Below are 288358 nucleotides of genomic sequence, written 5' to 3'. Positions count from 1 at the left end.
TTGACTCTTAATAGTCACATATATACGATCGGTATCATACATCAAACAAACAAATGAAGTTTGATCAAATTCAGGAAATGTATGTGGATGTTATTAGACATTTCCTGTTTCTCATTTCTCGCCATAATTTCCACACCTCGCCACGGGCAAACCGTTCGAGATATCAAAAATCCCCTCGCAATTTTTCATACCCAATGTCTTGAGATCATGTTCACTGAGTTTCTTGGCGAATGGGATGAAAACCTCAGAGGAGTATTTCAAATTCCAGAGCATGCTTTTTTTAAACAGCCCTGAATAGCTGACTTCCTGTTGGGCGGAGCCTATGACATAAAGTGTGAAAGTTGTTCGGCTCAATGAGATCTATAAGTGTACCGAGTTTCATATAAATACATGCAAGTGTGTGTGAGCTATGGTTCAAGATTTCTGACTGTGTTCCAGGGGGCGCTGTAGAGCCCCTGTGCCACGCCCGGGTCCCAGCCTCTGCAACGTCCTGACGGCCGCAGATTCCAATGTGTGTGCCAATTTTCAAGAGTTTTTGAGCATGTTAAGGTCCCCAAAAATGCCCGGAAGGTTTAAAAAAAAATAAAAATAAAAATAATAATAATAAATATAGCTGCAAGCAGCGATGTCGGGCTCAAGCCATCAGTGCAACGCCACCCCGGTGGCATCGGGAAAACTGTGCCCAGCGGGCATAAGCATTTACAGTAACCCTCTGACAATCAAGTTTTAAGGGATGCGGCAGTTAAAGGGTTAATCCGACCAATCTAGACTTTGAAATCACATACACAGAACAATATATATATATAACTTTAGTAACACTTTATTTTTATATTTATAAAAAAATGTATAAGGTGTGCATTGTAGCTGACACCTATATGAACACATTACAATTGTTTTGTGACTGCAAGTCTTTCTTCTCAAATGCTATTGAGCTTCAAATTTGCATTTGATCCCATGTGAAAAAGTAGCATAATTTACATATGACTTACAGTTTGTTGTAATAAATATCAAACATTCAAATTAATAGCTAATGAGTGCAGTTATTATAAAGTGTTACCAATGCATTTACTAATGTTAACAAATTAGACATTATTTTACAGTGTTACCAAATCCTTAAATAATTTATTAGTGTTTTGTAATGATTTTAATGACCTATAAGCATTTGTGAAATAGTTTTGCTTGCATTGCAGCTTTATCTGTCAGTTGAAGAGTTTTACTGTTACATCCATGAGATTAATAAATGTCATGTCACGTCACAGGTTGTCATAGGTCAGTATCAAATGAGTTTGAAATTATTATTTGCAGCACAAATAAGGATTCTTAGGATGTTTTTAAATCCCTAAAACTGTCAGAAAAGGATAAGGCCTAAGAGATTTCTTAACCTGTAATGAAAGGAAAAAAACACCACCATTAGCAACAACAAAAACAATAACAATTTAAAATACAGATTTTTTTTCCTGATTATTAAAGGGATGATTAGGTCTCTCTCTCTCTCTCTCTCTCTCTCTCTCTGCCAGACAGCCTATCCCTACAATCCACACACACTGTCAGTCACCAAACATTCACAGTCACCAACCCCCTCACACTCCCCCTCCCTCTCCCCCTCCCTTTCCTCACACAGACAGAGTGGCCAGAGTGAGATCATGTCAGTTGAGAAGTCTGACAGTTTTTTAATTTTCTGTTATCCATACAGTGTTGTAAAGTCGTGAAACTATGCATATTTCCTCATAATGATTTGATCTTTGTATGAAAAAATGCTTTGAAGTGTTTGGAAGCTGCAATTTAAACATACAAGACAATTAATGTTTCCCTTTTTACTGTCATTTCAAAAAATCACCACGACAAAACCGTTCAAGCTAACCAAAATCTGTTCGCAATTTAAGTTCCTCAATGTTTTTTCTTCATGTAGACAAAGTTTGGTGTGTATAGTGTACTTCCCCTGTGAGGAGTATGCATTAATTCACAACTGTAAAATCTCAAAAATACACATTCAAATCAAAATAGCCGACTTCCTGTTGATCGTAGCTTATGACTGTGAATTAGAAAGTTGTCCGACTTGATTAGAACAATTTATGTACCAAGTTTGGTGTCTGTAGCTAAAACTAACCCCCCCACTTTTGACAAAAGGTGGCGCTATAGAGTGCCTCCTTCACGCCCTTTTAAAAGCTTTTGCCATTGTCTAGCTATCAATAATACCGATATGTGTTTTGACTTTCATGTAAATCTGAGCTTGTTATCTACCTCAAACTCACCATAACAGAATATTCAAGTTTGACACGTTGCCATGGCAACACTATATTAGATATCAATATCCCCACAACAGATTTTCATCGGCCGTGTTTTGTCATTATTCTGATGAAGTTTGCAGCAAATCGAGTAAAAATAAGATGCTGAATTCAAAGCATTTTGAAAATGACACACTTCCTGCTGCCAGTTGGTGGCGCTATAACGTTGACTCTTAATACTCACATATATACGATCGGTATCATACAGCGAACAAACCGATGAAGTTTGATCAAACTCAGGCAATGTATGTGGATGTTATTAGGCATTTCCTGTTCCTCATTTATTGCTCCAATTTCAACGCCTCGCCACGAGCAAATCGTTCGAGATATCAAAAATCCCCTCGCAATTTTTCATCCCCAATGTCTTGAGATCATGTTGACCGAGTTTCGTGGCAATCAAGTAAAAAACCTAGGACAAGTATATTAAATTCCAGAGCATGCTTTTTTTAAACAGCCCTGAATAGCTGACTTCCTGTTGGGCGGAGCCTATGACATAGAGCGCGAAAGTTGTTCAGCTCAATGAGATCTATAAGTGTACTGAGTTTCATATAAATACATGCAAGTGTGTGTGAGCTATGGTTCAAGATTTCTGACGGTGTTCCAGGGGGCGCTGTAGAGCCCCTGTGCCACGCCCGGGTCCCAGTCTCTGTGCCGTCCTGATGGCCGCAGATTCCAATGTGTGTGCCAATTTTCAAGAGTTTTTGAGCATGTTAAGGCCCCCAAAAATGCCCGGAAGGTTTAAAAAAAAATAAATAAAATAATAATAATAATAATAAGAATAATCCTTAGGGGAACAATAGGGCTCTTCGCCCCTTCGGGCTTGAGCCCTAATAAGAAATATAGCTGCAAGCAGCGATGTCGGGCTCAAGCCGTCAGTGCAACGCCACCCCGGTGGCATCGGGAAAACTGTGCCCACCGGGCATAAGCATTTACAGTAACCCTCTGACAATCAAGTTTAAAGGGATGCGGCAGTTAAAGGGTTAATCCGACCAATCTAGACTTTGAAATCACATACACAGAACAATATATATAACTTTAGTAACACTTTATTTTTATATTTATTTATAGATGTATTACTGCTTAATAATGACTATTATTAAGGGAAAAGGCTTTGTAATCATGAACTATTTACTAATGCTTAGCTAATGAGTGCAGTTATTATAAAGTGTTACCAATGCATTTACACAAATGCTATTGAGCTTCAAATTTGCATTTGAGCCCATGTGAAAAAGTAGCATAATTTACATATGACTTACAGTTTGTTGTAATAAATATCAAACATTCAAATTAATTGTGCATTATAGCTGTCACCTAGATGAACAATTACAGTTGTTTTTATGACTGTAAGTCATTCTCTTCAAATGCTACTGACGTTAGAAAAGTGTATAACAATATCACATGTAACTTTAGAGACCGGCCCTAAATTTGAGACTCTCGAATGTCCAATGTCAAGACAACTTTATGCCTGTTTTTTTTTTCTTTAGTTTTCTTTTCTCTGTGCCTGATTGCTGATGTCCTATACCCAGGCATAGATGTCCATCCATCAATTACGAACATTCAGCCGCAAACATGAGGTGTGAGCGGTCGCGAGCACAGATGGGAGAATGGCGCATGTTTTTTTTTATTTTTTTTTTGAGCAACTGGGATGGTGCCCCCTCTGGGAGTTGGTGCCCTACGAAAACTGCATACTATGCATATAGGGAGCGGCGGTACTATCTGGAAGATATATTCCTCAAACCATCGTACAAGAGGAGGTGATGCTAATCCTTCAATAATCGCTCAAAAGCTATTCAAGTGTACAGTTTCCTTTTATTGCATCTCGAAATAAATATTTCTGAATTCTGAATCAAACTGGGTTGTGTTTATTCATTTATTTTATAAGACAACCGAGACTTTAATCTATTTTGTAATATATGTGCTTTTAAACCAAGAACAATTTATTTATAGATATATTACTGCTTAATAATGACTATTATTAAGGGAAAAGGCTTTATAATCATTAACTATTTACTAATGCTTAGCTAATGAGTGCAGTTATTATAAAGTGTTACCAATGCATTTACTAATGTTAACAAATTAGACATTATTTTACAGTGTTACCAAATCCTTAAATAATTTATTAGTGTTTTGTAATGATTTTAATGACCTATAAGCATTTGTGAAATAGTTTTGCTTGCATTGCAGCTTTATCTGTCAGTTGAATAGTTTTACTGTTACATCCATGATATTAATAAATGTCATGTCACGTCACAGGTTGTCATAGGTCAGTATCAAATGAGTTTGAAATTATTATTTGCAACACAAATAAGGATTCTTAGGATGTTTTTAAATCCCTAAAACTGTCAGAAAAGGATAAGGCCTAAGAGATTTCTTAACCTGTAATGAAAGGAAAAAACACCACCATTAGCAACAACAAAAACAATAAACATTGAAAATACTGATTTTTTTTCCCCCTGATGATTAAAGAGATGATTAGGTCTCTCTCTCTCTCCCTGTCTCTCTCTCTGCCAGATAGCACCTCCCCTTCCTACAATCCACACACACTGTCAGTCACCAAAAATGCAGTCAGTCACCAACCCCCTCACACTCCCCCTCCCTCTCCCCCTCCCTTCCCTCACACAGACAGAGTGGCCAGAGTGAGATCATGTCAGTTAAGAAGTCTGACAGTTTTTAAATCTTCTGTTGTCCATACAGTGTTGTAAAGTCGTGAAACTATGCATATTTCCTCAGAATGATTTGATATCTGTATGAAAAAATGCTTTGAAATGTTTGGAAGCTGCAATTTAAAAATACAAGCCAATTAATGATTCCCTTTTTAGTTCTGTGTTTGTTTATTTTTATTTTTTTATTTATTTTTTATTTTGGAAGATAACAGCCTTTAATCTCCTCAAAATAAATGTGCATATAAACTATGAACAATTTAATTATAGCTGTATTTATAAAATGCTTACTAAAATATTAATTTTGGGAGAAGGATATATAAAGCATGAACTGGCTATTTACTAATGCTTAGCTAGGAGTGCAACTATTATGAAGTGTTACCAATGCATTTACTAATGTTAACAATTGAGACATTATTTTAAAGTGTTACCAAATCCTTAAATAATTTAAAAGTGTTTTGTTATGATTTCATTAACCTTTAAGCATTTGTGAAATAGTTCTGCTTGCATCACAGCTTCGTCTTCATCTGTGAGCTGAACAGTTTTACTGTTACATCGTTGAGATTATGTAAATTCAAATAAATGTCATGTCACAGGGTGTCAGAGGTCAGTATCAAATGAGTTTGAAATTATTATTTGCAGCTAAAATAAGTATTTTTAGATTTTTTTTAATCCCTGAAACTGTCAGAAAAGGATAAGGCCTAAGATATTTCTTAAGCTGTAATGAAAACAGCACAATTAGCAACAACAACAAAAAAAATTACAATTTAAAATAATATTTTTTTCTTGTGATTAAAGAGATGTTTAAGTCCCTCTCTCTCTCCCTGTCTTGTCTGCCACTCACCTTACACCTCACACCTCTCCCCCACTCACACACACACACACACACACACACACAGTCAGCACACACACATTCATCACACAGAGTGACAGAGTGAGATCAGATGTCTGACAGTTTTTTAATTTTCTTTTAATCATACAGTGCTGTAAAGTCATGAAACTATGCATATTTCCTCAGAATCACTGGTTTTCTAAATGAAAAATGTTTTTTAAAGGTTTGGAAACTGCAATTTAAAAATACAAGACGATTAATGTTTCACTTTTTACTGTTATTTCAAAAAATCACCACGACAAAACCGTTCAAGCTATCCAAAATTCATTCGCAATTTAAGTTCCTCAATGTTTTTTCTTAATGTAGACAAAGTTTGGTGTGTATAGTGTACTTCCCCTGGGAGGAGTATGCATTAATTCACAAAAGAAAATTCCCCAAAATCCATATTCAAGTCAAAATAGCCAACTTCCTGTTGGTCGTAGCTTATGACTGCGAATTAGAAAGTTGTCCGTCTTGATAAGAACAATTTATGTACCAAGTTTGGTGTCTGTAGCTAAAACTAACCCCCCCACTTTTGACAAAAGGTGGCGCTATAGAGTGCCTCTTCCACGCCCTTTTAAAAGCTTTTGCCATGGTCTAGCTATCTTTAATACTGATATCTGTTTCGAGTTTCATGTAAATCTGAGCTAGTTATCTGCCTAAAAATCACCAGAACAGAACATTCAAGTTTGACACGTTGCCATGGCAACACTATATTAGATATAAATATCCCCACGACAGATTTTCTTCGGCTGTGTTTTGTCATTATTCTGATGAAGTTTGAAGCAAATCAAGTAAAAATAAGATGCTGAATTCAAAGCGTTCTGAAAATGATTCACTTCCTGCTGCCAGTTGGTGGCGCTATAACTTTGACTCCTAATAGTCACATATATACGATCGGTATCATACAACGAACAAACCAATTAAGTTTGATCAAAATCAGGAAATGTATGTGGATGTTATTATACATTTCCTGTTTCTCATTTCTCGCCATAATTTCAACGCCTCGCCACGGGCAAACCATTCGAGATATCAAAAATCTCTTCGCAATTTAGCATCCCCAATGTCTTGAGATCGTGTTCACCGAGTTTTGTGGTGAACGGGTGGAGTTCCTCAGAGGAGTATATCAAATTCCAGAGCATGTGTTTTTCATAAAACCCTAAATAGCCAACTTCCTGTTGGGCGGAGCTTATGACATGCAGTGTGAAAGTTGTTTGGTTTGATGAGTTATATATATGTACCAAGTTTCATATCTATGCGTGCAAGTATGCATGATATATGGCCCTCGGTACTACAGGGGGCGCTGTAGAGCCCCTGTGCCACGCCCGTGTATCAGACTCTGCCCGGCCCTAAAGGCCGCAGGTTCCAAGGTGTGTGCCAATTTTCAAGAGTTTTTGAGCATGTTAAGGACCCCAAAAGCCCCCGAAACCTTAGAAAAAAATTAGAAGAATAAAGAAAAAAAAAAATAATAATAATCCTAAGGAAAACAATAGGGCTCTCGCCCTCCAGGCTTGAGCCCTAATAATCCTTAGGGGAACAATAGGACTCTTCGCCCCTTCGGGCTTGAGCCCTAAATATAGCTGCAAGCAGCGATGGCGGGCTCAAGCCACCAATGCCATTGCCACCCCGGTGGCATCAGGTAAACTGTGCCCAGTGGGCACATGCATTCACAATATCCCTCTGGCAGTGAGGTTTTAAAGGATATGGCAGTTAAAGGGTTAATCCGAATCATCTAGACTTTAAAATCACATTCACAGAACAATATATATATATATATATATATATATATATATATATATATATATATATATATATATATATATATATATATATATATATATATATATATATTTAGTAACACTTTACAATAAGATTTCATTTATAAACATTATGTTAACATGAACAATATTTATATAGCATTCATTCATGTCAGTTAATATTCCAAACTTAAAAATTAAAACATTGTTTTATTGTGATTTTTTTCCAAGCACATTTTACCAATTCCAAACCATATCAATCTTAATAACTACCATTATTTTTTATTTAATCATTTATGAGTGCTATACAATAGTCCAGGAAAGCTGGAAGAGAAAAACTCCTTATATTCATGTGCAGAATTATTAGGCATGTTTTCTTTTACAGATGAAATGCGCTAAAAAAGAGTTTTAACTCAAACTGTTTTAACTCAAAGTCGAAAATTATGAAATACCCATGAGAAATATCAAACACAAATGCAATACAGAAATGGATAAGTTAAGAATTGACCATTGTACAAAAATGCTGACTGGGTCATGAGGTCAGAAAAGAAGAAGAAAAAAAAAACAGGTCAAGAAGAACTGAAAAATAATTGCAAAATAATTAGGAATTAATGTAAAGATTAATTTTTAGTCAATTCTGCAAGACAGACTTTCAGGAAAGGAGGTGGAATAAAAATGAGCTCCTTAAATCTTAATCCCAGATTCAGGAAAATTTATTCCTCAAACCATCGGACAAGAGGAGGTGGTGCTGGTCCTTCGCAAGTCACTCTAATCTGTTCATAAAGCCTATATATAAAGTCTTAATATATAGTATTTCACAATACTTCATGGTATTCTAATTAAATCATTTTTTGGAATCTTTGATTTCTCAGAACCTGACACATTGTAATTCTGAGACTCCAGGAAAGTGGCAGTTCTGTAAAATGTTGGCGCTGGAGTCTAAATGCTCCCTGATAGTTTCACACCTAATTCATTTAACACACACACACACACACACACACACACACAGACACATTACCCACAGTGACAGAGGGACAGAGTGACATCAGATGTATGATAGTTTTTTAATTTTCTATCATCCATATAGTGTTGTATAGTCATGAAACAATGCATATTTCCTCAGAATGACTTGTCTTCTATGTGTACATTTTTTTGAAGTGTTTAGAAGCTGCACTTAAAAAAATAAAAGACATTTACCGGTTACTTTTTTATTGTTATTTCAAAAAATCACCACGACAAAACCATTCAAGCTATCCAAAATTCATCCGCACCTGTACTGTTAGATACATTCTTTTAACAGTGGTAAAAGAGGATGTGGTGCTGATCCTTCAAGAGTCTCTGAAAACGTATCTGTCCATAAAGCCTATAAAGAATTATTCTTAATATACAGTTCACAATACTTCAGCATGTTGTTCTAATTAAGTGAGGGTCATTTTATCAGTAAAATACATAAAATTCATGTTATTTTTCTTTGAAAGATTTCTATAAATGATTTAAATCATACTTGTTTCTACAATAATTATTTAAAAGTAATCCTATAGCTCCATCGGGTGGCCATTATTGGTACTAAGAATTGCAAGCTTGATTTATATGTTATGATAGTTTTAATTTTATGCTGGCTCTTGAAAATGATAAAGCTATGAAACTTACTGTGCTTCCTTCAAATGATGACTTCTACGTATATAAAAAAATATGAAGAGTTGGAATTAAAAATTTTAAAGATATAGTAAAATAACTATTGTATTTTTTTTTATGTTACTTTAATAAATCGCTATGGCCACACCATTTAAGGTATCCTAAACCCATTCGAAATTTAACATCTTCAGTATATGGCTTCATGTTAAAACAGTTTGGTGTGAACTACTTGTGTCTTCTTGGAGGAGTATGAATTCATTTACAGGCTGAGTTTATCATAAATCCACAATAACATTTCTGAGTTCTGTATCAATCTGTGTTGTTTGTTTATTTTTATTTTTTTTATTTTTCATAGGAAGATAACTGACCCTTTATTCTCCTTTTTAATAAATGTGCTTATAAACCAAGAACAAGCTATTTATAGCAGTATTTATAAACTGCTTACTACTGACTATTAATATCGGGACAAGGCTTTATGAAGCATGAACTGACTATTTACTAATGAGTGCAGTTATTATAAAGTGTTGTCAATGCATTTGCTAATGTTAACAAATTAGACATTATTTTACAGTGTTATCAAATCCCTTAAATGATTTGTAAGTGTTTTGTAATGATTTTATTGACCTACAAGCATTTGTGAAAGTTCTGCTTGCATTACAGCTTAGTCTTGATCTGTGAGCTGAACAGATTTACTGTTACATCCATGAGATTATGTAAATTCAAATAAATATCATGTCACAGGATGTCAGAGGTCAGTATCAAATTAGTTTGAAATTATTATTTGCAGCACAAATAAGGTTTTTTAGGATTTTTAAAAATCCCTAAAACTGTCAGAAAAGGATAAGGCCTAAGATTTCTATGTGAGTGGCTAAATTTGTTTGTTTTTATAACTATAATGCATAAACTATGAAACTATACAAAATGTATAAAAAAGTACAAGTTATTCTTTTCCAATGTTTTTTATTTATTTAATTTTTTTATTTTTATTTTTTTTGGATTTACATTTTTAAAAATTTGCCTACGGCAATCATTCTAAACAGCTTGAATAAAACCTGTCAATATTTATTATAGACCACTATAACTTTGTATAATCTAACAAACGAGTTTATTATGAAAATAAAAGCGTGTACACCAGATAAATTGGACGATAAAGAAATTGCTAACAATAGTATAATAGAGCATATTTTAAGTTTTTAGGCGTTTAGATGCAGAAATGGACAAATCAAATGTAAAATAAAATGTAATTGATTTAATTAAATATAGATTAAGTCTTGTTAGAGCAAAATAATAAATAAATACGTACACACATTAAAAAAGCAGCCAAGATGAATGAGTTTAATTTTTTATATAGATTCAAATTGAAGACAGAAGCAGCTGGTATATGCGGTCACTTAATATTAAAATCCAGTAGATCCACTTCAGATTTAATACTCAACAGTTTATGTTCACGTGGCTGTTTTCGTTTATATTAGCCAAGCTATTATGTATTTTGAAATAATCTTGTCCGTGATGTGTTCGTTCTTACGACGAAAGGCAGAATCCTGCAGCTCGAGAGATACATGTTATTCTGCCAGTCGCGCTTTCAAATAGTCTTGCACACTTAAACGGGTCACAAACACCTGCATTTAGCTCGTGTTGTGTTATAATGGATGTATTGTGTGCATTTATGGCAATAATTTATTTTAAAAAGCTCTTAAACAAGAATAAATTCGTTAGTTTTGAACTTGTGACACTGTGCGCGCTGATCGGAGGCAGTGATTTCAGATAGGCAAAATATTTCATTTTCACACAAACAGTTCAAAAACATCTTAATTTAGCTCTTGGTGTGCTCTAATTGGTGAATTGTGTGATATCGCTGCAATACTTTATTTTTAATAGCTATAAAACAAGAATAAACTCGTTTTTTTCTGAGCTCGTCATTCCACACGCTCCTGCTCAGAGCAGTGATTCATCTCTCGTCCCAGCCGGCACATGACCGACCTTCAATGTTGAAATATGGTTGAAATAAGGTCAGTTGTGGTTTCAACGTTGAAACAACGTTGATTCAACGTTTAAAGCTGAATGGTTGAAAAACATCCAGCACATGACCAACTTTCAATGTTGAAATATGGTTGAAATAAGGTCAGTTGTGGTTTCAACGTTGAAACAACGTTGATTCAACGTTTAAAGCTGAATGGTTGAAAAACATCCAGCACATGACCAACTTTCAATGTTGAAATATGGTTGAAATAAGGTCAGTTGTGGTTTCAACGTTGAAACAACGTTGATTCAACGTTTAAAGCTGAATGGTTGAAAAACATCCAGCACATGACCAACTTTCAATGTTGAAATATGGTTGAAATAAGGTCAGTTGTTTTAATGAAACAACGTTAAAAATGTTTAATGCTAAATGGTAGAAAAAGGTTAATAATTTATTTATATTAAATTATTTAAATAAATTAATTATTTTAATAGCATTTTAAAATATTTTAGTCATGATACCTATTCTAAAATCTAAAGGTATATGTTAAATATTATCATCATTAACAACAATAAAACTATATACATTTCGCTGCTTTATCACACTGAAACAACTCCCATTGGTAGTTTTATTTTATTACTTCTATCATGATTGGTTAATCTGGCTGTCATTCAGGAAACTGGACAATGAATCAGTTCGCGCCTTTCTACATTTAAAAATATGACCGTTATTGTCGTCTTTCTGTGAGTGAGGCGGCTAACTGTGAGCTGCTGCTCGTTATAACTGACTGCTCTATCGGTCCCGAATTATTTCATATTTGCCTGTACATTTTTTTATTTATTTTGAGCGAATTTGAGTCGTGACATGTCAATGGAGAACAAAAACTGTGAACACAAGAAGGGTCAGGTGTTCTGCGAGGTCCTGAAAACATCCTGGCAAAATGAGGTAAGAAAATCGCTAACGTTATCTTTATTATCTTTTGAAAATAGTAAAGTATTACCAGAGTTTACAAATGGGTAGTTTAAAGGACATGTAACCTGCAGATAAATAAATACCCGTGTGTCTATTTTTGCATTGCTTTATCACAGCTGATCAAGTTAGGTGCTCACCTAATGTGTTGCTGGTAAGAGAGATTTAGAGATGGTTTAGAGATTTTCCCATATTTTCCTGATATGTATCCCATGCATTAGGTGTGTTATATATGTTTGTATTCTTATAATAGTTTCAAAGTGTTTTCTGAAACATAAAAGTGCAAATGTCGGTATTTAAATAATATAATTTTAATGAATTAATGAAAATGAATAAATAAATAAAATGATTGTTTAAAGCCATGGTTCTCAAAGTGTCAGGCCCCCTCTAGTTGTTATGCAGGTGAATCACTAAATTAAACTAATTAATGTTAATACATTTTAACTTAATCTTTGAGTAAGTTTTTTTTTTTTTGCACATTTAAGTATGTTACAGTTAAAGTACAGTACAGTTTTGTAACTTTTGTTACATAATTACATTTAAAATTACATTTTAATTTAAACTTTTTTTTTTATTTACCTGTGTATGTAAGCACAGTTGTAGTGTTAATGTTCAAACATGGTAAAGTGTCTGACAACAATAAATATTCTTATTAGAATAAAACTGCCTCATTTTTTAACTGTAGACCTGTAGCTGAATAGTTTGGTCTACTACGCTGCTGAAATGTAATGTTGGTCATTATGGTGCAACTTAATATTTAATAACAAATATTTTCTGAAGTGGTACTTGGTATAAAAAGTTTGAGAACCAGTGGTTTAAAGAAATGGTATAATATGAAATCCTGCTTTTTAAGAACTTTTCAGTAAACCATTTCTTCTTTCCCCTTGTAGAGTCATCGAGGATCCAGCTTGTTCTTGAAACATTGGTAAGAAATTGTTCATCTGCTACATTGCACTGTCACTTCTGCTAGAGATGCTTTGACCTTTTGTGATAGGTTTTGATTGTACTTAGTTTATTAAAAATTTACTGAATTAGATTTTATTTGTTTTACTACACTGTATTACTAGTGTTTTGATTAAAACAGTGTAACTGGGGGCTCTGAAAACACTGCTTGTGAATAATTTGTTAATATTGTAAATTTTCATCTGAATACATTAAATAAGTGTTTAATGAATAGTGTTGTCCACTTTGTTTCCAACCTCACTGTTACTGAACTGTAAAGTGAAAATATTGTGTGATTTATTTTGCATTCAGTTTTCAGTTAAATATATTTCACAATATCAAAGTTATTGTGAAACATTGTGGACATACCTAAACAAACTGGTTAAATCTTATGTTCCCTCCAGAAGTTTGCCCTCTGCAAGTGAACGACGCCTTGTGGTGCCATCCCAAAGAGGTTCAAAATCACTCTCACGGACCTTTTTCCTGGACTGTGTCCAGCTGGTGGAATCACCTCCCAATCTCAATCCGAACTGCTGAGTCTTTACTCATTTTCAAGAAACATTTTAAGACTCATCTTTTTCACCGGAACTTAACCAACTAATGCTAGCACTTTTCCTTCTTTTCTTGTCTTTCATATTAAAAAAAAAAAAAAAAAAAAAAAAAAAAAACCTGGCTATGCGTTCTGTAGGCCTACTAGACTAACTGAGACTTGTCATGGCACTTGTATACTGTTGTTGTTCGCTTGTACACCTGACTGCTTCTGTTCTTCTCATTTGTAAGTCGCTTTGGATAAAAGCGTCTGTTAAATGATTAAATGTAAATGTTTATACTGGACGGTACAGAAAGTGCACAAGTGGGAGAGAGTGGAGGGGACGGCGTCAGAAAGGACCTAGCGCTGGGACACTTTCAAGGATCACCCGAAGCACAACCACACTGTATGCACGAGGCTGCTGGTTCTAACATTTTAGAGTGCCCTGCGGTAGAAATCTCATTCTGCATTCCCCACGGTACAGAAGACACAGTCCGGGGGGGTTCCCATTAGAAATCAACTGGTTGAACGTTCCCTGCGCTTGAAATGAGACACATTACTAAAACATGTTTTTGACAGAAACTGTAGTTTTCCACCAAAATAAAAGATCCACTGGTTTCAGTCATAAAGGTACAAGGGTTTGTCTTGTAAGTGCTGAAAAAAATTTGCATTTTTTGTGCCGAATTATTTTACAAAAACCTTTAAATATTATTGTATTTGGATTGTTCTACTACATGTTTTTAGCATTACCTCCATGCATACTCTGCATAATAAAGTGTGGGATTATTTTCATCTGTTTTATACAGTATGTTTCCAAAATTTAACTGCTGTTTGACAATTTTGAGCATGTGGTAGTTTATTGAAGTTGTTTGTAAAGCCATTGCTGCCAGTCATTAGATTTTTAGCCTTGCATGTTGATCTAAATGCCAACTAGGATCTAGGTGTATTTATATACGAGGTACGACGGGGAAACAACGTCGTGTTATCAACGCTGATTAACTTTCCAAATTCAACACCTCATTCAGCTTTCATCCCAGGGCTGCAGCACGACCCTAATTCACCCATAATGCAGGTAAGACGGTGACACAGCGTCGCGATTTCAACGGTGAATCCACGTCGTGATTTCAACGTTGATCCAATTTGCAAAATCGAAAGGTTATTCAACGTTGATTCAACGTCGGGATTTCAACAGTGAATCAGCGTTGTGATTTCAACCGTACATCAACGTCACGATTTCAACGGTGAATCAACGTCGTGATTTCAACGTTGATCCAATTTGCAAAATCGAAAGGTTATTCAACGTTGATTCAACGTCGGGATTTCAACAGTGAATCAGCGTTGTGATTTCAACCGTACATCAACGTCACGATTTCAACGGTGAATCAACGTCGTGATTTCAACGTTGATCCAATTTGCAAAATCGAAAGGTTTTTCAACGTTGATTCAACCATGGTACCTGACGTTGTTTCAACGTTGAATCAACGTTGAAATGCCGGCTGGGGTGTTTCTCACGTATCACTGACCACACATCAATTATTAATGAGCCCTGACCTGATAATAATCATATATGTTGGTTTAGCTTGTCAATTAAATCCAAGTATTTATTTGTATTTTAACCGATTTAAAAGTGAAACCAAAAGACAGTCTCCTCCCTCTTTTAGTCCGGTAACTGCACCTGTAGGGGCGCTATTTCTCTCAGACAATGGAAGTCTAAGCACACACACTCAAACAGAGGGACAGAGTGATATGAGATGTCTGACAGTTTTTTTAATTTTCTGTTATCCATACAGTGTTGTAAAGTCATGAAACTATGCATATTTACTCAGAATAACTTTTTTTCTGTATGAAAAAAGGTTTTGAAGTGTTTGGAATTTAAAAATGCAGGAAAATTAATAATTCCATCTTTATTGTCATTTAAAAAAATCACCACGACAAAACCATCCAAGCTATGCAAAACCCATTCACAATTTAAGTTCCTCAATGTTTTTTCAACATGTACACCAAGTTTGGTGTGTATAGTGTTACTCTCCTCTGAGCAGTATGCATTAATTCACAGTTAAATGTAAAAAACAATCCACATTCAAATCAAAATAGCCGACTTCCTGTTGGTCGTAGCTGATGACTGTGAATTAGAAAGTTGTCCGTCTTGATAAGAACAATTTTTGTACTGAGTTTGGTGTCTGTAGCTAAAACTAACCCCCTCACTTTTGACAAAAGGTGGCGCTATAGAGTGCCTCTTCCACGCCCTCTTATGAACTTTTGCCAGTGTCTAGCTGTCACTAATACTGATATGTGTTCTGAGTTTGATGAAATTCTAAGCATGTTATATGCCTCAAAATCACCTGAGAAGTATTCCAGTTTGACATGTTGCCACGGCAACAATATTTTTAGATATCAATATCCCCCCAGCAGATTTATATCGGCTGTGTTTTAACATTATTCTGATGAAGTTTGAAGCAAATCGAGTAAAAATAAGATGCTGAATTCAAAGCATTTTGAAAATGACACACTTCCTGCTGCCAGTTGGTGGCGCTATAACTTTGACTCCTAATAGTCACATATATGCGATCGACATCATACAATGAAGAATCTGATGAAGTTTGATTAAAATTAGGAAATGTATGTGGATGGTATTAGACACTTCCTGTTTCTCAATTCTCGCCATAAATTCAACGCCTCGCTACGAGCAAACCGTTCGAGATATCAAAAATCCCCTGGCAATTTTTCATCCCCAATGTCTTGAGATCATGTTGACCGAGTTTGGTGGCAATCGAGTAAAAAACCTATGACAAGTATATCAAATTCCAGAGCATGCGCTTTTTACATAACTCTAAATAGCTGACTTCCTGTTGGGCGGAGCCTATGACATGCAATACGCAAGTTGTTCGGCACAATGAGATCTATATGTGTACTGAGTTTCATATTAATACGTGCAAGTATGTGTGAGCTATACATCAATATTTCTGACTGTGTTCCAGGGGGCGCCGTAGAGCCCCTGTGCCATGCCCGGGTCCCAACCTCTGCAGGCTCCTAAAGGCCACAGATCCAAAGGTGTGTGCAAATTTTCAAGAGTTTTTGAGTATGTTAAGGACTCCAAAAGCCCCCACAACTTTGACGACAAATATGAATAATAAATCCTAAATAGCCAACTTCCTGTTGGGCGGAGCCTATGATATGAAATACGAAAGTTGTTTGTATTGATGAGTTCTATATGTGTACTGAGTTTCATATGTCTACGTACAAGTATGTATGATATATGGCCCTCCATATTCCAGGGGGCGCTGTAGAGCCCCTGTGCCACGCCCGTGTATCAGTCTCTGCCCGGCCCTAATGGCCGCAGGTTCCAATGTGTGTGCCAATTTTCAAGACTTTTTAAGCATGTTAAGGGCCCCAAAAGCCCCCGTAACGTTAGAAAAAAAAAATAATAATAAATATAGCTGCAAGCAGCGATGGCGGGCTCAAGCCACCAATGCCATCGCCACCCCGGTGGCATCAGGTAAACTGTGCCCAGCGGGCACATGCATTCACAATATCCCTCTGGCAGTGAAGTTTTAAGGGATATGGCAGTTAAAGGGTTAATCCGAATCATCTAGACTTTAAAATCACATTCACATAACTATATATATATATATATATAAATATAAAAATAACTTTAGTAACACTTTACAATAAGATTTCATTTATAAACATTATGTTAACATGAATAATATTTATATAGCATTCATTCATGTCAGTTAATATTCCAAACTTAAACATTAAAACATTGTTTTATTGTGATTTTTTTCCAAGCACATTTTACCAATTCCAAACCATATCAATCTTAATAACTACCATTATTTTTTATTTAATCATTTATGAGTGCTATACAATAGTCCAGGAAAGCTGGAAGAGAAAAACTCCTTATATTCATGTGTGCAGAATTATTAGGCATGTTTTCTTTTACAGATGAAATGCGCTAAAAAAGAGTTTTAACTAAAACTGTTTTAACTCAAAGTCGAAAATTATGAAATACCCATGAGAAATATCAAACACAAATGCAATACAGAAATGGATAAATTAAGACTTGACCATTGTACAAAAATGCTGACAGGGTCATGAGGTCAGAAAAGAAGAAGAAAAAAAACAGGTTAAGAAGAACTGACAAAAAGAATTGCAAAATAATTAGGAATTAATATGAAGATTAATTTTTTGTCAATTTTGCAAGACAGACTTTCAGGAAAGGAGGTGGAATAAAAATGAGCTCCTAAATCTTAATTCCGGATTCAGGAAAATATATTCCTCAAACCATTGGACAAGAGGAGGTGGTGCTGGTCCTTCACGAGTCACTCTAATCTGTTCATAAAGCCTATATATAAAGTCTTAATATATAGTATTTCACAATACTTCATGGTATTCTAATTAAATCATTTTTTGGAATCTTAGATCTCTCAGAACCTGACACATTGTAATTCTGAGACTCCAGGAAAGTGGCAGTTCTGTAAAATGTTGGCACTGGAGACTAAATGCTCCCTGATAGTTTCACACCTAATTCACTTAACACCCACACACATACACACACACACACACACACACACACACATTACCCACAGTGACAGAGGGACAGAGTGACATCAGATGTATGATAGTTTTTTAATTTTCTATCATCCATATAGTGTTGTATAGTCATGAAACTATGCATATTTCCTCAGAATGACTTGTCTTCTATGTGTACATTTTTCTGAAGTGTTTAGAAGCTGCACTTTAAAAAAATAAAAGACATTTACTGGTTACTTTTTTACTGTTATTTCAATAAATCACCACGACAAAACCATTCAAGCTATCCAAAATTCATCCGCACCTGTTCTGTAAGATACATTCTTTAAACAGTGGTAAAAGAGGATGTGGGGCTGAACCTTCAAGAGTCACTCAAAACGTATCTGTCCATAAAGCCTATAAAGAATTATTTCTTAATATACAGTTCACAATACTTCAGCTTGTTATTCTAATTAAGTGAGGGTCATTTTATCAGTAAATACATAAAATTCATATCATTTTTCTTTGAAAGATTTCTGTAAATGATTTAAATCATACTCGATTCTACAATAATTATTTAAAAGTAATCCTATAGCTCCATCTGGTGGCCATTATTGGTACTAAGAATTGCAAGCTTGATTTATATGTTATGATAGTTTTAATTTTGTGCTGGCTCTTGAAAATGATAAAGCTATGAAACTTACTGTGCTTCCTTCAAATGATGACTTCTACATATATAAAAAATTATGAAGAGTTGAAATGAAAAATTTTAAAGATATCGTAAAATAACTATTGTATTTTTTTATGTTACTTTAATAAATCGCTATGGCCACACCATTTAAGGTATCCTAAACCCATTCGCAATTTAACATCTTCAGTATATTAGCATCATGTTGAAAAAGTTTGGTGTGAACTACTTATGTCTTCTCGGAGGAGTATGAATTCATTTTTACATGCTGATTTTATCATAAATCCACAATAAAATTTCTGAGTTCTGTATCAATCTGTGTTGTTGTTTGTTTATTTTTATTTTTTTTATTTTTCATAGGAAGATAACTGAAAAGATTACTCTCCTTTTTAATAAATGTGCTTATAAACCAAGAACAAGCTATTTATAGCTGTATTTATAAACTGCTTACTACTGACTATTAATATTGGGACAAGGCTTTATAAAGCATAAACTGACTATTTACTAATGAGTGCAGTTATTATAAAGTGTTACCAATGCATTTACTAATGTTAACAAATTAGACATTATTTTACAGTGTTATTAAATCCTTTAATGACTTATAAGCATTTGTGAAAGAAGCTTAGTCTTGATCTGTGAACTGAACAGTTTTACTGTTACATCCATGAGATTTTAAAAATGTAGATACATGTCATGTCACAGGATGGAATAGGTCAGTATCAAATGAGTTGAAATTATTATTTGCAGCACAAATAAGTATTTTTAGAATTTTGTTTTTTATTCCTGAAACTGTCAGAAAAGGATAAGGCCTAAGAGATTTCTTAAGCTGTAATGAAAACAGCAATGTTAGCAACAGCAACAAAAAATAACAATTTAAAATACATTTTTTTTCTGGTGATTAAAGAGATGATTAAGTCTCTCTCTCTCTCTCTCTCATTGTGTCTGCCACTCAGCTCATGCCCATCCCCCACTCACACACACACACTCACACACACACATGCACTCAGTCAGCACACATACATTGCTCAAACAGAGGGACAGAGTGAGTTGAGATGTCTGACAGTTTTTTTTTTTTATTTTCTTTTAATCATACAGTGTTGTAAGGTCATGAAACTATGCATATGTCCTCAGAATGATTTGATCTCTGTATGAATTTTTTTTTTAAGTGTTTGGAAGCTGCAATTTAAAAATACAAGACAATTAATGATTCCCTTTTTACTGTCATTTCAAAAAATCACCACGACAAAACGGTTCAAGCTAACCAAAATCCGTTCGCAATTTAAGTTCCTCAATGTTTTTTCAACATGTAGACAAAGTTTGGTGAGTATAGTGAACATTTCCTCTGAGGAGAATGCATTAAATCAGAGCTCAATTTAAATACTCAAATCAAAATAGCCGACTTCCTGTTGGTCGTAGCTGATGACTGTGAATTAGAAAGTTGTCCGTCTTGATAAGAACAATTTATGTACCAAGTTTGGTGTCTGTAGCTAAAACTAAACCCCCCACTTTTGACAAAAGGTGGCGCTATAGCATGCCTCCTTCACGCCCTTTTAAAAGCTTTTCCCATTGTCTAGCTATCACTAATACTGATATGTGTTTTTAGTTTCATGTAAATCTGAGGTTGGTGTCTGCCTCAAACTCATCATAACAGAACATTCAAGTTTGACACGTTGCCATGGCAACGCCATATCAGATATCAATATCCCCACAACAGATTTACATCGGCCGTGTTTTGTCATTATTCTGATGAAGTTTTAAGTAAATCGAGTAAAAATAAGATGCTGAATTCAAAACATTTTGAAAATGACTCACTTCTTGCTGCCAGTTGGTGGCACTATAACGTTGACTCTTAATAGTCACGTATATACGATCGGTATCATACAACGAACAAACCAATGAAGTTTGATCAAATTCAGGAAATGTATGTGGATGTTATTAGACATTTCCTGTTTCTCATTTCTCGCCATAATTTCCACGCCTCGCTACGGGCAAACCGTTCAAGATATCAAAAATCCCCTCGCAATTTTTCGTCCCCAATGTCTTGAGATCATGTTCACCGAGTTTCGTGGCGAACGGGTTGAAAACCTCAGAGGAGTATTTCAAATTCCAGAGCATGCTTTTTTTAAACAGCCCTGAATAGCTGACTTCCTGTTGGGCGGAGCCTATGACATAAAGTGTGAAAGTTGTTCGGCTCAATGAGATCTATAAGTGTACCGAGTTTCATATAAATACATGCAAGTCTGTGTGAGCTATGGTTCAAGATTTCTGAAGGTGTTCCAGGGGGCGCTGTAGAGTCCCTGTGACACGCCCGGGTCCCAGTCTCTGCGACGTCCTGATGGCCGCAGATTCCAATGTGTGTGCCAATTTTCAAGAGTTTTTGAGCATGTTAAGGCCCCTAAAAACCCCCGGAAGTTTAAATAAAAAAAAAAAAAAATAATAAGAAATATAGCTGCAAGCAGCGATGGCGGGCTCAAGCCATCAGTGCAACGCCACCCCGGTGGCATCGGGAAAACTGTGCCCAGCGGGCATAAGCATTTACAGTAACCCTCTGGCAATCAAATTTTAAGGGATATGGCAGTTAAAGGGTTAATCCGACCCATCTAGACTTTGAAATCACATACACAGAACAATATATATAACTTTAGTAACACTTTATTTTAATATATATAAAAAATGTATAAGGTGTGCATCGTAGCTGACACCTAAATGAACACATTACAATTGTTTTATGACTGCAAGTCTTTTTCCTCAAATGCTATTGAGCTTCAAATTTGCGTTTGAGCCCATGTGAAAAAGTAGCATAATTTACATATGACTTACAGTTTGTTTTAATAAATATCAAACATTCAATTTAATTATGCATTAAAGCTGTCACCTAGATGGACAATTACAGTTGTTTTATGACTGTAAGTCATTCTCTTCAAATGCTACTGACGTTAGAAAAGTGTATAACAATATCACATGTAACTTTAGAGACGGTCCCTAAATTTGAGACTCTCGAATGTCCAATGTCAAGCCAACTTTAAGCCTGTTTTTTTTTTTTTTTTTTACTTTATTTTTCTTTTCTCTGTGCCGGATTGCTGATGTCTTTTACCCGGGCATAGATGTCCATCCATCAATTACGAACATTCATCCGCAAATGTCCGAGCGGTCGCGAGCGCGGATGGGAGAATGGCGCATGTTTTATTTTTTTTTGAGCTACTGGGATGGTGCCACCTCTGGGAGTTGGTGCCCTACGAAGACTGCGTATTCTGCATATAGGGAGCGGCGGTACTATCTGGAAGATATATTCCTCAAGCCGTCGTACAAGAGGAGGTGATGCTAGTACTTCATCTGTTCATAAAGCCTATATATAAAGTCTTAATATAGTATTCCACAATATGTTGTGCTATTCTAATATTATTGCGTTTTTTTATTGACATTGTTATTTGCTGTTATTTTTGACTTGATAAAAAAAAATTAAATATAAACTTATGCAATTGTGTATATATATATATATATATATATATATATATATATATATATATATATATATATATATATATATATATATATATATATATATATATATATATATATATATATATATAATGTACAGTTTTCTTTTATAGCATCTAGAAATAAGTGTTTCTGAGTTCTGTGTTTGTTTATTTAATTTTATTTTTTTAGGAAGATTACAGCATTTAATCTCCTCAAAATAAATGTGCATATAAACCATGAACAATTTAATTATAGCTGTATTTATAAAATGCTTACTAATGACTATTAATTTTGGGAGAAGGCTATATGATGCAGCAACAGTTGATGTTGAGGCCTAAGATATTTCTTAAGCTGTAATGATGAAAAAACAACAACAACAACAACACAAAATTGCTTATTTTTTCTCTGCTGGTGATTAAAGAGATGATTAAGTCTCCCTCCCTCTCTCTCTCTCTCTCTCTCTCTCTCTCTCTGACACCAAGCCCATCTCCTCTCTCACACATTCACACAAACTCAGCACACACACTTAACACACACACACTTAACACACAAACACACACACACACACACACACACACACATTACCCACAGTGACAGAGGGACAGAGTGACATCAGATGTATGGTAGTTTTTTTTTATTTTCTCTCATCCATATAGTGTTGTGTAGTCATGAAACTATGCATATTTCCTCAGCATGACTTGTCTTCTATGTGTACATTTTGTTGAAGTGTTTAGAAGCTGCACTTAAAAAAAATAAAAGACATTTACTGGTTCCTTTTTTACTGTTATTTCAAAAAATCACCATGACAAAACCATTCAAGCTATCCAAAATTCATTCGCACCTGTACTGTAAGATACATTCTTTAAACAGTGGTAAAAGAGGATGTGGTGCTGATCCTTCAAGAGTCACTCCAAACTTATCTGTCCATAAAGCCTATAAAGAATTATTCTTAATACACAGTATTTCACAATACTTCAGCATATTATTCTAATTAAGTGAGGGTCATTTTATCAGTAAAATACATATTTTTCTTTGAAAGATTTCTATAAATGATTTAAATCATATTCGTTTCTACAATAATTATTTAAAAGTAATCCTATAGCTCCATCTGGTGGCCATTATTGGTACTAAGAATTGCAAGCTTGATTTATATGTTATGATAGTTTTAATTTTATGGTGGCTCCTGGACATGATAAAGCTATGAAACTTACTGTGATTCTTTCAAATGATGACTTCTACGTATATAAAAAATGATGAAGAGTTGGAATGAAGAATGTTAAAGATATAGTAAAATAACTATTGTATTTTTTTATGTTACTTTAATAAATCGGTATGGCCACGCCATTTAAGGTATCTTAAACCCATTCGCAATTTAACATCTTCAGTATATTGGCAATTTAAAATAAAATAAAAATTCTGGTGATTAAAGAGATGATTAAGTCTCTCTCTCTCTCTCTTTCTCTCTCTTTCTGTCTCTCATTGTGTCTGCCACTCAGCTCATGCCCATCCCCCACTCACAGACACACACACACACACACACACACACACACTTGGTCAGCACACATACATTCCTCAAACAGAGGGACAGAGTGAGTTGAGATGTCTGACAGTTTTTTAATTTTCTTTTAATCATACAGTGTTGTAAAGTCATGAAACTATGCATATGTCCTCAGAATGATTTGATCTCTGTATTAATTTTTTTTTTAAGTGTTTGGAAGCTGCAATTTAAAAATACAAGACAATTAATGATTCCCTTTTTACTGTCATTTCAAAAAATCACCACGACAAAACCGTTCAAGCTAACCAAAATCCGTTCGCAATTTAAGTTCCTCAATGTTTTTTCAACATGTAGACAAAGTTTGGTGAGTATAGTGAACATTTCCTGTGAGGAGTATGCATTAAATCAGAGCTCAGTTTAAATATTCAAATCAAAATAGCAGACTTCCTGTTGGTCGTAGCTGATGACTGTGAATTAGAAAGTTGTCCGTCTTGATAAGAACAATTTATGTACCAAGTTTGGCGTCTGTTTTTGACAAAAGGTGGCGCTATAGAGTGCCTCCTTCACGCCCTTTTAAAAGCTTTTGCCATGGTCTAGCTATCTTTAATACTGATATCTGTTTCGAGTTTCATGTAAATCTGAGCTAGTTATCTGCCTAAAAATCACCAGAACAGAACATTCAAGTTTGACACGTTGCCATGGCAACACTATATTAGATATAAATATCCCCACAACAGATTTTCTTCGGCCGTGTTTTGTCATTATTCTGATGAAGTTTGAAGCAAATCAAGTAAAAATAAGATGCTGAATTCAAAGCGTTTTGAAAATGATTCACTTCCTGCTGTCAGTTGGTGAGTCTGCACGGATTCAGCGCGTTTTTCAATCCACAGGGGCGCCGAGCAGAGCGAACATCAGAGAGTACAAGGTGTGTGTGTGTGTGTGTGTGTGTGTGTGCGTGTGCGCGTGTGTGTGTGCGTGCGTGTGTGCGTGTGGTGTGTGTGTTCTCGCATCCAATACCAGTACGTCTTCGCTGCGTTCACTTTCAGCCTTTATCACAGTGTGACAGATTTTTTTTTTCTTCCAACAAAAAATGAAGCGATTAACACCCATGAAAACATACTTTAGAAAACGATCATGATTTATTTTAATTTACTTTTTGAAATTGAAAACATATTATTGTGTATTTCGGCATTACATTATGCAGCCATGCAAAATAAATTATTAATGACACACATCATTGTCTGAAAGTACTAAATGGCACAGAGAGAGAAACATCATGTGGAGTTATTTTGTTTTCTATTATTAAACATAATTTTGTATTAAGTAATAATTAATCATTAGTGTATCATGATACATATATTAGAGTAAGAGTAGGCTAAAGGGATCTGTGATTTTTTTTTTTTTTTAAGTAATTGATTTATAGAAGTGGCAAATTGATAATGATGTTATTTTTAATAAATATAAATAAATATAGAACAGATTAAACATATTGCCAATAGACAATTACATTAATACATGTTTTGTCTATATTCTTAATGAATATTAGCTGGTTAGTTAAATGATTTGAAATGAAATAAATGTTCAGGGGCTGACTTGATGTATAACCAACCGTATTGTTGATTATAAAGGCTAAAAAGCTAAAAATTAATAATAATAATAATAATAAAAAAAATAAAATATAATAATTTATATTTCATTGTAGATGGATATACAACATTTTTTTTGTCGTGCGGGAGTAGGTCTGCAAATGAGCAACAGTCAGGTGAGAATAGAACAGACAGCCTCACACACACACACACACACAATACCACTGTGTTCCCAAGATTCATTGCAGTCATTGAACCCTTATGTTGTTTTAATTTTCTGCCAATTTCCACGTACATTTCATAAGAAAAAGCAGTGGTATCATCAAAGGATAAACATGAATGTCCTAATACTGAATCAGGAAGTCTTTATTGTAAAAAAAAATAAAAAAATCTACATTCCCTATTCAAAATTTTCCAGTGACTGGTCACATGTAAAAAACTGTATTAGTTTTTTTTTACAGTGTTATATATGGCTCAGTCAGTACTCCTACTCCCATATATGAAATACAGGGAATACAATGGAATAGTGGATTGCAATAAGGTTAGTAGTATACAACCCTACCCTAATAGTAAAATAATATTTTTTAATCATACCCTTATTGGGGGCTGAGCCCCCCTAAAATCAAAATCTTAGAATCGCCCCTGAGTGCAGTTATTATAAAGTGTTATCAATGAATTTGCTAATGTTAACAAATTAGACATTATTTTACAGTGTTATCAAATCCTTAAATGACTCATAAGCATTTGTGAAAGTTCTGCTTGCATTACAGCTTAGTATTGATCTGTGAGCTGAACAGATTTACTGTTACATCTATGAGATTATGTAAATTCAAATAAATATAATGTCACAGGATGTCATAGGTCAGTATCAAATGAGTTTGAAATTATTATTTGCAGCACAAATAAGTTTTTTTTAGGATTTTTAAAAAACCCTAAAACTGTCAGAAAAAGGTTAAGGCCTAAGCTATTTCTATGTGAGTGGCTAAATTTATTTTTGTTTTTATAATTGTAATACACAAACTATGAAATTATACAAAATGTATAAAAAGGTAAATAAATAAATACGCACACATTAAAAAAGCAGCCAAGTCGAATGAGTTTCCTTTTTTATATAGATTAAAATTGAAGACAGAAGCAAGTGGTAAATGTGGTCACTTTAATATTCAAATCCAGTAGATCCAGTTTATGTTCACGTGGCTGTTTTCGTAAGCTATTATGTATTTTGAAATAATCTTGTCCGTTATGTGTTCGTTCGTACGACGAAAGACAGAAACCTGCAGCTCAAGAGAAATGTTATTCTGCCAGTCGCGCTTTCAAATAGTCTTGCACACTTAAACGGGTCACAAACACCTGCATTTAGCTCTTGTTGTGTTACAATGGGTTTATTGTGTGCATTTGTGGTAATATTTTATTTAAAAAAGCTCTTAAACAAGAATAAATTCGTTTGTTTTGAGCTCGACACTGTACGCGCTGATCGGAGGCGGTGGTTTCAGATAGGCAGCCACAAATATTTCATTTTCACACAAACAGTTCAAAAACATCTGAATTTAGCTCTTGGTGTGTTCTAATTGGTTGATTGTGTGATATCGCTGTAATAATTTATTTTTAAAAGATTTAAAACAGGAATAAATTAGTTTTTTCTGAGCTCTTTACTCCAGACGCTTGTGATCACAGCGGTGATTCATCTCTCCTATTTCTCACGTATCTCTGGCCAGAAATAATTTATCCATGAGCCCTGAACCGGTAATAATCAGATATGTTGGTTTAGCTTGTCAGTGTGAATTAAATCTAAGTATTTGTTTGTATTTTTAACCGATTTAAAAGTGAAAGTAAAAGTCCGGGAATTGAACCTGTAGGGGCGCAATTTCTCTCAGACAATGGAAGTCTGAAGCACATATACTAAAACAGAGGGACAGAGTGAGATGAGATGTCTGACAGTTTTTTTTAATTTTCTGTTATCCATACAGTGTTGTAAAGTCGTGAAACTATGCATATTTCCTCAGAATGACTTTTTCATCTGTATGAAAAAAATTCTTTGACGTGTTTGGAAGCTGCAATTTAAAAATACAATAATGATTCCCTTTGTAAGGTCATTTAAAAAAATCACCACGGCAAAACCATTCAAGCTATCCAAAATCCATTCACAATTTAAGTTCCTATCAGAAATACTGATGTGTGTTCAGAGTTTTGTGAAATTCTAAGTATGTTATTTGCCTCAAAATCACCTGAGAAGTATTCCAGTTTGACATGTTGCCACGGCAACAATTTTTTAGATATCAATATCCCCCTTGCAGATTTATATCAGCTGTGTTTTAACATTATTCTGATGAAGTTTGAAGCAAATCGAGTAATAATAAGATGCTGAATTCAAATCATTTTGAAAATGACACACTTCCTTCTGCCAGTTGGTGGCGCTATAACTTTGACTCCTAATAGTCACATATATGCGATCGACATCATACAACGAATAATCTGATGAAGTTTGATTAAAATCAGGAAATGTATGTGGATGGTATTAGACACTTCCTGTTTCTAATTTCTCGCCATAATTTCAACGCCTCGCCACGAGCAAACCGTTCGAGATATCAAAAATCCCCTGGCAATTTTTCATCCTCAGTGTCTTGAGATCATGTTGACCGAGTTTGGCGGCAATCGAGAAAAAAACCTATGACAAGTATTTCAAATTCCAGAGCATGCGCTTTTTACATAACTCTAAATAGCTGACTTCCTGTTGGGTGGAGCCTATGACATGCAATACGAAAGTTGTTCGGCACGATGAGATCTATATGTGTACTGAGTTTCATATGAATATGTGCAAGTATGTGTGAGCTATACATCAACATTTCTGACTGTGTTCCAGGGGGCGCCGTAGAGCCCCTGTGCCACGCCCGGGTCCCAGCCTCTGCAGGCTCCTAAAGGCCACAGATTCCAAAGTGTGCGCAAATTTTCAAGAGTTTTTGAGTATGTTAAGGACCCCAAAAGCCCCCACAACTTTGACGAAAAATTTGAATACTAAACCCTAAATAGCCAACTTCCTGTTGGGCGGAGCCCATGATATGCAATACAAAAGTTGTTTGGATTGATGAGATTTATATGTGTACCGAGTTTCATACGTCTACGAGCAAGAATGTATGATATATGGCCCTCCATATTCCAGGGGGCGCTGTAGAGCCCCTGTGCCACGCCCGTGTATCAGTCTCTGCCCGGCCCTAATGGCCGCAGGTTCCAATCTGTGTGCCAATTTTCAAGACTTTTTAAGCACGTTAAGGGCCCCAAAAGCCCCCGAGACGTTGGAAAAAAATAATAATAATAATAATAATAAAAAATAATCCTAAGGAAAACAATAGGCCTCTCGCCCTTTGGGCTTGAGCCCTAATAATAATAATAACAAATAATCCTAAGGAAAACAATAGGGCTCTCGCCCTCCAGGCTTGAGCCCTAATAATCCTTAGAAGAACAATAGGGCTCTTCGCCCCTTCGGGCTTGAGCCCTAATAATAAATATAGCTGCAAGCAGCGATGGCGGGCTCAAGCCACCAGTGCCATCGCCACCCCGGTGGCATCAGGTAAACTGTGCCCAGCGGGCACATGCATTCACAATATCCCTCTGGCAGTGAGGTTTTAAAGGATATGGCAGTTAAAGGGTTAATCCGAATCATCTAGACTTTAAAATCACATTCACAGAACAATATATATATATATATATATATAACTTTAGTAACACTTTACAATAAGATTCCATTCATAAACATTATGTTAACATGAACAATATTTATATAGCATTCATTCATGTCAGTTAATATTCCAAACTTAAACATTAAAACATTGTTTTATTGTGATTTTTTTCCGAGCACATTTTACCAATTCCAAACCATATCAATCTTAATAACTACCATTATTTTTTATTTAATCATTTATGAGTGCCATACAATAGTCCAGGAAAGCTGGAAGAGAAAAACTGGTCAAGAAGAACTGACAAAAAGAATTGCAAAATAATTAGGAAATAATGTGAAGATTAATTTTTAGTCAATTCTGCAAGACAGACTTTCAGGAAAGGAGGTGGAATAAAACTGAGCTCCTAAATCTTAATCCCAGATTCTGGAAGATATACTCCTCAAACCATCGAACAAGAGGAGGTGGTGCTGGTCCTTCACGAGTCACTCTAATCTGTTCATAAAGCCTATATATAAAGCCTTAATATATAGTATTTCACAATACTTCATGGTATTCTAATTAAATCATTTTTTGGAATCTTAAGTCTCTCAGAGCCTGACACCGAGTAATTCTGGAGACTCCAGGAAAGTGGCAGTTCTGTATAATGTTGGCGCTGGAGACTAAATGCTCTCTGATAGTTTCACACCTAATTCACTTAACACACACACACACACACACACACACACACACATTACCCACAGTGACAGTGGGACTGAGTGACATCAGATGTATGATAGTTTTTTAATTTTCTATCATCCATATAGTGTTGTATAGTCATGAAACTATTGTCATGAGACCAGTCATTCTGAGGAAATATGCCTCAGAATGAATTGTCTTCTATGTGTACATTTTTTTTTTTTTTTGAAGTGTTTAGAAGCTGCACTTTAAAAAAATAAAAAGACATTTACTGGTTCCTTTTTTACTATTATTTCAAAAAATCACCACGACAAAACCATTCAAGCTATCCAAAATTCATTCACACCTGTTCTGTAAGATTAATTCTTTAAACAGTGGTAAAAGAGGATGTGGTGCTGAACCTTCAAGAGTCACTCAAAACGTATCTGTCCATAAAGCCTATAAAGAATTATTCTTAATATACAGTTCACAATACTTCAGCTTGTTATTCTAATTAAGTGAGGGTCATTTTATCAGTAAAATTCCTAAAATACATATTATTTTATTTGAAAGATTTCTATAAATGATTTAAATCATACTAGTTTCTACAATAATTATTTAAAAGTAATCCTATACTGGTGGCCATTATAGGTACTAAGAATTGCAAGCTTGATTTATAAGTTATGATAGTTTTAATTTTATGCTGGCTCTTGAAAAAAATAAAGCTATGAAACTTACTGTGCTTCCTTCAAATGAGGACTTCTACTTATATAAAAAATTATGAAGAGTTAGAATGAAAATTTGTAAAGATATAGTAAAATAACTATTGTATTTTTTTATGTTACTTTAATAAATCTCTATGGCAACACCATTTAAGCTATCCTAAACCCATTCACAATTTAACATCTCAGTATATTGGCATCATGTTGAAAAAGGAGTATGGAGTAGTATGAGGAGGAGTATGAATTCATTTACAGGCTGATTTTATCATAAATCCACAATACAATTTCTGAGTTCTGTATCAATCTGTGTTGTTGTTTGTTTATTTTTATCTTTTATTTTTCATAGGAAGATAACTTACTCTCCTTTTTAATAAATGTGCTTATAAACCAATGACAAGCTATTTATAGCTGTATTTATAAACTGCTTACTACTGACTATTAATATTGGGACAAGGCTTTATAAAGCATGAACTGACTATTTACTAATGAGTGCAGTTATTATAAAGTGTTATCAATGCATTTGCTAATGTTAACAAATTAGACATTATTTTACAGTGTTATCAAATCCTTAAATGACTCATAAGCATTTGTGAAAGTTCTGCTTGCATTACAGCTTAGTATTGATCTGTGAGCTGAACAGATTTACTGTTACATCCATGAGATTTTGTTTTTATTGTAATACACAAACTATGAAATTATACAAAATGTATAAAAAGATAAATAAATAAATACGCACACATTAAAAAAGCAGCCAAGTCGAATGAGTTTCCTTTTTTATATAGATTAAAATTGAAGACAGAAGCAAGTGGTAAATGTGGTCACTTTAATATTCAAATCCAGTAGATCCAGTTTATGTTCACGTGGCTGTTTTCGTTTATAGTCGCCAAGCTATTATGTGTTTTGAAATAATCTTGTCCATTATGTGTTCGTTCGTACGACGAAAGCCAGAATCCTGCAGCTCGAGAGATATATGTTATTCTGCCAGTCGCGCTTTCAAATAGTCTTGCACACTTATACAGGTCACAAACACCTGCATTTAGCTCTTGTTGTGTTACAATGGGTTTATTGTGTGCATTTGTGGTAATATTTTATTTAAAAAAAGCTCTTAAACAAGAATAAATTCGTTTGTTTTGAGCTGGACACTGTACGCGCTGATCGGAGGCGGTGATTTCAGATAGGCAGCCACAAATATTTCATTTTCACACAAACAGTTCAAAAACATCTTAATTTAGCTCTTGGTGTGTTCTAATTGGTTGATTGTGTGATATCGCTGTAATAATTTATTTTTAAAAGCTTTAAAACAGGAATAAATTCGTTTTCTCTGAGCTCTTTACTCCAGACGCTCGTGATCACAGCGGTGATTCATCTCTCCTATTTCTCACGTATCTCTGGCCAGAAATAATTTATCCATGAGCCCTGAACCGGTAATAATCAGATATGTTGGTTTAGCTTGTCAGTGTGAATTAAATCTAAGTATTTGTTTGTATTTTTAACCGATTTAAAAGTGAAAGTAAAAGTTCGGGAATTGAACCTGTAGGGGCGCTATTTCTCTCAGACAATGGAAGTCTGAAGCACATATACTCAAACAGAGGGACAGAGTGAGATGAGATGTCTGACAGTTTTTTAATTTTCTGTTCTCCATACAGTGTTGTAAAGTCGTGAAACTATGCATATTTCCTCAGAATGACTTTTTCATCTGTATGAAAAAATTCTTTGACGTGTTTGGAAGCTGCAATTTAAAAATACAATAATGATTCCCTTTGTAAGGTCATTTAAAAAAATCACCACGGCAAAACCATTCAAGCTATCCAAAATCCATTCACAATTTAAGTTCCTATCAGAAATACTGATGTGTGTTCAGAGTTTTGTGAAATTCTAAGTATGTTATTTGCCTCAAAATCACCTGAGAAGTATTCCAGTTTGACATGTTGCCATGGCAACAATTTTTTAGATATCAATATCCCCCTTGCAGATTTATATCAGCTGTGTTTTAACATTATTCTGATGAAGTTTGAAGCAAATCGAGTAATAATAAGATGCTGAATTAAAATCATTTTGAAAATGACACACTTCCTTCTGCCAGTTGGTGGCGCTATAACTTTGACTCCTAATAGTCACATATATGCGATCGACATTATACAACGAATAATCTGATGAAGTTTGATTAAAATCAGGAAATGTATGTGGATGGTATTAGACACTTCCTGTTTCTCATTTCTCGCCATAATTTCAACGCCTCGCCACGAGCAAACCGTTCGAGATATCAAAAATCCCCTGGCAATTTTTCATCCCCAGTGTCTTGAGATCATGTTGACCGAGTTTGGCGGCAATCGAGAAAAAAACCTATGACAAGTATTTCAAATTCCAGAGCATGCGCTTTTTACATAACTCTAAATAGCTGACTTCCTGTTGGGTGGAGCCTATGACATGCAATACGAAAGTTGTTCGGCACGATGAGATCTATATGTGTACTGAGTTTCATATGAATATGTGCAAGTATGTGTGAGCTATACATCAACATTTCTGACTGTGTTCCAGGGGGCGCCGTAGAGCCCCTGTGCCACGCCCGGGTCCCAGCCTCTGCAGGCTCCTAAAGGCCACAGATTCCAAAGTGTGCGCAAATTTTCAAGAGTTTTTGAGTATGTTAAGGACCCCAAAAGCCCCCACAACTTTGACGAAAAATTTGAATACTAAACCCTAAATAGCCAACTTCCTGTTGGGCGGAGCCCATGATATGCAATACAAAAGTTGTTTGGATTGATGAGATTTATATGTGTACCGAGTTTCATACGTCTACGAGCAAGAATGTATGATATATGGCCCTCCATATTCCAGGGGGCGCTGTAGAGCCCCTGTGCCACACCCGTGTATCAGTCTCTGCCCGGCCCTAATGGCCGCAGGTTCCAATCTGTGTGCCAATTTTCAAGACTTTTTAAGCACGTTAAGGGCCCCAAAAGCCCCCGAGACGTTGAAAAAAAAAAAAAAAATAATAATAATAATAAATATAGCTGCAAGCAGCGATGGCGGGCTCAAGCCACCAATGCCATCGCCACCCCGGTGGCATCAGGTAAACTGTGCCCAGCGGGCACATGCATTCACAATATCCCTCTGGCAGTGAGGTTTTAAAGGATACGGCAGTTAAAGGGTTAATCCGAATCATCTAGACTTTAAAATCACATTCACAGAACAATATATATATTAGTAACACTGTACAATAAGATTTCATTTATAAACATTATGTTAACATGAACAATATTTATATAGCATTCATTCATGTCAGTTAATATTCCAAACTTAAACATGAAAACATTGTTTTATTGTGATTTTTTTCCAAGTACATTTTACCAATTCCAAACCATATAAATCTTAATAACTACCATTATTTTTTATTTAATCAATTATGAGTGCTATACAATAGTCCAGGAAAGCTGGAAGAGAAAAACTCCTTATATTCATGTGTGCAGAATTATTAGGCATGTTTTCTTTTACAGATGAAATGCACTAAAATAGACTTTTAACTCAAACTGTAAGGTCGAAAATTATGAAATACCCATGAGAAATATCAAACACAAATGCAATACAGAAATGGATAAGTTAAGACTTGACCATTGTACAAAAAATACTGACTGGGTCATGAGGTCAGAAAAGAAGAAGAAAAAAGCAGGTCAAGAAGAACTGACAAAAAGAATTGCAAAATAATTAGTAATTAATGTGAAGATTAATTTTTAGTCAATTCTGCAAGACAGACTTTTCAGGAAAGGAGGTGGAATAAAAATGAGCTCCTAAATCTTAATCCTGGATTCTGGAAGATATATTCCTCAAACCATCGAACAAGAGGAGGTGGTGCTGGTCCTTCACGAGTCACTCTAATCTGTGCATAAAGCCTATATATAAAGACTTAATATATAGTATTTCACAATACTTCATGGTATTCTAATTAAATCATTTTTTGGAATCTTAAGTCTCTCAGAGTCCGACACCGAGTAATTCTGGAGACTCCAGGAAAGTGGCAGTTCTGTAAAATGTTGGCGCTGGAGACTAAATGCACCCTGATAGTTTCACACCTAATTCACTTAACACACACACACACACACATTACCCACAGTGACAGTGGGACTGAGTGACATCAGATGTATGATAGTTTTTTTTTAATTTTCTATCATCCATATAGTGTTGTATAGTCATGAAACTATGGTCATGAGACCAGTCATTCTGAGGAAATATGCCTCAGAATGACTGGTCTTCTATGTGTAATTTTTTTTTTTTTAAAGTGTTTAGAAGCTGCACTTTAAAAAAATAAAAAGACATTTACTGGTTCCTTTTTTACTATTATTTCAAAAAACATCACGGCAAAACCATTCAAGCTATCCAAAATTCATTCACACCTATTCTGTAAGATTAATTCTTTAAACAGTGGTAAAAGAGGATGTGGTGCTGATCCTTCAAGAGTCACTCAAAACGTATCTGTCCATAAAGCCTATAAAGAATTATTCTTAATATACAGTTCAAAATACTTCAGCTTGTTATTCTAATTAAGTGAGGGTCATTTTATCAGTAAAATATATACAATTCATTTTTTTTTGAAAGATTTCTATAAATGATTTAAATCATACTCGTTTCTACAATAATTATTTAAAAGTAATCCTATAGCTCCCTCTGGTGGCCATTATAGGTACTAAGAATTGCAAGCTTGATTTATAAGTTATGATAGTTTAAATTTTATGCTGGCTCTTGAAAGTGATAAAGCTATGAAACTTACTGTGCTTCCTTCAAATGAGGACTTCTACTTATATAAAAAATTATGAAGATTTAGAATGAAAAATTGTAAAGATATAGTAAAATAACTATTGTATTTTTTTATGTTACTTTAATAAATCTCTATGGCAACACCATTTAAGCTATCCTAAACCCATTCACAATTTAACATCTCAGTATTTTGGCATAATGTTGAAAAAGGAGTATGGAGTAGTATGAGTAGGAGTATGAATTCATTTGCAGGCTTTATCATAAATCCACAATAAAATTTCTGAGTTCTGTATCAATCTGTGTTGTTGTTTGTTTATTTTTATCTTTTATTTTTCATAGGAAGATAACTTACTCTCATTTTTAATAAATGTGCTTATAAACCAAGGACAAGCTATTTATAGCTGTATTTATAAACTGCTTACTACTGACTATTAATATTGGGACAAGGCTTTATAAAGCATGAACTGACTATTTAATAATGAGTGCAGTTATTATAAAGTGTTATCAATGAATTTGCTAATGTTAACAAATTAGACATTATTTTACAGTGTTATCAAATCCTTAAATGACTCATAAGCATTTGTGAAAGTTCTGCTTGTATTACAGCTTAGTATTGATCTGTGAGCTGAACAGATTTACTGTTACATCCATGAGATTATGTAAATTAAAATAAATATAATGTCACAGGATGTCATAGGTCAGTATCAAATGAGTTTGAAATTATTATTTGCAGCACAAATAAGGTTTTTTTAGGATTTTTAAAAATCCCTAAAACTGTCAGAAAAAGGTTAAGGCCTAAGCTATTTCTATGTGAGTGGCTAATTTTATTTTTGTTGTTTTTATAATTGTAATACACAAACTATGAAATTATACAAAATGTATAAAAAGATAAATAAATAAATAAATACGCACACATTAAAAAAGCAGCCAAGACAGAAGCAAGTGGTAAATGTGGTCACTTTAATATTCAAATCCAGTAGATCCAGTTTATGTTCACGTGGCTGTTTTCGTTTATATTAGCCAAGCTATTATGTATTTTGAAATAATCTTGTCCGTGATGTGTTCGTTCTTACGACGAAAGACAGAATCCTGCAGCTCGAGAGATATGTTATTCTGCCAGTCGCGCTTTCAAATAGTCTTGCACACTTAAACAGGTCACAAACACCTGCATTTAGCTCTTGTAGTGTTACAATGGGTTTATTGTGTGCATTTGTGGTAATATTTTATTTAAAAAAGCTCTTAAACAAGAATAAATTCGTTTGTTTTGAGCTGGACACTGTACGCGCTGATCGGAGGCGTGATTTCAGATAGGCAGCTGCAAATATTTCATTTTCACACAAACAGTTCAAAAACATCTGAATTTAGCTCTTGGTGTGTTCTAATTGGTTGATTGTGTGATATCGCTGTAATAATTTATTTTTAAAAGCTTTAAAACAGGAATAAATTCGTTTTCTCTGAGCTCTTTACTCCAGACGCTCGTGGTCACAGCGGTGATTCATCTCTCCTATTTCTCACGTATCTCTGGCCAGAAATAATTTATCCATGAGCCCTGAACCGGTAATAATCAGATATGTTGGTTTAGCTTGTCAGTGTGAATTAAATCTAAGTATTTGTTTGTATTTTTAACCGATTTAAAAGTGAAAGTAAAAGTCCGGGAATTGAACCTGTAGGGGCGCTATTTCTCTCAGACAATGGAAGTCTGAAGCACATATACTCAAACAGAGGGACAGAGTGAGATGAGATGTCTGACAGTTTTTTTAATTTTCTGTTATCCATACAGTGTTGTAAAGTCGTGAAACTATGCATATTTCCTCAGAATGACTTTTTCATCTGTATGAAAAAATTCTTTGACGTGTTTGGAAGCTGCAATTTAAAAATACAATAATGATTCCCTTTGTAAGGTCATTTAAAAAAATCACCACGGCAAAACCATTCAAGCTATCCAAAATCCATTCACAATTTAAGTTCCTATCAGAAATACTGATGTGTGTTCAGAGTTTTGTGAAATTCTAAGTATGTTATTTGCCTCAAAATCACCTGAGAAGTATTCCAGTTTGACATGTTGCCACGGCAACAATTTTTTAGATATCAATATCCCCCTTGCAGATTTATATCGGCTGTGTTTTAACATTATTCTGATGAAGTTTGAAGCAAATCGAGTAATAATAAGATGCTGAATTCAAATCATTTTGAAAATGACACACTTCCTTCTACCAGTTGGTGGCGCTATAACTTTGACTCCTAATAGTCACATATATGCGATCGACATCATACAACGAATAATCTGATGAAGTTTGATTAAAATCAGGAAATGTATGTGGATGGTATTAGACACTTCCTGTTTCTAATTTCTCGCCATAATTTCAACGCCTCGCCACGAGCAAACCGTTCGAGATATCAAAAATCCCCTGGCAATTTTTCATCCCCAGTGTCTTGAGATCATGTTGACCAAGTTTGGCGGCAATCGAGAAAAAAACCTATGACAAGTATTTCAAATTCCAGAGCATGCGCTTTTTACATAACTCTAAATAGCTGACTTCCTGTTGGGTGGAGCCTATGACATGCAATACGAAAGTTGTTCGGCACGATGAGATCTATATGTGTACTGAGTTTCATATGAATATGTGCAAGTATGTGTGAGCTATACATCAACATTTCTGACTGTGTTCCAGGGGGCGCCGTAGAGCCCCTGTGCCACGCCCGGGTCCCAGCCTCTGCAGACTCCTAAAGGCCACAGATTCCAAAGTGTGCGCAAATTTTCAAGAGTTTTTGAGTATGTTAAGGACCCCAAAAGCCCCCACAACTTTGACGAAAAATTTGAATACTAAACCCTAAATAGCCAACTTCCTGTTGGGCGGAGCCCATGATATGCAATACAAAAGTTGTTTGGATTGATGAGATTTATATGTGTACCGAGTTTCATACGTCTACGAGCAAGAATGTATGATATATGGCCCTCCATATTCCAGGGGGCGCTGTAGAGCCCCTGTGCCACGCCCATGTATCAGTCTCTGCCCGGCCCTAATGGCCGCAGGTTCCAATCTGTGTGCCAATTTTCAAGACTTTTTAAGCACGTTAAGGGCCCCAAAAGCCCCCGAGACGTTGGAAAAAAATAATAATAATAATAATAATAATAATAATAAAAAATAATCCTAAGGAAAACAATAGGCCTCTCGCCCTTTGGGCTTGAGCCCTAATAAAATATAGCTGCAAGCAGCAATAACGGGGCCAAGCACTACAGAAGCAAGCTTCAGACGAACGGCAGGAATGAGTAATTAAGACAGTTTTAAGATTATTTTAGGCAAAATGGCTTGAAAACAATAAACACAACAACTAGTAATAGGATTTATTGGCTTATCACGTGTAACCAATAGGTGGCGCTGTTACCAAATTAGTTTGGAATGGTCAGTGTGAGGTGACGGTGACACATACAAAGTTTGGTGCAAATATGTCAAAGCTTTGCAGAGATACAACCTCAAATGCATTTTGGAACCCTTCCAGCTGATTCGTTGATGCGCTAAATGAGAACCGTTTCGTATATCGACACGAAATCCATTACATTTTGCCAGCATGGTCTGAAGATGATCCACGTCAAATTTAGTGAAAGTCTGACTAACGGTCTAGGAGGAGTTCGAAAAAGTAGGTTTTCAACATTAATCAAAATGGCGGACAGGAAGTTCAGCCAAATAAGGAAAACTTGGTATCTATGTTCTCGGCCTGACCCAAGGAATCTATTAAGATCAGCGTCATGTCAATAGCCAGATCTTTTCAAAAGTTATTAGCCTTTATGTAAATTGAGTTATAACTTTTGACCACTAGGTGGCACTGTTGCAAAATATTTTGAGTACATTCAGGGGATGGTGTTGTTGGCACATTCTGAGTTTCGTAATATTACACAAATGCATTTGTTTAGTATAGCATTTTATTTCACAAAACTGTATTGAAGTCAATGGGAATTTCATGTTTTGTTCTATTATAGCGCCACCAAGAGGCTCAGTCCCACCATTTTTTGTATGTGTCCTCAGAGTGAGCCCATACATATGTGTGTCAATTTTGGTGAAAATATCTCAATTCACTTCAGAGTTATAGACATATATATGAAAAAGCATGTAAAAAATGACTGACTCTTGACTTTGATTGAATATTACTACCCCTTACTATGAATATTTTGGCATTTGGGCATGGGCGTATAGCTATCGACCTATGTTTCCGAACTTCTGACGGTGGTTTCGTCTCGATCAGACAAGCGGTTTCGAAGATATAGCCAAATGTTTTTTAAGCACTAAATCACAACGCTACACAAACCGTAAGGCGGAACCTAGCATTTTTGGTATCGTAGGACTCGGTAAGGTTTCAGGAGTCCAATTTCATGAGTCTGGTGAAAATAAGTCGACCACACCCAAAGTTATAAGCATTTAAAAAAGAAGATCACCATTAGGTGGCGCTGTTTCGAAACTTCTCACGCTCCTTCAGGACATTGTGCTGATGACCCATACCAAGTTTCGTAACAATCCGTTGATGTGTTCTTAAAATACAGCATTTTAGCACAAATTTCAAAATGGCCGACAGTCAAAATGGCCAAAATGGTAAAATTGGATACCAGTCGACTCGGCATGTTGCCCTGAATCTAGCAATACCAATTTTATGATTTTTGGACAAACTGTTTAGAAGTTATAAGCAAAAATAGCAGTTTTTCATATCTCCGGACCAGTAGGAGGCGCTGCGCTGAAACGCAGCAAGTAGCCTCAGGCCATGCTTGTTATGACATGTACCAAGTTTGGTCTGAATATGATAAATCGTTGCAGAGATACAGCCTAACGACCATTTTTGTAAGCGCTACGTAAAATTTGTTTGAGCGTTTATCAAAAACGGTTTGACGAATCAATTTGATTTGCATAACTTTTGGTCAGCACTGACTCAAGATGATCTGGTTCAATTTTTGTGTGAATCGGACAAACCGTCTAGGACGAGTTCGAAAAAGTAGGTTTTTCAAAAAATTCAAAATGGCGGCCACATTTCTATGACGGAAAATGACTTGCTAGGGTGCAATCGAATTGGCATGAGCTCAGAAATTAGATGTAAAAAGAATTTTGATGATTGGCCTTACGGTCAAAAAGTTATTAACAAAATTAAAGTGAAATTTTGGACAGTTGGTGGCGCTAGAGGGAATGTCTTAGACACACCTAAATTGGTGTACTTAATGTTGGCACTGTCCTCTATCAGAATGTCCAACCATTACAACTTTCCCGCATTCGGTTCTATGGGCTGCCATAGACCCCCAGTCGGAAGAATAATAATAATAAATATAGCTGCAAGCAGCAATAACGGGGCCAAGCACTACAGAAGCAAGCTTCAGACGAACGGCAGGAATGAGTAATTAAGAAAGTTTTAAGATTATTTTAGGCAAAATGGCTTGAAAACAATAAACACAACAACTAGTAATAGGATTTATTTGCTTATCACGTGTAACCAATAGGTGGCGCTGTTACCAAATTAGTTTGGAATGGTCAGTGTGAGGTGACGATGACACATACAAAGTTTGGTGCAAATATGTCAAAGCTTTGCTGAGATACAGCCTCAAATGCATTTTGGAACCCTTCCAGCAGCTTCGTTGATGCGCTAAATGAGAACAGTTTCGTATATCGAAACGAAATCCATAACATTTTGCCAGCATGGTCTGAAGATGATCCACGTCAAATTTGGTGAAAATCTGACTAACGGTCTAGGAGGAGTTCGAAAAAGTAGGTTTTCAACATTAATCAAAATGGCGGACAGGAAGTTCAGCCAAATAAGGAAAACTTTGTATCTATGTTCTCGACTTGACCCAAGGAATCTAAAAAGACCAGCATCATGTCAATAGCCAGATTTATTCAAAAGTTATTAGCCTTTATTTAAATTGAGTTATAACTGTTGACCACTAGGTGGCGGTGTTTCAAAATATTTTGAGTACCTTCAGGGGATGGTGTTGTTGGCACATTCTGAGTTTCGTAATATTACATCAATGCATTTGTTTAGTATTGCATTTTATTTCACAAAACTGTATTGAAGTCAATGATAATTTCATATTTTGTTCTATTATAGCGCCACCAAGAGGCTCAGTCCCACCATTTCTTTTTATGTGTGCTCAGAGTGAGCCCATACATATGTGTGTCAATTTTGGTGAAAATATCTCAATTCACTTCAGAGTTATAGACATTTATATGAAAAAGAACGTAAAAAATGACTGACTCTTGACTTTGATTGAATATTACTACACCTTACCATCAATATTTTGGCATTTGGGCATTGGCGTATAGCTATCGACCTATGTTTTCGAACTTCTGACGGTGGTTTCGTCTCGATCAGACAAGTGGTTTCGAAGATATAGCCAGATGTTTTTTAAGCGCTAAATCACAACGCTACACAAACTGTAAGGCGAAACCTAGCATGTTTGGTATCGTAGGACTCTGTAAGGTTTCAGGAGTCTAATTTGGTGAGTCTCGAGAAAATAAGTCGACCACACCCAAGGTTATAAGCATTTAAAAAAGGATGATCACCACTAGGTGGCGCTGTTTCGAAACTTCTCACACTCCTTCAGGACATTGTGCTGATGACCCATACCATGTTTCGTAACAATCCGTTGATGCGTTCTGAAAATACAGGATTTTAGCACAAAATTCAAAATGGCCGACAGACAAAATGGCCGAAATGGTAAAATTTGATATCAGTCGACTCGGCATGTTGCCCTGAATCTAACAAGACCAATGTTATGATTTTTGGACAAACTGTTTAGAAGTTATAAGCAAAAATAGCAATTTTTCATATCTCCGGACCAGTAGGAGGCGCTGCGCCGAAACGCAGCAAGTAGCCTCAGGTCATGCTTGTTATGACATGTACCAGGTTTGGTCTGAATACGATAAATCGTTGCAGAGATACAGCCTTACGACTGTTTTTCTAAGCGTTTCGTAAAATTTGTTTGAGCGTTTTTCGAAAACGGTTTGACGAATCAATTTGATTTGCATAACTTTTGGTCAGCACTGCCTGAAGATGATCTGGTTCAATTTTCGTGTGAATCGGACAAACCGTCTAGGACGAGTTCGAAAAAGTAGGTTTTTCAAATAATTCAAAATGGCGGCCATATTTCTATGACGGAAAATGACGGCATAGGGTGCAATCGAATCGGCATGAGCTCAGAAATCAGAGGAAAAAAGAATTTTGTTGATTGGACTTACGGTTAAAAAGTTATTAACAAAATTATAGTGAAATTTCGGACAGTTGGTGGCGCTAGAGGGAATGTCTTAGACACACCAAAATTGGTGTACTAAATGTTGGCACTGTCCTCTATCAGAATGTCAAACCAAAACAACTTTCCCGCATTCGGTTCTATGGGCTGCCATAGACTCCCAGTCGGAATAATAATAATAATAATAAATATAGCTGCAAGCAGCAATTACGGGGCCAAGCACTCCAACGGCAAATGTAGGAGCTAAGCATGGCATGGAGCATCACACCAAATGCATTAATGAGCAATAACAGCAATTTTAGGATTATTGTAATTGAAATGGCTAAAAAATTCATAAATACAACCTCTAGTAGCATGATTTACTGGCTTATCAAAATTGACCAATAGGTGGTGCTGTTATCAAGTCAATTTGGTGTACTCTGTGTGACTTTTCAATGACACAAACAAAGTTTGATGTCAATATGCCAAAGCATTGCAGAGATACAGCCTCAAGTGTCATTTTGTCATTGTGCCTCAAGTTCGTCGCTGTGGTATGCAAAAACGGTTTTGTCTATCGACACAAAATTCATAACTTTTTGTCAGCACAGTCTGAAGATCATCTGATTAAATTTTGGTGAAAATTGGACTAACGGCTGATGAGGAGTTCAAAAAGTAGGTTTTCAACATAAATCAAAATGGCGGACCGGAAGTTCAGCTTAATCTGGCATATTTGGTATCTATGTTTTCGGCATAAACCAGGGAATATTTTGAGACCAGTTTCGTTGCAATAGGCTAATGCATTAAAAAGTTATTAGCATTTTTATAAGTGTAATTATTCATGGGTAATGAATGGTTTATTATTCTTGACCAATAGGTGGCGCTGTTACCAAATTTATGTGGCATGGTCAGTGTGAGGTAGCGATGACACGTACAAAGTTTGGTGTAAATATGTCAAAGCGTTGCAGAGATACAGCCTCAAATGCATTTTGGCACCCTTCCAACAAATTCGTTGATGCGCTTAATGAGAACCGTTTCATATATCGACACGAAATCCATAACTTTTTGCCAGCCTGGTCTGAAGATGATACACGTCAAATTTGGTGAAAATCGGACTAACGGTCTAGGAGGAGTTCGAAAAAGTAGGTTTTCAACATTAATCAAAATGGCGGACAGGAAGTATGGCCAATATTCGCATAATTGGTATCAATGCTCTCGGCTTTACCCACAGAATATAGGGAGGCCATTTTAATTTTAATAGTCTAATTTATTCAAAAGTTATTAGCGTTTATGTGATATTTCATTATAACTATTGGCCACAAGGTGGCGCTGCCACCAAACTTTTTGAGTATCTTCAGGGCATGGAGCCGAATATTTTTGTAATTATTTGCGAAACGATACGATGCTGCGTTCAAAAAATACAGCATTTTGAAACATAATTCAAAATGGCCGACGCCTAAAATGGCCGACACAGGAAAATTGGATATCATTCGACTCGACATGACTCACTGAATCTAAAGAGACCAGTTGTGTGATTTTTGGCCAAACCATTCAGTAGTTATAAGCCAAAATATGCATTTTTCATATCTCCTGACCACTAGGTGGCGCTGTGTCGAAACACAGCAGGTAGTCTCAGTTCATGCTTGTTATAACACACGCCAAGTTTGGTCTCAATATGACAAACCGTTGCCGGGATATAGCTTCACGTGCATGTTTGCGTGCTTTTCGTCAAATTTGTTTACGTGTCATTCGACATCAGTTGGACGAATCAACTTGAATTCCATAACTTTTTGCCAGCATGGTCTGAAGATGATCTGAGCCAATTTTCGTGGCAATCGGACTAACCGTCTAGGACGAGTTCGAAAAAGTAGGTTTTTCGAATAATTGAAAAAAGCGAAAAAACTAAACCTTGCGATTTTTGAATTTTAGGGTTCATTCGACTTGGCCTGAGCCAAGGATTCAGAGGAAAAAAGAATTTTCATTTTCTGGCTTACGGTTCAAAAGTTATTAGCATACAAACATTGAAAGTTTGGACAAGTGGTGGCGCTAGAGAGTAGGAGTTAGAGGCTTCAAATTTGCTATAGTTAATGTTGGGACTGTCCTCTATCAGTGTGCCAAATTATACAACTTTCCCGCAAACGGTTCTATGGGCTGCCATAGACTTGCTGCGGAAGAAGAAGAAGAAGAAGAATAAATATAGCTGCAAGCAGCAATTACGGGGCCAAGCACTCCAACGGCAAATGTAGGAGCTAAGCATGGCATGAAGCATCACACCAAATACATTAATGAGCAATAACAGTAATTTTGGAATTATTGTAATTGAAATGGCAAAAAAAAAATCATAATACCACCTCTAGTAGCATGATTACTTGGCTTATAAAGTTTGACCAATAGGTGGCACTGTTATGAAATCAATTTGGTGTACTCTGTTTGGCTTTTCAATGACACACACAAAGTTTGGTGTTAATATGCCACAGCATTCCAGACATGCAGCCTCAAGTGTCATTTTGTCATTGTGTTTCAACTTCGTCGCTTTGGTATGCGAAAACGGTTTTGTCTATCGACACAAAATCCATAACTTTGTGTCAACATAGTCTGAAGATCATCTGATTCCAATTTGGTGAAAATTGGACATACGGTTCATGAGGAGTTCGAAAAAGTAGGTTTTCCACATAAATCAAAATGGTGGACCGCAACTTCAGTAAACACTGGCATATTTGGTATCTATGTTATCGGCATAAGCCAGGGAATATTTTGAGCCCAGTTTCGTTGCAATAGGCTAATGGACTAAAAAGTTATTAGCATTTTAAAAAGTGTAATTACTCATGGTTAATGAATGGTTTATTACTCTTGACCAATAGGTGGCGCTGTTACCAAATTTATGTGGCATGGTCAGTGTGAGGTGGCGATGACACATACAAAGTTTGGTGCAAATATGTCAAAGTGTTGCAGAGATACAGCCTCAAATGCATTTTGGCACCCTTCCAGCAAATTCGTTGATGCGCTAAATGAGAACCGTTACGTATATCGACACAAAATCCATAACTTTTTGCCAGCATGGTCTGAAGATGATTCACGTCAAATTTGGTGAAAATTGGGCTAACGGTCTAGGAGGAGTTCGAAAAAGTAGGTTTTCAACATTAAGCAAAATGGCGGACAGGAAGTAAGGCCAATTTTCACATTATTGGTATCAATACTCTCGGCATGACCCACAGAATATAGCGAGACCATTTTAATTTTAATAGACTAATTTATTCAAAAGTTATTAGCGTTTATGTGATATTTCATTATAACTATTGGCCACAAGGTGGCGCTGCCACCAAACTTTTTGAGTACCTTCAGGGCATGGAGCCGAATATTTTTGTAATTATTTGCGAAACGATACGATGCTGCGTTCAAAAAATACAGCATTTTGAAACATAATTCAAAATGGCCGACGCCTAAAATGGCCGACACAGGAAAATTGGATATCATTCGACTCGACATGACTCACTGAATCTAAAGAGACCAGTTGTGTGATTTTTGGCCAAACCATTCAGTAGTTATAAGCCAAAATATGCATTTTTCATATCTCCTGACCACTAGGTGGCGCTGTGTCGAAACACAGCAGGTAGTCTCAGTTCATGCTTGTTATAACACACGCCAAGTTTGGTCTCAATATGACAAACCGTTGCCGGGATATAGCCTCACGTGCATGTTTGCGTGCTTTTCGTCAAATTTGTTTACGTGTCATTCGACAACAGTTGGACGAATCAACTTGAATTCCATAACTTTTTGCCAGCATGGTCTGAAGATGATCTGAGCCAATTTTCGTGGCAATCGGACTAACCGTCTAGGACGAGTTCGAAAAAGTAGGTTTTTCGAATAATTGAAAATAGCGAAAAAACTAAACCTTGCGATTTTTGAATTTTAGGGTTCTTTCGACTTGGCCTGAGCCAAGGATTCAGAGGAAAAAAGAATTTCCATTTTCTGGCTTACGGTTCAAAAGTTATTAGCATACAAACATTGAAAGTTTGGACAAGTGGTGGCGCTAGAGAGTAGGAGTTAGAGGCTTCAAATTTGCTATAGTTAATGTTGGGACTGTCCTCTATCAGTGTGCCAAATTATACAACTTTCCCGCAAACGGTTCTATGGGCTGCCATAGACTTGCGGCGGAAGAAGAAGAAGAAGAAGAATAATAACGCCAACGAAAACAATAGGTGCCTACGCACCTTCGGTGCTTGGCCCCTAAATATAGCTGCAAGCAGCAATTACGGGGCCAAGCACTCCAACGGCAAATGTAGGAGCTAAGCATGGCATGGAGCATCACACCAAATGCATTAATGAGCAATAACAGCAATTTTAGGATGATTGTAATTGAAATGGCTAAAAAAAATCATAAATACAACCTCTAGTAGCATGATTTACTGGCTTATCAAAATTGACCAATAGGTGGTGCTGTTATCAAGTCAATTTGGTGTACTCTGTGTGACTTTTCAATGACACAAACAAAGTTTGGTGTCAATATGCCAAAGCATTGCAGAGATACAGCCTCAAGTGTCATTTTGGCATTGTGCCTCAAATTCGTCGCTGTGGTATGCGAAAACGGTTTTGTCTATCGATACAAAATCCATAACATTTTGTCAGTACAGTCTACAGATCATCTGAGTCAATTTTGGTGAAAATCGGACTAACGGTTGATGAGGAGTTCGAAAAAGTAGGTTTTCAACATAAATCAAAATGGCGGACAGGAAGTTCGGCTTACTCTGGCATATATGGTATCTATGTTGTCGGCATAAGCCAGGGAATATTTTGAGGCCAGTTTCATTACAATAGGCTAATGCATTAAAAAGTTACTAGCATTTTTATAAGTGTAATTATTCATAGTTAATGAATGGTTCATTACTCTTGACCAATAGGTGGCGCTGTTACCAAATTTATGTGGCATGGTCAGTGTCAGGTGGCGATGACACATACAAAGTTTGGTGCAAAAATGTCAAAGCGTTGCAGAGATACAGCCTCAAATGCATTTTGGCACCCTTCCAGCAAATTCGTTGATGCGCTAAATCAGAACCGTTTTGTATATCGACACGAAATCCATAACTTTGTGCCAGCATGGTCTGAAGATGATTCACGTCAAATTTGGTGAAAATCGGACTAACGGTCTAGGAGGAGTTCGAAAAAGTAGGTTTTCAACATTAATCAAAATGGCGGACAGGAAGTATGGCCAATTTTGGCATAATTGGTATCTATGTTCTCGGCATGACCCAAAGAATACGGGGAGACCATTTGCATTTCAATTGTCTAATTTACTCAAAAGTTATTAGCATTTTTGTGATAATTCATTATAACTCTTGACCACAAGGTGGCGCTGCCACCAAGCTTTTTGAGTACATTCAGGGCATGGAGCCGAATATTTTTGTAATTATTTGCGAAACGATACGATGCTGCGTTGAAAAAATACAGCATTTTAAAACATAATTCAAAATGGCCGACGCCTAAAATGGCTGACACGGGAAATTTGCATATCATACGACTCGACATGACTCACTGAATCTAAAGAGACCAGTTGTGTGATTTTTGGCCAAACCATTCAGAAGATATAAGCCAAAATATGCATTTTTCATATCTCCTGACCACTAGGTGGCGCTGTGTCGAAACACTGCAGGTAGTCTCAGGTCATGCTTATTATCACACTCACCAAGTTTGGTCTCAATATGCCAAACCGTTGCTGAGATATAGCCTCAAGTGCATTTTTGCGTGCTTTTCGTCAAATTTGTTTACGTGTCATTCGACAATGGTTGGACGAATCAACTTGAATTCCATAACTTTTTGCCAGCATGGTCTGAAGATGATCTGAGCCAATTTTCGTGGCAATCGGACTAACCGTCTAGCACGAGTTCGAAAAAGTAGGTTTTTCGAAAAATTGAAAATAGCGAAAAAACTAAACCTTGCGATTTTTGAATTTTGGGGTTCATTCGACTTGGCATGAGCCAAGGATTCAGAGGAAAAAAGAATTTCCATTTTCTGGCTTACGGTTCAAAAGTTATTAGCATACAAACATTGAAAGTTTGGACAAGTGGTGGCGCTAGAGAGTAGGAGTTAGAGACTTCAAATTAGCTATAGTTAATGTTGGGACTGTCCTCTATCAGTGTGCCAAATTATACAACTTTCCCGCAATCGGTTCTATGGGCTGCCATAGACTTGCGGCGGAAGAAGAAGAAGAAGAATAATAATAATAACGCCAACGAAAACAATAGGTGCCTACGCACCTTCGGTGCTTGGCCCCTAATAATAACGCCAACGAAAACAATAGGTGCCTACGCACCTTCGGTGCTTGGCCCCTAATAACGCCAACGAAAACAATAGGTGCCTACGCACCTTCGGTGCTTGGCCCCTAAATATAGCTGCAAGCAGCAATCACGGGGCCAAGCATTCCAGCGGCAACATCAGGAGCTAAGCATATGTAGCATCAGACCAAATGCAACAATGAATAATGAAATTAATAATTGCATGATTGTAATTGAAATGGCTGAAAATCGTTAATAAAAGTTCCACAGCGAGGAGCTAAGCATGGCATGGAGCATCAGACCAAATGCAACGAGTAAGAAAAGCAATTATTGGAAGAGTGTAATTGAAACAGCCAGTAAAACTCCAGTAAAATGATGCATTATCATTTTTGGAAAATAGGTGGCGCTGTAATCAAATCGCTTTGTTGTGTTCTGTGGGAGGTGACAATGTTGTGGGCAATTTCTTTCAAAATACTTACAGACCTTTAGGGCAATGAGTCGAACATGCCCACCGAGTTTCGTTCCGATCGACTTCCATTAACCTTGTCAAATAGGTGCTTAAAGTTGTTTGGCCAATGGCGGCCATGTTTTTTAAGATAAGTGAAATTCCCCATAGAGCACTTGTGCCACATTGGGCCATATCAATTTTCAAGTTGATTGGATCAACGGTTGCTTAGTTATAGCCATTTGATTTTTTTTCATCCTGTAGCGCCACCAAGTGGCAGATATGGAAAAAAAATAATAATTTGACTAAAGTTTTTGTTCATGCATATGAGTTCTGAGTTTGGTGAAGATATCTCATTTTGTTCCCGAGTTATAGCCTTTTTCGTAAAATTGGTCCACGAATTTGAATGTTTTGGGTCACCTGGTTTTTTGTTCAGTCTTGATCAAACCACTGCAATAATATTCTCTGGACTCTCTAGATCAATAATTTTCAAAAATATGTTGCATTTTGTCCTTTGGTTAGCTATAAGAGGTCATTTAGGAAAGGGCCGTGGCCACATGTAACCTAAAGCCTATAAAACTGAAACAAAAACTCAAAACTTTATGAAACTTGGTTATAACATGTGAAAGATGACCCACCAAGCATGCAAAGTTTCATTAAGATCAGAAAATAGCTGTTGCTATAACAGTTAAACAGGCCTAAAAAACAAAAGATTTCTGTTGTGAATGGCATTAAACTGCCAAAAAAAAGGGGTAATATAATCACACATGCATTAGATCTGTATTTTCTGTAAACAATCATGCAAAATTTAACAGAGATTAGGTAAAAAAGAACACTGTAATATTTATAAAGCTTCAAAACCCAGTGTTGAATAAAAAATTGCAATTATAACCACTAGATGTCACCGGAAGACCACTAATGAGCTCACTAAAGACTAAAACATTACAGTTTATGGGCTTGTTGAGGGATTCATCTAGAAAAAATGTATATTACTATTATTTAATATTACTGTTCAAGCATTTCAGATCACATTGAGTCAAAGTTTACCAATTTATTCATACAGATATATCTAATGTTTATAATTATGCCAGATTATGATTGCAATGAAACCTGAAAAATGACATAGAAGCCCATAAAAACAGAAGACTTGCAATAGGTTTTATCACCCATCATTTATTTTAATTATCTATATATATAACAAAATGTGTGCATCTGTGTGTGGGTTTAAGCATGCTTATTGAGTATTAATATACTAGTTTAAACATTTGATGTTTGTGTGTGTCTGTAATTCTGTTCTATTCTTTTACTGTCAGCCATATCTAGGTTATTTAAAATCAGTGCAGTACTATTATCTAGACTGTGAAATTATACATAAATTGCGTATGCTTCTTTGGATTGAAATTAAGACAACATATAACAGTTATAAAGGTTAAAGACACAGTGTTGTATGATAAATTGCATTTACGGCCACTAGATGTCACTGGAAGACCACTAATGGGCTCACTAAAGACTAAAACATTACAGTTCATTGTCTCGATGATTGATTCATCTAGAAAAATATATATTACTATTATTTAATATTACTGTTCAAGCATTTAAGATCACATTGAGTGAAAGTTCAACAATTTATTCATACATGTATATCAAATGTTTACTATTATGTCAGAATATGAATGCAATGAAACCTGACATAGAAATGTAAGAAAAGAAGTCTTTCTGTGAGTTGTGTGTCACCTATAATTTATTTCAAATATCTACATAAAACAAAATGTGTGGGCATGTACTTCTCTCTGTGTGTGTGTGTGTGTGTGTGTGTGTGTAATCATGCTTATTGATTATTCATATAATAGTTGAACCATTTCATTTCTGTGTGTGAGTGTCTGTGAGCCTATTCTCCATGTTAGACAATGGCACACACAAGTTTGGCTTAATTACAACAAAGCTTTGCAGAGATATAGCCTCAGACTCATTTTGTGAAGATGCCTGACATCTGAAGCAGCGCTGTACAAAAACGGTTTTGTCTATTGACACGAAATCCATAACTTTTTGTCAGCACGGTCTGAAGATGATCTGATTCAATTTTGGTGAAAATCAGACAAACGGTTGAGGATGAGTTAAAAAAAAAAGGTTTTCAACATGAATCAAAATGGCGGACAGGAAGTTTTGCTTAATATGACATAATTGGTATGTATGTTGTCGGCATGTCCCAAGGAACATTTTGAGACATGTTTCATGATAATAGGCTAATGCAATCAAAAGTTATTAGCATTATTGGAAATGTAATAATTAGCGGTTATTGATTGGTTTATTACTCTTGACCAATAGGTGGCGCTGTGACCAAAATGATGTGGCGTGGTCAATGTGATGTGACAATGTCACATATTAAGTTTTGTGTAAATATCTCCAACCTTTGCAGAGATACAGCCTCAGATGCAGTTTGGCATCTTTCCAGCAAATTCGTTGGTACGCTAATTGAAAACGGTTACGTGTATCGACACAAATTCCATAAGTTTTTGCCAGCATGGTCTGAAGATGATCCAAATCAAATTTGGTGAAAATCTGAGCAACGGTCTAGGAGGAGTTCGAAAAAGTAGGTTTTCAACATGAATCAAAATGGCGGACAGGAAATTTTGCCAAAATTGACAAATGGGGTATCGGTGTTCTCGGCATGACCCAAGGAATCTATCAACATCAGCTTTGTTACAATAGGCTAATGTATGCAAAAGTTATTACCATTTTTCGAAAAAATCGTTATAACTATTGACCACAAGGTGGCGCTGCCCCCAATTTTTTTGTGTACATTCAGGGCATGGAGCCGGACATTTTTGTAATTATTTGCGAAACGATACGGAACTTCATTCTTAAGATACAGCAATTTACATTTAAATCCAAAATGGCCGACGCCCAAAATGGCCGAATTGGCAAAATTCGGTATCATTCGACTCGGAATGATGCACTGAATCTAAAGACACCACTTTTGTGATTTTTGGCAAAACCGTTCAGAAGTTATGAGCAAAAACATGCATTTTTCATATCTCCTGACCACTAGGGGGCACAGCGCCGAAACACTGCAGGTAGTCCCAGGGAATGGTTGTTATAAGACCCACCAAGATTGGTCTCAATAGGCCAAACCGTTGCGGAGATATAGCCTCACGTTCACGTTTGCGTGCTTTTCGAAGAATTCGTTCATGAGCTATTCGGAAACGGTTTGAGAAATCAACTTGAATTCCATAACTTTTTGCCAGCATGGTCTGAAGATTATCTGATTCAATTTTCGTGACAATCGGTGCAACGGCCTAGGACAAGTTCGAAAAAGTAGGTTTTACGAACAATTGACGATAGCGAAAAAACTAAGCCTTGCGATTTTTGAATTTCGGTGTCCATTCGACTCGGCATGAGCCAAGGAATCACAGGAAAAAAGAATTTTCATTTTGTGGCTTACGGTTCAAGAGTTATTAGCATCAAGTTTTTGAAAGTTTAGACAATTGGTGGCGCTAGAGAGTTTGAGTTAGAGACTTCAAATTTGCTACGGTTAATGTTCAGACAGTCCTCTATTAGTGTGCCAAATTATACAACTTTCCCGCAATCGGTTCTATGGGCTACCATAGACTTGGGGTGGAAGAAGAAGAATAATAAATATAGCTGCAAGCAGCAATCACGGGGCCAAGCATTCCAGCGGCAACATCAGGAGCTAAGCAGACCAAATGCAACAATGAATAATGAAATTAATAATTGCATGATTGTAATTGAAATGGATGAAAATCGTTAATAAAAGTTCCACAGCGAGGAGCTAAGCATGGCATGGAGCATCAGACCAAATGCAACGAGTAAGAAAAGCAATTATTGGAAGAGTGTAATTGAAACAGCCAGTAAAACTCCAGTAAAATGATGCATTATCATTTTTGGAAAATAGGTGCCGCTGTAATCAAATCGCTTTGTTGTGTTCTGTGGGAGGTGACAATGTTGTGGGCAATTTCTTTCAAAATACTTACAGACCTTTAGGGCAATGAGTCGAACATGCCCACCGAGTTTCGTTCCGATCGACTTCCATTAACCTTGTCAAATAGGTGCTTAAAGTTGTTTGGCCAATGGCGGCCATGTTTTTTAAGATAAGTGAAATTCCTCATAGAGCACTTGTGCCACATTGGGCCATATCAATTTTCAAGTTGATTGGATCAACGGTTGCTTAGTTATAGCCATTTGATTTTTTTTCATCCTGTAGCGCCACCAAGTGGCAGATATGGAAAAAAAATAATAATTTGACTAAAGTTTTTGTTCATGCATATGAGTTCTGAGTTTGGTGAAGATATCTCATTTTGTTCCCGAGTTATAGCCTTTTTCGTAAAATTGGTCCACGAATTTGAATGTTTTGGGTCACCTGGTTTTTTGTTCAGTCTTGATCAAACCACTGCAATAATATTCTCTGGACTCTCTAGATCAATAATTTTCAAAAATATGTTGCATTTTGTCCTTTGGTTAGCTATAAGAGGTCATTTAAGAAAGGGCCGTGGCCACATGTAACCTAAAGCCTATAAAACTGAAACAAAACTCAAAACTTTATGAAACTTGGTTATAACATGTGAAAGATGACCCACCAAGCATGCAAAGTTTCATTAAGATCAGAAAATAGCTGGTGCTATAACAGTTAAACAGGCCTAAAAAACAAAAAATTTCTGTTGTGAATGGCATTAAACTGCCAAAAAAAAGGGGTAATATAATCACACATGCATTAGATCTGTATTTTCTCTAAACAATCATGCAAAATTTAACAGAGATTAGGTAAAAAAGAACACTGTAATATTTATAAAGCTTCAAAACCCAGTGTTGAATAAAAAATTGCAATTATAACCACTAGATGTCACCGGAAGACCACTAATGAGCTCACTAAAGACTAAAACATTACAGTTTATGGGCTTGTTGAGGGATTCATCTAGAAAAAATGTATATTACTATTATTTAATATTACTGTTCAAGCATTTCAGATCACATTGAGTCAAAGTTTACCAATTTATTCATACAGATATATCTAATGTTTATAATTATGCCAGATTATGATTGCAATGAAACCTGAAAAATGACATAGAAGCCCATAAAAACAGAAGACTTGCAATAGGTTTTATCACCCATCATTTATTTTAATTATCTATATATATAACTAAATGTGTGCATCTGTGTGTGGGTTTAAGCATGCTTATTGAGTATTAATATAGTAGTTTAAACATTTCATGTTTGTGTGTGTCTGTAATTCTGTTCTATTCTTTTACTGTCAGCCATATCTAGGTTATTTAAAATCAGTGCAGTACTATTATCTAGACTGTGAAATTATACATAAATTGCGTATGCTTCTTTGGAATGAAATTAAGACAACATATAACAGTTATAAAGGTTAAAGAGACAGTCTTGTATGATAAATTGCATTTACGACCACTAGATGTCACTGGAAGACCACTAATGGGCTTTGCAGAGATATAGCCTCAGACTCATTTTGTGAAGATGCCTGACATCTGAAGCAGCGCTGTACAAAAACGGTTTCGTCTATTGACACGAAATCCATAACTTTTTGTCAGCACGGTCTGAAGATGATCTGATTCAATTTTGGTGAAAATCAGACAAACGGTTGAGGATGAGTTTAAAAAAAAATGTTTTCAACATGAATCAAAATGGCGGACAGGAAGTTTTGCTTAATATGACATAATTGGTATGTATGTTGTCGGCATGTCCCAAGGAACATTTTGAGACATGTTTCATGATAATAGGCTAATGCAATCAAAAGTTATTAGCATTATTGGAAATGTAATAATTAGCGGTTATTGATTGGTTTATTACTCTTGACCAATAGGTGGCGCTGTGACCAAAATGATGTGGCATGGTCAATGTGATGTGACAATGTCACATATTAAGTTTTGTGTAAATATCTCCAACCTTTGCAGAGATACAGCCTCAGATGCAGTTTGGCATCTTTCCAGCAAATTTGTTGGTACGCTAATTGAAAACGGTTACGTGTATCGACACAAATTCCATAACTTTTTGCCAGCATGGTCTGAAGATGATCCAAATCAAATTTGGTGAAAATCTGAGCAACGGTCTAGGAGGAGTTCGAAAAAGTAGGTTTTCAACATGAATGAAAATGGCGGACAGGAAATTTTGCCAAAATTGACAAATGGGGTATTGGTGTTCTCGGCATGACCCAAGGAATCTATCAACATCAGTTTTGTTACAATAGGCTAATGTATGCAAAAGTTATTAGCATTTTTCGAAAAATCGTTATAACTATTGACCACAAGGTGGCGCTGCCCCCAGTTTTTTTGTGTACATTCAGGGCATGGAGCCGGACATTTTTGTAATTATTTGCGAAACGATACGGAACTTCATTCTTAAGATACAGCAATTTACAACTAAATTCAAAATGGCCGATTCACAAAATGGCCGAATTGGGAAAATTCGGTATCATTCGACTCGGAATGATGCACTGAATCTAAAGACACCACTTTTGTGATTTTTGGCAAAACCGTTCAGAAGTTATGAGCAAAAACATGCATTTTTCATATCTCCTGACCACTAGGGGGCACAGCGCCGAAACACTGCAGGTAGTCCCAGGGAAGGGTTTTTATAAGACCCACCAAGATTGGTCTCAATAGGCCAAACCGTTGCGGAGATATAGCCTCACGTTCACGTTTGCGTGGTTTTCGAAGAATTAGTTCATGAGCTATTCGGAAACGCTTTGAGAAATCAACTTGAATTCCATAACTTTTTGACAGCATGGTCTGAAGATTATCTGATTCAATTTTCGTGACAATCGGTGCAACGGCCTAGGACGAGTTCGAAAAAGTAGGTTTTACGAACAATTGACGATAGCGAAAAAACTAAACCTTGCGATTTTTGAATTTCGGTGTCCATTCGACTCGGCATGAGCCAAGGAATCACATGAAAAAAGAATTTTCATTTTGTGGCTTACGGTTCAAGAGTTATTAGCATCAAGTTTTTGAAAGTTTAGACAATTGGTGGCGCTAGAGAGTTTGAGTTAGAGACTTCAAATTTGCTACGGTTAATGTTCAGACAGTCCTCTATTAGTGTGCCAAATTATACAACTTTCCCGCAATCGGTTCTATGGGCTACCATAGACTTGGGGTGGAAGAAGAAGAAGAATAAATATAGCTGCAAGCAGCAATTACGGGGCCAAGCACTCCAACGACAAATGTAGTAGCTAAGCATTGCATAAAGCATCACACCAAATACATTAATGAGCAATAACAGCAATTTTGGAATTATTGTATTTGAAATGGCAAAAAAAAAAAAACACCAATACCACCTCTAGTAGCATGATTACTTGGTTTATCAAGCTTGACCAATAGGTGACACTGTTATAAAATCAATTTGGTGTACTCTGTGTGACTTTTCAATGACACACACAAAGTTTGGTGTCAATATGCCAAAGCATTCCAGGGATACAGCCTCAAGTGTCATTTTCTCATTGTGCCTCAAATTCGTCGATGTGGTATGCGAAAACGGTTTTGTCTATCGACTCAAAATCCATAACTTTGAATCAGTATAGCCTGAAGATCATTTGATTCGAATTTGGTGAAAATCGGACATACGGTTGATGAGGAGTTCGAAAAAGTATGTTTTCAACATAAATCAAAATGGCGGACCGGAAGTTCAGCTTACTGTGGTATATTTGGTATCTATGTTATCGGCATAAGCCAGGGAATATTTTGAGCCCAGTTTCCTTCAAATAGGCTAATGCATTAAAAAGTTATTAGCATTTTAAAAAGTGTAATTACTCATGGTTAATGAATGGTTTATTACTCTTGACCAATAGGTGGCGCTGTTACCAAATTTATGTGGCATGGTCAGTGTGAGGTGGCGATGACACATACAAAGTTTGGTGCAAATATGTCAAAGTGTTGCAGAGATACAGCCTCAAATGCATTTTGGCACCCTTCCAGCAAATTCGTTGATGCGCTAAATGAGAACCGTTACGTATATCGACACAAAATCCATAACTTTTTGCCAGCATGTTCTGAAGATGATGCACGTTAAATTTGGTGAAAATTGGGCTAACGGTCTAGGAGGAGTTCGAAAAAGTAGGTTTTCAACATTAAGCAAAATGGCGGACAGGAAGTAAGGCCAATTTTCACATTATTGGTATCAATTCTCTCGGCATGACCCACAGAATATAGCGAGACCATTTTAATTTAAATAGACTAATTTATTCAAAAGTTATTAGCATTTATGTGATATTTCATTATAACTATTGGCCACAAGGTGGCGCTGCCACCAAACTTTTTGAGTACCTTCAGGGCATGGAGCCGAATATTTTTGTAATTATTTGCGAAACGATACGATGCTGCGTTCAAAAAATACAGCATTTTAAATCATAATTCAAAATGGCCGACACAGGAAAATTGGATATCATTTGACTCGACATGACTCACCGAATCTAAAGAGACCAGTTGTGTGATTTTTGGCCAAACCATTCAGTAGTTATAAGCCAAAATATGCATTTTTCATATCTCCTGACCACTAGGTGGCGCTGTGTCGAAACACTGCAGGTAGTCTCAGTTCATGCTTGTTATAACACACGCCAAGTTTGGTCTCAATATGACAAACCGTTGCCGGGATATAGCCTCACGTGCATGTTTGCGTGCTTTTCGTCAAATTTGTTTACGTGTCATTCGACAACAGTTGGACGAATCAACTTGAATTCCATAACTTTTTGCCAGCATGGTCTGAAGATGATCTGAGCCAATTTTCGTGGCAATCGGACTAACCGTCTAGGACGAGTTCGAAAAAGTAGGTTTTTCGAATAATTGAAAATAGCGAAAAAACTAAACCTTGCGATTTTTGAATTTTGGGGTTCATTCGACTTGGCATGAGCCAAGGATTCAGAGGAAAAAAGAATTTCCATTTTCTGGCTTACGGTTCAAAAGTTATTAGCATACAAACATTGAAAGTTTGGACAAGTGGTGGCGCTAGAGAGTAGGAGATAGAGACTTCAAATTTGCTATAGTTAATGTTGGGACTGTCCTCTATCAGTGTGCCAAATTATACAACTTTCCCGCAATCGGTTCTATGGGCTGCCATAGACTTGCGGCGGAAGAAGAAGAATAATAATAACGCCAACGATTACAATAGGTGCCTACGCACCTTCGGTGCTTGGCCCCTAAATATAGCTGCAAGCAGCAATCACGGGGCCAAGCATTCCAGCGGCAACATCAGGAGCTAAGCATATGTAGCATCAGACCAAATGCAACAATGAATAATGAAATTAACAATTGCATGATTGTAATTGAAATGGCTGAAAATCGTTAATAAAAGTTCCACAGCGAGGAGCTAAGCATGGCATGGAGCATCAGACCAAATGCAACGAGTAAGAAAAGCAATTATTGGAAGAGTGTAATTGAAACAGCCAGTAAAACTCCAGTAAAATGATGCATTATCACTTTTGGAAAATAGGTGGCGCTGTAATCAAATTGCTTTGTTGTGTTCTGTGGGAGGTGACAATGTTGTGGGCAATTTCTTTCAAAATACTTACAGACCTTTAGGGCAATGAGTCGAACATGCCCACCGAGTTTCGTTCCGATCGACTTCCATTAACCTTGTCAAATAGGTGCTTAAAGTTGTTTGGCCAATGGCGGCCATGTTTTTTAAGATAAGTGAAATTCCTCATAGAGCACTTGTGCCACATTGGGCCATATCAATTTTCAAGTTGATTGGATCAACGGTTGCTTAGTTATAGCCATTTGATATTTTTTCATCCTGTAGCGCCACCAAGTGGCAGATATGGAAAAAAAATAATAATTTGACTAAAGTTTTTGTTCATGCATATGAGTTCTGAGTTTGGTGAAGATATCTCATTTTGTTCCCGAGTTATAGCCTTTTTCGTAAAATTGGTCCACGAATTTGAATGTTTTGGGTCACCTGGTTTTTTGTTCAGTCTTGATCAAACCACTGCAATAATATTCTCTGGACTCTCTAGATCAATAACTTTGAAAAAATATGTTGTATTTTGTCCTTTGGTTAGATAACATTTAAACAGGCCTAAAAAACAAAATATTTCTGTTGTGAATGGCATTAAACTGCAAAAAAAAAAGGGGTAATATAATCACACATGCATTAGATCTGTATTTTTTCTAAACAATCATGCAAAATTTAACAGAGATTAGGTAAAAAAGAACACTGTAATATTTATAAAGCTTCAAAACCCAGTGTTGAATAAAAAATTGCAATTATAACCACTAGATGTCACCGGAAGACCACTAATGAGCTCACTAAAGACTAAAACATTACAGTTTATGGGCTTGTTGAGGGATTCATCTAGAAAAAAATGTATATTACTATTATTTAATATTACTGTTCAAGCATTTCAGATCACACTGAGTCAAAGTTTACCAATTTATTCATACAGATATATCTAATGTTTATAATTATGCCAGATTATGATTGCAATGAAACCTGAAAAATGACATAGAAGCCCATAAAAACAGAAGACTTGCAATAGGTTTTATCACCCATCATTTATTTTAATTATCTATATATATAACAAAATGTGTGCATCTGTGTGTGGGTTTAAGCATGCTTATTGAGTATTAATATACTAGTTTAAACATTTCATGTTTGTGTGTGTCTGTAATTCTGTTCTATTCTTTTACTGTCAGCCATATCTAGGTTATTTAAAATCAGTGCAGTACTATTATCTAGACTGTGAAATTATACATAAATTGCGTATGCTTCTTTGGAATGAAATTAAGACAACATATAACAGTTATAAAGGTTAAAGAGACAGTGTTGTATGATAAATTGCATTTACGACCACTAGATGTCACTGGAAGACCACTAATGGGCTTTGCAGAGATATAGCCTCAGACTCATTTTGTGAAGATGCCTGACATCTGAAGCAGCGCTGTACAAAAACGGTTTCGTCTATTGACACGAAATCCATAACTTTTTGTCAGCACGGTCTGAAGATGATCTGATTCAATTTTGGTGAAAATCAGACAAACGGTTGAGGATGAGTTTAAAAAAAAAGGTTTTCAACATGAATCAAAATGGCGGACAGGAAGTTTTGCTTAATATGACATAATTGGTATGTATGTTGTCGGCATGTCCCAAGGAACATTTTGAGACATGTTTCATGATAATAGGCTAATGCAATCAAAAGTTATTAGCATTATTGGAAATGTAATAATTAGCGGTTATTGATTGGTTTATTACTCTTGACCAATAGGTGGCGCTGTGACCAAAATTATGTGGCGTGGTCAATGTGATGTGACAATGTCACATATTAAGTTTTGTGTAAATATCTCCAACCTTTGCAGAGATACAGCCTCAGATGCAGTTTGGCATCTTTCCAGCAAATTCGTTGGTATGCTAATTGAAAACGGTTACGTGTATCGACACAAATTCCATAACTTTTTGCCAGCATGGTCTGAAGATGATCCAAATCAAATTTGGTGAAAATCTGAGCAACGGCCTAGGAGGAGTTCGAAAAAGTAGGTTTTCAACATGAATCAAAATGGCGGACAGGAAATTTTGCCAAAATTGACAAATGGGGTATCGGTGTTCTCGGCATGACCCAAGGAATCTATCAACATCAGCTTTGTTACAATAGGCTAATGTATGCAAAAGTTATTAGCATTTTTCGAAAAAATCGTTATAACTATTGACCACAAGGTGGCGCTGCCCCCAATTTTTTTGTGTACATTCAGGGCATGGAGCCGGACATTTTTGTAATTATTTGCAAAACGATACGGAACTTCATTCTTAAGATACAGCAATTTACAACTAAATCCAAAATGGCCGACGCCCAAAATGGCCGAATTGGGAAAATTCGGTATCATTCGACTCGGAATGATGCACTGAATCTAAAGACACCCCTTTTGTGATTTTTGGCAAAACCGTTCAGAAGTTATGAGCAAAAACATGCATTTTTCATATCTCCTGACCACTAGGGAACACAGTGCCGAAACACTGCAGGTAGTCCCAGGGAATGGTTGTTATAAGACCCACCAAGATTGGTCTCAATAGGCCAAACCGTTGCGGAGATATAGCCTCACGTTCACGTTTGCGTGCTTTTCGAAGAATTCGTTCATGAGCTATTCGGAAACGGTTTGAGAAATCAACTTGAATTCCATAACTTTTTGCCAGCATGGTCTGAAGATTATCTGATTCAATTTTCGTGACAATCGGTGCAACGGCCTAGGACGAGTTCGAAAAAGTAGGTTTTAGGAACAATTGACGATAGCGAAAAAACTAAGCCTTGCGATTTTTGAATTTCGGTGTCCATTCGACTCGGCATGAGCCAAGGAATCACAGGAAAAAATAATTTTCATTTTGTGGCTTACGGTTCAAGAGTTATTAGCATCAAGTTTTTGAAAGTTTAGACAATTGGTGGCGCTAGAGAGTTTGAGTTAGAGACTTCAAATTTGCTACGGTTAATGTTCAGACAGTCCTCTATTAGTGTGCCAAATTATACAACTTTCCCGCAATCGGTTCTATGGGCTACCATAGACTTGGGGTGGAAGAAGAAGAATAATAATAAATATAGCTGCAAGCAGCAATCACGGGGCCAAGCACTCCAACGGCAAATGTAGTAGCTAAGCATCGCATAAAGCATCACACCAAATACATTAATGAGCAATAACAGCAATTTTGGAATTATTGTATTTGAAATGGCAAAAAAAAAAAAAAAACACCAATACCACCTCTAGTAGCATGATTACTTGGTTTATCAAGCTTGACCAATAGGTGACACTGTTATAAAATCAATTTGGTGTACTCTGTGTGACATTTCAATGACACACACAAAGTTTGGTGTCAATATGCCAAAGCATTCCAGGGATACAGCCTCAAGTGTCATTTTCTCATTGTGCCTCAAATTCGTCGATGTGGTATGCGAAAACGGTTTTGTCTATCGACTCAAAATCCATAACTTTGAATCAGTATAGTCTGAAGATCATTTGATTCGAATTTGGTGAAAATCGGACATACGGTTGATCAGGAGTTCGAAAAAGTATGTTTTCAACATAAATCAAAATGGCGGACCGGAAGTTCAGCTTACCGTGGTATATTTGGTATCTATGTTATCGGCATAAGCCAGGGAATATTTTGAGCCCAGTTTCCTTCAAATAGGCTAATGCATTAAAAAGTTATTAGCATTTTAAAAAGTGTAATTACTCATGGTTAATGAATGGTTTATTACTCTTGACCAATAGGTGGCGCTGTTACCAAATTTATGTGGCATGGTCAGTGTGAGGTGGCGATGACACATACAAAGTTTGGTGCAAATATGTCAAAGTGTTGCAGAGATACAGCCTCAAATGCATTTTGGCACCCTTCCAGCAAATTCGTTGATGCGCTAAATGAGAACCGTTACGTATATCGACACAAAATCCATAACTTTTTGCCAGCATGGTCTGAAGATGATTCACGTCAAATTTGGTGAAAATTGGGCTAACGGTCTAGGAGGAGTTCGAAAAAGTAGGTTTTCAACATTAAGCAAAATGGCGGACAGGAAGTAAGGCCAATTTTCACATTATTGGTATCAATACTCTCGGCATGACCCACAGAATATAGCGAGACCATTTTAATTTTAATAGACTAATTTATTCAAAAGTTATTAGCATTTATGTGATATTTCATTATAACTATTGGCCACAAGGTGGCGCTGCCACCAAACTTTTTGAGTACCTTCAGGGCATGGAGCCGAATATTTTTGTAATTATTTGCGAAACGATACGATGCTGCGTTCAAAAAATACAGCATTTTAAATCATAATTCAAAATGGCCGACGCCTAAAATGGCCGACACAGGAAAATTGGATATCATTTGACTCGACATGACTCACTGAATCTAAAGAGACCAGTTGTGTGATTTTTGGCCAAACCATTCAGTAGTTATAAGCCAAAATATGCATTTTTCATATCTCCTGACCACTAGGTGGCGCTGTGTCGAAACACTGCAGGTAGTCTCAGTTCATGCTTGTTATAACACACGCCAAGTTTGGTCTCAATATGACAAACCGTTGCCGGGATATAGCCTCATGTGCATGTTTGCGTGCTTTTCGTCAAATTTGTTTACGTGTCATTCGACAACAGTTGGACGAATCAACTTGAATTCCATAACTTTTTGCCAGCATGGTCTGAAGATGATCTGAGCCAATTTTCGTGGCAATCGGACTAACCGTCTAGGACGAGTTCGAAAAAGTAGGTTTTTCGAATAATTGAAAATAGCGAAAAAACTAAACCTTGCGATTTTTGAATTTTGGGGTTCATTCGACTTGGCATGAGCCAAGGATTCAGAGGAAAAAAGAATTTCCATTTTCTGGCTTACGGTTCAAAAGTTATTAGCATACAAACATTGAAAGTTTGGACAAGTGGTGGCGCTAGAGAGTAGGAGATAGAGACTTCAAATTTGCTATAGTTAATGTTGGGACTGTCCTCTATCAGTGTGCCAAATTATACAACTTTCCCGCAATCGGTTCTATGGGCTGCCATAGACTTGCGGCGGAAGAAGAAGAATAATAATAACGCCAACGATTACAATAGGTGCCTACGCACCTTCGGTGCTTGGCCCCTAATAATAATAATAATAACGCCAACGAACACAATAGGTGCCTTCGCACCTTCGGTGCTTGGCCCCTAATAACGCCAACAAACACAATAGGTGCCTTCGAACCTTCGGTGCTTGGCCCCTAATAATAACGCCAACGAAAACAATAGGTGCCTACGCACCTTCGGTGCTTGGCCCCTAAATATAGCTGCAAGCAGCAATCACGGGGCCAAGCATTCCAGCGGCAACATCAGGAGCTAAGCATATGTAGCATCAGACCAAATGCAACAATGAATAATGAAATTAATAATTGCATGATTGTAATTGAAATGGCTGAAAATCGTTAATAAAAGTTCCACAGCGAGGAGCTAAGCATGGCATGGAGCATCAGACCAAATGCAACGAGTAAGAAAAGCAATTATTGGAAGAGTGTAATTGAAACAGCCAGTAAAACTCCAGTAAAATGATGCATTATCATTTTTGGAAAATAGGTGGCGCTGTAATCAAATCGCTTTGTTGTGTTCTGTGGGAGGTGACAATGTTGTGGGCAATTTCTTTCAAAATACTTACAGACCTTTAGGGCAATGAGTCAATCATGCCCACCGAGTTTCGTTCCGATCGACTTCCATTAACCTTGTCAAATAGGTGCTTAAAGTTGTTTGGCCAATGGCGGCCATGTTTTTTAAGATAAGTGAAATTCCTCATAGAGCACTTGTGCCACATTGGGCCATATCAATTTTCAAGTTGATTGGATCAACGGTTGCTTAGTTATAGCCATTTGATTTTTTTTCATCCTGTAGCGCCACCAAGTGGCAGATATGGAAAAAAAATAATAATTTGACTAAAGTTTTTGTTCATTCATATGAGTTCTGAGTTTGGTGAAGATATCTCATTTTGTTCCCGAGTAATAGCCTTTTTCGTAAAATTGGTCCACGAATTTGAATGTTTTGGGTCACCTGGTTTTTTGTTCAGTCTTGATCAAACCACTGCAATAATATTCTCTGGACTCTCTAGATCAATAATTTTCAAAAATATGTTGCATTTTGTCCTTTGGTTAGCTATAAGAGGTCATTTAGGAAAGGGCCGTGGCCACATGTAACCTAAAGCCTATAAAACTGAAAAAAAAACTCAAAACTTTATGAAACTTGGTTATAACATGTGAAAGATGACACACCAAGCATGCAAAGGTGCTATAACAGTTAAAATGGCCTAAAAAACAAAAGATTTCTGTTGTGAATGGCATTAAACTGCAAAAAAAAAAGGGGTAATATAATCACACATGCATTAGATCTGTATTTTTTCTAAACAATCATGCAAAATTTAACAGAGATTAGGTAAAAAAGAACAGTGTAATATTTATAAAGCTTCAAAACCCAGTGTTGAATAAAAAATTGCAATTATAACCACTAGATGTCACCGGAAGACCACTAATGAGCTCACTAAAGACTAAAACATTACAGTTTATGGGCTTGTTGAGGGATTCATCTAGAAAAAATGTATATTACTATTATTTAATATTACTGTTCAAGCATTTCAGATCACATTGAGTCAAAGTTTACCAATTTATTCATACAGATATATCTAATGTTTATAATTATGCCAGATTATGATTGCAATGAAACCTGAAAAATGACATAGAAGCCCATAAAAACAGAAGACTTGCAATAGGTTTTATCACCCATCATTTATTTTAATTATCTATATATATAACAAAATGTGTGCATCTGTGTGTGGGTTTAAGAATGCTTATTGAGTATTAATATACTAGTTTAAACATTTCATGTTTGTGTGTGTCTGTAATTCTGTTCTATTCTTTTACTGTCAGCCATATCTAGGTTATTTAAAATCAGTGCAGTACTATTATCTAGACTGTGAAATTATACATAAATTGCGTATGCTTCTTTGGAATGAAATTAAGACAACATATAACAGTTATAAAGGTTAAAGAGACAGTGTTGTATGATAAATTGCATTTACGACCACTAGATGTCACTGGAAGACCACTAATGGGCTCACTAAAGACTAAAACATTACAGTTCATTGTCTCGATGATTGATTCATCTAGAAAAATATATATTACTATTATTTAATATTACTGTTCAAGCATTTAAGATCACATTGAGTGAAAGTTCAACAATTTATTCATACATGTATATCAAATGTTTACTATTATGTCAGAATATGAATGCAATGAAACCTGACATAGAAATGTAAGAAAAGAAGTCTTTCTGTGAGTTGTGTGTCACCTATAATTTATTTCAAATATCTACATTCAACAAAATGTGTGGGCATGTACTTCTCTCTGTGTGTGTGTGTGTGTGTGTGTGTAATCATGCTTATTGATTATTCATATAATAGTTGAACCATTTCATTTCTGTGTGTGAGTGTCTGTGAGCCTATTCTCCATGTTAGACAATGGCACACACAAGTTTGGCTTAATTACAACAAAGCTTTGCAGAGATATAGCCTCAGACTCATTTTGTGAAGATGCCTGACATCTGAAGCAGCGCTGTACAAAAACGGTTTCGTCTATTGACACGAAATCCATAACTTTTTGTCAGCACGGTCTGAAGATGATCTGATTCAATTTTGGTGAAAATCTGACAAACGGTTGAGGATGAGTTTAAAAAAAAAGGTTTTCAACATGAATCAAAATGGCGGACAGGAAGTTTTGCTTAATATGACATAATTGGTATGTATGTTGTCGGCATGTCCCAAGGAACATTTTGAGACATGTTTCATGATAATAGGCTAATGCAATCAAAAGTTATTAGCATTATTGGAAATGTAATAATTAGCGGTTATTGATTGGTTTATTACTCTTGACCAATAGGTGGCGCTGTGACCAAAATGATGTGGCGTGGTCAATGTGATGTGACAATGTCACATATTAAGTTTTGTGTAAATATCTCCAACCTTTGCAGAGATACAGCCTCAGATGCAGTTTGGCATCTTTCCAGCAAATTCGTTGGTACGCTAATTGAAAACGGTTACGTGTATCGACACAAATTCCATAACTTTTTGCCAGCATGGTCTGAAGATGATCCAAATCAAATTTGGTGAAAATCTGAGCAACGGTCTAGGAGGAGTTCGAAAAAGTAGGTTTTCAACATGAATCAAAATGGCGGACAGGAAATTTTGCCAAAATTGACAAATGGGGTATCGGTGTTCTCGGCATGACCGAAGGAATCTATCAACATCAGCTTTGTTACAATAGGCTAATGTATGCAAAAGTTATTAGCATTTTTCGAAAAAATCGTTATAACTATTGACCACAAGGTGGCGCTGCCCCCAATTTTTTTGTGTACATTCAGGGCATGGAGCCGGACATTTTTGTAATTATTTGCGAAACGATACGGAACTTCATTCTTAAGATATAGCAATTTACAACTAAATCCAAAATGGCCGACGCCCAAAATGGCCGAATTGGGAAAATTCGGTATCATTCGACTCGGAATGATGCACTGAATCTAAAGACACCACTTTTGTGATTTTTGGCAAAACCGTTCAGAAGTTATGAGCAAAAACATGCATTTTTCATATCTCCTGACCACTAGGGGGCACAGCGCCGAAACACTGCAGGTAGTCCCAGGGAATGGTTGTTATAAGACCCACCAAGATTGGTCTCAATAGGCCAAACCGTTGCGGAGATATAGCCTCACGTTCACGTTTGCGTGCTTTTCGAAGAATTCGTTCATGAGCTATTCGGAAACGGTTTGAGAAATCAACTTGAATTCCATAACTTTTTGCCAGCATGGTCTGAAGATTATCTGATTCAATTTTCGTGACAATCGGTGCAACGGCCTAGGACGAGTTCGAAAAAGTATGTTTTACGAACAATTGACGATAGCGAAAAAACTAAGCCTTGCGATTTTTGAATTTCGGTGTCCATTCGACTCGGCATGAGCCAAGGAATCACAGGAAAAAAGAATTTTCATTTTGTGGCTTACGGTTCAAGAGTTATTAGCATCAAGTTTTTGAAAGTTTAGACAATTGGTGGCGCTAGAGAGTTTGAGTTAGAGACTTCAAATTTGCTACGGTTAATGTTCAGACAGTCCTCTATTAGTGTGCCAAATTATACAACTTTCCCGCAATCGGTTCTATGGGCTACCATAGACTTGGGGTGGAAGAAGAAGAATAATAAATATAGCTGCAAGCAGCAATCACGGGGCCAAGCATTCCAGCGGCAACATCAGGAGCTAAGCAGACCAAATGCAACAATGAATAATGAAATTAATAATTGCATGATTGTAATTGAAATGGCTGAAAATCGTTAATAAAAGTTCCACAGCGAGGAGCTAAGCATGGCATGGAGCATCAGACCAAATGCAACGAGTAAGAAAAGCAATTATTGGAAGAGTGTAATTGAAACAGCCAGTAAAACTCCAGTAAAATGATGCATTATCATTTTTGGAAAATAGGTGGCGCTGTAATCAAATCGCTTTGTTGTGTTCTGTGGGAGGTGACAATGTTGTGGGAAATTTCTTTCAAAATACTTACAGACCTTTAGGGCAATGAGTCGAACATGCCCACCGAGTTTCGTTCCGATCGACTTCCATTAACCTTGTCAAATAGGTGCTTAAAGTTGTTTGGCCAATGGCGGCCATGTTTTTTAAGATAAGTGAAATTCCTCATAGAGCACTTGTGCCACATTGGGCCATATCAATTTTCAAGTTGATTGGATCAACGGTTGCTTAGTTATAGCCATTTGATTTTTTTTTCATCCTGTAGCGCCACCAAGTGGCAGATATGGAAAAAAAAATAATAATTTGACTAAAGTTTTTGTTCATGCATATGAGTTCTGAGTTTGGTGAAGATATCTCATTTTGTTCCCGAGTTATAGCCTTTTTCGTAAAATTGGTCCACGAATTTGAATGTTTTGGGTCACCTGGTTTTTTGTTCAGTCTTGATCAAACCACTGCAATAATATTCTGTGGACTCTCTAGATCAATAATTTTCAAAAATATGTTGCATTTTGTCCTTTGGTTAGCTATAAGAGGTCATTTAGGAAAGGGCCGTGGCCACATGTAACCTAAAGCCTATAAAACTGAAACAAAAACTCAAAACTTTATGAAACTTGGTTATAACATGTGAAAGATGACCCACCAAGCATGCAAAGTTTCATTAAGATCAGAAAATAGCTGGTGCTATAACAGTTAAAATGGCCTAAAAAACAAAAGATTTCTGTTGTGAATGGCATTAAACTGCAAAAAAAAGGGGTAATATAATCACACATGCATTAGATCTGTATTTTTTCTAAACAATCATGCAAAATTTAACAGAGATTAGGTAAAAAAGAACACTGTAATATTTATAAAGCTTCAAAACCCAGTGTTGAATAAAAAATTGCAATTATAACCACTAGATGTCACCGGAAGACCACTAATGAGCTCACTAAAGACTAAAACATTACAGTTTATGGGCTTGTTGAGGGATTCATCTAGAAAAAATGTATATTACTATTATTTAATATTACTGTTCAAGCATTTCAGATCACATTAAGTCAAAGTTTACCAATTTATTCATACAGATATATCTAATGTTTATAATTATGCCAGATTATGATTGCAATGAAACCTGAAAAATGACACAGAAGCCCATAAAAACAGAAGACTTGCAATAGGTTTTATCACCCATCATTTATTTTAATTATCTATATATATATATATATATATATATATATATATATATATATATATATATATATATATATAACAAAATCTGTGCATCTGTGTGTGGGTTTAAGCATGCTTATTGAGTATTAATATACTAGTTTAAACATTTCGTGTTTGTGTGTGTCTGTAATTCTGTTCTATTCTTTTACTGTCAGCCATATCTAGGTTATTTAAAATCAGTGCAGTACTATTATCTAGACTGTGAAATTATACATAAATTGCGTATGCTTCTTTGGAATGAAATTAAGACAACATATAACAGTTATAAAGGTTAAAGAGACAGTGTTGTATGATAAATTGCATTTACGACCACTAGATGTCACTGGAAGACCACTAATGGGCTTTGCAGAGATATAGCCTCAGACTCATTTTGTGAAGATGCCTGACATCTGAAGCAGCGCTGTACAAAAACGGTTTCGTCTATTGACACGAAATCCATAACTTTTTGTCAGCACGGTCTGAAGATGATCTGATTCAATTTTGGTGAAAATCAGACAAACGGTTGAGGATGAGTTTAAAAAAAAAGGTTTTCAACATGAATCAAAATGGCGGACAGGAATTTTTTATTTAATATGACATAATTGGTATGTATGTTGTCTGCATGTCCCAAGGAACATTTTGAGACATGTTTCATGATAATAGGCTAATGCAATCAAAAGTTATTAGCATTATTGGAAATGTAATAATTAGCGGTTATTGATTGGTTTATTACTCTTGACCAATAGGTGGCGCTGTGACCAAAATGATGTGGCGTGGTCAATGTGATGTGCCAATGTCACATATTAAGTTTTGTGTAAATATCTCCAACCTTTGCAGAGATACAGCCTCAGATGCAGTTTGGCATCTTTCCAGCAAATTCGTTGGTACGCTAATTGAAAACGGTTACGTGTATCGACACAAATTCCATAACTTTTTGCCAGCATGGTCTGAAGATGATCCAAATCAAATTTGGTGAAAATCTGAGCAACGGTCTAGGAGGAGTTCGAAAAAGTAGGTTTTCAACATGAATCAAAATGGCGGACAGGAAATTTTGCCAAAATTGACAAATGGGGTATCGGTGTTCTCGGCATGACCCAAGGAATCTATCAACATCAGTTTTGTTACAATAGGCTAATGTATGCAAAAGTTATTAGCATTTTTCGAAAAATCGTTATAACTATTGACCACAAGGTGGCGCTGCCCCCAATTTTTTTGTGTACATTCAGGGCATGGAGCCGGACATTTTTGTAATTATTTGCGAAACGATACGGAACTTCATTCTTAAGATACAGCAATTTACAACTAAATCCAAAATGGCCGACGCCCAAAATGGCCGAATTGGGAAAATTCGGTATCATTCGACTCGGAATGATGCACTGAATCTAAAGACACCACTTTTGTGATTTTTGGCAAAACCGTTCAGAAGTTATGAGCAAAAACATGCATTTTTCATATCTCCTGACCACTAGGGGGCACAGCGCCGAAACACTGCAGGTAGTCCCAAGGAATGGTTGTTATAAGACCCACCAAGATTGGTCTCAATAGGCCAAACCGTTGCGGAGATATAGCCTCACGTTCACGTTTGCGTGCTTTTCGAAGAATTCGTTCATGAGCTATTCGGAAACGGTTTGAGAAATCAACTTGAATTCCATAACTTTTTGCCAGCATGGTCTGAAGATTATCTGATTCAATTTTCGTGACAATCGGTGCAACGGCCTAGGACGAGTTCGAAAAAGTAGGTTTTACGAACAATTGACGATAGCGAAAAAACTAAGCCTTGCGATTTTTGAATTTCGGTGTCCATTCGACTCGGCATGAGCCAAGGAATCACAGGAAAAAAGAATTTTCATTTTGTGGCTTACGGTTCAAGAGTTATTAGCATCAAGTTTTTGAAAGTTTAGACAATTGGTGGCGCTAGAGAGTTGGAGTTAGAGACTTCAAATTTGCTACGGTTAATGTTCAGACAGTCCTCTATTAGTGTGCCAAATTATACAACTTTCCCGCAATCGGTTCTATGGGCTACCATAGACTTGGGGTGGAAGAAGAAGAATAATAATAATAAATATAGCTGCAAGCAGCAATTACGGGGCCAAGCACTCCAACGGCAAATGTAGGAGCTAAGCATGGCATGAAGCATCACACCAAATACATTAATGAGCAATAACAGTAATTTTGGAATTATTGTAATTGAAATGGCAAAAAAAAAATCATAATACCACCTCTAGTAGCATGATTACTTGGCTTATAAAGTTTGACCAATAGGTGGCACTGTTATGAAATCAATTTGGTGTACTCTGTTTGACTTTTCAATGACACACACAAAGTTTGGTGTTAATTTGCCACAGCATTCCAGAGATGCAGCCTCAAGTGTCATTTTGTCATTGTGTTTCAACTTCGTCGCTTTGGTATGCGAAAACGGTTTTGTCTATCGACACAAAATCCATAACTTTGTGTCAACATAGTCTGAAGATCATCTGATTCGAATTTGGTGAAAATTGGACATACGGTTCATGAGGAGTTCGAAAAAGTAGGTTTTCCACATAAATCAAAATGGTGGACCGGAACTTCAGTAAACACTGGCATATTTGGTATCTATGTTATCGGCATAAGCCAGGGAATATTTTGAGCCCAGTTTCGTTGCAATAGGCTAATGGACTAAAAAGTTATTAGCATTTTAAAAAGTGTAATTACTCATGGTTAATGAATGGTTTATTACTCTTGACCAATAGGTGGCGCTGTTACCAAATTTATGTGGCATGGTCAGTGTGAGGTGGCGATGACACATACAAAGTTTGGTGCAAATATGTCAAAGTGTTGCAGAGATACAGCCTCAAATGCATTTTGGCACCCTTCCAGCAAATTCGTTGATGCGCTAAATGAGAACCGTTACGTATATCGACACAAAATCCATAACTTTTTGCCAGCATGGTCTGAAGATGACTCACGTCAAATTTGGTGAAAATTGGGCTAACGGTCTAGGAGGAGTTCGAAAAAGTAGGTTTTCAACATTAAGCAAAATGGCGGACAGGAAGTAAGGCCAATTTTCACATTATTGGTATCAATACTCTCGGCATGACCCACAGAATATAGCGAGACCATTTTAATTTTAATAGACTAATTTATTCAAAAGTTATTAGCGTTTATGTGATATTTCATTATAACTATTGGCCACAAGGTGGCGCTGCCACCAAACTTTTTGAGTACCTTCAGGGCATGGAGCCGAATATTTTTGTAATTATTTGCGAAACGATACGATGCTGCGTTCAAAAAATACAGCATTTTGAAACATAATTCAAAATGGCCGACGCCTAAAATGGCCGACACAGGAAAATTGGATATCATTCGACTCGATATGACTCACTGAATCTAAAGAGACCAGTTGTGTGATTTTTGGCCAAACCATTCAGTAGTTATAAGCCAAAATATGCATTTTTCATATCTCCTGACCACTAGGTGGCGCTGTGTCGAAACACAGCAGGTAGTCTCAGTTCATGCTTGTTATAACACACGCCAAGTTTGGTCTCAATATGACAAACCGTTGCCGGGATATAGCCTCACGTGCATGTTTGCGTGCTTTTCGTCAAATTTGTTTACGTGTCATTCGACAACAGTTGGACGAATCAACTTGAATTCCATAACTTTTTGCCAGCATGGTCTGAAGATGATCTGAGCCAATTTTCGTGGCAATCGGACTAACCGTCTAGGACGAGTTCGAAAAAGTAGGTTTTTCGAATAATTGAAAATAGCGAAAAAACTAAACCTTGCGATTTTTGAATTTTAGGGTTCATTCGACTTGGCCTGAGCCAAGGATTCAGAGGAAAAAAGAATTTCCATTTTCTGGCTTACGGTTCAAAAGTTATTAGCATACAAACATTGAAAGTTTGGACAAGTGGTGGCGCTAGAGAGTAGGAGTTAGAGGCTTCAAATTTGCTATAGTTAATGTTGGGACTGTCCTCTATCAGTGTGCCAAATTATACAACTTTCCCGCAAACGGTTCTATGGGCTGCCATAGACTTGCGGCGGAAGAAGAAGAAGAATAATAATAAATATAGCTGCAAGCAGCAATCACGGGGCCAAGCATTCCAGCGGCAACATCAGGAGCTAAGCATATGTAGCATCAGACCAAATGCAACAATGAATAATGAAATTAATAATTGCATGATTGTAATTGAAATGGCTGAAAATCGTTAATAAAAGTTCCACAGCGAGGAGCTAAGCATGGCATGGAGCATCAGACCAAATGCAACGAGTAAGAAAAGCAATTATTGGAAGAGTGTAATTGAAACAGCCAGTAAAACTCCAGTAAAATGATGCATTATCATTTTTGGAAAATAGTTGGCGCTGTAATCAAATCGCTTTGTTGTGTTCTGTGGGAGGTGACAATGTTGTGGGCAATTTCTTTCAAAATACTTACAGACCTTTAGGGCAATGAGTCGAACATGCCCACCGAGTTTCGTTCCGATCGACTTCCATTAACCTTGTCAAATAGGTGCTTAAAGTTGTTTGGCCAATGGCGGCCATGTTTTTTAAGATAAGTGAAATTCCTCATAGAGCACTTGTGCCACATTGGGCCATACCAATTTTCAAGTTGATTGGATCAGCGGTTGCTTAGTTATAGCCATTTTAGTTTTTTTTCATCCTGTAGCGCCACCAAGTGGCAGATATGGAAAAAAAAATAATTTGACTAAAGTTTTTGTTCATGCATATGAGTTCTGAGTTTGGTGAAGATGTCATTTTGTTCCCGATTTATAGCCTTTTTCATAAAATTGGTCCACGAATTTGAATGTTTTGGGTCACCTGGTTTTTTGTTCAGTCTTGGTCAAACCACTTCAGTAATATTCTCAGGACTCTCTAGATCAATAACTTTAAAAAAAATATGTTGTATTTTGTCCTTTGGTTAGATAACATTTAAACAGGCCTAAAAAACAAAAGATTTCTGTTGTGAATGGCATTAAACTGCAAAAAAAAAAGGGGTAATATAATCACACATGCATTAGATCTGTATTTTCTCTAAACAATCATGCAAAAATTAACAGAGATTAGGTAAAAAAGAACAATGTAATATTCATAAAGCTTCAAATCCCAGTGTTGAATAAAAAATTGCAATTATAACCACTAGATGTCACCGGAAGACCACTAATGAGCTCAGTAAAGACTAAAACATTACAGTTTATGGGCTTGTTGAGGGATTCATCTAGAAAAAATGTATATTACTATTATTTAATATTACTGTTCAAGCATTTCAGATCACATTGAGTCAAAGTTTACCAATTTATTCATACAGATATATCTAATGTTTATAATTATGCCAGATTATGATTGCAATGAAACCTGAAAAATGACATAGAAGCCCATAAAAACAGAAGACTTGCAATAGGTTTTATCACCCATCATTTATTTTAATTATCTATATATATAACAAAATGTGTGCATCTGTGTGTGGGTTTAAGCATGCTTATTGAGTATTAATATACTAGTTTAAACATTTCATGTTTGTGTGTGTCTGTAATTCTGTTCTATTCTTTTACTGTCAGCCATATCTAGGTTATTTAAAATCAGTGCAGTACTATTATCTAGACTGTGAAATTATACATAAATTGCGTATGCTTCTTTGGAATGAAATTAAGACAACATATAACAGTTATAAAGGTTAAAGAGACAGTGTTGTATGATAAATTGCATTTACGACCACTAGATGTCACCGGAAGACCACTAATGGGCTCACTAAAGACTAAAACATTACAGTTCATTGTCTCGATGATTGATTCATCTAGAAAAATATATATTACTATTATTTAATATTACTGTTCAAGCATTTAAGATCACATTGAGTGAAAGTTCAACAATTTATTCATACATGTATATCAAATGTTTACTATTATGTCAGAATATGAATGCAATGAAACCTGACATAGAAATGTAAGAAAAGAAGTCTTTCTGTGAGTTGTGTGTCACCTATAATTTATTTCAAATATCTACATACAACAAAATGTGCGGGCATGTACTTCTCTCTCTCTGTGTGTGTGTGTGTAATCATGCTTATTGATTATTCATATAATAGTTGAACCATTTCATTTCTGTGTGTGAGTGTCTGTGAGCCTATTCTCCATGTTAGACAATGGCACACACAAGTTTGGCTTAATTACAACAAAGGTTTGCAGAGATATAGCCTCAGACTCATTTTGTGAAGATGCCTGACATCTGAAGCAGCGCTGTACAAAAACGGTTTCGTCTATTGACACGAAATCCATAACTTTTTGTCAGCACGGTCTGAAGATGATCTGATTCAATTTTGGTGAAAATCAGACAAACGGTTGAGGATGAGTTTAAAAAAAAGGTTTTCAACATGAATCAAAATGGCGGACAGGAAGTTTTGCTTAATATGACATAATTGGTATGTATGTTGTCGGCATGTCCCAAGGAACATTTTGAGACATGTTTCATGATAATAGGCTAATGCAATCAAAAGTTATTAGCATTATTGGAAATGTAATAATTAGCGGTTATTGATTGGTTTATTACTCTTGACCAATAGGTGGCGCTGTGACCAAAATGATGTGGCGTGGTCAATGTGATGTGACAATGTCACATATTAAGTTTTGTGTAAATATCTCCAACCTTTGCAGAGATACAGCCTCAGATGCAGTTTGGCATCTTTCCAGCAAATTAGTTGGTACGCTAATTGAAAACGGTTATGTGTATCGACACAAATTCCATAACTTTTTGCCAGCATGGTCTGAAGATGATCCAAATCAAATTTGGTGAAAATCTGAGCAACGGTCTAGGAGGAGTTCGAAAAAGTAGGTTTTCAACATGAATCAAAATGGCGGACAGGAAATTTTGCCAAAATTGACAAATGGGGTATCGGTGTTCTCGGCATGACCCAAGGAATCTATCAACATCAGCTTTGTTACAATAGGCTAATGTATGCAAAAGTTATTAGCATTTTTCGAAAAAATCGTTATAACTATTGACCACAAGGTGGCGCTGCCCCCAATTTTTTTGTGTACATTCAGGGCATGGAGCCGGACATTTTTGTAATTATTTGTGAAATGATACGGAACTTCATTCTTAAGATACAGCAATTTACAACTAAATCCAAAATGGCCGACGCCCAAAATGGCCGAATTGGGAAAATTCGGTATCATTCGACTCGGAATGATGCACTGAATCTAAAGACACCACTTTTGTGATTTTTGGCAAAACCGTTCAGAAGTTATGAGCAAAAACATGCATTTTTCGTATCTCCTGACCACTAGGGGGCACAGCGCCGAAACACTGCAGGTAGTCCCAGGGAATGGTTGTTATAAGACCCACCAAGATTGGTCTCAATAGGCCAAACCGTTGCGGAGATATAGCCTCACGTTCACGTTTGCGTGCTTTTCGAAGAATTCGTTCATGAGCTATTCGGAAACGGTTTGAGAAATCAACTTGAGTTCCATAACTTTTTGCCAGCATGGTCTGAAGATTATCTGATTCAATTTTCGTGACAATCGGTGCAACGGCCTAGGACGAGTTCGAAAAAGTAGGTTTTACGAACAATTGACGATAGCGAAAAAACTAAGCCTTGCGATTTTTGAATTTCGGTGTCCATTCGACTCAGCATGAGCCAAGGAATCACAGGAAAAAAGAATTTTCATTTTGTGGCTTACGGTTCAAGAGTTATTAGCATCAAGATTTTGAAAGTTTAGACAATTGGTGGCGCTAGAGAGTTTGAGTTAGAGACTTCAAATTTGCTACGGTTAATGGTCAGACAGTCCTCTATTAGTGTGCCAAATTATACAACTTTCCCGCAATCGGTTCTATGGGCTACCATAGACTTGGGGTGGAAGAAGAAGAATAATAATAAATATAGCTGCAAGCAGCAATCACGGGGCCAAGCATTCCAGCGGCAACATCAGGAGCTAAGCATATGTAGCATCAGACCAAATGCAGCAATGAATAATGAAATTAATAATTGCATGATTGTAATTGAAATGGCTGAAAATCGTTAATAAAAGTTCCACAGCGAGGAGCTAAGCATGGCATGGAGCATCAGACCAAATGCAACGAGTAAGAAAAGCAATTATTGGAAGAGTGTAATTGAAACAGCCAGTAAAACTCCAGTAAAATGATGCATTATCATTTTTGGAAAATATTTGGCGCTGTAATCAAATTGCTTTGTTGTGTTCTGTGGGAGGTGACAATGTTGTGGGCAATTTCTTTCAAAATACTTACAGACCTTTAGGGCAATGAGTCGAACATGCCCACCGAGTTTCGTTCCGATCGACTTCTATTAACCTTGTCAAATAGGTGCTTAAAGTTGTTTGGCCAATGGCGGCCATGTTTTTTAAGATAAGTGAAATTCCTCATAGAGCACTTATGCCACATTGGGCCATACCAATTTTCAAGTTGATTGGATCAGCGGTTGCTTAGTTATAGCCATTTTAGTTTTTTTTCATCCTGTAGCGCCACCAAGTGGTAGATATGGAAAAAAAAATAATTTGACTAAAGTTTTTGTTCATGCATATGAGTTCTGAGTTTGGTGAAGATATCTCATTTTGTTCCCGAGTTATAGCCTTTTTCATAAAATTGGTCCACGAATTTGAATGTTTTGGGTCACCTGGTTTTTTGTTCAGTCTTGATCAAACCACTGCAGTAATATTCTCAGGACTCTCTAGATCAATAACTTTGAAAAAATATGTTGTATTTTGTCCTTTGTTTAGATAACATTTAAACAGGCCTAAAAAACAAAAGATTTCTGTTGTGAATGGCATTAAACTGCAAAAAAAAAGGGGTAATATAATCACACATGCATTAGATCTGTATTTTTTCTAAACAATCATGCAAAATTTAACAGAGATTAGGTAAAAAAGAACACTGTAATATTTATAAAGCTTCAAAACCCAGTGTTGAATAAAAAATTGCAATTATAACCACTAGATGTCACCGGAAGACCACTAATGAGCTCACTAAAGACTAAAACATTACAGTTTATGGGCTTGTTGAGGGATTCATCTAGAAAAAATGTATATTACTATTATTTAATATTACTGTTCAAGCATTTCAGATCACATTGAGTCAAAGTTTACCAATTTATTCATACAGATATATCTAATGTTCATAATTATGCCAGATTATGATTGCAATGAAACCTGAAAAATGACATAGAAGCCCATAAAAACAGAAGACTTGCAATAGGTTTTATCACCCATCATTTATTTTAATTATCTATATATATAACAAAATGTGTGCATCTGTGTGTGGGTTTAAGCATGCTTATTGAGTATTAATATACTAGTTTAAACATTTCATGTTTGTGTATGTCTGTAATTCTGTTCTATTCTTTTACTGTCAGCCATATCTAGGTTATTTAAAATCAGTGCAGTACTATTATCTAGACTGTGAAATTATACATAAATTGCGTATGCTTCTTTGGAATGAAATTAAGACAACATATAACAGTTATAAAGGTTAAAGAGACAGTGTTGTATGATAAATTGCATTTACGACCACTAGATGTCACTGGAAGACCACTAATGGGCTTTGCAGAGATATAGCCTCAGACTCATTTTGTGAAGATGCCTGACATCTGAAGCAGCGCTGTTCAAAAACGGTTTCGTCTATTGACACGAAATCCATAACTTTTTGTCAGCACGGTCTGAAGATGATCTGATTCAATTTTGGTGAAAATCAGACAAACGGTTGAGGATGAGTTTAAAAAAAAAGGTTTTCAACATGAATCAAAATGGCGGACAGGAAGTTTTGCTTAATATGACATAATTGGTATGTATGTTGTCGGCATGTCCCAAGGAACATTTTGAGACATGTTTCATGATAATAGGCTAATGCAATCAAAAGTTATTAGCATTATTGGAAATGTAATAATTAGCGGTTATTGATTGGTTTATTACTCTTGACCAATAGGTGGCGCTGTGACCAAAATGATGTGGCGTGGTCAATGTGATGTGACAATGTCACATATTAAGTTTTGTGTAAATATCTCCAACCTTTGCAGAGATACAGCCTCAGATGCAGTTTGGCATCTTTCCAGCAAATTCGTTGGTACGCTAATTGAAAACGGTTACGTGTATCGACACAAATTCCATAACTTTTTGCCAGCATGGTCTGAAGATGATCCAAATCGAATTTGGTGAAAATCTGAGCAACGGTCTAGGAGGAGTTCGAAAAAGTAGGTTTTCAACATGAATCAAAATGGCGGACAGGAAATTTTGCCAAAATTGACAAATGGGGTATCGTTGTTCTCGGCATGACCCAAGGAATCTATCAACATCAGCTTTGTTACAATAGGCTAATGTATGCAAAAGTTATTAGCATTTTTCGAAAAATCGTTATAACTATTGACCACAAGGTGGCGCTGCCCCCAATTTTTTTGTGTACATTCAGGGCATGGAGCCGGACATTTTTGTAATTATTTGCGAAACGATACGGAACTTCATTCTTAAGATACAGCAATTTACAACTAAATTCAAAATGGCCGACGCCCAAAATGGCCGAATTGGGAAAATTCGGTATCATTCGACTCGGAATGATGCACTGAATCTAAAGACACCACTTTTGTGATTTTTGGCAAAACCGTTCAGAAGTTATGAGCAAAAACATGCATTTTTCATATCTCCTGACCACTAGGGGGCACAGCGCCGAAACACTGCGGGTAGTCCCAGGGAATGGTTGTTATAAGACCCACCAAGATTGGTCTCAATAGGCCAAACCGTTGCGGAGATATAGCCTCACGTTCACGTTTGCGTGCTTTTCAAAGAATTCGTTCATGAGCTATTCGGAAACGGTTTGAGAAATCAACTTGAATTCCATAACTTTTTGCCAGCATGGTCTGAAGATGATCTGATTCAATTTTCGTGACAATCGGTGCAACGGCCTAGGACGAGTTCGAAAAAGTAGGTTTTACGAACAATTGACGATAGCGAAAAAACTAAGCCTTGCGATTTTTGAATTTCGGTGTCCATTCGACTCGGCATGAGCCAAGGAATCACAGGAAAAAAGAATTTTCATTTTGTGGCTTACGGTTCAAGAGTTATTAGCATCAAGTTTTTGAAAGTTTAGACAATTGGTGGCGCTAGAGAGTTTGAGTTAGAGACTTCAAATTTGCTACGGTTAATGTTCAGACAGTCCTCTATTAGTGTGCCAAATTATACAACTTTCCCGCAATCGGTTCTATGGGCTACCATAGACTTGGGGTGGAAGAAGAAGAATAATAATAATAACGCCAACAAACACAATAGGTGCCTTCGCACCTTCGGTGCTTGGCCCCTAAATATAGCTGCAAGCAGCAATTACGGGGCCAAGCACTCCAACGGCAAATGTAGGAGCTAAGCATGGCATGGAGCATCACACCAAATGCATTAATGAGCAATAACAGCAATTTTTGGATTATTGTAACTGAAATGGCTAAAAAAATCATAAATACAACCTCTAGTAGCATGATTTACTTGCTTATCAAAATTGACCAATAGGTGGTGCTGTTATCAAATCAATTTGGTGTACTCTGTGTTACTTTTCAATGACACACAGAAAGTTTGGTGTTAATATGCCAAAGCATTCCAGAGATACAGCCTCAAGTGTCATTTTCTCATTGTGCCTCAAATTCATCGCTGTGGTATGCGAAAACGGTTTCGTCTATCATCACAAAATCCATAACTTTGTGTCAGCATAGTCTGAAGATCATCTGATTCGAATTTGGTGAAAATCGGACATACGGTTGATGAGGAGTTCAAAAAAGTATGTTTTCAACATAAATCAAAATGGCGGACCGGAAGTTCAGCTTACTCTGGCATATTTGGTATCTATGTTATCGGCATAAGCCAGGGAATATTTTGAGCCCATTTCCATTCAAATGGGCTAATGCAATAAAAAGTTATTAGCATTTTAAAAAGTGTAATTATACATGGTAATGAATGGTTTATTACTCTTGACCAATAGGTGGCGCTGTTACCAAATTTATGTGGCATGGTCAGTGTGAGGTGGCGATGACACATACAAAGTTTGGTGCAAATATATCAAAGCGATGCAGAGATACAGCCTCAAATGCATTTTGGCACCCTTCCAGCAAATTCGTTGATGCGCTAAATGAGAACCGTTTCGTATATCGACACGAAATCCATAACTTTTTGCCAGCATGGTCTGAAGATGATTCACGTCAAATTTGGTGAAAATCGGACTAACGGTCTAGGAGGAGTTCGAAAAAGAAGGTTTTCAAAATTAATCAAAATGGCGGACAGGAAGTATGGCCAATTTTCACTTAATTGGTATCAATGCTCTCGGCATGACACACAGAATGTAGTGAGACCATTTTAATTTTAATAGTCTAATGTATTCAAAAGTTATTAGCATTTTTGTGATATTTCATTATAACTCTTGACCACAAGGTGGCGCTGCCTCCAAGTTTTTTGAGTACCTTCAGGGCATGGGCCCGAAGATTTTTGTAATTATTTGCGAAACGATACGATGCTGCGTTGAAAAAATACAGCATTTTAAAACATAATTCAAAATGGCCGACGCCTAAAATGGCTGACACGGGAAATTTGCATATCATACGACTCGACATGACTCACTGAATCTAAAGAGACCAGTTGTGTGATTTTTGGCCAAACCATTCAGAAGATATAAGCCAAAATATGCATTTTTCATATCTCCTGACCACTAGGTGGCGCTGTGTCGAAACACTGCAGGTAGTCTCAGGTCATGCTTATTATAACACACACCAAGTTTGGTCTCAATATGCCAAACCGTTGCTGAGATATAGCCTCAAGTGCATTTTTGCGTACTTTTCGTCAAATTTGTTTACGTGTCATTCGACAACGGTTGGACGAATCAACTTGAATTCCATAACTTTTTGCCAGCATGGTCTGAAGATGATCTGAGCCAATTTTCGTGGCAATCGGACTAACCGTCTAGGACGAGTTCGAAAAAGCAGGTTTTTCGAAAAATTGAAAATAGCGAAAAAACTAAACCTTGCGATTTTTGAATTTTGGGGTTCATTCGACTTGGCATGAGCCAAGGATTCAGAGGAAAAAAGAATTTCCATTTTCTGGCTTACGGTTCAAAAGTTATTAGCATACAAACATTGAAAGTTTGGACAAGTGGTGGCGCTAGAGAGTAGGAGTTAGAGACTTCAAATTTGCTATAGTTAATGGTGGGACTGTCCTCTATCAGTGTGCCAAATTATACAACTTTCCCGCAATTGGTTCTATGGGCTGCCATAGACTTGCGGCGGAAGAAGAAGAAGAAGAAGAAGAAGAATAACGCCAACGAAAACAATAGGTGCCTACGCACCTTCGGTGCTTGGCCCCTAATAACGCCAACGAAAACAATAGGTGCCTACGCACCTTCGGTGCTTGGCCCCTAATAATAATAATAACGCCAACGAACACAATAGGTGCCTTCGCACCTTCGGTGCTTGGCCCCTAATAATAACGCCAACAAACACAATAGGTGCCTTCGCACCTTCGGTGCTTGGCCCCTAAATATAGCTGCAAGCAGCAATCACGGGGCCAAGCACTCCAACGGCAACATCAGGAGCTAAGCATATGTAGCATCAGACCAAATGCAACAATTAATAATGAAATTAATAATTGCATGATTGTAATTGAAATGGCTGAAAATCGTTAATAAAAGTTCCACAGCGAGGAGCTAAGCATGGCATGGAGCATCAGACCAAATGCAACGAGTAAGAAAAGCAATTATTGGAAGAGTGTAATTGAAACAGCCAGTAAAACTCCAGTAAAATGATGCATTATCATTTTTGGAAAATAGGTGGCGCTGTAATCAAATCGCTTTGTTGTGTTCTGTGGGAGGTGACAATGTTGTGGGCAATTTCTTTCAAAATACTTACAGACCTTTAGGGCAATGAGTCGAACATGCCCACCGAGTTTCGTTCCGATCGACTTCCATTAACCTTGTCAAATAGGTGCTTAAAGTTGTTTGGCCAATGGCGGCCATGTTTTTTAAGATAAGTGAAATTCCTCATAGAGCACTTGTGCCACATTGGGCCATATCAATTTTCAAGTTGATTGGATCAACGGTTGCTTAGTTATAGCCATTAGATTTTTTTTTCATCCTGTAGCGCCACCAAGTGGCAGATATGGAAAAAAAAATAATAATTTGACTAAAGTTTTTGTTCATGCATATGAGTTCTGAGTTTGGTGAAGATATCTCATTTTGTTCCCGAGTTATAGCCTTTTTCGTAAAATTGGTCCACGAATTTGAATGTTTTGGGTCACCTGGTTTTTTGTTCAGTCTTGATCAAACAACTGCAATAATATTCTGTGGACTCTCTAGATCAATAATTTTCAAAAATATGTTGCATTTTGTCCTTTGGTTAGCTATAAGAGGTCATTTAGGAAAGGGCCGTGGCCACATGTAACCTAAAGCCTATAAAACTGAAACAAAAACTCAAAACTTTATGAAACTTGGTTATAACATGTGAAAGATGACCCACCAAGCATGCAAAGTTTCATTAAGATCAGAAAATAGCTGGTGCTATAACAGTTAAAATGGCCTAAAAAACAAAAGATTTCTGTTGTGAATGGCATTAAACTGCAAAAAAAAGGGGTAATATAATCACACATGCATTAGATCTGTATTTTTTCTAAACAATCATGCAAAATTTAACAGAGATTAGGTAAAAAAGAACACTGTAATATTTATAAAGCTTCAAAACCCAGTGTTGAATAAAAAATTGCAATTATAACCACTAGATGTCACCGGAAGACCACTAATGAGCTCACTAAAGACTAAAACATTACAGTTTATGGGCTTGTTGAGGGATTCATCTAGAAAAAATGTATATTACTATTATTTAATATTACTGTTCAAGCATTTCAGATCACATTAAGTCAAAGTTTACCAATTTATTCATACAGATATATCTAATGTTTATAATTATGCCAGATTATGATTGCAATGAAACCTGAAAAATGACACAGAAGCCCATAAAAACAGAAGACTTGCAATAGGTTTTATCACCCATCATTTATTTTAATTATCTATATATATATATATATATATATATATATATAACAAAATCTGTGCATCTGTGTGTGGGTTTAAGCATGCTTATTGAGTATTAATATACTAGTTTAAACATTTCGTGTTTGTGTGTGTCTGTAATTCTGTTCTATTCTTTTACTGTCAGCCATATCTAGGTTATTTAAAATCAGTGCAGTACTATTATCTAGACTGTGAAATTATACATAAATTGCGTATGCTTCTTTGGAATGAAATTAAGACAACATATAACAGTTATAAAGGTTAAAGAGACAGTGTTGTATGATAAATTGCATTTACGACCACTAGATGTCACTGGAAGACCACTAATGGGCTTTGCAGAGATATAGCCTCAGACTCATTTTGTGAAGATGCCTGACATCTGAAGCAGCGCTGTACAAAAACGGTTTCGTCTATTGACACGAAATCCATAACTTTTTGTCAGCACGGTCTGAAGATGATCTGATTCAATTTTGGTGAAAATCAGACAAACGGTTGAGGATGAGTTTAAAAAAAAGGTTTTCAACATGAATCAAAATGGCGGACAGGAAGTTTTGCTTAATATGACATAATTGGTATGTATGTTGTCGGCATGTCCCAAGGAACATTTTGAGACATGTTTCATGATAATAGGCTAATGCAATCAAAAGTTATTAGCATTATTGGAAATGTAATAATTAGCGGTTATTGATTGGTTTATTACTCTTGACCAATAGGTGGCGCTGTGACCAAAATGATGTGGCGTGGTCAATGTGATGTGACAATGTCACATATTAAGTTTTGTGTAAATATCTCCAACCTTTGCAGAGATACAGCCTCAGATGCAGTTTGGCATCTTTCCAGCAAATTCGTTGGTACGCTAATTGAAAACGGTTACGTGTATCGACACAAATTCCATAACTTTTTGCCAGCATGGTCTGAAGATGATCCAAATCAAATTTGGTGAAAATCTGAGCAACGGTCTAGGAGGAGTTCGAAAAAGTAGGTTTTCAACATGAATCAAAATGGCGGACAGGAAATTTTGCCAAAATTGACAAATGGGGTATCGGTGTTCTCGGCATGACCCAAGGAATCTATCAACATCAGTTTTGTTACAATAGGCTAATGTATGCAAAAGTTATTAGCATTTTTCGAAAAATCGTTATAACTATTGACCACAAGGTGGCGCTGCCCCCAATTTTTTTGTGTACATTCAGGGCATGGAGCCGGACATTTTTGTAATTATTTGCGAAACGATACGGAACTTCATTCTTAAGATACAGCAATTTACAACTAAATTCAAAATGGCCGAATTGGGAAAATTCGGTATCATTCGACTCGGAATGATGCACTGAATCTAAAGACACCACTTTTGTGATTTTTGGCAAAACCGTTCAGAAGTTATGAGCAAAAACATGCATTTTTCATATCTCCTGACCACTAGGGGGCACAGCGCCGAAACGCTGCAGGTAGTCCCAGGGAATGGTTGTTATAAGACCCACCAACATTGGTCTCAATAGGCCAAACCGTTGCGGAGATATAGCCTCACGTTCACGTTTGCGTGCTTTTCGAAGAATTCGTTCATGAGCTATTCGGAAACGGTTTGAGAAATCAACTTGAATTCCATAACTTTTTGCCAGCATGGTCTGAAGATTACCTGATTCAATTTTCGTGACAATCGGTGCAACGGCCTAGGACGAGTTCGAAAAAGTAGGTTTTACTTACAATTGACGATAGCGAAAAAACTAAGCCTTGCGATTTTTGAATTTCGGTGTCCATTCGACTCGGCATGAGCCAAGGAATCACAGGAAAAAAGAATTTTCATTTTGTGGCTTACGGTTCAAGAGTTATTAGCATCAAGTTTTTGAAAGTTTAGACAATTGGTGGCGCTAGAGAGTTTGAGTTAGAGACTTCAAATTTGCTACGGTTAATGTTCAGACAGTCCTCTATTAGTGTGCCAAATTATACAACTTTCCCGCAATCGGTTCTATGGGCTACCATAGACTTGGGGTGGAAGAAGAAGAGGAAGAATAAATATAGCTGCAAGCAGCAATAACGGGGCCAAGCACTACAGAAGCAAGCTTCAGACGAACGGCAGGAATGAGTAATTAAGAAAGTTTTAAGATTAATTTAGGCAAAATGGCTTGAAAACAATAAACACAACAACTAGTAATAGGATTTATTTGCTTATCACGTGTAACCAATAGGTGGCGCTGTTACCAAATTAGTTTGGAATGGTCAGTGTGAGGTGACGATGACACATACAAAGTTTGGTGCAAATATGTCAAAGCTTTGCTGAGATACAGCCTCAAATGCATTTTGGAACCCTTCCAGCAGCTTCGTTGATGCGCTAAATGAGAACAGTTTCGTATATCGAAACGAAATCCATAACATTTTGCCAGCATGGTCTGAAGATGATCCACGTCAAATTTGGTGAAAATCTGACTAACGGTCTAGGAGGAGTTCGAAAAAGTAAGTTTTCAACATTAATCAAAATGGCGGACAGGAAGTTCAGCCAAATAAGGAAAACTTTGTATCTATGTTCTCGACTTGACCCAAGGAATCTAAAAAGACCAGCGTCATGTCAATAGCCAGATTTATTCAAAAGTTATTAGCCTTTATTTAAATTGAGTTATAACTGTTGACCACTAGGTGGCGGTGTTTCAAAATATTTTGAGTACCTTCAGGGGATGGTGTTGTTGGCACATTCTGAGTTTCGTAATATTACATCAATGCATTTGTTTAGTATTGCATTTTATTTCACAAAACTGTATTGAAGTCAATGATAATTTCATATTTTGTTCTATTATAGCGCCACCAAGAGGCTCAGTCCCACCATTTCTTTTTATGTGTGCTCAGAGTGAGCCCATACATATGTGTGTCAATTTTGGTGAAAATATCTCAATTCACTTCAGAGTTATAGACATTTATATGAAAAAGCACGTAAAAAATGACTGACTCTTGACTTTGATTGAATATTACTACACCTTACCATCAATATTTTGGCATTTGGGCATTGGTGTATAGCTATCGACCTATGTTTCCGAACTTCTGACGGTGGTTTCGTCTCGATCAGACAAGTGGTTTCGAAGATATAGCCAGATGTTTTTTAAGCGCTAAATCACAACGCTACACAAACCGTAAGGCGAAACCTAGCATGTTTGGTATCGTAGGACTCTGTAAGGTTTCAGGAGTCTAATTTGGTGAGTCTCGAGAAAATAAGTCGACCACACCCAAGGTTATAAGCATTTAAAAAAGGATGATCACCACTAGGTGGCGCTGTTTCGAAACTTCTCACACTCCTTCAGGACATTGTGCTGATGACCCATACCATGTTTCGTAACAATCCGTTGATGCGTTCTGAAAATACAGCATTTTAGCACAAAATTCAAAATGGCCGACAGACAAAATGGCCGAAATGGTAAAATTTGATATCAGTCGACTCGGCATGTTGCCCTGAATCTAACAAGACCAATGTTATGATTTTTGGACAAACTGTTTAGAAGTTATAAGCAAAAATAGCAATTTTTCATATCTCCGGACCAGTAGGTGGCGCTGCGCCGAAACGCAGCAAGTAGCCTCAGGTCATGCTTGTTATGACATGTACCAGGTTTGGTCTGAATACGATAAATCGTTGCAGAGATACAGCCTTACGACTGTTTTTCTAAGCGTTTCGTAAAATTTGTTTGAACGTTTTTCGAAAACGGTTTGACGAATCAATTTGATTTGCATAACTTTTGGTCAGCACTGCCTGAAGATGATCTGGTTCAATTTTCGTGTGAATCGGACAAACCGTCTAGGACGAGTTCGAAAAAGTAGGTTTTTCAAAGAATTCAAAATGGCGGCCATATTTCTATGACGGAAAATGACGGCATAGGGTGCAATCGAATCGGCATGAGCTCAGAAATCAGAGGAAAAAAGAATTTTGTTGATTGGACTTACGGTTAAAAAGTTATTAACAAAATTAAAGTGAAATTTCGGAGAGTTGGTGGCGCTAGAGGGAATGTCTTAGACACACCAAAATTGGTGTACTAAATGTTGGCACTGTCCTCTATCAGAATGTCAAACCAAAACAACTTTCCCGCATTCGGTTCTATGGGCTGCCATAGACTCCCAGTCGGAAGAATAATAATAATAAATATAGCTGCAAGCAGCAATAACGGGGCCAAGCACTACAGAAGCAAGCTTCAGACGAACGGCAGGAATGAGTAATCAAGACAGTTTTAAGATTATTTTAGGCAAAATGGCTTGAAAACAATAAACACAACAACTAGTAATAGGATTTTTATTGGCTTATCACGTGTAACCAATAGGTGGCGCTGTTACCAAATTAGTTTGGAATGGTCAGTGTGAGGTGACGATGACACATACAAGGTTTGGTGCAAATATGTCAAAGCTTTGCAGAGATACAGCCTCAAATGCATTTTGGAACCCTTCCAGCAGATTCGTTGATGCGCTAAATGAGAACCGTTTCGTATATCGACACGAAATCCATAACATTTTGCCAGCTTGATCTGAAGATGATCCACGTCAAATTTGGTGAAAGTCTGACTAACGGTCTAGGAGGAGTTCGAAAAAGTAGGTTTTCAACATTAATCAAAATGGCGGACAGGAAGTTCAGCCAAATAAGGAAAACTTGGTATCTATGTTCTCGGCCTGTCCCAAGGAATCTATTAAGATCAGCGTCATGTCAATAGCCAGATCTTTTCAAAAGTTATTAGCCTTTATGTAAATTGATTTATAACTTTTGACCACTAGGTGGCACTGTTTCAAAATATTTTGAGTACCTTCAGGGGATGGTGTTGTTGGCACATTCTGAGTTTCGTAATATTACACCAATGCATTTGTTTAGTATAGCATTTTATTTCAAAAAACTGTATTGAAGTCAATGGGAATTTCATGTTTTGTTCTATTATAGCGCCACCAAGAGGCTCAGTCCCACCATTTTTTGTATGTGTCCTCAGAGTGAGCCCATACATATGTGTGTCAATTTTGGTGAAAATATCTCAATTCACTTCAGAGTTATAGACATTTATATGAAAAAGCATGTAAAAAATGACTGACTCTTGACTTTGATTGAATATTACTACCCCTTACTATCAATATTTTGGCATTTGGGCATTGTCATATAGCTATCGACCTATGTTTCCGAACTTCTGACGGTGGTTTCGTCTCGATCAGACAAGCGGTTTCGAAGATATAGCCAAATGTTTTTTAAGCGCTAAATCACAACGCTACACAAACCGTAAGGCGAAACCTAGCATGTTTGGTATCGTAGGACTCGGTAAGGTTTCAGGAGTCCTATTTGATGAGTCTGGTGAAAATAAGTCGACCACACCCAAAGTTATAAGCATTTAAAAAAAGAAGATCACCACTAGGTGGCGCTGTTTCGAAACTTCTCACGCTCCTTCAGGACATTGTGTTGATGACCCATACCAAGTGTTGTAACAATCCGTTGATGCGTTCTGAAAATACAGCATTTTAGCACAAAATTCAAAATGGCCGACAGTCAAAATGGCCGAATTGGTAAAATTGGATATCAGTCGACTCGGCATGTTGCCCTGAATCTAACAAGACCAATGTTATGATTTTTGGACAAACTGTTCAGAAGTTATAAGCAAAAAGAGCAGTTTTTCATATCTCCGGACCAGTAGGTGGCGCTGTGTCCAAACACAGCATGTTGCCTCAGGTCATGCTTGTTATGACATGTACCAAGTTTGGTCTGAATAGGATAAGTCGTTGCCGAGATACAGCCTTACGACTGTTTTTGTAAGCACTATGTAAAATTTGTTAGAGCGTTTATCGAAAACGGTTTGACGAATCAATTTGATTTGCATAACTTTTGGTCAGCACTGCCTGAGGATGATATGGTTCAATTTTCGTGTGAATCGGACAAACCGTCTAGGACGAGTTCGAAAAAGTAGGTTTTTAAAAAATTCAAAATGGCGGCCATATTTCTATGACGAAAAATGACTGGATAGGGTGCAATCGAATTGGCATGAGCTCAGAAATCAGAGGAAAAAATAATTTTGTTGATTGGCCTTACGGTTAAAAAGTTATTAACAAAATAAAAGTGAAATTTTGGACAGTTGGTGGCGCTAGAGGGATTGACTTAGACACACCAAAATTGGTGTACTTAATGTTGGCACTGTCCTCTATCAGAATGTCAAACCATTACAACTTTCCCGCATTCGGTTCTATGGGCTGCCATAGACCCCCAGTCGGAAGAATAATAATAATAATAAATATAGCTGCAAGCAGCAATAACGGGGCCAAGCACTACAGAAGAAAGCTTCAGACGAATGGCAGGAATGAGCAATTAAGATGTTTTAAGATGATTTTAGGCAAAATGGCTTGAAAACAATAAACACAACAACTAGTAATAGGATTTATTTGCTTTTCACGTGCAACCAATAGGTGGCGCTGTTACCAAATTAGTTTGGAATGGTCAGTGTGAGGTGACGATGACAAATACAAAGTTTGGTGCAAATATGTCAAAGCTTTGCAGAGATACAGCCTCAAATGAATGTTGGCATCATTCCAGCAAATTCGTTGATGCGCTAAATGAGAACCGTTTCGTATTTCGACATGAAATGCATAACATTTTGCCAGCATGGTCTGAAGATGATCCACGTCAAATTTGGTGAAAATCTGACTAACAGTCTAGGAGGAGTTAGAAAAAGTAGGTTTTTAACATTAATCAAAATGGCGGACAGGAAGTTCAGCCAAATAAGGAAAACTTGGTATCTATGTTCTCGGCTTTACCCAAGGAATCTATTAAAATCAGTGTCATGTCAATAGCCAGATCATTTCAAAAGTTATTAGCCTTTATGTAAATTGAGCTATAACTTTTGACCACTAGGTGGCGCTGTTTAAAAATATTTTGAGTACCTTCAGGGGATGGTGTTGTTGGCACATTCTGAGTTTCTTAATATTACACCAATGCATTTGTTTAGTATAGCCTTTTATTTCACTTAAGTGTATTGAAGTCAATGGGAATTTCATGTTTTGTTCTATTATAGCGCCACCAAGAGGCTCAGTCCCACCATTTTTTTCATGTGTGCTCAGAGTGAGCCCATATATGTGTGTGTCAATTTTGGTGAAAATATCTCAATTCACTTCAGAGTTATAGACATTTATATGAAAAAGCACGTAAAAATTGACTGACTCTTGACTTTGATTGAATATTACTACCCCTTACTATCAATATTTTGGCATTTGGGCATTGGCGTATAGCTATCGACCTATGTTTCCGAACTTCTGACGGTGGTTTCGTCTCGATCAGACAAGCGGTTTCGAAGATATAGCCAGATGTTTTTTAAGCGCTAAATCACAACGCTACACAAACCGTAAGGCGAAACCTAGCATGTTTGGTATCGTAGGACTCGGTAAGGTTTCAGGAGTACAATTTGATGAGTCTCGTGAAAATAAGTCGACCACACCCAAAGTTATAAGCATTTAAAAAAAGAAGATCACCACTAGGTGGCACTGTTTCGAAACTTCTCATGCTCCTTCAGGACATTGTGCTGATGACCCATACCATGTTTCTTAACAATCCGTTGATGCGTTCTGAAAATACAGCATTTTAGCACAAAATTCAAAATGGCCGACAGTAAAAATGGCCGAAATGGTAAAATTGCATATCAGTTGACTCGGCATGTTGCCCTGAATCTAACAAGACCAAATTTATGATTTTTGGACAAACTGTTTAGAAGTTATAAGCGAAAATAGCAATTTTTCATATCTCCGGACCAGTAGGTGGCGCTGCACCGAAACGCAGCAAGTAGCCTCAGGTTATGCTTTTTATGATATGGACCAGGTTTGGTCTGAATACGATAAATCGTTGCAGAGATACAACCTTACAACTGTTTTTGTAAGCTTTACGTAAAATTTGTTCGAGCGTTTATCGAAAACAGTTTGACGAATCAATTTGATTTGCATAACTTTTGGTCAGCACTGCCTGAAGATGATCTGGTTCAATTTTCGTGTGAATCGGACAAACCGTCTAGGACGAGTTCGAAAAAGTAGTTTTTTTTAAAAATTCAAAATGGCGGCCATATTTCTATGACGGAAAATGACTGGATAGGGTGCATTCAAATTGGCATGAGCTCAGAAATCAGAGGAAAAAAGAATTTTGTTGATTGGCCTTACGGTCAAAAAGTTATTAACAAAATAAAAGTGAAAGTTTGGACAGTTGGTGGCGCTAGAGGGAATGTCTTAGACACACCAAAATTGGTGTACTTAATGTTGGCACTGTCCTCTATCAGAATGTCAAACCAAAACAACTTTCCCGCATTCGGTTCTATGGGCTGCCATAGACTCCCAGTCGGAAGAATAATAATAATAATAATAAGAACGCCAACAAAAACAATAGGTGCCTCGCACCTTCGGTGCTTGGCCCCTAATAAGAACGCCAACAAAAACAAGAGGGTCCTACGCACCTTCGGTGCTTGGCCCCTAAATATAGCTGCAAGCAGCAATTACGGGGCCAAGCACTCCAACGGCAAATGTAGGAGCTAAGCATCGCATGAAGCATCACACCAAATTCATTAATGAGCAATAACAGCAATTTTGGAATTATTGTAATTGAAATGGCAAAAAAAATTATAATACCACCTCTAGTAGCATGATTACTTGGCTTATCAAGCTTGACCAATAGGTGGCACTGTTATAAAATCAATTTGGTGTACTCTGTGTGACTTTTCAATGACACACACAAAGTTTGGTGTCAATATGCCAAAGCATTCCAGGGATACAGCCTCAAGTGTCATTTTCTCATTGTGCCTCAAATTCGTCGATGTGGTATGCGAAAACGGTTTTGTCTATCGACTCAAAAGCCATAACTTTGAGTCAGCATAGTCTGAAGATCATTTGATTCGAATTTGGTGAAAATCGGACCTACGGTTGATGAGGAGTTCGACAAAGTAGGTTTTCAACATAAATCAAAATGGCGGACCGGAAGTTCAGCTTACTATGGTATATTTGGTATCTATGTTATCGGCATAAGCCAGGGAATATTTTGAGCCCAGTTTCATTCAAATAGGCTAATGCAATAAAAAGTTATTAGCATTTTTACAAGTGTAATTACTCATGGTTAATGAATGGTTTATTACTCTTGACCAATAGGTGGCGCTGTTACCAAATTTATGTGGCATGGTCAGTGTGAGGTGGCGATGACACATACAAAATTTGGTGCAAATATGTCAAAGTGTTGCAGAGATACAGCCTCAAATGCATTTTGGCACCCTTCCAGCAAATTCGTTGATGCGCTAAATGAGAACCGTTACGTATATCGACACGAAATCCATAACTTTTTGCCAGCATGGTCTGAAGATGATTCACGTCAAATTTGGTGAAAATTGGACTAACGGTCTAGGAGGAGTTTGAAAAAGTAGGTTTTCAACATTAAGCAAAATGGCGGACAGGAAGTAAGGCCAATTTTCACATAATTGGTATCAATGCTCTCGGCATGACCCACAGAATATAGCGAGATCATTTTAATTTTAATAGTCTAATTTATTCAAAAGTTATTAGCATTTATGTGATATTTCATTATAACTATTGGCCACAAGGTGGCGCTGCCATCAAACTTTTTGAGTACCTTCAGGGCATGGAGCCGAATAGTTTTGTAATTATTTGCGAAACGATACGATGCTGCGTTCAAAAAATACAGCATTTTAAAACATAATTCAAAATGGCCGACGCTTAAAATGGCCGACACAGGAAAATTGGATATCATTCGACTCGCCATGACTCACTGAATCTAAAGAGACCAGTTGTGTGATTTTTTGCCAAACCAATCAGAAGTTATAAGCCAAAATATGCATTTTTCATATCTCCTGACCACTAGGTGGCGCTGTGTCGAAACACTGCAGGTAGTCTCAGGTCATGCTTATTATAACACACACCAAGTTTGGTCTCAATACGCCAAACCGTTGCGGAGATATAGCCTCACGTGTATTTTTGCGTGCTTTTCATCATATTTTTTCACGTGTCATTCGAGAACGGTTGGACGAATCAACTTGAATTCCATAACTTTTTGCCAGCATGGTCTGTTGTTGATCTGAGCCAATTTTCGTGAAAATCGGACAAACCGTCTAGGACGAGTTCGAAAAAGTAAGTTTTTCGAAAAGTTGAAAATAGCGAAAAAACTAAACCTTGCGATTTTTGAATTTTAGGGTTCATTCGACTTGGCTTGAGCCAAGGATTCAGAGGAAAAAAGAATTTCCATTTTCTGGCTTACGGTTCAAAAGTTATTAGCATACAAACATTGAAAGTTTGGACAAGTGGTGGCGCTAGAGAGTAGGAGTTAGAGGCTTCAAATTTGCTATAGTTAATGTTGGGACTGTCCTCTATCAGTGTGCCAAATTATACAACTTTCCCGCAAACGGTTCTATGGGCTGCCATAGACTTGCGGCGGAAGAAGAAGAAGAAGAATAATAACGCCAACGAAAACAATAGGTGCCTACGCACCTTCGGTGCTTGGCCCCTAATAATAATAATAAGAACCGGAACAAAAACAATAGGTGCCTCGCACCTTCGGTGCTTGGCCCCTAAATATAGCTGCAAGCAGCAATTACGGGGCCAAGCACTCCAACGGCAAATGTAGTAGCTAAGCATCGCATAAAGCATCACACCAAATACATTAATGAGCAATAACAGCAATTTTGGAATTATTGTATTTGAAATGGCAAAAAAAAAAAAAAAAAAAAACACCAATACCACCTCTAGTAGCATGATTACTTGGTTTATCAAGCTTGACCAATAGGTGACACTGTTATAAAATCAATTTGGTGTACTCTGTGTGTCTTTTCAATGACACACACAAAGTTTGGTGTCAATATGCCAAAGCATTCCAGGGATACAGCCTCAAGTGTCATTTTCTCATTGTGCCTCAAATTCGTCGATGTGGTATGCGAAAACGGTTTTGTCTATCGACTCAAAATCCATAACTTTGAATCAGTATAGCCTGAAGATCATTTGATTCGAATTTGGTGAAAATCGGACATACGGTTGATCAGGAGTTCGAAAAAGTATGTTTTCAACATAAATCAAAATGGCGGACCGGAAGTTCAGCTTACCGTGGTATATTTGGTATCTATGTTATCGGCATAAGCCAGGGAATATTTTGAGCCCAGTTTCCTTCAAATAGGCTAATGCATTAAAAAGTTATTAGCATTTTAAAAAGTGTAATTACTCATGGTTAATGAATGGTTTATTACTCTTGACCAATAGGTGGCGCTGTTACCAAATTTATGTGGCATGGTCAGTGTGAGGTGGCGATGACACATACAAAGTTTGGTGCAAATATGTCAAAGTGTTGCAGAGATACAGCCTCAAATGCATTTTGGCACCCTTCCAGCAAATTCGTTGATGCGCTAAATGAGAACCATTACGTATATCGACACAAAATCCATAACTTTTTGCCAGCATGGTCTGAAGATGATGCACGTCAAATTTGGTGAAAATTGGGCTAACGGTCTAGGAGGAGTTCGAAAAAGTAGGTTTTCAACATTAAGCAAAATGGCGGACAGGAAGTAAGGCCAATTTTCACATTATTGGTATCAATACTCTCGGCATGACCCACAGAATATAGCGAGACCATTTTAATTTTAATAGACTAATTTATTCAAAAGTTATTAGCATTTATGTGATATTTCATTATAACTATTGGCCACAAGGTGGCGCTGCCACCAAACTTTTTGAGTACCTTCAGGGCATGGAGCCGAATATTTTTGTAATTATTTGCGAAACGATACGATGCTGCGTTCAAAATATACAGCATTTTAAATCATAATTCAAAATGGCCGACGCTTAAAATGGCCGACACAGGAAAATTGGATATCATTCGACTCGACATGACTCACTGAATCTAAAGAGACCAGTTGTGTGATTTTTGGCCAAACCATTCAGTAGTTATAAGCCAAAATATGCATTTTTCATATCTCCTGACCACTAGGTGGCGCTGTGTCGAAACACTGCAGGTAGTCTCAGTTCATGCTTGTTATAACACACGCCAAGTTTGGTCTCAATATGACAAACCGTTGCCGGGAAATAGCCTCACGTGCATGTTTGCGTGCTTTTCGTCAAATTTGTTTACGTGTCATTCGACAACAGTTGGACGAATCAACTTGAATTCCATAACTTTTTGCCAGCATGGTCTGAAGATGATCTGAGCCAATTTTCGTGGCAATCGGACTAACCGTCTAGGACGAGTTCGAAAAAGTAGGTTTTTCAAATAATTGAAAATAGCGAAAAAACTAAACCTTGCGATTTTTGAATTTTGGGGTTCATTCGACTTGGCATGAGCCAAGGATTCAGAGGAAAAAAGAATTTCCATTTTCTGGCTTACGGTTCAAAAGTTATTAGCATACAAACATTGAAAGTTTGGACAAGTGGTGGCGCTAGAGAGTAGGAGATAGAGACTTCAAATTTGCTATAGTTAATGTTGGGACTGTCCTCTATCAGTGTGCCAAATTATACAACTTTCCCGCAATCGATTCTATGGGCTGCCATAGACTTGCGGCGGAAGAAGAAGAATAATAATAACGCCAACGATTACAATAGGTGCCTACGCACCTTCGGTGCTTGGCCCCTACATATAGCTGCAAGCAGCAATTACGGGGCCAAGCACTCCAACGGCAAATGTAAAAGATAAGCATCGCATGAAGCATCACACCAAATACATTGATGAGCAATAACAGCAATTTTGGAATTATTGTAATTGAAATGGCTAAAAAAAAATCATAATACCACCTCTAGAAGCATGATTACTTGGCTTATCAAGCTTGACCAATAGGTGGCACTGTTATAAAATCAATTTGGTGTACTCTGTGTGACTTTTCAATGACACACACAAAGTTTGGTGTCAATATGCCAAAGCATTCCAGGGATACAGCCTTAAGTGTCATTTTCTCATTGTGCCTCAAATTCGTCACTTTGGTATTCGAAAACGGTTTTATCTATCGACTCAAAATCCATAACTTTGAGTCACCATAGTCTGAAGATCATTTGATTCGAATTTGGTGAAAATCGGACATACGGTTGATGAGGAGTTCGAAAAAGTATGTTTTCAACATAAATCAAAATGGCGGACCGGAAGTTCAGCTTACTATGGCATATTTGGTATCTATGTTATCGGCATAAGCCAGGGAATATTTTGAGCCCAGTTTCATTGCAATAGGCTAATGCATTTAAAAGTTATTAGCATTTTTATAAGTGCAATTATTCATGGTTAATGAATGGTTTATTACTTTTGACCAATAGGTGGCGCTGTTACCAAATTTATGTGGCATGGTCAGTGTGAGGTGGCGATGACACATACAAAGTTTGGTGCAAATATGTCAAAGTGTTGCAGAGATACAGCCTCAAATGCATTTTGGCACCCTTCCAGGAAATTCTTTGATGCGCTAAATGAGAACCGTTTCGTATATCGACACGAAATCCATAACTTTTTGCCAGCATGGTCTGAAGATGATTCACGTCAAATTTGGTGAACGGTCTAGGAGGAGTTCGAAAAAGTAGGTTTTCAACATTAAGCAAAATGGCGGACAGGAAGTATAGCCAATTTTCACATAATTGATATCAATGCTCTTGGCATGACCCACAGAATATAGCGAGACCATTTTAATTTTAATAGTCTAATTTATTCAAAAGTTAATAACATTTATGTGATATTTCATTATAACTATTGGCCACAAGGTGGCGCTGCCACCAAACTTTTTGAGTACCTTCAGGGCATGGAGCCGAATATTTTTGTAATTATTTGCGAAACGATACGATGCTGCATTCAAAAAATACAGCATTTTAAAACATAATTCAAAATGGCCGACGCCTAAAATGGCCGACACAGGAAAATTGGATATCATTCGACTCGACATGACTCACTGAATCTAAAGAGACCAGTTGTGTGATTTTTGGCCAAACCATTCAGAAGTTATAAGCCAAAATATGCATTTTTAATATCTCCTGACCACTAGGTGGCGATGTGTCGAAACACTGCAGGTAGTCTCACGTCATGCTTGTTATAACACACACCAAGTTTGGTCTCAATAGGACAAACCGTTGCCGAGATATAGCCTCACGTGCATTTTTGCGTGTTTTTCGTCAAATTTGTTTACGTGTCATTCGACAACGGTTGGGCGAATCAACTTGAATTCCATAACTTTTTGCCGGCCTGGTCTGAAGATGATCTGAGACAATTCTCGTGGCAATTGGACTGACCGTCTAGGACGAGTTCGAAAAAGTACGTTTTTCGAATAATTGAAAATAGCGAAAAAACTAAACCTTGCGATTTTTGAATTTCGGGATTCATTCGACTTGGCATGAGCCAAGGATTCAGGAGAAAAAAGAATTTCCATTTTCTGGCTTACGGTTCAAAAGTTATTAGCATACAAACATTGAAAGTTTGGACAAGTGGTGGCGCTAGAGAGTAGGAGATAGAGACTTCAAATTTGCTGTGGTTAATGTTGGGACTGTCCTCTATCAGTGTGCCAAATTATACAACTTTCCCGCAATCGGTTCTATGGGCTGCCATAGACTTGCGGCGGAAGAAGAAGAAGAAGAAGAAGAAGCAGAATAATAATAACGCCAACGATTACAATAGGTGCCTACGCACCTTCGGTGCTTGGCCCCTAATAATAATAATAATAATAAGAACCGGAACAAAAACAATAGGTGCCTCGCACCTTCGGTGCTTGGCCCCTAAATATAGCTGCAAGCAGCAATTACGGGGCCAAGCACTCCAACGGCAAATGTAGTAGCTAAGCATCGCATAAAGCATCACACCAAATACATTAATGAGCAATAACAGCAATTTTGGAATTACTGTATTTGAAATGGCAAAAAAAAAAACACACCAATACCACCTCTAGTAGCATGATTACTTGGTTTATCAAGCTTGACCAATAGGTGACACTGTTATGAAATCAATTTGGTGTACTCTGTGTGTCTTTTCAATGACACACACAAAGTTTGGTGTCAATATGCCAAAGCATTCCAGGGATACAGCCTCAAGTGTCATTTTCTCATTGTGCCTCAAATTCGTCGATGTGGTATGCGAAAACGGTTTTGTCTATCGACTCAAAATCCATAACTTTGAATCATTATAGCCTGAAGATCATTTGATTCGAATTTGGTGAAAATCGGACATACGGTTGATCAGGAGTTCGAAAAAGTATGTTTTCAACATAAATCAAAATGGCGGACCGGAAGTTCAGCTTACCGTGGTATATTTGGTATCTATGTTATCGGCATAAGCCAGGGAATATTTTGAGCCCAGTTTCCTTCAAATAGGCTAATGCATTAAAAAGTTATTAGCATTTTAAAAAGTGTAATTACTCATGGTTAATGAATGGTTTATTACTCTTGACCAATAGGTGGCGCTGTTACCAAATTTATGTGGCATGGTCAGTGTGAGGTGGCGATGACACATACAAAGTTTGGTGCAAATATGTCAAAGTGTTGCAGAGATACAGCCTCAAATGCATTTTGGCACCCTTCCAGCAAATTCGTTGATGCGCTAAATGAGAACCGTTACGTATATCGACACAAAATCCATAACTTTTTGCCAGCATGGTCTGAAGATGATGCATGTCAAATTTGGTGAAAATTGGGCTAACGGTCTAGGAGGAGTTCGAAAAAGTAGGTTTTCAACATTAAGCAAAATGGCGGACAGGAAGTAAGGCCAATTTTCACATTATTGGTATCAATACTCTCGGCATGACCCACAGAATATAGCGAGACCATTTTAATTTTAATAGACTAATTTATTCAAAAGTTATTAGCATTTATGTGATATTTCATTATAACTATTGGCCACAAGGTGGCGCTGCCACCAAACTTTTTGAGTACCTTCAGGGCATGGAGCCGAATATTTTTGTAATTATTTGCGAAACGATACGATGCTGCGTTCAAAAAATACAGCATTTTAAATCATAATTCAAAATGGCCGACGCCTAAAATGGCCGACACAGGAAAATTGGATATCATTTGACTCGACATGACTCACTGAATCTAAAGAGACCAGTTGTGTGATTTTTGGCCAAACCATTCAGTAGTTATAAGCCAAAATATGCATTTTTCATATCTCCTGACCACTAGGTGGCGCTGTGTCGAAACACTGCAGGTAGTCTCCGTTCATGCTTGTTATAACACACGCCAAGTTTGGTCTCAATATGACAAACCGTTGCCGGGATATAGCCTCACGTGCATGTTTGCGTGCTTTTCGTCAAATTTGTTTACGTGTCATTCGACAACAGTTGGACGAATCAACTTGAATTCCATAACTTTTTGCCAGCATGGTCTGAAGATCATCTGAGCCAATTTTCGTGGCAATCGGACTAACCGTCTAGGACGAGTTCGAAAAAGTAGGTTTTTCGAATAATTGAAAATAGCGAAAAAACTAAACCTTGCGATTTTTGAATTTTGGGATTCATTCGACTTGGCATGAGCCAAGGATTCAGAGGAAAAAAGAATTTCCATTTTCTGGCTTACGGTTCAAAAGTTATTAGCATACAAACATTGAAAGTTTGGACAAGTGGTGGCGCTAGAGAGTAGGAGATAGAGACTTCAAATTTGCTATAGTTAATGTTGGGACTGTCCTCTATCAGTGTGCCAAATTATACAACTTTCCCGCAATCGGTTCTATGGGCTGCCATAGACTTGCGGCGGAAGAAGAAGAAGAAGAAGAAGAAATATAGCTGCAAGCAGCAATCACGGGGCCAAGCATTCCAGCGGCAACATCAGGAGCTAAGTATATGTACATCAGACCAAATGCAACAATGAATAATGAAATTAATAATTGCATGATTGTAATTGAAATGGCTGAAAATCGTTAATAAAAGTTCCACAGCGAGAAGCTAAGCATGGCATGGAGCATCAGACCAAATGCAACGAGTAAGAAAAGCAATTATTGGAAGAGTGTAATTGAAACAGCCAGTAAAACTCCAGTAAAATGATGCATTATCATTTTTGGAAAATAGGTGGCGCTGTAATCAAATCGCTTTGTTGTGTTCTGTGGGAGGTGACAATGTTGTGGGCAATTTCTTTCAAAATACTTACAGACCTTTAGGGCAATGAGTCGAACATGCCCACCGAGTTTCGTTCCGATCGACTTCCATTAACCTTGTCAAATAGGTGCTTAAAGTTGTTTGGCCAATGGCGGCCATGTTTTTTAAGATAAGTGAAATTCCTCATAGAGCACTTGTGCCACATTGGGCCATATCAATTTTCAAGTTGATTGGATCAACGGTTGCTTAGTTATAGCCATTTGATTTTTTTTCATCCTGTAGCGCCACCAAGTGGCAGATATGGAAAAAATAATAATTTGACTAAAGTTTTTGTTCATGCATATGAGTTCTGAGTTTGGTGAAGATATCTCATTTTGTTCCCGAGTTATAGCCTTTTTCGTAAAATTGGTCCACGAATTTGAATGTTTTGGGTCACCTGGTTTTTTGTTCAGTCTTGATCAAACCACTGCAATAATATTCTCTGGACTCTCTAGATCAATAATTTTCAAAAATATGTTGCATTTTGTCCTTTGGTTAGCTATAAGAGGTCATTTAGGAAAGGGCCGTGGCCACATGTAACCTAAAGCCTATAAAACTGAAACAAAAACTCAAAACTTTATGAAACTTGGTTATAACATGTGAAAGATGACCCACCAAGCATGCAAAGTTTCATTAAGATCAGAAAATAGCTCGTGCTATAACAGTTAAAATGGCCTAAAAAACAAAAGATTTCTGTTGTGAATGGCATTAAACTGCAAAAAAAGGGGTAATATAATCACACATGCATTAGATATGTATTTTTTCTAAACAATCATGCAAAATTTAACAGAGATTAGGTAAAAAAGAACACTGTAATATTTATAAAGCTTCAAAACCCAGTGTTGAATAAAAAAATGCAATTATAACCACTAGATGTCACCGGAAGACCACTAATGAGCTCACTAAAGACTAAAACATTACAGTTTATGGGCTTGTTGAGGGATTCATCTAGAAAAAATGTATATTACTATTATTTAATATTACTGTTCAAGCATTTCAGATCACATTGAGTCAAACTTTACCAATTTATTCATACAGATATATCTAATGTTTATAATTATGCCAGATTATGATTTCAATGAAACCTGAAAAATGACATAGAAGCCCATAAAAACAGAAGACTTGCAATAGGTTTTATCACCCATCATTTATTTTAATTATCTATATATATAACAAAATGTGTGCATCTGTGTGTGGGTTTAAGCATGCTTATTGAGTATTAATATAGTAGTTTAAACATTTCATGTTTGTGTGTGTCTGTAATTCTGTTCTATTCTTTTACTGTCAGCCATATCTAGGTTATTTAAAATCAGTGCAGTACTATTATCTAGACTGTGAAATTATACATAAATTGCGTATGCTTCTTTGGAATGAAATTAAGACAACATATAACAGTTATAAAGGTTAAAGAGACAGTGTTGTATGATAAATTGCATTTACGACCACTAGATGTCACTGGAAGACCACTAATGGGCTCACTAAAGACTAAAACATTACAGTTCATTGTCTCGATGATTGATTCATCTAGAAAAATATATATTACTATTATTTAATATTACTGTTCAAGCATTTAAGATCACATTGAGTGAAAGTTCAACAATTTATTCATACATGTATATCAAATGTTTACTATTATGTCAGAATATGAATGCAATGAAACCTGACATAGAAATGTAAGAAAAGAAGTCTTTCTGTGAGTTGTGTGTCACCTATAATTTATTTCAAATATCTACATACAACAAAATGTGTGGGCATGTACTTCTCTCTCTGTGTGTGTGTGTGTGTGTGTGTATATGCAGAGATAGAGCCTCAGACTCATTTTGTGAAGATGCCTGACATCTGAAGCAGCGCTGTACAAAAACGGTTTCGTCTATTGACACGAAATCCATAACTTTTTGTCAGCACGGTCTGAAGATGATCTGATTCAATTTTGGTGAAAATCAGACAAACGGTTGAGGATGAGTTTAAAAAAAAAGGTTTTCAACATGAATCAAAATGGCGGACAGGAAGTTTTGCTTAATATGACATAATTGGTATGTATGTTGTCGGCATGTCCCAAGGAACATTTTGAGACATGCATTAGCCTATTCATGATAATAGGCTAATGCAATCAAAAGTTATTAGCATTATTGGAAATGTAATAATTAGCGGTTATTGATTGGTTTATTACTCATGACCAATAGGTGGCGCTGTGACCAAAATGATGTGGCGTGGTCAATGTGATGTGACAATGTCACATATTAAGTTTTGTGTAAATATCTCCAACCTTTGCAGAGATACAGCCTCAGATGCAGTTTGGCATCTTTCCAGCAAATTCGTTGGTACGCTAATTGAAAACGGTTACGTGTATCGACACAAATTCCATAACTTTTTGCCAGCATGGTCTGAAGATGATCCAAATCAAATTTGGTGAAAATCTGAGCAACGGTCTAGGAGGAGTTCGAAAAAGTAGGTTTTCAACATGAATCAAAATGGCGGACAGGAAATTTTGCCAAAATTGACAAATGGGGTATCGGTGTTCTCGGCATGACCCAAGGAATCTATCAACATCAGCTTTGTTACAATAGGCTAATGTATGCAAAAGTTATTAGCATTTTTCGACAAAATCGTTATAACTATTGACCACAAGGTGGCGCTGCCCCCAATTTTTTTGTGTACATTCAGGGCATGGAGCCGGACATTTTTGTAATTATTTGCGAAACGATACGGAACTTCATTCTTAAGATACAGCAATTTACAACTAAATCCAAAATGGCCGACGCCCAAAATGGCCGAATTGGGAAAATTCGGTATCATTCGACTCGGAATGATGCACTGAATCTAAAGACACCACTTTTGTGATTTTTGGCAAAACCGTTCAGAAGTTATGAGCAAAAACATGCATTTTTCATATCTCCTGACCACTAGGGGGCACAGCGCCGAAACACTGCAGGTAGTCCCAGGGAATGGTTGTTATAAGACCCACCAAGATTGGTCTCAATAGGCCAAACCGTTGCGGAGATATAGCCTCACGTTCACGTTTGCGTGCTTTTCGAAGAATTCGTTCATGAGCTATTCGGAAACGGTTTGAGAAATCAACTTGAATTCCATAACTTTTTGCCAGCATGGTCTGAAGATTATCTGATTCAATTTTCGTGACAATCGGTGCAACGGCCTAGGACGAGTTCGAAAAAGTAGGTTTTACGAACAATTGACGATAGCGAAAAAACTAAGCCTTGCGATTTTTGAATTTCGGTGTCCATTCGACTCGGCATGAGCCAAGGAATCACAGGAAAAAAGAATTTTCATTTTGTGGCTTACGGTTCAAGAGTTATTAGCATCAAGTTTTTGAAAGTTTAGACAATTGGTGGCGCTAGAGAGTTTGAGTTAGAGACTTCAAATTTGCTACGGTTAATGTTCAGACAGTCCTCTATTAGTGTGCCAAATTATACAACTTTCCCGCAATCGGTTCTATGGGCTACCATAGACTTGGGGTGGAAGAAGAAGAGGAAGAATAATAACGCCAACAAACACAATAGGTGCCTTCGCACCTTCGGTGCTTGGCCCCTAAATATAGCTGCAAGCAGCAATTACGGGGCCAAGCACTCCAACGGCAAATGTGGGAGCTAAGCATGGCATGAAGCATCACACCAAATACATTAATGAGCAATAACAGTAATTTTGGAATTATTGTAATTGAAATGGCAAAAAAAAAATCATAATACCACCTCTAGTAGCATGATTACTTGGCTTATAAAGTTTGACCAATAGGTGGCACTGTTATGAAATCAATTTGGTGTACTCTGTTTGACTTTTCAATGACACACACAAAGTTTGGTGTTAATATGCCACAGCATTCCAGAGATGCAGCCTCAAGTGTCATTTTGTCATTGTGTTTCAACTTCGTCGCTTTGGTATGCGAAAACGGTTTTGTCTATCGACACAAAATCCATAACTTTGTGTCAACATAGTCTGAAGATCATCTGATTCGAATTTGGTGAAAATTGGACATACGGTTCATGAGGAGTTCGAAAAAGTAGGTTTTCCACATAAATCAAAATGGTGGACCGGAACTTCAGTAAACACTGGCATATTTGGTATCTATGTTATCGGCATAAGCCAGGGAATATTTTGAGCCCAGTTACGTTGCAATAGGCTAATGGACTAAAAAGTTATTAGCATTTTTAAAAGTGTAAATATTCATTGTTAATGAATGGTTTATTACTCTTGACCAATAGGTGGCGCTGTTACCAATTTAATGTGGCATTGTCAGACTGAGGTGGCGATGACACATACAAAGTTTGGTGCAAATATGTCAAAGCGTTGCAGAGATACAGCCTCAAATGCATTTTGGCACCTTTCCAGCAAATTCGTTGATGCGTTAAATGACAACCGTTTCGTATATCGACACAAAATCCATAACTTTTTGCCAGCATGGTCTGACGATGATTCACGTCAAATTTGGTGAAAATCGGACTAACGGTCTAGGAGGAGTTCGAAAAAGTAGGTTTTCAACATTAAGCAAAATGGCGGACAGGAAGTAAAGCCAATTTTCACATTATTGGTATCAATGCTCTCGGCATGACCCACAGAATAATGCGAGACCATTTTAATTTTAATAGTCTAATTTATTCAAAAGTTATTAGCATTTATGTGATATTTCATTATAACTATTGGCCACAAGGTGGCGCTGCCACCAAAGTTTTTGAGTACCTTCAGGGCATGGAGCCGAAGATTTTTGTAATTATTTGCGAATCGATACGATGCTGCGTTCAAAAAATACAGCATTTTAAAACATAATTCAAAATGGCCGACGCCTAAAATGGCCGACACAGGAAAATTGGATATCATTCGACTCGACATGACTCACTGAATCTAAAGAGACAAGTTGTGTGATTTTTGGCCAAACCATTCAGAAGTTATAAGCCAAAATATGCATTTTTCATATCTCCTGACCACTAGGTGGCGCTGTGTCGAAACACTGCAGGTAGTCTCAGGTCAGGGTTATTATAACACACACCAAGTTTGGTCTCAATATGACAAACCGTTGCCGAGATATAGCCTCACGTGTATTTTTGCGTGCTTTTCGTCAAATTTGTTTACGTGTCATTCGAAAACGTTTGGACGAATCAACTTGAATTCCATAACTTTTTGCCGGCCTGGTCTGAAGATGATCTGAGAACATTTTCGTGGCAATCGGACTAACCGTCTAGGACGAGTTCGAAAAAGTAGGTTTTTCGAATAATTGAAAATAGCGAAAAAACTAAACCTTGCGATTTTTGAATTTTAGGGTTCATTCGACTTGGCCTGAGCCAAGGATTCAGAGGAAAAAAGAATTTCCATTTTCTGGCTTACGGTTCAAAAGTTATTAGCATACAAACATTGAAAGTTTGGACAAGTGGTGGCGCTAGAGAGTAGGAGTTAGAGGCTTCAAATTTGCTATAGTTAATGTTGGGACTGTCCTCTATCAGTGTGCCAAATTATACAACTTTCCCGCAAACGGTTCTATGGGCTGCCATAGACTTGCGGCGGAAGAAGAAGAAGAATAAATATAGCTGCAAGCAGCAATAACGGGGCCAAGCACTACAGAAGCAAGCTTCAGACGAACGGCAGGAATGAGTAATTAAGACAGTTTTAAGATTATTTTAGGCAAAATGGCTTGAAAACAATAAACACAACAACTAGTAATAGGATTTATTGGCTTATCACGTGTAACCAATAGGTGGCGCTGTTACCAAATTAGTTTGAAATGGTCAGTGTGAGGTGACGATGACACATACAAAGTTTTTTGCAAATATGTCAAAGCTTTGCAGAGATACAGCCTCAAATGCATTTTGGAACCCTTCCAGCTGATTCGTTGATGCGCTAAATGAGAACCGTTTCGTATATTGACACGAAATCCATAACATTTTGCCAGAATGGTCTGAAGATGATCCATGTCAAATTTGGTGAAAATCGGACTAACGGTCTAGGAGGAGTTCGAAAAAGTAGGTTTTCAACATTAATCAAAATGGCGGACAGGAAGTTCAGCCAAATAAGGAAAACTTGGTATCTATGTTCTCGGCCTGACCCAAGGAATCTATTAAGATCAGCGTCATGTCAATAGCCAGATCTTTTCAAAAGTTATTAGCCTTTATGTAAATTGAGTTATAACTTGACCACTAGGTGTTTCAAAATATTTTGAGTACCTTCAGGGGATGTTGTTGTTGGCACATTCTGAGTTTCGTAATATTACACAAATGCATTTGTTTAGTATAGCATTTTATTTCACAAAACTGTATTGAAGTCAATGGGAATTTCATGTTTTGTTCTATTATAGCGCCACCAAGAGGCTCAGTCCAACCATTTGTTTTATGTGTCCTCAGAGTGAGCCCATACATATGTGTGTCAATTTTGGTGAAAATATCTCAATTCACTTCAGAGTTATAGACATTTACATGAAAAAGCATGTAAAAAAATGACTGACTCTTGACTTTGATTGAATATTACTACCCCTTACTATCAATATTTTGGCATTTGGGCATTGGCGTATAGCTATCGACCTATGTTTCCGAACTTCTGATGGTGGTTTCGTCTCGATCAGACAAGCGGTTTCGAAGATATAGCCAAATGTTTTTTAAGCGCTAAATCACAACGCTACACAAACCGTAAGGCGAAACCTAGCATGTTTGGTATCGTAGGACTCGGTAAGGTTTCAGGAGTCCAATTTAATGAGTCTGGTGAAAATAAGTCGACCACACCCAAAGTTATAAGCATTTAAAAAAAGAAGATCACCACTAGGTGGCGCTGTTTCGAAACTTCTCACGCTCCTTCAGGACATTGTGCTGATGACCCATACCAAGTTTCGTAACAATCCGTTGATGTGTTCTTAAAATACAGCATTTTAGCACAAAATTCAAAATGGCCGACAGTCTAAATGGCCAAAATGGTAAAATTGGATATCAGTCGACTTGGCATGTAGCCCTGAATCTAACAAGACAAATGTTATGATTTTTGGACAAACTGTTCAAAAGTTATAAGCAAAAATAGCAATTTTTCATATCTCTGGACCAGTAGGTGGCGCTGCGCCGAAACACAGCATGTAGCCTCAGGTCATGCTTGTTATGACATGTACCAAGTTTGGTCAGAATAGAATAAATCGTTGCATAGATACAGCCTTACGACTGTTTTTGCAAGCGTTACTTAAAATTTGTTTGAGCGTTTATCGAAAACGGTTTGACGAATCAATTTGATTTGCATAACTTTTGGTCAGCACTGACTGAAGATGATCTGGTTCAATTTTCGTGTGAATCGGACAAACCGTCTAGGACGAGTTCGAAAAAGTAGGTTTTTAAAAAAATTCAAAATGGCGGCCACATTTCTATGACGGAAAATGATTTGCTATGGTGCAATCGAATCGGCATGAGCTCAGAAATCAGATGAAAAAAGAATTTTGATGATTGGCCTTACGGTCAAAAAGTTATTAACAAAATTAAAGTGAAATTTTGGACAGTTGGTGGCGCTAGAGGGAATGTCTTAGACACACCAAAATTGGTGTACTTAATGTTGGCACTGTCCTCTATAAGAATGTCAAACCATTACAACTTTCCCGCATTCGGTTCTATGGGCTGCCATAGACCCCCAGTCGGAAGAATAATAATAATAATAAATATAGCTGCAAGCAGCAATTACGGGGCCAAGCACTCCAACGGCAAATGTAGGAGCTAAGCATGGCATGAAGCATCACACCAAATACATTAATGAGCAATAACAGTAATTTTGGAATTATTGTAATTGAAATGGCAAAAAAAAAATCATAATACCACCTCTAGTAGCATGATTACTTGGCTTATAAAGTTTGACCAATAGGTGGCACTGTTATGAAATCAATTTGGTGTACTCTGTTTGACTTTTCAATGACACACACAAAGTTTGGTGTTAATATGCCACAGCATTCCAGAGATGCAGCCTCAAGTGTCATTTTGTCATTGTGTTTCAACTTCGTCGCTTTGGTATGCGAAAACGGTTTTGTCTATCGACACAAAATCCATAACTTTGTGTCAACATAGTCTGAAGATCATCTGATTCGAATTTGGTGAAAATTGGACATACGGTTCATGAGGAGTTCGAAAAAGTAGGTTTTCCACATAAATCAAAATGGTGGACCGGAACTTCAGTAAACACTGGCATATTTGGTATCTATGTTATCGGCATAAGCCAGGGAATATTTTGAGCCCAGTTACGTTGCAATAGGCTAATGGACTAAAAAGTTATTAGCATTTTTAAAAGTGTAAATATTCATTGTTAATGAATGGTTTATTACTCTTGACCAATAGGTGGCGCTGTTACCAATTTAATGTGGCATTGTCAGACTGAGGTGGCGATGACACATACAAAGTTTGGTGCAAATATGTCAAAGCGTTGCAGAGATACAGCCTCAAATGCATTTTGGCACCTTTCCAGCAAATTCGTTGATGCGTTAAATGACAACCGTTTCGTATATCGACACGAAATCCATAACTTTTTGCCAGCATGGTCTGACGATGATTCACGTCAAATTTGGTGAAAATCGGACTAACGGTCTAGGAGGAGTTCGAAAAAGTAGGTTTTCAACATTAAGCAAAATGGCGGACAGGAAGTAAAGCCAATTTTCACATTATTGGTATCAATGCTCTCGGCATGACCCACAGAATAATGCGAGACCATTTTAATTTTAATAGTCTAATTTATTCAAAAGTTATTAGCATTTATGTGATATTTCATTATAACTATTGGCCACAAGGTGGCGCTGCCACCAAAGTTTTTGAGTACCTTCAGGGCATGGAGCCGAAGATTTTTGTAATTATTTGCGAATCGATACGATGCTGCGTTCAAAAAATACAGCATTTTAAAACATAATTCAAAATGGCCGACGCCTAAAATGGCCGACACAGGAAAATTGGATATCATTCGACTCGACATGACTCACTGAATCTAAAGAGACAAGTTGTGTGATTTTTGGCCAAACCATTCAGAAGTTATAAGCCAAAATATGCATTTTTCATATCTCCTGACCACTAGGTGGCGCTGTGTCGAAACACTGCAGGTAGTCTCAGGTCAGGGTTATTATAACACACACCAAGTTTGGTCTCAATATGACAAACCGTTGCCGAGATATAGCCTCACGTGTATTTTTGCGTGCTTTTCGTCAAATTTGTTTACGTGTCATTCGAAAACGTTTGGACGAATCAACTTGAATTCCATAACTTTTTGCCGGCCTGGTCTGAAGATGATCTGAGAACATTTTCGTGGCAATCGGACTAACCGTCTAGGACGAGTTCGAAAAAGTAGGTTTTTCGAATAATTGAAAATAGCGAAAAAACTAAACCTTGCGATTTTTGAATTTCGGGATTCATTCGACTTGGCTTGAGCCAAGGATTCAGAGGAAAAAAGAATTTCCATTTTCTGGCTTACGATTCAAAAGTTATTAGCATATAAACATTGAAAGTTTGGACAAGTGGTGGCGCTAGAGAGTTGGAGTTAGAGACTTGAAATTTGCTATAGTTAATGTTAGGACTGTCCTCTATCAGTGTGCCAAATTATACAACTTTCCCGCAATCGGTTCTATGGGCTGCCATAGACTTGCGGAGGAAGAAGAAGAAGAAGCAGAATAATAAATATAGCTGCAAGCAGCAATGACGGGGCCAAGCATTCCAGCGGCAACATCAGGAGCTAAGCATATGTAGCATCAGACCAAATGCAAAAATGAATAATGAAATTAATAATTGCATGATTGTAATTGAAATGGCTGAAAATCGTTAATAAAAGTTCCACAGCGAGGAGCTAAGCATGGCATGGAGCATCAGACCAAATGCAACGAGTAAGAAAAGCAATTATTGGAAGAGTGTAATTGAAACAGCCAGTAAAACTCCAGTAAAATGATGCATTATCATTTTTGGAAAATAGGTGGCGCTGTAATCAAATCGCTTTGTTGTGTTCTGTGGGAGGTGACAATGTTGTGGGCAATTTCTTTCAAAATACTTACAGACCTTTAGGGCAATGAGTCGAACATGCCCACCGAGTTTCGTTCCGATCGATTTCCATTAACCTTGTCAAATAGGTGCTTAAAGTTGTTTGGCCAATGGCGGCCATGTTTTTTAAGATAAGTGAAATTTCTCATAGAGCACTTGTGCCACATTGGGCCATATCAATTTTCAAGTTGATTGGATCAACGGTTGCTTAGTTATAGCCATTTGATTTTTTTTCATCCTGTAGCGCCACCAAGTGGCAGATATGGAAAAAAAATAATAATTTGACTAAAGTTTTTGTTCATGCATATGAGTTCTGAGTTTGGTGAAGATATCTCATTTTGTTCCCGAGTTATAGCCTTTTTCGTAAAATTGGTCCACGAATTTGAATGTTTTGGGTCACCTGGTTTTTTGTTCAGTCTTGATCAAACCACTGCAATAATATTCTCTGGACTCTCTAGATCAATAATTTTCAAAAATATGTTGCATTTTGTCCTTTGGTTAGCTATAAGAGGTCATTTAGGAAAGGGCCGTGGCCACATGTAACCTAAAGCCTATAAAACTGAAACAAAAACTCAAAACTTTATGAAACTTGGTTATAACATGTGAAAGATGACCCACCAAGCATGCAAAGTTTCATTAAGATCAGAAAATAGCTGGTGCTATAACAGTTAAAATGGCCTAAAAAACAAAAGATTTCTGTTGTGAATGGCATTAAACTGCAAAAAAAAAAGGGGTAATATAATCACACATGCATTAGATCTGTATTTTTTCTAAACAATCATGCAAAATTTAACAGAGATTAGGTAAAAAAGAACACTAATATTTATAAAGCTTCAAAACCCAGTGTTGAATAAAAAATTGCAATTATAACCACTAGATGTCACCGGAAGACCACTAATGAGCTCGGTAAAGACTAAAACATTACAGTTTATGGGCTTGTTGAGGGATTCATCTAGAAAAAATGTATATTACTATTATTTAATATTACTGTTCAAGCATTTCAGATCACATTGAGTCAAAGTTTACCAATTTATTCATACAGATATATCTAATGTTTATAATTATGCCAGATTATGATTGCAATGAAACCTGAAAAATGACATAGAAGCCCATAAAAACAGAAGACTTGCAATAGGTTTTATCACCCATCATTTATTTTAATTATCTATATATATAACAAAATGTGTGCATCTGTGTGTGGGTTTAAGCATGCTTATTGAGTATTAATATAGTAGTTTAAACATTTCATGTTTGTGTGTCTGTAATTCTGTTCTATTCTTTTACTGTCAGCCATATCTAGGTTATTTAAAATCAGTGCAGTACTATTATCTAGACTGTGAAATTATACATAAATTGCGTATGCTTCTTTGGAATGAAATTAAGACAACATATAACAGTTATAAAGGTTAAAGAGACAGTGTTGTATGATAAATTGCATTTACGACCACTAGATGTCACTGGAAGACCACTAATGGGCTCACTAAAGACTAAAACATTACAGTTCATTGTCTCGATGATTGATTCATCTAGAAAAATATATATTACTATTATTTAATATTACTGTTCAAGCATTTAAGATCACATTGAGTGAAAGTTCAACAATTTATTCATACATGTATATCAAATGTTTACTATTATGTCAGAATATGAATGCAATGAAACCTGACATAGAAATGTAAGAAAAGAAGTCTTTCTGTGAGTTGTGTGTCACCTATAATTTATTTCAAATATCTACATACAAAAAAATGTGTGGGCATGTACTTCTCTCTCTGTGTGTGTGTGTGTGTGTGTGTAATCATGCTTATTGATTATTCATATAATAGTTGAACCATTTCATTTCTGTGTGTGAGTGTCTGTGAGCCTATTCTCCATGTTAGACAATGGCACACACAAGTTTGGCTTAATTACAACAAAGCTTTGCAGAGATATAGCCTCAGACTCATTTTGTGAAGATGCCTGACATCTGAAGCAGCGTTGTAAAAAAACGGTTTCGTCTATTGACACGAAATCCATAACTTTTTGTCAGCACGGTCTGAAGATGATCTGATTCAATTTTGGTGAAAATCAGACAAACGGTTGAGGATGAGTTTAAAAAAAAAGGTTTTCAACATGAATCAAAATGGCGGACAGGACGTTTTGCTTAATATGACATAATTGGTATGTATGTTGTCGGCATGTCCCAAGGAACATTTTGAGACATGTTTCATGATAATAGGCTAATGCAATCAAAAGTTATTAGCATTATTGGAAATGTAATAATTAGCGGTTATTGATTGGTTTATTACTCTTGACCAATAGGTGGCGCTGAGACCAAAATGATGTGGCGTGGTCAATGTGATGTGACAATGTCACATATTAAGTTTTGTGTAAATATCTCCAACCTTTGCAGAGATACAGCCTCAGATGCAGTTTGGCATCTTTCCAGCAAATTCGTAGGTACGCTAATTGAAAACGGTTACATGTATCGACACAAATTCCATAACTTTTTGCCAGCATGGTCTGAAGATGATCCAAATCAAATTTGGTTCAAATCTGAGCAACGGTCTAGGAGGAGTTCGAAAAAGTAGGTTTTCAACATGAATCAAAATGGCGGACAGGAAATTTTGCCAAAATTGACAAATGGGGTATCGGTGTTCTCGGCATGACCCAAGGAATCTATCAACATCAGCTTTGTTACAATAGGCTAATGTATGCAAAAGTTATTAGCATTTTTCGAAAAATCGTTATAACTATTGACCACAAGGTGGCGCTGCCCCCAATTTTTTTGTGTACATTCAGGGCATGGAGCCGGACATTTTTGTAATTATTTGCGAAACGATACGGAACTTCATTCTTAAGATACAGCAATTTACAACTAAATTCAAAATGGCCGACGCCCAAAATGGCCGAATTGGGAAAATTCGGTATCATTCGACTCGGAATGATGCACTGAATCTAAAGACACCACTTTTGTGATTTTTGGCAAAACCGTTCAGAAGTTATGAGCAAAAACATGCATTTTTCATATCTCCTGACCACTAGGGGGCACAGCGCCGAAACACTGCAGGTAGTCCCAGGGAATGGTTGTTATAAGACCCACCAAGATTGGTCTCAATAGGCCAAACCGTTGCGGAGATATAGCCTCACGTTCACGTTTGCGTGCTTTTCGAAGAATTCGTTCATGAGCTATTTGGAAACGGTTTGAGAAATCAACTTGAATTCCATAACTTTTTGCCAGCATGGTCTGAAGATTATCTGATTCAATTTTCGTGACAATCGGTGCAACGGCCTAGGACGAGTTCGAAAAAGTAGGTTTTACGAACAATTGACGATAGCGAAAAAACTAAGCCTTGCGATTTTTGAATTTCGGTGTCCATTCGACTCGGCATGAGCCAAGGAATCACAGGAAAAAAGAATTTTCATTTTGTGGCTTACGGTTCAAGAGTTATTAGCATCAAGTTTTTGAAAGTTTAGACAATTGGTGGCGCTAGAGAGTTTGAGTTAGAGACTTCAAATTTGCTACGGTTAATGTTCAGACAGTCCTCTATTAGTGTGCCAAATTATACAACTTTCCCGCAATCGGTTCTATGGGCTACCATAGACTTGGGGTGGAAGAAGAAGAAGAATAATAACGCCAACAAACACAATAGGTGCCTTCGCACCTTCGGTGCTTGGCCCCTAATAACGCCAACGGAAACAATAGGTGCCTACGCACCTTCGGTGCTTGGCCCCTAAATATAGCTGCAAGCAGCAATCACGGGGCCAAGCATTCCAGCGGCAACATCAGGAGCTAAGCATATGTAGCATCAGACCAAATGCAACAATGAATAATGAAATTAATAATTGCATGATTGTAATTGAAATGGCTGAAAATCGTTAATAAAAGTTCCACAGCGAGGAGCTAAGCATGGCATGGAGCATCAGACCAAATGCAACGAGTAAGAAAAGCAATTATTGGAAGAGTGTAATTGAAACAGCCAGTAAAACTCCAGTAAAATGATGCATTATCATTTTTGGAAAATAGTTGGCGCTGTAATCAAATCGCTTTGTTGTGTTCTGTGGGAGGTGACAATGTTGTGGGCAATTTCTTTCAAAATACTTACAGACCTTTAGGGCAATGAGTCGAACATGCCCACCGAGTTTCGTTCCGATCGACTTCCATTAACCTTGTCAAATAGGTGCTTAAAGTTGTTTTGCCAATGGCGGCCATGTTTTTTAAGATAAGTGAAATTCCTCATAGACACTTATGCCACATTGGGCCATACCAATTTTCAAGTTGATTGGATCAGCGGTTGCTTAGTTATAGCCATTTTAGTTTTTTTTTCATCCTGTAGCGCCACCAAGTGGCAGATATGGAAAAAAAATAATAATTTGACTAAAGTTTTTGTTCATGCATATGAGTTCTGAGTTTGGTGAAGATATCTCATTTTGTTCCCGAGTTATAGCCTTTTTCGTAAAATTGGTCCACGAATTTGAATGTTTTGGGTCACCTGGTTTTTTGTTCAGTCTTGATCAAACCACTGCAATAATATTCTCTGGACTCTCTAGATCAATAATTTTCAAAAATATGTTGCATTTTGTCCTTTGGTTAGCTATAAGAGGTCATTTAGGAAAGGGCCGTGGCCACATGTAACCTAAAGCCTATAAAACTGAAACAAAAACTCAAAACTTTATGAAACTTGGTTATAACATGTGAAAGATGACCCACCAAGCATGCAAAGTTTCATAAAGATCAGAAAATAGCTGGTGCTATAACAGTTAAAATGGCCTAAAAAACAAAAGATTTCTGTTGTGAATGGCATTAAACTGCAAAAAAAAAAAAAAGGGGTAATATAATCACACATGCATTAGATCTGTATTTTTTCTAAACAATCATGCAAAATTTAACAGATTAGGTAAAAAAGAACACTGTAATATTTATAAAGCTTCAAAACCCAGTGTTGAATAAAAAATTGCAATTATAACCACTAGATGTCACCGGAAGACCACTAATGAGCTCACTAAAGACTAAAACATTACAGTTTATGGGCTTGTTGAGGGATTCATCTAGAAAAAATGTATATTACTATTATTTAATATTACTGTTCAAGCACTTCAGATCACATTGAGTCAAAGTTTACCAATTTATTCATACAGATATATCTAATGTTTATAATTATGCCAGATTATGATTGCAATGAAACCTGAAAAATGACATAGAAGCCCATAAAAACAGAAGACTTGCAATAGGTTTTATCACCCATCATTTATTTTAATTATCTATATATATAACAAAATGTGTGCATCTGTGTGTGGGTTTAAGCATGCTTATTGAGTATTAATATAGTAGTTTAAACATTTCATGTTTGTGTGTGTCTGTAATTCTGTTCTATTCTTTTACTGTCAGCCATATCTAGGTTATTTAAAATCAGTGCAGTACTATTATCTAGACTGTGAAATTATACATAAATTGCGTATGCTTCTTTGGAATGATATTAAGACAACATATAACAGTTATAAAGGTTAAAGAGACAGTGTTGTATGATAAATTGCATTTACGACCACTAGATGTCACTGGAAGACCACTAATGGGCTCACTAAAGACTAAAACATTACAGTTCATTGTCTCGATGATTGATTCATCTAGAAAAATATATATTACTATTATTTAATATTACTGTTCAAGCATTTAAGATCACATTGAGTGAAAGTTCAACAATTTATTCATACATGTATATCAAATGTTTACTATTATGTCAGAATATGAATGCAATTAAACCTGACATAGAAATGTAAGAAAAGAAGTCTTTCTGTGAGTTGTGTGTCACCTATAATTTATTTCAAATATCTACATACAACAAAATGTGTGGGCATGTACTTCTCTCTGTGTGTGTGTGTGTGTGTGTGTGTGTGTGTGTGTGTGTGTGTGTGTGTGTGTAATCATGCTTATTGATTATTCATATAATAGTTGAACCATTTCATTTCTGTGTGTGAGTGTCTGTGAGCCTATTCTCCATGTTAGACAATGGCACACACAAGTTTGGCTTAATTACAACAAAGCTTTGCAGAGATATAGCCTCAGACTCATTTTGTGAAGATGCCTGACATCTGAAGCAGCGCTATACAAAAACGGTTTCGTCTATTGACACGAAATCCATAACTTTTTGTAAGCACGGTCTGAAGATGATCTGATTCAATTTTGGTGAAAATCAGACAAACGGTTGAGGATGAGTTTAAAAAAAAAGGTTTTCAACATGAATCAAAATGGCGGACAGGAAGTTTTGCTTAATATGACATAATTGGTATGTATGTTGTCGGCATGTCCCAAGGAACATTTTGAGACATGTTTCATGATAATAAGCTAATGCAATCAAAAGTTATTAGCATTATTGCAAATGTAATAATTAGCAGTTATTGATTGGTTTATTACTCTTGACCAATAGGTGGTGCTGTGACCAAAATGATGTGGCGTGGTCAATGTGATGTGACAATGTCACATATTAAGTTTTGTGTAAATATCTCCAACCTTTGCAGAGATACAGCCTCAGATGCAGTTTGGCATCTTTCCAGCAAATTCGTTGGTACGCTAATTGAAAACGGTTACGTGTATCGACACAAATTCCATAACTTTTTGCCAGCATGGTCTGAAGATGATCCAAATCAAATTTGGTGAAAATCTGAGCAACGGTCTAGGAGGAGTTCGAAAAAGTAGGTTTTCAACATGAATCAAAATGGCGGCCAGGAAATTTTGCCAAAATTGACAAATGGGGTATCGGTGTTCTCGGCATGACCCAAGGAATCTATCAACATCAGCTTTGTTACATTAGGCTAATGTATGCAAAAGTTATTAGCATTTTTCGAAAAATCGTTATAACTATTGACCACAAGGTGGCGCTGCCCCCAATTTTTTTGTGTACATTCAGGGCATGGAGCCGGACATTTTTGTAATTATTTGCGAAACGATACGGAACTTCATTCTTAAGATACAGCAATTTACAACTAAATTCAAAATGGCCGACGCCCAAAATGGCCGAATTGGGAAAATTCTGTATCATTCGACTCGGAATGATGCACTGAATCTAAAGACACCACTTTTGTGATTTTTGGCAAAACCGTTCAGAAGTTATGAGCAAAAACATGCATTTTTCATATCTCCTGACCACTAGGGGGCACAGCGCCGAAACACTGCAGGTAGTCCCAGGGAATGGTTGTTATAAGACCCACCAAGATTGGTCTCAATAGGCCAAACCGTTGCGGAGATATAGCCTTACGTTCACGTTTGCGTGCTTTTCGAAGAATTCGTTCATGAGCTATTCGGAAACGGTTTGAGAAATCAACTTGAATTCCATAACTTTTTGCCAGCATGGTCTGAAGATTATCTGATTCAATTTTCGTGACAATCGGTGCAACGGCCTAGGACGAGTTCGAAAAAGTAGGTTTTATGAACAATTGACGATAGCGAAAAAACTAAACCTTGCGATTTTTGAATTTCGGTGTCCATTCGACTCGGCATGAGCCAAGGAATCACAGGAAAAAAGAATTTTCATTTTGTGGCTTACGGTTCAAGAGTTATAAGCATCAAGTTTTTGAAAGTTTAGACAATTGGTGGCGCTAGAGAGTTTGAGTTAGAGACTTCAAATTTGCTACGGTTAATGTTCAGACAGTCCTCTATTAGTGTGCCAAATTATACAACTTTCCCGCAATCGGTTCTATGGGCTACCATAGACTTGGGGTGGAAGAAGAAGAAGAATAATAACGCCAACAAACACAATAGGTGCCTTCGCACCTTCGGTGCTTGGCCCCTAATAAATATAGCTGCAAGCAGCAATTACGGGGCCAAGCACTCCAACGGCAAATGTAGGAGCTAAGCATGGCATGGAGCATCACACCAAATGCATTAATGAGCAATAACAGCAATTTTTGGATTATTGTAACTGAAATGGCTAAAAAAATCATAAATACAACCTCTAGTAGCATGATTTACTTGCTTATCAAAATTGACCAATAGGTGGTGCTGTTATCAAATCAATTTGGTGTACTCTGTGTTACTTTTCAATGACACACAGAAAGTTTGGTGTTAATATGCCAAAGCATTCCAGAGATACAGCCTCAAGTGTCATTTTCTCATTGTGCCTCAAATTCATCGCTGTGGTATGCGAAAACGGTTTCGTCTATCATCACAAAATCCATAACTTTGTGTCAGCATAGTCTGAAGATCATCTGATTCGAATTTGGTGAAAATCGGACATACGGTTGATGAGGAGTTCAAAAAAGTATGTTTTCAACATAAATCAAAATGGCGGACCGGAAGTTCAGCTTACTCTGGCATATTTGGTATCTATGTTATCGGCATAAGCCAGGGAATATTTTGAGCCCATTTTCATTCAAATGGGCTAATGCAATAAAAAGCTATTAGCATTTTAAAAACTGTAATTATACATGGTTAATGAATGGTTTATTACTCTTGACCAATAGGTGGCGCTGTTACCAAATTTATGTGGCATGGTCAGTGTGAGGTGGCGATGACACATACAAAGTTTGGTGCAAATATATCAAAGCGATGCAGAGATACAGCCTCAAATGCATTTTGGCACCCTTCCAGCAAATTCGTTGATGCGCTAAATGAGAACCGTTTCGTATATCGACACGAAATCCATAACTTTTTGCCAGCATGGTCTGAAGATGATTCACGTCAAATTTGGTGAAAATCGGACTAACGGTCTAGGAGGAGTTCGAAAAAGAAGGTTTTCAAAATTAATCAAAATGGCGGACAGGAAGTATGGCCAATTTTCACTTAATTGGTATCAATGCTCTCGGCATGACACACAGAATGTAGTGAGACCATTTTAATTTTAATAGTCTAATGTATTCAAAAGTTATTAGCATTTTTGTGATATTTCATTATAACTCTTGACCACAAGGTGGCGCTGCCTCCAAGTTTTTTGAGTACCTTCAGGGCATGGGCCCGAAGATTTTTGTAATTATTTGCGAAACGATACGATGCTGCGTTGAAAAAATACAGCATTTTAAAACATAATTCAAAATGGCCGACGCCTAAAATGGCTGACACGGGAAATTTGCATATCATACGACTCGACATGACTCACTGAATCTAAAGAGACCAGTTGTGTGATTTTTGGCCAAACCATTCAGAAGATATAAGCCAAAATATGCATTTTTCATATCTCCTGACCACTAGGTGGCGCTGTGTCGAAACACTGCAGGTAGTCTCAGGTCATGCTTATTATAACACACACCAAGTTTGGTCTCAATATGCCAAACCGTTGCTGAGATATAGCCTCAAGTGCATTTTTGCGTGCTTTTCGTCAAATTTGTTTACGTGTCATTCGACAACGGTTGGATGAATCAACTTGAATTCCATAACTTTTTGCCAGCATGGTCTGAAGATGATCTGAGCCAATTTTCGTGGCAATCGGACTAACCGTCTAGGACGAGTTCGAAAAAGCAGGTTTTTCGAAAAATTGAAAATAGCGAAAAAACTAAACCTTGCGATTTTTGAATTTTGGGGTTCATTCGACTTGGCATGAGCCAAGGATTCAGAGGAAAAAAGAATTTCCATTTTCTGGCTTACGGTTCAAAAGTTATTAGCATACAAACATTGAAAGTTTGGACAAGTGGTGGCGCTAGAGAGTAGGAGTTAGAGACTTCAAATTAGCTATAGTTAATGGTGGGACTGTCCTCTATCAGTGTGCCAAATTATACAACTTTCCCGCAATCGGTTCTATAGGCTGCCATAGACTTGCGGCGGAAGAAGAAGAAGAAGAAGAAGAAATATAGCTGCAAGCAGCAATCACGGGGCCAAGCATTCCAGCGGCAACATCAGGAGCTAAGCAGACCAAATGCAACAATGAATAATGAAATTAATAATTGCATGATTGTAATTGAAATGGCTGAAAATCGTTAATAAAAGTTCCACAGCGAGGAGCTAAGCATGGCATGGAGCATCAGACCAAATGCAACGAGTAAGAAAAGCAATTATTGGAAGAGTGTAATTGAAACAGCCAGTAAAACTCCAGTAAAATGATGCATTATCATTTTTGGAAAATAGGTGGCGCTGTAATCAAATCGCTTTGTTGTGTTCTGTGGGAGGTGACAATGTTGTGGGCAATTTCTTTCAAAATACTTACAGACCTTTAGGGCAATGAGTCGAACATGCCCACCGAGTTTCGTTCCGATCGACTTCCATTAACCTTGTCAAATAGGTGCTTAAAGTTGTTTGGCCAATGGCGGCCATGTTTTTTAAGATAAGTGAAATTCCTCATAGAGCACTTGTGCCACATTGGGCCATATCAATTTTCAAGTTGATTGGATCAACGGTTGCTTAGTTATAGCCATTTGATTTTTTTTCATCCTGTAGCGCCACCAAGTGGCAGATATGGAAAAAAAAAATAATTTGACTAAAGTTTTTGTTCATGCATATGAGTTCTGAGTTTGGTGAAGAAATCTCATTTTGTTCCCGAGTTATAGCCTTTTTTCGTAAAATTGGTCCACGAATTTGAATGTTTTGGGTCACCTGGTTTTTTGTTCAGTCTTGATCAAACCACTGCAATAATATTCTCTGGACTCTCTAGATCAATAATTTTCAAAAATATGTTGCATTTTGTCCTTTGGTTAGCTATAAGAGGTCATTTAGGAAAGGGCCGTGGCCACATGTAACCTAAAGCCTATAAAACTGAAACAAAAACTCAAAACTTTATGAAACTTGGTTATAACATGTGAAAGATGACCCACCAAGCATGCAAAGTTTCATTAAGATCAGAAAATAGCTGGTGCTATAACAGTTAAAATGGCCTAAAAAACTAAAGATTTCTGTTGTGAATGGCATTAAAGTGCAAAAAAAAAGGGGTAATATAATCACACATGCATTAGATCTGTATTTTTTCTAAACAATCATGCAAAATTTAACAGATATTAGGTAAAAAAGAACACTGTAATATTTATAAAGCTTCAAAACCCAGTGTTGAATAAAAAATTGCAATTATAACCACTAGATGTCACCGGAAGACCACTAATGAGCTCAGTAAAGACTAATACATTACAGTTTATGGGCTTGTTGAGGGATTCATCTAGAAAAAATGTATATTACTATTATTTAATATTACTGTTCAAGCATTTCAGATCACATTGAGTCAAAGTTTACCAATTTATTCATACAGATATATCTAATGTTTATAATTATGCCAGATTATGATTGCAATGAAACCTGAAAAATGACATAGAAGCCCATAAAAACAGAAGACTTGCAATAGGTTTTATCACCCATCATTTATTTTAATTATCTATATATATATAACAAAATGTGTGCATCTGTGTGTGGGTTTAAGCATGCTTATTGAGTATTAATATACTAGTTTAAACATTTCATGTTTGTGTGTGTCTGTAATTCTGTTCTATTCTTTTACTGTCAGCCATATCTAGGTTATTTAAAATCAGTGCAGTACTATTATCTAGACTGTGAAATTATACATAAATTGCGTATGCTTCTTTGGAATGAAATTAAGACAACATATAACAGTTATAAAGGTTAAAGAGACAGTGTTGTATGATAAATTGCATTTACGACCACTAGATGTCACTGGAAGACCACTAATATGTGGGCATGTACTTCTCTGTGTGTGTGTGTGTGTGTGTGTGTGTAATCATGCTTATTGATTATTCATATAATAGTTGAACCATTTCATTTCTGTGTGTGAGTGTCTGTGAGCCTATTCTCCATGTTAGACAATGGCACACACAAGTTTGGCTTAATTACAACAAAGCTTTGCAGAGATATAGCCTCAGACTCATTTTGTGAAGATGCCTGACATCTGAAGCAGCGCTGTACAAAAACGGTTTCGTCTATTGACACGAAATCCATAATTTTCTGTCAGCACGGTCTGAAGATGATCTGATTCAATTTTGGTGAAAATCAGACAAACGGTTGAGGATGAGTTTAAAAAAAAAGGTTTTCAACATGAATCAAAATGACGGACAGGAAGTTTTGCTTAATATGACATAATTGGTATGTATGTTGTCGGCATGTCCCAAGGAACATTTTGAGACATGTTTCATGATAATAGGCTAATGCAATCAAAAGTTATTAGCATTATTGGAAATGTAATAATTAGCGGTTATTGATTGGTTTATTACTCTTGACCAATAGGTGGCGCTGTGACCAAAATGATGTGGCGTGGTCAATGTGATGTGTCAATGTCACATATTAAGTTTTGTGTAAATATCTCCAACCTTTGCAGAGATACAGCCTCAGATGCAGTTTGGCATCTTTCCAGCAAATTGGTTGGTATGCTAATTGAAAACAGTTACGTGTATCGACACAAATTCCATAACTTTTTGCCAGCATGGTCTGAAGATGATCCAAATCAAATTTGGTGAAAATCTGAGCAACGGTCTAGGAGGAGTTCGAAAAAGTAGGTTTTCAACATGAATCAAAATGGCGGACAGGACATTTTGCCAAAATTGACAAATGGGGTATCGGTGTTCTCGGCATGACCCAAGGAATCTATCAACATCAGCTTTGTTACAATAGGCTAATGTATGCAAAAGTTATTAGCATTTTTCGAAAAATCGTTATAACTATTGACCACAAGGTGGCGCTGCCCCCAATTTTTTTGTGTACATTCAGGGCATGGAGCCGGACATTTTTGTAATTATTTGCGAAACGATACGGAACTTCATTCTTAAGATACAGCAATTTACAACTAAATTCAAAATGGCCGACGCCCAAAATGGCCGAATTGGGAAAATTCGGTATCATTCGACTCGGAATGATGCACTGAATCTAAAGACACCACTTTTGTGATTTTTGGCAAAACCGTTCAGAAGTTATGAGCAAAAACATGCATTTTTCATATCTCCTGACCACTAGGGGGCACAGCGCCGAAACACTGCAGGTAGTCCCAGGGAATGGTTGTTATAAGACCCACCAAGATTGGTCTCAATAGGCCAAACCGTTGCGGAGATATAGCCTCACGTTCACGTTTGCGTGCTTTTCGAAGAATTCGTTCATGAGCTATTCGGAAACGGTTTGAGAAATCAACTTGAATTCCATAACTTTTTGCCAGCATGGTCTGAAGATTATCTGATTCAATTTTCGTGACAATCGGTGCAACGGCCTAGGACGAGTTCGAAAAAGTAGGTTTTACGAACAATTGACGATAGCGAAAAAACTAAGCCTTGCGATTTTTGAATTTCGGTGTCCATTCGACTCGGCATGAGCCAAGGAATCACAGGAAAAAAGAATTTTCATTTTGTGGCTTACGGTTCAAGAGTTATTAGCATCAAGTTTTTGAAAGTTTAGACAATTGGTGGCGCTAGAGAGTTTGAGTTAGAGACTTCAAATTTGCTACGGTTAATGTTCAGACAGTCCTCTATTGGTGTGCCAAATTATACAACTTTCCCGCAATCGGTTCTATGGGCTACCATAGACTTGGGGTGGAAGAAGAAGAGGAAGAATAATAACGCCAACAAACACAATAGGTGCCTTCGCACCTTCGGTGCTTGGCCCCTAATAAATATAGCTGCAAGCAGCAATAACGGGGCCAAGCACTACAGAAGCAAGCTTCAGACGAATGGCAGGAATGAGTAATTAAGACAGTTTTAAGATTATTTTAGGCAAAATGGCTTAAAAACAATGAACACAACAACTAGTAATAGGATTTATTGGCTTATCACATGTAACCAATAGGTGGCGCTGTTACCAAATTAGTTTGGAATGGTCAGTGTGAGGTGTCGATTACACATACAAAGTTTGGTGCAAATATGTTAAAGCTTTGCAGAGATACAGCCTCAAATGAATTTTGGCACCCTTCCAGCAGATTTGTTGATGCGCTAAATGAGAACCGTTTCTTTAATTTTTAATCGTTAATTTTTGCTAACATGGTCATAAGATGATCCACGTCAAATTTGGTGAAAATCTGACTAACGGTCTAGGAGGAGTTCGAAAAAGTAGGTTTTCAACATTAATCAAAATGGCGGACAGGAAGTTCAGCCAAATAAGGAAAACTTTGTATCTATGTTCTCGGCTTGACCCAAGGAACCTAAAAAGACCACCGTAATGTCAATAGCCAGATTTATTCAAAAGTTATTAGCCTTTATGTAAATTGAGTTATTACTTTTGACCACTAGGTGGCGCTGTTTCAAAATAATTTGAGTACCTTCAGGGGATGGTGTTGTTGGCACATTCTGAGTTTCGGAATATAACACCAATGCATTTGATTAGCATAGCCTTTTATTTCACATAAGTGTATTGAAGTCAATGGGAATTTCATGTTTTGTTCTATTATAGCGCCACCAAGAGGCTCAGTCCCACCATTTTTTTATGTGTCATCAGAGTGCGCCCATACATATGCGTGTCAATTTTGGTGAAAATATCTCAATTCACTTCAGAGTTATAGACATTTACATGAAAAAACACATAAAAATTGACTGACTCTTGACTTTGATTGAATATTACTACCCCTTACTATCAATATTTTTGCATTAGGGCATTAGTGTATAGCTATCGACCTATGTTTCCTTCTTCTGACGGTGGTTTCGTCTCGATCAGACAAGCGGTTTCGAAGATATAGCCAAATGTTTTTTAAGCACTAAATCACAACGCTACACAAACCGTAAGGTGAATCCTAGCATGTTTGGTATCGTAGGACTCGGTAAGGTTTCAAGAGTCTAATTTGATGAGTCTCGTGAAAATAAGTTGACCACACCCAGAGTTATAAGCGTATAAACAAAGAAGATCACCACTAGGTGGCGCTGTTTCGAAACTTCTCACACTCCTTCAGGACATTGTGCTGATGACCCATACCAAGTTTCGTAACAATCCGTTGCTGCGTTCTTAAAATACAGCATTTTAGCACAAAATTCAAAATGGCCGACAGTCAAAATGGCCGAGATGGTAAAATTGGATATCAGTCGACTCGGCATGTTGCCCTGAATCTAACAAGACCAATTTTATGATTTTTGGACAAACTGTTTAGAAGTTATGAGCAAAAATAGCAATTTTTCATATCTCCGGACCAGTAGGTGGCACTGGGCCGAAACGCAGCAAGTAGCCTCAGGTCATGCTTGTTATGACATGTACCAGGTTTGGTCTGAATACGATAAATCGTTGCAGAGATACAGCCTTGCGACTGTTTTTGTAAGCGTTATGTAAAATTTGTTTGAGCGTTTATCGAAAACAGTTTGACGAATCAATTTGATTTGCATAACTTTTGGTCAGCACTGCCTGAAGATAATCTGGTTCAATTTTCGTGTGAATCGGACAAACCGTCTAGGACGAGTTCGAAAAAGTAGGTTTTTTAAAAAATTCAAAATGGCGGCCATATTTCTATGACAGAAAATGACGTCATAGGATGCAATCGAATCGGCATGAGCTCAGGAATCAGAGGAAAAAAGATTTTTGTTGATTGGCCTCAGGGTTAAAAAGTTATTAACAAAATAAAAGTGAAACTTTGGACAGTTGGTGGCGCTAGAGGCAATGTCTTAGACCCACCAAAATTGGTGTACTTAATGTTGGCACTGTCCTCTATCAGAATGTCAAACCATTACAACTTTCCCGCATTTGGTTCTATGGGCTGCCATAGACTCCCAGTCGGAATAATAATAATAATAATAATAAATATAGCTGCAAGCAGCAATTACGGGGCCAAGCACTCCAACGGCAAATGTAGTAGCTAAGCATCGCATAAAGCATCACACCAAATACATTAATGAGCAATAACAGCAATTTTGGAATTATTGTATTTGAAATGGCAAAAAAAAAAAAACACCAATACCACCTCTAGTAGCATGATTACTTGGTTTATCAAGCTTGACCAATAGGTGACACTGTTATAAAATCAATTTGGTGTACTCTGTGTGACTTTTCAATGACACACACAAAGTTTGGTGTCAATATGCCAAAGCATTTCAGGGATACAGCCTCAAGTGTCATTTTCTCATTGTGCCTCAAATTCGTCGATGTGGTATGCGAAAACGGTTTTGTCTATCGACTCAAAATCCATAACTTTGAATCAGTATAGCCTGAAGATCATTTGATTCGAATTTGGTGAAAATCGGACATACGGTTGATGAGGAGTTCGAAAAAGTATGTTTTCAACATAAATCAAAATGGCGGACCGGAAGTTCAGCTTACCGTGGTATATTTGGTATCTATGTTATCAGCATAAGCCAGGGAATATTTTGAGCCCAGTTTCCTTCAAATAGGCTAATGCATTAAAAAGTTATTAGCATTTTAAAAAGTGTAATTACTCATGGTTAATGAATGGTTTATTACTCTTGACCAATAGGTGGCGCTGTTACCAAATTTATGTGGCATGGTCAGTGTGATGTGGCGATGACACATACAAAGTTTGGTGCAAATATGTCAAAGTGTTGCAGAGATACAGCCTCAAATGCATTTTGGCACCCTTCCAGCAAATTCGTTGATGCGCTAAATGAGAACCGTTATGTATATCGACACAAAATCCATAACTTTTTGCCAGCATGGTCTGAAGATGATGCACGTCAAATTTGGTGAAAATTGGGCTAACGGTCTAGGAGGAGTTCGAAAAAGTAGGTTTTCAACATTAAGCAAAATGGCGGACAGGAAGTAAGGCCAATTTTCACATTATTGTTATCAATACTCTCGGCATGACCCACAGAATATAGCGAGACCATTTTAATTTTAATAGACTAATTTATTCAAAAGTTATTAGCATTTATGTGATATTTCATTATAACTATTGGCCACAAGGTGGCGCTGCCACCAAACTTTTTGAGTACCTTCAGGGCATGGAGCCGAATATTTTTGTAATTATTTGCGAAACGATACGATGCTGCGTTCAAAAAATACAGCATTTTAAATCATAATTCAAAATGGCCGACGCCTAAAATGGCCGACACAGGAAAATTGGATATCATTAGACTCGACATGACTCACTGAATCTAAAGAGACCAGTTGTGTGATTTTTGGCCAAACCATTCAGTAGTTATAAGCCAAAATATGCATTTTTCATATCTCCGGACCACTAGGTGGCGCTGTGTCGAAACACTGCAGGTAGTCTCAGTTCATGCTTGTTATAGCACACGCCAAGTTTGGTCTCAATATGACAAACCGTTGCCGGGATATAGCCTCACGTGCATGTTTGCGTGCTTTTCGTCAAATTTGTTTACGTGTCATTCGACAACAGTTGGACGAATCAACTTGAATTCCATAACTTTTTGCCAGCATGGTCTGAAGATGATCTGAGCCAATTTTCGTGGCAATCGGACTAACCGTCTAGGACGAGTTCGAAAAAGTAGGTTTTTCGAATAATTGAAAATAGCGAAAAAACTAAACCTTGCGATTTTTGAATTTTGGGGTTCATTCGACTTGGCATGAGCCAAGGATTCAGAGGAAAAAAGAATTTCCATTTTCTGGCTTACGGTTCAAAAGTTATTAGCATATAAACATTGAAAGTTTGAACAAGTGGTGGCGCTAGAGAGTAGGAGTCAGAGACTTCAAATTTGCTATAGTTAATGGTGGGACTGTCCTCTATCAGTGTGCCAAATTATACAACTTTCCCGCAATCGGTTCTATGGGCTGCCATAGACTTGCGGCGGAAGAAGAAGAAGAAGAAGAAGAAGAAGAAGAAGCAGAATAATAATAACGCCAACGGAAACAATAGGTGCCTACGCACCTTCGGTGCTTGGCCCCTAAATATAGCTGCAAGCAGCAATCACGGGGCCAAGCATTCCAGCGGCAACATCAGGAGCTAAGCAGACCAAATGCAACAATGAATAATGAAATTAATAATTGCATGATTGTAAATGAAATGGCTGAAAATCGTTAATAAAAGTTCCACAGCGAGGAGCTAAGCATGGCATGGAGCATCAGACCAAATGCAACGAGTAAAAAAAGCAATTATTGGAAGAGTGTAATTGAAACAGCCAGTAAAACTCCAGTAAAATGATGCATTATCATTTTTGGAAAATAGGTGGCGCTGTAATCAAATCGCTTTGTTGTGTTCTGTGGGAGGTGACAATGTTGTGGGCAATTTCTTTCAAAATACTTACAGACCTTTAGGGCAATGAGTCGAACATGCCCACCGAGTTTCGTTCCGATCGACTTCCATTAACCTTGTCAAATAGGTGCTTAAAGTTGTTTGGCCAATGGCGGCCATGTTTTTTAAGGTAAGTGAAATTCCTCATAGAGCACTTGTGCCACATTGGGCCATATCAATTTTCAAGTTGATTGGATCAACGGTTGCTTAGTTATAGCCATTTGATTTTTTTTCATCCTGTAGCGCCACCAAGTGGCAGATATGGAAAAAAAATAATAATTTGACTAAAGTTTTTGTTCATGCATATGAGTTCTGAGTTTGGTGAAGATATCTCATTTTGTTCCCGAGTTATAGCCTTTTTCGTAAAATTGGTCCACGAATTTGAATGTTTTGGGTCACCTGGTTTTTTGTTCAGTCTTGATCAAACCACTGCAATAATATTCTCTGGACTCTCTAGATCAATAATTTTCAAAAATATGTTGCATTTTGTCCTTTGGTTAGCTATAAGAGGTCATTTAGGAAAGGGACGTGGCCACATGTAATCTAAAGCCTATAAAACTGAAACAAAAACTCAAAACTTTATGAAACTTGGTTATAACATGTGAAAGATGACCCACCAAGCATGCAAAGTTTCATTAAGATCAGAAAATAGCTGGTGCTATAACAGTTAAAATGGCCTAAAAAACAAAAGATTTCTTTTGTGAATAGCATTAAACTGCAAAAAAAAAAAGGGGTAATATAATCACACATGCATTAGATCTGTATTTTTTCTAAACAATCATGCAAAATTTAACAGAGATTAGGTAAAAAAGAACACTGTAATATTTATAAAGCTTCAAAACCCAGTGTTGAATAAAAATTTGCAATTATAACCACTAGATGTCACCGGAAGACCACTAATGAGCTCACTAAAGACTAAAACATTACAGTTTATGGGCTTGTTGAGGGATTCATCTAGAAAAAATGTATATTACTGTTATTTAATATTACTGTTCAAGCATTTCAGATCACATTGAGTCAAAGTTTACCAATTTATTCATACAGATATATCTAATGTTTATAATTATGCCAGATTATGATTGCAATGAAACCTGGAAAAAGACATAGAAGCCCATAAAAACAGAAGACTTGCAATAGGTTTTATCACCCATCATTTATTTTAATTATCTATATATATAACAAAATGTGTGCATCTGTGTGTGGGTTTAAGCATGCTTATTGAGTATTAATATACTAGTTTAAACATTTCATGTTTGTGTGTGTCTGTAATTCTGTTCTATTCTTTTACTGTCAGCCATATCTAGGTTATTTAAAATCAGTGCAGTACTATTATCTAGACTGTGAAATTATACATAAATTGCGTATGCTTCTTTGGAATGAAATTAAGACAACATATAAAAGTTATAAAGGTTAAAGAGACAGTGTTGTATGATAAATTGCATTTACGACCACTAGATGTCACTGGAAGACCACTAATGGGCTTTGCAGAGATATATCCTCAGACTCATTTTGTGAAGATGCCTGACATCTGAAGCAGCGCTGTACAAAAACGGTTTCGTCTATTGACACGAAATCCATAACTTTTTGTCACCACGGTCTGAAGATGATCTGATTCAATTTTGGTGAAAATCAGACAAACGGTTGAGGATGAGTTTAAAAAAAAAGGTTTTCAACATGAATCAAAATGGCGGACAGGAAGTTTTGCTTAATATGACATAATTGGTATGTATGTTGTCGGCATGTCCCAAGGAACATTTTGAGACATGTTTCATGATAATAGGCTAATGCATCAAAAGTTATTAGCATTATTGGAAATGTAATAATTAGCGGTTATTGATTGGTTTATTACTCTTGACCAATAGGTGGCGCTGTGACCAAAATGATGTGGCGTGGTCAATGTGATGTGACAATGTCACATATTAAGTTTTGTGTAAATATCTCCAACCTTTGCAGAGATACAGCCTCAGATGCAGTTTGGCATCTTTCCAGCAAATTCGTTGGTACGCTAATTGAAAACGGTTACGTGTATCGACACAAATTCCATAACTTTTTGCCAGCATGGTCTGAAGATGATCCTAATCAAATTTGGTGAAAATCTGAGCAACGGTCTAGGAGGAGTTCGAAAAAGTAGGTTTTCAACATGAATCAAAATGGCGGACAGGAAATTTTGCCAAAATTGACAAATGGGGTATCGGTGTTCTCGGCATGACCCAAGGAATCTATCAACATCAGCTTTGTTACAATAGGCTAATGTATGCAAAAGTTATTAGCATTTTTCGAAAAAATCGTTATAACTATTGACCACAAGGTGGCGCTGCCCCCAATTTTTTTGTGTACATTCAGGGCATGGAGCCGGACATTTTTGTAATTATTTGCGAAACGATACGGAACTTCATTCTTAAGATACAGCAATTTACAACTAAATCCAAAATGGCCGACGCCCAAAATGGCCGAATTGGGAAAATTCGGTAGCATTCGACTCGGAATGATGCACTGAATCTAAAGACACCACTTTTGTGATTTTTGGCAAAACCGTTCAGAAGTTATGAGCAAAAACATGCATTTTTCATATCTCCTGACCACTAGGGGGCACAGCGCCGAAACACTGCAGGTAGTCCCAGGGAATGGTTGTTATAAGACCCACCAAGATTGGTCTCAATAAGCCAAACCGTTGCGGAGATATAGCCTCACGTTCACGTTTGCGTGCTTTTCGAAGAATTCGTTCATGAGCTATTCGGAAACGGTTTGAGAAATCAACTTGATTTCCATAACTTTTTGTCAGCATGGTCTGAAGATTATCTGATTCAATTTTCGTGACAATCGGTGCAACGGCCTAGGACGAGTTCGAAAAAGTAGGTTTTACGAACAATTGACGATAGCAAAAAAACTAAGCCTTGCGATTTTTGAATTTCGGTGTCCATTCGACTCGGCATGAGCCAAGGAATCACAGGAAAAAAGAATTTTCATTTTGTGGCTTACGGTTCAAGAGTTATTAGCATCAAGTTTTTGAAAGTTTAGACAATTGGTGGCGCTAGAGAGTTTGAGTTAGAGACTTCAAATTTGCTACGGTTAATGTTCAGACAGTCCTCTATTAGTGTGCCAAATTATACAACTTTCCCGCAATCGGTTCTATGGGCTACCATAGACTTGGGGTGGAAGAAGAAGAGGAAGAATAATAACGCCAACAAACACAATAGGTGCCTTCGCACCTTCGGTGCTTGGCCCTTAAATATAGCTGCAAGCAGCAATTACGGGGCCAAGCACTCCAACGGCAAATGTAGGAGCTAAGCATGGCATGAAGCATCACACCAAATACATTAATGAGCAATAACAGTAATTTTGGAATTATTGTAATTGAAATGGCAAAAAAAAAATCATAATACCACCTCTAGTAGCATGATTACTTGGCTTATAAAGTTTGACCAATAGGTGGCACTGTTATGAAATCAATTTGGTGTACTCTGTTTGACTTTTCAATGACACACACAAAGTTTGGTGTTAATATGCCACAGCATTCCAGAGATGCAGCCTCAAGTGTCATTTTGTCATTGTGTTTCAACTTCGTCGCTTTGGTATGCGAAAACGGTTTTGTCTATCGACACAAAATCCATAACTTTGTGTCAACATAGTCTGAAGATCATCTGATTCGAATTTGGTGAAAATTGGACATACGGTTCATGAGGAGTTCGAAAAAGTAGGTTTTCCACATAAATCAAAATGGTGGACCGGAACTTCAGTAAACACTGGCATATTTGGTAACTATGTTATCGGCATAAGCCAGGGAATATTTTGAGCCCAGTTTCGTTGCAATAGGCTAATGGACTAAAAGGTTATTAGCATTTTAAAAAGTGTAATTACTCATGGTTAATGAATGGTTTATTACTCTTGACCAATAGGTGGCGCTGTTACCAAATTTATGTGGCATGGTCAGTGTGAGGTGGCGATGACACATACAAAGTTTGGTGCAAATATGTCAAAGTGTTGCAGAGATACAGCCTCAAATGCATTTTGGCACCCTTCCGGCAAATTCGTTGATGCGCTAAATGAGAACCGTTACGTATATCGACACAAAATCCATAACTTTTTGCCAGCATGGTCTGAAGATGATTCACGTCAAATTTGGTGAAAATTGGGCTAACGGTCTAGGAGGAGTTCGAAAAAGTAGGTTTTCAACATTAAGCAAAATGGCGGACAGGAAGTAAGGCCAATTTTCACATTATTGGTATCAATACTCTCGGCATGACCCACAGAATATAGCGAGACCATTTTAATTTTAATAGACTAATTTATTCAAAAGTTATTAGCGTTTATGTGATATTTCATTATAACTATTGGCCACAAGGTGGCGCTGCCACCAAACTTTTTGAGTACCTTCAGGGCATGGAGCCGAATATTTTTGTAATTATTTGCGAAACGATACGATGCTGCGTTCAAAAAATACAGCATTTTGAAACATAATTCAAAATGGCCGACGCCTAAAATGGCCGACACAGGAAAATTGGATATCATTCGACTCGACATGACTCACTGAATCTAAAGAGACCAGTTGTGTGATTTTTGGCCTAACCATTCAGTAGTTATAAGCCAAAATATGCATTTTTCATATCTCCTGACCACTAGGTGGCGCTGTGTCGAAACACAGCAGGTAGTCTCAGTTCATGCTTGTTATAACACACGCCAAGTTTGGTCTCAATATGACAAACCGTTGCCGGGATATAGCCTCACGTGCATGTTTGCGTGCTTTTCATCAAATTTGTTTACGTGTCATTCGACAACAGTTGGACGAATCAACTTGAATTCCATAACTTTTTGCCAGCATGGTCTGAAGATGATCTGAGCCAATTTTCGTGGCAATCGGACTAACCGTCTAGGACGAGTTCGAAAAAGTAGGTTTTTCGAATAATTGAAAATAGCGAAAAAACTAAACCTTGCGATTTTTGAATTTTAGGGTTCATTCGACTTGGCCTGAGCCAAGGATTCAGAGGAAAAAAGAATTTCCATTTTCTGGCTTACGGTTCAAAAGTTATTAGCATACAAACATTGAAAGTTTGGACAAGTGGTGGCGCTAGAGAGTAGGAGTTAGAGGCTTCAAATTTGCTATAGTTAATGTTGGGACTGTCCTCTATCAGTGTGCCAAATTATACAACTTTCCCGCAAACGGTTCTATGGGCTGCCATAGACTTGCGGCGGAAGAAGAAGAAGAAAAAGAATAAATATAGCTGCAAGCAGCAATTACGGGGCCAAGCACTCCAACGGCAAATGTAGGAGCTAAGCATGGCATGAAGCATCACACCAAATACATTAATGAGCAATAACAGTAATTTTGGAATTATTGTAATTGAAATGGCAAAAAAAAAATCATAATACCACTTCTAGTAGCATGATTACTTGGCTTATAAAGTTTGACCAATAGGTGGCACTGTTATGAAATCAATTTGGTGTACTCTGTTTGACTTTTCAATGACACACACAAAGTTTGGTGTTAATATGCCACAGCATTCCAGAGATGCAGCCTCAAGTGTCATTTTGTCATTGTGTTTCAACTTCGTCGCTTTGGTATGCGAAAACGGTTTTGTCTATCGACACAAAATCCATAACTTTGTGTCAACATAGTCTGAAGATCATCTGATTCGAATTTGGTGAAAATTGGACATACGGTTCATGAGGAGTTCGAAAAAGTAGGTTTTCCACATAAATCAAAATGGTGGACCGGAACTTCAGTAAACACTGGCATATTTGGTATCTATGTTATCGGCATAAGCCAGGGAATATTTTGAGCCCAGTTTCGTTGCAATAGGCTAATGGACTAAAAAGTTATTAGCATTTTAAAAAGTGTAATTACTCATGGTTAATGAATGGTTTATTACTCTTGACCAATAGGTGGCGCTGTTACCAAATTTATGTGGCATGGTCAGTGTGAGGTGGCGATGACACATACAAAGTTTGGTGCAAATATGTCAAAGTGTTGCAGAGATACAGCCTCAAATGCATTTTGGCACCCTTCCGGCAAATTCGTTGATGCGCTAAATGAGAACCGTTACGTATATCGACACAAAATCCATAACTTTTTGCCAGCATGGTCTGAAGATGACTCACGTCAAATTTGGTGAAAATTGGGCTAACGGTCTAGGAGGAGTTCGAAAAAGTAGGTTTTCAACATTAAGCAAAATGGCGGACAGGAAGTAAGGCCAATTTTCACATTATTGGTATCAATACTCTCGGCATGACCCACAGAATATAGCGAGACCATTTTAATTTTAATAGACTAATTTATTCAAAAGTTATTAGCGTTTATGTGATATTTCATTATAACTATTGGCCACAAGGTGGCGCTGCCACCAAACTTTTTGAGTACCTTCAGGGCATGGAGCCGAATATTTTTGTAATTATTTGCGAAACGATACGATGCTGCGTTCAAAAAATACAGCATTTTGAAACATAATTCAAAATGGCCGACGCCTAAAATGGCCGACACAGGAAAATTGGATATCATTCGACTCGATATGACTCACTGAATCTAAAGAGACCAGTTGTGTGATTTTTGGCCAAACCATTCAGTAGTTATAAGCCAAAATATGCATTTTTCATATCTCCTGACCACTAGGTGGCGCTGTGTCGAAACACAGCAGGTAGTCTCAGTTCATGCTTGTTATAACACACGCCAAGTTTGGTCTCAATATGACAAACCGTTGCCGGGATATAGCCTCACGTGCATGTTTGCGTGCTTTTCGTCAAATTTGTTTACGTGTCATTCGACAACAGTTGGACGAATCAACTTGAATTCCATAACTTTTTGCCAGCATGGTCTGAAGATGATCTGAGCCAATTTTCGTGGCAATCGGACTAACCGTCTAGGACGGTTCTGGTTTCTGGCTTACGGTTCAAAAGTTATTAGCATACAAACATTGAAAGTTTGGACAAGTGGTGGCGCTAGAGAGTAGGAGTTAGAGGCTTCAAATTTGCTATAGTTAATGTTGGGACTGTCCTCTATCAGTGTGCCAAATTATACAACTTTCCCGCAAACGGTTCTATGGGCTGCCATAGACTTGCGGCGGAAGAAGAAGAAGAATAATAATAATAACGCCAACGAAAACAATAGGTGCCTACGCACCTTCGGTGCTTGGCCCCTAAATATAGCTGCAAGCAGCAATCACGGGGCCAAGCATTCCAGCGGCAACATCAGGAGCTAAGCATATGTAGCATCAGACCAAATGCAACAATGAATAATGAAATTAATAATTGCATGATTGTAATTGAAATGGCTGAAAATCGTTAATAAAAGTTCCACAGCGAGGAGCTAAGCATGGCATGGAGCATCAGACCAAATGCAACGAGTAAGAAAAGCAATTATTGGAAGAGTGTAATTGAAACAGCTAGTAAAACTCCAGTAAAATGATGCATTATCATTTTTGGAAAATAGGTGGCGCTGTAATCAAATCGCTTTGTTGTGTTCTGTGGGAGGTGACAATGTTGTGGTCAATTTCTTTCAAAATACTTACAGACCTTTAGGGCAATGAGTCGAACATGCCCACCGAGTTTCGTTCCGATCGACTTCCATTAACCTTGTCAAATAGGTGCTTAAATTTGTTTGGCCAATGGCGGCCATGTTTTTTAAGATAAGTGAAATTCCTCATAGAGCACTTGTGCCACATTGGGCCATATCAATTTTCAAGTTGATTGGATCAACGGTTGCTTAGTTATAGCCATTTGATTTTTTTTCATCCTGTAGCGCCACCAAGTGGCAGATATGGAAAAAAAATAATAATTTGACAAAAGTTTTTGTTCATGCATATGAGTTCTGAGTTTGGTGAAGATATCTCTTTTGTTCCCGAGTTATAGCCTTTTTCGTAAAATTGGTCCACGAATTTGAATGTTTTGGGTCACCTGGTTTTTTGTTCAGTCTTGATCAAACCACTGCAATAATATTCTCTGGACTCTCTAGATCAATAATTTTCAAAAATATGTTGCATTTTGTCCTTTGGTTAGCTATAAGAGGTCATTTAGGAAAGGGCCGTGGCCACATGTAACCTAAAGCCTTTAAAACTGAAACAAAAACTCAAAACTTTATGAAACTTGGTTATAACATGTGAAAGATGACCCACCAAGCATGCAAAGTTTCATTAAGATCAGAAAATAGCTGGTGCTATAACAGTTAAAATGGCCTAAAAAACAAAAGATTTCTGTTGTGAATGGCATTAAACTGCAAAAAAAAAAAAAAGGGGTAATATAATCACACATGCATTAGATCTGTATTTTTTCTAAACAATCATGCAAAATTTAACAGAGATTAGGTAAAAAAGAACACTGTAATATTTATAAAGCTTCAAAACCCAGTGTTGAATAAAAAATTGCAATTATAACCACTAGATGTCACCGGAAGACCACTAATGAGCTCACTAAAGACTAAAACATTACAGTTTATGGGCTTGTTGAGGGATTCATCTAGAAAAAATGTATATTACTATTATTTAATATTACTGTTCAAGCATTTCAGATCACATTGAGTCAAAGTTTACCAATTTATTCATACAGATATATCTAATGTTTATAATTATGCCAGATTATGATTGCAATGAAACCTGAAAAATGACATAGAAGCCCATAAAAACAGAAGACTTGCAATAGGTTTTATCACCCATCATTTATTTTAATTATCTATATATATAACAAAATGTGTGCATCTGTGTGTGGGTTTAAGCATGCTTATTGAGTATTAATATACTAGTTTAAACATTTCATGTTTGAGTGTGTCTGTAATTCTGTTCTATTCTTTTACTGTCAGCCATATCTAGGTTATTTAAAATCAGTGCAGTACTATTATCTAGACTGTGAAATTATACATAAATTGCGTATGCTTCTTTGGAATGAAATTAAGACAACATATAACAGTTATAAAGGTTAAAGAGACAGTGTTGTATGATAAATTGCATTTACGACCACTAGATGTCACTGGAAAACCACTAATGGGCTTTGCAGAGATATAGCCTCAGACTCATTTTGTGAAGATGCCTGACATCTGAAGCAGCGCTGTACAAAAACGGTTTCGTCTATTGACACGAAATCCATAACTTTTTGTCAGCACGGTCTGAAGATGATCTGATTAAATTTTGGTGAAAATCGGACAAACGGTTGAGGATGAGTTTAAAAAAAAAGGTTTTCAACATGAATCAAAATGGCGGACAGGAAGTTTTGCTTAATATGACATAATTGGTATGTATGTTGTCGGCATGTCCCAAGGAACATTTTGAGACATGTTTCATGATAATAGGCTAATGCAATGAAAAGTTATTAGCATTATTGGAAATGTAATAATTAGCGGTTATTGATTGGTTTATTACTCTTGACCAATAGGTGGCGCTGTGACCAAAATGATGTGGCGTGGTCAATGTGATGGGACAATGTCACATATTAAGTTTTGTGTAAATATCTCCAACCTTTGCAGAGATACAGCCTCAGATGCAGTTTGGCATCTTTCCAGCAAATTCGTTGGTACGCTAATTGAAAACGGTTACGTGTATCGACACAAATTCCATAACTTTTTGCCAGCATGGTCTGAAGATGATCCAAATCAAATTTGGTGAAAATCTGAGAAACGGTCTAGGAGGAGTTCGAAAAAGTAGGTTTTCAACATGAATCAAAATGGCGGACAGGACATTTTGCCAAAATTGACAAATGGGGTATCGGTGTTCTCGGCATGACCCAAGGAATCTATCAACATCAGTTTTGTTACAATAGGCTAATGTATGCAAAAGTTATTAGCATTTTTCGAAAAATCGTTATAACTATTGACCACAAGGTGGCGCTGCCCCCAATTTTTTTGTGTACATTCAGGGCATGGAGCCGGACATTTTTGTAATTATTTGCGAAACTATACGGAACTTCATTCTTAAGATACAGCAATTTACAACTAAATTCAAAATGGCCGACGCCCAAAATGGCCGAATTGGGAAAATTCGGTATCATTCGACTCGGAATGATGCACTGAATCTAAAGACACCACTTTTGTGATTTTTGGCAAAACCGTTCAGAAGTTATGAGCAAAAACATGCATTTTTCATATCTCCTGACCACTAGGGGGCACAGCGCCGAAACACTGCAGGTAGTCCCAGGGAATGGTTGTTATAAGACCCACCAAGATTGGTCTCAATAGGCCAAACCGTTGCGGAGATATAGCCTCACGTTCACGTTTGTGTGCTTTTCGAAGAATTCGTTCATGAGCTATTCGGAAACGGTTTGAGAAATCAACTTGAATTCCATAACTTTTTGCCAGCATGGTCTGAAGATTATCTGATTCAATTTTCGTGACAATCGGTGCAACAGCCTAGGACGAGTTCGAAAAAGTTGGTTTTATGAACAATTGACGATAGCGAAAAAACTAAACCTTGCGATTTTTGAATTTCGGTGTCCATTCGACTCGGCATGAGCCAAGGAATCACAGAAAAAAAGAATTTTCATTTTGTGGCTTACGGTTCAAGAGTTATTAGCATCAAGTTTTTGAAAGTTTAGACAATTGGTGGCGCTAGAGAGTTTGAGTTAGAGACTTCAAATTTGCTACGGTTAATGTTCAGACAGTCCTCTATTAGTGTGCCAAATTATACAACTTTCCCGCAATCGGTTCTATGGGCTACCATAGACTTGGGGTGGAAGAAGAAGAATAATAAATATAGCTGCAAGCAGCAATTACGGGGCCAAGCACTCCAACGGCAAATGTAGGAGCTAAGCATGGCATGGAGCATCACACCAAATGCATTAATGAGCAATAACAGCAATTTTAGGATGATTGTAATTGAAATGGCTAAAAAAATCATAAATACAACCTCTAGTAGCATGATTTACTGGCTTATCAAAATTGACCAATAGGTGGTGCTGTTATCAAGTCAATTTGGTGTACTCTGTGTGACTTTTCAATGACACAAACAAAGTTTGGTGTCAATATGCCAAAGCATTGCAGAGATACAGCCTCAAGTGTCATTTTGGCATTGTGCCTCAAATTCGTCGCTGTGGTATGCGAAAACGGTTTTGTCTATCGATACAAAATCCATAACATTTTGTCAGTACAGTCTACAGATCATCTGAGTCAATTTTGGTGAAAATCGGACTAACGGTTGATGAGGAGTTCGAAAAAGTAGGTTTTCAACATCAATCAAAATGGCGGACAGGAAGTTCGGCTTACTCTGGCATATATGGTATCTATGTTGTCGGCATAAGCCAGGGAATATTTTGAGGCCAGTTTCATTACAATAGGCTAATGCATTAAAAAGTTACTAGCATTTTTATAAGTGTAATTATTCATAGTTAATGAATGGTTCATTACTCTTGACCAATAGGTGGCGCTGTTACCAAATTTATGTGGCATGGTCAGTGTCAGGTGGCGATGACACATACAAAGTTTGGTGCAAAAATGTCAAAGCGTTGCAGAGATACAGCCTCAAATGCATTTTGGCACCCTTCCAGCAAATTCGTTGATGCGCTAAATCAGAACCGTTTTGTATATCGACACGAAATCCATAACTTTTTGCCAGCATGGTCTGAAGATGATTCACGTCAAATTTGGTGAAAATCGGACTATCGGTCTAGGAGGAGTTCGAAAAAGTAGGTTTTCAACATTAATCAAAATGGCGGACAGGAAGTATGGCCAATTTTGGCATAATTGGTATCTATGTTCTCGGCATGACCCAAAGAATACGGGGAGACCATTTGCATTTCAATTGTCTAATTTACTAAGTTATTAGCATTTTTGTGATAATTCATTATAACTCTTGACCACAAGGTGGCGCTGCCACCAAGCTTTTTGAGTACATTCAGGGCATGGAGCCGAATATTTTTGTAATTATTTGCGAAATGATACGATGCTGCGTTGAAAAAATACAGCATTTTAAAACATAATTCAAAATGGCCGACGCCTAAAATGGCTGACACGGGAAATTTGCATATCATACGACTCGACATGACTCACTGAATCTAAAAAGACCAGTTGTGTGATTTTTGGCCAAACCATTCAGAAGATATAAGCCAAAATATGCATTTTTCATATCTCCTGACCACTAGGTGGCGCTGTGTCGAAACACTGCAGGTAGTCTCAGGTCATGCTTATTATAACACACACCAAGTTTGGTCTCAATATGCCAAACCGTTGCTGAGATATAACCTCAAGTGCATTTTTGCGTGCTTTTCGTCAAATTTGTTTACGTGTCATTCGACAATGGTTGGACAAATCAACTTGAATTCCATAACTTTTTGCCAGCATGGTCTGAAGATGATCTGAGCCAATTTTCGTGGCAATCGGACTAACCGTCTAGCACGAGTTCGAAAAAGTAGGTTTTTCGAAAAATTGAAAATAGCGAAAAAACTAAACCTTGCGATTTTTGAATTTTGGGGTTCATTCGACTTGGCATGAGCCAAGGATTTAGAGGAAAAAAGAATTTCCATTTTCTGGCATACGGTTCAAAAGTTATTAGCATACAAACATTGAAAGTTTGGACAAGTGGTGGCGCTAGAGAGTAGGAGTTAGAGACTTCAAATTAGCTATAGTTAATGATGGGACTGTCCTCTATCAGTGTGCCAAATTATACAACTTTCCCGCAATCGGTTCTATGGGCTGCCATAGACTTGCGGCAGAAGAAGAAGAAGAAGAAGAAGAAGAAGCAGAATAATAATAACGCCAACGATTACAATAGGTGCCTACGCACCTTCGGTGCTTGGCCCCTAATAAATATAGCTGCAAGCAGCAATTACGGGGCCAAGCACTCCAACGGCAAATGTAGGAGCTAAGCATGGCATGAAGCATCACACCAAATACATTAATGAGCAATAACAGTAATTTTGGAATTATTGTAATTGAAATGGCAAAAAAAAAATCATAATACCACCTCTAGTAGCATGATTACTTGGCTTATAAAGTTTGACCAATAGGTGGCACTGTTATGAAATCAATTTGGTGTACTCTGTTTGACTTTTCAATGACACACACAAAGTTTGGTGTTAATATGCCACAGCATTCCAGAGATGCAGCCTCAAGTGTCATTTTGTCATTGTGTTTCAACTTCGTCGCTTTGGTATGCGAAAACGGTTTTGTCTATCGACACAAAATCCATAACTTTGTGTCAACATAGTCTGAAGATCATCTGATTCGAATTTGGTGAAAATTGGACATACGGTTCATGAGGAGTTCGAAAAAGTAGGTTTTCCACATAAATCAAAATGGTGGACCGGAACTTCAGTAAACACTGGCATATTTGGTATCTATGTTATCGGCATAAGCCAGGGAATATTTTGAGCCCAGTTTCGTTGCAATAGGCTAATGGACTAAAAAGTTATTATCATTTTAAAAAGTGTAATTACTCATGGTTAATGAATGGTTTATTACTCTTGACCAATAGGTGGCGCTGTTACCAAATTTATGTGGCATGGTCAGTGTGAGGTGGCGATGACACATACAAAGTTTGGTGCAAATATGTCAAAGTGTTGCAGAGATACAGCCTCAAATGCATTTGGGCACCCTTCCAGCAAATTCGTTGATGCGCTAAATGAGAACCGTTACGTATATCGACACAAAATCCATAACTTTTTGCCAGCATGGTCTGAAGATGATTCACGTCAAATTTGGTGAAAATTGGGCTAACGGTCTAGGAGGAGTTCGAAAAAGTAGGTTTTCAACATTAAGCAAAATGGCGGACAGGAAGTAAGGCCAATTTTCACATTATTGGTATCAATACTCTCGGCATGACCCACAGAATATAGCGAGACCATTTTAATTTTAATAGACTAATTTATTCAAAAGTTATTAGCGTTTATGTGATATTTCATTATAACTATTGGCCACAAGGTGGCGCTGCCACCAAACTTTTTGAGTACCTTCAGGGCATGGAGCCGAATATTTTTGTAATTATTTGCGAAACGATACGATGCTGCGTTCAAAAAATACAGCATTTTGAAACATAATTCAAAATGGCCGACGCCTAAAATGGCCGACACAGGAAAATTGGATATCATTCGACTCGACATGACTCACTGAATCTAAAGAGACCAGTTGTGTGATTTTTGGCCAAACCATTCAGTAGTTATAAGCCAAAATATGCATTTTTCATATCTCCTGACCACTAGGTGGCGCTGTGTCGAAACACAGCAGGTAGTCTCAGTTCATGCTTGTTATAACAGACGCCAAGTTTGGTCTCAATATGACAAACCGTTGCCAGGATATAGCCTCACGTGCATGTTTGCGTGCTTTTCGTCAAATTTGTTTACGTGTCATTCGACAACAGTTGGACGAATCAACTTGAATTCCATAACTTTTTGCCAGCATGGTCTGAAGATGATCTGAGCCAATTTTCGTGGCAATCGGACTAACCGTCTAGGACAAGTTCGAAAAAGTAGGTTTTTCGAATAATTGAAAATAGCGAAAAAACTAAACCTTGCGATTTTTGAATTTTAGGGTTCATTCGACTTGGCCTGAGCCAAGGATTCAGAGGAAAAAAGAATTTCCATTTTCTGGCTTACGGTTCAAAAGTTATTAGCATACAAACATTGAAAGTTTGGACAAGTGGTGGCGCTAGAGAGTAGGAGTTAGAGGCTTCAAATTTGCTATAGTTAATGTTGGGACTGTCCTCTATCAGTGTGCCAAATTATACAACTTTCCCGCAAACGGTTCTATGGGCTGCCATAGACTTGCGGCGGAAGAAGAAGAAGAATAAATATAGCTGCAAGCAGCAATTACGGGGCCAAGCACTCCAACGGCAAATGTAGGAGCTAAGCATCGCATGAAGCATCACACCAAATACATTAATGAGCAATAACTGCAATTTTGGAATTATTGTATTTGAAATGGCAAAAAAAAAAAAAAAAAAACAATACCACCTCTAGTAGCATGATTACTTGGCTTATCAAGCTTGACCAATAGGTGGCACTGTTATAAAATCAATTTGGTGTACTCTGTGTGACTTTTCAATGACACACACAAAGTTTGGTGTCAATATGCCAAAGCATTCCAGGGATACAGCCTCAAGTGTCATTTTCTCATTGTGCCTCAATTTCGTCGATGTGGTATGCGAAAACGGTTTTGTCTATCGACTCAAAATCCATAACTTTGAATCAGTATAGTCTGAAGATCATTTGATTCGAATTTGGTGAAAATCGGACATACGGTTGATGAGGAGTTCGAAAAAGTATGTTTTCAACATAAATCAAAATGGCGGACCGGAAGTTCAGCTTACTGTGGTATATTTGGTATCTATGTTATCGGCATTAGCCAGGGAATATTTTGAGCCCAGTTTCCTTCAAATAGGCTAATGCAATAAAAAGTTATTATCATTTTAAAAAGTGTAATTACTCATGGTTAATGAATGGTTTATTACTCTTGACCAATAGGTGGCGCTGTTACCAAATTTATGTGGCATGGTCAGTGTGAGGTGGCGATGACACATACAAAGTTTGGTGCAAATATGTCAAAGTGTTGCAGAGATACAGCCTCAAATGCATTTTGGCACCCTTCCAGCAAATTCGTTGATGCGCTAAATGAGAACCGTTACGTATATCGACACAAAATCCATAACTTTTTGCCAGCATGGTCTGAAGATGATTCACGTCAAATTTGGTGAAAATTGGGCTAACGGTCTAGGAGGAGTTCGAAAAAGTAGGTTTTCAACATTAAGCAAAATGGCGGACAGGAAGTAAGGCCAATTTTCACATTATTGGTATCAATACTCTCGGCATGACCCACAGAATATAGCGAGACCATTTTAATTTTAATAGACTAATTTATTCAAAAGTTATTAGCGTTTATGTGATATTTCATTATAACTATTGGCCACAAGGTGGCGCTGCCACCAAACTTTTTGAGTACCTTCAGGGCATGGAGCCGAATATTTTTGTAATTATTTGCGAAACGATACGATGCTGCGTTCAAAAAATACAGCATTTTGAAACATAATTCAAAATGGCCGACGCCTAAAATGGCCGACACAGGAAAATTGGATATCATTCGACTCGACATGACTCACTGAATCTAAAGAGACCAGTTGTGTGATTTTTGGCCAAACCATTCAGTAGTTATAAGCCAAAATATGCATTTTTCATATCTCCTGACCACTAGGTGGCGCTGTGTCGAAACACAGCAGGTAGTCTCAGTTCATGCTTGTTATAACACACGCCAAGTTTGGTCTCAATATGACAAACCGTTGCCGGGATATAGCCTCACGTGCATGTTTGCGTGCTTTTCGTCAAATTTGTTTACGTGTCATTCGACAACAGTTGGACGAATCAACTTGAATTCCATAACTTTTTGCCAGCATGGTCTGAAGATGATCTGAGCCAATTTTCGTGGCAATCGGACTAACCGTCTAGGACGAGTTCGAAAAAGTAGGTTTTTCGAATAATTGAAAATAGCGAAAAAACTAAACCTTGCGATTTTTGAATTTTAGGGTTCATTCGACTTGGCCTGAGCCAAGGATTCAGAGGAAAAAAGAATTTCCATTTTCTGGCTTACGGTTCAAAAGTTATTAGCATACAAACATTGAAAGTTTGGACAAGTGGTGGCGCTAGAGAGTAGGAGTTAGAGGCTTCAAATTTGCTATAGTTAATGTTGGGATTGTCCTCTATCAGTGTGCCAAATTATACAACTTTCCCGCAAACGGTTCTATGGGCTGCCATAGACTTGCGGCGGAAGAAGAAGAAGAAGAAGAAGAAGAAGAATAATAACGCCAACGAAAACAATAGGTGCCTACGCACCTTCGGTGCTTGGCCCCTAAATATAGCTGCAAGCAGCAATAACGGGGCCAAGCACTACAGAAGCAAGCTTCAGACGAACGGCAGGAATGAGTAATTAAGAAAGTTTTAAGATTATTTTAGGCAAAATGGCTTGAAAACAATAAACACAACAACTAGTAATAGGATTTATTTGCTTATCACGTGTAACCAATAGGTGGCGCTGTTACCAAATTAGTTTGGAATGGTCAGTGTGAGGTGACGATGACACATACAAAGTTTGGTGCAAATATGTCAAAGCTTTGCTGAGATACAGCCTCAAATGCATTTTGGAACCCTTCCAGCAGCTTCGTTGATGCGCTAAATGAGAACAGTTTCGTATATCGAAACGAAATCCATAACATTTTGCCAGCATGGTCTGAAGATGATCCACGTCAAATTTGGTGAAAATCTGACTAACGGTCTAGGAGGAGTTCGAAAAAGTAAGTTTTCAACATTAATCAAAATGGCGGACAGGAAGTTCAGCCAAATAAGGAAAACTTTGTATCTATGTTCTCGACTTGACCCAAGGAATCTAAAAAGACCAGCGTCATGTCAATAGCCAGATTTATTCAAAAGTTATTAGCCTTTATTTAAATTGAGTTATAACTGTTGACCACTAGGTGGCGGTGTTTCAAAATATTTTGAGTACCTTCAGGGGATGGTGTTGTTGGCACATTCTGAGTTTCGTAATATTACATCAATGCATTTGTTTAGTATTGCATTTTATTTCACAAAACTGTATTGAAGTCAATGATAATTTCATATTTTGTTCTATTATAGCGCCACCAAGAGGCTCAGTCCTACCATTTCTTTTTATGTGTGCTCAGAGTGAGCCCATACATATGTGTGTCAATTTTGGTGAAAATATCTCAATTCACTTCAGAGTTATAGACATTTATATGAAAAAGCACGTAAAAAATGACTGACTCTTGACTTTGATTGAATATTACTACACCTTACCATCAATATTTTGGCATTTGGGCATTGGTGTATAGCTATCGACCTATGTTTCCGAACTTCTGACGGTGGTTTCGTCTCGATCAGACAAGTGGTTTCGAAGATATAGCCAGATGTTTTTTAAGCGCTAAATCACAACGCTACACAAACCGTAAGGCGAAACCTAGCATGTTTGGTATCGTAGGACTCTGTAAGGTTTCAGGAGTCTAATTTGGTGAGTCTCGAGAAAATAAGTCGACCACACCCAAGGTTATAAGCATTTAAAAAAGTATGATCACCACTAGGTGGCGCTGTTTCGAAACTTCTCACACTCCTTCAGGACATTGTGCTGATGACCCATACCATGTTTCGTAACAATCTGTTGATGCGTTCTGAAAATACAGCATTTTAGCACAAAATTCAAAATGGCCGACAGACAAAATGGCCGAAATGGTAAAATTTGATATCAGTCGACTCGGCATGTTGCCCTGAATCTAACAAGACCAATGTTATGATTTTTGGACAAACTGTTTAGAAGTTATAAGCAAAAATAGCAATTTTTCATATCTCCGGACCAGTAGGTGGCGCTGCGCCGAAACGCAGCAAGTAGCCTCAGGTCATGCTTGTTATGACATGTACCAGGTTTGGTCTGAATACGATAAATCGTTGCAGAGATACAGCCTTACGACTGTTTTTCTAAGCATTTTGTAAAATTTGTTTGAGCGTTTTTCGAAAACTGTTTGACGAATCAATTTGATTTGCATAACTTTTGGTCAGCACTGCCTGAAGATGATCTGGTTCAATTTTCGTGTGAATCGGACAAACCGTCTAGTACGAGTTCGAAAAAGTAGGTTTTTCAAAGAATTCAAAATGGCGGCCATATTTCTATGACGGAAAATGACGGCATAGGGTGCAATCGAATCGGCATGAGCTCAGAAATCAGAGGAAAAAAGAATTTTGTTGATTGGACTTACGGTTAAAAAGTTATTAACAAAATTAAAGTGAAATTTCGGACAGTTGGTGGCGCTAGAGGGAATGTCTTAGACACACCAAAATTGGTGTACTAAATGTTGGCACTGTCCTCTATCAGAATGTCAAACCAAAACAACTTTCCCGCATTCGGTTCTATGGGCTGCCATAGACTCCCAGTCGGAATAATAATAATAATAATAATAATAAATATAGCTGCAAGCAGCAATTACGGGGCCAAGCACTCCAACGGCAAATGTAGGAGCTAAGCATGGCATGAAGCATCACACCAAATACATTAATGAGCAATAATAGTAATTTTGGAATTATTGTAATTGAAATGGCAAAAAAAAATCATAATACCACCTCTAGTAGCATGATTACTTGGCTTATAAAGTTTGACCAATAGGTGGCACTGTTATGAAATCAATTTGGTGTACTCTGTTTGACTTTTCAATGACACACACAAAGTTTGGTGTTAATATGCCACAGCATTCCAGAGATGCAGCCTCAAGTGTCATTTTGTCATTGTGTTTCAACTTCGTCGCTTTGGTATGCGAAAACGGTTTTGTCTATCGACACAAAATCCATAACTTTGTGTCAACATAGTCTGAAGATCATCTGATTCGAATTTGGTGAAAATTGGACATACGGTTCATGAGGAGTTCGAAAAAGTAGGTTTTCCACATAAATCAAAATGGTGGACCGGAACTTCAGTAAACACTGGCATATTTGGTATCTATGTTATCGGCATAAGCCAGGGAATATTTTGAGCCCAGTTTCGTTGCAATAGGCTAATGGACTAAAAAGTTATTAGCATTTTAAAAAGTGTAATTACTCATGGTTAATGAATGGTTTATTACTCTTGACCAATAGGTGGCGCTGTTACCAAATTTATGTGGCATGGTCAGTGTCAGGTGGCGATGACACATACAAAGTTTGGTGCAAAAATGTCAAAGCGTTGCAGAGATACAGCCTCAAATGCATTTTGGCACCCTTCCAGCAAATTCGTTGATGCGCTAAATCAGAACCGTTTTGTATATTGACACGAAATCCATAACTTTTTGCCAGCATGGTCTGAAGATGATTCACGTCAAATTTGGTGAAAATCGGACTAACGGTTTTCAACATTAATCAAAATGGCGGACAGGAAGTATGGCCAATTTTGGCATAATTGGTATCTATGTTCTCGGCATGACCCAAAGAATACGGGGAGACCATTTGCATTTCAATTGTCTAATTTACTCAAAAGTTATTAGCATTTTTGTTATAATTCATTATAACTCTTGACCACAAGGTGGCGCTGCCACCAAACTTTTTGAGTACATTCAGGGCATGGAGCCGAATATTTTTGTAATTATTTGCGAAACGATTTGATGCTGCGTTGAAAAAATACAGCATTTTAAAACATAATTCAAAATGGCCGACGCCTAAAATGGCTGACACGGGAAATTTGCATATCATACGACTCGACATGACTCACTGAATCTAAAGAGACCAGTTGTGTGATTTTTGGCCAAACCATTCAGAAGATATAAGCCAAAATATGCATTTTTCATATCTCCTGACCACTAGGTGGCGCTGTGTCGAAACACTGCAGGTAGTCTCAGGTCATGCTTATTATAACACACACCAAGTTTGGTTTCAATATGCCAAACCGTTGCTGAGATATAGCCTCAAGTGCATTTTTGCGTGCTTTTCGTCAAATTTGTTTACGTGTCATTCGACAATGGTTGGACGAATCAACTTGAATTCCATAACTTTTTGCCAGCATGATCTGAAGATGATCTGAGCCAATTTTCGTGGCAATCGGACTAACCGTCTAGCACGAGTTCGAAAAAGTAGGTTTTTCGAAAAATTGAAAATAGCGAAAAAACTAAACCTTGCGATTTTTGAATTTTGGGGTTCATTCGACTTGGCATGAGCCAAGGATTCAGAGGAAAAAAGAATTTCCATTTTCTGGCTTACGGTTCAAAAGTTATTAGCATACAAACATTGAAAGTTTGGACAAGTGGTGGCGCTAGAGAGTAGGAGTTAGAGACTTCAAATTAGCTATAGTTAATGTTGGGACTGTCCTCTATCAGTGTGCCAAATTATACAACTTTCCCGCAATCGGTTCTATGGGCTGCCATAGACTTGCGGCGGAAGAAGAAGAAGAAGAAGAAGAAGAAGAAGCAGAATAATAATAACGCCAACGATTACAATAGGTGCCTACGCACCTTCGGTGCTTGGCCCCTAATAATAATAAATATAGCTGCAAGCAGCAATTACGGGGCCAAGCACTCCAACGGCAAATGTAGGAGCTAAGCATGGCATGAAGCATCACACCAAATACATTAATGAGCAATAATAGTAATTTTGGAATTATTGTAATTGAAATGGCAAAAAAAAATCATAATACCACCTCTAGTAGCATGATTACTTGGCTTATAAAGTTTGACCAATAGGTGGCACTGTTATGAAATCAATTTGGTGTACTCTGTTTGACTTTTCAATGACACACACAAAGTTTGGTGTTAATATGCCACAGCATTCCAGAGATGCAGCCTCAAGTGTCATTTTGTCATTGTGTTTCAACTTCGTCGCTTTGGTATGCGAAAACGGTTTTGTCTATCGACACAAAATCCATAACTTTGTGTCAACATAGTCTGAAGATCATCTGATTCGAATTTGGTGAAAATTGGACATACGGTTCATGAGGAGTTCGAAAAAGTAGGTTTTCCACATAAATCAAAATGGTGGACCGGAACTTCAGTAAACACTGGCATATTTGGTATCTATGTTATCGGCATAAGCCAGGGAATATTTTGAGCCCAGTTTCGTTGCAATAGGCTAATGGACTAAAAAGTTATTAGCATTTTAAAAAGTGTAATTACTCATGGTTAATGAATGGTTTATTACTCTTGACCAATAGGTGGCGCTGTTACCAAATTTATGTGGCATGGTCAGTGTGAGGTGGCGATGACACATACAAAGTTTGGTGCAAATATGTCAAAGTGTTGCAGAGATACAGCCTCAAATGCATTTTGGCACCCTTCCAGCAAATTCGTTGATGCGCTAAATGAGAACCGTTACGTATATCGACACAAAATCCATAACTTTTTGCCAGCATGGTCTGAAGATGATTCACGTCAAATTTGGTGAAAATTGGGCTAACGGTCTAGGAGGAGTTCGAAAAAGTAGGTTTTCAACATTAAGCAAAATGGTGGACAGGAAGTAAGGCCAATTTTCACATTATTGGTATCAATACTCTCGGCATGACCCACAGAATATGCCAAACCGTTGCTGAGATATAGCCTCAAGTGCATTTTTGCGTGCTTTTCGTCAAATTTGTTTACGTGTCATTCGACAATGGTTGGACGAATCAACTTGAATTCCATAACTTTTTGCCAGCATGATCTGAAGATGATCTGAGCCAATTTTCGTGGCAATCGGACTAACCGTCTAGCACGAGTTCGAAAAAGTAGGTTTTTCGAAAAATTGAAAATAGCGAAAAAACTAAACCTTGCGATTTTTGAATTTTGGGGTTCATTCGACTTGGCATGAGCCAAGGATTCAGAGGAAAAAAGAATTTCCATTTTCTGGCTTACGGTTCAAAAGTTATTAGCATACAAACATTGAAAGTTTGGACAAGTGGTGGCGCTAGAGAGTAGGAGTTAGAGACTTCAAATTAGCTATAGTTAATGTTGGGACTGTCCTCTATCAGTGTGCCAAATTATACAACTTTCCCGCAATCGGTTCTATGGGCTGCCATAGACTTGCGGCGGAAGAAGAAGAAGAAGAAGAAGAAGAAGAAGCAGAATAATAATAACGCCAACGATTACAATAGGTGCCTACGCACCTTCGGTGCTTGGCCCCTAATAATAATAAATATAGCTGCAAGCAGCAATTACGGGGCCAAGCACTCCAACGGCAAATGTAGGAGCTAAGCATGGCATGAAGCATCACACCAAATACATTAATGAGCAATAATAGTAATTTTGGAATTATTGTAATTGAAATGGCAAAAAAAAATCATAATACCACCTCTAGTAGCATGATTACTTGGCTTATAAAGTTTGACCAATAGGTGGCACTGTTATGAAATCAATTTGGTGTACTCTGTTTGACTTTTCAATGACACACACAAAGTTTGGTGTTAATATGCCACAGCATTCCAGAGATGCAGCCTCAAGTGTCATTTTGTCATTGTGTTTCAACTTCGTCGCTTTGGTATGCGAAAACGGTTTTGTCTATCGACACAAAATCCATAACTTTGTGTCAACATAGTCTGAAGATCATCTGATTCGAATTTGGTGAAAATTGGACATACGGTTCATGAGGAGTTCGAAAAAGTAGGTTTTCCACATAAATCAAAATGGTGGACCGGAACTTCAGTAAACACTGGCATATTTGGTATCTATGTTATCGGCATAAGCCAGGGAATATTTTGAGCCCAGTTTCGTTGCAATAGGCTAATGGACTAAAAAGTTATTAGCATTTTAAAAAGTGTAATTACTCATGGTTAATGAATGGTTTATTACTCTTGACCAATAGGTGGCGCTGTTACCAAATTTATGTGGCATGGTCAGTGTCAGGTGGCGATGACACATACAAAGTTTGGTGCAAAAATGTCAAAGCGTTGCAGAGATACAGCCTCAAATGCATTTTGGCACCCTTCCAGCAAATTCGTTGATGCGCTAAATCAGAACCGTTTTGTATATCGACACGAAATCCATAACTTTTTGCCAGCATGGTCTGAAGATGATTCACGTCAAATTTGGTGAAAATCGGACTAACGGTCTAGGAGGAGTTCGAAAAAGTAGGTTTTCAACATTAATCAAAATGGCGGACAGGAAGTATGGCCAATTTTGGCATAATTGGTATCTATGTTCTCGGCATGACCCAAAGAATACGGGGAGACCATTTGCATTTCAATTGTCTAATTTACTCAAAAGTTATTAGCATTTTTGTTATAATTCATTATAACTCTTGACCACAAGGTGGCGCTGCCACCAAACTTTTTGAGTACATTCAGGGCATGGAGCCGAATATTTTTGTAATTATTTGCGAAACGATTTGATGCTGCGTTGAAAAAATACAGCATTTTAAAACATAATTCAAAATGGCCGACGCCTAAAATGGCTGACACAGGAAATTTGCATATCATACGACTCGACATGACTCACTGAATCTAAAGAGACCAGTTGTGTGATTTTTGGCCAAACCATTCAGAAGATATAAGCCAAAATATGCATTTTTCATATCTCCTGACCACTAGGTGGCGCTGTGTCGAAACACTGCAGGTAGTCTCAGGTCATGCTTATTATAACACACACCAAGTTTGGTTTCAATATGCCAAACCGTTGCTGAGATATAGCCTCAAGTGCATTTTTGCGTGCTTTTCGTCAAATTTGTTTACGTGTCATTCGACAATGGTTGGACGAATCAACTTGAATTCCATAACTTTTTGCCAGCATGATCTGAAGATGATCTGAGCCAATTTTCGTGGCAATCGGACTAACCGTCTAGCACGAGTTCGAAAAAGTAGGTTTTTCGAAAAATTGAAAATAGCGAAAAAACTAAACCTTGCGATTTTTGAATTTTGGGGTTCATTCGACTTGGCATGAGCCAAGGATTCAGAGGAAAAAAGAATTTCCATTTTCTGGCTTACGGTTCAAAAGTTATTAGCATACAAACATTGAAAGTTTGGACAAGTGGTGGCGCTAGAGAGTAGGAGTTAGAGACTTCAAATTAGCTATAGTTAATGTTGGGACTGTCCTCTATCAGTGTGCCAAATTATACAACTTTCCCGCAATCGGTTCTATGGGCTGCCATAGACTTGCGGCGGAAGAAGAAGAAGAAGAAGAAGAAGAAGAAGCAGAATAATAATAACGCCAACGATTACAATAGGTGCCTACGCACCTTCGGTGCTTGGCCCCTAATAATAATAAATATAGCTGCAAGCAGCAATTACGGGGCCAAGCACTCCAACGGCAAATGTAGGAGCTAAGCATGGCATGAAGCATCACACCAAATACATTAATGAGCAATAATAGTAATTTTGGAATTATTGTAATTGAAATGGCAAAAAAAAATCATAATACCACCTCTAGTAGCATGATTACTTGGCTTATAAAGTTTGACCAATAGGTGGCACTGTTATGAAATCAATTTGGTGTACTCTGTTTGACTTTTCAATGACACACACAAAGTTTGGTGTTAATATGCCACAGCATTCCAGAGATGCAGCCTCAAGTGTCATTTTGTCATTGTGTTTCAACTTCGTCGCTTTGGTATGCGAAAACGGTTTTGTCTATCGACACAAAATCCATAACTTTGTGTCAACATAGTCTGAAGATCATCTGATTCGAATTTGGTGAAAATTGGACATACGGTTCATGAGGAGTTCGAAAAAGTAGGTTTTCCACATAAATCAAAATGGTGGACCGGAACTTCAGTAAACACTGGCATATTTGGTATCTATGTTATCGGCATAAGCCAGGGAATATTTTGAGCCCAGTTTCGTTGCAATAGGCTAATGGACTAAAAAGTTATTAGCATTTTAAAAAGTGTAATTACTCATGGTTAATGAATGGTTTATTACTCTTGACCAATAGGTGGCGCTGTTACCAAATTTATGTGGCATGGTCAGTGTGAGGTGGCGATGACACATACAAAGTTTGGTGCAAATATGTCAAAGTGTTGCAGAGATACAGCCTCAAATGCATTTTGGCACCCTTCCAGCAAATTCGTTGATGCGCTAAATGAGAACCGTTACGTATATCGACACAAAATCCATAACTTTTTGCCAGCATGGTCTGAAGATGATTCACGTCAAATTTGGTGAAAATTGGGCTAACGGTCTAGGAGGAGTTCGAAAAAGTAGGTTTTCAACATTAAGCAAAATGGTGGACAGGAAGTAAGGCCAATTTTCACATTATTGGTATCAATACTCTCGGCATGACCCACAGAATATAGCGAGACCATTTTAATTTTAATAGACTAATTTATTCAAAAGTTATTAGCGTTTATGTGATATTTCATTATAACTATTGGCCACAAGGTGGCGCTGCCACCAAACTTTTTGAGTACCTTCAGGGCATGGAGCCGAATATTTTTGTAATTATTTGCGAAACGATACGATGCTGCGTTCAAAAAATACAGCATTTTGAAACATAATTCAAAATGGCCGACGCCTAAAATGGCCGACACAGGAAAATTGGATATCATTCGACTCGACATGACTCACTGAATCTAAAGAGACCAGTTGTGTGATTTTTGGCCAAACCATTCAGTAGTTATAAGCCAAAATATGCATTTTTCATATCTCCTGACCACTAGGTGGCGCTGTGTCGAAACACAGCAGGTAGTCTCAGTTCATGCTTGTTATAACACACGCCAAGTTTGGTCTCAATATGACAAACCGTTGCCGGGATATAGCCTCACGTGCATGTTTGCGTGCTTTTCGTCAAATTTGTTTACGTGTCATTCGACAACAGTTGGACGAATCAACTTGAATTCCATAACTTTTTGCCAGCATGGTCTGAAGATGATCTGAGCCAATTTTCGTGGCAATCGGACTAACCGTCTAGGACGAGTTCGAAAAAGTAGGTTTTTCGAATAATTGAAAATAGCGAAAAAACTAAACCTTGCGATTTTTGAATTTTAGGGTTCATTCGACTTGGCCTGAGCCAAGGATTCAGAGGAAAAAAGAATTTCTATTTTCTGGCTTACGGTTCAAAAGTTATTAGCATACAAACATTGAAAGTTTGGACAAGTGGTGGCGCTAGAGAGTAGGAGTTAGAGGCTTCAAATTTGCTATAGTTAATGTTGGGACTGTCCTCTATCAGTGTGCCAAATTATACAACTTTCCCGCAAACGGTTCTATGGGCTGCCATAGACTTGCGGCGGAAGAAGAAGAAGAAGAATAATAATAATAACGCCAACGAAAACAATAGGTGCCTACGCACCTTCGGTGCTTGGCCCCTAATAATAATAATAAGAACCGGAACAAAAACAATAGGTGCCTCGCACCTTCGGTGCTTGGCCCCTAAATATAGCTGCAAGCAGCAATTACGGGGCCAAGCACTCCAACGGCAAATGTAGGAGCTAAGCATCGCATGAAGCATCACACCAAATACATTAATGAGCAATAACTGCAATTTTGGAATTATTGTATTTGAAATGGCAAAAAAAACAAAAAAAAACAATACCACCTCTAGTAGCATGATTACTTGGCTTATCAAGCTTGACCAATAGGTGGCACTGTTATAAAATCAATTTGGTGTACTCTGTGTGACTTTTCAATGACACACACAAAGTTTGGTGTCAATATGCCAAAGCATTCCAGGGATACAGCCTCAAGTGTCATTTTCTCACTGTGCCTCAAATTCGTCGATGTGGTATGCGAAAACGGTTTTGTCTATCGACTCAAAATCCATAACTTTGAATCAGTATAGTCTGAAGATCATTTGATTCGAATTTGGTGAAAATCGGACATACGGTTGATGAGGAGTTCGAAAAAGTATGTTTTCAACATAAATCAAAATGGCGGACCGGAAGTTCAGCTTACTGTGGTATATTTGGTATCTATGTTATCGGCATAAGCCAGGGAATATTCTGAGCCCAGTTTCCTTCAAATAGGCTAATGCAATAAAAAGTTATTAGCATTTTAAAAAGTGTAATTACTCATGGTTAATGAATGGTTTATTACTCTTGACCAATAGGTGGCGCTGTTACCAAATTTGTGTGGCATGGTCAGTGTGAGGTGGCGATGACACATACAGAGTTTGGTGCAAATATGTCAAAGTGTTGCAGAGATACAGCCTCAAATGCATTTTGGCACCCTTCCAGCAAATTCGTTGATGCGCTAAATGAGAACCGTTACGTATATCGACACGAAATCCATAACTTTTTGCCAGCATGGTCTGACGATGATTCACGTCAAATTTGGTGAAAATCGGACTAACGGTCTAGGAGGAGTTCGAAAAAGTAGTTTTTCAACATTAAGCAAAATGGCGGACATGAAGTAAAGCCAATTTTTACATTATTGGTATCAATGCTCTCGGCATGACCCACAGAATAAAGCGAGACCATTTTAATTTTAATAGTCTAATTTATTCAAAAGTTATTAGCATTTATGTGATATTTCATTATAACTATTGGCCACAAGATGGCGCTGCCACCAAACTTTTTGAGTACCTTCAGGGCATGGAGCCGAATATTTTTGTAATTATTTGCGAATCGATACGATGCTGCGTTCAAAAAATACAGCATTTTAAAACATAATTCAAAATGGCCGACGCCTAAAATGGCCGACACAGGAAAATTGGATATCATTCGACTCTACATGACTCACTGAATCTAAAGAGACAAGTTGTGTGATTTTTGGCCAAACCATTCAGAAGTTATAAGCCAAAATATGCATTTTTCATATCTCCTGACCACTAGGTGGCGCTGTGTCGAAACACTGCAGGTAGTCTCAGGTCAGGGTTATTATAACACACACCAAGTTTGGTCTCAATATGACAAACCGTTGCCGAGATATAGCCTCACGTGTATTTTTGCGTGCTTTTCGTCAAATTTGTTTACGTGTCATTCAAAAACGTTTGGACGAATCAACTTGAATTCCATAACTTTTTGCCGGCCTGGTCTGAAGATGATCTGAGAACATTTTCGTGGAAATCGGACTAACCGTCTAGGACGAGTTCGAAAAAGTAGGTTTTTCGAATAATTGAAAATAGCAAAAAAACTAAACCTTGCGATTTTTGAATTTCGGGATTCATTCGACTTGGCTTAAGCCAAGGATTCAGAGGAAAAAAGAATTTCCATTTTCTGGCTTACGGTTCAAAAGTTATTAGCATATAAACATTGAAAGTTTGGACAAGTGGTGGCGCTAGAGAGTTGGAGTTAGAGACTTCAAATTTGCTATAGTTAATGTTGGCACTGTCTTCTATCAGTGTGCCAAATTATACAACTTTCCCGCAATCGGTTCTATGGGCTGCCATAGACTTGTGGCGGAAGAAGAAGAAGAAGAAGAAGAAGAAGAAGAAGCAGAATAATAATAACGCCAACGATTACAATAGGTGCCTACGCACCTTCGGTGCTTGGCCCCTAATAATAATAACGCCAACGAAAACAATAGGTGCCTACGCACCTTCGGTGCTTGGCCCCTAAATATAGCTGCAAGCAGCAATCACGGGGCCAAGCATTCCAGCGGCAATATCAGGAGCTAAGCATATGTAGCATCAGACCAAATGCAACAATGAATAATGAAATTAATAATTGCATGATTGTAATTGAAATGGCTGAAAATCGTTAATAAAAGTTCCACAGCGAGGAGCTAAGCATGGCATGGAGCATCAGACCAAATGCAACGAGTAAGAAAAGCAATTATTGGATTTATTGGAAGAGTGTAATTGAAACAGCCAGTAAAACTCCAGTAAAATGATGCATTATCATTTTTGGAAAATAGGTGGCGCTGTAATCAAATCGCTTTGTTGTGTTCTGTGGGAGGTGACAATGTTGTGGGCAATTTCTTTCAAAATACTTACAGACCTTTAGGGCAATGAGTCGAACATGCCCACCGAGTTTCGTTCCGATCGACTTCCATTAACCTTGTCAAATAGGTGCTTAAAGTTGTTTTGCCAATGGCGGCCATGTTTTTTAAGATAAGTGAAATTCCTCATAGAGCACTTGTGCCACATTGGGCCATATCAATTTTCAAGTTGATTGGATCAACGGTTGCTTAGTTATAGCCATTTGATTTTTTTTCATCCTGTAGCGCCACCAAGTGGCAGATATGGAAAAAAAATAATAATTAGACTTAAGTTTTTGTTCATGCATATGAGTTCTGAGTTTGGTGAAGATATCTCATTTTGTTCCCGAGTTATAGCCTTTTTCGTAAAATTGGTCCACGAATTTGAATGTTTTGGGTCACCTGGTTTTTTGTTCAGTCTTGATCAAACCACTGCAATAATATTCTCTGGACTCTCTAGATCAATAATTTTCAAAAATATGTTGCATTTTGTACTTTGGTCAGCTATAAGAGGTCATTTAGGAAAGGGCCGTGGCCACATGTAACCTAAAGCCTATAAAACTGAAACAAAAAATCAAAACTTTATGAAACTTGGTTATAACATGTGAAAGATGACCCACCAAGCATGCAAAGTTTCATTAAGATCAGAAAATAGCTGGTGCTATAACAGTTAAACAGGCCTAAAAAACAAAAGATTTCTGTTGTGAATGGCATTAAACTGCAAAAAAAAAAGGGGTAATATAATCACACATGCATTAGATCTGTATTTTTTCTAAACAATCATGCAAAATTTAACAGAGATTAGGTAAAAAAGAACACTGTAATATTTATAAAGCTTTAAAACCCAGTGTTGAATAAAAAATTGCAATTATAACCACTAGATGTCACCGGAAGACCACTAATGAGCTCAGTAAAGACTAAAACATTACAGTTTATGGGCTTGTTGAGGGATTCATCTAGAAAAAATGTATATTACTATTATTTAATATTACTGTTCAAGCATTTCAGATCACATTGAGTCAAAGTTTACCAATTTATTCATACAGATATATCTAATGTTTATAATTATGCCAGATTATGATTGCAATGAAACCTGAAAAATGACATAGAAGCCCATAAAAACAGAAGACTTGCAATAGGTTTTATCACCCATCATTTATTTTAATTATCTATATATAACAAAATGTGTGCATCTGTGTGTGGGTTTAAGCATGCTTATTGAGTATTAATATACTAGTTTAAACATTTCATGTTTGTGTGTGTCTGTAATTCTGTTCTATTCTTTTACTGTCAGCCATATCTAGGTTATTTAAAATCAGTGCAGTACTATTATCTAGACTGTGAAATTATACATAAATTGCGTATGCTTCTTTGGAATGAAATTAAGACAACATATAACAGTTATAAAGGTTAAAGAGACAGTGTTGTATGATAAATTGCATTTACGACCACTAGATGTCACTGGAAGACCACTAATGGGCTCACTAAAGACTAAAACATTACAGTTCATTGACTCGATGATCGATTCATCTAGAAAAATATATATTACTATTATTTAATATTACTGTTCAAGCATTTAAGATCACATTGAGTGAAAGTATATCTACTACAAATATCTACATACAACAAAATGTGTGGGCATGTACTTCTCTCTCTGTGTGTGTGTGTGTATGTGTAATCATGCTTATTGATTATTCATATAATAGTTGAACCATTTCATTTCTGTGTGTGAGTGTCTGTGAGCCTATTCTCCATGTTAGACAATGGCACACACAAGTTTGGCTTAATTACAACAAAGCTTTGCAGAGATATAGCCTCAGACTCATTTTGTGAAGATGCCTGACATCTGAAGCAGCGCTGTACAAAAACGGTTTCGTCTATTGACACGAAATCCATAACTTTTTGTCAGCACGGTCTGAAGATGATCTGATTCAATTTTGGTGAAAATCAGACAAACGGTTGAGGATGAGTTTAAAAAAAAAGGTTTTCAACATGAATGAAAATGGCGGACAGGAAGTTTTGCTTAATATGACATAATTGGTATGTATGTTGTCGGCATGTCCCAAGGAACATTTTGAGACATGTTTCATGATAATAGGCTAATGCAATCAAAAGTTATTAGCATTATTGGAAATGTAATAATTAGCGGTTATTGATTGGTTTATTACTCTTGACCAATAGGTGGCGCTGTGACCAAATTTATGTGGCGTGGTCAATGTGATGTGACAATGTCACATATTAAGTTTTGTGTAAATATCTCCAACCTTTGCAGAGATACAGCCTCAGATGCAGTTTGGCATCTTTCCAGCAAATTCGTTGGTACGCTAATTGAAAACGGTTACGTGTATCGACACAAATTCCATAACTTTTTGCCAGCATAGTCTAAAGATGATCCAAATCAAATTTGGTGAAAATCTGAGCAACGGTCTAGGAGGAGTTCGAAAAAGTAGGTTTTCAACATGAATCAAAATGGCGGACAGGAAATTTTGCCAAAATTGACAAATGGGGTATCGGTGTTCTCGGCATGACCCAAGGAATCTATCAACATCAGTTTTGTTACAATAGGCTAATGTATGCAAAAGTTATTAGCATTTTTCGAAAAATCGTTATAACTATTGACCACAAGGTGGCGCTGCCCCCAATTTTTTTGTGTACATTCAGGGCATGGAGCCGGATATTTTTGTAATTATTTGCGAAACGATACGGAACTTCATTCTTAAGATACAGCAATTTACAACTAAATTCAAAATGGCCGACGCCCAAAATGGCCGAATTGGGAAAATTCGGTATCATTCGACTCGGAATGATGCACTGAATCTAAAGACACCACTTTTGTGATTTTTGGCAAAACCGTTCAGAAGTTATGAGCAAAAACATGCATTTTTCATATCTCCTGACCACTAGGGGGCACAGCGCCGAAACACTGCAGGTAGTCCCAGGGAATGGTTATTATAAGACCCACCAAGATTGGTCTCAATAGGCCAAACCGTTGCGGAGATATAGCCTCACGTTCACGTTTGCGTGCTTTTCGAAGAATTCGTTCATGAGATATTCGGAAACGGTTTGAGAAATCAACTTGAATTCCATAACTTTTTGCCAGCATGGTCTGAAGATTATCTGATTCAATTTTCGTGACAATCGGTGCAACGGCCTAGGACGAGTTCGAAAAAGTAGGTTTTACGAACAATTGACGATAGCGAAAAAACTAAGCCTTGCGATTTTTGAATTTCGGTGTCCATTCGACTCGGCATGAGCCAAGGAATCACAGGAAAAAAGAATTTTCATTTTGTGGCTTACGGTTCAAGAGTTATTAGCATCAAGTTTTTGAAAGTTTAGACAATTGGTGGCGCTAGAGAGTTTGAGTTAGAGACTTCAAATTTGCTACGGTTAATGTTCAGACAGTCCTCTATTAGTGTGCCAAATTATACAACTTTCCCGCAATCGGTTCTATGGGCTACCATAGACTTGGGGTGGAAGAAGAAGAATAATAATAAATATAGCTGCAAGCAGCAATAACGGGGCCAAGCACTACAGAAGCAAGCTTCAGACGAACGGCAGGAATGAGTAATTAAGACAGTTTTAAGATTATTTTAGGCAAAATGGCTTGAAAACTATAAACACAACAACTAGTAATAGGATTTATTGGCTTTTCACGTGTAACCAATAGGTGGCACTGTTACCAAATTAGTTTGTAATGGTCAGTGTGAGGTGACGATGACACATACAAAGTTTGGTGCAAATATGTCAAAGCATTGCAGAGATACAGCCTCAAACGCATTTTGGCACCCTTCCAGCAGATTTTTTGATGCCCTAAATGAGAACCGTTTCTTATATGGACACAAAATCCATAACTTTTTGCCAGAATGGTCTGAAAATGATCCACGTCAAATTTGGTGAAAATCGGACTAACGGTCTAGGAGGAGTTCGAAAATGTAGGTTTTCAACATTAATCAAAATGGCGGACAGGGAGTTCAGCCAAATAAGGTAAACTTTGTATTTTATGTTCTCGACTTGACCCAAGGAATTTAAAAAGACCAGCATGATGTCAATAGCCAGATTAATTCAAAAGTTATTAGCCTTTATGTAAATTGAGTTATAACCTTTGACCACTAGGTGGCGCTGTTTCAAAATATTTTGAGTACCTTCAGGGGATGGTGTTGTTGACACATTCTGAGTTTTGTAATATTACACCAATGCATTTGTTTAGTATAGCATTTTATTTCACAAAACTGTATTGAAGTCAATGAGAATTTCATGTTTTGTTCTATTATAGCGCCACCAAGAGGCTCAGTCCAACCATTTTTTTTATATTTGCTCAGAGTGAGCCCATACATATGTGTGTCAATTTTGGTGAAAATATCTCAATTCACTTCAGAGTTATGGGCATTTATATGAAAAAGCACGTAAAAATTGACTGACTCTTGACTTTGATTGAATATTACTACCCCTTACTATCAATATTTTGGCATTTGGGCATTGGCGTATAGCTATCGACCTATGTTTTCGAACTTCTGACGGTGGTTTCGTCTCGATCAGACAAGCGGTTTCAAAGATATAGCCAGATGTTTTTTAAGCGCTAAATCACAACGCTACACAAACCGTTAGGCGAAACCTAGAATGTTTGGTATCGTTGGACTCGGTAAGGTTTCAGGAGTCCAATTTGGTGAGTCTCGAGAAAATAAGTCGACCACACCCAAGGTTATAAGCATTTAAATAAGGATGATCACCACTAGGTTGCGCTGTTTCGAAACTTCTCACGCTCCTTCAGGACATTGTACTGATGACCCATACCATTTTTTGTAACAATCCGTTGATGCGTTCTGAAAATACAGCATTTTAGCACAAAATTCAAAATGGCCGACAGTCAAAATGGCCGAGATGGTAAAATTGGATATCAGTCGACTCGGCATGTTGCCCTGAATCTAACAAGACCAATGTTATGATTTTTGGACAAACTGTTTAGAAGTTATAAGCAAAAATAGCAATTTTCCATATCTCCGGACCAGTAGGTGGCGCTGCGCCGAAACGCAGCAAGTAGCCTCAAGTCATGCTTGTTATGACATGTACCAGGTTTGGTCTGAATAGGATAAGTCGTTGCCGAGATACAGCCTTACGACTGTTTTTGTAAGCGTTACGTAAAATTTGTTAGAGCGTTTATCAAAAACGGTTTGACGAATCAATTTGATTTGCATAACTTTTGGTCAGCACTGCCTGAAGATGACCTGGTTCAATTTTCGTGTGAATCGGACAAACCGTCTAGGACGAGTTCGAAAAAGTATGTTTTTAAAAAAATTCTAAATGGCGGCCATATTTCTATGACGGAAAATGACTGTATAGGGTGCAATCGAATTGGCTTGAGCTCAGAAATCAGAGGAAAAAAGAATTTTGTTGATTGGCCTCACGGTTAAAAAGTTATTAACAAAATTAAAGTGAAATTTCGGACAGTTGGTGGCGCTAGAGGGAATGTCTTAGACACACCAAAATTGGTGTACTTAATGTTGGCACTGTCCTCTATCAGAATGTCAAACCAAAACAACTTTCCCGCATTCGGTTCTATGGGCTGCCATAGACTCCCAGTCGGAAGAATAATAATAATAATAATAATAATAATAATAATAAGAACCGGAACAAAAACAATAGGTGCCTCGCACCTTCGGTGCTTGGCCCCTAATAAATATAGCTGCAAGCAGCAATTACGGGGCCAAGCACTCCAACGGCAAATGTAGTAGCTAAGCATCGCATAAAGCATCACACCAAATACATTAATGAGCAATAACAGCAATTTTGGAATTACTGTATTTGAAATGGCAAAAAAAAAAACACCAATACCACCTCTAGTAGCATGATTACTTGGTTTATCAAGCTTGACCAATAGGTGACACTGTTATAAAATCAATTTGGTGTACTCTGTGTGACTTTTCAATGACACACACAAAGTTTGGTGTCAATATGCCAAAGCATTCCAGGGATACAGCCTCAAGTGTCATTTTCTCATTGTGCCTCAAATTCGTCGATGTGGTATGCGAAAACGGTTTTGTCTATCGACTCAAAATCCATAACTTTGAATCAGTATAGCCTGAAGATCATTTGATTCGAATTTGGTGAAAATCGGACATACGGTTGATCAGGAGTTCGAAAAAGTATGTTTTCAACATAAATCAAAATGGCGGACCGGAAGTTCAGCTTACCGTGGTATATTTGGTATCTATGTTATCGGCATAAGCCAGGGAATATTTTGAGCCCAGTTTCCTTCAAATAGGCTAATGCATTAAAAAGTTATTAGCATTTTAAAAAGTGTAATTACTCATGGTTAATGAATGGTTTATTACTCTTGACCAATAGGTGGCGCTGTTACCAAATTTATGTGGCATGGTCAGTGTGAGGTGGCGATGACACATACAAAGTTTGGTGCAAATATGTCAAAGTGTTGCAGAGATACAGCCTCAAATGCATTTTGGCACCCTTCCAGCAAATTCGTTGATGCGCTAAATGAGAACCGTTACGTATATCGACACAAAATCCATAACTTTTTGCCAGCATGGTCTGAAGATGATGCACGTCAAATTTGGTGAAAATTGGGCTAACGGTCTAGGAGGAGTTCGAAAAAGTAGGTTTTCAACATTAAGCAAAATGGCGGACAGGAAGTAAGGCCAATTTTCACATTATTGGTATCAATACTCTCGGCATGACCCACAGAATATAGCGAGACCATTTTAATTTTAATAGACTAATTTATTCAAAAGTTATTAGCATTTATGTGATATTTCATTATAACTATTGGCCACAAGGTGGCGCTGCCACCAAACTTTTTGAGTACCTTCAGGGCATGGAGCCGAATATTTTTGTAATTATTTGCGAAACGATACGATGCTGCGTTCAAAAAATACAGCATTTTAAATCATAATTCAAAATGGCCGACGCCTAAAATGGCCGACACAGGAAAATTGGATATCATTCGACTCGACATGACTCACTGAATCTAAAGAGACCAGTTGTGTGATTTTTGGCCAAACCATTCAGTAGTTATAAGCCAAAATATGCATTTTTCATATCTCCTGACCACTAGGTGGCGCTGTGTCGAAACACTGCAGGTAGTCTCAGTTCATGCTTGTTATAACACACGCCAAGTTTGGTCTCAATATGACAAACCGTTGCCGGGATATAGCCTCACGTGCATGTTTGCGTGCTTTTCGTCAAATTTGTTTACGTGTCATTCGACAACAGTTGGACGAATCAACTTGAATTCCATAACTTTTTGCCATCATGGTCTGAAGATGATCTGAGCCAATTTTCGTGGCAATCGGACTAACCGTCTAGGACGAGTTCGAAAAAGTAGGTTTTTCGAATAATTGAAAATAGCGAAAAAACTAAACCTTGCGATTTTTGAATTTTAGGGTTCATTCGACTTGGCCTGAGCCAAGGATTCAGAGGAAAAAAGAATTTCCATTTTCTGGCTTACGGTTCAAAAGTTATTAGCATACAAACATTGAAAGTTTGGACAAGTGGTGGCGCTAGAGAGTAGGAGTTAGAGGCTTCAAATTTGCTATAGTTAATGTTGGGACTGTCCTCTATCAGTGTGCCAAATTATACAACTTTCCCGCAAACGGTTCTATGGGCTGCCATAGACTTGCGGCGGAAGAAGAAGAAGAATAATAATAATAACGCCAACGAAAACAATAGGTGCCTACGCACCTTCGGTGCTTGGCCCCTAAATATAGCTGCAAGCAGCAATTACGGGGCCAAGCACTCCAAATGGCAAATGAAGATGACTCACGTCAAATTTGGTGAAAATTGGGCTAACGGTCTAGGAGGAGTTCGAAAAAGTAGGTTTTCAACATTAAGCAAAATGGCGGACAGGAAGTAAGGCCAATTTTCACATTATTGGTTTTTGTTTTGGTTTTGTTTAAAAATTTGTTTACGTGTCATTCGACAACAGTTGGACGAATCAACTTGAATTCCATAACTTTTTGCCAGCATGGTCTGAAGATGATCTGAGCCAATTTTCGTGGCAATCGGACTAACCGTCTAGGACGAGTTCGAAAAAGTAGGTTTTTCGAATAATTGAAAATAGCGAAAAAACTAAACCTTGCGATTTTTGAATTTTAGGGTTCATTCGACTTGGCCTGAGCCAAGGATTCAGAGGAAAAAAGAATTTCCATTTTCTGGCTTACGGTTCAAAAGTTATTAGCATACAAACATTGAAAGTTTGGACAAGTGGTGGCGCTAGAGAGTAGGAGTTAGAGGCTTCAAATTTGCTATAGTTAATGTTGGGACTGTCCTCTATCAGTGTGCCAAATTATACAACTTTCCCGCAAACGGTTCTATGGGCTGCCATAGACTTGCGGCGGAAGAAGAAGAAGAATAATAATAATAACGCCAACGAAAACAATAGGTGCCTACGCACCTTCGGTGCTTGGCCCCTAATAAATACAGCTGCAAGCAGCAATCACGGGGCCAAGCACTCCAACGGCAAATGTAGTAGCTAAGCATTGCATAAAGCATCACACCAAATACATTAATGAGCAATAACAGCAATTTTGGAATTATTGTATTTGAAATGGCAAAAAAAAAAAAAAAACACCAATACCACCTCTAGTAGCATGATTACTTGGTTTATCAAGCTTGACCAATAGGTGACACTGTTATAAAATCAATTTGGTGTACTCTGTGTGACATTTCAATGACACACACAAAGTTTGGTGTCAATATGCCAAAGCATTCCAGGGATACAGCCTCAAGTGTCATTTTCTCATTGTGCCTCAAATTCGTCGATGTGGTATGCGAAAACGGTTTTGTCTATCGACTCAAAATCCATAACTTTGAATCAGTATAGTCTGAAGATCATTTGATTCGAATTTGGTGAAAATCGGACATACGGTTGATCAGGAGTTCGAAAAAGTATGTTTTCAACATAAATCAAAATGGCGGACCGGAAGTTCAGCTTACCGTGGTATATTTGGTATCTATGTTATCGGCATAAGCCAGGGAATATTTTGAGCCCAGTTTCCTTCAAATAGGCTAATGCATTAAAAAGTTATTAGCATTTTAAAAAGTGTAATTACTCATGGTTAATGAATGGTTTATTACTCTTGACCAATAGGTGGCGCTGTTACCAAATTTATGTGGCATGGTCAGTGTGAGGTGGCGATGACACATACAAAGTTTGGTGCAAATATGTCAAAGTGTTGCAGAGATACAGCCTCAAATGCATTTTGGCACCCTTCCAGCAAATTCGTTGATGCGCTAAATGAGAACCGTTACGTATATCGACACAAAATCCATAACTTTTTGCCAGCATGGTCTGAAGATGATTCACGTCAAATTTGGTGAAAATTGGGCTAACGGTCTAGGAGGAGTTCGAAAAAGTAGGTTTTCAACATTAAGCAAAATGGCGGACAGGAAGTAAGGCCAATTTTCACATTATTGGTATCAATACTCTCGGCATGACCCACAGAATATAGCGAGACCATTTTAATTTTAATAGACTAATTTATTCAAAAGTTATTAGCATTTATGTGATATTTCATTATAACTATTGGCCACAAGGTGGCGCTGCCACCAAACTTTTTGAGTACCTTCAGGGCATGGAGCCGAATATTTTTGTAATTATTTGCGAAACGATACGATGCTGCGTTCAAAAAATACAGCATTTTAAATCATAATTCAAAATGGCCGACGCCTAAAATGGCCGACACAGGAAAATTGGATATCATTTGACTCGACATGACTCACTGAATCTAAAGAGACCAGTTGTGTGATTTTTGGCCAAACCATTCAGTAGTTATAAGCCAAAATATGCATTTTTCATATCTCCTGACCACTAGGTGGCGCTGTGTCGAAACACTGCAGGTAGTCTCAGTTCATGCTTGTTATAACACACGCCAAGTTTGGTCTCAATATGACAAACCGTTGCCGGGATATAGCCTCATGTGCATGTTTGCGTGCTTTTCGTCAAATTTGTTTACGTGTCATTCGAAAACAGTTGGACGAATCAACTTGAATTCCATAACTTTTTGCCAGCATGGTCTGAAGATGATCTGAGCCAATTTTCGTGGCAATCGGACTAACCGTCTAGGACGAGTTCGAAAAAGTAGGTTTTTCGAATAATTGAAAATAGCGAAAAAACTAAACCTTGCGATTTTTGAATTTTGGGGTTCATTCGACTTGGCATGAGCCAAGGATTCAGAGGAAAAAAGAATTTCCATTTTCTGGCTTACGGTTCAAAAGTTATTAGCATACAAACATTGAAAGTTTGGACAAGTGGTGGCGCTAGAGAGTAGGAGATAGAGACTTCAAATTTGCTATAGTTAATGTTGGGACTGTCCTCTATCAGTGTGCCAAATTATACAACTTTCCCGCAATCGGTTCTATGGGCTGCCATAGACTTGCGGCGGAAGAAGAAGAATAATAATAACGCCAACGATTACAATAGGTGCCTACGCACCTTCGGTGCTTGGCCCCTAATAATAATAATAATAACGCCAACGAACACAATAGGTGCCTTCGCACCTTCGGTGCTTGGCCCCTAATAACGCCAACAAACACAATAGGTGCCTTCGCACCTTCGGTGCTTGGCCCCTAATAATAACGCCAACGAAAACAATAGGTGCCTACGCACCTTCGGTGCTTGGCCCCTAAATATAGCTGCAAGCAGCAATCACGGGGCCAAGCATTCCAGCGGCAACATCAGGAGCTAAGCATATGTAGCATCAGACCAAATGCAACAATGAATAATGAAATTAATAATTGCATGATTGTAATTGAAATGGCTGAAAATCGTTAATAAAAGTTCCACAGCGAGGAGCTAAGCATGGCATGGAGCATCAGACCAAATGCAACGAGTAAGAAAAGCAATTATTGGAAGAGTGTAATTGAAACAGCCAGTAAAACTCCAGTAAAATGATGCATTATCATTTTTGGAAAATAGGTGGCGCTGTAATCAAATCGCTTTGTTGTGTTCTGTGGGAGGTGACAATGTTGTGGGCAATTTCTTTCAAAATACTTACAGACCTTTAGGGCAATGAGTCAATCATGCCCACCGAGTTTCGTTCCGATCGACTTCCATTAACCTTGTCAAATAGGTGCTTAAAGTTGTTTGGCCAATGGCGGCCATGTTTTTTAAGATAAGTGAAATTCCTCATAGAGCACTTGTGCCACATTGGGCCATATCAATTTTCAAGTTGATTGGATCAACGGTTGCTTAGTTATAGCCATTTGATTTTTTTTCATCCTGTAGCGCCACCAAGTGGCAGATATGGAAAAAAAATAATAATTTGACTAAAGTTTTTGTTCATTCATATGAGTTCTGAGTTTGGTGAAGATATCTCATTTTGTTCCCGAGTAATAGCCTTTTTCGTAAAATTGGTCCACGAATTTGAATGTTTTGGGTCACCTGGTTTTTTGTTCAGTCTTGATCAAACCACTGCAATAATATTCTCTGGACTCTCTAGATCAATAATTTTCAAAAATATGTTGCATTTTGTCCTTTGGTTAGCTATAAGAGGTCATTTAGGAAAGGGCCGTGGCCACATGTAACCTAAAGCCTATAAAACTGAAACAAAAACTCAAAACTTTATGAAACTTGGTTATAACATGTGAAAGATGACACACCAAGCATGCAAAGGTGCTATAACAGTTAAAATGGCCTAAAAAACAAAAGATTTCTGTTGTGAATGGCATTAAACTGCAAAAAAAAAGGGGTAATATAATCACACATGCATTAGATCTGTATTTTTTCTAAACAATCATGCAAAATTTAACAGAGATTAGGTAAAAAAGAACAGTGTAATATTTATAAAGCTTCAAAACCCAGTGTTGAATAAAAAATTGCAATTATAACCACTAGATGTCACCGGAAGACCACTAATGAGCTCACTAAAGACTAAAACATTACAGTTTATGGGCTTGTTGAGGGATTCATCTAGAAAAAATGTATATTACTATTATTTAATATTACTGTTCAAGCATTTCAGATCACATTGAGTCAAAGTTTACCAATTTATTCATACAGATATATCTAATGTTTATAATTATGCCAGATTATGATTGCAATGAAACCTGAAAAATGACATAGAAGCCCATAAAAACAGAAGACTTGCAATAGGTTTTATCACCCATCATTTATTTTAATTATCTATATATATAACAAAATGTGTGCATCTGTGTGTGGGTTTAAGAATGCTTATTGAGTATTAATATACTAGTTTAAACATTTCATGTTTGTGTGTGTCTGTAATTCTGTTCTATTCTTTTACTGTCAGCCATATCTAGGTTATTTAAAATCAGTGCAGTACTATTATCTAGACTGTGAAATTATACATAAATTGCGTATGCTTCTTTGGAATGAAATTAAGACAACATATAACAGTTATAAAGGTTAAAGAGACAGTGTTGTATGATAAATTGCATTTACGACCACTAGATGTCACTGGAAGACCACTAATGGGCTCACTAAAGACTAAAACATTACAGTTCATTGTCTCGATGATTGATTCATCTAGAAAAATATATATTACTATTATTTAATATTACTGTTCAAGCATTTAAGATCACATTGAGTGAAAGTTCAACAATTTATTCATACATGTATATCAAATGTTTACTATTATGTCAGAATATGAATGCAATGAAACCTGACATAGAAATGTAAGAAAAGAAGTCTTTCTGTGAGTTGTGTGTCACCTATAATTTATTTCAAATATCTACATTCAACAAAATGTGTGGGCATGTACTTCTCTCTGTGTGTGTGTGTGTGTGTGTGTAATCATGCTTATTGATTATTCATATAATAGTTGAACCATTTCATTTCTGTGTGTGAGTGTCTGTGAGCCTATTCTCCATGTTAGACAATGGCACACACAAGTTTGGCTTAATTACAACAAAGCTTTGCAGAGATATAGCCTCAGACTCATTTTGTGAAGATGCCTGACATCTGAAGCAGCGCTGTACAAAAACGGTTTCGTCTATTGACACGAAATCCATAACTTTTTGTCAGCACGGTCTGAAGATGATCTGATTCAATTTTGGTGAAAATCAGACAAACGGTTGAGGATGAGTTTAAAAAAAAAGGTTTTCAACATGAATCAAAATGGCGGACAGGAAGTTTTGCTTAATATGACATAATTGGTATGTATGTTGTCGGCATGTCCCAAGGAACATTTTGAGACATGTTTCATGATAATAGGCTAATGCAATCAAAAGTTATTAGCATTATTGGAAATGTAATAATTAGCGGTTATTGATTGGTTTATTACTCTTGACCAATAGGTGGCGCTGTGACCAAAATGATGTGGCGTGGTCAATGTGATGTGACAATGTCACATATTAAGTTTTGTGTAAATATCTCCAACCTTTGCAGAGATACAGCCTCAGATGCAGTTTGGCATCTTTCCAGCAAATTCGTTGGTACGCTAATTGAAAACGGTTACGTGTATCGACACAAATTCCATAACATTTTGCCAGCATGGTCTGAAGATGATCCAAATCAAATTTGGTGAAAATCTGAGCAACGGTCTAGGAGGAGTTCGAAAAAGTAGGTTTTCAACATGAATCAAAATGGCGGACAGGAAATTTTGCCAAAATTGACAAATGGGGTATCGGTGTTCTCGGCATGACCGAAGGAATCTATCAACATCAGCTTTGTTACAATAGGCTAATGTATGCAAAAGTTATTAGCATTTTTCGAAAAAATCGTTATAACTATTGACCACAAGGTGGCGCTGCCCCCAATTTTTTTGTGTACATTCAGGGCATGGAGCCGGACATTTTTGTAATTATTTGCGAAACGATACGGAACTTCATTCTTAAGATATAGCAATTTACAACTAAATCCAAAATGGCCGACGCCCAAAATGGCCGAATTGGGAAAATTCGGTATCATTCGACTCGGAATGATGCACTGAATCTAAAGACACCACTTTTGTGATTTTTGGCAAAACCGTTCAGAAGTTATGAGCAAAAACATGCATTTTTCATATCTCCTGACCACTAGGGGGCACAGCGCCGAAACACTGCAGGTAGTCCCAGGGAATGGTTGTTATAAGACCCACCAAGATTGGTCTCAATAGGCCAAACCGTTGCGGAGATATAGCCTCACGTTCACGTTTGCGTGCTTTTCGAAGAATTCGTTCATGAGCTATTCGGAAACGGTTTGAGAAATCAACTTGAATTCCATAACTTTTTGCCAGCATGGTCTGAAGATTATCTGATTCAATTTTCGTGACAATCGGTGCAACGGCCTAGGACGAGTTCGAAAAAGTAGGTTTTACGAACAATTGACGATAGCGAAAAAACTAAGCCTTGCGATTTTTGAATTTCGGTGTCCATTCGACTCGGCATGAGCCAAGGAATCACAGGAAAAAAGAATTTTCATTTTGTGGCTTACGGTTCAAGAGTTATTAGCATCAAGTTTTTGAAAGTTTAGACAATTGGTGGCGCTAGAGAGTTTGAGTTAGAGACTTCAAATTTGCTACGGTTAATGTTCAGACAGTCCTCTATTAGTGTGCCAAATTATACAACTTTCCCGCAATCGGTTCTATGGGCTACCATAGACTTGGGGTGGAAGAAGAAGAATAATAAATATAGCTGCAAGCAGCAATTACGGGGCCAAGCACTCCAACGGTAGGAGCTAAGCATGGCATGGAGCATCACACCAAATGCATTAATGAGCAATAACAGCAATTTTTGGATTATTGTAACTGAAATGGTTAAAAAAATCATAAATACAACCTCTAGTAGCATGATTTACTTGCTTATCAAAATTGACCAATAGGTGGTGCTGTTATCAAATCAATTTGGTGTACTCTGTGTTACTTTTCAATGACACACAGAAAGTTTGGTGTTAATATGCCAAAGCATTCCAGAGATACAGCCTCAAGTGTCATTTTCTCATTGTGCCTCAAATTCAACGCTGTGGTATGCGAAAACGGTTTCGTCTATCATCACAAAATCCATAACTTTGTGTCAGCATAGTCTGAAGATCATCTGATTCGAATTTGGTGAAAATCGGACATACGGTTGATGAGGAGTTCAAAAAAGTATGTTTTCAACATAAATCAAAATGGCGGACCGGAAGTTCAGCTTACTCTGGCATATTTGGTATCTATGTTATCGGCATAAGCCAGGGAATATTTTGAGCCCATTTCCATTCAAATGGGCTAATGCAATAAAAAGTTATTAGCATTTTAAAAAGTGTAATTATACATGGTTAATGAATGGTTTATTACTCTTGACCAATAGGTGGCGCTGTTACCAAATTTATGTGGCATGGTCAGTGTGAGGTGGCGATGACACATACAAAGTTTGGTGCAAATATATCAAAGCGATGCAGAGATACAGCCTCAAATGCATTTTGGCACCCTTCCAGCAAATTCGTTGATGCGCTAAATGAGAACCGTTTCGTATATCAACACGAAATCCATAACTTTTTGCCAGCATGGTCTGAAGATGATTCACGTCAAATTTGGTGAAAATCGGACTAACGGTCTAGGAGGAGTTCGAAAAAGAAGGTTTTCAAAATTAATCAAAATGGCGGACAGGAAGTATGGCCAATTTTCACTTAATTGGTATCAATGCTCTCGGCATGACACACAGAATGTAGTGAGACCATTTTAATTTTAATAGTCTAATGTATTCAAAAGCTATTAGCATTTTTGTGATATTTCATTATAACTCTTGACCACAAGGTGGCGCTGCCTCCAAGTTTTTTGAGTACCTTCAGGGCATGGGCCCGAAGATTTTTGTAATTATTTGCGAAAAGATACGATGCTGCGTTGAAAAAATACAGCATTTTAAAACATAATTCAAAATGGCCGACGCCTAAAATGGCTGACACGGGAAATTTGCATATCATACGACTCGACATGACTCACTGAATCTAAAGAGACCAGTTGTGTGATTTTTGGCCAAACCATTCAGAAGATATAAGCCAAAATATGCATTTTTCATATCTCCTGACCACTAGGTGGCGCTGTGTCGAAACACTGCAGGTAGTCTCAGGTCATGCTTATTATAACACACACCAAGTTTGGTCTCAATATGCCAAACCGTTGCTGAGATATAGCCTCAAGTGCATTTTTGCGTGCTTTTCGTCAAATTTGTTTACGTGTCATTCGACAACGGTTGGACGAATCAACTTGAATTCCATAACTTTTTGCCAGCATGGTCTGAAGATGATCTGAGCCAATTTTCGTGGCAATCGGACTAACCGTCTAGGACGAGTTCGAAAAAGCAGGTTTTTCGAAAAATTGAAAATAGCGAAAAAACTAAACCTTGCGATTTTTGAATTTTGGGGTTCATTCGACTTGGCATGAGCCAAGGATTCAGAGGAAAAAAGAATTTCCATTTTCTGGCTTACGGTTCAAAAGTTATTAGCATACAAACATTGAAAGTTTGGACAAGTGGTGGCGCTAGAGAGTAGGAGTTAGAGACTTCAAATTAGCTATAGTTAATGGTGGGACTGTCCTCTATCAGTGTGCCAAATTATACAACTTTCCCGCAATCGGTTCTATGGGCTGCCATAGACTTGCGGCGGAAGAAGAAGAAGAAGAATAATAATAAATATAGCTGCAAGCAGCAATCACGGGGCCAAGCATTCCAGCGGCAACATCAGGAGCTAAGCATATGTAGCATCAGACCAAATGCAACAATGAATAATGAAATTAATAATTGCATGATTGTAATTGAAATGGCTGAAAATCGTTAATAAAAGTTCCACAGCGAGGAGCTAAGCATGGCATGGAGCATCAGACCAAATGCAACGAGTAAGAAAAGCAATTATTGGAAGAGTGTAATTGAAACAGCCAGTAAAACTCCAGTAAAATGATGCATTATCATTTTTGGAAAATAGGTGGCGCTGTAATCAAATCGCTTTGTTGTGTTCTGTGGGAGGTGACAATGTTGTGGTCAATTTCTTTCAAAATACTTACAGACCTTTAGGGCAATGAGTCGAACATGCCCACCGAGTTTCATTCCGATCGACTTCCATTAACCTTGTCAAATAGGTGCTTAAAGTTGTTTGGCCAATGGCGGCCATGTTTTTTAAGATAAGTGAAATTCCTCATAGACACTTATGCCACATTGGGCCATACCAATTTTCAAGTTGATTGGATCAGCGGTTGCTTAGTAATAGCCATTTTAGTTTTTTTTTCATCCTGTAGCGCCACCAAGTGGCAGGTATGGAAAAAAATATAATTTGACTAAAGTTTTTGTTCATGCATATGAGTTCTGAGTTTGGTGAAGATATCTCATTTTGTTCCCGAGTTATAGCCTTTTTCATAAAATTGGTCCACGAATTTGAATGTTTTGGGTCACCTGGTTTTTTGTTCAGTCTTGATCAAACCACTGCAGTAATATTCTCAGGACTCTCTAGATCAATAACTTTGAAAAAATATGTTGTATTTTGTCCTTTGGTTAGATAACATTTAAACAGGCCTGAAAAACAAAAGATTTCTGTTGTGAATGGCATTAAACTGCAAAAAAAAAAAAAGGGGTAATATAATCACACATGCATTAGATCTGTATTTTTTCTAAACAATCATGCAAAATTTAACAGAGATTAGGTAAAAAAGAACACTGTAATATTTATAAAGCTTCAAAACCCAGTGTTGAATAAAAAATTGCAATTATAACCACTAGATGTCACCGGAAGACCACTAATGAGCTCACTAAAGACTAAAACATTACAGTTTATGGGCTTGTTGAGGGATTCATCTAGAAAAAGTGTATATTACTATTATTTAATATTACTGTTCAAGCATTTCAGATCACATTGAGTCAAAGTTTACCAATTTATTCATACAGATATATCTAATGTTTATAATTATGCCAGATTATGATTGCAATGAAACCTGAAAAATGACATAGAAGCCCATAAAAACAGAAGACTTGCAATAGGTTTTATCACCCATCATTTATTTTAATTATCTATATATATAACAAAATGTGTGCATCTGTGTGTGGGTTTAAGCATGCTTATTGGGTATTAATATACTAGTTTAAACATTTCATGTTTGTGTGTGTCTGTAATACTGTTCTATTCTTTTACTGTCAGCCATATCTAGGTTATTTAAAATCAGTGCAGTACTATTATCTAGACTGTGAAATTATACATAAATTGCGTATGCTTCTTTGGAATGAAATTAAGACAACATATAACAGTTATAAAGGTTAAAGAGACAGTGTTGTATGATAAATTGCATTTACGACCACTAGATGTCACTGGAAGACCACTAATGGGCTTTGCAGAGATATAGCCTCAGACTCATTTTGTGAAGATGCCTGACATCTGAAGCAGCGCTGTACAAAAACGGTTTCGTCTATTGACACGAAATCCATAACTTTTTGTCAGCACGGTCTGAAGATGATCTGATTCAATTTTGGTGAAAATCGGACAAACGGTTGAGGATGAGTTTAAAAAAAAAGGTTTTCAACATGAATCAAAATGGCGGACAGGAAGTTTTGCTTAATATGACATAATTGGTATGCATGTTGTCGGCATGTCCCAAGGAACATTTTGAGACATGTTTCATGATAATAGGCTAATGCAATCAAAAGTTATTAGCATTATTGGAAATGTAATAATTAGCGGTTATTGATTGGTTTATTACTCTTGACCAATAGGTGGCGCTGTGACCAAAATGATGTGGCGTGGTCAATGTGATGTGACAATGTCACATATTAAGTTTTGTGTAAATATCTCCAACCTTTGCAGAGATACAGCCTCAGATGCAGTTTGGCATCTTTCCAGCAAATTCGTTGGTACGCTAATTGAAAATGGTTACGTGTATCGACACAAATTCCATAACTTTTTGCCAGCATGGTCTGAAGATGATCCAAATCAAATTTGGTGAAAATCTGAGCAACGGTCTAGGAGGAGTTCGAAAAAGTAGGTTTTCAACATGAATCAAAATGGCGGACAGGAAATTTTGCCAAAATTGACAAATGGGGTATCGGTGTTCTCGGCATGACCCAAGGAATCTATCAACATCAGCTTTGTTACAATAGGCTAATGTATGCAAAAGTTATTAGCATTTTTCGAAAAAATCGTTATAACTATTGACCACAAGGTGGCGCTGCCCCCAATTTTTTTGTGTACATTCAGGGCATGGAGCCGGACATTTTTGTAATTATTTGCGAAACGATACGGAACTTCATTCTTAAGATACAGCAATTTACAACTAAATCCAAAATGGCCGACGCCCAAAATGGCCGAATTGGGAAAATTCGGTATCATTCGACTCGGAATGATGCACTGAATCTAAAGACACCACTTTTGTGATTTTTGGCAAAACCGTTCAGAAGTTATGAGCAAAAACATGCATTTTTCATATCTCCTGACCACTAGGGGGCACAGCGCCGAAACACTGCAGGTAGTCCCAGGGAATGGTTGTTATAAGACCCACCAAGATTGGTCTCAATAGGCCAAACCGTTGCGGAGATATAGCCTCACGTTCACGTTTGCGTGCTTTTCGAAGAATTCGTTCATGAGCTATTCGGAAACGGTTTGAGAAATGAACTTGAATTCCATAACTTTTTGCCAGCATGGTCTGAAGATTATCTGATTCAATTTTCGTGACAATCGGTGCAACGGCCTAGGACGAGTTCGTAAAGGTAGGTTTTACGAACAATTGACGATAGCGAAAAAACTAAACCTTGCGATTTTTGAATTTTGGTGTCCATTCGACTCGGCATGAGCCAAGGAATCACAGGAAAAAAGAATTTTCATTTTGTGGCTTACGGTTCAAGAGTTATTAGCATCAAGTTTTTGAAAGTTTAGACAATTGGTGGCGCTAGAGAGTTTGAGTTAGAGACTTCAAATTTGCTACGGTTAATGTTCAGACAGTCCTCTATTAGTGTGCCAAATTATACAACTTTCCCGCAATCGGTTCTATGGGCTACCATAGACTTGGGGTGGAAGAAGAGGAAGAATAATAATAATAATAACTCCAACGAACACAATAGGTGCCTTCGCACCTTCGGTGCTTGGCCCCTAAATATAGCTGCAAGCAGCAATCACGGGGCCAAGCATTCCAGCGGCAACATCAGGAGCTAAGCAGACCAAATGCAACAATGAATAATGAAATTAATAATTGCATGATTGTAATTGAAATGGCTGAAAATCGTTAATAAAAGTTCCACAGCGAGGAGCTAAGCATGGCATGGAGCATCAGACCAAATGCAACGAGTAAGAAAAGCAATTATTGGAAGAGTGTAATTGAAACAGCCAGTAAAACTCCAGTAAAATGATGCATTATCATTTTTGGAAAATAGGTGGCGCTGTAATCAAATCGCTTTGTTGTGTTCTGTGGGAGGTGACAATGTTGTGGGAAATTTCTTTCAAAATACTTACAGACCTTTAGGGCAATGAGTCGAACATGCCCACCGAGTTTCGTTCCGATCGACTTCCATTAACCTTGTCAAATAGGTGCTTAAAGTTGTTTGGCCAATGGCGGCCATGTTTTTTAAGATAAGTGAAATTCCTCATAGAGCACTTGTGCCACATTGGGCCATATCAATTTTCAAGTTGATTGGATCAACGGTTGCTTAGTTATAGCCATTTGATTTTTTTTTCATCCTGTAGCGCCACCAAGTGGCAGATATGGAAAAAAAAATAATAATTTGACTAAAGTTTTTGTTCATGCATATGAGTTCTGAGTTTGGTGAAGATATCTCATTTTGTTCCCGAGTTATAGCCTTTTTCGTAAAATTGGTCCACGAATTTGAATGTTTTGGGTCACCTGGTTTTTTGTTCAGTCTTGATCAAACCACTGCAATAATATTCTGTGGACTCTCTAGATCAATAATTTTCAAAAATATGTTGCATTTTGTCCTTTGGTTAGCTATAAGAGGTCATTTAGGAAAGGGCCGTGGCCACATGTAACCTAAAGCCTATAAAACTGAAACAAAAACTCAAAACTTTATGAAACTTGGTTATAACATGTGAAAGATGACCCACCAAGCATGCAAAGTTTCATTAAGATCAGAAAATAGCTGGTGCTATAACAGTTAAAATGGCCTAAAAAACAAAAGATTTCTGTTGTGAATGGCATTAAACTGCAAAAAAAAGGGGTAATATAATCACACATGCATTAGATCTGTATTTTTTCTAAACAATCATGCAAAATTTAACAGAGATTAGGTAAAAAAGAACACTGTAATATTTATAAAGCTTCAAAACCCAGTGTTGAATAAAAAATTGCAATTATAACCACTAGATGTCACCGGAAGACCACTAATGAGCTCACTAAAGACTAAAACATTACAGTTTATGGGCTTGTTGAGGGATTCATCTAGAAAAAATGTATATTACTATTATTTAATATTACTGTTCAAGCATTTCAGATCACATTAAGTCAAAGTTTACCAATTTATTCATACAGATATATCTAATGTTTATAATTATGCCAGATTATGATTGCAATGAAACCTGAAAAATGACACAGAAGCCCATAAAAACAGAAGACTTGCAATAGGTTTTATCACCCATCATTTATTTTAATTATCTATATATATATATATATATATATATATATATATATATAACAAAATCTGTGCATCTGTGTGTGGGTTTAAGCATGCTTATTGAGTATTAATATACTAGTTTAAACATTTCGTGTTTGTGTGTGTCTGTAATTCTGTTCTATTCTTTTACTGTCAGCCATATCTAGGTTATTTAAAATCAGTGCAGTACTATTATCTAGACTGTGAAATTATACATAAATTGCGTATGCTTCTTTGGAATGAAATTAAGACAACATATAACAGTTATAAAGGTTAAAGAGACAGTGTTGTATGATAAATTGCATTTACGACCACTAGATGTCACTGGAAGACCACTAATGGGCTTTGCAGAGATATAGCCTCAGACTCATTTTGTGAAGATGCCTGACATCTGAAGCAGCGCTGTACAAAAACGGTTTCGTCTATTGACACGAAATCCATAACTTTTTGTCAGCACGGTCTGAAGATGATCTGATTCAATTTTGGTGAAAATCAGACAAACGGTTGAGGATGAGTTTAAAAAAAAAGGTTTTCAACATGAATCAAAATGGCGGACAGGAAGTTTTGCTTAATATGACATAATTGGTATGTATGTTGTCTGCATGTCCCAAGGAACATTTTGAGACATGTTTCATGATAATAGGCTAATGCAATCAAAAGTTATTAGCATTATTGGAAATGTAATAATTAGCGGTTATTGATTGGTTTATTACTCTTGACCAATAGGTGGCGCTGTGACCAAAATGATGTGGCGTGGTCAATGTGATGTGCCAATGTCACATATTAAGTTTTGTGTAAATATCTCCAACCTTTGCAGAGATACAGCCTCAGATGCAGTTTGGCATCTTTCCAGCAAATTCGTTGGTACGCTAATTGAAAACGGTTACGTGTATCGACACAAATTCCATAACTTTTTGCCAGCATGGTCTGAAGATGATCCAAATCAAATTTGGTGAAAATCTGAGCAACGGTCTAGGAGGAGTTCGAAAAAGTAGGTTTTCAACATGAATCAAAATGGCGGACAGGAAATTTTGCCAAAATTGACAAATGGGGTATCCGTGTTCTCGGCATGACCCAAGGAATCTATCAACATCAGTTTTGTTACAATAGGCTAATGTATGCAAAAGTTATTAGCATTTTTCGAAAAATCGTTATAACTATTGACCACAAGGTGGCGCTGCCCCCAATTTTTTTGTGTACATTCAGGGCATGGAGCCGGACATTTTTGTAATTATTTGCGAAACGATACGGAACTTCATTCTTAAGATACAGCAATTTACAACTAAATCCAAAATGGCCGACGCCCAAAATGGCCGAATTGGGAAAATTCGGTATCATTCGACTCGGAATGATGCACTGAATCTAAAGACACCACTTTTGTGATTTTTGGCAAAACCGTTCAGAAGTTATGAGCAAAAACATGCATTTTTCATATCTCCTGACCACTAGGGGGCACAGCGCCGAAACACTGCAGGTAGTCCCAAGGAATGGTTGTTATAAGACCCACCAAGATTGGTCTCAATAGGCCAAACCGTTGCGGAGATATAGCCTCACGTTCACGTTTGCGTGCTTTTCGAAGAATTCGTTCATGAGCTATTCGGAAACGGTTTGAGAAATCAACTTGAATTCCATAACTTTTTGCCAGCATGGTCTGAAGATTATCTGATTCAATTTTCGTGACAATCGGTGCAACGGCCTAGGACGAGTTCGAAAAAGTAGGTTTTACGAACAATTGACGATAGCGAAAAAACTAAGCCTTGCGATTTTTGAATTTCGGTGTCCATTCGACTCGGCATGAGCCAAGGAATCACAGGAAAAAAGAATTTTCATTTTGTGGCTTACGGTTCAAGAGTTATTAGCATCAAGTTTTTGAAAGTTTAGACAATTGGTGGCGCTAGAGAGTTGGAGTTAGAGACTTCAAATTTGCTACGGTTAATGTTCAGACAGTCCTCTATTAGTGTGCCAAATTATACAACTTTCCCGCAATCGGTTCTATGGGCTACCATAGACTTGGGGTGGAAGAAGAAGAATAATAATAAATATAGCTGCAAGCAGCAATAACGGGGCCAAGCACTACAGAAGCAAGCTTCAGACGAACGGCAGGAATGAGTAATTAAGAAAGTTTTAAGATTATTTTAGGCAAAATGGCTTGAAAACAATAAACACAACAACTAGTAATACGATTTATTTGCTTATCACGTGTAACCAATAGGTGGCGTTGTTACCAAATTAGTTTGGAATGGTCAGTGTGAGGTGACGATGACACATACAAAGTTTGGTGCAAATATGTCAAAGCTTTGCTGAGATACATCCTCAAATGCATTTTGGAACCCTTCCAGCAGCTTCGTTGATGCGCTAAATGAGAACAGTTTCGTATATCGAAAAGAAATCCATAACATTTTGCCAGCATGGTCTGAAGATGATCCACGTCAAATTTGGTGAAAATCTGACTAACGGTCTAGGAGGAGTTCGAAAAAGTAAGTTTTCAACATTAATCAAAATGGCGGACAGGAAGTTCAGCCAAATAAGGAAAACTTTGTATCTATGTTCTCGACTTGACCCAAGGAATCTAAAAAGACCAGCGTCATGTCAATAGCCAGATTTATTCAAAAGTTATTAGCCTTTATTTAAATTGAGTTATAACTGTTGACCACTAGGTGGCGGTGTTTCAAAATATTTTGAGTACCTTCAGGGGATGGTGTTGTTTGCACATTCTGAGTTTCGTAATATTACATCAATGCATTTGTTTAGTATTGCATTTTATTTCACAAAACTGTATTGAAGTCAATGATAATTTCATATTTTGTTCTATTATAGCGCCACCAAGAGGCTCAGTCCCACCATTTCTTTTTATGTGTGCTCAGAGTGAGCCCATACATATGTGTGTCAATTTTGGTGAAAATATCTCAATTCACTTCAGAGTTATAGACATTTATATGAAAAAGCACGTAAAAAATGACTGACTCTTGACTTTGATTGAATATTACTACACCTTACCATCAATATTTTGGCATTTGGGCATTGGCGTATAGCTATCGACCTATGTTTCCGAACTTCTGACGGTGGTTTCGTCTCGATCAGACAAGTGGTTTCGAAGATATAGTCAGATGTTTTTTAAGCGCTAAATCACAACGCTACACAAACCGTAAGGCGAAACCTAGCATGTTTGGTATCGTAGGACTCTGTAAGGTTTCAGGAGTCTAATTTGGTGAGTCTCGAGAAAATAAGTCGACCACACCCAAGGTTATAAGCATTTAAAAAAGGATGATCACCACTAGGTGGCGCTGTTTCGAAACTTCTCACACTCCTTCAGGACATTGTGCTGATGACCCATACCATGTTTCGTAACAATCCGTTGATGCGTTCTGAAAATACAGCATTTTAGCACAAAATTCAAAATGGCCGACAGACAAAATGGCCGAAATGGTAAAATTTGATATCAGTCGACTCGGCATGTTGCCCTGAATCTAACAAGACCAATGTTATGATTTTTGGACAAACTGTTTAGAAGTTATAAGCAAAAATAGCAATTTTTCATATCTCCGGACCAGTAGGTGGCGCTGCGCCGAAACGCAGCAAGTAGCCTCAGGTCATGCTTGTTATGACATGTACCAGGGTTGGTCTGAATACGATAAATCGTTGCAGAGATACAGCCTTACGACTGTTTTTCTAAGCGTTTCGTAAAATTTGTTTGAGCGTTTTTCGAAAACGGTTTGACGAATCAATTTGATTTGCATAACTTTTGGTCAGCACTGCCTGAAGATGATCTGGTTCAATTTTCGTGTGAATCAGACAAACCGTCTAGGACGAGTTCGAAAAAGTAGGTTTTTCAAAGAATTCAAAATGGCGGCCATATTTCTATGACGGAAAATGACGGCATAGGGTGCAATCGAATCGGCATGAGCTCAGAAATCAGAGGAAAAAAGAATTTTGTTGATTGGACTTACGGTTAAAAAGTTATTAACAAAATTAAAGTGAAATTTTGGACAGTTGGTGGCGCTAGAGGGAATGTCTTAGACACACCAAAATTGGTGTACTAAATGTTGGCACTGTCCTCTATCAGAATGTCAAACCAAAACAACTTTCCCGCATTCGGTTCTATGGGCTGCCATAGACTCCCAGTCGGAAGAATAATAATAATAATAATAATAATAATAAGAACCGGAACAAAAACAATAGGTGCCTCGCACCTTCGGTGCTTGGCCCCTAATAAATATAGCTGCAAGCAGCAATTACGGGGCCAAGCACTCCAACGGCAAATGTAGGAGCTAAGCATGGCATGAAGCATCACACCAAATACATTAATGAGCAATAACAGTAATTTTGGAATTATTGTAATTGAAATGGCAAAAAAAAAATCATAATACCACCTCTAGTAGCATGATTACTTGGCTTATAAAGTTTGACCAATAGGTGGCACTGTTATGAAATCAATTTGGTGTACTCTGTTTGACTTTTCAATGACACACACAAAGTTTGGTGTTAATTTGCCACAGCATTCCAGAGATGCAGCCTCAAGTGTCATTTTGTCATTGTGTTTCAACTTCGTCGCTTTGGTATGCGAAAACGGTTTTGTCTATCGACACAAAATCCATAACTTTGTGTCAACATAGTCTGAAGATCATCTGATTCGAATTTGGTGAAAATTGGACATACGGTTCATGAGGAGTTCGAAAAAGTAGGTTTTCCACATAAATCAAAATGGTGGACCGGAACTTCAGTAAACACTGGCATATTTGGTATCTATGTTATCGGCATAAGCCAGGGAATATTTTGAGCCCAGTTTCGTTGCAATAGGCTAATGGACTAAAAAGTTATTAGCATTTTAAAAAGTGTAATTACTCATGGTTAATGAATGGTTTATTACTCTTGACCAATAGGTGGCGCTGTTACCAAATTTATGTGGCATGGTCAGTGTGAGGTGGCGATGACACATACAAAGTTTGGTGCAAATATGTCAAAGTGTTGCAGAGATACAGCCTCAAATGCATTTTGGCACCCTTCCAGCAAATTCGTTGATGCGCTAAATGAGAACCGTTACGTATATCGACACAAAATCCATAACTTTTTGCCAGCATGGTCTGAAGATGACTCACGTCAAATTTGGTGAAAATTGGGCTAACGGTCTAGGAGGAGTTCGAAAAAGTAGGTTTTCAACATTAAGCAAAATGGCGGACAGGAAGTAAGGCCAATTTTCACATTATTGGTATCAATACTCTCGGCATGACCCACAGAATATAGCGAGACCATTTTAATTTTAATAGACTAATTTATTCAAAAGTTATTAGCGTTTATGTGATATTTCATTATAACTATTGGCCACAAGGTGGCGCTGCCACCAAACTTTTTGAGTACCTTCAGGGCATGGAGCCGAATATTTTTGTAATTATTTGCGAAACGATACGATGCTGCGTTCAAAAAATACAGCATTTTGAAACATAATTCAAAATGGCCGACGCCTAAAATGGCCGACACAGGAAAATTGGATATCATTCGACTCGATATGACTCACTGAATCTAAAGAGACCAGTTGTGTGATTTTTGGCCAAACCATTCAGTAGTTATAAGCCAAAATATGCATTTTTCATATCTCCTGACCACTAGGTGGCGCTGTGTCGAAACACAGCAGGTAGTCTCAGTTCATGCTTGTTATAACACACGCCAAGTTTGGTCTCAATATGACAAACCGTTGCCGGGATATAGCCTCACGTGCATGTTTGCGTGCTTTTCGTCAAATTTGTTTACGTGTCATTCGACAACAGTTGGACGAATCAACTTGAATTCCATAACTTTTTGCCAGCATGGTCTGAAGATGATCTGAGCCAATTTTCGTGGCAATCGGACTAACCGTCTAGGACGAGTTCGAAAAAGTAGGTTTTTCGAATAATTGAAAATAGCGAAAAAACTAAACCTTGCGATTTTTGAATTTTAGGGTTCATTCGACTTGGCCTGAGCCAAGGATTCAGAGGAAAAAAGAATTTCCATTTTCTGGCTTACGGTTCAAAAGTTATTAGCATACAAACATTGAAAGTTTGGACAAGTGGTGGCGCTAGAGAGTAGGAGTTAGAGGCTTCAAATTTGCTATAGTTAATGTTGGGACTGTCCTCTATCAGTGTGCCAAATTATACAACTTTCCCGCAAACGGTTCTATGGGCTGCCATAGACTTGCGGCGGAAGAAGAAGAAGAATAATAATAATAACGCCAACGAAAACAATAGGTGCCTACGCACCTTCGGTGCTTGGCCCCTAATAATAATAATAAGAACCGGAACAAAAACAATAGGTGCCTCGCACCTTCGGTGCTTGGCCCCTAAATATAGCTGCAAGCAGCAATTACGGGGCCAAGCACTCCAACGGCAAATGTAGGAGCTAAGCATGGCATGAAGCATCACACCAAATACATTAATGAGCAATAACAGTAATTTTGGAATTATTGTAATTGAAATGGCAAAAAAAAAAAATCATAATACCACCTCTAGTAGCATGATTACTTGGCTTATAAAGTTTGACCAATAGGTGGCACTGTTATGAAATCAATTTGGTGTACTCTGTTTGACTTTTCAATGACACACACAAAGTTTGGTGTTAATATGCCACAGCATTCCAGAGATGCAGCCTCAAGTGTCATTTTGTCATTGTGTTTCAACTTCGTCGCTTTGGTATGCGAAAACGGTTTTGTCTATCGACACAAAATCCATAACTTTGTGTCAACATAGTCTGAAGATCATCTGATTCGAATTTGGTGAAAATTGGACATACGGTTCATGAGGAGTTCGAAAAAGTAGGTTTTCCACATAAATCAAAATGGTGGACCGGAACTTCAGTAAACACTGGCATATTTGGTATCTATGTTATCGGCATAAGCCAGGGAATATTTTGAGCCCAGTTTCGTTGCAATAGGCTAATGGACTAAAAAGTTATTAGCATTTTAAAAAGTGTAATTACTCATGGTTAATGAATGGTTTATTACTCTTGACCAATAGGTGGCGCTGTTACCAAATTTATGTGGCATGGTCAGTGTGAGGTGGCGATGACACATACAAAGTTTGGTGCAAATATGTCAAAGTGTTGCAGAGATACAGCCTCAAATGCATTTTGGCACCCTTCCAGCAAATTCGTTGATGCGCTAAATGAGAACCGTTACGTATATCGACACAAAATCCATAACTTTTTGCCAGCATGGTCTGAAGATGATTCACGTCAAATTTGGTGAAAATTGGGCTAACGGTCTAGGAGGAGTTCGAAAAAGTAGGTTTTCAACATTAAGCAAAATGGCGGACAGGAAGTAAGGCCAATTTTCACATTATTGGTATCAATACTCTCGGCATGACCCACAGAATATAGCGAGACCATTTTAATTTTAATAGACTAATTTATTCAAAAGTTATTAGCGTTTATGTGATATTTCATTATAACTATTGGCCACAAGGTGGCGCTGCCACCAAACTTTTTGAGTACCTTCAGGGCATGGAGCCGAATATTTTTGTAATTATTTGCGAAACGATACGATGCTGCGTTCAAAAAATACAGCATTTTGAAACATAATTCAAAATGGCCGACGCCTAAAATGGCCGACACAGGAAAATTGGATATCATTCGACTCGACATGACTCAATGAATCTAAAGAGACCAGTTGTGTGATTTTTGGCCAAACCATTCAGTAGTTATAAGCCAAAATATGCATTTTTCATATCTCCTGACCACTAGGTGGCGCTGTGTCGAAACACAGCAGGTAGTCTCAGTTCATGCTTGTTATAACACACGCCAAGTTTGGTCTCAATATGACAAACCGTTGCCGGGATATAGCCTCACGTGCATGTTTGCGTGCTTTTCGTCAAATTTGTTTACGTGTCATTCGACAACAGTTGGACGAATCAACTTGAATTCCATAACTTTTTGCCAGCATGGTCTGAAGATGATCTGAGCCAATTTTCGTGGCAATCGGACTAACCGTCTAGGACGAGTTCGAAAAAGTAGGTTTTTCGAATAATTGAAAATAGCGAAAAAACTAAACCTTGCGATTTTTGAATTTTAGGGTTCATTCGACTTGGCCTGAGCCAAGGATTCAGAGGAAAAAAGAATTTCCATTTTCTGGCTTACGGTTCAAAAGTTATTAGCATACAAACATTGAAAGTTTGGACAAGTGGTGGCGCTAGAGAGTAGGAGTTAGAGGCTTCAAATTTGCTATAGTTAATGTTGGGACTGTCCTCTATCAGTGTGCCAAATTATACAACTTTCCCGCAAACGGTTCTATGGGCTGCCATAGACTTGCGGCAGAAGAAGAAGAAGAAGAAGAAGAATAAATATAGCTGCAAGCAGCAATAACGGGGCCAAGCACTACAGAAGCAAGCTTCAGACGAACGGCAGGAATGAGTAATTAAGACAGTTTTAAGATTATTTTAGGCAAAATGGCTTGAAAACAATCAACACAACAACTAGTAATAGGATTTATTGGCTTATCACGTGTAACCAATAGGTGGTGCTGTTACCAAATTAGTTTGGAACGGTCAGTGTGAGGTGTCGATGACACATACACAGTTTGGTGCAAATATGTCAAAGCTTTGCAGAGATACAGCCTCAAATGCATTTTGGCACCTTTCAAGCAGATTTGTTGATGCGTTAAATGAGAACCGTTTCGTATGTCGACACGAAATCCATAACTTTTTGCCAGCATGTTCTGAAGATGAGCCACGTCAAATTTGGTGAAAATCTGACAAACGGTCTAGGAGGAGTTCGAAAAAGTAGGTTTTCAACATTAATCAAAATGGCGGACAGGAAGTTCAGCCAAATAAGGAAAACTTTGTATCTATGTTCTCGACTTGACCCAAGGAAATCTACAAAGACCAGCGTCATGTCAATAGCCAGATTTATTCAAAAGTTATTAGCCTTTATGTAAATTGAGTTATAACTTTTGACCACTAGGTGGCGCTGTTTCAAAATATTTTGAGTACCTTCAGGGGATGGTGTTGTTGGCACATTCTGAGTTTCGTAATATTACACCAATGCATTTGTTTAGTATAGCATTTTATTTCACAAAACTGTATTGAAGTCAATGAGAATTTCATGTTTTGTTCTATTATAGCGCCACCAAGAGGCTCAGTCCCACCATTTTTTTTATGTGTGCTCAGAGTGAGCCCATACATATGTGTGTCAATTTTGGTGAAAATATCTCAATTCACTTCAGAGTTATAGACATTTATATGAAAAAGCACGTAAAAAATGACTGACTCTTGACTTTGATTGAATATTACTACCCCTTACTATCAATATTTTGGCATTTGGGCATTGGCGTATAGCTATCGACCTATGTTTCCGAACTTCTGACGGTGGTTTCGTCTCGATCAGACAAGCGGTTTCGAAGATATAGCCAAATGTTTTTTAAGCGCTAAATCACAACGCTACACAAACCGAAAGGCAAAACCTAGCATGTTTGGTATCATAGGACTCGGTAAGGTTTCCGGAGTCCAATTTGATGAGTCTCGTGAAAATAAGTCAACCACACCCAAAGTTATAAGCATTTAAAAAAAGAAGATCACCACTAGGTGGCGCTGTTTTGAAACTTCTCACGCTCCTTCAGGACATTGTGCTGATGAACCATACCAAGTTTCGTAACAATCTGCTGATGCGTTCTTAAAATACAGCATTTTAGCACAAAATTCAAAATGGCCGACAGTCAAAATGGCCGAAATGGTCAAATTGGATATCAGTCGACTCGGCATGTTGCCCTGAATCTAACAAGACCAATGTTATGATTTTTGGACAAACTGTTCAGAAGTTATAAGCAAAAATAGCAGTTTTTCATATCTCCGGATCAGTAGGTGGCGCTGCGCCCAATCACAGCATGTTGCCTCAGGTCATGCTTGTTATGACATGTACCAAGTTTGGTCTGAATAGGATAAGTCGTTGCCGAGATACAGCCTTACGACTGTTTTTGTAAGCACTACATAAAATTTGTTAGAGCGTTTATCGAAAACGGTTTGACGAATCAATTTGATTTGCATAACTTTTGGTCAGCACTGCCTGAGGATGATATGGTTCAATTTTCGTGTGAATCGGACAAACCGTCTAGGACGAGTTCGAAAAAGTAGGTTTTTAAAGAAATTCAAAATGGCGGTCATATTTCTATGACGGAAATGACTTCGTAGGGTGCAATCGAATCGGCATGAGCTCAGAAATTAGAGGAAAAAAGAATTTCGTTGATTGGCCTTAGGGTTAAAAAGTTATTAACAAAATTAAAGTGAAATTTTCGACAGTTGGTGGCGCTAGAGGGATTGACTTAGACACACCAAAATTGGTGTACTTAATGTTGGCACTGTCCTCTATCAGAATGTCAAGCCATTAAAACTTTCCCGCATTCGGTTCTATGGGCTGCCATAGACGCCCAGTCGGAAGAATAATAATAATAATAATAAGAACGCCAACAAAAACAAGAGGGTCCTACGCACCTTCGGTGCTTGGCCCCTAATAACGCCAACGAAAACAATAGGTGCCTACGCACCTTCTGTGCTTGGCCCCTAAATATAGCTGCAAGCAGCAATCACAGGGCCAAGCACTCCAGCGGCAACATCAGGAGCTAAGCATATGTAGCATCAGACCAAATGCAACAATGAATAATGAAATTAATAATTGCATGATTGTAATTGAAATGGCTGAAAATCGTTAATAAAAGTTCCACAGCGAGGAGCTAAGCATGGCATGGAGCATCAGACCAAATGCAACGACTAAGAAAAGCAATTATTGGAAGAGTGTAATTGAAACAGCCAGTAAAACTCCAGTAAAATGATGCATTATCATTTTTGGAAAATAGGTGGCGCTGTAATCAAATCGCTTTGTTGTGTTCTGTGGGAGGTGACAATGTTGTGGGCAATTTCTTTCAAAATACTTACAGACCTTTAGGGCAATGAGTCGAACATGCCCACCGAGTTTCGTTCCGATCGACTTCCATTAACCTTGTCAAATAGGTGCTTAAAGTTGTTTGGCCAATGGCGGCCATGTTTTTTAAGATAAGTGAAATTCCTCATAGAGCACTTGTGCCACATTGGGCCGAATCAATTTTCAAGTTGATTGGATCAACGGTTGCTTAGTTATAGCCATTTGATTTTTTTTCATCCTGTAGCGCCACCAAGTGGCAGATATGGAAAAAAAATAATAATTTGACTAAAGTTTTTGTTCATGCATATGAGTTCTGAGTTTGGTGAAGATATCTCATTTTGTTCCCGAGTTATAGCCTTTTTCGTAAAATTGGTCCACGAATTTGAATGTTTTGGGTCACCTGGTTTTTTGTTCAGTCTTGATCAAACCACTGCAATAATATTCTCTGGACTCTCTAGATCAATAATTTTCAAAAATATGTTGCATTTTGTCCTTTGGTTAGCTATAAGAGGTCATTTAGGAAAGGGCCGTGGCCACATGTAACCTAAAGCCTATAAAACTGAAACAAAAACTCAAAACTTTATGAAACTTGGTTATAACATGTGAAAGATGACCCACCAAGCATGCAAAGTTTCATTAAGATCAGAAAATAGCTGGTGCTATAACAGTTAAACAGGCCTAAAAAACAAAAGATTTCTGTTGTGAATGGCATTAAACTGCCAAAAAAAAAAAGGGGTAATATAATCACACATGCATTAGATCTGTATTTTCTCTAAACAATCATGCAAAATTTAACAGAGATTAGGTAAAAAAGAACACTGTAATATTTATAAAGCTTCAAAACCCAGTGTTGAATAAAAAATTGCAATTATAACCACTAGATGTCACCGGAAGACCACTAATGAGCTCACTAAAGACTAAAACATTACAGTTTATGGGCTTGTTGAGGGATTCATCTAGAAAAAATGTATATTACTATTATTTAATATTACTGTTCAAGCATTTCAGATCACATTGAGTCAAAGTTTACCAATTTATTCATACAGATATATCTAATGTTTATAATTATGCCAGATTATGATTGCAATGAAACCTGAAAAATGACATAGAAGCCCATAAAAACAGAAGACTTGCAATAGGTTTTATCACCCATCATTTATTTTAATTATCTATATATATAACAAAATGTGTGCATCTGTGTGTGGGTTTAAGCATGCTTATTGAGTATTAATATACTAGTTTAAACATTTCATGTTTGTGTGTGTCTGTAATTCTGTTCTATTCTTTTACTGTCAGCCATATCTAGGTTATTTAAAATCAGTGCAGTACTATTATCTAGACTGTGAAATTATACATAAATTGCGTATGCTTCTTTGGAATGAAATTAAGACAACATATAACAGTTATAAAGGTTAAAGAGACAGTGTTGTATGATAAATTGCATTTACGACCACTAGATGTCACTGGAAGACCACTAATGGGCTCACTAAAGACTAAAACATTACAGTTCATTGTCTCGATGATTGATTCATCTAGAAAAATATATATTACTATTATTTAATATTACTGTTCAAGCATTTAAGATCACATTGAGTGAAAGTTCAACAATTTATTCATACATGTATATCAAATGTTTACTATTATGTCAGAATATTAATGCAATGAAACCTGACATAGAAATGTAAGAAAAGAAGTCTTTCTGCGAGTTGTGTGTCACCTATAATTTATTTCAAATATCTACATACAACAAAATGTGTGGGCATGTACTTCTCTCTGTGTGTGTGTGTGTGTGTGTGTGTGTGTGTGTGTGTGTGTAATCATGCTTATTGATTATTCATATAATAGTTGAACCATTTCATTTCTGTGTGTGAGTGTCTGTGAGCCTATTCTCCATGTTAGACAATGGCACACACAAGTTTGGCTTAATTACAACAAAGCTTTGCAGAGATATAGCCTCAGACTCATTTTGTGAAGATGCCTGACATCTGAAGCAGCGCTGTACAAAAACGGTTTCGTCTATTGACACGAAATCCATAACTTTTTGTCAGCACGGTCTGAAGATGATCTGATTCAATTTTGGTGAAAATCAGACAAACGGTTGAGGATGAGTTAAAAAAAAAAGGTTTTCAACATGAATCAAAATGGCGGACAGGAAGTTTTGCTTAATATGACATAATTGGTATGTATGTTGTCGGCATGTCCCAAGGAACATTTTGAGACATGTTTCATGATAATAGGCTAATGCAATCAAAAGTTATTAGCATTATTGGAAATGTAATAATTAGCGGTTATTGATTGGTTTATTACTCTTGACCAATAGGTGGCGCTGTGACCAAAATGATGTGGCGTGGTCAATGTGATGTGACAATGTCACATATTAAGTTTTGTGTAAATATCTCCAACCTTTGCAGAGATACAGCCTCAGATGCAGTTTGGCATCTTTCCAGCAAATTCGTTGGTACGCTAATTGAAAACGGTTATGTGTATCGACACAAATTCCATAACTTTTTGCCAGCATGGTCTGAAGATGATCCAAATCAAATTTGGTGAAAATCTGAGCAACGGTCTAGGAGAAGTTCGAAAAAGTAGGTTTTCAACATGAATCAAAATGGCGGACAGGAAATTTTGCCAAAATTGACAAATGGGGTATCGGTGTTCTCGGCATGACCCAAGGAATCTATCAACATCAGTTTTGTTACAATAGGCTAATGTATGAAAAAGTTATTAGCATTTTTCGAAAAATCGTTATAACTATTGACCACAAGGTGGCGCTGCCCCCAATTTTTTTGTGTACATTCAGGGCATGGAGCCGGACATTTTTGTAATTATTTGCGAAACGATACGGAACTTCATTCTTAAGATACAGCAATTTACAACTAAATTCAAAATGGCCGACGCCCAAAATGGCCGAATTGGGAAAATTCGGTATCATTCGACTCGGAATGATGCACTGAATCTAAAGACACCACTTTTGTGATTTTTGGCAAAACCGTTCAGAAGTTATGAGCAAAAACATGCATTTTTCATATCTCCTGACCACTAGGGGGCACAGCGCCGAAACACTGCAGGTAGTCCCAGGGAATGGTTGTTATAAGACCCACCAAGATTGGTCTCAATAGGCCAAACCGTTGCGGAGATATAGCCTCACGTTCACGTTTGCGTGCTTTTCGAAGAATTCGTTCATGAGCTATTCGGAAACGGTTTGAGAAATCAACTTGAATTCCATAACTTTTTGCCAGCATGGTCTGAAGATTATCTGATTCAATTTTCGTGACAATCGGTGCAACGGCCTAGGACGAGTTCGTAAAGGTAGGTTTTACGAACAATTGACGATAGCGAAAAAACTAAACCTTGCGATTTTTGAATTTTGGTGTCCATTCGACTCGGCATGAGCCAAGGAATCACAGGAAAAAAGAATTTTCATTTTGTGGCTTACGGTTCAAGAGTTATTAGCATCAAGTTTTTGAAAGTTTAGACAATTGGTGGCGCTAGAGAGTTTGAGTTAGAGACTTCAAATTTGCTACGGTTAATGTTCAGACAGTCCTCTATTAGTGTGCCAAATTATACAACTTTCCCGCAATCGGTTCTATGGGCTACCATAGACTTGGGGTGGAAGAAGAAGAATAATAACGCCAACAAACACAATAGGTGCCTTCGCACCTTCGGTGCTTGGCCCCTAAATATAGCTGCAAGCAGCAATCACGGGGCCAAGCATTCCAGCGGCAACATCAGGAGCTAAGCAGACCAAATGCAACAATGAATAATGAAATTAATAATTGCATGATTGTAATTGAAATGGCTGAAAATCGTTAATAAAAGTTCCACAGCGAGGAGCTAAGCATGGCATGGAGCATCAGACCAAATGCAACGAGTAAGAAAAGCAATTATTGGAAGAGTGTAATTGAAACAGCCAGTAAAACTCCAGTAAAATGATGCATTATCATTTTTGGAAAATAGGTGGCGCTGTAATCAAATCGCTTTGTTGTGTTCTGTGGGAGGTGACAATGTTGTGGGCAATTTCTTTCAAAATACTTACAGACCTTTAGGGCAATGAGTCGAACATGCCCACCGAGTTTCGTTCCGATCGACTTCCATTAACCTTGTCAAATAGGTGCTTAAAGTTGTTTGGCCAATGGCGGCCATGTTTTTTAAGATAAGTGAAATTCCTCATAGAGCACTTGTGCCACATTGGGCCATATCAATTTTCAAGTTGATTGGATCAACGGTTGCTTAGTTATAGCCATTAGATTTTTTTTCATCCTGTAGCGCCACCAAGTGGCAGATATGGAAAAAATAATAATAATTTGACTAAAGTTTTTGTTCATGCATATGAGTTCTGAGTTTGGTGAAGATATCTCATTTTGTTCCCGAGTTATAGCCTTTTTCGTAAAATTGGTCCACGAATTTGAATGTTTTGGGTCACCTGGTTTTTTGTTCAGTCTTGATCAAACCACTGCAATAATATTCTCTGGACTCTCTAGATCAATAATTTTCAAAAATATGTTGCATTTTGTCCTTTGGTTAGCTATAAGAGGTCATTTAGGAAAGGGCCGTGGCCACATGTAACCTAAAGCCTATAAAACTGAAACAAAAACTCAAAACTTTATGAAACTTGGTTATAACATGTGAAAGATGACCCACCAAGCATGCAAAGTTTCATTAAGATCAAAAATAGCTGGTGCTATAACAGTTAAACAGGCCTAAAAAACAAAAGATTTCTGTTGTGAATGGCATTAAACTGCACAAAAAAAGGGGTAATATAATCACACATGCATTAGATCTGTATTTTTTTCTAAACAATCATGCAAAATTTAACAGAGATTAGGTAAAAAAGAACACTGTAATATTTATAAAGCTTCAAAACCCAGTGTTAAATAAGAAATTGCAATTATAACCACTAGATGTCACCGGAAGACCACTAATGAGCTCACTAAAGACTAAAACATTACAGTTTATGGGCTTGTTGAGGGATTCATCTAGAAAAAATGTATATTACTATTATTTAATATTACTGTTCAAGCATTTCAGATCACATTGAGTCAAAGTTTACCAATTTATTCATACAGATATATCTAATGTTTATAATTATGCCAGATTATGATTGCAATGAAACCTGAAAAATGACATAGAAGCCCATAAAAACAGAAGACTTGCAATAGGTTTTATCACCCATCATTTATTTTAATTATCTATATATATAACAAAATGTGTGCATCTGTGTGTGGGTTTAAGCATGCTTATTGAGTATTAATATAGTAGTTTAAACATTTCATGTTTGTGTGTGTCTGTAATTCTGTTCTATTCTTTTACTGTCAGCCATATCTAGGTTATTTAAAATCAGTACAGTACTATTATCTAGACTGTGAAATTATACATAAATTGCGTATGCTTCTTTGGAATGAAATTAAGACAACATATAACAGTTATAAAGGTTAAAGAGACAGTGTTGTATGATAAATTGCATTTACGACCACTAGATGTCACTGGAAGACCACTAATGGGCTCACTAAAGACTAAAACATTACAGTTCATTGTCTCGATGATTGATTAATCTAGAAAAATATATATTACTATTATTTAATATTACTGTTCAAGCATTTAAGATCACATTGAGCGAAAGTTCAACAATTTATTCATACGTGTATATCAAATGTTTACTATTATGTCAGAATATGAATGCAATGAAACCTAACATAGAAATGTAAGAAAAGAAGTCTTTCTGTGAGTTGTGTGTCACCTATAATTTATTTCAAATATCTACATACAACAAAATGTGTGGGCATGTACTTCTCTCTCTGTGTGTGTGTGTGTGTGTGTGTATATGCAGAGATAGAGCCTCAGACTCATTTTGTGAAGATGCCTGACATCTGAAGCAGCGCTGTACAAAAACGGTTTCGTCTATTGACACGAAATCCATAACTTTTTGTCAGCACGGTCTGAAGATGATCTGATTCAATTTTGGTGAAAATCAGACAAACGGTTGAGGATGAGTTTAAAAAAAAAGGTTTTCAACATGAATCAAAATGGCGGACAGGAAGTTTTGCTTAATATGACATAATTGGTATGTATGTTGTCGGCATGTCCCAAGGAACATTTTGAGACATGTTTCATGATAATAGGCTAATGCAATCAAAAGTTATTAGCATTATTGGAAATGTAATAATTAGCGGTTATTGATTGGTTTATTACTCTTGACCAATAGGTGGCGCTGTGACCAAAATGATGTGGCGTGGTCAATGTGATGTGACAATGTCACATATTAAGTTTTGTGAAAATAGCTCCAACCTTTGCAGAGATACAGCCTCAGATGCAGTTTGGCATCTTTCCAGCAAATTCGTTGGTACGCTAATTGAAAACGGTTACGTGTATCGACACAAATTCCATAACTTTTTGCCAGCATGGTCTGAAGATGATCCAAATCAAATTTGGTGAAAATCTGAGCAACGGTCTAGGAGGAGTTCGAAAAAGTAGGTTTTCAACATGAATCAAAATGGCGGACAGGAAATTTTGCCAAAATTGACAAATGGGGTATCGGTGTTCTCGGCATGACCCAAGGAATCTATCAATATCAGCTTTGTTACAATAGGCTAATGTATGCAAAAGTTATTAGCATTTTTCGAAAAAATCGTTATAACTATTGACCACAAGGTGGCGCTGCCCCCAATTTTTTTGTGTACATTCAGGGCATGGAGCCGGACATTTTTGTAATTATTTGCGAAACGATACGGAACTTCATTCTTAAGATACAGCAATTTACAACTAAATCCAAAATGGCCGACGCCCAAAATGGCCGAATTGGGAAAATTCGGTATCATTCGACTCGGAATGATGCACTGAATCTAAAGACACCACTTTTGTGATTTTTGGCAAAACCGTTCAGAAGTTATGAGCAAAAACATGCATTTTTCATATCTCCTGACCACTAGGGGGCACAGCGCCGAAACACTGCAGGTAGTCCCAGGGAATGGTTGTTATAAGACCCACCAAGATTGGTCTCAATAGGCCAAACCGTTGCGGAGATATAGCCTCACGTTCACGTTTGCGTGCTTTTCGAAGAATTCGTTCATGAGCTATTCGGAAACGGTTTGAGAAATCAACTTGAATTCCATAACCTTTTGCCAACATGGTCTGAAGATTATCTGATTCAATTTTCGTGACAATCGGTGCAACGGCCTAGGACGAGTTCGAAAAAGTAGGTTTTACGAACAATTGACGATAGCGAAAAAACTAAGCCTTGCGATTTTTGAATTTTGGTGTCCATTCGACTCGGCATGAGCCAAGGAATCACAGGAAAAAAGAATTTTCATTTTGTGGCTTACGGTTCAAGAGTTATTAGCATCAAGTTTTTGAAAGTTTAGACAATTGGTGGCGCTAGAGAGTTTGAGTTAGAGACTTCAAATTTGCTACGGTTAATGTTCAGACAGTCCTCTATTAGTGTGCCAAATTATACAACTTTCCCGCAATCGGTTCTATGGGCTACCATAGACTTGGGGTGGAAGAAGAAGAATAATAACGCCAACAAACACAATAGGTGCCTTCGCACCTTCGGTGCTTGGCCCCTAATAACGCCAACGAAAACAATAGGTGCCTACGCACCTTCGGTGCTTGGCCCCTAAATATAGCTGCAAGCAGCAATAACGGGGCCAAGCACTACAGAAGCAAGCTTCAGACGAACGGCAGGAATGAGTAATTAAGAAAGTTTTAAGATTATTTTAGGCAAAATGGCTTGAAAACAATAAACACAACAACTAGTAATAGGATTTATTTGCTTATCACGTGTAACCAATAGGTGGCGCTGTTACCAAATTAGTTTGGAATGGTCAGTGTGAGGTGACGATGACACATACAAAGTTTGGTGCAAATATGTCAAAGCTTTGCTGAGATACAGCCTCAAATGCATTTTGGAACCCTTCCAGCAGCTTCGTTGATGCGCTAAATGAGAACAGTTTCGTATATCGAAACGAAATCCATAACATTTTGACAGCATGGTCTGAAGATGATCCACGTCAAATTTGGTGAAAATCTGACTAACGGTCTAGGAGGAGTTCGAAAAAGTAGGTTTTCAACATTAATCAAAATGGCGGACAGGAAGTTCAGCCAAATAAGGAAAACTTTGTATCTATTTTCTCGACTTGACCCAAGGAATCTAAAAAGACCAGCATCATGTCAATAGCCAGATTTATTCAAAAGTTATTAGCCTTTATTTAAATTGAGTTATAACTTTTGACCACTAGGTGGCGGTGTTTCAAAATATTTTGAGTACCTTCAGGGGATGGTGTTGTTGGCACATTCTGAGTTTCGGAATATTACATCAATGCATTTGTTTAGTATTGCATTTTATTTCACAAAACTGTATTGAAGTCAATGATAATTTCATATTTTGTTCTATTATAGCGCCACCAAGAGGCTCAGTCCCACCATTTCTTTTTATGTGTGCTCAGAGTGAGCCCATACATATGTGTGTCAATTTTGGTGAAAATATCTCAATTCACTTCAGAGTTATAGACATTTATATGAAAAAGCACGTAAAAAATGACTGACTCTTGACTTTGATTGAATATTACTACACCTTACCATCAATATTTTTGCATTTGGGCATTGGCGTTTAGCTATCGACCTATGTTTCCGAACTTCTGACGGTGGTTTCGTCTCGATCAGACAAGTGGTTTCGAAGATATAGCCAGATGTTTTTTAAGCGCTAAATCACAACACTACACAAACCGTAAGGCGAAACCTAGCATGTTTGGTATCGTAGGACTCTGTAAGGTTTCAGGAGTCTAATTTGGTGAGTCTCGAGAAAATAAGTCGACCACACCCAAGGTTACAAGCATTTAAAAAAGGATGATCACCACTAGGTGGCGCTGTTTCGAAACTTCTCACACTCCTTCAGGACATTGTGCTGATGACCCATACCATGTTTCGTAACAATCCGTTGATGCGTTCTGAAAATACAGGATTTTAGCACAAAATTCAAAATGGCCGAAATGGTAAAATTTGATATCAGTCGACTCGGCATGTTGCCCTGAATCTAACAAGACCAATGTTATGATTTTTGGACAAACTGTTTAGAAGTTATAAGCAAAAATAGCAATTTTTCATATCTCCGGACCAGTAGGTGGCGCTGCGCCGAAACGCAGCAAGTAGCCTCAGGTCATGCTTGTTATGACATGTACCAGGTTTGGTCTGAATACGATAAATCGTTGCAGAGATACAGCCTTACGACTGTTTTTCTAAGCGTTTCGTAAAATTTGTTTGAGCGTTTTTCGAAAACGGTTTGACGAATCAATTTGATTTGCATAACTTTTGGTCAGCACTGCCTGAAGATGATCTGGTTCAATTTTCGTGTGAATCGGACAAACCGTCTAGGACGAGTTCGAAAAAGTAGGTTTTTCAAATAATTCAAAATGGCGGCCATATTTCTATGACGGAAAATGACGGCATAGGGTGCAATCGAATCGGCATGAGCTCAGAAATCAGAGGAAAAAAGAATTTTGTTGATTGGACTTACGGTTAAAAAGTTATTAACAAAATTATAGTGAAATTTCGGACAGTTGGTGGCGCTAGAGGGAATGTCTTAGACACACCAAAATTGGTGTACTAAATGTTGGCACTGTCCTCTATCAGAATGTCAAACCAAAACAACTTTCCCGCATTCGGTTCTATGGGCTGCCATAGACTCCCAGTCGGAAGAATAATAATAATAATAAATATAGCTGCAAGCAGCAATAACGGGGCCAAGCACTACAGAAGCAAGCTTCAGACGAACGGCAGGAATGAGTAATTAAGGCAGTTTTACGATTATTTTAGGCAAAATGGCTTGAAAACAATAAACACAACAACTAGTAATAGGATTTATTTGCTTATCACGTGTAACCAATAGGTGGCGCTGTTACCAAATTAGTTTGGAAAGGTCAGTGTGAGGTGACGATGACACATACAAAGTTTGGTGCAAATATGTCAAAGCTTTGCAGAGATACAGCCTCAAATGCATTTTGGCACCCTTCCAGCAGTTTCGTTGATGCGCTAAATGAGAACCGCTTCGTATATCGATACGAAATCTATAACATTTTGCCAGGATGGTCTGAAGATGATCCACGTCAAATTTGGTGAAAATCAGACAAACGGTCTAGGAGGAGTTCGAAAAAGTAGGTTTTCAACATTCATCAAAATGGCGGACAGGAAGTTCAGCCAAATAAAAAAAACTTTATATCTATTTTCTCGGCGTGACCTAAGGAGTCTATGAAGACCAGCATCATGTCAATACCCAGATTTATGCAAAAGTTATTAGCCTTTATGTAAATTGAGTTATAACTTTTGACCACTAGGTGGCGCTGTTTCAAAATATTTTGAGTACCTTCAGGGGATGGTGTTGTTGACACATTCTGAGTTTCGTAATATTACACCAATGCATTTGTTTAGTATAGCATTTTATTTCACAAAACTGTATTGAAGTCAATGAGAATTTCATGTTTTGTTCTATTATAGCGCCACCAAGAGGCTCAGTCCCACCATTTTTTTTATGTTTGCTCAGAGTGAGCCCATACATATGTGTGTCAATTTTGGTGAAAATATCTCAATTCACTTCAGAGTTATGGGCATTTATATGAAAAAGCACGTAAAAATTGACTGACTCTTGACTTTGATTGAATATTACTACCCCTTACTATCAATATTTTGGCATTTGGGCATTGGCATATAGCTATCGACCTATGTTTCCGAACTTCTGACGGTGGTTTCGTCTCGATCAGACAAGCGGTTTCAAAGATATAGCCAGATGTTTTTTAAGCGCTAAATCACAACGCTACACAAACCGTAAGGCGAAACCTAGAATGTTTGGTATCGTTGGACTCGGTAAGGTTTCAGGAGTCCAATTTGGTGAGTCTCGAGAAAATAAGTCGACCACACCCAAGGTTATAAGCATTTAAATAAGGATGATCACCACTAGGTGGCGCTGTTTCGAAACTTCTCACGCTCCTTCAGGACATTGTACTGATGACCCATACCATGTTTCGTAACAATCTGTTGATGCGTTCTGAAAATACAGCATTTTAGCACAAAATTCAAAATGGCCGACAGTCAAAATGGCCGAGATGGTAAAATTGGATATCAGTCGACTCGGCATGTTGCCCTGAATCTAACAAGACCAATGTTATGATTTTTGGACAAACTGTTTAGAAGTTATAAGCAAAAATAGCAATTTTCCATATCTCCGGACCAGTAGGTGGCGCTGCGCCGAAACGCAGCAAGTAGCCTCAAGTCATGCTTGTTATGACATGTACCAGGTTTGGTCTCAATACGATAAATCGTTGCAGAGATACAGCCTCACGACTCTTTTTGTAAGCGTTACGTAAAATTTGTTCGAGCGTTTATCGAAAACGGTTTGACGAATAAATTTGATTTGCATAACTTTTGGTCAACACTGCCTGAAGATGATCTGGTTTAATTTTCGTGTGAATCGGACAAACCGTCTAGGACGAGTTCGAAAAAGTAGGTTTTTGAAAAAAATCTAAATGGCGGCCATATTTCTATGATGGAAAATGACTTCATAGGGTGCAATCGAATTGGCATGAGCTCAGAAATCAGAGGAAAAAATAATTTTGTTGATTGGGCTTACGGTTAAAAAGTTATTAACAAAATTAAAGTGAAATTTTGGACAGTTGGTGGCGCTAGAGGGAATGTCTTAGACACACCAAAATTGGTGTACTTAATGTTGGCACTGTCCTCTATCAGAATGTCAAACCAAAACAACTTTCCCGCATTCGGTTCTATGGGCTGCCATAGACTCCCAGTCGGAAGAATAATAATAATAAATATAGCTGCAAGCAGCAATAACGGGGCCAAGCACTACAGAAGCAAGCTTCAGACGAACGGCAGGAATGAGTAATTAAGACAGTTTTAAGATTATTTTAGCCAAATTGGCTTGAAAACAATAAACACAACAACTAATAATAGGATTTATTGGCTTATCACGTGTAACCAATAGGTGGCGCTGTTACCAAATTAGTTTGGAATGGTCAGTGTGAGGTGACGATGACACATACAAAGTTTGGTGCAAATATGTCAAAGCTTTGCAGAGATACAGCCTCAAATGAATGTTGGCATCATTCCAGCAAATTGGTTGATGCGCTAAATGAGAACCGTTTCATATATAGACATGAAATCCATAACATTGGATGTCATGTTGGAACATTGAATGTCTGAAGATGATCCAAGTCAAATTTGGTGAAAATCTGACTAACGGTCTAGGAGGAGTTCGAAAAAGTAGGTTTTCAACATTAATCAAAATGGCGGACAGTAAGTTCAGCCAAATAAGGAAAACTTGGTATCTATGTTCTTGGCTTGACCCAAGGAATCTATTAAGATCAGCATCATGTCAATAGGCAGATTTATTAAAAAGTTATTAGCCTTTATGTACATTGAGTTATTACTTTTGACCACTAGGTGGCGCTGTTTCAAAATAATTTGAGTACCTTCAGGGGATGGTGTTGTTGGCACATTCTGAGTTTCGGAATATAACACCAATGCATTTGATTAGCATAGCCTTTTATTTCACATAAGTGTATTGAAGTCAATGGGAATTTCATGTTTTGTTCTATTATAGCGCCACCAAGAGGCTCAGTCCCACCATTTTTTTTATGTGTCATCAGAGTGCGCCCATACATATGCGTGTCAATTTTGGTGAAAATATCTCAATTCACTTCAGAGTTATAGACATTTACATGAAAAAACACATAAAAATTGACTGACTCTTGACTTTGATTGAATATTACTACCCCTTACTATCAATATTTTTGCATTAGGGCATTGGTGTTTAGCTATCGACCTATGTTTCCTTCTTCTGACGGTGGTTTCGTCTCGATCAGACAAGCGGTTTCGAAGATATAGCCAAATGTTTTTTAAGCGCTAAATCACAACGCTACACAAACCGTAAGGCGAAACCTAGCATGTTTGGTATCGTAGGACTCGGTAAGGTTTCAAGAGTCTAATTTGATGAGTCTCGTGAAAATAAGTCGACCACACCCAGAGTTATAAGCGTTTAAACAAAGAAGATCACCACTAGGTGGCGCTGTTTCGAAACTTCTCACACTCCTTCAGGACATTGTGCTGATGACCCATACCAAGTTTCGTAACAATCCGTTGCTGCGTTCTTAAAATACAGCATTTTAGCACAAAATTCAATATGGCTGACAGTCAAAATGGCCGAGATGGTAAAATTGGATATCAGTCGACTCGGCATGTTGCCCTGAATCTAACAAGACCAATTTTATGATTTTTGGACAAACTGTTTAGAAGTTATGAGCAAAAATAGCAATTTTTCATATCTCCAGACCAGTAGGTGGCACTGGGCCGAAACGCAGCAAGTAGCCTCAGGTCATGCTTGTTATGACATGTACCAGGTTTGGTCTGAATACGATAAATCGTTGCAGAGAGACAGCCCTGCGACTGTTTTTGTAAGCGTTACGTAAAATTTGTTTGAGCGTTTATCGAAAACAGTTTGACGAATCAATTTGATTTGCATAACTTTTGGTCAGCACTGCCTGAAGATAATCTGGTTCAATTTTCGTGTGAATCGGACAAACCGTCTAGGACGAGTTCGAAAAAGTAGGTTTTTTAAAAAATTCAAAATGGCGGCCATATTTCTATGACAGAAAATGACGTCATAGGATGCAATCGAATCGGCATGAGCTCAGAAATCAGAGGAAAAAAGATTTTTGTTGATTGGCCTTAGGGTTAAAAAGTTATTAACAAAATAAAAGTGAAACTTTGGACAGTTGGTGGCGCTAGAGGCAATGTATTAGACCCACCAAAATTGGTGTACTTAATGTTGGCACTGTCCTCTATCAGAATGTCAAACCATTACAACTTTCCCGCATTTGGTTCTATGGGCTGCCATAGACTCCCAGTCGGAAGAATAATAATAATAATAATAATAATAATAATAATAAGAACGCCAACAAAAACAATAGGTGCCTCGCACCTTCGGTGCTTGGCCCCTAATAATAATAAGAACGCCAACAAAAACAATAGGTGCCTCGCACCTTCGGTGCTTGGCCCCTAAATATAGCTGCAAGCAGCAATCACGGGGCCAAGCACTCCAACGGCAAATGTAGGAGCTAAGCATCGCATGAAGCATCACACCAAATTCATTAATGAGCAATAACAGCAATTTTGGAATTATTGTAATTGAAATGGCTAAAAAAAAATCATAATACCACCTCTAGTAGCATGATTACTTGGCTTATCAAGCTTGACCAATAGGTGGCACTGTTATAAAATCAATTTGGTGTACTCTGTGTGACTTTTCAATGACACACACAAAGTTTGGTGTCAATATGCCAAAGCATTCCAGGGATACAGCCTCAAGTGTCATTTTCTCATTGTGCCTCAAATTCGTCGATGTGGTATGCGAAAACGGTTTTGTCTATCGACTCAAAAGCCATAACTTTGAGTCAGCATAGTCTGAAGATCATTTGATTCGAATTTGGTGAAAATCGGACCTACGGTTGATGAGGAGTTCGACAAAGTAGGTTTTCAACATAAATCAAAATGGCGGACCGGAAGTTCAGCTTACTATGGTATATTTGGTATCTATGTTATCGGCATAAACCAGGGAATATTTTGAGCCCAGTTCCATTCGAATGGGCTAATGCAATAAAAAGTTATTAGCATTTTTACAAGTGTAATTATTCATGGTTAATGAATGGTTTATTACTCTTGACCAATAGGTGGCGCTGTCACCAAATTTATGTGGCATGGTCAGTGTGAGGTGGCGATGACACATACAAAATTTGGTGCAAATATGTCAAAGCGTTGCAGAGATACAGCCTCAAATGCATTTTGGCACCCTTCCAGCAAATTCGTTGATGCGCTAAATGAGAACTGTTTCGTATATCGACACGAAATCCATAACTTTTTGCCAGCATGGTCTGAAGATGATTCACGTCAAATTTGGTGAAAATTGGACTAACGGTCTAGGAGGAGTTCGAAAAAGTAGGTTTTCAACATTAAGCAAAATGGCGGACAGGAAGTATGGCCAATTTTCACATAATTGGTATCAATGCTCTCGGCATGACCCACAGAATATAGCGAGACCATTTTAATTTTAATAGTCTAAATTATTCAAAAGTTATTAGCATATATGTGATATTTCATTATAACTATTGGCCACAAGGTGGCGCTGCCACCAAACTTTTTGAGTACCTTCAGGGCATGGAGCCGAATATTTTTGTAATTATTTGCGAAACGATACGATGCTGCGTTCAAAAAATACAGCATTTTAACACATAATTCAAAATGGCCGACGCCTAAAATGGCCGACTCGGGAAAATTGGATATCATTCGACTCGAGATGACTCACTGAATCTAAAGAGACCAGTTGTGTGATTTTTGGCCAAACCATTCAGAAGTTATAAGCCAAAATATGCATTTTTCATATCTCCTGACCACTAGGTGGCGCTGTGTCGAAACACTGCAGGTAGTCTCAGTTCATGCTTGTTAAAACACTCACCAAGTTTGGTCTCAATATGACAAACTGTTGCCGAGATATAGCCTCACGTGCATTTTTGCGTGCATTTCGTCAAATTAGTTTACGTGGCATTCGACAACGGTTGGACGAATCAACTTGAATTCCATAACTTTTTGCCGGCCTGGTCTGAAGATGATCTGAGACAATTTTCGTGGCAATTAGACTAACCGTCTAGGACGAGTTCGAAAAAGTATGTTTGTCGAATAATTGAAAATAGCGAAAAAACTAAACCTTGCGATTTTTGAATTTTGGGGTTCATTCGACTTGGCATGAGCCAAGGATTCAGAAGAAAAAAGAATTTTCATTTTCTGGCTTACGGTTCAAAAGTTATTAGTATAGAAACATTGAAAGTTTGGACAAGTGGTGGCGCTAGAGAGTTGGAGTTAGAGACTTCAAATTTGCTATAGTTAATGCTGGGACTGTCCTCTATCAGTGTGCCAAATTATACAACTTTCCCGCAATCGGTTCTATGGGCTGCCATAGACTTGCGGCGGAAGAAGAAGAAGAAGCAGAATAATAATAAATATAGCTGCAAGCAGCAATTACGGGGCCAAGCACTCCAACGGCAAATGTAGGAGCTAAGCATGGCATGGAGCATCACACCAAATGCATTAATGAGCAATAACAGCAATTTTAGGATTATTGTAATTGAAATGGCTAAAAAAATCATAAATACAACCTCTAGTAGCATGATTTACTGGCTTATCAAAATTGACCAATAGGTGGTGCTGTTATCAAGTCAATTTGGTGTACTCTGTGTGACTTTTCAATGACACAAACAAAGTTTGGTGTCAATATGCCAAAGCATTGCAGAGATACAGCCTCAAGTGTCATTTTGTCATTGTGCCTCAAGTTCGTCGCTGTGGTATGCAAAAACGGTTTTGTCTATCGACACAAAATTCATAACTTTTTGTCAGCACAATCTGAAGATCATCTGATTAAATTTTGGTGAAAATTGGACTAACGGCTGATGAGGAGTTCAAAAAGTAGGTTTTCAACATAAATCAAAATGGCGGACCGGAAGATCAGCTTAATCTGGCATATTTGGTATCTATGTTTTCGGCATAAACCAGGGAATATTTTGAGACCAGTTTCGTTGCAATAGGCTAATGCATTAAAAAGTTATTAGCATTTTTATAAGTGTAATTATTCATGGGTAATGAATGGTTTATTACTCTTGACCAATAGGTGGCGCTGTTACCAAATTTATGTGGCATGGTCAGTGTGAGGTAGCGATGACACGTACAAAGTTTGGTGTAAATATGTCAAAGCGTTGCAGAGATACAGCCTCAAATGCATTTTGGCACCCTTCCAACAAATTCGTTGATGCGCTTAATGAGAACCGTTTCATATATCGACACGAAATCCATAACTTTTTGCCAGCATGGTCTGAAGATGATACACGTCAAATTTGGTGAAAATCGGACTAACGGTCTAGGAGGAGTTCGAAAAAGTAGGTTTTCAACATTAATCAAAATGGCGGACAGGAAGTATGGCCAATATTCGCATAATTGGTATCAATGCTCTCGGCTTTACCCACAGAATATAGGGAGGCCATTTTAATTTTAATAGTCTAATTTATTCAAAAGTTATTAGCATTTATGGGATATTTCATTATAACTATTGGCCACAAGGTGGCGCTGCCACCAAACTTTTTGAGTATCTTCAGGGCATGGAGCCAAATATTTTTGTAATTATTTGCGAAACGATACGATGATGCGTTCAAAAAATACAGCATTTTGAAACATAATTCAAAATGGCCGACGCCTAAAATGGCCGACACGGGAAAATTGGATATCAATCGACTCGACATGACGCACTGAATCTACAGAGACCAGTTTTGTAATTTTTGGCCAAACCATTCAGAAGTTATAAGCCAAAATATGCATTTTACATATCTCCTGACCACTAGGTGGCGCTGTGTCGAAACACTGCAGGTAGTCTCAGGTCATGATTATTATAACACACACCAAGTTTGGTCTCAATACGCCAAACTGTTGTGGAGATATAGCCTCACGTGTATTTTTGCGTGCTTTTCGTCATATTTTTTCACGTGTCATTCGAGAACGGTTGGACGAATCAACTTGAATTCCATAACTTTTTGCCAGCATGGTCTGTTGATGATCTGAGCCAATTTTCGTGAAAATCGGACAAACCGTCTAGGACGAGTTCGAAAAAGTAAGTTTTTCGAAAAGTTGAAAATAGCGAAAAAACTAAACCTTGCGATTTTTGAATTTTAGGGTTCATTCGACTTGGCTTGAGCCAAGGATTCAGAAGAAAAAAGAATTTCCATTTTCTGGCTTACGGTTCAAAAGTTATTAGCATACAAACATTGAAAGTTTGGACAAGTGGTGGCGCTAGAGAGTAGGAGTTAGAGGCTTCAAATTTGCTATAGTTAATGTTGGGACTGTCCTCTATCAGTGTGCCAAATTATACAACTTTCCCGCAAACGGTTCTATGGGCTGCCATAGACTTGCGGCGGAAGAAAGAGAAGAAGAAGAATAAATATAGCTGCAAGCAGCAATTACGGGGCCAAGCACTCCAACGGCAAATGTAGGAGCTAAGCATGGCATGAAGCATCACACCAAATACATTAATGAGCAATAACAGTAATTTTGGAATTATTGTAATTGAAATGGCAAAAAAAAAAAATCATAATACCACCTCTAGTAGCATGATTACTTGGCTTATAAAGTTTGACCAATAGGTGGCACTGTTATGAAATCAATTTGGTGTACTCTGTTTGACTTTTCAATGACACACACAAAGTTTGGTGTTAATATGCCACAGCATTCCAGAGATGCAGCCTCAAGTGTCATTTTGTCATTGTGTTTCAACTTCGTCGCTTTGGTATGCGAAAACGGTTTTGTCTATCGACACAAAATCCATAACTTTGTGTCAACATAGTCTGAAGATCATCTGATTCGAATTTGGTGAAAATTGGACATACGGTTCATGAGGAGTTCGAAAAAGTAGGTTTTCCACATAAATCAAAATGGTGGACCGGAACTTCAGTAAACACTGGCATATTTGGTATCTATGTTATCGGCATAAGCCAGGGAATATTTTGAGCCCAGTTTCTTTGCAATAGGCTAATGGACTAAAAAGTTATTAGCATTTTAAAAAGTGTAATTACTCATGGTTAATGAATGGTTTATTACTCTTGACCAATAGGTGGCGCTGTTACCAAATTTATGTGGCATGGTCAGTGTGAGGTGGCGATGACACATACAAAGTTTGGTGCAAATATGTCAAAGTGTTGCAGAGATACAGCCTCAAATGCATTTTGGCACCCTTCCAGCAAATTCGTTGATGCGCTAAATGAGAACCGTTACGTATATCGACACAAAATCCATAACTTTTTGCCAGCATGGTCTGAAGATGATTCACGTCAAATTTGGTGAAAATTGGGCTAACGGTCTAGGAGGAGTTCGAAAAAGTAGGTTTTCAACATTAAGCAAAATGGCGGACAGGAAGTAAGGCCAATTTTCACATTATTGGTATCAATACTCTCGGCATGACCCACAGAATATAGCGAGACCATTTTAATTTTAATAGACTAATTTATTCAAAAGTTATTAGCGTTTATGTGATATTTCATTATAACTATTGGCCACAAGGTGGCGCTGCCACCAAACTTTTTGAGTACCTTCAGGGCATGGAGCCGAATATTTTTGTAATTATTTGCGAAACGATACGATGCTGCGTTCAAAAAATACAGCATTTTGAAACATAATTCAAAATGGCCGACGCCTAAAATGGCTGACACAGGAAAATTGGATATCATTCGACTCGACATGACTCACTGAATCTAAAGAGACCAGTTGTGTGATTTTTGGCCAAACCATTCAGTAGTTATAAGCCAAAATATGCATTTTTCATATCTCCTGACCACTAGGTGGCGCTGTGTCGAAACACAGCAGGTAGTCTCAGTTCATGCTTGTTATAACACACACCAAGTTTGGTCTCAATATGACAAACCGTTGCCGGGATATAGTCTCACGTGCATGTTTGCGTGCTTTTCGTCAAATTTGTTTACATGTCATTCGACAACAGTTGGACGAATCAACTTGAATTCCATAACTTTTTGCCAGCATGGTCTGAAGATGATCTGAGCCAATTTTCGTGGCAATCGGACTAACCGTCTAGGACGAGTTCGAAAAAGTAGGTTTTTCGAATAATTGAAAATAGCGAAAAAACTAAACCTTGCGATTTTTGAATTTTGGGGTTCATTCGACTTGGCCTGAGCCAAGGATTCAGAGGAAAAAAGAATTTCCATTTTCTGGCTTACGGTTCAAAAGTTATTAGCATACAAACATTGAAAGTTTGGACAAGTGGTGGCGCTAGAGAGTAGGAGTTAGAGGCTTCAAATTTGCTATAGTTAATGTTGGGACTGTCCTCTATCAGTGTGCCAAATTATACAACTTTCCCGCAAACGGTTCTATGGGCTGCCATAGACTTGCGGCGGAAGAAGAAGAAGAAGAAGAATAATAATAATAATAACGCCAACGAAAACAATAGGTGCCTACGCACCTTCGGTGCTTGGCCCCTAAATATAGCTGCAAGCAGCAATCACGGGGCCAAGCATTCCAGCGGCAACATCAGGAGCTAAGCAGACCAAATGCAACAATGAATAATGAAATTAATAATTGCATGATTGTAATTGAAATGGCTGAAAATCGTTAATAAAAGTTCCACAGCGAGGAGCTAAGCATGGCATGGAGCATCAGACCAAATGCAACGAGTAAGAAAAGCAATTATTGGAAGAGTGTAATTGAAACAGCCAGTAAAACTACAGTAAAATGATGCATTATCATTTTTGGAAAATAGGTGGCGCTGTAATCAAATCGCTTTGTTGTGTTCTGTGGGAGGTGACAATGTTGTGGGCAATTTCTTTCAAAATACTTACAGACCTTTAGGGCAATGAGTCGAACATGCCCACCGAGTTTCGTTCCGATCGACTTCCATTAACCTTGTCAAATAGGTGCTTAAAATTGTTTGGCCAATGGCGGCCATGTTTTTTAAGATAAGTGAAATTCCTCATAGAGCACTTGTGCCACATTGGGCCATATCAATTTTCAAGTTGATTGGATCAACGGTTGTTTAGTTATAGCCATTTGATTTTTTTTCATCCTGTAGCGCCACCAAGTGGCAGATATGAAAAAAAAATAATAATTTGACTAAAGTTTTTGTTCATGCATATGAGTTCTGAGTTTGGTGAAGATATCTCATTTTGTTCCCGAGTTATAGCCTTTTTCGTAAAATTGGTCCACGAATTTGAATGTTTTGGGTCACCTGGTTTTTTGTTCAGTCTTGATCAAACCACTGCAATAATATTCTGTGGACTCTCTAGATCAATAATTTTCAAAAATATGTTGCATTTTGTCCTTTGGTTAGCTATAAGAGGTCATTTAGGAAAGGGCCGTGGCCACATGTAACCTAAAGCCTATAAAACTGAAACAAAAACTCAAAACTTTATGAAACTTGGTTATAACATGTGAAAGATGACCCACCAAGCATGCAAAGTTTCATTAAGATCAGAAAATAGCTGGTGCTATAACAGTTAAAATGGCCTAAAAAACAAAAGATTTCTGTTGTGAATGGCATTAAGCTGCAAAAAAAAAGGGGTAATATAATCACACATGCATTAGTTCTGTATTTTTTCTAAACAATCATGCAAAATTTAACAGAGATTAGGTAAAAAAGAACACTGTAATATTTATAAAGCTTCAAAACCCAGTGTTGAATAAAAAATTGCAATTATAACCACTAGATGTCACCGGAAGACCACTAATGAGCTCACTAAAGACTAAAACATTACAGTTTATGGGCTTGTTGAGGGATTCATCTAGAAAAAATGTATATTACTATTATTTAATATTACTGTTCAAGCATTTCAGATCACATTGAGTCAAAGTTTACCAATTTATTCATACAGATATATCTAATGTTTATAATTATGCAAGATTATGATTGCAATGAAACCTGAAAAATGACATAGAAGCCCATAAAAACAGAAGACTTGCAATAGGTTTTATCACCCATCATTTATTTTTATTATCTATATATATATAACAAAATGTGTGCATCTGTGTGTGGGTTTAAGCATGCTTATTGAGTATTAATATAGTAGTTTAAACATTTCATGTTTGTGTGTGTCTGTAATTCTGTTCTATTCTTTTACTGTCAGCCATATCTAGGTTATTTAAAATCAGTGCAGTACTATTATCTAGACTGTGAAATTATACATAAATTGCGTATGCTTCTTTGGAATGAAATTAAGACAACATATAACAGTTATAAAGGTTAAAGAGACAGTGTTGTATGATAAATTGCATTTACGACCACTAGATGTCACTGGAAGACCACTAATGGGCTTTGCAGAGATATAGCCTCAGACTCATTTTGTGAAGATGCCTGACATCTGAAGCAGCGCTGTACAAAAACGGTTTCGTCTATTGACACGAAATCCATAACTTTTTGTCAGCACGGTCTGAAGATGATCTGATTCAATTTTGGTGAAAATCAGACAAACGGTTGAGGATGAGTTTAAAAAAAAAGGTTTTCAACATGAATCAAAATGGCGGACAGGAAGTTTTGCTTAATATGACATAATTGGTATGTATGTTGTCGGCATGTCCCAAGGAACATTTTGAGACATGTTTCATGATAATAGGCTAATGCAATCAAAAGTTATTAGCATTATTGGAAATGTAATAATTAGCGGTTATTGATTGGTTTATTACTCTTGACCAATAGGTGGCGCTGTGACCAAAATGATGTGGCGTGGTCAATGTGATGTGACAATGTCACATATTAAGTTTTGTGTAAATATCTCCAACCTTTGCAGAGATACAGCCTCAGATGCAGTTTGGCATCTTTCCAGCAAATTAGTTGGTACGCTAATTGAAAACGGTTACGTGTATCGACACAAATTCCATAACTTTTTGCCAGCATGGTCTGAAGATGATCCAAATCAAATTTGGTGAAAATCTGAGCAACGGTCTAGGAGGAGTTCGAAAAAGTAGGTTTTCAACATGAATCAAAATGGCGGACAGGAAATTTTGCCAAAATTGACAAATGGGGTATCGGTGTTCTCGGCATGACCCAAGGAATCTATCAACATCAGCTTTGTTACAATAGGCTAATGTATGCAAAAGTTATTAGCATTTTTCGAAAAAATCGTTATAACTATTGACCACAAGGTGGCGCTGCCCCCAATTTTTTTGTGTACATTCAGGGCATGGAGCCGGACATTTTTGTAATTATTTGCGAAACGATACGGAACTTCATTCTTAAGATACAGCAATTTACAACTAAATCCAAAATGGCCGACGCCCAAAATGGCCGAATTGGGAAAATTCGGTATCATTCGACTCGGAATGATGCACTGAATCTAAAGACACCACTTTTGTGATTTTTGGCAAAACCGTTCAGAAGTTATGAGCAAAAACATGCATTTTTCATATCTCCTGACCACTAGGGGGCACAGCGCCGAAACACTGCAGGTAGTCCCAGGGAATGGTTGTTATAAGACCCACCAAGATTGGTCTCAATAGGCCAAACCGTTGCGGAGATATAGCCTCACGTTCACGTTTGCGTGCTTTTCGAAGAATTCGTTCATGAGCTATTCGGAAACGGTTTGAGAAATCAACTTGAATTCCATAACTTTTTGCCAGCATGGTCTGAAGATTATCTGATTCAATTTTCGTGACAATCGGTGCAACGGCCTAGGACGAGTTCGAAAAAGTAGGTTTTACGAACAATTGACGATAGCGAAAAAACTAAGCCTTGCGATTTTTGAATTTCGGTGTCCATTCGACTGGGCATGAGCCAAGGAATCACAGGAAAAAAGAATTTTCATTTTGTGGCTTACGGTTCAAGAGTTATTAGCATCAAGTTTTTGAAAGTTTAGACAATTGGTGGCGCTAGAGAGTTTGAGTTAGAGACTTCAAATTTGCTACGGTTAATGTTCAGACAGTCCTCTATTAGTGTGCCAAATTATACAACTTTCCCGCAATCGGTTCTATGGGCTACCATAGACTTGGGGTGGAAGAAGAAGAATAATAATAATAAATATAGCTGCAAGCAGCAATAACGGGGCCAAGCACTACAGAAGCAAGCTTCAGACGAACGGCAGGAATGAGTAATCAAGACAGTTTTAAGATTATTTTAGGCAAAATGGCTTGAAAACAATAAACACAACAACTAGTAATAGGATTTATTGGCTTATCACGTGTAACCAATAGGTGGCGCTGTTACCAAATTAGTTTGGAATGGTCAGTGTGAGGTGACGATGACACATACAAAGTTTGGTGCAAATATGTCAAAGCTTTGCAGAGATACAGCCTCAAATGCATTTTGGAACCCTTCCAGCTGATTCGTTGATGCGCTAAATGAGAACCGTTTCGTATATTGACACGAAATCCATAACATTTTGCCAGAATGGTCTGAAGATGATCCATGTCAAATTTGGTGAAAATCGGACTAACGGTCTAGGAGGAGTTCGAAAAAGTAGGTTTTCAACATTAATCAAAATGGCGGACAGGAAGTTCAGCCAAATAAGGAAAACTTGGTATCTATGTTCTCGGCCTGACCCAAGGAATCTATTAAGATCAGCGTCATGTCAATAGCCAGATCTTTTCAAAAGTTATTAGCCTTTATGTAAATTGAGTTATAACTTGACCACTAGGTGTTTCAAAATATTTTGAGTACCTTCAGGGGATGTTGTTGTTGGCACATTCTGAGTTTCGTAATATTACACAAATGCATTTGTTTAGTATAGCATTTTATTTCACAAAACTGTATTGAAGTCAATGGGAATTTCATGTTTTGTTCTATTATAGCGCCACCAAGAGGCTCAGTCCAACCATTTGTTTTATGTGTCCTCAGAGTGAGCCCATACATATGTGTGTCAATTTTGGTGAAAATATCTCAATTCACTTCAGAGTTATAGACATTTACATGAAAAAGCATGTAAAAAATGACTGACTCTTGACTTTGATTGAATATTACTACCCCTTACTATCAATATTTTGGCATTTGGGCATTGGCGTATAGCTATCGACCTATGTTTCCGAACTTCTGATGGTGGTTTCGTCTCGATCAGACAAGCGGTTTCGAAGATATAGCCAAATGTTTTTTAAGCGCTAAATCACAACGCTACACAAACCGTAAGGCGAAACCTAGCATGTTTGGTATCGTAGGACTCGGTAAGGTTTCAGGAGTCCAATTTAATGAGTCTGGTGAAAATAAGTCGACCACACCCAAAGTTATAAGCATTTAAAAAAAGAAGATCACCACTAGGTGGCGCTGTTTCGAAACTTCTCACGCTCCTTCAGGACATTGTGCTGATGACCCATACCAAGTTTCGTAACAATCCGTTGATGTGTTCTTAAAATACAGCATTTTAGCACAAAATTCAAAATGGCCGACAGTCAAAATGGCCAAAATGGTAAAATTGGATATCAGTCGACTTGGCATGTAGCCCTGAATCTAACAAGACAAATGTTATGATTTTTGGACAAACTGTTCAAAAGTTATAAGCAAAAATAGCAATTTTTCATATCTCTGGACCAGTAGGTGGCGCTGCGCCGAAACACAGCATGTAGCCTCAGGTCATGCTTGTTATGACATGTACCAAGTTTGGTCAGAATAGAATAAATCGTTGCATAGATACAGCCTTACGACTGTTTTTGCAAGCGTTACGTAAAATTTGTTTGAGCGTTTATCGAAAACGGTTTGACGAATCAATTTGATTTGCATAACTTTTGGTCAGCACTGACTGAAGATGATCTGGTTCAATTTTCGTGTGAATCGGACAAACCGTCTAGGACGAGTTCGAAAAAGTAGGTTTTTAAAAAAATTCAAAATGGCGGCCACATTTCTATGACGGAAAATGATTTGCTATGGTGCAATCGAATCGGCATGAGCTCAGAAATCAGATGAAAAAAGAATTTTGATGATTGGCCTTACGGTCAAAAAGTTATTAACAAAATTAAAGTGAAATTTTGGACAGTTGGTGGCGCTAGAGGGAATGTCTTAGACACACCAAAATTGGTGTACTTAATGTTGGCACTGTCCTCTATAAGAATGTCAAACCATTACAACTTTCCCGCATTCGGTTCTATGGGCTGCCATAGACCCCCAGTCGGAAGAATAATAATAATAATAATAATAATAAGAACGCCAACAAAAACAAGAGGGTCCTAAGCACCTTCGGTGCTTGGCCCCTAAATATAGCTGCAAGCAGCAATTACGGGGCCAAGCACTCCAACGGCAAATGTAGGAGCTAAGCATGGCATGGAGCATCACACCAAATGCATTAATGAGCAATAACAGCAATTTTAGGATTATTGTAATTGAAATGGCTAAAAAAACATAAATACAACCTCTAGTAGCATGATTTACTGGCTTATCAAAATTGACCAATAGGTGGTGCTGTTATCAAGTCAATTTGGTGTACTCTGTGTGACTTTTCAATGACACAAACAAAGTTTGGTGTCAATATGCCAAAGCATTGCAGAGATACAGCCTCAAGTGTCATTTTGTCATTGTGCCTCAAGTTCGTCGCTGTGGTATGCAAAAACGGTTTTGTCTATCGACACAAAATTCATAACTTTTTGTCAGCACAGTCTGAAGATCATCTGATTAAATTTTGGTGAAAATTGGACTAACGGCTGATGAGGAGTTCAAAAAGTAGGTTTTCAACATAAATCAAAATGGCGGACCGGAAGTTCAGCTTAATCTGGCATATTTGGTATCTATGTTTTCGGCATAAACCAGGGAATATTTTGAGCCCAGTTTCCTTCAAATAGGCTAATGCATTAAAAAGTTATTAGCATTTTTATAAGTGTAATTATTCATGGGTAATGAATGGTTTATTACTCTTGACCAATAGGTGGCGCTGTTACCAAATTTATGTGGCATGGTCAGTGTGAGGTAGCGATGACACGTACAAAGTTTGGTGTGAATATGTCAAAGCGTTGCAGAGATACAGCCTCAAATGCATTTTGGCACCCTTCCAGCAAATTCGTTGATGCGCTTAATGAGAACCGTTTCATATATCGACACGAAATCCATAACTTTTTGCCAGCATGGTCTGAAGATGATACACGTCAAATTTGGTGAAAATCGGACTAACGGTCTAGGAGGAGTTCGAAAAAGTAGGTTTTCAACATTAATCAAAATGGCAAACAGGAAGTGTAGCCAATATTCGCATAATTGGTATCAATGCTCTCGGCTTTACCCACATAATATAGGGAGGCCATTTTAATTTTAATATGTCTAATTAATTCAAAAGTTATTAGCATTTATGTGATATTTCATTATAACTATTGGCCACAAGGTGGCGCTGCCACCAAACTTTTTGAGTATCTTCAGGGCATGGAGCCGAATATTTTTGTAATTATTTGCGAAATGATACGATGATGCGTTCAAAAAATACAGCATTTTGAAACATAATTCAAAATGGCCGACGCCTAAAATGGCCGACACGGGAAAATTGGATATCAATCGACTCGACATGACGCACTGAATCTACAGAGACCAGTTTTGTAATTTTTGGCCAAACCATTCAGAAGTTATAAGCCAAAATATGAATTTTTCATATCTCCTGACCACTAGGTGGCGCTGTGTCGAAACACTGCAGGTAGTCTCAGGTCATGCTTATTATAACACACACTAAGTTTGGTCTCAATACGCCAAACCGTTGTGGAGATATAGCCTCACGTGTATTTTTGCGTGCTTTTCGTCATATTTTTTCACGTGTCATTCGAGAACGGTTGGACGAATCAACTTGAATTCCATAACTTTTTGCCAGCATGGTCTGATGATGATCTGAGCCAATTTTCGTGAAAATCGGACAAACCGTCTAGGACGAGTTCGAAAAAGTAAGTTTTTCGAAAAGTTGAAAATAGCGAAAAAACTAAACCTTGCGATTTTTTAATTTTAGGGTTCATTCGACTTGGCTTGAGCCAAGGATTCAGAGGAAAAAAGAATTTTCATTTTCTGGCTTACGGTTCAAAAGTTATTAGCATACAAACATTGAAAGTTTGGACAAGTGGTGGCGCTAGAGAGTAGGAGTTAGAGGCTTCAAATTTGCTATAGTTAATGTTGGAACTGTCCTCTATCAGTGTGCCAAATTATACAACTTTCCCGCAAACGGTTCTATGGGCTGCCATAGACTTGCGGCGGAAGAAGAAGAAGAAGAAGAATAATAACGCCAACGAAAACAATAGGTGCCTACGCACCTTCGGTGCTTGGCCCCTAATAACGCCAACGAAAACAATAGGTGCCTACGCACCTTCGGTGCTTGGCCCCTAATAAGAACGCCAACAAAAACAAGAGGGTCCTACGCACCTTCGGTGCTTGGCCCCTAATAACGCCAACAAACACAATAGGTGCCTTCGCACCTTCGGTGCTTGGCCCCTAATAACGCCAACGGAAACAATAGGTGCCTACGCACCTTCGGTGCTTGGCCCCTAAATATAGCTGCAAGCAGCAATTACGGGGCCAAGCACTCCAACGGCAAATGTAGGAGCTAAGCATGGCATGAAGCATCACACCAAATACATTAATGAGCAATAACAGTAATTTTGGAATTATTGTAATTGAAATGGAAAAAAAAAAATCATAATACCACCTCTAGTAGCATGATTACTTGGCTTATAAAGTTTGACCAATAGGTGGCACTGTTATGAAATCAATTTGGTGTACTCTGTTTGACTTTTCAATGACACACACAAAGTTTGGTGTTAATATGCCACAGCATTCCAGAGATGCAGCCTCAAGTGTCATTTTGTCATTGTGTTTCAACTTCGTCGCTTTGGTATGCGAAAACGGTTTTGTCTATCGACACAAAATCCATAACTTTGTGTCAACATAGTCTGAAGATCATCTGATTCGAATTTGGTGAAAATTGGACATACGGTTCATGAGGAGTTCGAAAAAGTAGGTTTTCCACATAAATCAAAATGGTGGACCGGAACTTCAGTAAACACTGGCATATTTGGTATCTATGTTATCGGCATAAGCCAGGGGATATTTTGAGCCCAGTTTCGTTGCAATAGGCTAATGGACTAAAAAGTTATTAGCATTTTAAAAAGTGTAATTACTCATGGTTAATGAATGGTTTATTACTCTTGACCAATAGGTGGCGCTGTTACCAAATTTATGTGGCATGGTCAGTGTGAGGTGGCGATGACACATACAAAGTTTGGTGCAAATATGTCAAAGTGTTGCAGAGATACAGCCTCAAATGCATTTTGGCACCCTTCCAGCAAATTCGTTGATGCGCTAAATGACAACCGTTACGTATATCGACACAAAATCCATAACTTTTTGCCAGCATGGTCTGAAGATGATTCACGTCAAATTTGGTGAAAATTGGGCTAACGGTCTAGGAGGAGTTCGAAAAAGTAGGTTTTCAACATTAAGCAAAATGGCGGACAGGAAGTAAGGCCAATTTTCACATTATTGGTATCAATACTCTCGGCATGACCCACAGAATATAGCGAGACCATTTTAATTTTAATAGACTAATTTATTCAAAAGTTATTAGCGTTTATGTGATATTTCATTATAACTATTGGCCACAAGGTGGCGCTGCCACCAAACTTTTTGAGTACCTTCTGGGCATGGAGCCGAATATTTTTGTAATTATTTGCGAAACGATACGATGCTGCGTTCAAAAAATACAGCATTTTGAAACATAATTCAAAATGGCCGACGCCTAAAATGGCCGACACAGGAAAATTGGATATCATTCGACTCGACATGACTCACTGAATCTAAAGAGACCAGTTGTGTGATTTTTGGCCAAACCATTCAGTAGTTATAAGCCAAAATATGCATTTTTCATATCTCCTGACCACTAGGTGGCGCTGTGTCGAAACACAGCAGGTAGTCTCAGTTCATGCTTGTTATAACACACGCCAAGTTTGGTCTCAATATGACAAACCGTTGCCGGGATATAGCCTCACGTGCATGTTTGTGTGCTTTTCGTCAAATTTGTTTACGTGTCATTCGACAACAGTTGGACGAATCAACTTGAATTCCATAACTTTTTGCCAGCATGGTCTGAAGATGATCTGAGACAATTTTCGTGGCAATCGGACTAACCGTCTAGGACGAGTTCGAAAAAGTAGGTTTTTCGAATAATTGAAAATAGCGAAAAAACTAAACGTTGCGATTTTTGAATTTTAGGGTTCATTCGACTTGGCCTCAGCCAAGGATTCAGAGGAAAAAAGAATTTCCATTTTCTGGCTTACGGTTCAAAAGTTATTAGCATACAAACATTGAAAGTTTGGACAAGTGGTGGCGCTAGAGAGTAGGAGTTAGAGGCTTCAAATTTGCTATAGTTAATGTTGGGACTGTCCTCTATCAGTGTGCCAAATTATACAACTTTCCCGCAAACGGTTCTATGGGCTGCCATAGACTTGCGGCGGAAGAAGAAGAAGAATAATAAATATAGCTGCAAGCAGCAATAACGGGGCCAAGCACTACAGAAGCAAGCTTCAGACGAACGGCAGGAATGAGTAATTAAGAAAGTTTTAAGATTATTTTAGGCAAAATGGCTTGAAAACAATAAACACAACAACTAGTAATAGGATTTATTTGCTTATCACGTGTAACCAATAGGTGGCGCTGTTACCAAATTAGTTTGGAATGGTCAGTGTGAGGTGACGATGACACATACAAAGTTTGGTGCAAATATGTCAAAGCTTTGCTGAGATACAGCCTCAAATGCATTTTGGAACCCTTCCAGCAGCTTCGTTGATGCGCTAAATGAGAACAGTTTCGTATATCGAAACGAAATCCATAACATTTTGCCAGCATGGTCTGAAGATGATCCACGTCAAATTTGGTGAAAATCTGACTAACGGTCTAGGAGGAGTTCGAAAAAGTAAGTTTTCAACATTAATCAAAATGGCGGACAGGGAGTTCAGCCAAATAAGGAAAACTTTGTATCTATGTTCTCGACTTGACCCAAGGAATCTAAAAAGACCAGCGTCATGTCAATAGCCAGATTTATTCAAAAGTTATTAGCCTTTATTTAAATTGAGTTATAACTGTTGACCACTAGGTGGCGGTGTTTCAAAATATTTTGAGTACCTTCAGGGGATGGTGTTGTTGGCACATTCTGAGTTTCGTAATATTACATCAATGCATTTGTTTAGTATTGCATTTTATTTCACAAAACTGTATTGAAGTCAATGATAATTTCATATTTTGTTCTATTATAGCGCCACCAAGAGGCTCAGTCCCACCATTTCTTTTTATGTGTGCTCAGAGTGAGCCCATACATATGTGTGTCAATTTTGGTGAAAATATCTCAATTCACTTCAGAGTTATAGACATTTATATGAAAAAGCACGTAAAAAATGACTGACTCTTGACTTTGATTGAATATTACTACACCTTACCATCAATATTTAGGCATTTGGGCATTGGCGTATAGCTATCGACCTATGTTTCCGAACTTCTGACGGTGGTTTCGTCTCGATCAGACAAGTGGTTTCGAAGATATAGCCAGATGTTTTTTAAGCGCTAAATCACAACGCTACACAAACCGTAAGGCGAAACCTAGCATGTTTGGTATCGTAGGACTCTGTAAGGTTTCAGGAGTCTAATTTGGTGAGTCTCGAGAAAATAAGTCGACCACACCCAAGGTTATAAGCATTTAAAAAAGGATGATCACCACTAGGTGGCGCTGTTTCGAAACTTCTCACACTCCTTCAGGACATTGTGCTGATGACCCATACCATGTTTCGTAACAATCCGTTGATGCGTTCTAAAAATACAGCATTTTAGCACAAAATTCAAAATGGCCGACAGACAAAATGGCCGAAATGGTAAAATTTGATATCAGTCGACTCGGCATGTTGCCCTGAATCTAACAAGACCAATGTTATGATTTTTGGACAAACTGTTTAGAAGTTATAAGCAAAAATAGCAATTTTTCATATCTCCGGACCAGTAGGTGGCGCTGCGCCGAAACGCAGCAAGTAGCCTCAGGTCATGCTTGTTATGACATGTACCAGGTTTGGTCTGAATACGATAAATCGTTGCAGAGATACAGCCTTACGACTGTTTTTCTAAGCGTTTCGTAAAATTTGTTTGAGCGTTTTTCGAAAACGGTTTGACGAATCAATTTGATTTGCATAACTTTTGGTCAGCACTGCCTGAAGATGATCTGGTTCAATTTTCGTGTGAATCGGACAAACCGTCTAGGACGAGTTCGAAAAAGTAGGTTTTTCAAAGAATTCAAAATGGCGGCCATATTTCTATGACGGAAAATGACGGCATAGGGTGCAATCGAATCGGCATGAGCTCAGAAATCAGAGGAAAAAAGAATTTTGTTGATTGGACTTACGGTTAAAAAGTTATTAACAAAATTAAAGTGAAATTTCGGACAGTTGGTGGCGCTAGAGGGAATGTCTTAGACACACCAAAATTGGTGTACTAAATGTTGGCACTGTCCTCTATCAGAATGTCAAACCAAAACAACTTTCCCGCATTCGGTTCTATGGGCTGCCATAGACTCCCAGTCGGAAGAATAATAATAATAATAAATATAGCTGCAAGCAGCAATTACGGGGCCAAGCACTCCAACGGCAAATGTAGGAGCTAAGCATGGCATGAAGCATCACACCAAATACATTAATGAGCAATAACAGTAATTTTGGAATTATTGTAATTGAAATGGCAAAAAAAAAATCATAATACCACCTCTAGTAGCATGATTACTTGGCTTATAAAGTTTGACCAATAGGTGGCACTGTTATGAAATCAATTTGGTGTACTCTGTTTGACTTTTCAATGACACACACAAAGTTTGGTGTTGATATGCCACAGCATTCCAGAGATGCAGCCTCAAGTGTCATTTTGTCATTGTGTTTCAACTTCGTCGCTTTGGTATGCGAAAACGGTTTTGTCTATCGACACAAAATCCATAACTTTGTGTCAACATAGTCTGAAGATCATCTGATTCGAATTTGGTGAAAATTGGACATACGGTTCATGAGGAGTTCGAAAAAGTAGGTTTTCCACATAAATCAAAATGGTGGACCAGAACTTCAGTAAACACTGGCATATTTGGTATCTATGTTATCGGCATAAGCCAGGGAATATTTTGAGCCCAGTTTCGTTGCAATAGGCTAATGGACTAAAAAGTTATTAGCATTTTAAAAAGTGTAATTACTCATGGTTAATGAATGGTTTATTACTCTTGACCAATAGGTGGCGCTGTTACCAAATTTATGTGGCATGGTCAGTGTGAGGTGGCGATGACACATACAAAGTTTGGTGCAAATATGTCAAAGTGTTGCAGAGATACAGCCTCAAATGCATTTTGGCACCCTTCCAGCAAATTCGTTGATGCGCTAAATGAGAACCGTTACGTATATCGACACAAAATCCATAACTTTTTGCCAGCATGGTCTGAAGATGATTCACGTCAAATTTGGTGAAAATTGGGCTAACGGTCTAGGAGGAGTTCGAAAAAGTAGGTTTTCAACATTAAGAAAAATGGCGGACAGGAAGTAAGGCCAATTTTCACATTATTGGTATCAATACTCTCGGCATGACCCACAGAATATAGCGAGACCATTTTAATTTTAATAGACTAATTTATTCAAAAGTTATTAGCGTTTATGTGATATTTCATTATAACTATTGGCCACAAGGTGGCGCTGCCACCAAACTTTTTGAGTACCTTCAGGGCATGGAGCCGAATATTTTTGTAATTATTTGTGAAACGATACGATGCTGCGTTCAAAAAATACAGCATTTTGAAACATAATTCAAAATGGCCGACGCCTAAAATGGCCGACACAGGAAAATTGGATATCATTCTACTCGACATGACTCACTGAATCTAAAGAGACCAGTTGTGTGATTTTTGGCCAAACCATTCAGTAGTTATAAGCCAAAATATGCATTTTTCATATCTCCTGACCACTAGGTGGCGCTGTGTCGAAACACAGCAGGTAGTCTCAGTTCATGCTTGTTATAACACACGCCAAGTTTGGTCTCAATATGACAAACCGTTGCCGGGATATAGCCTCACGTGCATGTTTGCTTGCTTTTCGTCAAATTTGTTTACGTGTCATTCGACAACAGTTGGACGAATCAACTTGAATTCCATAACTTTTTGCCAGCATGGTCTGAAGATGATCTGAGCCAATTTTCGTGGCAATCGGACTAACCGTCTAGGACGAGTTCGAAAAAGTAGGTTTTTCGAATAATTGAAAATAGCGAAAAAACTAAACCTTGCGATTTTTGAATTTTAGGGTTCATTCGACTTGGCCTGAGCCAAGGATTCAGAGGAAAAAAGAATTTCCATTTTCTGGCTTACGGTTCAAAAGTTATTAGCATACAAACATTGAAAGTTTGGACAAGTGGTGGCGCTAGAGAGTAGGAGTTAGAGGCTTCAAATTTGCTATAGTTAATGTTGGGACTGTCCTCTATCAGTGTGCCAAATTATACAACTTTCCCGCAAACGGTTCTATGGGCTGCCATAGACTTGCGGCGGAAGAAGAAGAAGAATAATAATAATAACGCCAACGAAAACAATAGGTGCCTACGCACCTTCGGTGCTTGGCCCCTAATAATAATAATAATAATAAGAACCGGAACAAAAACAATAGGTGCCTCGCACCTTCGGTGCTTGGCCCCTAAATATAGCTGCAAGCAGCAATTACGGGGCCAAGCACTCCAACGGCAAATGTAGGAGCTAAGCATGGCATGAAGCATCACACCAAATACATTAATGAGCAATAACAGTAATTTTGGAATTATTGTAATTGAAATGGCAAAAAAAAAAAATCATAATACCACCTCTAGTAGCATGATTACTTGGCTCATAAAGTTTGACCAATAGGTGGCACTGTTATGAAATCAATTTGGTGTACTCTGTTTGACTTTTCAATGACACACACAAAGTTTGGTGTTAATATGCCACAGCATTCCAGAGATGCAGCCTCAAGTGTCATTTTGTCATTGTGTTTCAACTTCGTCGCTTTGGTATGCGAAAACGGTTTTGTCTATCGACACAAAATCCATAACTTTGTGTCAACATAGTCTGAAGATCATCTGATTCGAATTTGGTGAAAATTGGACATACGGTTCATGAGGAGTTCGAAAAAGTAGGTTTTCCACATAAATCAAAATGGTGGACCGGAACTTCAGTAAACACTGGCATATTTGGTATCTATGTTATCGGCATAAGCCAGGGAATATTTTGAGCCCAGTTTCGTTGCAATAGGCTAATGGACTAAAAAGTTATTAGCATTTTAAAAAGTGTAATTACTCATGGTTAATGAATGGTTTATTACTCTTGACCAATAGGTGGCGCTGTTACCAAATTTATGTGGCATGGTCAGTGTGAGGTGGCGATGACACATACAAAGTTTGGTGCAAATATGTCAAAGTGTTGCAGAGATACAGCCTCAAATGCATTTTGGCACCCTTCCAGCAAATTCGTTGATGCGCTAAATGAGAACCGTTACGTATATCGACACGAAATCCATAACTTTTTGCCAGCATGGTCTGAAGATGATTCACGTCAAATTTGGTGAAAATTGGGCTAACGGTCTAGGAGGAGTTCGAAAAAGTAGGTTTTCAACATTAAGCAAAATGGCGGACAGGAAGTAAGGCCAATTTTCACATTATTGGTATCAATAATCTCGGCATGACCCACAGAATATAGCGAGACCATTTTAATTTTAATAGACTAATTTATTCAAAAGTTATTAGCGTTTATGTGATATTTCATTATAACTATTGGCCACAAGGTGGCGCTGCCACCAAACTTTTTGAGTACCTTCAAGGCATGGAGCCGAATATTTTTGTAATTATTTGCGAAACGATACGATGCTGCGTTCAAAAAATACAGCATTTTGAAACATAATTCAAAATGGCCGACGCCTAAAATGGCCGACACAGGAAAATTGGATATCATTCGACTCGACATGACTCACTGAATCTAAAGAGACCAGTTGTGTGATTTTTGGCCAAACCATTCAGTAGTTATAAGCCAAAATATGCATTTTTCATATCTCCTGACCACTAGGTGGCGCTGTGTCGAAACACAGCAGGTAGTCTCAGTTCATGCTTGTTATAACACACGCCAAGTTTGGTCTCAATATGACAAACCGTTGCCGGGATATAGCCTCACGTGCATGTTTGCGTGCTTTTCGTCAAATTTGTTTACGTGTCATTCGACAACAGTTGGACGAATCAACTTGAATTCCATAACTTTTTGCCAGCATGGTCTGAAGATGATCTGAGCCAATTTTCGTGGCAATCGGACTAACCGTCTAGGACGAGTTCGAAAAAGTAGGTTTTTCGAATAATTGAAAATAGCGAAAAAACTAAACCTTGCGATTTTTGAATTTTAGGGTTCATTCGACTTGGCCTGAGCCAAGGATTTAGAGGAAAAAAGAATTTCCATTTTCTGGCTTACGGTTCAAAAGATATTAGCATACAAACATTGAAAGTTTGGACAAGTGGTGGCGCTAGAGAGTAGGAGTTAGAGGCTTCAAATTTGCTATAGTTAATGTTGGGACTGTCCTCTATCAGTGTGCCAAATTATACAACTTTCCCGCAAACGGTTCTATGGGCTGCCATAGACTTGCGGCGGAAGAAGAAGAAGAAGAAGAAGAATAATAACGCCAACGAAAACAATAGGTGCCTACGCACCTTCGGTGCTTGGCCCCTAATAATAACGCCAACGAAAACAATAGGTGCCTACGCACCTTCGGTGCTTGGCCCCTAAATATAGCTGCAAGCAGCAATTACGGGGCCAAGCACTCCAACGGCAAATGAAGGAGCTAAGCATCGCATGAAGCATCACACCAAATACATTAATGAGCAATAACAGCAAATTTGGAATTATTGTAATTGAAATGGCTAAAAAAATCATAATAACACCTCTAGTAGCATGATTACTTGGCTTATCAAGCTTGACCAATAGGTGGCACTTAAAATCAATTTGGTGTACTCTGTGTGACTTTTCAATGACACACACAAAGTTTGGTGTCAATATGCCACAGCATTCCAGGGATACAGCATCAAGTGTCATTTTCTCATTGTGCCTCAAATTCATCGATGTGGTATGCAAAAACGGTTTTGTCTATCGACTCAAAATCCATAACTTTGAGTCAGCATAGACTGAAGATCATTTGATTCGAATTTGGTGAAAATCGGACATACGGTTGATGAGGAGTTCGAAAAAGTATGTTTTCAACATAAATCAAAATGGTGGACCGGAAGTTCAGCTTACTATGGCGTATTTGGTATCTATGTTATCGGCATAAGCCAGGGAATATTTTGAGTCCAGTTTCATTCAAATAGGCTAATGCAATAAAAAGTTATTAGCTTTTTAAAAAGTGTAATTACTCATGGTTAATGAATGGTTTATTACTCTTGACCAATAGGTGGCGCTGTTACCAAATTTATGTGGCATGGTCAGTGTGAGGTGATGATGACACATACAAAGTTTGGTGCAAATATGTCAAAGTGTTGCAGAGATACAGCCTCAAATGCATTTTGGCACCCTTCCAGCAAATTCGTTGATGCGCTAAATGAGAACCGTTTCGTATATCGACACGAAATCCATAACTTTTTGCCAGCATGGTCTGAAAATGATTCACCTCAAATTTTGTGAAAATTGGACTAACGGTCTAGGAGGAGTTCGAAAAAGTAGGTTTTCAACATTAAGCAAAATGGCGGACAGGAAGTAAGGCCAATTTTCACATAATTGGTATCAATGCTCTCGGCATGACCCACAGAATATAGTGAGATCATTTTAATTTTAATTGTCTAATTTATTCAAAAGTTATTAGCGTTTATGTGATATTTCATTATAACTATTGGCCACAAGGTGGCGCTGCCACCAAACTTTTTGAGTACCTTCAGAGCATGGAGCCGAATATTTTTGTAATTATATGTGAAACGATACGATGCTGCGTTCAAAAAATACAGCATTTTGAATCATAATTCAAAATGGCCGACGCCTAAAATGGCCGACACGGGAAAATTTGATATCATTCGACTCGACATGACTCACTGAATCTAAAGAGACCAGTTGTGTGATTTTTGGCCAAACCATTCAGAGGTTATAAGCCAAAATGTGCATTTTTCATATCTCCTGACCACTAGGTGGCGCTGTGTCGGAACACTGCAGGTAGTCTCAGTTCATGCTTGTTATAACACACACCAAGTTTGGTCTCAATATGCCAAACCGTTGCCGAGATATAGCCTTACATGCATTTTTGCGTGCTTTTCGTAAAATTTGTACACGTGTCATTCGACAACGGTTGGACGAATCAACTTGAATTCCATAACTTTTTGCCAGTATGGTCTGAAGATGATCGGAGCCAATTTTCGTGAAAATCGGACTAACCGTCTAGGACGAGTTCGAAAAAGTAGGTTTTTCGAAAAATTGAAAATAGCGAAAAAACTAAACCTTGCGATTTTTGAATTTCGGGATTCATTCGACTTGGCTTGAGCCAAGGATTCAGAGGAAAAAAGAATTTCCATTTTCTGGCTTACGGTTCAAAAGTTATTAGCATATAAACATTGAAAGTTTGGACAAGTGGTGGCGCTAGAGAGTTGGAGTTAGAGACTTCAAATTTGCTATAGTTAATGGTGGGACTGTCCTCTATCAGTGTGCCAAATTATACAACTTTCCCGCAATCGGTTCTATGGGCTGCCATAGACTTGCGGCGGAAGAAGAAGAAGAAGAAGAAGCAGAATAATAAATATAGCTGCAAGCAGCAATTACGGGGCCAAGCACTCCAACGGCAAATGTAGGAGCTAAGCATGGCATGAAGCATCACACCAAATACATTAATGAGCAATAACAGTAATTTTGGAATTATTGTAATTGAAATGGAAAAAAAAAAAATCATAATACCACCTCTAGTAGCATGATTACTTGGCTTATAAAGTTTGACCAATAGGTGGCACTGTTATGAAATCAATTTGGTGTACTCTGTTTGACTTTTCAATGACACACACAAAGTTTGGTGTTAATATGCCACAGCATTCCAGAGATGCAGCCTCAAGTGTCATTTTGTCATTGTGTTTCAACTTCGTCGCTTTGGTATGCGAAAACGGTTTTGTCTATCGACACAAAATCCATAACTTTGTGTCAACATAGTCTGAAGATCATCTGATTCGAATTTGGTGAAAATTGGACATACGGTTCATGAGGAGTTCGAAAAAGTAGGTTTTCCACATAAATCAAAATGGTGGACCGGAACTTCAGTAAACACTGGCATATTTGGTATCTATGTTATCGGCATAAGCCAGGGGATATTTTGAGCCCAGTTTCGTTGCAATAGGCTAATGGACTAAAAAGTTATTAGCATTTTAAAAAGTGTAATTACTCATGGTTAATGAATGGTTTATTACTCTTGACCAATAGGTGGCGCTGTTACCAAATTTATGTGGCATGGTCAGTGTGAGGTGGCGATGACACATACAAAGTTTGGTGCAAATATGTCAAAGTGTTGCAGAGATACAGCCTCAAATGCATTTTGGCACACTTCCAGCAAATTCGTTGATGCGCTAAATGACAACCGTTACGTATATCGACACAAAATCCATAACTTTTTGCCAGCATGGTCTGAAGATGATTCACGTCAAATTTGGTGAAAATTGGGCTAACGGTCTAGGAGGAGTTCGAAAAAGTAGGTTTTCAACATTAAGCAAAATGGCGGACAGGAAGTAAGGCCAATTTTCACATTATTGGTATCAATACTCTCGGCATGACCCACAGAATATAGCGATACCATTTTAATTTTAATAGACTAATTTATTCAAAAGTTATTAGCGTTTATGTGATATTTCATTATAACTATTGGCCACAAGGTGGCGCTGCCACCAAACTTTTTGAGTACCTTCAGGGCATGGAGCCGAATATTTTTGTAATTATTTGCGAAACGATACGATGCTGCGTTCAAAAAATACAGCATTTTGAAACATAATTCAAAATGGCCGACGCCTAAAATGGCCGACACAGGAAAATTGGATATCATTCGACTCGACATGACTCACTGAATCTAAAGAGACCAGTTGTGTGATTTTTGGCCAAACCATTCAGTAGTTATAAGCCAAAATATGCATTTTTCATATCTCCTGACCACTAGGTGGCGCTGTGTCGAAACACAGCAGGTAGTCTCAGTTCATGCTTGTTATAACACACGCCAAGTTTGGTCTCAATATGACAAACCGTTGCCGGGATATAGCCTCACGTGCATGTTTGTGTGCTTTTCGTCAAATTTGTTTACGTGTCATTCGACAACAGTTGGACGAATCAACTTGAATTCCATAACTTTTTGCCAGCATGGTCTGAAGATGATCTGAGCCAATTTTCGTGGCAATCGGACTAACCGTCTAGGACGAGTTCGAAAAAGTAGGTTTTTCGAATAATTGAAAATAGCGAAAAAACTAAACCTTGCGATTTTTGAATTTTAGGGTTCATTCGACTTGGCCTGAGCCAAGGATTCAGAGGAAAAAAGAATTTCCATTTTCTGGCTTACGGTTCAAAAGTTATTAGCATACAAACATTGAAAGTTTGGACAAGTGGTGGCGCTAGAGAGTAGGAGTTAGAGGCTTCAAATTTGCTATAGTTAATGTTGGGACTGTCCTCTATCAGTGTGCCAAATTATACAACTTTCCCGCAAACGGTTCTATGGGCTGCCATAGACTTGCGGCGGAAGAAGAAGAAGAATAATAATAATAACGCCAACGAAAACAATAGGTGCCTACGCACCTTCGGTGCTTGGCCCCTAATAACGCCAACGATTACAATAGGTGCCTACGCACCTTCGGTGCTTGGCCCCTAATAATAACGCCAACAAACACAATAGGTGCCTTCGCACCTTCGGTGCTTGGCCCCTAATAACGCCAACGGAAACAATAGGTGCCTACGCACCTTCGGTGCTTGGCCCCTAATAATAATAATAATAAGAACCGGAACAAAAACAATAGGTGCCTCGCACCTTCGGTGCTTGGCCCCTAATAACGCCAACGAAAACAATAGGTGCCTACGCACCTTCGGTGCTTGGCCCCTAATAATAATAAGAACGCCAACAAAAACAAGAGGGTCCTACGCACCTTCGGTGCTTGGCCCCTAAATATAGCTGCAAGCAGCGATGGCGGGCTCAAGCCACCAATGCCATCACCACCCCGGTGGCATCAGGTAAACTGTGCCCAGCGGGCACATGCATTCACAATATCCCTCTGGCAGTGAGGTTTTAAAGGATAGAGGGGAGCGTAGAGGGGAGCGTGCATTTGCAGTGGCTGGGCCACGACTCTGGAATACCCTGCCTTTAGAGATCAGACTGGCCCCTTCCTTGTCTATTTTTAAATCTTTGCTAAAAACTTTTTTATTTTCCTTAGTGTACTGACTACTGTGTTATGCTACATTTTGAAATGGGTGGTTTTAAATTTTTTGTCTGGTCTATTTTTATGTATGTGTAATATTCTTGCTCTTATGTTAAAGCACTTTGGTCAGCCAGGAGGCTGTTGTAAATGCGCTATACAAATAAATTGAACTTGAACTTGAACTTGAACTTGATATGGCAGTTAAAGGGTTAATCCAAATCATCTAGACTTTAAAATCACATTCACAGAACAATATATATATATATATATATATATATATAACTTTAGTAACACTTTACAATAAGATTTCATTTATAAACATTATGTTAACATGAACAATATTTATATAGCATTCATTCATGTCAGTTAATATTCCAAACTTAAACATTAAAACATTGTTTTATTGTGATTTTTTTCCAAGCACATTTTACCAATTCCAAACCATATCAATCTTAATAACTACCATTATTTTTTATTTAATCATTTATGAGTGCTATACAATAGTCCAGGAAAGCTGGAAGAGAAAAACAGGTCAAGAAGAACTGACAAAAGAATTGCAAAAGAATTAGGAATTAATGTGAAGATTAATTTTTAGTCAATTCTGCAAGACAGACTTTCAGGAAAGGAGGTGGAATAAAAATGAGCTCCTAAATCTTAATCCCGGATTCTGGAAGATATATTCCTCAAACCATCAAACAAGAGAAGGTGGTGCTGGTCCTTCACGAGTCAGTCTAATCTGTTCATTAAGCCTATATATAAAGTCTTAATATATAGTATTTCACAATACTTCATGGTATTCTAATTAAATATTTTTTTGGAATCTTAGATCTCTCAGAACCTGACACATTGTAATTCTGAGACTCCAGGAAAGTGCCAGTTCTGTAAAATGTTGGTGCTGGAGACTAAATGCTCACTGATAGTTTCACACCTAATTCACTTAAAACACACACAAACACACACACACAGTGACAGAGGGACAGAGTGACATCAGATGTATGTTTTTTAATTTTCTGTCATCCATATAATGTTGTATAGTCATGAAACTATGCATATTTCCTCAGAATGACTTGTCTTCTATGTGTACATTTTTTTTGAAGTGTTTAGAAGCTGCACTTTTTTTTACTGGTTCCTTTTTTACTATTATTTCAAAAAATCACCACGACAAAACCATTCAAGCTATCCAAAATTCATTCACACCTGTTCTGTAAGATTAATTCTTTAAACAGTGGTAAAAGAGGATGTGGTGCTGAACCTTCAAGAGTCACTTAAAACGTATCTGTCCATAAAGCCTATTAAGAATTATTCTTAATATACAGTTCACAATACTTCAGCTTGTTATTCTAATTAAGTGAGGGTCATTTTATCAGTAAAATTCCTAAAATACATATTATTTTATTTGAAAGATTTCTATAAATTATTTAAATCATACTCGTTTCTCCAATAATTATTTAAAAGTAATCCTATAGCTCCCTCTGGTGGCCATTATAGGTACTAAGAATTGCAAGCTTGATTTATAAGTTATGATAGTTTTAATTTTATGCTGGCTCTTGAAAATGATAAAGCTATGAAACTTACTGTGCTTCCTTCAAATGAGGACTTCTACTTATATAAAAAATTATGAAGAGTTAGAATGAAAAATGTTAAAGATATAGTAAAATAACTATTGTATTTTTTATGTTACTTTAATAAATCTCTATGGCAACACCATTTAAGCTATCCTAAACCCATTCACAATTTAACATCTCAGTATATTGGCATCATGTTGAAAAAGGAGTATGGAGTAGTATGAGGAGGAGTATGAATTCATTTACAGGCTGATTTTATCATAAATCCACAATAAAATTTCTGAGTTCTGTATCAATCTGTGTTGTTGTTGTTTGTTTATTTTTATCTTTTATTTTTCATAGGAAGATAACTGACCCTTTACTCTCCTTTTTAATAAATGTGCTTATAAACCAAGGACAAGCTATTTATAGCTGTATTTATAAACTGCTTACTACTGACTATTAATATTGGGACAAGGCTTTATAAAGCATGAACTGACTATTTACTAATGAGTGCAGTTATTATAAAGTGTTATCAATGAATTTGCTAATGTTAACAAATTAGACATTATTTTACAGTGTTATCAAATCCTTAAATGACTCATAAGCATTTGTGAAAGTTCTACTTGCATTACAGCTTAGTATTGATCTGTGAGCTGAACAGATTTACTGTTACATCTATGAGATTATGTAAATTCAAATAAATATAATGTCACAGGATGTCATAGGTCAGTATCAAATGAGTTTGAAATTATTATTTGCAGCACAAATAAGTTTTTTTTAGGATTTTTAAAAATCCCTAAAACTGTCAGAAAAAGGTTAAGGCCTAAGCTATTTCTATGTGAGTGGCTAAATTTATTTTTGTTTTTATAATTGTAATACACAAACTATGAAATTATACAAAATGTATAAAAAGGTAAATAAATAAATACGCACACATTAAAAAAGCAGCCAAGTCGAATGAGTTTCCTTTTTTATATAGATTAAAATTGAAGACAGAAGCAAGTGGTAAATGTGGTCACTTTAATATTCAAATCCAGTAGATCCAGTTTATGTTCACGTGGCTGTTTTCGTTTATATTCGCCAAGCTATTATGTATTTTGAAATAATCTTGTCCGTGATGTGTTCGTTCGTACGACGAAAGACAGAATCCTGCAGCTCGAGAGATATATGTTATTCTGCCAGTCGAGCTTTCAAATAGTCTTGCACACTTAAACGGGTCACAAACACCTGCATTTAGCTCTTGTAGTGTTACAATGGGTTTATTGTGTGCATTTGTGGTAATATTTTATTTAAAAAAGCTCTTAAACAAGAATAAATTCGTTTGTTTTGAGCTCGACACTGTAAGCGCTGATCGGAGCGGTGATTTCAGATAGGCAGCCACAAATATTTCATTTTCACACAAACAGTTCAAAAACATCTGAATTTAGCTCTTGGTGTGTTCTAATTGGTTGATTGTGTGATATCGCTGTAATAATTTATTTTTAAAAGCTTTAAAACAGGAATAAATTCGTTTTTTCTGAGCTCTTTACTCCAGACGCTCGTGATCACAGCGGTGATTCATCTCTCCTATTTCTCACGTATCTCTGGCCAGAAATAATTTATCCATGAGCCCTGAACCAGTAATAATCAGATATGTTGGTTTAGCTTGTCAGTGTGAATTAAATCTAAGTATTTATTTGTATTTTTAACCGATTTAAAAGTGAAAGTAAAAGTTCGGGAATTGAACCTGTAGGGGCGCAATTTCTCTCAGACAATGGAAGTCTGAAGCACATATACTCAAACAGAGGGACAGAGTGAGATGAGATGTCTGACAGTTTTTTAATTTTCTGTTATCCATACAGTGTTGTAAAGTCGTTAAACTATGCATATTTCCTCAGAATGACTTTTTCATCTGTATGAAAAAATTCTTTGACGTGTTTGGAAGCTGCAATTTAAAAATACAATAATGATTCCCTTTGTAAGGTCATTTAAAAAAATCACCACGGCAAAACCATTCAAGCTATCCAAAATCCATTCACAATTTAAGTTCCTATCAGAAATACTGATGTGTGTTCAGAGTTTTGTGAAATTCTAAGTATGTTATTTGCCTCAAAATCACCTGAGAAGTATTCCAGTTTGACATGTTGCCACGCCAACAATTTTTTAGATATCAATATACCCCTTGCAGATTTATATCGGCTGTGTTTTAACATTATTCTGATGAAGTTTGAAGCAAATCGAGTAATAATAAGATGCTGAATTCAAATCATTTTGAAAATGACACACTTCCTTCTGCCAGTTGGTGGCGCTATAACTTTGACTCCTAATAGTCACATATATGCGATCGACATCATACAACGAATAATCTGATGAAGTTTGATTAAAATCAGGAAATGTATGTGGACGGTATTAGACACTTCCTGTTTCTCATTTCTCGCCATAATTTCAACGCCTCGCCACGAGCAAACCGTTCGAGATATCAAAAATCCCCTGGCAATTTTTCATCCCCAGTGTCTTGAGATCATGTTGACCGAGTTTGGCGGCAATCGAGAAAAAAACCTATGACAAGTATTTCAAATTCCAGAGCATGCGCTTTTTACATAACTCTAAATAGCTGACTTCCTGATGGGCGGAGCCTATGACATGCAATACGAAAGTTGTTTGGCACGATGAGATCTATATGTGTACTGAGTTTCATATGAATATGTGCAAGTATGTGTGAGCTATACATCAACATTTCTGACTGTGTTCCAGGGGGCGCCGTAGAGCCCCTGTGCCACGCCCGGGTCCCAGCCTCTGCAGGCTCCTAAAGGCCACAGATTCCAAAGTGTGCGCAAATTTTCAAGAGTTTTTGAGTATGTTAAGGACCCCAAAAGCCCCCACAACTTTGACGAAAAATTTGAATACTAAACCCTAAATAGCCAACTTCCTGTTGGGCGGAGCCTATGATATGCAATACAAAAGTTGTTTGGATTGATGAGATTTATATGTGTACCGAGTTTCATACGTCTACGAGCAAGAATGTATGATATATGGCCCTCCATATTCCAGGGGGCGCTGTAGAGCCCCTGTGCCACGCCCGTGTATCAGTCTCTGCCCGGCCCTAATGGCCGCAGGTTCCAATCTGTGTGCCAATTTTCAAGACTTTTTAAGCACGTTAAGGGCCCCAAAAGCCCCCGAGACGTTGGAAAAAAATAATAATAATAATAATAATAATAATAATAATAATAAAAAATAATCCTAAGGAAAACAATAGGCCTCTCGCCCTTTGGGCTTGAGCCCTAAATATAGCTGCAAGCAGCGATGGCGGGCTCAAGCCATCAGTGCAACACCACCCCTGTGGCATCAGGTAAACTGTGCCAAGCGGGCACATGCATTCACAATAGCACTCTGGCAGTCAGGTTTTAAGGGATACGGCAGTTAAAGGGTTAATCCGAATCATCTAGACTTTGAAATCACATTCACAGAACAATATATATAACTTTAGTAACACATTTTTCAATCTGAGTTAAACCTCTTTTTGGGCTTATTTTATCAGTAAAGGAAAAAATGCCTAATAATTCTTCACACCTGAATATAAGGAGTTTTGTTTTTCTCTTCCAGGCTTCATGGTCAACTACATATGTATCACACTCGTTGCTTTCTATAGTGCAGCTCAACCAATTCTCATCCCATTCGTCCATATTTGTGAAATCACAAATCCCGGACAATATTTGTTGTAGTCCAAACAATTTGTTCATTATAGTTTTTAAAAAGTGTTTTTTGTTAAATGAAATATCTCCTTTTGAATTGGACTTTCAGCTTAGTAACTTTGCAGAACTTTTTTTTATGCTGAAACAACAACATTACAGTATAACAAAATTTGAAAAATAATAATAGCACTCCTTTAATAGGCATTATTATACAGTTCATAAATACAGCTATAAATGTTTTGTTCTTGAGCTATAAAGTTCAATCATTGTATTTTCATACTTTAAGTATTATAACGTTATTCTAGTTGTCAGCAGGGGCGCTGCACAAGATCCCGGGCCCTATGCATAGGGAGTCCTAATGGTGACAGGCCTTTGTGAGCTCATCTAAAGCAAAGACTATTTATACATTTAAATCATTCACAAATGAGATTTAAAGGAACATTCATCTACCAAACTAAAAAGTCAAACACAACACAGAGGGATACAGAACACAGAAATATTTTTTCAAGATGGATAAAAAGAAACTGTACAGCTGTACACTTGATAAAAAAAAAAAAAAAAAAAAAAAAAAAAAAATATATATATATATATATATATATATATATATATATATATATTTATCAAGTATATATATATATATATATATATATATATATATATATATATATATATATATATATATATATACATACATACATGTGTCTGTGTGTGTGTGTGTGTGTATTGGCTTTCCAATGCCGTTGATAATAGGGGTTAGCAAGTTTAAAACACGTACAGAGTCCATGCAGACGGATGTAGATGCATAACAAATGTCTTTCTTTATTACTTGAACTCCATTAAAAATGCTCTCAAACGTCTTGTGTCCTCTCCTTGTTCACATGTACACACAAAGCCATACCTTATGGACTGCATACAACCAGAATCCACCTGGAGAGCAAGTCTACAGTGCACTCAAAAACTGTGCTTCCCACATACCAACACACACTTGCTGCTCAGGTGCTCTGATTAAACATAGCCCCAGCACCACCCAGTGGACAAAACCTTTACCATCCCCAAAATGGCTCCTACTATACACATATACATATATATACATATATATATATATATATATATATATATATATATATATATATATATATATATATATATATATATATATATATATATATAATTCAAGTGTACAGTTTCCTTTTATTGCATATTGAAATAAATATTTCTGTATCAATCTGTGTTGTGTTTGTTTATTTTTATTTTTCTTAGGAAGATAACTGACCCTTTACTCTCCTTTTTAAAATATGTCCTTATAAACCAAGAAAAAGTTATTTATAGCTGTATTTATAAGCTGCTTACTAATGACTATTAATGTTGGGACAAGACTTTATAAAGCACGAACTGACTATTTACTAATGAGTGCAGTTATTATAAAGTGTTACCAATGCATTTACTAATGTTAGCAAATAAGACATTATTTTACAGTGTTATCAAATCCTTAAATGATTTATAAGTGTTCTGCTTGCATTACAGCTTAGTCTTCATCTGTGAGCTGAACAGATTTACTGTTACATCCATGACATTATGTAAATTCAAATAAATAGCATGTCAGAGGATGTCATAGGTCAGTATCAAATGAGTTTGAAATTATTATTTGCAGCACAAATAAGTTTTTTTTAGGATTTTTAAAAATCCCTAAAACTGACAGAAAAAGGTTAAGGCCTAAGCTATTTCTATGTGAGTGGCTAAATTTATTTTTGTTTTCATAATTGTAATACACAAACTATGAAATTATACAAAATGTATAAAAAGGTAAATAAATAAATACGCACACATTAAAAAAGCAGCCAAGTCGAATGAGTTTCCTTTTTTATATAGATTAAAATTGAAGACAGAAGCAAGTGGTAAATGTGGTCACTTTAATATTCAAATCCAGTAGATCCAGTTTATGTTCACGTGGCTGTTTTCGTTTATATTCGCCAAGCTATTATGTGTTTTGAAATAATCTTGTCCGTTATGTGTTCGTTCGTACGACGAAAGCCAGAATCCTGCAGCTCGAGAGATATGTTATTCTGCCAGTCGCGCTTTCAAATAGTCTTGCACACTTAAACAGGTCACAAACACCTGCATTTAGCTCTTGTTGTGTTACAATGGGTTTATTGTGTGCATTTGTGGTAATATTTTATTTAAAAAAGCTCTTAAACAAGAATAAATTCGTTTGTTTTGAGCTGGACACTGTACGCGCTGATCGGAGGCGGTGATTTCAGATAGGCAGCCACAAATATTTCATTTTCACACAAACAGTTCAAAAACATCTTAATTTAGCTCTTGGTGTGTTCTAATTGGTTGATTGTGTGATATCGCTGTAATAATTTATTTTTAAAAGCTTTAAAACAGGAATAAATTCGTTTTCTCTGAGCTCTTTACTCCAGACGCTCGTGATCACAGCGGTGATTCATCTCTCCTATTTCTCACGTATCTCTGGCCAGAAATAATTTATCCATGAGCCCTGAACCGGTAATAATCAGATATGTTGGTTTAGCTTGTCAGTGTGAATTAAATCTAAGTATTTGTTTGTATTTTTAACCGATTTAAAAGTGAAAGTAAAAGTCCGGGAATTGAACCTGTAGGGGCGCTATTTCTCTCAGACAATGGAAGTCTGAAGCACATATACTCAAACAGAGGGACAGAGTGAGATGAGATGTCTGACAGTTTTTTAATTTTCTGTTATCCATACAGTGTTGTAAAGTCGTGAAACTATGCATATTTCCTCAGAATGACTTTTTCATCTGTATGAAAAAATTATTTGACGTGTTTGGAAGCTGCAATTTAAAAATACAATAATGATTCCCTTTGTAAGGTCATTTAAAAAAATCACCACGGCAAAACCATTCAAGCTATCCAAAATCCATTCACAATTTAAGTTCCTATCAGAAATACTGATGTGAGTTCAGAGTTTTGTGAAATTCTAAGTATGTTATTTGCCTCAAAATCACCTGAGAAGTATTCCAGTTTGACATGTTGCCACGCCAACAATTTTTTAGATATCAATATCCCCCTTGCAGATTTATATCGGCTGTGTTTTAACATTATTCTGATGAAGTTTGAAGCAAATCGAGTAATAATAAGATGCTGAATTCAAATCATTTTGAAAATGACACACTTCCTTCTGCCAGTTGGTGGCGCTATAACTTTGACTCCTAATAGTCACAAATATGCGATCGACATCATACAACGAATAATCTGATGAAGTTTGATTAAAATCAGGAAATGTATGTGGACGGTATTAGACACTTCCTGTTTCTCATTTCTCGCCATAATTTCAACGCCTCGCCACGAGCAAACCATTCGAGATATCAAAAATCCCCTGGCAATTTTTCATCCCCAGTGTCTTGAGATCATGTTGACCAAGTTTGGCGGCAATCGAGAAAAAAACCTATGACAAGTATTTCAAATTCCAGAGCATGCGCTTTTTACATAACTCTAAATAGCTGACTTCCTGTTGGGTGGAGCCTATGACATGCAATACGAAAGTTGTTCGGCACGATGAGATCTATATGTGTACTGAGTTTCATATGAATATGTGCAAGTATGTGTGAGCTATACATCAACATTTCTGACTGTGTTCCAGGGGGCGCCGTAGAGCCCCTGTGCCACGCCCGGGTCCCAGCCTCTGCAGGCTCCTAAAGGCCACAGATTCCAAAGTGTGCGCAAATTTTCAAGAGTTTTTGAGTATGTTAAGGACCCCAAAAGCCCCCACAACTTTGACGAAAAATTTGAATACTAAACCCTAAATAGCCAACTTCCTGTTGGGCGGAGCCTATGATATGCAATACAAAAGTTGTTTGGATTGATGAGATTTATATGTGTACCGAGTTTCATTCGTCTACGAGCAAGAATGTATGATATATGGCCCTCCATATTCCAGGGGGCGCTGTAGAGCCCCTGTGCCACGCCCGTGTATCAGTCTCTGCCCGGCCCTAATGGCCGCAGGTTCCAATCTGTGTGCCAATTTTCAAGACTTTTTAAGCACGTTAAGGGCCCCAAAAGCCCCCGAGACGTTGGAAAATAATAATAATAATAATAAATATAGCTGCAAGCAGCGATGGCGGGCTCAAGCCGTCAGTGCAACGCCACCCCGGTGGCATCGGGAAAACTGTGCCCAGCGGGCATAAGCATTTACAGTAACCCTCTGGCAATCAAATTTTAAGGGATATGGCAGTTAAAGGGTTAATCCGACCCGTCTAGACTTTGAAATCACATACACAGAACAATATATATAACTTTAGTAACACTTTATTTTAATATATATATAAATGTATAAGGTGTACATTGTAGCTGACACCTAAATTAACACATTAAAATTGTTTTATGACTGCAAGTCTTTCTCCTCAAATGCTATTGAGCTTCAAATTTGCTTTTGAGTCCATGTGAAAAAGTAGCATAATTTACATATGACTTACAGTTTGTTTTAATAAATATCAAACATTCAATTTAATGGTGCATTATAGCTGTCACCTAGATGAACAATTACAGTTGTTTTTATGACTGTAAGTCATTCTCTTCAAATGCTACTGACGTTAGAAAATTGTATAACAATATCACATGTAACTTAAGAGACGGTCCCTAAATTTGAGACTCTCGAATGTCCAATGTCAAGCCAAATTTATGCCTGTTTTTGTTTTGTTTTTTACTTTATTTTTCTTTTCTCTGTGCCGGATTGCTGATGACTTTTACCCGGGCATAGATGTCCATCCATCAATTACGAACATTCATCCGCAAATGTCCGAGCAGTCGCGAGCGCGGATGGGAGAATGGCGCATGTTTTATTTTACTGGGATGGTGCCTCCTCTGGGAGTTGGTGCCCTACGAAGACTGCGTATTCTGCATATAGGGAGCGGCGGTACTATCTGGAAGATATATTCCTCAAACCGTCGTACAAGAGGAGGTGATGCTAGTACTTCAAGCATCTCTCAAAACCTATCTGTTCATAAAGCCTATATATAAAGTCTTAATATAGTATTCCACAATATGTTGTGCTATTCTAATATTATTGTGGTTTTTTATTGACATTGTTATTTGCTGTTATTTTTTGTTTTAATATTGTTACTGTTGTTACTTGTTGTACGGTGACCTTGAGTGGTTTGAAAGGCGCCTTAAATAAAATGCATTATTATTATTATTATTATTATTATTATTATTATTATTATTATTATTATTAGCTGTACACTTGATAAAAAAAATTAAATATAAACTTATGCAATTGTATATATATATGTATATATAGTGTACAGTTTTCTTTTATTGCATCTTGAAATAAATGTTTCTGAGTTCTGTGTTTGTTTATTTTTTTATTTTTATTTTTTTATTTTTTTTTAGGAAGATTACAGCCTTTAATCTCCTCAAAATAAATGTGCATATAAACCATGAACAATTTAATTATAGCTGTATTTATAAAATGCTTACTAATGACTATTAATTTTGGGAGATGGCTATATAAAGCAGCAACAGTTGATGTTGAGGCCTAAGATATTTCTTAAGCTGTAATGATGAAAAAACAACAACAACACAAAATTGCTTTTTTTTTCTGCTGGTGATTAAAGAGATGATTAAGTCTCCCTCCCTCTCTCTCTCTCTCTCTCTCTCTCTCTCTCTCTCTCTCTGACACCAAGCCCATCCCCTCTCCCACACATTCACACAAACTCAGCACACACACTTAACACACAAACACACACACACACATTACCCACAGTGACAGAGGGACAGAGTGACATCAGATGTATGGTAGTTTTTTAATTTTCTATCATCCATATAGTGTTGTATAGTCATGAAACTATGCATATTTCCTCAGCATGACTTCTATGTGTACATTTTGTTGAAGTGTTTAGAAGCTGCACTTTAAAAAAATAAAAGACATTTACTGGTTACTTTTTTACTGTTATTTCAAAAAATCACCACGACAAAACCATTCAAGCTATCCAAAATTAATTTGCATCTGTTCTGTAAGATAAATTCTTTAAACAGTGGTAAAAGAGGATGTGGTGCTGATCCTTCAAGAGTCACTCAAAACGTGTCTGTCCATAAAGCCTATAAAGAATTATTCTTAATATACAGTTCACAATATTTCAGCTTGTTATTCTAATAAAGTGAGGGTCATTTTATCAGTAAATACATAAAATTCATATTATTTTTCTTTGAAAGATTTCTATAAATGATTTAAATCATACTTGTTTCTACAATAATTATTTAAAAGTAATCCTATACCTCCATCTGGTGGCCATTATTGGTACTAAGAATTGCAAGCTTCATTTATAAGTTATGATAGTTTTAATTTTATGCTGGCTCTTGAAAATGATAAAGCTATTAAACTTACTGTGCTTCCTTCAAATGATAACTTCTACGTATATAAAAAAATATGAAGAGTTTGGAATGAAAAAAATTAAAGATATAGTAAAATAACTATTGTATTTTTTTTATGTTACTTTAATAAATCGCTATGACCACACCATTTAAGCTATCCTAAACCCATTCGCAATTTAACATCTCAGTATATTGGCTTCATGTTAAAAAAAGTTTGGTGTGAACTACTTGTGTCTTCTTGGAGGAGTATGAAATCATTTACAGGCTGATTTTATCATAAATCCACAATAGAATTTCTGAGTTCTGTATCAATCAGTGTTGTTGTTTGTTTATTTTTATTTTTTTATTTTTCATAGGAAGATAACTGACCCTTTACTCTCCTTTTTAACAAATGTGCTTATAAACCAAAAACAAGCTATTTATAGCTGTATTTATAAACTGCTTACTACTGACTATTAATATTGGGACAAGGCTTTATAAAGCATGAACTGACTATTTACTTTTTGAGTTTGAAATTATTATTTGCAGCACAAATAAGGTTTTTTAGGATTTTTAAAAATCCCTAAAACTGTCAGAAAAGGATAAGGCCTATTTCTATGTGAGTGGCTACATTTATTTGTTTTTATAACTATAATGCATAAACTATGAAATTATACAAAATGTATAAAAAAAGTACAACAGTTATTGTTTTCCAATGTTTTTTATTAATTTTTTTTTTTTTTTTTTTTTGGGATTTACATTTAAAAAAATTAGCCTACTGCAATCATTCTAAACAGCTTGAATAAAACCTGTCAATATTTATTATAGACCACTGTAACTGTGTATAATCTAACAAACAAGTTTATTATGAAAATAAAAGTGTGTACACCAGAAAAATTGGACGATAAAGAAATTGCTAACAATAGTATAATAGATCATGTTTTATGTTTTTAGGCGTTTAGATGCAGAAATGGACAAATAAAATGTAAAATAAAATGTAATTGATTTAATTAAATATAGATTAATTCTTGTTAGAGCAAAATAATAAATACATACGTACACACATTAAAAAAGCAGCCAAGATGAATGAGTTTCATTTTTTTTATAGATTCAAATTGAAGACAGAAGCAGCTGGTATATGCGGTCACTTAATATTCAAATCCAGTAGATCCACTTCAGATTTATTTCTCAACAGTTTATGTTCAATTGGCTGTTTTCGTTCATATTCGCCAAGCTATTTTGAAATAATCTTGTCCGTTATGTGTTCGTTCGTACGACGAAAGGCAGAATCCTGCAGCTCGAGAGATACATGTTATTCTGCCAGTGGCGCTTTCAAATAGTCTTGCACACTTAAACGAGTCACAAACACCTGCATTTAGCTCTTGCAGTGTTACAATGGGTTTATTGTGTGCATTTGTGGTAATATTTTATTTAAAAAAGCTCTTAAACAAGAATAAATTCGTTTGTTTTGAGCTCGACACTGTAAGCGCTGATCGGAGCGGTGATTTCAGATAGGCAGCCACAAATATTTAATTTTCACACAAACAGTTCAAAAACATCTGAATTTAGCTCTTGGTGTGTTCTAATTGGTTGATTGTGTGATATCGCTGTAATAATTTATTTTTAAAAGCTTTAAAACAGGAATAAATTCGTTTTTTCTGAGCTCTTTACTCCAGACGCTCGTGATCAGAGCGGTGATTCATCTCTCCTATTTCTCACGTATCTCTGGCCAGAAATTATTTATCCATGAGCCCTGAACCGGTAATAATCAGATATGTTGGTTTAGCTTGTCAGTGTGAATTAAATCTAAGTATGTATTTGTATTTTTAACCGATTTAAAAGTGAAAGTAAAAGTCCGGTAATTGCACCTGTAGGGGCGCTATTTCTCTCAGACAATGGAAGTCTGAAGCACATATACTCAAACAGAGGGACAGAGTGAGATGAGATGTCTGACAGTTTTTTAATTTTCTGTTATCCATACAGTGTTGTAAAGTCGTGAAACTATCCATATTTACTCAGAATGACTTTTTTTCTGTATGAAAAAAGGTTTTGAAGTGTTTGGAATTTAAAAATGCAGGACAATTAATAATTCCATTTTTATTGTCATTTAAAAAAATCACCATGACAAAACCGTTCAAGCTATCCAAAATCCATTGGCAATTTAAGTTGTTTAAAATGTTTTGGCATCATGTAGACAAAGTTTGGTGTGTATAGTGTTACTCTCCTCTGAGCAGTATGCATTAATTCACAGCTAAATGTAAAAAAAAAATCCACATTCAAATCAAAATAGCTGACTTCCTGTTGATCGTAGCTGATGACTGTGAATTAGAAAGTTGCCCGTGTTGATAAGAACAATTTTTGTACCGAGTTTGGTGTCTGTAGCTAAAACTAACCCCCCCACTTTTGACAAAAGGTGGCGCTATAGAGTGCCTCTTCCACGCCCTTTTAAAAGCTTTTTCCATTGTCTAGCTATCACTAATACTGATATGTGTTTTGAGTTTCATGTAAATCTGAGGTTGTTATCTGCCTCAAAATCACCATAACAGAATATTCAAGTTTGACACGTTGCCATGGCAACAATATATAAGATATCAATATCCCCACAACAGATTTACATCGGCCATGTTTTGTCATTATTCTGATGAAGTTTGAAGCAAATCGAGTAAAAATAAGATGCTGAATTCAAAGCATTTTGAAAATGACTCACTTCCTGCTGCCAGTTGGTGGCGCTATAACGTTGACTCTTAATAATCACATATATACGATCGGTATCATACATCGAACAAACCGATGAAGTTTGATCAAATTCAGGAAATGTATGTGGATGTTATTAGGCATTTCCTGTTTCTCACTTTTTGCCCTAATTTCAACGCCTCGCCACGGGCAAACCGTTCGAGATATAAAAAATCCCCTCGCAATTTTTCATCCCCAATGTCTTGAGATCATGTTCACCGAGTTTGGTGGCAATCATGTAAAAAACCTATGACAAGTATATCAAATTCCAGAACATGCTTTTTTTAAACAGCCATGAATAGCTGACTTCCTGTTGGGCGGAGCCTTTGACATAGAGCGCGAAAGTTGTTCAGCTCAATGAGATCTACAAGTGTACTGAGTTTCATATAAATATATGCAAGTGTGTGTGAGCTATGGTTCAAGATTTCTGACTGTGTTCCAGGGGGCGCTGTAGAGCCCCTGTGCCACGCCCGGGTCCCAGTCTCTGTGGCGTCCTGATGGCCGCAGATTCCAATGTGTGTGCCAATTTTCAAGAGTTTTTGAGCATGTTAAGGCCCCCAAAAACCCCCGGAAGGTTTAATAAAAAATAAAAAAAATAATAATAAATATAGCTGCAAGCAGCGATGGCGGGCTCAAGCCACCAATGCCATCGCCACCCCAGTGGCATCAGGTAAACTGTGTCCAGCGGGCACATGCATTCACAATATCCCTCTGGCAGTGAGGTTTTAAAGGATATGGCAGTTAAAGGGTTAATCCGAATCATCTAGACTTTAAAATCACATTCAAAGAACAATATATATATTTAGTAACACTTTACAATAAGATTTCATTTATAAACATTATGTTAACATGAACAATATTTATATAGCATTCATTCATGTCAGTTAATATTCCAAACTTAAACGTTAAAACATTGTTTTATTGTGATTTTCTTCCAAGCACATTTTACCAATTCCAAACCATATCAATCTTAATAACTACCATTATTTTTTATTTAATCATTTATGAGTGCTATACAATAGTCCAGGAAAGCTGGAAGAGAAAAACTCCTTATATTCATGTGTGCAGAATTATTAGCCATGTTTTCTTTTACAGATGAAATGCGCTAAAAAAGAGTTTTAACTCAAACTGTTTTAACTCAAAGTCGAAAATTATGAAATAACCATGAGAAATGTCAAACACAAATGCAATACAAAAATGGATAAGTTAAGACTTGACCATTGTACAAAAATGCTGACTGGGTCATGAGGTCCGAAAAGAAGAAGAAAAAAAAACAGGTCAAGAAGAACTGACAAAAATAATTGCAAAATAATTAGGAATTAATGTAAAGATTAATTTTTAGTCAATTCTGCAAGACAGACTTTCAGGAAAGGAGATGGAATAAAAATGAGCTCCTAAATCTTAATCCCGGATTCAGGAAAATATATTCCTCAAACCATCGGACAAGAGGAGGTGGTGCTGGTCCTTCACGAGTCACTCTAATCTGTTCATAAAGCCTATATATAAAGTCTTAATATATAGTATTTCACAATACTTCATGGTATTCTAATTAAATCATTTTTTGGAATCTTAGATCTCTCAGAACCTGACACATTGTAATTCTGAGACTCCAGGAAAGTGGCAGTTCTGTAAAATGTTGGCGCTGGAGACTAAATGCTCCCTGATAGTTTCACACCTAATTCACTAAACACACACACACACACACACACACACACACATTACCCACAGTGACAGAGGGACAGAGTGACATCAGATGTATGATAGTTTTTTAATTTTCTATCATCCATATAGTGTTGTACAGTCATGAAACTATGCATATTTCCTCAGAATGACTTGTCTTCTATGTGTAAATTTTTTTGAAGTGTTTAGAAGCTGCACTTAAAAAAAAAAAAAAGACATTTACTGGTTACATTTTTACTGTTATTTCAAAAAATCACCACGACAAAACCATTCAAGCTATTCAAAATTCATCCGCACCTGTACTGTAAGATACATTCTTTAAACAGTGGTAAAAGAGGATGTGGTGCTGAACCTTCAAGAGTCTCTGAAAACGTATCTGTCCATAAAGCCTATAAAGAATTATTCTTAATATACGGTTCACAATACTTCAGCTTGTTTTCCTAATTAAGTGAGGGTCATTTTATCAGTAAAATACATAAAATTCATATTATTTTTCTTTGAAAGATTTCTATAAATTATTTAAATCATACTTGTTTCTACAATAATTATTTAAAAGTAATCATATCGCTCCATCTGGTGGCCATTATTGGTACTAAGAATTGCCAGCTTGATTTATAAGTTATGATAGTTTTAATTTTATGCTGGCTCTTGAAAATGATAAAGCTATGAAACTTACTGTGCTTCCTTCAAATGATGACTTCTACGTATATAAAAAATTATGAAGAGTTGGAATTAAAATTTTTAAAGATATAGTAAAATAACTATTGTATTTTTTATGTTACTTTAATAAATCGCTATGGCCACACCATTTAAGGTATCCTAAACCCATTCGAAATTTAACATCTTCAGTATATGGCTTCATTTTAAAACAGTTTGGTGTGAACTACTTGTGTCTTCTTGGAGGATAATTAATTCATTTACAGGCTGAGTTTATCATAAATCCACAATAACATTTCTGAGTTCTGTATCAATCTGTGTTGTTGTTTGTTTATTTTTATTTGATTTTTTTTCATAGGAAGATAACTGACCCTTTACTCTCCTTTTTAATAAATGTGCTTATAAACCAAGAATAAGCTATTTATAGCTGTATTTATAAACTGCTTACTACTGACTATTAATATTGGGACAAGGCTTTATGAAGCATGAACTGACTATTTACTAATGAGTGCAGTTATTATAAAGTGTTATCAATGCATTTGCTAATGTTAACAAATTAGACATTATTTTACAGTGTTATCAAATCCCTTAAATTATTTGTAAGTGTTTTGTAATGATTTTATTGACCTGTAAGCATTTGTGAAAGTTCTGCTTGCATTACAGCTTAGTCTTGATCTGTGAGCTGAACAGATTTACTGTTACATCCATGAGATTATGTAAATTCAAATAAATATCATGTCACAGGATGTCAGAGGTCAGTATCAAATTAGTTTGAAATTATTATTTGCAGCACAAATAAGGTTTTTTAGGATTTTTAAAAATCCCTAAAACTGTCAGAAAAGGATAAGGCCTAAGATTTCTAAATTTATTTGTTTTTATAACTATAATGCATAAACTATGAAATTATACAAAATGTATAAAAAAGTACAACAGTTATTCTTTTCCAATGTTTTTTATTTATTTAATTTTCTTTTTTTTTTTTTTTCTTTTTTTTTTTGGATTTACATTTTTAAAAATTAGCCTACGGCAATCATTCTAAACAGCTTGAATAAAACCTGTCAATATTTATTATAGACCACTGTAACTGTGTATAATCTAACAAACAAGTTTATTATGAAAATAAAAGTGTGTACACCAGATAAATTGGACGATAAAGAAATTGCTAACAATAGTATAATAGAGCATTTTTTAGGTTTTTAGGCGTTTAGATGCAGAAATGGACAAATCAAATGTAAAATAAAATGTAATTGATTTAATTAAATATAGATTAAGTCTTGTTAGAGCAAAATAATAAATAAATACGTACACACATTAAAAAAGCAGCCAAGATGAATGAGTTAAATTTTTTATATAGATTAAAATTGAAGACAGAAGCAGCTGGTATATGCGGTCACTTAATATTAAAATCCAGTAGATCCACTTCAGATATATTTCTCAACAGTTTATGTTCACGTGGCTGTTTTCGTTTATATTAGCCAAGCTATTATGTATTTTGAAATAATCTTGTCCGTGATGTGTTCGTTCTTACGACGAAAGGCAGAATCCTGCAGCTCCAGAGATACATGTTATTCTGCCAGTCGCACTTTCAAATAGTCTTGCACACATAAACGGGTCACAAACACCTGCATTTAGCTCGTGTTGTGTTATAATGGATGTATTGTGTGCATTTAAGGCAATAACTTATTTTAAAAAGCTCTTAAACAAGAATAAATACGTTAGTTTTGAACTTGTGACACTGTGCGCGCTGATCGGAGGCAGTGATTTCAGATAGGCAGCCGCGAATATTTCATTTTCACACAAACAGTTCAAAAACATCTTAATTTAGCTCTTGGTGTGCTCTAATTGGTGAATTGTGTGATATCGCTGCAATACTTTATTTTTAATAGCTATAAAACAAGAATAAACTCGTTTTTTCTGAGCTCATCATTCCACACGCTCCTGCTCAGAGCGGTGATTCATCTCTCGTGTTTCTCACGTATCACTGACCACACATCAATTATTAATGAGCCCTGACCTGATAATAATCATATATGTTGGTTTAGCTTGTCAGTGTGAATTAAATCCAAGTATTTATTTGTATTTAACCGATTTAAAAGTGAAACCAAAAGACAGTCTCCTCCCTTTTTTAGTCCGGTAACTGCACCTGTAGGGGCGCATTTTCTCTCTCAGACAATGGAAGTCTAAGCACACACACTCAAACAGAGGGACAGAGTGAGATGAGATGTCTGACAGTTTTTTAATTTTCTGTTATCCATACAGTGTTGTAAAGTCATGAAACTATGCATATTTACTCAGAATAACTTTTTTTTCTGTATGAAAAAAGGTTTTGAAGTGTTTGGAATTTAAAAATGCAGGGAAATTAATAATTCCATCTTTACTGTCATTTAAAAAAATCACCACGACAAAACCATCCAAGCTATCCAAAACCCATTCACAATTTAAGTTCCTCAATGTTTTTTCAACATGTAGACAAAGTTTGATGTGTATAGTGTTACTCTCCTCTGAGCAGTATGCATTAATTCACAGCTAAATGTAAAAAACAATCCACATTCAAATCAAAATAGCCGACTTCCTGTTGGTCGTAGCTGATGACTGTGAATTAGAAAGTTGTCCGTCTTGATAAGAACAATTTTTGTACTGAGTTTGGTGTCTGTAGCTAAAACTAACCCCCCCACTTTTGACAAAAGGTGGCGCTATAGAGTGCCTCTTCCACGCCCTCTTATGAACTTTTGCCAGTGTCTAGCTGTCACTAATACTGATATGTGTTCTGAGTTTGATGAAATTCTAAGCATGTTATATGCCTCAAAATCACCTGAGAAGTATTCCAGTTTGACATGTTGCCACGGCAACAATATTTTTAGATATCCAATTTCCCCCAGCAGATTCATATCGGCTGTGTTTTAACATTATTCTGATGAAGTTTGAAGCAAATCGAGTAAAAATAAGATGCTGAATTCAAAGCATTTTGAAAATGACACACTTCCTGCTGCCAGTTGGTGGCGCTATAACTTTGACTCCTAATAGTCACATATATGTGATCGACATCATACAATGAATAATCTGATGAAGTTTGATTGAAATCAGGAAATGTATGTGGATGGTATTAGACACTTCCTGTTTCTCAATTCTCGCCATAATTTCAACGCCTCACCACGAGCAAACCGTTCGTGATATCAAAAATCCCCTGGCAATTTTTCATCCCCAATGTATTGAGATCATGTTGACCGAGTTTGGTGGTAAACGAGTAAAAAACCTATGACAAGTATATCAAATTCCAGAGCATGCGCTTTTTACATAACTCTAAATAGCTGACTTCCTGTTGGGCGGAGCCCAATGACATGCAATACGAAAATTGTTCGGCACAATGAGATCTATATGTGTACTGAGTTTCATATGAATATGTGCAAGTATGTGTGAGCTATACATCAACATTTATGACTGTGTTCCAGGGGGCGCCGTAGAGCCCCTGTGCCACGCCTGGGTCCCAGCCTCTGCAGGCTCCTAAAGGGCACAGATTTCAAAATGTGTGCAAATTTTCAAGAGTTTTTGAGTATGTTAGGGACCCCAAAAGCCCCCACAACTTTGACCAAAAATATGAATAATAAACCCTAAATAGCTAACTTCCTGTTGGGCGGAGCCTATGACATGCAGTACGAAAGTTGTTTGGTTTAATGAGATCTACATGTGTACCGAGTTTCATGTGTCTACGTGCAAGTATGTAAGATATATGGCCCTCAGTATTCCAGGGGGCGCTGTAGAGCCCCTGTGCCACGCCCGTGTATCAGTCTCTGCCCGACCCTAATGGCCGCAGGTTCCAATCTGTGTGCCAATTTTCAAGAGTTTTCGAGCATGTTAAGGACCCCAAAAGCCCCCGTAACGTTAGAAAAAAATAATAATAATAATAATAATAAAAAATAATCCTAAGGAAAACAATAGGGCTCTCGCCCTCCAGGCTTGAGCCCTAAATATAGCTGCAAGCAGCGATGGCGGGCTCAAGCCACCAATGCCATCGCCACCCCGGTGGCATCAGGTAAAGTGTGCCCAGCGGGCACATGCATTCATAATGTCCCTCTGGCAGTGAGGTTTTAAAGGATATGGCAGTTAAAGGGTTAATCCGAATCATCTAGACTTTAAAATTACATTCACAGAACAATATATATATATATATATATATATATATATATATATATATATATATATATATATATATATATATATATATATATATAACTTTAGTAACACTTTACAATAAGATTCCATTTATAAACATTATGTTAACATGAACAATATTTATATAGCATTCATTCATGTCAGTTAATATTCCAAACTTAAACATTAAAACATTGTTTTATTGTGATTTTTTTCCAAGAACATTTTACCAATTCCAAACCATATCAATCTTAATAACTACCATTATTTTTATTTAATCATTTATGAGTGCTATACAATAGTCCAGGAAAGCTGGAAGAGAAAAACACTTTATATTCATGTGTGTAGAATTATTAGGCATGTTGTCTTTTACAGATGGAATGCGCTAAAAAAGAGTTTTAACTCAAACTGTAAAGTCGAAAATTATGAAATACCCATGAGAAATATCAAACACAAATGCAATACAGAAATGGATAAGTTAAGACTTGACCATTATACAAAAAATGCTGACTGGGTCATGAGGTCAGAAAAGAAGAAGAAAAAAACAGGTCAAGAAGAACTGACAAAAAGAATTGCAAAATAATTAGGAATTAATGTGAAGATTAATTTTTAGTCAATTCTGCTCCTCAGGAAAGGAGGTGGAATAAAAATGAGCTCCTAAATCTTAATCCTGGATTCTGGAAGATATATTCCTCAAACCATCGGACAAGAGGAGGTGGTGCTGGTCCTTCACGAGTCACTCTAATCTGTTCATGAATCCTATATATAAAGTCTTAATATATAGTATTTCACAATACTTCATGGTATTCTAATTAAAAACAATTTTGGAATCTTAGATCTCTCAGAACCTGACACATTGTAATTCTGAGACTCCAGGAAAGTGGCAGTTCTGTAAAATGTTGGCACTGGAGACTAAATGCTCCCTGATAGTTTCACACCTAATTCACTTAACACACACACACACACACACACACATTACCCACAGTGACAGTGGGACTGAGTGACATCAGATGTATGATAGTTTTTTAATTTTCTATCATCCATATAGTGTTGTATAGTCATGAAACTATGCATATTTCCTCAGAATGACTTGTCTTCTATGTGTAAATTTTTTTGAAGTGTTTAGAAGCTGCACTTTAAAAAAATAAAAGACATTTACTGGTTACTTTTTTACTGTTATTTCAAAAAATCACCACGACAAAACCATTCAAGCTATCCAAAATTCATCCGCACCTGTACTGTAAGATACATTCTTTAAACTGGTAAAAGAGGATGTGGTGCTGAACCTTCAAGAGTCACTCAAAACGTATCTGTCCATAAAGCCTATAAAGAATTATTCTTAATATACAGTTCACAATACTTCAGCTTGTTATTCTAATTAAGTGAGGGTCATTTTATCAGTAAAATACATAAAATTCATATTATTTTTCTTTGAAAGATTTCTATAAATTATTTAAATCATACTTGTTTCTACAATAATTATTTAAAAGTAATCCTATAGCTCCATCTGGTGGACATTATTGGTACTAAGAATTGCAAGCTTCATTTATAAGTTATGATAGTTTTAATTTTATGCTGGCTCTTGAAAATGATAAAGCTTTGAAACTTACTGTGGTTCCTTCAAATGATGACTTCTACTTATATAAAAAATTATGAAGAGTTTGGAATGAAAAAATTTAAAGATATAGTAAAATAACTATTGTATTTTTTTATGTTACTTTAATAAATCGCTATGGCCACACCATTTAAGGTATCCTAAACCCATTCGCAATTTAACATCTTCAGTATATTGGCTTCATGTTAAAAAAAAAAAGTTTGGTGTGAACTACTTGTGTCTTCTTGGAGGAGTATGAATTCATTTACAGGCTGATTTTATCATAAATCCACAATAGAATTTCTGAGTTCTGTATCAATCTGTGTTGTTGTTTGTTTATTTTTATTTTTTTATTTTTCATAGGAAGATAACTGATCCTTTACTCTCCTTTTTAATAAATGTGCTTATAAACCAAAAACAAGCTATTTATAGCTGTATTTATAAACTGCTTACTACTGACTATTAATATTGGGACAAGGCTTTATAAAGCATGAACTGACTATTTACTTTTTGAGTTTGAAATTATTATTTGCAGCACAAATAAGGTTTTTTACGATTTTTAAAAATTCCTAAAACTGTAAGAAAAGGATAAGGCCTAAGATTTCTATGTGAGTGGCTAAATGTATTTGTTTTTATAACTATAATGCATAAACTATGAAATTATACAAAATATATAAAAAAGTACAACAGTTATTGTTTTCCAATGTTTTTTAGCCTACTGCAATCATTCTAAACAGCTTGAATAAAACCTGTTAATATTTATTATAGACCACTGTAACTGTGTATAATCTAACAAACAAGTTTATTATGAAAATAAAAGTGTGTACACCAGATAAATTGGACGATAAAGAAATTGCTAACAATAGTATAATAGAGCATGTTTTATGTTTTTAGGCGTTTAGATGCAGAAATGGACAAATAAAATGTAAAATAAAATGTAATTGATTTAATTAAATATAGATTAATTCTTGTTAGAGCAAAATAATAAATAAATAAATACGTACACACATTAAAAACGCAGCCAAGATGAATGAATTACATTTTTTATATAGATTAAAATTGAAGACAGAAGCAGCTGGTATATGCGGTCACTTAATATTCAAATCCAGTAGATCCACTTCAGATATATTTCTCAACGGTTTATGTTCACGTGGCTGTTTTCGTTTATATTCGCCAAGCTATTTTGAAATAATCTTGTCCGTTATGTGTTCGTTCGTACGAGGAAAGGCAGAATCCTGCAGCTCGAGAGATATATGTTATTGTGCCAGTCGCGCTTTCAAATAGTCTTGCACACTTAAACGGGTCACAAACACCTGCATTTAGCTCTTGTAGTGTTACAATGGGTTTATTGTGTGCATTTGTGGTAATATTTTATTTAAAAAAGCTCTTAAACAAGAATAAATTCGTTTGTTTTGAGCTCGACACTGTGCGCGCTGATCGGAGGCGTGATTTGATAGGCAGCCGCAAATATTTCATTTTCACACAAACAGTTCAAAAACATCTGAATTTAGCTCTTGGTGTGTTCTAATTGGTGAATTGTGTGATATCGCTGCAATACTTTATTTTTAATAGCTATAAAACAAGAATAAACTCGTTTTTTCTGAGCTCATCAAGATGATCATGCTCAGAGCGGTGATTCATCTCTCGTGTTTCTCACGTATCACTGACCACACAACCATTATTAATGAGCCCTGACCTGATAATAATCATATATGTTGGTTTAGCTTGTCAGTGTGAATTAAATCCAAGTATTTATTTGTATTTTAACCGATTTAAAAGAGAAACTAAATCTCCGGTAATTGCACCTGTAGGGGCGCAATTTCTCTCAGACAATGGAAGTCTGAAGCACATATACTCAAACAGAGGGACAGAGTGATATGAGATGTCTGACAGTTTTTTTAATTTTCTGTTATCCATACAGTGTTGTAAAGTCGTGAAACTATCCATATTTACTCAGAATGACTTTTTGTCTGTATGATAAAAGGTTTTGAAGTGTTTGGAATTTAAAAATGCAGGAAAATTAATAATTCCAGTTTTACTGTCATTAAAAAAAATCACCACGACAAAACCGTTCAAGCTATCCAAAATCCATTGGCAATTTAAGTTGTTTAAAATGTTTTGGCATCATGTAGACAAAGTTTGGTGTGTATAGTGTTACTCTCCTCTGAGCAGTATGCATTAATTCACAACTAAATGTAAAAAAAAAATCCACATTCAAATCAAAATAGCTGACTTCCTGTTGATCGTAGCTGATGACTGTGAATTAGAAAGTTGTCCGTCTTGATAAGAACAATTTTTTTACCGAGTTTGGTGTCTGTAGCTAAAACTAACCCCCCCACTTTTGACAAAAGGTGGCGCTATAGAGTGCCTCTTCCACGCCCTCTTATGAACTTTTGCCAGTGTCTAGTTATCATAAATACTGATATGTGTTCTGAGTTTGATGAAATTCTAAGCATGTTATTTGCCTCAAAATCACCTGAGAAGTATTCCAGTTTGACATGTTGCCACGGCAACAATATTTTTAGATATCCAATTACCCCCAGCAGATTCATATCGGCTGTGTTTTAACATTATTCTGATGAAGTTTGAAGCAAATCGAGTAAAAATAAGATGCTGAATTCAAAGCATTTTGAAAATGACACACTTCCTGCTGCCAGTTGGTGGCGCTATAACTTTGACTCCTAATAGTCACATATATGTGATCGACATCATACAATGAATAATCTGATGAAGTTTGATTGAAATTAGGAAATGTATGTGGATGGTATTAGACACTTCCTGTTTCTCAATTCTCGCCATAATTTCAACGCCTCGCCACGAGCAAACCGTTTGAGATATCAAAAATCCCCTGGCAATTTTTCATCCCCAATGTCTTGAGATCATGTTGACCGAGTTTGGTGATAAACGAGTAAAAAACCTATGACAAGTATATCAAATTCCAGAGCATGCGCTTTTTACATAACTCTAAATAGCTGACTTCCTGTTGGGCGGAGCCCAATGACATGCAATACGAAAATTGTTCGGCACAATGAGATCTTTATGTGTACTGAGTTTCATATGAATATGTGCAAGTATGTGTGAGCTATACATCAACATTTATGACTGTGTTCCAGGGGGCGCCGTAGAGCCCCTGTGCCACGCCCGGGTCCCAGCCTCTGCAGGCTCCTAAAGGGCACAGATTCCAAAGTGTGCGCAAATTTTCAAGAGTTTTTGAGTATGTTAGGGACCCCAAAAGCCCCCACAACTTTGACCAAAAATATGAATAATAAACCCTAAATAGCCAACTTCCTGTTGGGCGGAGCCTATGACATGCAGTGTGAAAGTTGTTTGGTTTGATGAGTTATATATATGTACCAAGTTTCATATGTATACGTGCAAGTATGCATGATATATGGCCCTCGGTACTACAGGGGGCGCTGTAGAGCCCCTGTGCCACGCCCGTGTATCAGACTCTGCCCGGCCCTAATGGCCGCAGGTTCCAAGGTGTGTGCCAATTTTCAAGAGTTTTTGAGCATGTTAAGGGCCCCAAAAGCCCCCGAAACCTTGAAGAAAAATAATAATAATAATAATAAATATAGCTGCAAGCAGCGATGGCGGGCTCAAGCCACCAATGCCATCGCCACCCCGGTGGCATCAGGTAAACTGTGCCCAGCAGGCACATGCATTCACAATATCCCTCTGGCAGTGAGGTTTTGGCGGTTAAAGGGTTAATCCGAAGCATCTAGACTTTAAAATCACATTCACAGAACAATGTATATATATATATATATATATATATATATATATATATATATATATATATATATATATATATTTAGTAACACTTTACAATAAGATTTCATTTATAAACATTATGTTAACATGAACAATATTTATATAGCATTCATTAATGTCAGTTAATATTCGAAACTTAAACATTAAAACATTGTTTTATTGTGATTTTTTTCCAAGCACATTTTACCAATTCCAAACCATATCAATCTTAATAACTACCATTATTTTTTATTTAATCATTTATGAGTGCTATACAATAGTCCAGGAAAGCTGGAAGAGAAAAACTCCTTATATCCATGTGTGCAGAATTATTAGGCCTGTTTTCTTTTACAGATGAAATGCGTTAAAAAAGAGTTTTAACTCAAACTGTTTTAACTCAAAGTCGAAAATTATGAAATACCCATGAGAAATATCAAACACAAATGCAATACAGAAATGGATAAGTTAAGACTTGACCATTGTACAAAAATGCTGACTGGGTCATGAGGTCTGAAAAGAAGAAGAAAAAAAAAAACAGGTCAAGAAGAACTGACAAAAATAATTGCAAAATAATTAGGAATTAATGTGAAGATTAATTTTTAGTCAATTCTGCAAGACAGACTTTCAGGAAAGGAGGTGGAATAAAAATGAGCTCCTAAATCTTAATCCCGGATTCTGGAAGATATATTCCTCAAACCATCGGACAAGAGGAGGTGGTGCTGGTCCTTCACGAGTCACTCTAATCTGTTCATAAAGCCTATATATAAAGTCTTAATATATAGTATTTCACAATACTTCATGGTATTCTAATTAAATCATTTTTTGGAATCTTAGATCTCTCAGAACCTGACACATTGTAATTCTGAGACTCCAGGAAAGTGGCAGTTCTGTAAAATGTTGGCGCTGGAGACTAAATGCTCCCTGATAGTTTCACACCTAATTCACTTAACACACACACACACACACACACACACATTACCCACAGTGACAGAGGGACAGAGTGACATCAGATGTTTGATAGTTTTTTAATTTTCTATCATCCATATAGTGTTGTATAGTCATGAAACTATGCATATTTCCTCAGAATGACTTGTCTTCTATGTGTACATTTTTTGAAGTGTTTAGAAGCTGCACTTACAAAAATAAAAGACATTTACTGGTTACTTTTTTACTGTTATTTCAAAAAATCACCATGACAAAACCATTCAAGCTATTCAAAATTCATTCGTACCTGTTCTGTAAGATACATTCTTTAAACAGTGGTAAAAGAGGATGTGGTGCTGATCCTTCAAGAGTCACTCAAAACGTATCTGTCCATAAAGCCTATAAAGAATTATTCTTAATATACAGTTCACAATACTTCAGCTTGTTATTCTAATTAAGTGAGGGCCATTTTATCAGTAAAATACATAAAATTCATATTATTTTTCTTTGAAAGATTTCTATAAATTATTTAAATCATACTTGTTTCTACAATAATTATTCAAAAGTAATCCTATATAAGTGTATCCTAAACCATTATTGGTACTAAGAATTGCAAGCTTGATTTATATGTTATGATAGTTTTAATTTTATGCTGGCTCTTGAAAATGATAAAGCTATGAAACTTACTGTGCTTCCTTCAAATGATGACTTCTACGTATATAAAAAATTATGAAGAGTTGGAATTAAAATTTGTAAAGATATAGTAAAATAACTATTGTATTTTTTTATGTTACTTTAATAAATTGCTCTGGCCACACCATTTAAGGTATCCTAAACCCATTCGAAATTTAACATCTTCAGTATATGGCTTCATGTTAAAAAAGTTTGGTGTGAACTACTTGTGTCTTCATTTATGAATTCATTTACAGGCTGATTTTATCATAAATCCACAATAACATTTCTGAGTTCTGTATCAATCTGTGTTGTTGTTTATTTTTATTTTTTTTATTTTTCATAGGAAGATAACTGACCCTTTACTCTCCTTTTTAATAAATGTGCTTATAAACCAAGAACAAGCTATTTATAGCTGTATTTATAAACTGCTTACTACTGACTATTAATATTGGGACAAGGCTACATGAAGCATGAACTGACTATTTACTAATGAGTGCAGTTATTATAAAGTGTTATCAATGCATTTGCTAATGTTAACAAATTAGACATTATTTTACAGTGTTATCAAATCCCTTAAATGATTTGTAAGTGTTTTGTAATGATTTAATTGACCTAAAAGCATTTGTGAAAGTTCTGCTTGCATTACAGCTTAGTCTTGATCTGTGAGCTGAACAGATTTACTGTTACATCCATGAGATTATGTAAATTCAAATAAATATCATGTCACAGGATGTCAGAGGTCAGTATCAAATTAGTTTGAAATTATTATTTGCAGCACAAATAAGGTTTTTTAGGATTTTTAAAAATCCCTAAAACTGTCAGAAAAGGATAAGGCCTAAGATTTCTATGTGAGTGGCTAAATATGTTTGTTTTTATAATTATAATGCATAAACTATGAAACTATACAAAATGTATAAAAAAGTACAAGTTATTCTTTTCCAATGTTTTTTATTTATTTAATTATTATTATTTATTTATTTTTTTTGGATTTACATTTTAAAAAAATAGCCTACGGCAATCATTCTAAACAGCTTGAATAAAACCTGTCAATATTTATTATAGACCACTGTAACTGTGTATAATCTAACAAACAAGTTTATAATGAAAATAAATGCGTGTACACCAGATAAATTGGATGATAAAGAAATTGCTAACAATAGTATAATAGAGCATGTTTTAGGTTTTTAGGCGTTTAGATGCAGAAATGGACAAATCAAATGTAAAATAAAATATAATTGATTTAATTAAATATAGATTAAGTCTTGTTAGAGCAAAATAATAAATAAATACGTACACACATTAAAAAAGCAGCCAAGATGAATGAGTTTCATTTTTTACATAGATTAAAATTGAAGACAGAAGCAGTATATGCGGTCACTTAATATTCAAATCCAGTAGATCCACTTCAGATTTATTTCTCAACAGTTAATGTTCACGTGGCTGTTTTCGTTTATATTCGCCAAGCAATTATGTATTTTGAAATAATCTTGTCCTTGATGTGTTCGTTCTTACGACGAAAGGCAGAATCCTGCAGCTCGAGAGATACATGTTATTCTGCCAGTCGCGCTTACAAATAGTCTTGCACACTTAAACGGGTCACAAACACCTGCATTTAGCTCGTGTTGTGTTATAATGGATGTATTGTGTGCATTTATGGCAATAATTTATTTTAAAAAGCTCTTAAACAAGAATAAATTCATTAGTTTTGAACTTGTGACACTGTGCGCGCTGATCGGAGGCAGTGATTTCAGATAGACAGCCGCGAATATTTCATTTTCACACAAACAGTTCAAAAACATCTTAATTTATCTCTTGGTGTGCTCTAATTGGTGAATTGTGTGATATCGCTGCAATACTTTATTTTTAATAGCTATAAAACAAGAATGAACTCGTTTTTTCTGAGCTCATCATTCCACACGCTCCTGCTCAGAGCGGTGATTCATCTCTCATGTTTCTCACGTATCACTGACCACACATCAATTATTAATGATATATAGCCCTGACCTGATAATAATCATATATGTTGGTTTAGCTTGTCAGTGTGAATTAAATCCAAGTATTTATTTGTATTTTAACCGATTTAAAAGTGAAACCAAAAGACAGTCTCCTCCCTTTTTGAGTCCGGTAACTGCACCTGTAGGGGCGCTATTTCTCTCAGACAATGGAAGTCTAAGCACACACACTCAAACAGAGGGACAGAGTGAGATGAGATGTCTGACAGTTTTTTAATTTTCTGTTATCCATACAGTGTTGTAAAGTCATGAAACTATGCATATTTCCTCAGAATGACTTTTTTTCTGTATGAAAAAAGGTTTTGAAGTGTTTGGAATTTAAAAATGCAGGAAAATTAATAATTCCATTTTTACTGTCATTTAAAAATATAATCACGACAAATCCATCCAAGCTATCCAAAACCCATTCACAATTTAAGTTCCTCAATGTTTTTTCAACCTGTAGTCAAAGTTTGGTCTGTATAGTGTTACTCTCCTCTGAGCAGTATGCATTAATTCACAGCTAAATGTAAAAAACAATCCACGTTCAAATCAAAATAGCCGACTTCCTGTTGGTCGTAGCTGATGACTGTGAATTAGAAAGTTGTCCGTCTTGATAAGAACAATTTTTGTACTGAGTTTGGTGTCTGTAGCTAAAACTAACCCCCCCCACTTTTGACAAAAGGTGGCGCTATAGAGTGCCTCTTCCACGCCCTCTTATGAACTTTTGCCAGTGTCTAGCTGTCACTAATACTGATATGTGTTCTGAGTTTGATGAAATTCTAAGCATGTTATATGCCTCAAAATCACCTGAGAAGTATTCCAGTTTGACATGTTGCCACGGCAACAATATTTTTAGATATCAATATCCCCCCAGCAGATTTATATCGGCTGTGTTTTAACATTATTCTGATGAAGTTTGAAGCAAATTGAGTAAAAATAAGATGCTGAATTCAAAGCATTTTGAAAATGACACACTTCCGGCTGCCAGTTGGTGGCGCTATAACTTTGACTACTAATAGTCACATATATAAATTCAAATAAATGTCATGTCACAGGGTGTCAGAGGTCAGTATCAAATAAGTTTGAAATTATTATTTGCAGCTAAAATAAGTATTTTTAGATTTTTTTTTAATCCCTGAAACTGTCAGAAAAGGATAAGGCCTAAGATATTTCTTAAGCTGTAATGAAAACAGCACAATTAGCAACAACAACAAAAAAAATAACAATTTAAAATAATATTTTTTTCTGGTGATTAAAGAGATGTTTAAGTCCCTCTCTCTCTCCCTGTCTTGTCTGCCACTCACCTCACACCTCACACCTCTCCCCCACTCACACTCACACACACACACACACGCACACACACACAGTCAGCACACATACATTCCTCAAACAGAGGGACAGAGTGAGTTGAGATATCTGACAGTTTTTTAATTTTCTTTTAATCATACAGTGCTGTAAAGTCATGAAACTATGCATATTTCCTCAGAATCACTGGTTTTCTAAATGAAAAATGTTTTTTAAAGGTTTGGAAGCTGCAATTTAAAAATACAAGACGATTAATGTTTCACTTTTTACTGTTATTTCAAAAAATCACCACGACAAAACCGTTCAAGCTATCCAAAATTCATTCGCAATTTAAGTTCCTCAATGTTTTTTCTTAATGTAGACCAAGTTTGGTGTGTATAGTGTACTTCCCCTGGGAGGAGTATGCATTAATTCACAAAAGAAAATTCCCAAAAATCCATATTCAAGTCAAAATAGCCAACTTACTGTTGGTCGTAGCTTATGACTGCGAATTAGAAAGTTGTCCGTCTTGATAAGAACAATTTAAGTACCAAGTTTGGTGTCTGTAGCTAAAACTAACCCCCCCACTTTTGACAAAAGGTGGCGCTATAGAGTGCCTCTTCCACGCCCTTTTAAAAGCTTTTGCCATGGTCTAGCTATCTTTAATACTGATATCTGTTTCGAGTTTCATGTAAATCTGAGCTAGTTATCTGCCTAAAAATCACCAGAACAGAACATTCAAGTTTGACAGGTTGCCATGGCAACACTATATTAGATATAAATATCCCCACGACAGATTTTCTTCGGCCGTGTTTTGTCATTATTCTGATGAAGTTTGAAGCAAATCAAGTAAAAATAAGATGCTGAATTCAAAGCGTTCTGAAAATGACACACTTCCTGCTGCCAGTTGGTGGCGCTATAACTTTGACTCCTAATAGTCACATATATACGATCGGTATCATACAACGAACAAACCAATTAAGTTTGATCAAATTCAGCAAATGTATGTGGATGTTATTATACATTTCCTGTTTCTCATTTCTCGCCATAATTTCAACGCCTCGCCACGGGCAAACCGTTCGAGATATCAAAAATCTCTTCGCAATTTAGCATCCCCAATGTCTTGAGATCGTGTTCACCGAGTTTTGTGTTGAACGGGTGGAGTTCCTCAGAGGAGTATATCAAATTCCAGAGCATGTGTTTTTCATAAAACCCTAAATAGCCAACTTCCTGTTGGGCGGAGCTTATGACATGCAGTGTGAAAGTTGTTTGGTTTGATGAGTTATATATATGTACCAAGTTTCATATGTATACGTGCAAGTATGCATGATATATGGCCATCGGTACTACAGGGGGCGCTGTAGAGCCCCTGTGCCACGCCCGTGTATCAGACTCTGCCCGGCCCTAATGGCCGCAGGTTCCAAGGTGTGTGCCAATTTTCAAGAGTTTTTGAGCATGTTAAGGAGCCCAAAAGCCCCCGAAACCTTAGAAAAAAATTAGAAGAATAAAAAAAAAAAAAAAAAAAAATAATCCTAAGGAAAACAATAGGGCTCTCGCCCTCCAGGCTTGAGCCCTAATAACAAATAATCCTAAGGAAAACAATAGGGCTCTCGCCCTCCAGGCTTGAGCCCTAATAATAATAAAAAATAATCCTAAGGAAAACAATAGGCCTCTCGCCCTTTGGGCTTGAGCCCTAATAAAAAATAATCCTAAGGAAAACAATAGGCCTCTCGCCCTTTGGGCTTGAGCCCTAATAAATATAGCTGCAAGCAGCGATGGCGGGCTCAAGCCACCAGTGCCATCGCCACCCCGGTGGCATCAGGTAAACTGTGCCCAGCGGGCACATGCATTCACAATATCCCTCTGGCAGTGAGGTTTTAAAGGATATGGCAGTTAAAGGGTTAATCCGAATCATCTAGACTTTAAAATCACATTCACAGAACAATATATATATATATATATATAACTTTAGTAACACTTTACAATAAGATTCCATTCATAAACATTATGTTAACATGAACAATATTTATATAGCATTCATTCACGTCAGTTAATATTCCAAACTTAAACATTAAAACATTGTTTTATTGTGATTTTTTTCCAAGCATTTTTTACCAATTCCAAACCATATCAATCTTAATAACTACCATTGTCTTTTATTTAATCATTTATGAGTGCTATACAATAGTCCAGGAAAGCTGGAAGAGAAAAACAGGTCAAGAAGAACTGACAAAAAGAATTGCAAAATAATTAGGAAATAATGTGAAGATTAATTTTTAGTCAATTCTGCAAGACAGACTTTCAGGAAAGGAGGTGGAATAAAAATAAGCTCTTAAATCTTAATCCTGGATTCTGGAAGATATATTCCTCAAACCATCGAACAAGAGGAGGTGGTGCTGGTCCTTCACGAGTCACTCTAATCTGTTCATAAAGCCTATATATAAAGCCTTAATATATAGTATTTCACAATACTTCATGGTATTCTAATTAAATCATTTTTTGGGATCTTAAATCTCTCAGAGCCGGACACCGAGTAATTCTGGAGACTCCAGGAAAGTGGCAGTTCTGTAAAATGTTGGCGCTGGAGACTAAATGCTCCCTGATAGTTTCACACCTAATTCACTTAACACACACACAAACACACACACACACACACACTACCCACAGTGACAGTGGGACTGAGTGACATTAGATGTATGATAGTTTTTTTATTTTCTATCATCCATATAGTGTTGTATAGTCATGAAACTATTGTCATGAGACCAGTAATTCTGAGGAAATATGCCTCAGAATGACTTGTCTTTTATGTGTACATTTTTTTTAAGTGTTTAGAAGCTGCACTTTAAAAAAAATAAAAAGACATTTACTGGTTCCTTTTTTACTATTATTTCAAAAAATCACCACAACAAAACCATTCAAGCTATCCAAAATTCATTCACACCTGTTCTGTAAGATTAGTTCTTTAAACAGTGGTAAAACAGGATGTGGTGCTGATCCTTCAAGAGTCACTCAAAACGTATCTGTCCATAAAGCTTATAAAGAATTATTCTTAATATACAGTTCACAATACTTCAGCTTGTTAGTCTAATTAAGTGAGGGTCATTTTATCAGTAAAATTCCTAAAATACATATTATTTTATTTGAAAGATTTCTATAAATTATTTAAATCATACTCGTTTCTACAATAATTATTTAAAAGTAATCCTATAGCTCCGTCTGGTGACCATTATTGGTACTAAGAATTGCAAGCTTGATTTATAAGTTATGATAGTTTTAATTTTAGGCTGGCTCTTGAAAATGAAAAAGCTATGAAACTTACTGTGCTTCCTTCAAATGAGGACTTCTACTTATATAAAAAATTATGAAGAGTTAGAATGAAAAATTTTAAAGATATAGTAAAATAACTATTGTATTTTTTTATGTTACATTAATAAATCTCTATGGCAACACCATTTAAGCTATCCTAAACCCATTCACAATTTAACATCTCAGTATATTGGCATCATGTTGAAAAAGGAGTATGGAGTAGTATGAGGAGGAGTATGAATTCATTTACAGGCTGATTTTATCATAAATCCACAATAAAATTTATTTTTCTGTTCTGTATCAATCTGTGTTGTTGTTTGTTTATTTTTATCTTTTATTTTTCATAGGAAGATAACTGATCCTTTACTCTCCTTTTTAATAAATGTGCTTATAAACCAAAAACAAGCTATTTATAGCTGTATTTATAAACTGCTTACTACTGACTATTAATATTGGGACAAGGCTTTATAAAGCATGAACTGACTATTTACTTTTTGAGTTTGAAATTATTATTTGCAGCACAAATAAGGTTTTTTAGGATTTTTAAAAATCCCTAAAACTGTCAGAAAAGGATAAGGCCTAAGATTTCTATGTGAGTGGCTACATTTATTTGTTTTATAACTATAATGCATAAACTATGAAATTATACAAAATGTATAAAAAAGTACAACAGTCATTGTTTTCCAATGTTTTTTCTTTTTTTTCTTTTTTTTTCTTTTTTGGATTTACATTAAAAAAAATTAGCCTACTGCAATCATTCTAAACAGCTTGAATAAAACCTGTTAATATTTATTATAGACCACTGTAACTGTGTATAATCTAACAAACAAGTTTATTATGAAAATAAAAGTGTGTACACCAGATAAATTGGACGATAAAGAAATTGCTAACAATAGTATAATAGAGCATGTTTTAGGTTTTTAGGCGTTTAGATGCAGATATGGACAAATCAAATGTAAAATAAAATGTAATTGATTTAATTAAATATAGATTAATTCTTGTTAGAGCAAAATAATAAATAAATAAATAAATAAATACGTACACACATTAAAAAAGCAGCCAAGATGAATGAATTTCATTTTTTATATAGATTAAAATTGAAGACAGAAGCAGCTGGTATATGCGGTCACTTAATATTAAAATCCAGTAGATCCACTTCAGATATATTTCTCAACAGTTTATGTTCACGTGGCTGTTTTCGTTTATAGTCGCCAAGCTATTATGTGTTTTGAAATAATCTTGTCCGTGATGTGTTCGTTCGTACGACGAAAGGCAGAATCCTGCAGCTCCAGAGATACGTTATTCTGCCAGTCGTGCTTTCAAATAGTCTTGCGCACTTAAACGGGTCACAAACACCTGCATTTAGCTCTTGATGTGTTACAATGGGTTTATTGTGTGCATTTGTGGTAATGTTTTATTTAAAAAAGCTCTTAAACAAGAATAAATTCGTTTGTTTTGAGCTCGACACTGTAAGCGCTGATCGGAGGCGTGATTTCAGATAGGCAGCCACAAATATTTCATTTTCACACAAACAGTTCAAAAACATCTGAATTTAGCTCTTGGTGTGTTCTAATTGGTTGATTGTGTGATATCGCTGTAATAATTTATTTTTAAAAGCTATAAAACAGGAATAAATTCGTTTTTTTCTGAGCTCTTTACTCCAGACTCTCGTGATCACAGCGGTGATTCATCTCTCCTATTTCTCACGTATCTCTGGCCAGAAATAATTTATCCATGAGCCCTGAACCGGTAATAATCAGATATGTTGGTTTAGCTTGTCAGTGTGAATTAAATCTAAGTATTTATTTGTATTTTTAACCGATTTAAAAGTGAAAGTAAAAGTCCGGTAATTGCACCTGTAGGGGCGCAATTTCTCTCAGACAATGGAAGTCTGAAGCACATATACTCAAACAGAGGGACAAAGTGAGATGAGATGTCTGAGAGTTTTTTAATTTTCTGTTATCCATACAGTGTTGTAAAGTCTTGAAACTATGCATATTTCCTCAGAATGAATTTTTCATCTGTATGAAAAAATTCTTTGACGTGTTTGGAAGCTGCATTTTAAAAATACAATAATGATTCCCTTTGTAAGGTAATTTCAAAAAATCACCACGGCAAAACCATTCAAGCTATCCAAAATCCATTCACAATTTAAGTTCCTATCAGAAATACTGATGTGTGTTCAGAGTTTTGTGAAATTCTAAGTATGGTATTTGCCTCAAAATCACCTGAGAAGTATTCCAGTTTGACATGTTGCCACGCCAACAATTTTTTAGATATCAATATCCCCCTTGCAGATTTATATCGGCTGTGTTTTAACATTATTCTGATGAAGTTTGAAGCAAATCGAGTAATAATAAGATGCTGAATTCAAATCATTTTGAAAATGACACACTTCCTTCTGCCAGTTGGTGGCGCTATAACTTTGACTCCTAATAGTCACATATATGCGATCGACATCATACAACGAATAATCTGATGAAGTTTGATTAAAATCAGGAACTGTATGTGGATGGTATTAGACACTTCCTGTTTCTCATTTCTCGCCATAATTTCAACGCCTCGCCACGAGCAAACCGTTCGAGATATCAAAAATCCCCTGGCAGTTTTTCATCCCCAGTGTCTTGAGATCATGTTGACCGAGTTTGGCGGCAATTGAGAAAAAAACCTATGACAAGTATTTCAAATTCCAGAGCATGCGCTTTTTACATAACTTTAAATAGCTGACTTCCTGTTGGGTGGAGCCTATGACATGCAATATGAAAGTTGTTCGGCACGATGAGATCTATATGTGTACTGAGTTTCATATGAATATGTGCAAGTATGTGTGAGCTATACATCAACATTTATGACTGTGTTCCAGGGGGCGCCATAGAGCCCCTGTGCCACGCCCGGGTCCCAGCCTCTGCAGGCTCCTAAAGGCCACAGATTCCAAAGTGTGCGCAAATTTTCAAGAGTTTTTGAGTATGTTAAGGACCCCCAAAGCCCCCACAACTTTGACGAAAAATTTGAATACTAAACCCTAAATAGCCAACTTCCTGTTGGGCGGAGCCTATGATATGCAATACAAAAGTTGTTTGGATTGATGAGATTTATATGTGTACCGAGTTTCATACGTCTACGAGCAAGAATGTATGATATATGGCCCTCCATATTCCAGGGGGCGCTGTAGAGCCCCTGTGCCACGCCCGTGTATCAGTCTCTGCCCGGCACTAATGGCCGCAGGTTCCAATCTGTGTGCCAATTTTCAAGACTTTTTAAGCACGTTAAGGGCCCGAAAAGCCCCCGAGACGTTGGAAAAAAATAATAATAATAATAATAAATATAGCTGCAAGCAGCGATGGCGGGCTCAAGCCATCAGTGCAACGCCACCCCGGTGGCATCGGGAAAACTGTGCCCAGCGGGCATAAGCATTTAAAGTAACCCTCTGGCAATCAAATTTTAAGGGATATGGCAGTTAAAGGGTTAATCCGACCCATCTAGACTTTGAAATCACATACACAGAACAATATATATAACTTTAGTAACACTTTATTTTAATATATATAAAAAATGTATAAGGTGTGCATCGTAGCTGACACCTAAATGAACACATTACAATTGTTTTATGACTGCAAGTCTTTTTCCTCAAATGCTATTGAGCTTCAAATTTGCGTTTGAGCCCATGTGAAAAAGTAGCATAATTTACATATGACTTACAGTTTGTTTTAATAGATATCAAACATTCAATTTAATTATGCATTAAAGCTGTCACCTAGATGGACAATTACAGTTGTTTTATGACTGTAAGTCATTCTCTTCAAATGCTACTGACGTTAGAAAAGTGTATAACAATATCACATGTAACTTTAGAGACGGTCCCTAAATTTGAGACTCTCGAATGTCCAATGTCAAGCCAACTTTATGCCTGTTTTTTTTTTTTTTTTTTTTACTTTATTTTTCTTTTCTCTGTGCTGGATTGCTGATGTCTTTTACCCGGGCATAGATGTCCATCCATCAATTACGAACATTCATCCGCAAATGTCCGAGCGGTCGCGAGCGCGGATGGGAGAATGGCGCATGTTTTATTTTTTTATGAGCTACTGGGATGGTGCCCCCTCTGGGAGTTGGTGCCCTACGAAGACTGCGTATTCTGCATATAGGGAGCGGCGGTACTATCTGGAAGATATATTCCTCAAGCCGTCGTACAAGAGGAGGTGATGCTAGTACTTCATCTGTTCATAAAGCCTATATATAAAGTCTTAATATAGTATTCCACAATATGTTGTGCTATTCTAATATTATTGCGTTTTTTTAATTGACATTGTTATTTGCTGTTATTTTTGACTTGATAAAAAAAAATTAAATATAAACTTATGCAATTGTGTATATATATATATATATATATATATATATATATATATAGTGTACAGTTTTCTTTTATTGCATCTAGAAATAAGTGTTTCTGAGTTCTGTTTGTTTATTTAATTTTATTTTTTTAGGATGATTACAGCATTTAATCTCCTCAAAATAAATGTGCATATAAACCATGAACAATTTAATTATAGCTGTATTTATAAAATGCTTACTAATGACTATTAATTTTGGGAGAAGGCTATATGATGCAGCAACAGTTGATGTTGAGGCCTAAGATATTTCTTAAGCTGTAATGATGAAAAAACAACAACAACAACAACAACACAAAATTGCTTATTTTTTCTCTGCTGGTGATTAAAGAGATGATTAAGTCTCACACATTCACACAAACTCATTACACACACTTAACACACAAACACACACACACACACACACACACACACACACATTACCCACAGTGACAGAGGGACAGAGTGACATCAGATGTATGGTAGTTTTTTTTATTTTCTCTCATCCATATAGTGTTGTGTAGTCATGAAACTATGCATATTTCCTCAGCATGACTTGTCTTCTATGTGTACATTTTGTTGAAGTGTTTAGAAGCTGCACTTAAAAAAATAAAAGACATTTACTGGTTCCTTTTTTACTGTTATTTCAAAAAATCACCATGACAAAACCATTCAAGCTATCCAAAATTCATTCGCACCTGTACTGTAAGATACATTCTTTAAACAGTGGTAAAAGAGGATGTGGTGCTGATCCTTCAAGAGTCACTCCAAACTTATCTGTCCATAAAGCCTATAAAGAATTATTCTTAATACACAGTATTTCACAATACTTCAGCATATTATTCTAATTAAGTGAGGGTCATTTTATCAGTAAAATACATATTTTTCTTTGAAAGATTTCTATAAATGATTTAAATCATATTTGTTTCTACAATAATTATTTAAAAGTAATCATATAGCTCCATCTGGTGGCCATTATTGGTACTAAGAATTGCAAGCTTGATTTATATGTTATGATAGTTTTAATTTTATGGTGGCTCCTGGACATGATAAAGCTATGAAACTTACTGTGATTCCTTCAAATGATGACTTCTACGTATATAAAAAATGATGAAGAGTTGGAATGAAGAATGTTAAAGATATAGTAAAATAACTATTGTATTTTTTTATGTTACTTTAATAAATCGGTATGGCCATGCCATTTAAGGTATCTTAAACCCATTCGCAATTTAACATCTTCAGTATATTGGCATCATGTTGAAAAAGTTTGGTGTGAACTACTTGTGTCTTCTTGAAGGAGTATGATTCATTTACAGGCTGATTTGATCATAAATCCACAATAAAATTTCTGAGATCTGTATCAATCTGTGTTGTTGTTTGTTTATTTTTATTTTTTTTATTTTTCATAGGAAGATAACTGACTCTTTACTCTCCTTTTTAATAAATGTGCTTATAAACCAAGATCAAGCTATTTATAGTTGTATTTATAAGCTGCTTATTAATGACTATTTAAGTTGGGACAAGACTTTATAAAGCATGAACTGACTATTTACTAATGAGTGCTGTTATTATAAAGTGTTACCAATGCATTTACTAATGTTAACAAATTAAACATTATTTTACAGTGTTATAAAATCCTTTAATGACTTATAAGCATTTGTGAAAGTTCTGCTTGCATTACAGCTTAGTCTAGATCTGTGAGCTGAACAGTTTTACTGTTACATCCATGAGATTATGTAAATTAAGATAAATGTCATGTCACAGGATGGAATAGGTCAGTATCAAATGAGTTTGAAATTATTATTTGCAGCACAAATAAGTATTTTTAGAATTTTGTTTTTAATTCCTGAAACTGTCAGAAAAGGATAAGGCCTAAGAGATTTCTTAAGCTGTAATGAAAACAGCAATGTTAGCAACAGCAACAAAAAATAACAATTTAAAATATTTTTTTTTTCTGGTGATTAAAGAGATGATTAAGTCTCTCTCTCTCTTTCTTTCTCTCTCTTTCTGTCTCTCATTGTGTCTGCCACTCAGCTCATGCCCATCCCCCACTCACAGACACACACACACACACACACACACACTTGGTCAGCACACTTACATTCCTCAAACAGAGGGACAGAGTGAGTTGAGATGTCTGACAGTTTTTTAATTTTCTTTTAATCATACAGTGTTGTAAAGTCATGAAACTATGCATATGTCCTCAGAATGATTTGATCTCTGTATGAATTTTTTTTAAGTGTTTGGAAGCTGCAATTTAAAAATACAAGACAATTAATGATTCCCTTTTTACTGTCATTTCAAAAAAATCACCACGACAAAACCGTTCAAGCTAACCAAAATCCGTTCGCAATTTAAGTTCCTCAATGTTTTTTCAACATGTAGACAAAGTTTGGTGAGTATAGTGAACATTTCCTGTGAGGAGTATGCATTAAATCAGAGCTCAATTTAAATATTCAAATCAAAATAGCAGACTTCCTGTTGGTCGTAGCTGATGACTGTGAATTACAAAGTTGTCCGTCTTGATAAGAACAATTTATGTACCAAGTTTGGTGTCTGTAGCTAAAACTAATCCCCCCACTTTTGACAAAAGGTGGCGCTATAGCGTGCCTCCTTCACGCCCTTTTAAAAGCTTTTGCCATGGTCTAGCTATCTTTAATACTGATATCTGTTTCGAGTTTCATGTAAATCTGAGCTAGTTATCTGCCTAAAAATCACCAGAACAGAACATTCAAGTTTGACACGTTGCCATGGCAACACTATATTAGATATAAATATCCCCACGACAGATTTTCTTCGGCCGTGTTTTGTCATTATTCTGATGAAGTTTGAAGCAAATCAAGTAAAAATAAGATGCTGAATTCAAAGCGTTTTGAAAATGATTCACTTCCTGCTGCCAGTTGGTGGCGCTATACCTTTGACTCCTAATATTCACATATATATGATCGGTATCATACAATGAACAAACCAATTAAGTTTGATCAAATTCAGGAAATGTATGTGGATGTTATTATACATTTCCTGTTTCTCCTTTCTCGCCATAATTTCAACGCCTCGCCACGGGCAAACCGTTCGGAATATCAAAAATCTCTTCGCAATTTAGCATCCCCAATGTCTTGAGATCGTGTTCACCGAGTTTGGTGGTGAACGGGTGGAGTTCCTCAGAGGAGTATATCAAATTCCAGAGCATGTGTTTTTCATAAAACCCTAAATAGCCAACTTCCTGTTGGGCGGAGCTTATGACATGCAGTGTGAAAGTTGTTTGGTTTGATGAGTTATATATATGTACCAAGTTTCATATGTATACGTGCAAGTATGCATGATATATGGCCCTCAGTACTACAGGGGGCGCTGTAGAGCCCCTGTGCCACGCCCGTGTATCAGACTCTGCCCGGCCCTAATGGCCGCAGGTTCCAAGGTGTGTGCCAATTTTCAAGAGTTTTTGAGCATGTTAAGGGCCCCAAAAGCCCCCGAAACCTTGAAGAAAAATAATAATAATAATAATAATAAATATAGCTGCAAGCAGCGATGGCAGGCTCAAGCCACCAGTGCCATCGCCACCCCGGTGGCATCAGGTAAACTGTGCCCAGCGGGCACATGCATTCACAATATCCCTCTGGCAGTGAGGTTTTAAAGGATATGGCAGTTAAAGGGTTAATCCGAATCATCTAGACTTTAAAATCACATTCACAGAACAATATATATATATATAACTTTAGTAACACTTTACAATAAGATTCCATTCATAAACATTATGTTAACATGAACAATGTTTATATAGCATTCATTCACGTCAGTTAATATTCCAAACTTAAACATTAAAACATTGTTTTATTGTGATTTTTTTCCAAGCATTTTTTACCAATTCCAAACCATATCAATCTTAATAACTACCATTATTTTTTATTTAATCATTTATGAGTGCTATACAATAGTCCAGGAAAGCTGGAAGAGAAAAACAGGTCAAGAAGAACTGACAAAAAGAATTGCAAAATAATTAGGAAATAATGTGAAGATTAATTTTTAGTCAATTCTGCAAGACAGACTTTCAGGAAAGGAGGTGGAATAAAAATGAGCTCTTAAATCTTAATCCTGGATTCTGGAAGATATACTCCTCAAACCATCGAACAAGAGGAGGTGGTGCTGGTCCTTCACGAGTCACTCTAATCTGTTCATAAAGCCTATATATAAAGCCTTAATATATAGTATTTCACAATACTTCATGGTATTCTAATTAAATCATTTTTTGGGATCTTAAGTCTCTCAGAGCCGGACACCGAGTAATTCTGGAGACTCCAGGAAAGTGGCAGTTCTGTAAAATGTTGGCGCTGGAGACTAAATGCTCCCTGATAGTTTCACACCTAATTCACTTAACACACACACAAACACACACACACACACACACACTACCCACAGTGACAGTGGGACTGAGTGACATTAGATGTATGATAGTTTTTTTATTTTCTATCATCCATATAGTGTTGTATAGTCATGAAACTATTGTCATGAGACCAGTCATCCTGAGGAAATACGCCTCAGAATGACTTGTCTTTTATGTGTACATTTTTTTTAAGTGTTTAGAAGCTGCACTTTAAAAAAAATAAAAAGACATTTACTGGTTCCTTTTTTACTATTATTTCAAAAAATCACCACGACAAAACCATTCAAGCTATCCAAAATTCATTCACACCTGTTCTGTAAGATTAGTTCTTTAAACAGTGGTAAAAGAGGATGTGGTGCTGATCCTTCAAGAGTCACTCAAAACGTATCTGTCCATAAAGCCTATAAAGAATTATTCTTAATATACAGTTCACAATACTTCAGCTTGTTATTCTAATTAAGTGAGGGTCATTTTATCAGTAAAATACATAAAATTCATATTATTTTTCTTTGAAAGATTTCTATAAATGATTTAAATCATACTTGTTTCTACAATAATTATTTAAAAGTAATCCTATAGCTCCATCTGGTGGCCATTATTGGTACTAAGAATTGCAAGCTTGATTTATATATTATGATAGTTTTAATTTTATGCTGGCTCTTGAAAATGATAAAGCTATGAAACTTACTGTGCTTCCTTCAAATGATGACTTCTACGTATATAAAAAATTATGAAGAGTTGGAATTAAAAATTTTAAAGATATAGTAAAATAACTATTGTATTTTTTTTATGTTACTTTAATAAATCGCTATGGCCACACCATTTAAGGTATCCTAAACCCATTCGAAATTTAACATCTTCAGTATATGGCTTCATGTTAATAAAGTTTGGTGTGAACTACTTGTGTCTTCTTGGAGGAGAATGAATTCATTTACAGGCTGAGTTTATCATAAATCCACAATAACATTTCTGAGTTCTGTATCAATCTGTGTTGTTTGTTTATTTTTATTTATTTTTATTTTTCATAGGAAGATAACTGACCCTTTATTCTCCTTTTTAATAAATGTGCTTATAAACCAAGAACAAGCTATTTATAGCTGTATTTATAAACTGCTTACTACTGACTATTAATATTGGGACAAGGCTTTATAAAGCATGAACTGACTATTTACTAATGAGTGCAGTTATTATAAAGTGTTATCAATGAATTTGCTAATGTTAACAAATTAGACATTATTTTACAGTGTTATCAAATCCTTAAATGACTCATAAGCATTTGTGAAAGTTCTGCTTGCATTACAGCTTAGTATTGATCTGTGAGCTGAACAGATTTACTGTTACATCTATGAGATTATGTAAATTCAAATAAATATAATGTCACAGGATGTCATAGGTCAGTATCAAATGAGTTTGAAATTATTATTTGCAGCACAAATAAGTTTTTTTTAGGATTTTTAAAAATCCCTAAAACTGACAGAAAAAGGTTAAGGCCTAAGCTATTTCTATGTGAGTGGCTAAATTTATTTTTGTTTTTATAATTGTAATACACAAACTATGAAATTATACAAAATGTATAAAAAGGTAAATAAATAAATACGCACACATTAAAAAAGCAGCCAAGTCGAATGAGTTTCCTTTTTTATATAGATTAAAATTGAAGACAGAAGCAAGTGGTAAATGTGGTCACTTTAATATTAAAATCCAGTAGATCCAGTTTATGTTCACGTGGCTGTTTTCGTTTATATTCGCCAAGCTATTATGTATTTTGAAATAATCTTGTCCGTGATGTGTTCGTTCGTACGACGAAAGACAGAAACCTGCAGCTCGAGAGATATGTTATTCTGCCAGTCGCGCTTTCAAATAGTCTTGCACACTTAAACAGGTCACAAACACCTGCATTTAGCTCTTGTAGTGTTACAATGGGTTTATTGTGTGCATTTGTGGTAATATTTTATTTAAAAAAAGCTCTTAAACAAGAATAAATTTGTTTGTTTTGAGCTCGACACTGTACGCGCTGATCGGAGGCGTGATTTCAGATAGGCAGCCACAAATATTTCATTTTCACACAAACAGTTCAAAAACATCTGAATTTAGCTCTTGGTGTGTTCTAATTGGTTGATTGTGTGATATCGCTGTAATAATTTATTTTTAAAAGCTTTAAAACAGGAATAAATTCGTTTTTTCTGAGCTCTTTACTCCAGACGCTCGTGGTCACAGCGGTGATTCATCTCTCCTATTTCTCACGTATCTCTGGCCAGAAATAATTTATCCATGAGCCCTGAACCGGTAATAATCAGATATGTTGGTTTAGCTTGTCAGTGTGAATTAAATCTAAGTATTTATTTGTATTTTTAACCGATTTAAAAGTGAAAGTAAAAGTTCGGGAATTGAACCTGTAGGGGCGCTATTTCTCTCAGACAATGGAAGTCTAAGCACATATACTCAACGGAGGGACAGAGTGAGATGAGATGTCTGACAGTTTTTTTAATTTTCTGTTATCCATACAGTGTTGTAAAGTCGTTAAACTATGCATATTTCCTCAGAATGACTTTTTCATCTGTATGAAAAAATTATTTTACGTGTTTGGAAGCTGCAATTTAAAAATACAATAATGATTCCCTTTGTAAGGTCATTTAAAAAAATCACCACGGCAAAACCATTCAAGCTATCCAAAATCCATTCACAATTTAAGTTCCTATCAGAAATACTGATGTGTGTTCAGAGTTTTGTGAAATTCTAAGTATGTTATTTGCCTCAAAATCACCTGAGAAGTATTCCAGTTTGACATGTTGCCACGCCAACAATTTTTTAGATATCAATATCCCCCTTGCAGATTTATATCGGCTGTGTTTTAACATTATTCTGATGAAGTTTGAAGCAAATCGAGTAATAATAAGATGCTGAATACAAAGCATTTTGAAAATGACACACTTCCTTCTGCCAGTTGGTGGCGCTATAACTTTGACTCCTAATAGTCACATATATGCGATCGACATCATACAACGAATAATCTGATGAAGTTTGATTAAAATCAGGAAATGTATGTGGACGGTATTAGACACTTCCTGTTTCTCATTTCTCGCCATAATTTCAACGCCTCGCCACGAGCAAACCGTTCGAGATATCAAAAATCCCCTGGCAATTTTTCATCCCCAGTGTCTTGAGATCATGTTGACCAAGTTTGGCGGCAATCGAGAAAAAAACCTATGACAAGTATTTCAAATTCCAGAGCATGCACTTTTTACATAACTCTAAATAGCTGACTTCCTGTTGGGTGGAGCCTATGACATGCAATACGAAAGTTGTTCGGCACGATGAGATCTATATGTGTACTGAGTTTCATATGAATATGTGCAAGTATGTGTGAGCTATACATCAACATTTCTGACTGTGTTCCAGGGGGCGCCGTAGAGCCCCTGTGCCACGCCCGGGTCCCAGCCTCTGCAGGCTCCTAAAGGCCACAGATTCCAAAGTGTGCACAAATTTTCAAGAGTTTTTGAGTATGTTAAGGACCTCAAAAGCCCCCACAACTTTGACGAAAAATTTGAATACTAAACCCTAAATAGCCAACTTCCTGTTGGGCGGAGCCTATGATATGCAATACAAAAGTTGTTTGGATTGATGAGATTTATATGTGTACCGAGTTTCATTCGTCTACGAGCAAGAATGTATGATATATGGCCCTCCATATTCCAGGGGGCGCTGTAGAGCCCCTGTGCCACGCCCGTGTATCAGTCTCTGCCCGGCCCTAATGGCCGCAGGTTCCAATCTGTGTGCCAATTTTCAAGACTTTTTAAGCACGTTAAGGGCCCCAAAAGCCCCCGAGACGTTGGAAAAAAATAATAATAATAATAAATATAGCTGCAAGCAGCGATGGCGGGCTCAAGCCATCAGTGCAACGCCACCACTGTGGCATCAGGTAAATTGTGCTCAGCGGGCACATGCATTCACAATAGACTTCTGGCAGTCAGATTTTAAGGTATACGGCAGTTAAAGGGTTAATCCGAATCATCTAGACTTTGAAATCACATTCACAGAACCATATATATAACTTTAATAACACTTTACAATAATATTTTATTCATAAACATTAACTATGTTAACATGAACAATAATTATTTTAAGATAATTAACAATAATTAGGTTACGACTTGACCATTGGACAAAAAATGGTGACCTCACTTCCCTCAGACAGACAGAGTGGCCAGAGTGAGATCACGTCAGTTAAGAAGTCTGACAGTTTTTTAATTTTCTGTTGTCCATACAGTGTTGTAAAGTCATGAAACTATGCATATTTCCTCAGAATGATTTGATCTCTGTATGAAAAAAAAAATGCTTTGAAATGTTTGGAAGCTGCAATTTAAAAATACAAGCCAATTAATGATTCCCTTTTCACTGTCATTTCAAAAAATCACCACAACAAAACCGTTCAAGCTAACCAAAATCCATTCGCAATTTAAGTTCCTCAATGTTTTTGCAACATGTAGACAAAGTTTGGTGTGTAATTCACAAAATAATTTTCCCCAAAATCCATATTTAAATCAAAATAGCGGACTTCCTGTTGGTTGTAGCTTATGACTGTGAATTAGAAAGTTGTCCGTCTTGATAAGAACAATTTATGTACCAAGTTTGCTGTCTATAGCTAAAACTAAATAAAATGCATTATTAGTATTATTATTATTATTATTAGCTGTACACTTGATAAAAAATAAATAAATATAAACGTATGCAATCGTGAATATTTATATATATATATATATATATATATATATATATATATATATATATATATATATACACACACACATATACATAAATTCAAGTGTACAGTTTTCTTTTATTGCATCTTGAAATAAATATTTCTGAGTTCTGTGTTTATTTATTTATTATTATTATTTTTTATTTTAGGAAGATTGCAGCCTTTAATCTCCTCAAAATAAATGTGCATATAAACCATGAACCATTTAATTATAGCTGTATTTATAAAATGCTTACTAAAATATTAATTTTGGGAGAAGTCTATATAAAGCATGAACTGACTATTTACTAATGCTTAGCTAAGGAGTGCAGCTATTATGAAGTGTTACCAATGCATTTACTAATGCTAATAATTGAGACATTATTTTAAAGTGTTACCAAATCCTTAAATAATTTAAAAATGTTTTGTTATGATTTCATTAACCTATAAGCATTTGTGAAATAGTTAAATAGCTTGCATCACAGCTTAGTCTTCATCTCTGAGCTGAACAGGTTTACTGTTACATCCATGAGATTATGTAAATTCAAATAAATGTCATGTCACAGGGTTTCAGGGGTCAGTATCACATGAGTTTGAAATTATAATTTGCAGCACAAGTATTTTTAGAATTTTTTTTTAATCCCTGAAACTGTCAGAAAAGGATAAGGCCTAAGAGATTTCTTAAGCTGTAATGAAAAAAGCACATTTAGCAACAACAACAAAAAAATAACAATTTAAAATACAGTTTTTTTCTGGTGATTAAAGAGATGTTTAAGTCTCTCTCTCTCTCTCTCTCTCTCTCTCTCTGTCTGTCTGCTACTCAGCTCACACCCCTCCCCCACTCACACTCACACACACACACACACACACACACACAGACAGTCAGCACACATACATTCCTCACACAGAGTGACAGAGTGAGATCAGTTATCTGACAGTTTTTTAATTTTCTTTTAATCATACAATGCTGTAAAGTCATGAAACTATGCATATTTCCTCAGAATCACTGGTTTTCTAAATGAAAAATGTTTTTTAAAGGTTTGGAAGCTGCAATTTAAAAATACAAGACGATTAATGTTTCACTTTTTACTGTTATTTCAAAAAATCACCACGACAAAACCGTTCAAGCTATCCAAAATTCATTCGCAATTTAAGTTCCTCAATGTTTTTTCTTCATGTAGACAAAGTTTGGTGTGTATAGTGTACTTCCCCTGTGAGGAGTATGCATTAATTCACAAAAGAATATTCTCAAAAATCCATATTCAAGTCAAAATAGCCAACTTCCTGTTGGTCGTAGCTTATGACTGTGAATTAGAAAGTTGTCCGTCTTGATAAGAACAATTTATGTACCAAGTTTGGTGTCTGTAGCTAAAACTAATCCCCCCACTTTTGACAAAAGGTGGCGCTATAGAGTGCCTCTTCCACGCCCTTTTAAAAGCTTTTGCCATGGTCTAGCTATCTTTAATACTGATCTGTTTCGAGTTTCATGTAAATCTGAGCTAGTTATCTGCCTAAAAATCACCAGAACAGAACATTCAAGTTTGACACGTTGCCATAGCAACACTATATTAGATATAAATATCCCCACAACAGATTTTCTTCGGCCGTGTTTTGTCATTATTCTGATGAAGTTTGAAGCAAATCAAGTAAAAATAAGATGCTGAATTCAAAGCGTTTTGAAAATGATTCACTTCCTGCTGCCAGTTGGTGGCGCTATAACTTTGACTCCTAATAGTCACATATATATGATCGGTATCATACAATGAACAAACCAATTAAGTTTGATCAAATTCAGGAAATGTATGTGGATGTTATTAGACATTTCCTGTTTCTCATTTCTCACCATAATTTCAACGCCTCGCCACGGGCAAACCGTTCGAGATATCAAAAATCTCTTCGCAATTTAGCATCCCCAATGTCTTGAGATCGTGTTCACCGAGTTTGGTGGTGAACGGGTGGAGTTCCTCAGAGGAGTATATCAAATTCCAGAGCATGTGTTTTTCATAAAACCCTAAATAGCCAACTTCCTGTTGGGCGGAGCTTATGACATGCAGTGTGAAAGTTGTTTGGTTTGATGAGTTATATATATGTACCAAGTTTCATATGTATACGTGCAAGTATGCATGATATATGGCCCTCAGTACTACAGGGGGCGCTGTAGAGCCTCTGTGCCACGCCCGTGTATCAGACTCTGCCCGGCCCTAATGGCCGCAGGTTCCAAGGTGTGTGGCAATTTTCAAGAGTTTTTGAGCATGTTAAGGGCCCCAAAAGCCCCCGAAACCTTGAAGAAAAATAATACTAATAATAATAATAACAAATAATCCTAAGGAAAACAATAGGGCTCTCGCCCTCCAGGCTTGAGACCTAATAATAATAAAAAATAATCCTAAGGAAAACAATAGGCCTCTCGCCCTTTGGGCTTGAGCCCTAATAATAATAATAATAATAACAAATAATCCTAAGGAAAACAATAGGGCTCTCGCCCTCCAGGCTTGAGCCCTAATAATAAAAAATAATCCTAAGGAAAACAATAGGCCTCTCGCCCTTTGGGCTTGAGCCCTAATAATAATAATAATAATAAAATATAGCTGCAAGCAGCGATGTCGGGCTCAAGCCATCAGTGCAACGCCACCCCGGTGGCATCAGGATAACTGTGCCCAGCGGGCATAAGCATTTACAGTAACCCTCTGACAATCAGTTTTAAGGGATGCGGCAGTTAAAGGGTTAATCCGACCAATCTAGACTTTGAAATCACATACACAGAACAATATATATAACTTTAGTAACACTTTATTTTAATATTTATAAAAAATGTATAAGGTGTGCATTGTAGCTGACACCTATATGAACACATTACAATTGTTTTGTGACTGCAAGTCTTTCTTCTCAAATGCTATTGAGCTTCAAATTTGCATTTGAGCCCATGTGAAAAAGTAGCATAATTTACATATGACTTACAGTTTGTTGTAATAAATATCAAACATTCAATTTAATTGTGCATTATAGCTGTCACCTAGATGAACAATTACAGTTGTTTTTATGACTGTAAGTCATTCTCTTCAAATGCTACTGACGTTAGAAAAGTGTATAACAATATCACATGTAACTTTAGAGACCGATCCTAAATTTGAGACTCTAGAAAGTCCAATGTCAAGACAACTTTATGCCTGTTTTATTTTCTTTAGTTTTCTTTTCTCTGTGCCGGATTGCTGATGTCCTATACCCAGGCATAGATGTCCATCCATCAATTACGAACATTCAGCCGCAAACATGAGGTGTGAGCGGTCGCGAGTGTGGATGGGAGAATGGCGCATGTTTTTTTGTTTTTTTTGTTTTTTGAGCAACTGGGATGGTGCCCCCTCTGGGAGTTGGTGCCCTACGAAGGCTGCATACTATGTTATACTGCATAATGTTAACAAATTAGACATTATTTTACAGTGTTACCAAATCCTTAAATAATGTATTAGTGTTTTGTAATGATTTTAATGACCTATAAGCATTTGTGAAATAGTTTTGCTTGCATTGCAGCTTTATCTGTTAGTTGAAGAGTTTTACTGTTACATCCATGAGATTAATAAATGTCATGTCACGTCACAGGTTGTCATAGGTCAGTATCAAATGAGTTTGAAATTATTTTTTGCAGCACAAATTAGGGTTCTTAGGATGTTGTTAAATCCTTAAAACTGACAGAAAAGGATAAGGCCTAAGAGATTTCTTAACCTGTAATGTAAGGAAAAAACACCACCATTAGCAACAACAAAAACAATAACAATTTAAAATACAATTTTTTTTTTCCTGATTATTAAAGGGATGATTAGGTCTCCCTCTCTCTCTCTCTGCCAGACAGCCCCTCCCTACAGTCCACACACACTGTCACAGTCACCAACCCCCTCACACTCCCCCTCCCTCTCCCCCTCACTTCCCTCACACAGACAGGGTGGCCAGAGTGAGATCATGTCAGTTGAGAAGTCTGACAGTTTTTTAATTTTCTTTTATCCATACAGTGTTGTAAAGTCGTGAAACTATGCATATTTCCTCAGAATGATTTGATCTTTGTATAAAAAAATGCTTTGAAGTGTTTGGAAGCTGCAATTTAAACATACAAGACAATTAATGTTTCCCTTTTTACTGTCATTTCAAAAATTCACCACGACAAAACCGTTCAAGCTAACCAAAATCCGTTCGCAATTTAAGTTCCTCAATGGTTTTTCTTCATGTAGACAAAGTTTGGTGTGTATAGTGTACTTCCCCTGTGAGGAGTATGCATTAATTCACAACTGTAAAATCTCAAAAATACACATTCAAATCAAAATAGCCGACTTCCTGTTGATCGTAGCTTATGACTGTGAATTAGAAAGTTGTCCGTCTTGATTAGAACAATTTATGTACCAAGTTTTGTGTCTGTAGCTAAAACTAACCCCCCCACTTTTGACAAAAGGTGGCGCTATAGCGTGCCTCCTTCACGCCCTTTTAAAAGCTTTTGCCATTGTCTAGCTATCAATAATACCGATATGTATTTTGAGTTTCATGTAAGTCTGAGCTTGTTGTCTGCCTCAAACTCACCATAACAGAACATTCAAGTTTGACATGTTGCCATGGCAACGCCATATTAGATATCAATATCCCCACAACAGATTTACATCGGCCGTGTTTTGTCATTATTCTGATGAAGTTTTAAGGAAATCGAGTAAAAATAAGATGCTAAATTCAAAACATTTTGAAAATGACTCACTTCCTGCTGCCAGTTGGTGGCGCTATAACGTTGACTCTTAATAGTCACATATATACGATCTGTATCATACAACGAACAAACCAATGAAGTTTGATCAAATTCAGGAAATGTATGTGGACGTTATTAGACATTTCCTGTTTCTCATTTCTCGCCATAATTTCAACGCCTCACCACGGGCAAACCGTTCGAGATATCAAAAATCCCCTCGCAATTTTTCATCCCCAATGTCTTGAGATCATGTTCACCGAGTTTCGTGACGAACGGGTTGAAATCCTCAGAGGAGTATTTCAAATTCCAGAGCATGCTTTTTTTAAACAGCCCTGAATAGTTGACTTCCTGTTGGGCGGAGCCTAAGACATAAAGTGTGAAAGTTGTTCGGCTTAATGAGATCTATAAGTGTACCGAGTTTCATATAAATACATGCAAGTGTGTGTGAGCTATGGTTCAAGATTTCTGAAGGTGTTCCAGGGGGCGCTGTAGAGTCCCTGTGCCACGCCCGGGTCCCAGCCTCTGCAGCGTCCTGATGGCCGCAGATTCCAATGTGTGTGCCAATTTTCAAGAGTTTTTGAGCATGTTAAGGCCCCTAAAACCCCCCGGAAGGTTTAATAAAAAATAAAAAAAATAATAATAAGAAGAAATATAGCTGCAAGCAGCGATGTCGGGCTCAAGCCATCAGTGCAACGCCACCCCGGTGGCATCAGGATAACTGTGCCCAGCGGGCATAAGCATTTACAGTAACCCTCTGACAACAAGTTTTAAGGGATGCGGCAGTTAAAGGGTTAATCCGACCAATCTAGACTTTGAAATCACATACACAGAACAATATATATAACTTTAGTAACACTTTATTTTAATATTAATAAAAAATGTATAAGGTGTGCATTGTAGCTGACACCTATATGAACACATTACAATTGTTTTATGACTGCAAGTCTTTCTTCTCAAATGCTATTGAGCTTCAAATTTGCATTTGAGCCCATGTGAAAAAGTAGCATAATTTACATATGACTTACAGTTTGTTGTAATAAATATCAAACATTCAATTTAATTGTGCATTATAGCTGTCACCTAGATGAACAATTACAGTTGTTTTTATGACTGTAAGTCATTCTCTTCAAATGCTACTGACGTTAGAAAATTATTTAACAATAGCACATGTAACTTTAGAGACCGGCCCTAAATTTGAGACTCTAGAAACTCCAATGTCAAGACAACTTTATGCCTGTTTTATTTTCTTTAGTTTTCTTTTCTCTGTTCCGGATTGCTGATGTCCTATACCCAGGCATAGATGTCCATCCATCAATTACGAACATTCAGCCGCAAACATGAGGTGTGAGCGGTCGCGAGCGCGGATGGGAGAATGGCGCATGTTTTTTTTTTGTTTTTTTTGAGCAACTGGGATGGTGCCCCCTCTGGGAGTTGGTGCCCTAAGAAGACTGCATACTATGCATATAGGGAGCAGCGGTACAATCTCGAAGATATATTCCTCAAACCATCTTACAAGAGGAGGTGATGCTAATCCTTCAAGAATCGCATAAAAGCTATTCAAGTGTACAGTTTCCTTTTATTGCATCTTGAAATAAATATTTCTGAATTCTGAATCAAACTGGGTTGTGTTTATTTATTTATTTTATAAGACAACTGAGACTTTAATCTCCTTTGTAATATATGTGCTTTTAAACCAAGAACAATTTATTTATGGATGTATTACTGCTTAATAATGACTATTATTAAGGGAAAAGGCTTTATAATCATGAACTATTTACTAATGCTTAGCTAATGAGTGCAATTATTATAAAGTGTTACCATTACATATACTAATGTTAACAAATTAGACATTATTTTACAGTGTTACCAAATCCTTAAATAATGTATTAGTGTTTTGTAATGATTTTAATGACCTATAAGCATTTGTGAAATAGTTTTGCTTGCATTGCAGCTTTATCTGTCAGTTGAAGAGTTTTACTGTTACATCCATGAGATTAATAAATGTCATGTCACGTCACAGGTTGTCATAGGTCAGTATCAAATGAGTTTGAAATTATTATTTGCAGCACAAATTAGGGTTCTTAGGATGTTTTTAAATCCCTAAAACTGTCAGAAAAGGATAAGGTCTAAGAGATTTCTTAACCTGTAATGAAAGGAAAAAACACCACCATTAGCAACAACAAAAACAATAACAATTTAAAATATAGATTTTTTTTTTCCTGATTATTAAAGGGATGATTAGGTCTCTCTCTCTCTCTCTCTGCCAGACAGCCCCTCCCTACAGTCCACACACACTGTCACAGTCACCAACCCCCTCACACTCCCCCTCCCTCTCCCCCTCCCTTCCCTCACACAGACAGGGTGGCCAGAGTGAGATCATGTCAGTTGAGAAGTCTGACAGTTTTTTAATTTTCTTTTATCCATACAGTGTTGTAAAGTCGTGAAACTATGCATATTTCCTCAGAATGATTTGATCTTTGTATGAAAAAATGCTTTGAAGTGTTTGGAAGCTGCAATTTAAACATACAAGACAATTAATGTTTCCCTTTTTACTGTCATTTCAAAAATTCACCACGACAAAACCGTCCAAGCTAACCAAAATCCGTTCGCAATTTAAGTTTCTCAATGGTTTTTCTTAATGTAGACAAAGTTTGGTGTGTATAGTGTACTTCCCCTGGGAGGAGTATGCATTAATTCACAAAAGAAAATTCCCAAAAATCCATATTCAAGTCAAAATAGCCAACTTCCTGTTGGTCGTAGCTTATGACTGCGAATTAGAAAGTTGTCCGTCTTGAGAAGAACAATTTATGTACCAAGTTTGGTGTCTGTAGCTAAAACTAACCCCCCCACTTTTGACAAAAGGTGGCGCTATAGAGTGCCTCCTTCACGCCCTTTTAAAAGCTTTTGCCATTGTCTAGCTATCACTAATACTGATATGTGTTTTGAGTTTCATGTAAATCTGAGCTTGTTGTCTGCCTCAAACTCACCATAACAGAACATTCAAGTTTGACACGTTGCCATGGCAACACTATATCAGATATCAATATCCCCACAACAGATTTACATCGGCCGTGTTTTGTCATTATTCTGATGAAGTTTTAAGTAAATAGAGTAAAAATAAGATGCTGAATTCAAAGCATTTGGAAAATGACACACTTCCTGCTGCCAGTTGGTGGCGCTATAATGTTGACTCTTAATAGTCACATATATACGATCAGTATCATACAACGAACAAACCAATGAAGTTTGATCAAATTCAGGAAATGTATGTGGATGTTATTAGACATTTCCTGTTTCTTATTTCTCGCCATAATTTCAAAGCCTCGCCACGAGCAAACCGTTCGAGATATCAAAAATCCCCTCGCAATTTTTCATCCCCAATGTCTTGAGATCATGTTCACCGAGTTTCGTGGCGAACGGGTTGAAAACCTCAGAGGAGTATTTCAAATTCCAGAGCATGCTTTTTTTAAACAGCCCTGAATAGCTGACTTCCTGTTGGGCGGAGCCTATGACATAGAGCGCGAAAGTTGTTCAGCTCAATGAGATCTATAAGTGTACTGAGTTTCATATAAATACATGCAAGTGTGTGTGAGCTATGGTTCAAGGTGTCTGACTGTGTTCCAGGGGGCGCTGTAGAGCCCCTGTGCCACGCCCGGGTCCCAGTCTCTGTGGCGTCCTGATGGCCGCAGATTCCAATGAGTGTGCCAATTTTCAAGAGTTTTTGAGCATGTTAAGGCCCCCAAAAATGCCCGGAAGGTTTAAAAAAAAATAAAAAAAATAATAATAATAATAATAAATATAGCTGCAAGCAGCGATGGCGGGCTCAAGCCACCAATGCCATCGCCACCCTGGTGGCATCAGGTAAACTGTGCCCAGCGGGCACATGCATTCACAATATCCCTCTGGCAGTGAGGTTTTAAAGGATATGGCAGTTAAAGGGTTAATCCGAATCATCAAGACTTTAAAATCACATTCACAGAACAATATATATAACTTTAGTGACACTTTACAATAATATTTCATTTCTAAACATTATGTTAACATGAACAATATTTATATAGCATTCATTCATGTCAGTTAATATTCCAAACTTAAACATTAAAACATTGTTTTATTGTGATT

At 36.9% G+C, this 288358-nt stretch overlaps 4 long non-coding RNA genes across 7 annotated transcripts; 2 read left to right on the top strand and 2 right to left on the bottom strand.

Annotated features, from left to right (window-relative positions):
• Positions 1-78857: 78857 nt before the first annotated feature.
• Positions 78858-169173, bottom strand: LOC127988561 (uncharacterized). 2 transcript variants are annotated; one of them, XR_008161745.1, is made up of 7 exons: positions 168952-169173; positions 151428-153827; positions 141078-141633; positions 94804-95976; positions 92708-94739; positions 82690-82745; positions 78858-80536 (listed from the first exon to the last, which is right to left on the bottom strand). It is a non-coding gene; the product is annotated as an uncharacterized LOC127988561 (long non-coding RNA). The 2 variants fall into 2 exon arrangements; XR_008161747.1 differs by lacking the exons at positions 78858-80536; positions 82690-82745; positions 92708-94739; positions 94804-95976 and adding an exon at positions 125927-128019.
• On the top strand, positions 156535-224106 carry LOC127988591 (uncharacterized). Its single transcript, XR_008161760.1, has 3 exons — positions 156535-156631; positions 205539-205807; positions 223849-224106. It is a non-coding gene; the product is annotated as an uncharacterized LOC127988591 (long non-coding RNA).
• LOC127988578 (uncharacterized) lies at positions 158747-192394 on the top strand. Of its 3 annotated transcripts, XR_008161751.1 has the most exons (4): positions 158747-159100; positions 170066-170211; positions 179579-179912; positions 191952-192394. It is a non-coding gene; the product is annotated as an uncharacterized LOC127988578 (long non-coding RNA). The 3 variants fall into 3 exon arrangements; XR_008161753.1 differs by lacking the exon at positions 179579-179912 and having other exon boundaries at positions 191618-192394; XR_008161752.1 differs by lacking the exons at positions 179579-179912; positions 191952-192394 and adding an exon at positions 176001-176907.
• Positions 181431-202119, bottom strand: LOC127988571 (uncharacterized). The gene is made up of 3 exons (XR_008161749.1): positions 201520-202119; positions 188892-189244; positions 181431-182626 (listed from the first exon to the last, which is right to left on the bottom strand). It is a non-coding gene; the product is annotated as an uncharacterized LOC127988571 (long non-coding RNA).
• Positions 224107-288358: the final 64252 nt, after the last annotated feature.

Source organism: Carassius gibelio, chromosome A5 (assembly GCF_023724105.1).
Source record: "Carassius gibelio isolate Cgi1373 ecotype wild population from Czech Republic chromosome A5, carGib1.2-hapl.c, whole genome shotgun sequence".
Lineage (NCBI taxonomy): Eukaryota > Metazoa > Chordata > Actinopteri > Cypriniformes > Cyprinidae > Carassius > Carassius gibelio.
Note: the sequence above shows the minus strand (reverse complement) of the source record. Positions and strands in the feature narration are given on the sequence as shown.